The sequence below is a fragment of the Kogia breviceps genome, chromosome 3 (genome assembly GCF_026419965.1).
Source record: "Kogia breviceps isolate mKogBre1 chromosome 3, mKogBre1 haplotype 1, whole genome shotgun sequence".
Classification (NCBI taxonomy): domain Eukaryota; kingdom Metazoa; phylum Chordata; class Mammalia; order Artiodactyla; family Physeteridae; genus Kogia; species Kogia breviceps.
The window spans coordinates 82386554-82636548 of record NC_081312.1 but is presented as its reverse complement, the minus strand read 5'-3'; the positions used below and the strand labels follow the sequence as shown (position 1 = coordinate 82636548).

Below are 249995 nucleotides of genomic sequence, written 5' to 3'. Positions count from 1 at the left end.
AAGTTCTCAACCGATCAGATTCCGGCTTTCTCTTTTTATAACAAAAATCCTTAAATGAAATATTAATTATCTTGAGCTAAAGTTGTACATAATATCATGTACCTAAACAAATAATTTTTAAATGAATATACACAACAAAGCTCCAACTTTAAAGAAGAAATAGAGAAGGAAATTTATAACAAAATATTGTTTCATTATGAAATGTAGAAGATCAATGAAGTGATCAGATGCTTGCATCTATCTATAGAATCCTCTTCAACACACATACAGACTATGTGTTGCACTGCTGACAGAATATAGGCAAGCTGTATAAAAAACAAAAATTCCATGGGCAGAATAGGGTAGCTGATGTGCTTTTCCAAAATTGTGACTGACTCTCCATAAAGCTCCAAACAAAACACAGTAGTCCCTCTGTGTACTATTTATGGAGAATTCAGTGTCTGTCTAAAGAATACAAAAAATATTTTAGGGTTCATATGTAAGAGAGTCAGCATATAGCATAAAATCATTAACAGTTATATCACCCAAATGAATAACCAAATAAACTATTGAAAGTTGTGCAAAACAGTAACTATTGTTCCTTGTAAAGGACTGTCCCATGCCTCACAGAATACATAACATCCCTGGCCCTAATGCACTAAAGACACTAATGCTCTCACCTCCCAAATCACTGTTACAAATAAAAAGCTTACCAATAAATTTGTAAAATCCCCTGAGGGAAGCTTACACATAAATTTGAACAAATATCAATAATGACTCCTCTACCATATACCCAGGCTTAAGTATAAAATTATTTGCAGCTTAATGTATTTGAATTCATCTCTAAACCAAAGACAGAGAATGTATGTTCTAAGTGGTTATTGCCTCTCTCAAAGAGTTGAAGTCATAGAAAGTACTATTCTTAGTAACCTTAGGAGACATCAATAAGGACATTTCATAATGATAAATGTGTCAAGACAACACAATGCTATAACAACCCTAATGTTTACTTGCTTAATAACCAGCCTCAAAATATATAAATAAAAAACTTAACAAATTTGAAGGAGAAATAGGCAAATCCATAATCACAGAGGAAGATTTTAAACACATTAACTGATGTAATAAGCAGTAAAAAAAAAAAAGAAAAAGAAAAAAATCAATAGACATACACAAGACTTGGAAAACATGATTTACAAATGTGATATAAGAATCACTGCTCCCCAAACCTTCAGAATATGAATTTTTTCAAGTTCATATATGTAATTTATAAAACTGACTTTACACTACACCTGAAAGTAAGTTTCATCACTTTCAAAGACTGAAATATAAGAATCACTGCTCCCCAAACCTTCAGAATATGAATTTTTTCAAGTTCATATATGTAATTTATAAAACTGACTTTACACTGCACCTGAAAGTAAGTTTCATCACTTTCAAAGACTGAAATCATAAAAAGTATGTTCTCTGACCACATTAGAATTAAACAAGGAATCAATAAGAAAAAAAGAAAACTAAAAAAGTCCCCAAATATTTGATGTTCAGAATTTAAGCAATGCACTTCTAAATAATCAGATTAAACTAGAATTAAACTAGGGATTAAACTAAACAAATGGATATAAGAAAATATTTTTGAACTGAATGGTGATAAAAATACCACATCAACATGTGAAGGATGCAGGTAGACTTATTCTTAAAAGAAAATATATAGCATTAAAAGCAAATATTAGAAATGATAAAAGATTGAAAATTAATTATCTAAGTATCAATCTCAAGAAGAAAAAAGCAAACCAATTAAATTCAAGAAACAAAAAGATAGAAATAATAAAGAGTAGACATCAATGAAATGAGGGAAAATACAATAAAGAAATTAAGCCAAATTTGAGTCTTTTTGCAAGGACTAATAGTATTGACAAACCTTTAGCCAAACTGATCAAGAAAAAATAAGTACAAAAGAAGAAGCAAATAACCAGTATCAGGAATGAAAAGGGGGACATTGGTACTGGTCATCAGATATTAGACAGTAAGAGGATGTTATGAATAATTTTATGCTAATAAATTTGAAAATTTAGATGAAATTGATAAACTCCTTGAGAAACGCAATTTAACAAAAATGATACAAGGAAAATTTAAGATATGAAAAGTTCTATATCTATTAAAGAAATTGAATGACAAATTAGAAATCACCCACAAAGAACACTCCAAGCCCAAAGTGTTTTCCTGATGAATTTCCCCAAACTCTTAAGAATGAAATAACACCAATCTTATACAAACATTTCCAGAAACTAGAACATTACCTTAAAACGAACATTTATTTACCAATTCCTCTCATGAACAGATAGCTGCACTTACAGTCACTTGAGTATGACAAAGTCACCATTGTAGTTCAGATCTTTTCAATCATGGTGCTGGGTCAATGGGATATCCAAATCGTGCTACCTCATGCTATTATCAACACAAATAATCAATAAACAATCTATACTAAGGAATAGAAGAGAGTTTTATTCAAGCCAAGCTGAGGACTATAGCCAGGGAGCACAGATTCAAGAGGCACTTGAACTGTGTTCTGCCTGACTGCAAAATGGGGGAGGCTTATATAGGCAAAAACCACAAAGTTACAGAAGTTGTTTGTCAAGAAATAGGATTGGAGCTGGCAAGAAGTAAGGATGCTTGTTTAGCAAGGTTAGTTGATGTCCAACATAGTTGCACAGTTACAGAGGGAGACCTTGAGACCATAAGGTTGCAGCTGGCAGCCTCTGGCAAATATTGTTTTGAAAATGAATGGTAGTATCCTTGAGTTTGATAGAGCTCAGAAAATTCAAGTTCTCAGGGATGCAGAAACATGTCTGAAACCATATCCACAATGGCCACCAGGCTCCATTTTGGATGTCTGAACCCCAGTTACTCCATTTTAATTTTTAATTGATCTTAAATATGTCATCATTGAAATCTTTCCTTTAGAAAGCACTGATGATCAATTTTGGTCTCATATCCCTTTCATCACTGGAATGGCTAATAACCTGCTCCAGATCCATTGAGTTCCTCAGAGCTGGAGTAGATTTGCCCCAGGAAATTCACATTGTGAGGAGGAAAAAGAAGAGTATGTTACACGCTTGGGTCACATTTGAGCCCAGATAAGACTTCAGGGGTATGGTCTCAGGCAGGTCACGTTTTGAATACAATCGAGGTTAGTTGATCCCTCAGGGATATGATCGAAACTGCACACCTCAGATTGGGACTCGAAACCATTTGCACTTCAGATGGGACTTGAATCCACAATCTCTGGCTTAGGAGGGGACTCAAACCCCTCCTAACTCCCAGCTGAAATCACATACCTGGTCTCAGGACTTAATGGAGCTCGGGTTCTTTATGTCTCAGCACAGAAAGAATTCTGCAAGAGGCAAAGAAGACAGGCAAGAAGTAGATTAATATAGGATGCTTGTGAAGGGTACAAGTGGACAGGCAAGGGGGCTCTAAGTGGGAAAGCAGGTTTATTTAGAGAGGTACACATTCCACATGTGTCTATCTCAAAAGTGGAAAGCAGCCCTGGGAGATACACACTCCATAGACAGAGTGTGGGCCCTCTCAAAGGTGTGGCGGTGGTTAGTTTTTATAGGGTGGGTAATTTCATAGGCTCATAATTTGGAGGATTATTCCAAATATTTGGGAGAAGGGGCAGGGATTTCCAGGAATTGGGCCACCACCCACTTTTTGGCCTTTTATGGTTGGCCTCAGAACTGTCATGGCACCTCTGGGTGTGTCATTTAGATGCCCATATTTATATTACAATGAGCATAAAATGAGGCTCAAGGTCTACTGGAAGTCGAATCTTCCTCCATGTTGGGCCTAATTGGCTCTAACCAGTTTTTGTCATAACCTCAACAGCTGTGTCATTCTTTTCATGGTTGTGCCCTGCCCCTTCCCACCCTCCAGTCCCCCTTCAGAGATTTTACTCCTATAACTGTATGGGAAGCAGAGGGGCGATAGATGGTCTGTCTCCTGTAGCTGCTTCAGTGTTGAGTAGGGGCATTGACCCTGCCTGTCAGGGAGTAAAAATCTCTGGATGCCTTATTTAGGGGCTCTAGCTGCAGGACAGCTCCTTGTTTTAAGTCAGTGTGTGCTGGAATCCTCGCACAGCCATCCTCTTGATGTGGAACTGTTGTTAACTGCTTCCATAGGCTTCTTATGAATCATCTTGAAGATGAAGCACTTCTGCAACAGCATCAGAGTACAATAATAACTGTCTATAAATAAGACTTAAAATGCATGGTTAAATATCTGGTTACAGAGTAATCAATAAAGAAACTTGGTTACAATAACCAGAATTACACCTGATTATATTTAATTTAATTACTTTTAATTTAACAGAGTTTGGGCTTGGTATAGTAACTTAAAGACATAATAATATTTGTTTATATAGCATTCTTGGCCTGAATTTCCTATCTCTGGTGATAAGGGTGTTCTTCTACTTCCAGGTGCAGGGGGTGCATTTTTCACATGGGAGATATATTTCCTGCTTTCAGGGAGACAGAAAGGAGGGTGAGAGTGTCCCCCTTGCATTGGCTGTTTCTTAAGTAACTTTAATTCAAAATAATCAATATGCCATGAGGCACATTTTGTGGTGGCCTACCTAGGGCCCCAATAGTTTCCTCTTCTGAAAAGTCTCTGAAAGTTTCATGTAGTAAAAGCTGAGCTGGTAACTGTGAAGAGAATGGGTTAGTAGAGTCTTCCATTTCTTTGAACCAGTTTTTATTTCTGAAAACAGCTCAGTTTAGATAAATAGTTATATCTCATTTTAGGAGGTGGTGATACAGGTGTGCTCCCAAAGCTGGGACTATGGGGCAATCAGGTATTTAATAAGAGGACTTTCATAGAAATGAAAGAAAAACAAAGGTTAATAATTAGAGCAACTTATAAACCAGTTTCTGGGCCCAAGAGGCAGTCAATCAAGATTTCTAGATGTCAGGGTCAAAGCATCTTTTGCAGTTTGAAATGTCTCTAATGATGTCATCAGGTGTTCAAGTAAACTTTCTGAGTGGCTCATACAGAAACAAGCATGAGGATTATTTAAATATGAGCTGTTGTGGCAATTTCCCTGAAGTTTGTATCAAGTCATTTAGCTTCAGGAAAAGGGCTTAGTTTGAGAATTCTGGAGAAATCAGATAGGGAGAAAAAGATAAGTGTTTCAATTCTGCTTAAAAATGTTTAATTTACCAAATTGTTTTAAGTCTTTAAAATGTTTTCCTTTTATCTGGAAAACGAATGATTAAAAATCAGTAGTATTTTAGACAAAATGATAAAAAATTATAATCATATTTATCAGTTCATTCAATCCTATGTAATTCTTTTTTCATTTTATTTTTTCATTTTATTTTTTATACAGCAGATTATTAGTTGTGTATTTTATACATATTAGTGTATATACGTCAATCCCAATCTCCCAATTCATCCCACCACCACCACCACCACCACCATGTAATTAATTCTTTTTTAAAGGATTTTGTTTGTTTGTTTTAAAATATTTGTTTGTTTGTTTGGCTGCACCATATCTTAGTTGCAGCATGCAGGATCTTCGTTGCAGCATGTGGGTCTTTAGTTGCGGCTTGCAGCATCTTTAGTTGTGGCATGCGGGATCTAGTTCCCTGACCAGGGAACGAACCCTGGGCCCCCTGCATTGGGAGCATGGAGTCTTAACCACTGGACCACCAGGGAAGTCCCTCATGTAATTAACTCTTCATCTGCTTGAGTCCAGTTTTTCCATTAATTCCATTGACCTTGCCTGATGATTGAAGATGATAGGGACAGTGATAATTTCAAGAGGTTTGCAAGGTTTGTTTTTCTCTTTTGGCCGCACCGCATGGCATGTGGGATCTTAGTTCCGTGACCACAGAACAAACCCACGCTCCCTGCGGTGGAAGCGCAGAGTCCTAACCACTGGACCACCAGGGATGTCTCCACAAGGTTTTTCTTAACACTTTCACGATTTGCCTCATGAAGTGGGTGCCTTCATCACTAGACATTGTGAAAGGTATACCCCAAGTGGAAAATACATTTTTTAAACAGTTTCTTTGCTATCATGAGGGCATCAGCCTCATGGCAAGAGGAGGATTTCACACATCACATGAAAAAGGAGGTTTGCCAGGGAACTGGGAAGAACCAAGAGACCATCTTGGGTTTCCCACTGCACTGTTTTTTTCCTTTATAGCTGTTGTTTACTCATCTTAAATCTTCTGATTCAGGAGCAGACTGTTGCCATGTTACAAGGACATCAGGATGGCAAAAGTCTGGCAATGAGAGATCAAATTTTTGCAGAAGCGGAATGGGCTTTATCCATGTGTCACAATCTTTACAGATTCTTTTATTGTTTCTGCCTTTGTATGAAAGTCAGTTTGGGCATTTCCCTGATACTTAGGTTCAGTCCTCTTAGTGTGAGCTTCAATTTTGATGACAGATAACATTTTACCTCAGGACATACAAGGCTTCTAGAAATTTCACATAATATTCTGGAACATTTATATCTGTACAGACACAACATAAAGAAGGCTTAACATTGCTTCTTATCTGATAATGTTTCTTATGTAACTTAACATATCAAATATACATGATTAGTTAAGTGTCTCTCCTTTTGTAAAGAGAGAGGACATCCAAAGTTGTAAGTCAAAAGACTTTATTAGAATTTGATTTGGAGGAAGTTTGTCAAAAATACCAAAAAGGTCTTAAAACCGTTACTCAAATGGGGTCATAGGTCACTGCGAAACAATACTTATTCTCTAAACCGAGGTAATGAAAACGATTTCAAAGGCAAATACAGAAAGTTGCAACAGATCCCTTAAAAGGTTAAAGAAACTTTATAATCTTTTATCAAAACCATATAATTATTCCAAGAAGACTTTGTCTTCTTAATAGAGAAATCAGATTCTAGTTTTGTACCACCCTTACATTTAATATTAAAACTCATTTACTTAATTAAATTCATTCTAATATTAGCCAGTCCTGATCACATACATAATGCTTTTCTTAGGGTTTCTTTTCCACAAACTTTCTATAACTTTTTTTACCTTCAGATTTTGTCCTATGCTTTCCCTCTCTCTTTTTTTTCAACCTCTCTTAGGACAAAATTATTTTCTTTTCCTTTGACAAGATGCATCTCCATTCCTTATACTTTCTCTTACTGACAACATATATCCTACTTTATACATAGTCATTTTTTAATCTTATTATTTCTAATAATTTTAGTACAATATTTCAATAAAGCACAAAATATATTTATTAATAGTCTCAAACATATTTAGTCTCTCTATAATAAGGGGTCAAAAGTAGAAAAAAATAGACTTCTTAAGCAATTAATGTTTCAGTATTTTATCTCATTTAAAAATTATCTAGACATTCAATGAATTCCCATTATTTAATTTAACTTAGCAAAACTCTAAGGTTTAAGTTACCAAAAGTTTTGAGGAAACTATTTTTAAGTAGACATACCATAAAACATAATTTTTCTTTTGGCTAAAAACTCTTATATCATTTATATCTATTTCATTACTTACAAAAATTTTATCATACCAAGTCACTTTTCTTGTTGACAAAATTTTGTTACAGAAATAAGATGAGGAAAGGTTTCCACACACTGTAAATCCCCTCACTGGCAGGGAGATAGCCAAGACAAAGGGGAAGCTTTGGAGCCTCAGAGGAGAGCACAGCAACTCATTTGCTTTGCGGAGGGCAAAGCACAGAGAGACGTGCACAATTGGTGCCACCACCTGGCACTCCCCAACCTGAAATGCCCCTCCACTGGAATGGGCGGGGGCTGGGGGCTGAGGCTCAGGCTTTGGAGGTCAGACCTGGGGAAAAGACTGGGGTTGGCTGTGTGGAGACAGCCTGAGGGGGCAAGGGTGTGGTGTACCATAACCCAGGGAATACAGGAAGAAGCCTGCGCCTGCCAAAAAGGCAAGGTGCCATTGTTGGGGGGGGTGTGAAAAGAGGAGAGGGACTGCCATAGGAGCTTCTCTGTCTGCTCAAGCTCTCAGGGCTTGAGCAGGGCACTGCCTACATGAACTTCAGGGGCGGGTGTGAGCTGCCACTACCATCTCAGACTCCAGAGGTGGGTGCAGACCACTGCCACCGCTGAGGGTCCCACAAAAGGGTGCCAACCACTGCCCCTAACTTCCTGGGAGTGTGTGTGGGCTGCTCACCTGCACACACCCTATCAAGGGGATAATGGCCAGCACACACTGAGGAAAGAGATGGCAAGCATTCAAACCAAAAACAGCCTTCACACCAAAAACATATTATACCCACACAAGCTACACAGGGCCACTCCCACATATAAATAGCCCTCCAAGGCTACAGTAGATAATTGTTTTTGCTTAGAGAAATATAAGCAAAATGAAGAAGCAGAGGAACCACTCCCAGTTAAAAGACCGACAGAATTCCCCTGAAGGAACAAACAGTGAAACAGACCTCTTCAGTCTAATAGACACCGTGTTCAAAAGGAGGTAATGAAAATACTGAAGGAATTAAGAAAGGCTATCAACAGAAAAGCAGATTACTGTAAAAAGGAATTAGAAATTTTAAGGAGGAGTCTAGAAAAATTAGAAAGTTAATTTTCCAAGACAATAACTGAGCTAAAGGCAATGAATAGTAGAATGAATAATGCAGAAGAAAGAATAAGTGATCTGGAAGAAAGAATAATGGAAATTATCCAATCAAAATGGCAGACAGAAAACCAAATTTTAAAAAATGAAAGCAATATAAAAGACCTATGGGCTGGGCTTCCCTGGTGGCACAGTGGTTGAGAGTCTGCCTGCTGATGCAGGGGAGACGGGTTCGTGCCCCGGTCCAGGAAGATCCCACATGCCACGGAACGGCTGGGCCCGTGAGCCATGGCCGCTGAACCTGCGCGTCTGGAGCCTGTGCTCCACAACGGGAGAGGCCACAACAGTGAGAGGCCTGCATAACGCAAAAAAAAAAAAAAAAAAAAAAAAAAAAAAAATACCTGTGGGCTAATATAAACTGCATCAATCTATGCATAATAGGGATTCCAGAAGGAGAAGAAAGGGAAAAGAGGACTGAAAATGTATTTGAAGAAATTATGGCTGAAAATGTCCCAAACCTAAAGAAGGAAACAGATATCCAGATACAGGAGGCACAAAGGGTCCCAAACAAGATGAACCCAACAGACCTACACCAAGACATATTATAATAAAAATGGCAAAAGTTAAAGAGGATTCTGAAGGCAGCAAGAGAACAGAGTTAATTACAAGGGAACCCCCATAAGGCTATCAGCTGATTTCTCTACAGGCAAGAAGGGAGTGGCAAAATATACCCAAAGTCTTGAAAGGAAAAAACAACTTCAACCTAGAATACTCTACCCAGCAAGATTACCATTTAGAATAGGAGGAGAAATAAAGAATTTCTCAGACAAGCAAAAGTGAAAAGAATACAACAATACTAAACCTACCCTAAATGAAATATTGAAAGTGTTCTCTAAATAGTAAAGAAGCAAGATACAGGAAGGAGGAAATCATAATTGGAAAGTAAATCACTTAAATTAGCTAGTAAACAGATCAGAAAGAAAGAAAAAAACTATTTATGAAAGTGATGATAAACATAAGGAACAGCAAAAGAACAAACATGAAGAAGTGAAATAGGACATCAAAATCATAAAAGGTGGGGAAAGAGAGTAAGAAAATGTAGAATTTTTTTTTTTAGAATGTACCTGAGCCTATATTACTATCAGTCTAAAGCAAGCAGATATAGGAAGGGGTTAACATACTTGAAAAACAGGGCAACCACAAATCAAAAACATACAGTAGATTCACAAAGACCAAAATTAAGAGAACACAAGCATAAAATAGAAGGAAATCATCAAATCACAAAAAGAAAAACAAAAAGAAAAAGGAACAAAGAAGAAACATCAAATCGTCTGGAAAATAAGTTTTAAAATGGCAATAAATACATATGTATCAATAATTACCTTAAATGTCAATGGACTGAATACTCTAATCAAAAGACATAGAGTGGGGACCTCCCTGGTGGGGCAGTGGTTAAGAATCTGCAGGCCAATGCAGGAGACATGGGTTTGAGCCCTGGTCCGGGAAGATCCCACATGCCACAGGGCAACTAAGCCCGTGTGCCACAACTACTGAGCCCACGTGCCACAACAACTGAAGCCCGCACACCTAGAGCCCATGCTCCCAACAAGAGAAGCCACCACAATAGAAGCCTATGCACTGCAACGAAGAGTAGCCCCTGCTCATTGCAACCAGAGAAAAGACCGCATGCAGCAACGAAGAACCAATGCAGCCAAAACTAAAATAAATAAATTTATATATTTTTCAAAAAGACATAGAGTGGCAGACAGGATAAAAAATACAAAAGCCTACAATATGCTGCCTATAAGAGATCCATCTTAGGGCAAAGGACACACATAGATTGAAAGTGAGGGGAGGGAAAAAGATATTTCATGCAAACGGAAATGACAAGAAAGCAAGTGTTGCAATACTCATATCAGACAAAAATAGACTTAAAAACAAAGGCCATAAAGAAAGATAAAGAAGGACACTATGTAATGGTAAAAGGATCAATACAAGAGGATTTTACACCCATCAACATATATGCACCTAATATAGAAGCACCCAAGTACATAAAACAAATGCTAACAGACATAAAGGGAGAAATTGATGGGAATACAATAATAGTAGGGAACTTTAACGCCCCACTCATGTCAATGGATAGATCTTTTAGACAGAAGATCAGTAAGGCAAAAGGTCCTAAATGATACAATGGAACAGTTAGACTTAATTGATATTTTCAGGACATTACATCCAAAAAACCCAGAATACACATTCTTTTCAAGTGCACATGGGACATTCTCTAGGATTGACCACACACTAGGGCACAAGACTAACCTCAACAAATTTAAGAGTATAGAAATTATACTATGATTTTAACAATCTTCAAGCATCTTCTCTGACCACAATGGCATGAAACTAGAAATCAACCACAGGAAAAGAAATGAGAAAAAAATGATGACATGGAGGCTAAACGACATGCTACTAAAAGACCGATGGGTCAACAAGGAAATCAAAAAGAAAATTTAAAAATACCTTGATAAAGGGCTTCCCTGGTGGCGCAGTGGTTGAGAATCTGCCTGCCAATGCAGGGGACACGGGTTCATGCCCCAGTCCAGGAAGATCCCACATGCCGCAGAGCGGCTGGGCCCGTGAGCCATGGCTGCTGAGCCTGTGCATCCGGAGCCTGTGCTCCTCAACGGGAGAGGCCACAACAGTGAGAGGCCTGTGTACCACAAAACAAACAAACAAAAGAAAAAACCTTGATAAAAATGACAATGAAGACACAACCATACAAAAATCTATGGGATACAGCAAAAGCAGGTCTTCAAGGGATGTTCATAGCAATACAGGCCTTCCTCAAAATACAAGAAAAATCTCAAATAAACAACCTAACCTAAAAGAATTACAAAAAGAAGAACAAACAAAACCTAAAGTCAGAAAAAGGAAAAAATAATAATAAAGATCAGGGAGGAAATATATAAAATAGAGATTAGAAAACAATAGAAAGAAAATCAATAAAACAGAGAGCTGGTTCTTTGAAAGGGTAAACGAAATTGACAAACCTCTGGCCAAACTCACCAAGAAGAAGAGAGAAGAGAGGGAACCCAAACAAACAAAATAAGAAATGAAAAAGGAGAAATCTCAACTGATACCACAGCAATACTAAAAAACCATAAGAGAATAATATGAACAACTATATGCCAAAAAATTTGACAACCTAGAAGAAATGGACAACTTTCTAGAAACATACAGCCCACCAAAAGTGAATCAAGAAGAAATAGATAATTTGAACACCTTGATCACTAGAAGGGAAATATAATCTGTAATTTAAAAAAACAAAACTCCCTACAAACAAAAGTCCAGGACCAGATGGCTTCAAAGGCAAATTCTACCAAACATACAAAGAAGAACCTATACTGATCCTTCTCAAACTCTTCCAAAAGACTGAAGAGGAGAGAACATTCCCAAAGACATTCTATGAAGCTACCATCACCCTGATACCAAAACCAGACACAGATACCATCAAAAAAAGAAAATTACAGGCCAATATCTTTGATGAATATAGATGCAAAAATTATCAACAAAATATTAGCAAACCAAATCCAACAACACATTAAAAAGATCATACACAATGACCAAGTTCACAAGGATGGTTCAACATATGCAAATCAATCAATGCAATACACCACATCAACAAAGAAAAGTCAAAAATCACACGATCATCTCAATAGATGCAGAAAAAGCATTTGACAAAATGTGACATCCATTCATGATAAAAACTCTTACCACAGTGGGTACAGAGGGGACATATCTCAACAGAATAAAAGTCATTTATGGCAAACCCATAGCCAATATAATACTCAGCAGTGAAAAGTTAAAAGCGTTCCCACTAAAATCTGGAATAAGACAAGGATGCCCACTCTCGGCACTTCTACTCAACATACCACTGGAAGTCCTAGCTCCATCAATCAGACAAGAAAAAGAAATAAAAGCATCCAAACTGTAAGGGAAGAGGTAAAACTCTATATGCAGATGACATGATACTACTGATATATACAGAAAACCCTAAGGATTCCACACAAAACTACTAGATCTGATAAATGAATTCAAAGTAGCAGGATACAAGATCGACATTCAGAAATCAGTTTCATTTCTTTACACTAACAATGAAATGACAATAAGGAAATGTAAACAAACAATCCCTTTTAAAATCACACCAAAAAAAAAAAAAAAAAACCTAGGAATAAATCTGACCAAGGAAGTGAAGGACTTATACGCTGAGAACTATAAAACATTAATAGAGGAAATTGAAGAGGATCCAAAGAAATGGAAAGATATCCCATGATTTATACTGGAATAAGTCATACTGTTAAAATGGCAATACTACCCAAAGCAATCTACAGATTTAATGCAATCCCTATAAAATTACCCATGACATTTTTCACAGAACTAGAACAAATTATCCAAAAATTTATATGGAACCATAAAAGACCCAGAATTGCCAAAGCAATCCTGACAAAAAAAACAAAGCAGGAGGCATAACTCTCCCAGACTTCAGACAATACTACAAAATCTACAGTAATCAAAACAGCATGGTATTGGTACAAAAACAGACATATGGATCAATGGAACAGAATAGCGAGCCCAGAAGTAAACCCACATAATTATGGTCAATTAATGTTCAATAAAGGAAGCAAAAATATAAAATCAGAAAAAGTCTCTTCTACAAGTGGTACTGGGAAAGTTGGACAGCTGAATGTAAATCAATGAAATTTGAACACACCTCTCACCATGCACAAAAATAAACTCAAAAAGGCTTAGAGACTTAAACATAGGACATGGCACCATAAAACTTCTAGAAGAGAGCATAGGCAAAACATTCTCTGACATAAATCATACCAATGTTTTCTTAGGTCTCCCAAGGCAATAGAAATAAAAACAAAACTAAACAAATGGGACCTAATCAAACTTACAAGCTTCTGCACAGCAAAGGAACCATTAAAGAAAAATTAAAAGACAACCTATGGAATGGGAGAAAATATTTGCAAACAACGCAACCAACAAGGGCTTAATCTCCAAAATATACAAACAGCTCATCCAACTCAACAACAAAAAAACAAACAACCCAATCGAAAAATGGGCAGAAGACCTTGATAGACATTTCTCCAAAGAAGACATACAAATGGCCAATGGGCACATGAAAAGATGCTCAACATCACTAATTATTCAAAAATTGCAAATCAAAACTACCTCACACCAGTCAGAATGGCTATCCTTAAAAAGTCTACAAGTGGGACTTCCCTGGTGGCTCAGTGGTTAAGAATCCACCTGCCAATGCAGGGACATGGGTTCAATCCCTGGTCTGAGAGGATCCCACATGTCGCAGAGCAACTAAGCCTGTGAGCCACAACTACTGAGCCCACATGTCACAACTACTGGAGCCCACGCACCTAGAGCCCATGCTCCACAGCAAGAGAAACCACCGCAATGAGAAGCCTGCACACCACAATGAAGAGTAGCCCCCACTTACCACAACTAGAGAAAGCCCCCATGCAGCAACGAAGACCCAATGCAACCAAGATAAATAAATAAATAAATAAATATAAAATTTTTTTTTAAGTCTACAAGTAACAAATGCTGGAGAGTGTGTGGAGAAAAGGGAACTCTCCTACACTTTTGGTGGGAATGTAAATTGGTACTGCCACTATGGAGAACAGTATGGAGGTCCTCAAAAAAATGAAAAATAGAGTTGCCATAGGATCCAGCAGTTCCACTCCTGGGCATCTATCTGGATAAAACTACAATTCAAAAAGATACATGCACCCCTATGTTCACAGCAGCACTATTCACAATAGCCAAGACATGGAAACCACCTAAATGTCCATCTACAGATGAATGGATAAAGAAGATGTGGTATATATATACAATGGAATACTACTCAGCCATAAAAAAGAATGAAATAATGCTATTTGCAGTGACATGGATAGACCTAGACATTATCATACTAAGTGAAGTAAGTCAGAAAGAGAAAGGCAAATACCGTATCACTTATATGTGGAATCTAATTTATGGCACAAATGAACCTACCTACAAAACAGAAACAGACTCGCAGACGTAGAGAACAGACTTGTGGTGCCAAGGATGGGGGGAGGGAGAGGGATGGAGTAGGAGTTTGGGGTTAGTAGATGCAAACTATTACATTTAGAATGGATAAACAAAAGGTCCCACTGGGAACTATATCCATTCTCCTGGGATAAACCATAATGGAAAAGAATATAAAAAAAGAATGTATATATGTGTATAAATGAGTCACTTTGCAGTACAGCAGAAATTAGGACAACACTGTAAATCAACTATATTTCAATAAAAAGTAAAAATAAAAGTAAAATCAGTATTAATTTAATATTGAATATTTTCCAGATCATGTGAACCTGAAATTCCTTTGGGTAGTTTCCATTATATTTCTGAGAGAATTTATACAAGTGTTTAATTTTCTTTAAGCCTATTAAATATAGCCCTTTTACAAGTTAATTTTGATAATGCCATCTGAAGGTAGAAACATATATTTATAATAGACATACATACATCCAGACAGACACAGACAGAGGTCTCAGTTTTCATTTTAAGACTTAGTCATGAATCAGGTATTACAATATAAGACTCACTAGTCTATATATAACAGATGGAATAGGTTAACTTTACTCATTTGAGTTTAAAAAGGCTTTGTTTCTTTTTTTTTTTTTTTCTTTTAGTTTTAGTTTCCTCTGATTGAGCCAAGGTTGTAGCGTCAGGCAATGTGGGCTGTGTTTACATTTCATACATAAGATTTATAACTTTAAGGGAGAAAGAAAGAAAATGTAAGCTTTCTCTAAAAGGACTTTTGTTCCCTTAGGGTCAGAATTTTGAAAAGATGTTTCATCAAGCTGGCTTTGTCACTGTGTATGCAAAAAACCAATTTTGGAATGTCAAAAGAGCCCCATTTTGGCCATTTAAGATCTAAGTTATTTTTTGTTAAATCTTCCCATTTGTTAAGTACTTGCAATTATTGGCTCCCTACCTGTTGTACATAAAACCAGCCAGAGTTCCAGTGGGTGCCTGCCCATCCTGGAGCTGGTAGGCTTTAAAAGCACAACTTTGCATTTTGTTTTAGTTTCATTTTACTACAAAGTCTGAACAATTTCTAAGGACAGTGTATTGGGTCAGAAGTGTGCTGCTTGTGAGCTTACCTTCTCAAGGTGGCACCTTTGGTTCACCTCTTTTGTGTCTTGGTTTTTCCTGCTGGCAGTCTAAAGCCACCATGAAGGCTTGAAGCACTGGATGACCAATCCTTACGTGTGTGTCCCTTGGTAAGCCATCAGTTACTTAAGGTGTCATGATGGGGTTCCCTATGGGACCACTACACATCACAAGGATCAATCCTCAGACTCTTCTGCTAGGTTCTCAGTCACCTAAGAACACCCTGAGGCTGGAAGGAGCTAGTGTGCCTTCTCTTTTTTTTTTTTTTTTTTTTTTTTTTTTTTTTTTGCGGTATGCGGGCCTCTCACCGTTGTGGCCTCTCCCTTTGCGGAGCACAGGCTCCGGACGCACAGGCTCAGCGGCCATGGCTCACGGGCTTAGTTGCTCCATGGCATGTGGGATCTTCCCGGACCAGGGCACGAACCCGTGTCTCCTGCATCGGCAGGCGGATTCTCAACCACTGCGCCACCAGGGAAGCCCTGTGCCTTCTCTTTGAAGCTGAATGAACTCAGTCTCTCATTTTGCTGTCAAACAGTTTGTTAAGATGATATAGATATAGATGATATAGATATAGATATAGATATAGATATAGATATAGATAAATCTTTCCAATTTTAATCCAAATTAAAAAGAGGTCAGCCAACCCAGTTCATTCCAAAATTCCCCGTAGGCTTTGCTTGCCTAGGAAATTCCCCCTAGGTCCCTTTCACCTAGGAAATGTACCAGTAACCCTGACCCCTTAAGACTCCTAATCTTAAGAGCTTAACAGCTTGAATAAAAGTCAGGGCCAACAATTTAAAATAAGGAGCTCCTGGGCTTCCCTGGTGGCGCAGTGGTTGAGAGTCCGCCTGCCAATGCAGGGGACACGGGTTCGTGCCCTGGTCTGGGAAGATCCCACATCCCGCGGAGCGGCTGGGCCCGTGAGCCATGGCCGCTGAGCCTGCGCGTCCGGAGCCTGTGCTCCGCAGTGGGAGAGGCCACAACAGTGAGAGGCCCGCGTACTGCAAAAAAAAAAAAAAAAAAAAAAAATAAAATAAAATAAAATAAAATAAAATAAAATAAAATAAAATAAGGAGCTCCTGATAGCAGGGGAGGAACTCACCAAATCACATGAAGAGTTCTGTAAAGCCAGGGGGCTCAGGGGCCCAGGCTTGGTACCATATGCCAGTTCAAAGTAGATTCCAGGTAACCTCAGGTGGGTTTCTCTAATATCCTGCAGACTACACCAAGCAATATTGATGCAGACAATTAACAAACAATCTATATCACGGAATAGAAGACAGCTTTATGTGAGCCAGGCTGAGGACTATAGCCTGGGAGACACAGATTCAAGAAGCACTTGAATTGTGTTCTGCTTGACTACAAAACGGGGGAGGCTTATATAGGAAAAACCACAAAGTTATAGAAGTTGTTTGTCAAGAACTAGGGTTGGGGCTGGCAAGAAGTAAGGATGCTTGTTAAGCAAGGTTAGTTGGTGTCCAAAATTTTTGCACATTACCATGGGAGACCTTGAGGCCCTAAGGTTGCAGCTGGCAGCCTCTGGCAGATACTGTTTTGAAAATGAATGGTGGTATCCTTGAGTTTGATACAGTTCAGAAAATTCACATTCTCAGTGATGCAGGAACATGTCTGAAACCACATCCACAATGGCCCCCAGGCTCCATTTTGGATGTCTGAACCCCAGTTACTCCATTTTAATTTTTAATTGATCTTAAATACATCATCACTATACACAAAAATCAATTCCAGAGGGACTGTAGATATAAATTACAAGATTAAACAAAGTTTCTAGAAGATAATATAAAATACATTCATGAAATCGGGATAAGCAGATATTACTTAGTCTATTAGTTAGGGCTTTTCTGTCCTATTTAAGAAAATTTTGCCTATTCCACAGGACATATAGATACTTTATATTATATTGATAACTTGGTCTTTATTAAAATTAAGTTCAGGGCTTCCCTGGTGGCGCAGTGGTTGAGAGTTCGCCTGCCGATGCAGGGGACACGGGTTTGTGCCCCGGTCCGGGAAGATCCCACATGCCGCGGAGCGGCTGGGCCCGTGAGCCATGGCTGCTGAGCCTGCGCGTCCGGAGCCTGTGCTCCGCAACGGGAGAGGCCACAACAGTGAGAGAGGCCCGCGTACCGAAAAAAAAAAAAAAAAAAAAAAATTAAGTTCATATACATATAAAGATCCCATTAAGAAATTGAGAAGGCAAGCTAAACAAGTGAGAGAAAATATCTACAATATTTAGAAAATATTTCTACAATATGTAGAATGTATCTACAATACATATATCTGACAAGGGTTCATATTCAGATTATGTAAAGAAATCCTGCAAATCAATAAGAAAAAGTCAAACAAGTGAAAGGGGGAAAAACTGGACAAAAGACTTAAATAGCCACTTCACAAAATAGAGCATTCAAATGGTAAATAACTGTATTAAATTGTTCAACCTCACTGCCATTAGAGAAACGCAAATTAAAATAATACTGAGGAATTCCCTGGTGGCGCAGTGGTTAAGAATCCGCCTGCCAATGCAGGGGACATGGGTTCGATCCCTGGTCCAGGAAGATCAACATGCTGCGGAGTAACTAAGCCCATGTGCCACAACTACTGAGCCCATGTGCCACAACTATTGAAACCTGTGCATCTAGAGCCCATGCTCCACAACAAGAGAAGCCACCACAGTGAGAAGCCGCACACCACAGCAAAGAGTAGCCCCTGCTCACCACAACTAGAGAAAGCCCACGCACAGCAAGGAAGACCCAACACAGCCAAAAATAAATAATAATACTGAGATACCACTATATATATATATATATATATATATATATATATATAGAGAGAGAGAGAGAGAGAGAGAGAGAGAGAGACTCATAGAGAATGGCTAAAATTACAAAAGAACGCAATATCTAATGTCAGCAAGAATGTAAAACTAGAACTCTTACACATTATCAATGGGAACATAAATTTAGGGGGAAAAATTAAGCAGTGTTAATTAAAGCTGAACCTATACAATCCCTATGGCTCAGCACCAAAAGCCATGTACAAGAATGTTTACAGCAGCATTATTCATATCAGCCAAAGACTGGAAAGAATCCAAGTGTCTGTTTACAGTAGAATGGATAAATAAATTAAGAAGTAATCATGCAATGGAATGTTATATACAATGAAAATGGACAAACCACTGCCACATACAACATTAATGAACCATAGAAACACAACATTAAGCAAAAACATCCAGGCATGAAAGAGTTCTTTCTACTGCAAGAGTTCTTTAAATCTTTTTAAAAGACTTTAAAGCAGACAAATGGTGATAGAAGTCAAAATTGTGACCTTCTTTGGGAAGGGATAATGACTGACAGAGGTACAAGGGAGGGGCTCTCTGGTGTTGGTAATGTTCTGTATCTTGAGCAGATGTGTTCAATTTACAGACATCCATTGAGCTGTATACTTAGGAATTCTGTACTTGTCTGTATATATGTTTTACTTGATTTTTTTAAAGTTTACTTTAGAAATAAATTAATAATGTACACTTAAAAATGGTTAAAATGGCAAATTTTTTATGTTGTATATATATATTGTCACAATAAAAAAATGAATAATGTAAAGTACTCAAAATAGTGTCTGTACACAGTAAGCACATAATAAATTGTATCAATTAGCTTGCATTCAGTAGAAAACAGAGTTTGTGGAAAAGCTTAGGTGTTAAGACATTATTGGTAGGTCCAACCCTAGAGAAGCAAGAAGGATAGAAGAAGCAAGCGAGGCAGGAAAGTGGAGCGAATATATGGTAGTGCATCACCAAGCTGGCCACAGCTTGGTAACAATTGCATTGCTCCGCCTTTTCACTGATGTGCTATGAAGCTACTGAATTTCTCAATCAAAACTCTGGGTAAAAGATGAAGAATTTATCAGCTAGCTCATGTTTCTGTCTGTCAAAGTTTGCTCCAAGAGGAGGATGACTCCCCCACACACCCAGGTTACATGTGCACCTCAGCAGCTATATTGAGTCCTCAGGGCAGAAAAATGCCAGGCACATGACATGGAAGTAACACTACAGTGTGCCCACAAGTGGCCTGAAGATTTCAGAGCAGGCAAGGCAATGAGGCCTTCAGTCTGTAGGAGCAAGGGAGGCCACTTAACAGCACAAGCTATTGCTAGGGCCACTCTGGCCAGAGCACAATGTATATGCATGGCTCTGGGTGATGCCTAAACTAAGTCCAGTCAGTTCAGTCCTTGCTTCACTCACAGCCACTTGCACTCACTTGCAATGTATTAAATATCCTCCCTTCTTCCTTGATAGGAGAGATACAAGACTAATCTGTCAAGGTGGTAGACTCTGTAACCTCCTCAGAATACTTTAAAATGATCAGCAAACCTGAGTATCCAATAGGCCATTTCAGCATTCTATCAGGACAGCTGCTTCTCAGAGGGCACATGGTAGGTAGCACCTCTAAACATTTTTGTGTTTCATCCATTGTCTCACCATCTTTGTCATAAAATGGATAACTTATTTCAAGACAAAATTGTCATCGGTAAAACATTCTGTGAGCCCTCAATTGGTGATGACAGCAGAGAAACTGTAGCCAGAAAAGGCAAAGTCTGATCCAGAAACAAAACCCTCTCTGAGATGGAATATAACCAACCTTCCACCAGGTACCTGGGTGGAATCCCTAAGGAAAAAACCATCTTCAGGCCTTAGCTTCCTGCATGTTAGCATTCAGTAGTGCAATAAGGTACTCTATGTATCTTCTCTCCTTTTCTGCCTTACCTTCCTCTTCAATTATTCTTGCTTCCCTAGGATTGAACTTACTAATAACGTGTTAGTACCTAAGCTTTTGCCTCCAGCTGTGTTTTCTAGGGAACCCACACTAAGACAATTGATAGTATTAAGTGCTTCCTATGTACCTGCCACAGTTTTAAACACTTGACCAATTTACTAATTTTTAAAGTAAACTTTTAAAAGAAATTATAAGCAAAAACACATATACAATCAAGTACTGAGTTCCTCAGCCTTGATGAAGGGAAACCCAAGTTGTTGGGTCAATGCATAACTCATCCTTGCTACCAGGTCTGCTCCATTCATGGGTTCTTTAGGAAAGCACTGGGGTGGCTGAGGATAGGGTCTGGCTGACATCCATGGGATGGAACATCCTGTCCTCCTGATTGTTGAGTGTATCTTTTGTGCTAGACATGTTCCTATCAACTTTAAGATGAGACACAAAGATCCATTTCCATAAGGCCCACTCCCATAGATCTAAATATTATCTCTCCCCAAGACCTCCTTTATACCTAATTTTCCAGTGAAGACATTTGCTTTCCCAGGAGTCAATACCCATACCTCCAACATGCTGGACTGCAAGGAAAAACTGTTCTAAGACAGTCCCTGAGCTAGAGGAAAAGGAGGGTATTTACCAGCTCATCTCCTTCTATATCTTTCCCACTGGCCCCAAATTTCCTGCACTTAAGGTTGCATCATTTTTCCCCTTTGATACTCTATCTAGGTGCCAAATCCCATGTCCTGTGGTCTGGGTTTCCTCCAAGTGCAGAAATACAGAAGGAGCCAGAAACTCCAGATGTTCATGGCTGGTTGGCCAAGAAACATGACAATGGCAAAGGAAGAGAACCTAGAACTCTAAGGGCAAGAAACTAGTTGGCCTCAGACAGAGGCCCAAGAGGAGTCAGGCAGATGCAGTGGTAGCTGAGGTAAAGCAAGCAGCTACTAGTCCAGGAGGAAAGCCAAGAAGGCACATAAAATGTGTGTCTGACATACACATGGCCTAAAAGGCCATGCCTGATCTGGCTCTTGCTTACCTCTCCACGTTGTTTACTTCACTGGCCTCTGATCACTTTCTCTGTTGAGCTGCATCCCTCATTCCCAGAGTGTACTCAGTAACTATTTGTGGAATAGATAGAAGAGAATAGGACAGAATAGAACCGAACCACGGTATCCACAGATACATTGTTTTGGATTCTGTGAATATTGTAAAATTTCTGGCCTTAATATCATCTATTATCAGGAGGTATTAACTTCTGTGGCAATTCCTAGATTTCATTCAGGTTAATTTTACCTTCAAGACATCCGTAATAGTGCAGGAACATCATTCGACAGATTAGTTTGATTAGAGGAATGATGGTCCTTTACCCAGGGCCAACTATATAATGTGCATGTCCCAGTACAAAATGAAAAAGTTAAAAAATTATGAATAATTTCAAGATGGTGGGAATTCCTTGGTGGTCCAGAGGTTAGGACTCCATGCTCTCACTGCCGAAGGGGCCCAGGTTCAATCCCTGGTTGGGGAACAAAGATCCCACAAGCTGCGTAGCATGGCATTAAACCAAGCATGGAGCGTTGCTAAAAGTAGGTTCAGTGCAACTGCACAGGTCACATGCCCATGAAGCTGGCCCTCCTGAACCCACCAAAAGGCAGAGGAGTTTATGAGTTCTAGTATTGAACTACCAGAGGCTGTACAGCAAAACTGTACTCTTCTGCATCAACCCCAAGAACCTGTCTGACTGGTCTCAGTGCATACTGATATATTCATAAAATGGTCTGTGTTCAAACTTATCTTCTTGACTAAGGGAACTACCTTTACCTTACTAGTTGCCAAGAATGGGTGGGCCCTTCCAGACTATATTACATGTGTAGGTAATCCAAGGCGAGTTTCTACTGGGATCATACAAACTGGAAAAAAAACAATCAGTAGCCATACACTCTTTTTTTTAATCAGCTCTTTGGGACCCTGAGCAACATAAATAAGATTCTTGGAAAGTAGAATTGTAAGACTATACCTTTGACCAATATGTAGTTACCAGGCAAATGATTCAGAGTAGGCCCTACACAAAGAGGTGTATAGCAAGGACCCTAAGAATCTCTTGAAGAATGCTTACAAATAATGCAATATGTAAAATTCATTTGAACATATCCTTGGAATTAGGGGTAAGTTCATCTTGAAAATACCTTGGCAATTGAAATAAGATACTTGGATTTGCAGACTAGAACCTACTATTTGAGGTGGATGCCTGACCTGAACCAACCAGATGTATGGAGGCAGGCAGTTGTGCTTGTTCCATGACTCTGCCTGTAATGTGATTATTTCCCAGTAGAACTTGAGCCAGACCTTTGACTTGGCAGCTGGAACTTGGTGCACTCAAATGGCCATGTGAGTAAACATAACAGGTACCTCCTTGCACCTGGGACTAAATATTCTGCTTGAAATGTTGATATCCTCATTTGTAAGGTAAGGTTCCTTATGCAAGCTGGGAAGAGGCATTACTGTGAATCTGAGAGACAAGAGGGTGGTCCCATCAGTTGATACAGTATTATGTATGGTACTCAGGACAAAGTAACCACTATAACAATCCCAAAATCTCAGTAGATTAAGATAATGTAAGTGTATATCTAGTTCATGTCATAGTCCAAGAGGTGTTTGGTGGAAGAGTATGGCATATTGTGTTTCCAAAGATTATCATGACAATATTATCAATATCATATGCTCTTTGGCAAAGTGACTTTGCCACTCTCCCATCAAGAGGTAGAATTTATTTCTCCACTGAATTGAGGCAGGCCCAGTAACTTCCATAAATAGAATATTGTGGAAATGATGCTGTGCCAGTCCTGGTGTAGTCCTTAACTATCTGGCTCCTTCCACGTCCTGCCTCTTAGAATGCACACTTATGGGATGCTTCCTATTGGAACCTAGGCACCAGGCTAAGAGAAATTCAAGCTACATGGAGATGCCACATGGAGGCATGCCAGGTGACAGCCCCAGTTGGGTTTCCAAAAGATAGCCTGCATCAGCTGCCAGTGTGAGTGGACTCTCTTGGTCCGTCAATTGATTCATCAGATGACTGCAGTCCTAGCCAACAATTGCCTGCAATTGCATGAGAGATCTCAAATAAGAACCACTAGCTGAGCCCAGTAAACTCACAGAATCATGAAAGATAATAAGACACTGTTGTTTAAGCCACTAAGTTTTGAGGTTGTTTATTATGCAGCAGTTGGTAACTGGAAAAATATTCTTCCATGTCATAATTCAGGGACCTAGTATTTTTCTCATGACTCTGCTATTTTTGACACATAGCATAAAAAGGAAACTGAGAGAATGGTAGTTTATACAAAGAGTTTTATGGTAAGATCTAGAAGAAAGCTCATCACTTTCTGCCCACATTGGACAGATTAAAATTCCATCACATTAACCCCAACCTATCTTCAGGGAAGCTGGGAAATATAGTCTTCCCAAGTGCATAGAAGAAAAAATAAATGGTTGGTGAAGGCACTGAATTTTTTCTATCACAATATTCTTCTAAAAGACTTATTACTCCAGTTAGGAACATCTGGCAGGGAGTATCTGAATCCCCTTGATCCCACTTGCTGGCTAGACATAACTCTCTCATTATTGTCTCTTGTCTGAAAGTTCTATTTTTTCTAGCATTGGAGACTGTAATACTGGCCTTTGCTTTGCATCACCCTGTAGGTCTCAGAATTCTGTTGTTTAGAAATGTACTAAAAACAAAATAAAATCAGCAACAAAAACTCAACTCAGTTTGGCTTAACTAATAATTAGGTACATAATTCATTGGTTTACATACCTAAAAAGTCCAAAATCCAGGCCAAACACATAGTGTAGTCAGGGCTCCAGATCTACTTATCCATTTTTCTATGAATTCCTGAGCTCTGGCCCCATGATTGGCTTCATCCTCTAGAAGACTCCCCTCATGGTCACAAGATGGGTGCCAGTAGCAATCAAAACTACATACTTCTTCATTTACATTCAAAGGCAAAGAAATGCTTGCTTCCCAACACCACTGGAAATAAAACTAGAACTTCATCTGATTGGTCATCCTCCAATTAATCAGGTATATTAGAGATGGTTGCCTCCCTGACATCCATTCTCCATTCACCCTTCCTAACAAAACTTCAACTCGGTAGACATGCAAAGCATTCCCCATGCAACTATACACTTGAAAGTTAGCTGGTTACAGCCTTGGTCCAGAGACAGGGTTATTTGGTCTAATTTTATCACATTCTCCTTGTGAGAATAAAAATATGACCTAAATTCATCAATAAGACACAGCAGGGGGGATCTATCCACCAAGAGGATGTGACATTTGTAAATATTTATGCACCCAATATAGGAGCACCTAAGTAGATAAGCAAATGTTAACAATCCTAAAGGGAGAAATAGACAGCAATATAATAAAATTAGGGGATTTTAATATCCCACTTTTATCAATGGATAGGTCATCCAAACAGAAAATCAATAAGGAAACATTGGCCTTAAATGACACATTAGACCAGACATGTTAACAGACATGTATAGGACATTCCATCCAAAGGCAACAGAAAACACATTTTGCTCAAGCACACATGGAACATTCTCCAGGATAAATCATATGTTAGTTCATAAAACAAGTCTTAATAAATTTAAAACATTGAAATCATATCAAGCATCTTTTCCAATCACAATGGTATGAAGCTAGAAATCACTTACAAGAACTAAAAAACTCACAGATACGTGGAGATAAAATAACATGGTACTGAACAACAATGGGTCAAAGAAGAACTCAAAAGAGAAATCAAAGAATACCTTGAGACAAAGCAAGATGTAAATGCAACATGCAAAAACTTAAGGGATTCAGCAAAAGCAGTTCTGAGAGAGAAACACATAGTGGTAAATGTCTAAATTAAGAAACAAGGTAGGTCTCAAATAAACAGCCCAACTTTATACCTCAAGAAGCTAAAAAAAGAAGAACAAATGAAGCCCAAAGTTAGTCGAAGGAAGGAAATAATAAAGATCAGAAGAGATTGATGAAACAGAGACTAAAAGACAACAGAAAAGATCAAAGAAACTAAGAGCTTATTTTTTGAAAAGATAAAAAAAATTTAGCTAGACTCACCAAGAAGAGAGGACTCAAATAAAATCATAAATGAAAGAGGAGAAACCACAACTGACACTACAGAAATACAAAGGAACATAAGAGACTACTATGAACAATTTTAATTATATGCCAACAAATTGGACAACCCAGAAGAAATGGATAAACTCCTAGAAATATACAACCTGAACCAATATTGAATTATGAAGAAATAGAAAATTTGAACAGACTGATTACTAGTGATGAAACTGAACCAGTAATCAAAAACCTCCCAACAGGGCTTCCCTGGTGGCGCAGTGGTTGAGGGTCTGTCTGCTGATGCAGGGCACGTGGGTTTGTGTCCCGGTCCGGGAGGATCCCACAAGCCGTGGAGCGGCTGGGCCCGTGAGCCATGGCCGCTGAGCTTGTGCATCTGGAGCCTGTGCTCCGCGACGGGAGAGGCTGCAGCAGTGAGAGGCCCGCGTACAGCAAAAAAAAAAAAAAAACCTCCCAACAAACAAAAGTTCAGGATCAGATGGCTACAGTGGTGAATTCAACCAAATATTTGAAGAGGAATTAATACCAATCCTTCCCAAACTCTTTCAATAAATAGAAGAGGAAGGAACACTTACAAACTCATTTTATGAGACCAGCATTACCCTGATACCAAAACCATACAAGGACACTACCAAAAGGGAAAACAGGCCAATATCCCTGTTGAACAGAAATGCAAAAATCCTCAACAAGATATTAGCAAACCTAAATCAGCAATACTTTAAAAGAATCCTCTACCACAATCAAGTGGGATTTATTGCAGGAATGCAAGCCTTGTTTAACACCTGCAAATCAATCTATGTGATACACCACATTAACAAAATGAAGGATAAAAATCATATAATCATTTCAATAGATGCAGAAAAGCATTTGACATAATATTTCAATATCTATTTATGATAAATAAAAACTCAATTAAGTGGATATAGTTGGAATATACCTCAACAAAATAAAGACCATATAAGACAAGCCCACAGTTGACATCACACTCAACAGTGAAAAGATGAAAACTTTTCCTCTAAGATCAGAAATAAGAAAAGGTTGCCCATTCTCACCCTTTTTTTCAACAAAGTATTGCAAGTCCTAGCCAGAGCACTTAGGCAAAAGAAATAAAAGGTATCCAAATCAGAAACAAAGAAGTAAAACTCTCTCTATTTACAGATGACTTGATAATATACGCAGAAAGCCCCAAAGACTCTACCAAAAAAAAAAAAAAAAAACAGAATAAATGAATTCGGTAAACTTGCAGTATACAAAATCTATATACAAAAGTCTGTTCTGTTTCTGTACACTAATAACAAACTGGCAGTAAGAGAAATTAAGAAAACAATCCCATTTACAACTGCATTAAAAAGAAAAAATACTTGAGAATAAATTTTTTCAAGAAGATGAAAAATTTGTACAGTGAAAATTATAAGACATTGATGAAAGAAATTGAAGAAGATGTCAATAATGGAAAGATATTCTGTGCGCATGGATTGGAAGAATATTGTGAAAATGTCCATATTACCTAAATCAATCTACAGAGTCAATACAATCTCTTCCAAAATTCCAATGACATTTTTCACAAAAATAGAACAAACAATCCTAAGATTTGTATGGAACCACAAAAGATGCCAAATAGTTAAAGCATCTTGAGAAAGAAAAACAAAGCTAAATTCATCACACTTCCTGATCTCAAACTTTATTACAAAGGTATAGTAATCAAAACAGTATGGTACTGGCATAAAAACAAACACATAGATCAATGTAACAAAATAGAGACCCCACATATAAACCCACACAGCTATCATCAATTAATTTAAGACAAAGGAACCAAGAATACATAATGGGGAAAGGGTAGTCTCTTCAATAACTGTTGTTGAAAAAACTGGACAACCACATGCAAAAACATTAAAATGGACTCCTAACTTATGCCATACACAAATATCAACACAAAATGGAACAAGAACTTTAACATAAAACCTGAAACCATAAAAATCCTAGAAGAAAAAATAGAGGGTAAGCTCCTTAATGTCCTTGACATCTTGGCAATACTATAGATAGATACTTTTTATTGTATCTATCTTGACACAAAAAGCAAGAGCAACAAAAGCAAAAACAAACAACAGGACTACATCAAACTAAAAAGCTTCTGCATAGCAAAGCAAACCATCAACAAAATGAAAAGGCAACCTATGGAATGGGAGAAAATATTTGCAAATTTTGTACCTAATAAGGGATTAATATCCTATATATATATATATATATATACACACACACACATATATATATACATACACACACACACACATATATAAAGAGCTCTTACAACTCAGTAGCAAAAAACAATCGAATTTTTAAAATGGGCAGAGGATCTGAATAGACATTTTTCAAAGAAGACATACAGATGGCCAACAGGCACATGAAAAGGTGCTAAACATCACTAATCATCAGAGAAGTGCAAATCAAAACCACAATGAGATATCACCTCACCTACTAGAATGGTTGTCATTAAAAAGACAAGCAATAACAAGTGTTGGTAAGTGTGTGGAGAAAAGGGAACCTTTGTGCACTGCTGGTGGGATTGTAAATTGGTACAGCCACTGTAGAAAACAGTTTGGAGGTTCTTCAAATATTAAAAATAGAACTACCATATGATCCAACAATTCCACTTCTGGGTACTTACAAAGAAAACAAAAATACTAACTTGAAAAAATATCTGTACCCTAACCCCTCATGTTCATAACAGCATTATTTACAATAGCCTAGACATGGAAACAACATAAGTGTCCATCGATGGATGAAAACATGAAGAAGTTGATTAAGCACATTTTTTTTTTTTTTGCGGTACGCGGGCCTCTCGCTGTTGTGGCCTCTCCCATTGCAGAGCACAGGCTCCGGACGCTCAGGCTCAGCGGCCATGGCTCACGGGCCCAGCCGCTCTGCGGCATGTGGGATCTTCCCGGACCGGGGCACGAACCCGTGTCCCCTGCATCGGCAGGCAGACTGTCAACCACTGCGCCACCAGGGAAGCCCGAAAACATGAAGAAGTTGTGAGATATATATCTTGCAACAATATGGTTGGATCTTGAAGTCATCGTGTTAAGTGAAATAAGTCAGAGAGAGAAAGACAAATACTGCATGATCTCACTTATATGTGGAATCTAAAACAACAAAACCCCACCAAACTGAGAGAAAAATAGATCTGATTTGTAGTTACTAGAGGCAGGGGGTGGGGGTGGGGGAACAGGAGAAAGGTGGTCAAAAGATACAGACTTCCAGTTTAAGATAGATAAGCACTGGGTATGCAATGTACAACATGATAACTACAATACTGATGTAAGATATATGGGAAAGTTGTTAGGAGAGTAAATCCTAAGAGTTTTCCTCACAAGGAGAATTTTTTTTCTTTTCTTTTTATTGTATCTATACGAGATAATGGATGTTAACTAAACCTACTGTGGTAATCATTTCACAATGCATGTAAATCAAACCACCATGTTGTCTGCCTTAAACCTATATAGTAATATATGTCAATTATATAAATAAAACTGGAAAATTAAGAAGAACAGAGTTGAAAAATTAACACTACTTTATTTCAAGATTTTCCATAAAGTTACAGTAATTAAGACAGCATTATTTTTTAACATCTTTATTGGAGTATAATTGCTTTACAATGGTGTGCCAGTTTCTGCTGTACGACAAAGTGAATCAGCTACATGTATATGTTTATCACAATATCCCTTCCCTCTTGGGCTTCCCTCTCACCCTCCCTATCCTACCCCTCTAGGTGGTCACAAAGCACTGAGCTGATCTCCCTGTGCTATGTGGCTGCTTCCCACTAGCTATCTATTTTACATTTGGTAGCATATATATGTCAATGTTACTCTCTCACTTCCTCCCAGCTTACACTTCCCCCTCCCCGTGTCCTCAAGTCCATTCTCTACATCTGCATCTTTATTCCTGTCCTGCCCCTAGGTTCTTCAGAACCTTTTTCTTTTTTTTAGATTCCATATATATATATACGGTATTTTTCTCTTTCTCACTTCACTCTGTATGACAGACTCTAGGTCCATCCACCTCACTACAAATAACTCAATTTTGCTTCCTTTTATGAAGACAGCATGGTTTTATTGTAAAGATAGACAGATATATCAGTAGAACAGAGAAGAGTGTACATAAATAAACCTAAACACATATGGACATTTGTCTTTTGACTGAGTTACAAAGCCAATTCAGTGGAGAAAGGATAGATTGATTTTACAAATGGTGCTGGAAAATTTAAATAATCATATGCAAATAAAAATAATAACTGATCTATATCTTTTATCATATACAAAATTTACCTTAAAATGGATCAGAGGTCTAAATATAAATCCTAACAATATAAAGCTTTAGAAGTAAACATAGGAGAAAATTTTCATGACTTTAGTTTAGGCCAAGATTTCTGAGATATGATGCCAAATACATAATCCAAAAAGGGAAAATCTGATAAATTGAACTTCATCAAAATGAAAAATTTTGCTCTTCAAAAAACACCATTAAGAGAAGAAAAGCAAGCCACAGACCCTGAGAAAGTATTTTAAAGTCATACATGTAATAAAGGAATCCAGAATATGTAAAGAATTCAACTTTAAAAAAAAAACAAACCATTTTTTTTTCAGGGAGGGCCACAATGCATGGCTTGCAGAATCATAGTTCCCCGACCACGGATTGAACCCAGGCCCCCAGCAGTAGAAAAGCCAAGTTCTAACCACTGGACCGCCAGGGAAGTCCCCCCATTTTTAAAATAGACAAAAGATTTGAAAAGATACCTCACCAAAGAAGATATATGGATTGCAAATAAGTACATAAAACTATGCTCAATATCATTTGTCATAAATGCAAATTAAAATCACAATGAAATACCACTACATACCTATTAGAATGACTAATATTAAAAAGATTGACCATACCAAATGTGGGGAAGATGTGGAGCAACTAGAAATCTCACATAGCACCATTAGAAATATAAAATTGTTACAATCACTTTGGACTACAGTGTGACAGCTTCTTAAAATGTTAAACGTATACCCGCCATCTGATCCTCCATTCAACAACTAGGCATTTATTCAAGAGAAAAGCAAGCATATGTACTGACAAACATGCTAATATTTGTATGATAATTATTTGTAAGAGTCCCAAACTGGAAATAATCCAAATGTCTGTCAACATTTCAATGGAATGGATAAATGCATTGTGTTATTTCCATAAAATAGAATACTACTCAACAATAAAACAGATGGACCACTAATACACACAACAATATGGATGAATCTCAAAATAATTATGAAGAGTAAAAGAAGCCAGACAAAAAAGAAATACATAGTATATTATTCCATGAAATTCTAGAAAATGGAAAGTAATCTATAGTGACAAAAAGCATATGAGTGGTTGCCTGGAGACTGGTAATGGTATGGGGTGAGATGGAGGATTACAAAGGATCAAAAGGAAGTATTTAAAGGTTATAGATGTTTTTTATCTTGATTGCAATGTTGGTTTCACATAGGTCAACACTGATTTAATTGTACACCTTAAATATGTGCCATTTGTTATATGTAAATTATACACCAATAAAACTGTTTTTTAAAATGAATTTAAGTGACAGAGGTATAGCAGTACAGTCATCACCACCTCCCTTGTGCACCTGCAGACTTTTATAATATGGACAATCACCCACTCTTCTAAACCTAGTCTAGATCTCATCATTCTTCTTAACATTGCTCCTTTTCTGAGCTCTGTCAGACTATCAGAAGAAACAGGGCAGGTAAGAAGGGAGAAAGAAAAGCTACTTATGTAATATTACAAATTCTCTTATGAAGCTTTATATGTAAGTAAGATGATCAATTCAGCTAAATAGTTTGCTCTTCCTTTTACTGAATAGTTTAGCCTATGTCACATTTAGAACTCTGTGCTGCAAGAAACAGAAACCCCAATCCAAACTGGCTTAAGCTAAAATGGAGATGTGTTGGCTTAAGTAAAGTTATAGTTGAAGATTTTGGGAATGGTTTTAACCAGAGGCTTTGTAATGTTAACAAGGCCTTGGCTTGGCTCTATTTCTCTACAATTCTCTCATCTCTACTCTCTCAGATGTAGGCTTTGTCCTCAGCCTGGTTTTTTATATTTGGGTTGTTTTTTGTGTGTGTTTTATTGGTTTTTTTTTTTTTTTGCTTCTTTGAACTGGATTTCTTTCCATGATGCTCTCAGAAAAGGGAAAGTACCTGGGAAAGAGAACCTCTCAGCCACATCTCCTTGCTTCTCATCGGCCCAAACTGGGTTCTGTGCCCATTTGTGTACTAATCCCTGAGGCCAGATGAAGACGGTGTGCTCAGTTAAGTTCATCAGAACCCAGCCCTGAAGCGGACAGTAAGGTGATCATCCTTTGAGCACATGGGCTTTCTGGAGGTAGAAAGGGGTACCCAAACAACAACTGGGGAAGTGTTAGAGGAAGGCGAATAAATGTTGGGCAAACCAAACAGCAAAGATTCACCTTAATGGTGTCATATTTACTGTTTTATGTTAAATTATATTGTAAATATAGGATACACACATTAAAACATGAAGGTCAGCATTACATGAGTAAATATCATGTAAGCAATTGTGGATTTTTCCCCAGCTTCAGTGAGATATAATTGACATATAACATTGTGCAAGGTGTAACATTTAAGGTATACAATTTGTTGATTTAGTACACTTAGATATTGAAAAATAATGACCAACACAGCTTTAATAAATGCCTGCATCACATCTCCTAATTACTATTTTTTCTTTGTGGTGAGAACATTTAAGATCTACTCTCAGAGGTGACATCACCAAGATAGTGACATAGGTCATTCCCAACTTCACTACCCCTCACAGGAAGAACAAGTAAAAACTATTCATGGACTAGACACCACTGAGAAAAATCTTAGAACATGAAAGCACCCCCTGCACCACAGAGACCAAGACAGACCGTATTAGAGGAGTAAAAGGAGCAGCTACACAAGGACCTCATTGCCCCTCCCACAGCACTCCCCAAGAGGTCTCCAATGAGCCTCCCGGGAGAAAAGAGAGCCCAAGGTGGACATCCACCTTCCCCAGCATCGTAAGTCACTTATTGGGAGTCCCACTCCAGTCTCCCTTCATGAGGATTGCAGGGGAATCCGCAGGGCTTGACTATGGGGAATCTGATTGTGATGACGAAAGGGGATGGGGCTGGCAACAACCAGCAAACACTTGGAACTTGGTGGGCCAGCAGTGGTCCCAGTCAGCAGCTTTGCTCATCTGCAAAGCCAAGACAGTGGCACAGTCTGACCAGGGAATTCAGCAGGATGCAGGTCTGCCTGATTTGGGATCTCAAACAGAGAACCTTGCTGGTCCTGGAGCCTGGTCTTCCCCACAACAACCTGCCCAGGCAAGGGAGCTGAGTTACAGACTGGCCTGACCAGCAAGCCTGGTCAGAACGCCTGGAAGCTACACAGCTCAGCAACACTAAAACAGAGCCCTGCAGGCAGAGCTGATCATCTGCAGAGCAAAGGCAATGGCACTGTTCAGCCAGGGAACTTGGAGAATGGGTCAGCTTCCGTCAAGACCACAAACAAAGAGCTTGGCCAAGCTTGGAGCCAGTTCCCCCACTCTCCCCAGGCAGGTGTGCTAATTCATAGCCCTGTCCACTGCTGAGTCCACTCCTGACCTCATTTGACCACAAACCCTGACTAGAAACTCCTGAGAAGCTGCTTGTATCAGTGAATTCTCAACAGAAACTTTTCAGGCCAGAAAAGAAGGGGATGATATATACAAAATATTGAAAAACCTGTGTCTGCCAAGAATTCTATAAGCAAAAAAGCTATCCTTCAGAAATGAAGGAGGCAGAGAGAAGTTCCCAAATAAACAAAAGTTGAGGGAGTTCTTCACTACTAGACCTACCTTACAAAAAAATGCTAAAGGGAGTTATTTGAGTGGAAGTTAAATGACACTAATGAACAGCACAAAAACATAAAAAGGTAGTATAAAATTCACTAGTAATTACATATATGTAATGTAAATGTATATGTGTATATAGATATATAAAATAGTCAAAGTTAGATTTTATAATATGGTAATATAAAATATTTAATCTCTAATTTAAAAGTTAGAAGACAAATATAGTAAAAATAACCATAACTATAATAATCTGTTATTGGATCCATAATATTAAAATATGTAATCTGTAATGTAAATAACCTAAAATGTAAGGGGAAGGAGAAATAAAAGTGTAAAGTTTGGGCATGCTATTGAAGTTATCATCTGTTGAAAATATGGTGTTAAATTTTGAGATACTGTATGTAAGCCTCATGGTAACCAGAAGGGAAAAACTTGTAGCAATTACACAAAAGAACATGATAAAAAAATCAAAGCATACTGATACTAAAAGACATTAAAAAAAAACAACCCTAAACTTCAGAATAATAAGGAACAAAACACCAAGAAAACAATTAACAAAATGATAATAGTAAGTCCATACTTATCAATAATTACTTTAAATGTAAATGGATTAAATTCTCCAATCAAAAAACAGAAGGCTGAATGGATTAAATAAAACAAAACAAAACAAGATCCAATGATATGCTGTCTACGAGAGACTCACTTTAGTCTTAAAGATACAAATAGAATAAGAATGAAGTGGTGAAAGAAAATATTTCAAGCAAATGGTAACAGCAACAAAAAAGCAGGGGTACCTATATTTACATCAGACAAATAACCTTTAAAGTAAAAAAGGTAAAAACAGAAAAAGAAAGGTATTATATAATGATAAAAGGGACAATCCATCAAGATATAAAACTATTATAAATATTTATAAGAAATATCTCAAACAACTTAACTCTATGACTCAAGGGACTAGAAAAAGAAGAACAAATCAAGCTGAAAGTTAGCAGAAGGAAGGAAATAATAAAGATTAGAGCAGAAATAAACAAAATTGATAATAAGAAAATAGAAAAGATTAACAAAACTAAGAGTTAGTTCTTTGAAAAGACAAATCTTTAACTAGATTAACCAAGGAAAAAGACAGAGGACCCAAATTGACAAAATTAAAATGAAAGAGGAGACAAGTCATACTACAGATAAACAAAGAAACATACAAAGTTGTTATGAACAACTATACACCAACAAACTGGGTAACCTAGAAGAAATGAAAAAAAAAATTTAACTTTACTGAAGTATAATTGTTTACAATGGTGTGTTAGTTTCTGCTTTACAACAAAGTGAATCAGCTATACATATATGTATATCCCCATATCTCCTCCCACTTGCGTCTCCCTCCCACCCTCCCTATCCCATGCCTCTAGGTGGTCACAAAGAACTGAGCTGATCTCTCTGTGCTAAGTGGTTGCTTCTGACTAGCTATCTATTTTACATTTGGTAGTATATATAAGTCCATGCCACACTCTCACTTCATCCCAGCTTGCCCGTCCCCCTCTCCATGTCCTCAAGTCCATTCTCTATGTAAGCATCTTTATTCCTGTCCTGCCCCTAGATTCTTCAGTACCATTTTTTTATTCCATATATATGTGTTAGCATATGGTATTTGTTTTTCTCTTTCTGACTTACTTCACTCTGTATGACTGACCCTAGGTCCATCCACCTCACTACAAATAAATCAACCGTTTCTTCTTATGGCCAAGTAATATTCCATTGTATATAAGTGCCACATCTTCTTTATCCATTCATCCAATGATGGACACTTAGGTTGCTTCCAACTCCTGGCTATTGTAAATAGAGCTGCAATGAACAGTGTGGTACATGACTCTTTTTGAAGTATGGTTTCCTCAGGTATATGCCCAGTAGTGAGATTGCTGGGTAGTATGGTAGTTCTATTTTTAGTTTTCTAAGGAACCTCCATACTGTTCTCCATAGTGGCTGTATCAATGTACATTCCCACCAACAGTGCAAGAGGGTTCCCTTTTCTCCACACCCTCTCCAGGATTTATTGTTTGTAGATTTTTTGATGAAGGCCATTCTGACCACTGTGAGGTGATACCTCATTGTAGTTTTGATGTGCGTTTCTCTAATGATTACTGATGTTGAGCATTCCTTCATGTGTTTGTTGGCAATCTGTATATCTTCTTTGGAGAAATGTTTATTTAGGTCTTCTGCCCATTTTTGTATTGAGTTGCTTGTTTTTTTGATATTGAGTTGCATGAGCTGCTTGTAAATTTTGGAGATTAATCCTTTGTCAGTTGCTTCATTTGTAAATATTTTCTCCCATTCTGAGGGTTGTCTTTTTGTCTTCTTTATGGTTTCCTTTGCTGTGCAAAAGTTTTTAAGTTTCATTAGGTCCCATTTGTTTATTTTTGTTTTTATTTCTGTTTCTCTAGGAGGTGGATCAAAAAGGATTTTGCTGTGATTTATGTTCTAGAGTTTTCTGCCTTGTTTTCCTCTAAGTTTTATAGTGTCTGGCCTTACATTTAGGTCTTTAATCCATTTTGAGTTTGTTTTCTGTATGGTGTTAGGGCAGTGGTCTTGATCATTATGTAGTGTTCTTCTTTGTCTCTTGTAATAGTTTTTATTTTAAAGTCTATTTTGTCTGATATGAGAATTGCTACTCCAGCTTTCTTCTGATTTCCATTTGCATGGAATATCTTTTTCCATCCCCTCACTTGCAGTCTGTATGTGTCCCTAGGTCTGAAGTGGGTCTCTTGTAGACAGCATATATATGGGTCCTGTTTTTGTATCCATTCAGCCAGTCTGTGTCTTTTGGTGGGAGCATTTAATCCATTTACATTTAAGGTAATTATTGATATGTGTGTTCCTATTACCGTTTACTTAATTGTTTTGGGTTGTTCTTGTAGGTCTTTTCCTTCTCTTGTGTTTCTTGCTTAGAGAAGTTCCTTTAGCATTTGTTGTAAAGCTGGTTTGGTGGTGCTGAACTCTCTCAGCTTTTGCTTGTCTGTAAAGGTTTTAATTTCTCCATCAAATCTGAATGAGATCCTTGCTGGGTAGAGTAATCTTGGTTGTAGGTTTTTCTCCTTCATCACTTTAAATATGTCCTGCCACTCCCTTCTGGCTTGTAGAGTTTCTGCTGAAAGATCAGATGTTAATCTTATGGGGATTCCCTTGTGTGTTATTTGTTGTTTTTCCCTTGCTGCTTTTAATATGTTTTCTTTGTATTTAATTTTTGACAGTTTGATTATTATGTGTCTTGGCATGTTTATCCTTGGGTTTATCTTGTATGGGACTCTCTGTGCTTCCTGGACTTAATTGACTATTTCCTTTCCTATATTAGGGAAGTTTTCAACTATAGTCTCTTCAAATATTTTCTCAGTTCCTTTCTTTTTCTCTTCTTCTTCTGGGACCCCTATAATTTGAATGTTGGTGGATTTAATGTTGTCCGAGAGGTCTCTGTGTCTGTCCTCAATTCTTTTCATTCTCATTTCTTTATTCTGCTCTGAGGTAGTTATTTCCACTATTTTATCTTCCAGGTCACTTATCCGTTCTTCTCCCTCAGTTATTCTATTGATTCCTTCTAGAGAATTTTAAATTTCATTTATTGTGTTGTTCACCATTGTTTGTTTGCTCTTTAGTTCTTCTAGGTCCTTGTTAAATGTTTCTTGTATTTCCTCCATTCTATTTCCAAGATTTTGGATCATCTTTACTATCATTACTCTGAATTATTTTTCAGGTAGACTGCCTATTTCCTCTTCATTTTTTGGTCTGGTGGGGTTTTACCTTACTCCTTCATCTGCTGTGTGTTTCTCTGTCTTCTCATTGTGCTTAACTTACTGTGTTTGGGGTCTCCTTTTCGCAGGCTGCAGGTTTGTAGTTCCCGTTGTTTTTGGTGTCTGACCCCAGTGGCTAAGGTTGGTTCAGTGGGTTGTATAGGCTTCCTGGTGGAGGGGACTGGTGCCTGTGTCCTGGTAGTTGAGGCTGGATCTTTTGTCTCTGGTGGGCAGGTCCACGTCTCGTGGTGTGTTTTGAAGTGTCTGTGACCTTATTATGATTTTAGGCAGCCTCTCTGCTAACACGTGGGGTTGTGTTCCTGTCTTGCTAGCTGTTTGGCATAGGGTGTCCAGAACTGTAGCTTGCTGGTCATTGAGTGGAGCTGGGTCTCAGCATTGAGATGGAGATCTCTGGGAGAGTTTTTGCCATTTGATATATGTTGAGCCGGGAGGTGTCTGGTGAACCAATGTCCTAAACTCAGCTCTTCCACCTCAGAGGTACAGGCCTGACACCCAGCCGGAAAACCAAGACCCTGTTAGCCACACGGCTTGGGTGAGTTGGACTGATCTTGGGCAGGTCATTCAATGTCTCAAAGTCTTAGTATTCATTCAGAGTTTTTTGCACTGACTGATCTGAAGTGCTGGACAAGCCAGGAAAATGCCCTTGGTATTTGTCAGATTGAGGCCTCAGGTTCAGCTCCAGAAGCCAACTTTGCTGCAATAAGCCTTTGGACTCTCGGATGGCCTCTGGAGCAAGGTACTTGAAAAAATTCTTAAAAATATATAATCCAGCAAGACTGAATCAAGAAAAAATAGAAAATCTAAAAAACCAATCACTGGTAAGAAGATTGAATCAGTAACCAAGATCCCCCAACAAAGAAAGGCTCAGGACCAGATGGTTTCACTGGTGAATTTTACCAAACATTTAAGGAAAAATTAATGGTAATCTTTCTCAAACTCTTACAAAAATTATAAGAGGAGGGAACACTTCCAAACCCACCAAAGTTGGGGGGAAAAAAAAAACACTGCAAGAATAGAAGACCATAGGCCAATATTCCTAATGAATATAGATGCAAAATTTGGTACTAGCAAACCATTCAGCAGCCCATTTAAAGGATCATACACTAAGGTCAAGTGGGATTTATCCCTAGGATGCAAGGATGGTTCAATATGTGAAAATCAATAAATGTGATACATCACATTAATAGAATGAAAGAAAAAAACATATAATCATCTTAATGGATGCAGAAAAACCATTTGACAAATTTCAGCATCTATTCATGATAAAAACCCTTAACAAATTATGTATAGAAGGAATATACCTCAACGTAATATAGGCCATATAAGACAAGTCCACAGCTAACATCATAGTTGATAGTAAAAGGCTGAAACCTTTTCCTCTAATATGAGGAACAAGACAAATGTGCCCACTCTCATCACTCCTATTCAACATAGTCTTGGAAGTCCTAGCCAGGGCATCAGGCAAGAAAAAAGAAATAAAATGCACCAGAACTGGGAAGGAAGAGGTAAAATTCTTGCTATTTGCAAATGACATAACTAACCCTAAAGACTCAACCAAAAGACTGTTAAATCTAAACACTGAATGCAGTAAAGTTGCAGGATGCAAAATTAACATACAAAAATCAGCAGTTTAAGTATAAATGAAGAATAAATAACCTGAAAAAAAATTTTAATGATTTTATTTAAAATAGCATCAAAACAATAAAATACTTAGGAATAAATTTAACCAAGGATGTAAATGATCTCTACACTGAAAACTACAAAACATTCATGAAAAAATTGAAGAAGATATAAATAATTGGAAAGGTATCCCATGTGAATTGGAAGAATTAATACTGTTAAAATAGCCATACTACCCAAAGCGATCTATAAATTCAGTGCAATACCTATCAAGATTCCAATGGCGTTTTCTTACAGAAGTAGAAAAAATACTCCTAAAATTTATATGGAATAGCAAAATATGCTGAATAGCCAAAGTAATCCTGAAAAAGAAGTACCAAGCAGGAGGCATCACACTTCCTGGTTTCAAGCTATATTATAAAGCTATCATAATCAAAACAATACAGTATTGGCATTAAAAACAGACACATAGACCAAAAACCAGAATTGAGAGTCCAGTATTAAACCCATTCATGTGCAGTCAGATAATATTTGACAAGGGAGCCAAGAATACTCAAGACAATCTCTTCAATAAATGGTGCCAGGAAAAATTGGGTATTCACATGTAAAGGAATGGAACTACTTTTATTTTACACCACTCACAAAAATTAATTCAAAATGAATTAAAGACCTAAATGTAAGAACAGAAACCATGAAACTACTAGAAGAAAACACAGGGGAAAAGCTCCTTGACATGAGTCTTGATGATTTTTTGGATATGACACCTAAAGAACAAGAAAGAAAATCAAAACTAAACAAGGGGGGTGGGGGCGAGAAGATGGCGGAAGAGTAAGACTCGGGGATCATCTTCCTCCTCACAGAGACATCAGAAATACATCTACACGTGGAACTTCTCCTATAGAACACCCACCGAACGCTGGCAGAAGACCTCAGACCTCCCAAAAGGCAAGAAACTCCCCACGTACCTGGGTAGGGCAAAAGAAAAAAGAATAAACAGAGACAAAGAATAGAGACGGGACCTGCACCAGTGGGAGGGAGCCGTGAAGGAGGAAAGGTTCCCACCCACTAGAAGCCCCTTCGTGGGCGGAGACTGCGGGTGGCAGAGGGGGAAGCTCCGGAGCCGTGGAGGAGAGCGCAGCCACAGGGTGCGGAGGGCAAAGCAGAGAGATTCCCGCAGAGGATTGGTGCCGACCAGCACTCATCAGCCCGAGAGGCTTGTCTGCTCACCCGCTGGGGCAGGCGGGGCCGGGAGCTCAGCCTCGGGCTTCAGTCGGATCCCAGGGAAAGGTCTGGATTTGGCAGAGTGAAAACAGCCTGAAGGGGTTAGTGCACCACAGCTAGCCTGGAGGGAGTCCAATTGAAGTCTGGAGCTGCCAAAGAGGCAAGAGACCTTTTCTTCCCTCTTTTCCTCCTGGTGCGCAAGGAGAGGGGTTTAAGCACGCCGCTTAAAGGAGCTCCAGAAACGGGCGCGAGCCGCGGCTGTCGGCACAGACAACAGAGACGGGTGTGGGACGCTAGGGTTGCTACTTCCGCCACCAAGAGGCCTGTGTGTGAGCACAGGTCACCCTCCACACCGCCCCTCCTGGGAGCCCATGCAGCCCGCCACTGCCAGGGCCCCGTGACCCAGGGACAGCTTCCCCGGGAAAACGCGTGGTGTGCCTCGGGCCTGTGCAGTGTCACGCCGGCCTCTGACGTAGCAGGCTCGCCCCGCATCCGTGCCCCTCCCTCCCCCCAGCCTGTGCCAGAGCCCCCGAATCAGCTGCTCCTTTAACCCCGTCCTGTCTGAGCGAAGGGCAGACGCCCTCGGACGACCTACACGCAGAGGCGGGGCCAAGTCCAAAGCTGAACCCCAGGAGCTGTGCGAACAAAGAGGAGAGGGGGAGGTCTCTCCCAGCAGCCTCAGAAGCAGCGTATTAAAGCTCCACAATCAACTTGAAGTGCCCTGCATCTGTGGAAAACCTAAATAGACAGCGAAATATCCCAAGTTGAGGAGGTGGACTTTGGGAGCAAGATATACTAATATTTTCCCCTTTTTTCTTTTTGTGAGTGTGTATGTGTGTGCTGCTGTGTGAGATTTTGTCTGTATAGCTTTGCTTTCACCATTTGTCCTAGGGTTAGACCGACCCTTGGTTTTTTTTGGTTTGTTTGTTTTTTCTTTAATAGAAATTTTTCTTCTTAACAATTATTTTTTATTTTAATAACTATATTTTATCTTACTTTATTTTGTCTTCTCCCTTTCTTTCTTCCTTTCTTCCCTCCTTTCTTTCCTACTTCCCTCCTTCCTTCCTTCCTTCCTTCCTCCCTTCCTCCCTCCCTTCCTTTCTTCCTTCCCTCCCTCTCTCCTTCCTTCCTTTCTTTCCTTTCTATTTTTTCCTCTCTTTTATTTAGAGCCGTGTGGATTAAAGGCTCTTGGCACTCCAGCCAGGTGTCAAGGCTGTGTCTCTGAGGTGGGAGAACCAACCTCAGGACACTGGTCCACAAGAGACCTCCCAGCTCCACGTAATATCAAATGGCAAAAATCTCCCAGAGATCTCCATCTCAACACCAAGACCCAGCTTCACTCAAGAACCAGCAACGAAGAGTGCTGGACACCTTACGCCCAACAAAGAGCAAGACAGAGCTACAGCCCCATCCATTAGCGGAGAGGCTGCCTAAAATCATAATAAGGCTACCAACATCCCCAAACACACCACCAGACGTGGACCGGTCCACCAGAAAGACAAGATCCAGCCTCATCCACCAGAACATAGGCACTAGTCCCCCCAACCAGGGAACCAACTCAACCCACTGAACCAACCTTAGCCACTGGGGACAGCCACCAAAAACAAAGGGAACTACGAACCTGCAGCCTGTAAAAAGGAGACCCCAAACACAGTAAGATAAGCAAAATGAGAAGACAGAAAAACACACAGCAGATGAAGGAGCAAGATAAAAACACACCAGACCTAACAAATGGAGAGGTAATAGGCAGTCTACCTGAAAAAGAATTCAGAATAATGATAGTAAAGATGATTCAAAATCCTGGAAATAGAATAGACAAATTGCAAGAAACAGTTAACAAGGACCTAGAAGAAATAAAGAGGAAGCAAGCAATGATGTGCAACACAATAAATGAAATGAAAAATACTCTAGATGGGATTAATAGCAGAATAACTGAGGCAGAAGGACAGATAAGTGACCTGGAAGATAAAATAGTGGAAATAACTACTGCAGAGCAGAAGAAAGAAAAAAAGAATGAAAAGAAGTGAGGACAGTCTCAGAGACCTCTGGGACAACATTAAACGCACCAACATTTGAATTATTGGGGTCCCAGAAGAAGAAGAGAAAAAGAAAGGAACTGAGAAAATATTTGAAGAGATTATAGTTGAAAACTTCCCTAATATAGGAAAGGAAATAGTCAATCAAGTCCAGGAAGCACAGAGAGTCCTATACAGGATAAACCCAAAGATAAACACGCCAAGATACATAATAATCAAACTGTCAAAAATTAAATACAAAGAAAACATATTAAAAGCAGCAAGGGAAAAACAACAAATAACACACAAGGGAATCCCCATAAGGTTAACAGCTGATCTTTTAGCAGAAACTCTACAAGCCAGAAGGGAATGGCAGGACATATCTAAAGTGATGAAGGAGAAAAACCTACAACCAAGATTACTCTACCCAGCAAGGATCTCATTCAGATTTGATGGAGAAATTAAAACCTTTACAGACAAGCAAAAGCTGAGAGAGTTCAGCACCACCAAACCAGCTTTACAACAAATGCTAAAGGAACTTCTCTAAGCAAGAAACACAAGAGAAGGAAAAGACCTATAAGAACAACCCAAAACAATTAAGTAAACGGTAATAGGAACACACATATCAATAATTACCTTAAATGTAAATGGATTAAATGCTCCCACCAAAAGACACAGACTGGCTGAATGGATACAAAAACAGGACCCATATATATGCTGTCTACAAGAGACCCACTTCAGACCTAGGGACACTTACAGACTGCAAGTGAGGGGATGGAAAAAGATATTCCATGCAAATGGAAATCAGAAGAAAGCTGGAGTAGCAATTCTCATATCAGACAAAATAGACTTTAAAATAAAAACTATTACAAGAGATAAAGAAGGACACTACATAATGATCAAGGGATCGATCCATGAAGAAGATATAACCATTGTAAATATTTATGCACCCAACATAGGAGCGCCTCAATACATAAGGCAAATACTAACAGCCATAAAAGGGGAAATCGACAGTAACACAATCATACTAGGGGACTTTAACACCCCACTGTCACCAATGGACAGATCATCCAAAATGAAAATAAATAACGAAACACAAGCTTTAAATGATACATTACACAAGATGGATTTACTTGATATTTATAGGACATTCCATCCAAAAACAACAGAATACACATTTTTCTCAAGTGCTCATGGAACATTCTCCAGGATAGATCATATCTTGGGTCACAAATCTAGCCTTGGCAAATTTAAGAAAATTGAAATTGTATCAAGTATCTTTTCCGACCACAACACTATGAGACTAGATATCAATTACAGGAAAAGATCTGTAAAAAATACAAACACATGGAGGCTAAACAATACATTACTTAATAGCGAAGTGATCACTGAAGAAATCAAAGAGGAAATCAAAAAGTATTTAGAAACAAATGACAATGGAGACACGACGACCCAAAACCTATGGGATACAGCAAAAGCAGTTCTAAGAGGGAAGTTTATAGCAATACAATCATACCTTAAGAAACAGGAAGCATCTCGAATAAACAACCTAACTTTGCACCTAAAGCAACTGGAGAAGGAAGAACAAAAAAACCCCAAATTTAGCAGAAGGAAACAAATCATAAAGATCAGATCAGAAATAAATGAAAAAGAAATGAAGGAAACAATAGCAAAGATCAATAAAATGAAAAGCTGGTTCTTTGAGAAGATAAATAAAATTGATAAACCATTAGCTAGACTCATCAAGAAAAAAAGGGAGAGACGGCTTAAAGATGGCGGAAGAGTAAGACGCGGAGATCACCTTCCTCCTCACAGAGACATCAGAAATACATCTACACGTGGAACTTCTCCTATAGAACACCCACCGAACGCTGGCAGAAGACCTCAGACCTCCAAAAAGGCAAGAAACTCCCCACATATCTGGGTAGGGCAAAAGAAATAAGAATAAACAGGGACAAAAGAATAGGGACGGGACCTACGCCAGTGGGAGGAGCCGTGAAGGAGGAAAGACTCCCACACACTAGAGGCCCCTTCGCGGGCGGAGACTGCGGGCGCCGGAGGGGGAAGCTCCGGAGCCGCGGAGGACAGCTCAGCCACAGGGGTGCGGAGGGCAAAGCGGAGAGATTCCCGCAGAGGATCGGTGCCGACCGGCACTCACCAGCCCGAGAGGCTTGTCTGCTCGCCTGCCGCGGCGGGTGGGGCCGGGAGCTGAGGCTCGGGCTTCAGTCGGATCCCAGGGAAAGGTCTGGAGTTGGCAGAGTGAAGACAGCTTGAAGGGGACTAGTGCGCCACGGCTGGCCGGGAGGGAGTTCGGGAGAAGTCTGGAGCTGCCGAAGAGGCAAGAGACCTTTTCCTCCCTCTTTGCTGCCTGGGCGTGAGGAGAGGGGATTAAGTGCGCCGCTTGAAGGAGCCCCAGGGGCGGGTGCGGAGCTGCCGAAGAGACAAGAGACTTTTTCTTGCCTCTTTGCTTCCTCGGGTGTGAGGTGAGGGGATTAAGAGCACCGTGTAGAGGAACTCCAGAAACGGGCGCGAGCCGCGTCTGTCGGCACGGACAGTAGAGACGGTGTCGGACGCTAGGGTTGCTGCTGCCACCACCAAGAGGCCTGTGTGCGAGCACAGGTCACTCTCCACACCGGCCCTCCCGGGAGCCCGTGCGGCCCGCCACTGCCGGGGTCCCGGGATCCAGGGACAGCTTCCCTGGGAGAACACACGGCGCGCCTTGGGCCTGTGCAGCGTCACGCCGGCCTCTGCCGCCGCGGACTCGCCCCACCCCCGTGCCACTCCCTCCCCCCCGGCCTGAGTGGGCTGGAGCCCCCGAGTCAACTGCTCCTTTAACATCATCCTGTCTGAGCGAAGGGCAGTCTCACTCGGACAACCTACACGCAGAGGCGGGACCAAGTCCAAAGCTGAACCCCAGGAGCTGTGCGAACAGAGAGGAGGGGGGAGGTCTCTCCCAGCAGCCTCAGAAGCGGCGGATTAAAGCTCCACAATCAACTTTAAGTGCCCTGCAGCTGTTGAAAACCTGAATAGACAATGAATCATCCTAAGTTGAGGAGGTGGACTTTGGGAGCAAGATATACTATTATTTTCCCTTTTTTTTTTTCTTTTTGTGAGTGTGTATGTGTGTGCTGCTGTGTGAGATTTTGTCTGTATAGCTTTGCTTTCACCATTTGTCCTAGGGTTAGACCGACCCATTTTTCTGTTTTTTTTTTTTTTTAAAGGAAATTTTTCTTCTTAATAATTATTTTTTATTTTAATAACTATACTTTATACTACTCTGTCTTCTCCCTTTCTTTCTTCCTTTCTTCCTTCCTTTCTTCCCTCCTTCCCTCCTTTCTCCCTTCCTTCCCCCTTCTTTCCTCCTTTCCTCTCTTCCTTCCTCCCTTTCTTCCTCTGCACCTTCCTTCCTTCCTTTCTTGCTTCCTTCCTTCATTTCTTCCTTCCTTCCTTCATTTCTTCCTTCCTTTCTTCCTTCCTTCCCTCCCTCCCTCCTTCCTTCCTTTTCTTTCCTTTCTATTTATTCTACCTTTTATTTTGAGCCGTGTGGATTAAAGGTTCTTGGCGCCCCAGCCAGGCACCAGGGCGGTGTCCCTGAGGTGGGAGAACCAACCTCAAGACACTAGTCCACAAGAGACCTCCCAGCTCCACGTAATATCAGACGGCGAAAATCTCCCAGAGATCTCTATCTCAACACCAAGACCCAGCTTCAATCAAGGACCAGCAAAGAACAGTGCTGGACACCCTATCCCCAACAAAGAGCAAGACAGGTCTACAGCCCCATCCATTAGCAGAGAGGCTGCCTAAAATCATAATAAGGTAACCAACATCCCCAAACACACCACCAGACGAGGACCTGCCCATCAGAAAGACAAGATCCAGCCTCAGCCACCAGAACAGAGGCACTAGTCCCCCCAACCAGGGAATCTACTCAACCCACTGAACCAACCTTAGCCACTGGGGACAGCCACCAAAAACAACAGGAACTACGAACCTGCAGCGTGCAAAAAGGAGACCCCAAACACAGTAAGATAAGCGAAATGAGAAGACAGAAAAACACACAACAGATGAAGGAGCAAGATAAAAACACACCATACCTAACAGATGAAGAGGTAATAGCCAATCTACCTGAAAGAGAATTTAGAATAATGATGGTGAAGATGATGCAAAATCTTGGAAATAGAATAGACAATTTGCAAGAAACAGTTAACAGGGACCTAGAAGAAATAAAGAGGAAGCAAGAAACGATGAGCAACACAATAAATGAAATTAAAAATACTCTAGATGGGATCAATAGCAGAATAACTGAGGCAGAAGGACGGATAAGTGACCTGGAAGATAAAATAGTGGAAATAACTACTGCAGAGCAGAAGAAAGAAAAAAGAATGAAAAGAACTGAGGACAGTCTCAGAGACCTCTGGGACAACATTAAACGCACCAACATTCGAATTATAGGGGTCCCAGAAGAAGAAGAGTAAAAGAAAGGGACTGAGAAAATATTTGAAGAGATTATAGTTGAAAACTTCCCTAATATAGGAAAGGAAATAATCAATCAAGTCCAGGAAGCACAGAGAGTTCCATACAGGATAAACCCAAAGAGAAACACGCCAAGACACATAATAATCAAACTGTCAAAAATTAAATACAAAGAAAACATATTAAAAGCAGCAAGGGAAAAACAACAAATAACACACAAGGGAATCCCCATAAGATTAACATCTGATCTTTCAGCAGAAACTCTACAAGCCAGAAGGGAGTGGCAGGACATATTTAAAGTGATGAAGGAAAAAAACCTACAACCAAGATTACTCTACCCAGCAAGGATCTCATTCAGATTTGATGGAGAAATTAAAACCTTTACAGACAAGCAAAAGCTGAGAGAGTTCAGCACCACCAAACCAGCTCTACAACAAATCCTAAAGGAACTTCTCTAGGCAAGAAACACAAGAGAAGGAAAAGACCTACAAGAACAACCTGAAACAATTAAGTAAATGGTAATAGGAACATACATATCGATAATTACCTTAAATGTAAATGGATTAAATGCTCCCACCAAAAGACACAGACTGGCTGAATGGATACAAAAACAGGACCCATATATATGCTGTCTACAAGAGACCCACTTCAGACCTAGGGACACATACAGACTGAAAGTAAGGGGATGGAAAAAGATATTCCATGCAAATGGAAATCAGAAGAAAGCTGGAGTAGCAATTCTCATATCAGACAAAATAGACTTTAAAATAAAGACTATTACAAGAGACAAAGAAGGACACTACATAATGATCAAGGGATCGATCCATGAAGAAGATATAACAATTGTAAATATTTATGCACCCAACATAGGAGCACCTCAATACATAAGGCAAATACTAACAGCCTTAAAAGGAGAAATCGACAGTAACACAATTATAATGGGGGACTTTAACACCCCACTTTCACCAATGGACAGATCATCCAAAATGAAAATAAATAAGGAAACACAAGCTTTAAATGATACATTGCTCAAGATGGACTTAATTGATATTTATAGGACATTCCATCCAAAAACAACAGAATACACATTTTTCTCAAGTGCTCATGGAACATTCTCCAGGATTGATCATATATTGGGTCACAAATCTAGCCTTGGCAAATTTAAGAAAATTGAAATCGTATCAAGTATCTTTTCCGACCACAACGCTATGAGACTAGATATCAATTATAGGAAAAGATCTGTAAAAAATACAAACACATGGAGGCTAAACAATACACTACTTAATAACGAAGTGATCACTGAAGATATCAAAGAGGAAATCAAAAAATACTTAGAAACAAATGACAATGGAGACACGACGACCCAAAACCTATGGGATACAGCAAAAGCAGTTCTAAGAGGCAAGTTTATAGCAATACAATCATACCTTAAGAAACAGGAAACATCTCGAATAAACAACCTAACTTTGCACTTAAAGCAATTAGAGAAAGAAGAACAAAAAACCCCCAAATTTAGCAGAAGGAAAGAAATCATAAAGATCAGATCAGAAATAAATGAAAAAGAAGTGAAGGAAACAATAGCAAAGATCAATAAAACTAAAAGCTGGTTCTTTGAGAAGATAAATAAAATTGATAAACCATTAGCCAGACTCATCAAGAATAAAAGGGAGAAGACTCAAATCAATAGAATTAGAAATGAAAAAGGAGATGTAACAACTGACACTGCAGAAATACAAAAGATTATTAGAGATTACTACAAGCAACTGTATGCCAATAAAATGGACAACCTGGAAGAAATGGACAAATTCTTAGAAATGCACAACCTGCCAAGAATGAACCAGGAAGACATAGAAAATATGAACAGACCAATCACAAGCACTGAAATTGAAACTGTGATTCAAAATCTTCCAACAAACAAAAGCCCAGGGCCAGATGGCTTCACAGGCGAATTCTATCAAACATTTAGAGAAGAGCTAACACCTATCCTTCTCAAACTCTTCCAACAGATAGCAGAGGGAGGAACACTCCCAAACTCATTCTATGAGGCCAACATCACCCTGATACCAAAACCAGACAAAGACGTCACAAAGAAAGAAAACTACAGGCCAATATCACTGATGAACATAGATGCAAAAATCCTCAACAAAATACTAGCAAACAGAATCCAACAGCACATTAAAAGGATCATACACCATGATCAAGTGGGGTTTATCCCAGGAATGCAAGGATTCTTCAATATATGCAAATCAATCAACGTGATACACCGTATCAACAAACTGAAGGAGAAAAACCATATGATCATCTCAATAGATGCAGAGAAAGCTTTTGACAAAATTCAACACTCATTTATGATAAAAACCTTGCAGAAAGTAGGCATACAGGGAACTTTCCTCAACATAATAAAGGCCATATATGACAAACCCACAGCTAGCATCGTTCTCAATGGTGAAAAACTGAAACCATTTCCACTAAGATCAGGAACAAGACAAGGTTGCCCACTCTCACCACTCTTATTCAACATAGTTTTGGAAGTTCTAGCCACAGCAATCAGAGAAGAAAAAGAAATAAAAGGAATCCAAATAGGAAAAGAAGAAGTAAAACTGTCACTGTTTGCAGATGACATGATACTATACATAGAGAATCCTAAGGATGCTACCAGAAAACTACTAGAGCTAATCAATGAATTTGGTAAAGTTGCAGGATACAAAATTAATGCACAGAAATCTCTGGCATTCTTATACACTAATGATGAAACATCTGAGAGTGAAATTAAGAAAACACTCCCATTTACCATTGCAACAAAAAGAATAAAATATCTAGGAATAAACCTACCTAAGGAGACAAAAGACTTGTATGCAGAAAACTATAAGACACCGTTGAAAGAAATTAAAGATGATACAAATAGGTGGAGAAATATACCATGTTCTTGGATTGGAAGAATCAACATTGTGAAAATGACTATACTACCCAAAGCAATCTACCGATTCAATGCAATCCCCATCAAATTACCACTGGCATTTTTTACAGAACTAGAACAAAAAATTTCACAATTTGTATGGAAAAACAAAAGACCCCGAATAGCCAAAGCAATCTTGAGAACGAGAAATGGAGCTGGAGGAATTAGGCTCCCTGACTTCAGACTCTACTACAAGGCTACAGTAATCAAGACAATATGGTACTGGCACAAAAACAGAAATATAGATCAATGGAACAGGATAGAGAGCCCAGAGATAAACCCACACACATATGGTCACCTTATCTTTGATAAAGGAGGGAAGGATATACAGTGGAGAAAAGACAGCCTCTTCAATAAGTGGTGCTGGGAAAACTGGACAGCTACATGTAAAAGTATGAAATTAGAACACTCCCTAACACCACACACAAAAATAAACTCAAAATGGGTTAAAGACCTAAATGTAAGGCCAGACACTATCAAACTCTTAGAGGAAAACATAGGCAGAACACTATACGACATAAATCACAGCAAGATCCTTTTTGACCCATCTCCTAGAGAAATGGAAATAAAAACACAAATAAACAAATGGAACCTAATGAAACTTAAAAGCTTTTGCACAGCAAAGGATACCATAAACAAGACCAAAAGACAACCCTCAGAATGGGAGAAAATATTTGCAAATGAAGCAACTGACAAAGGATTAATTTCCAAAATTTATAAGCAACTCATGCAGCTCAATAACAAAAAAACAAACAACCCAATCCAAAAATGGGCAGAAGAACTAAATAGACATTTCTCCAAAGAAGATATACAGATTGCTAACAAACACATGAAAGAATGCTCAACCTCATTAATCATTAGAGAAATGCAAATCAAAACTACAATGAGATATCATCTCACACCAGTCAGATTGGCCCTCATCAAAAACTCTAGAAACAATAAATGCTGGAGAGGGTGTGGAGAAAAGGGAATCCTCTTGCACTGCTGGTGGGAATGTAAATTGATACAGCCGCTATGGAGAACAGTATGGAGGTTCCTTTAAAAACTACAAATAGAACTACCATACGACCCAGCAATCCCACTACTGGGTATATACCCTGAGAAAACCATAATTCAGAAAGACTCATGTACCAAAATGTTCATTGCAGCTCTATTTACAATAGCCAGGACATGGAAGCAACCTAAGTGTCCATCAACAGATGAATGGATAAAGAAGATGTGGCACATATATACAATGGAATATTACTCAGCCATAAAAAGAAATGAAACTGAGTTATTTATAATGAGGTGGATGGACCTGGAGTCTGTCATACAGAGTGAAGTAAGTCAGAAGGAGAAAAACAAATACCGTATGCTAACACATATATATGGACTCTAAGGGAAAAAATGTCATGAAGAGATTAGTGGTAGGACGGGAATAAAACACAGACTTACTCGAGCATGGACTTGAGGATATGGGGAGGGGGAAGGGTGGGCTGCGACGAAGTGAGAGAGTGGCAGGGACATATACACACTATCAAATGTAAATTAGATAGCTAGTGGGAAGCTGCTGCATAGCACAGGGAGATCACCTCTGTGCTTTGTGACCACCTAGAGGGGTGGGATAGGGAGGGTGGGAGAGAGGGTGATGCAAGAGGGAAGAGATATGGGAACATATGTATATGTATAACTGATTCAGTTTGTTGTAAAGGAAAAACTAACACACTATTGTAAAACAATTATACTCCAATAAAGATGTTAAAAAAAAAAAAAGGGAGAAGACTCAAATCAATAGAATTAGAAATGAAAAAGGAGATGTAACAAGTGACTCTGCAGAAATACAAAAGATTATTAGAGATTACTACAAGCAACTCTATGCCAATAAAATGGATAACCTGGAAGAAATGGAAAAATTCTTAGAAATGCACAACCTGCCAAGAATGAACCAGGAAGACATAGAAAATATGAACAGACCAATCACAAGCACTGAAATTGAAACTGTGATTCAAAATCTTCCAACAAACAAAAGCCCAGGGCCAGATGGCTTCACAGGCGAATTCTATCAAACATTTAGAGAAGAGCTAACACCTATCCTTCTCAAACTCTTCCAGAAGATAGCAGAGGGAGGAACACTCCCAAACTCATTCTATGAGGCCACCATCACCCTGATACCAAAACCAGACAAAGACGTCACAAAGAAAGAAAACTACAGGCCAATATCACTGATGAACATAGATGCAAAAATCCTCAACAAAATACTAGCAAACAGAATCCAACAGCACATTAAAAGGATCATACACCATGATCAAGTGGGGTTTATTCTAGGAATGCAAGGATTCTTCAATGTATGCAAATCAATCAACGTGATACACCATATCAACAAACTGAAGGAGAAAAACCATATGATCATCTCAATAGATGCAGAGAAAGCTTTTGACAAAATTCAACACCGATTTATGATAAAAACCCTGCAGAAAGTAGGCATACAGGGAACTTTCCTCAACATAATAAAGGCCATATACGACAAACCCACAGCCAGCATTGTTCTCAATGGTGAAAAACAGAAACCATTTCCACTAAGATCGGGAACAAGACAAAGTTGCCCACTCTCACCACTCTTATTCAACCTAGTTTTGGAAGTTCTAGCCACAGCAATCAGAGGAAAAAAAGAAATAAAAGGAATCCAAATCAGAAAAGAAGAAGTAAAGCTGTCATTGTTTGCAGATGTTGTGATACTATACATAGAGAATCCTAAAGACTCTACCAGAAAACTACTAGCTCTAATCAATGAATTTGGTAAAGCAGCAGGATACAAAATCAATGCACAAAAATCTCTGGCAATCTTATATACTAATGATGAAAAATCGGAGAATGAAATTAAGAAAACACTCCCATTTACCATTGCAACAAAAAGAATAAAATATCTAGGAATAAACCTACCTAAGGAGACAAAAGACTTGTATGCAGAAAACTATAAGACACTGATGAAAGAAATTAAAGATGATACAAATAGGTGGAGAAATATACCATGTTCTTGGATTGGAAGAATCAACATTGTGAAAATGACTCTATTACCCAAAGCAATCTACAGACTCAATGCAATCCCTATCAAATTACCACTGGCATTTTTTACAGAACTAGAACAAAAAATTTCACAATTTGTATGGAAACACAAAAGACCCCGAACAGCCAAAGCAATCTTGAGAACGAAAAATGGAGCTGGAGGAATCAGGCTCCCTGACTTCAGACTATACTACAAGGTTACAGTAATCAAGACAGTATGGTACTGGCACAAAAACAGAAATATAGATCAATGGAACAGGATAGAAAGCCCAGAGATAAACCCACACACATATGGTCACCTTATCTTTGATAAAGGAGGGAAGGAAACACAGTGGAGAAAAGACAGCCTCTTCAATAAGTGGTGCTGGGAAAACTGGACAGCTACATGTAAAAGTATGAAATTAGAACACTCCCTAACACCACACACAAAAATAAACTCAAAATGGGTTAAAGACCTAAATGTAAGGCCAGACACTATCAAACTCTTAGAGGAAAACATAGGCAGAACACTCTATGACATAAATCACAGCAAGATCCTTTTTGACCCATCTCCTAGAGAAATGGAAATTAAAAACAAAAATAAACAAATGGGACCTAATGAAACTTAAAAGCTTTTCAAAGCAAAGGATACCATAAACAAGACCAAAAGACAACCCTTAGAATGGGAGAAAATAGTTGCAAATAAAGCAACTGACAAAGGATTAATATCCAAAATTTATAATCAACTCAGGCAGATCAATAACAAAAAAAATGAACAACCCAATCCAAAAATGGGCAGAAGACCTAAATAGACATTTCTCCAAAGAAGATATAGATTGCCAACAAACACATGAAAGAATGCTCAACATCATTAATCATTAGAGAAATGCAAATCAAAACTACAATGAGATATCATCTCATACCAGTCAGATTGGCCATCATCAAAAACTCTAGAAACAATAAATGCTGGAGAGGGTGTGGAGAAAAGGGAACCCTCTTGCACTGCTCTTGGGAATGTAAATTGATATAACCACTATGGAGAACAGTATGGAGGTTCCTTAAAAAACTACAAATAGAGCTACCATACGACCCCGCAATCCCACTACTAGGCATATACCCTGAGAAAACCATAATTCAAAAAGAGTCATGTACCAAAATGTTCATTGCAGCTCTATTTATGATAGCCAGGACATGGAAGCAACCTAAGTGTCCATCGACAGATGAATGGATAAAGAAGATGTGGCACATATATACAATGGAATATTACTCAGCCATAAAAAGAAATGAAACTGAGTTATTTGTAATGAGGTGGATAGACCTGGAGTCTGTCATACAGAGTGAAGTAAGTCAGAAGGAGATAAACAAATACTGTATGCTAACACATATATATGGACTCTAGGAAAAAATAAAATAAACAAGTGTGGCTATATCAAACTAAAAAGCTTCTGTATAGCAAACAAACAAAACCCATGGAATGGGAAAAAATATTTGCAAACCATGCAGCTGATAAGGGGTTATTATTCAAAATATATAAGTTGTACCCATACAACTTAAAAATAGCAAATAATAATAACAATAATTATAATAATCCAAGTAAAAATGGGCAACAGACCTGGAAAGACATTTTTCCAAAGAAGACTTACAAAAGGTCAACAGGTACATGAAAAAGTATTCAACATCACGAACCATCTGGGAAATGAAAATCAAAACCACAATGAGATATCACCTCACACCTGTTAAAATGGCAATCATCAAAAACACAAGAGATAACAAACGCTGGTATGAAGGTGAAGAAAAGGGAACCCTTTTCTGTACTGTTGGTAGGGTTTTAAATTGATACAGTCACTATGGAAAACAGTATGGAGTTTCCTCAAAAAAATTAAAAATAGCAATACTACATGATCCAGCAATTCTACTTCTGGGAATACATCCAAAGGAAACAAAAACACTAACTCGAAAACATATCTGCACTGCCTTGTTCATTGCAGCATTATTTACAACATCCAACACATGGAAAAAACTTAAGTGTCCATCAATGGATAAATGGATAAAGAAGATATAATTTATGTATATACATATTATCTATATATGTACTATTTAGGCATAAAAAAGAAGGAAATCCTGTGGTTGTGACAACATGGATGGACCTAGAAAGCATTATGCTAAGTGAAATAAGTCAGACAGAGAAAGACAAATACTCTATGAGCTCACTTATTTATGGAATCTGAAAACAAACAAACAAAACCACTAAACATATAGAAATCAGATTTGTGGTTACCAGAGGTGGGGGGTGTGGGGCAGGCACTGGATGGTCAAAAGGTACAAACTTCCAGTCAAAGGAGAAATAAGTACTGGGGATGTAATATACAACTTGAATATTATAGTTAACACTGCTGTATGGTATATTTGAAAGTTGCTAACAGACTAAGTTCTACCAGTTCTCAACACAAGTAAGAAAACATTCTTGTTCTTCATTTTTGTATCTACAAGAGATGATGGATGTTAAACTGATTGTGGTAATCATTTCATGATATATGTAGGTCAAGTTATCATGGTGTACACCTTAAACTTATACAATGCTGTATGTCAATTATATCTCAATAAAACTGGGGGGAAAAGATCTTAGCAACTTTCAAATATACAATACAGTATTATTAACTCTAGTCACCATGCTGTACATTTCATCCCCAGGATTTATTTTCTTAAAACTAAAAGCTCATACCTTTTGACTACCTCCACCCATTTTACTAACACCTCACCCCTGTATTTTATATTTTTGGAGGAATATGCACATTACTTTCCACAATGGCTGCATCATTTTACCTCACCACCAACAGTACACAAGGGGTCCCTTTTCTCCATATCCTCTGCAACACTTCTCTTGTATTCTTCTTTTCTAATATATTTAAAAATTGTTATTGGTGTATATCTCTTGCCTTTTAATGACAGCCATTCCAACAGGTGTGATGTGATACCTCATTGTGATTTTGATTTGCATTTCCCTGATGATTAGTGATGTTGAGCATTTTTTCATGGACCTCTTGGCCATTTGTATGTCTTTTTTGGAAAAATATGTATTCAGTTCCTCTACCCATTTTAAAATCAAATTGTTTGGGGTTTTTCTTTGTTTTTTGGGGTTTTTTGCTATTACTTTTTTTTTTCTTGCAGTACGTGGGCCTCTCACTTTTGTGTCCTCTTCCATTGTGGAGCACAGGCTCCGGACACGCAGGCTCAGCAGCCATGGCTCATGGGCTCAGCCGCTCCGTGGCATGTGGGATATTCCCAGACCGGGGCACGAACCCGTGTCTCCTGCATCAGCAGGCAGACTCTCAACCACTGCGCCACCAGGGAAGCCCGCTATTACATTTTATGAGTTCTTTATGTTTCAGATATTGACCACTTATCAGATACATGATTTCAGAATATTTCATCACATTCTGTAGGTTGTCTTTTCATTTTGTTGGTTTCCTTTGCCGTGCAGAACTTTTTAGTTTGATGTAGTTCCACTTGTTTAGTTTTGCTTTTGTTGCCTTTGCTTTCTGTGTCAAATCCAAAAAAATCATTGCCAAAATTGATGTCAAGGAGCTTCCATCTATGTTTTCTTCTAGGAGTTTGATGGTGTCAGGCTGTACATTCAAGTCTTTAATCCATTTTGAGTTGATATTAGTTTATGGTGTAAGACAGGGTCCAGTTTTCCCAACAGCAGTTATTGAGACTATCCTTTCCCTATTGTATATTCTTGGCTCTTTTGTCAAAAATTAATTGACATATATGCATGGGTTTATTTCTGGGGTCTCTATTTTGTTTTATTGACCTACGCATCTGTTTTTATGCCAGTACCATACTGTTTTGATTACTATAGCTTTGTAATAAAGTTTGAAATCAGGAAGCATGATGCCTCCATCTTTGCTTTTCTTTCTCAATATTGCTTTGGCTACTTCAGCTCTTTTGTTCCACACTAATTTTAGGATTATTTGTTCTACTTCTGTAAAAAATGCCATTGGAATTTTGATAGGGATTGTACTTAATCTTCAGATTGCTTTGGGTGGAATGGATATTCTCACAATATAAATTCTTCCAATCTATGAGGACAGAATATCTTTCCATTTATTGGTGACTTCTTCAATTTCTCTCATCAATGTCATAGCTTTCAGTGAAAATGGAGAAAATTGTTAATGACATCTTGAATTTCTTTGAAGTATAAAAAAAAGTATTACAGGGCTTCCCTGGTGGCACAGTGGTTGAGAATCCGCCTGCTGATGCAGGAGACATGGGTTCGTGCCCTGGTCTGGGAGGATCCCACATGCCGCGGAGCGGCTGGGCCCGTGAGCCATGGCTGCTGAGCCTGCGCGTCCGGAGCCTGTGCTCCACAACGGGAGAGGCCACAACAGTGAGAGGCCCGCATACCACAAAATAAATAAATAAATAAATAAAATTTTAAAAAGTATTACAAAAAAATTATCATAAAGTTAGAAGTAGACATTCCCCTGTTTTATTTAACATAGTAGTAAGTTATTAACTGGTAATTTTTATCCAGTTCAAACTACAAACACTCTCTTTTCTTGATACATACATAATGCTAGGAACTTATTTTAAATGGTAGCCTTGGTAACCTACAGCTACAAAATGCCAAATCAGATACCTAATTGATTAAGTTTGACTTACATTTTTCAATTTCAAGCATTTATGATGATGAAGATTATGATCATGATCATGAACTACACACACCTGCAGCATATTTTGTACCCTACTGCACATAAACTTTTTGGGTTCCAAATCTCAATGCTCCATTTTATGGAGGATAGTATTCTATCCTGTGTTGGTTCAACTGTAGAAAACCTTCATAGACAATGTTGTGTGACTGCCATACCACTAGGGGCTTTGGTGAATTGTGATCTCTATTTTATGAGAAACACTTACAAGCAGTTAGAAAGGAAAACAAATTCAGAAATATTATAACAGTGGTTAATAATCCACCTGCCAATGCAGGTAATATGAGGTCGATCGTTGGCCCAGGAAGATCTCACATGCTGGATAGCAACTAAGCCTATGAGCCACAACTACTGAGCCTGAGCTCTAGAGCCCACGAGCCACAAGTACTGAGCCCACATACAACTACTGAAGCCTGTATATGCTAGGGCCTCCATGCCACAACTACTGAGCCTGCATGCTGCAACTACTGAAGCCTGAATGCCTAGAGCCCATGATCCACAAGAGAAGCCACTGCAATGAGAAGCCCGGGCACCACAACAAAGAGTAGCCCCCACTCACCACAACCAGAGAAAGCCCGTGTGCAGCAACAAAGACCCAATGCAGCCAAATATATATATATAAGAAATTTTTAAATGAAATATTATATCTAATAAAAACTGTTTTCCCAGAAGGAAATGATTTGGTTGTCTTTGTGAAAACAAAAGTCTGTCATTTTTCCCTCCTCCAAACTTCTCAGCCTTATGCTAAGGATCCAAAAGCCTTGCTTGCTTTCAAAGGTTTTGGATGAAGACCAATAAAAATTCCTTTGATACTAAAGTGGATTCTCCCTGAAGAAAACTTGCTGGGAGGCTCACTATATGTCCCTTTCTTTACAAGAAAATCTACTGACATTATAAATATACTTAGAATACTAGAATGAATTAATGTGATTTATCAGTGCTACAATCTAGTTACTGTTAGTGTGGGATATTAACACCTCACTTACACCAATAGACAAATCATCCAGACAGAAAATCAATAAGGAAACACAGGCCTTAAATTGGTTAGACCAGATGGACTTAACTGATATTTATAGAACATTCCATCCGAAAGCAGCAGAATACACATTCTTCCCAAGTGCACATGGAACATTCTCCATGATAGATCACATGCTGGCCCACAAAGCAAGCCCCGGTAAATTTAGGAAAATTGAAATCATATCAAACATTTTTTCCAATAAAAATGCTATGAGATTAGAAATCATTCACAAGAAAAAGCTGTAAAAAACACAAACAAGTGGAGGCTAAACAATATGTTACTAAACAACCAATGGATCACTGAAGAAATCAAAGAGGAAATTTTTTAAAACCTAGAGACAAATGACAAGGAAAACATGACAATCCAAAACCTAAGGGACACAGCAAAAGCAGTTCTAAGAGGGAAGTTTATAGCAATACAATCTTACCTCAGGAAACAAGAAAAATCTCAAATAAATAACCTAACCTTATACCTAGAGCAACTAGGAAAGAAAGAACAAACAAAACCCAAAGTTAGTAGAAGGAAAGAAATCATAAAGATCAGAGCAGAAATAAATGAATTAGAGATGAAGAAAACAATAGAAAAGATCAATGAAACTAAAAGCTGGTTCTTTGAAAAGATAAACAAAATTGATAAACCTTTAGCCAGACTCATCAAGAAAAAATAGTCTCAAATCAATAAAATTAGAAATGAAAAAGAAGTTACAACTGACACCACAGAAATAAAAAGGATCATAAGAGACTACTACAAGAAACTATATGCCAATAAAATGGACAATCTAGAAGAAATGGACAAATTCTTAGCGAGGTAAAGCCTTCCAAGACTGAACCAGGAAGAAATAGAAAATATGAACAGACCAATCACAGGTACTGAAATTGAAACTGTGATTTTAAAACTTCCAACAAACAGAAGTCCAGGGCCAGATGGCTTCACAGGCAAATTCTATCAAACATTTAGAGAAGAGTTAACACCTAACCTTCTGAAACTCTTCCTAAAAATTGCAGAGGAAGGAACACTCCCAAAACTCATTCTATGAGGCCACCATCACCCTGATATCAAAACCAGACAAAGATACCACAAAAAAAGAAAATTACAGGCCAATATCACTGATGAACATAGACGTAAAAAATACTCAACAAAATACTAGTAAACCAAATCCAACAATATATTAAAAGGATCATACACCATGGTAAAGCAGGATTTATCCCAGGGATGCAAGTATTCTTCAATATCTGCAAATAAATCAGTGTGATACATCACATTAACAAACTGAAGAATAAAAACCATATGATCATCTCAATAGATGCAGGAAAAGCTTTTGACAAAATTCAACACACAGTTATGATAAAAACTCTCCAGAAAGTGGGCATGGAGGGAACCTACCTCAACATAATAAAGGCCATGTATGACAAATCCACAGCAAACATCATTCTCAATAATGAAAAACTGAAAACATTTCCTCTAAGATCAGGAACAAGACAAGGATGTCCACTCTTGCCACTTTTATTCAACATAGTTTTTCAAGTCCTAGCCACAGCAATCAGAGAAGAAAAAGAAATCCAGATTGGAAAAGAAGTAAAACTGTCACCGTTTGCAGATGACATGATACTATATATAGACAATCCTAAAGATGCTACCAGAAAACTACGAGAGCTCATCAATGAATTGGGTAAAGTTGCAGGATATAAATTTAATACACAGGGACTTCCTGGTGGTGCAGTGGTTAAGAATCCACCTGCCAATGCAGGGGACCTGGGTTTGATCCCTTGTCCAGAAGATCCCACACGCCGTGGAGCAGCTAAGCTCTTGTGCCACAACTACTGAGCCTGCACTCTAGAGCCCACGAGCCACAACTACTGAAGCCCATGCATCTAAGGCCTGTGCTCCACAACAAGATAAGCCACCACAATGAGAAGTCTGTGCACTGCAAAGAGTAGCCCCCACTTGCTGCAACTAGAGAAAGCCCACATAGCAATGAGGACCCAACACAGCCAAAAATAAATAAATAAATATATTTTAAAAAATCCCCTCCCAAAATTAACACACAGAAATCTCTGGCATTTCTATACACTAAAATGAAAGATCAGAAAGGGAAATTAAGGAAGCAATACAATTTACCATCTCATCAAAAAGAATAAAATACCTAGGAATAAACCTACCTAAGGAGGCAAAAGACCTGTACTCTGAAAACTGTAAGATGTTGATGAAAGAAATTGAAGATAACAAACAGATGGAAAGATGTACTATGTTCTTGGCTTGGAAGAATCAATATTGTCAAAATAACTATACTACCTAAGGCAATCTACAGATTCAATGCAATCCCTATCAAATTACCAATGGCATTTTTCACAGAACTAGAACAAAAAATTTTTTAATTTGTATGGAAACACAAAGGACCCTGAATAGCCAAAGCAATTCTGAGAAAGAAAAATGGAGCTTGAGGAATCAGGCTCCCTGACTTCAGACTATACTACAAAGCTACAATAATCAAAACAATATGATCGTGGCACAAATACAGAAATATAGATCAATGGAACAGGATAGAAAACCCAGTAATAAACCCATGCACTTATGGTCAATTATTTTACAACAAAGGAGGCAAGACTGTACAATGGAGGAGAGACAGTCTCTTCAATAAATGGTGCTGAGAAAACTGGACAGCTACAAGTAAAAAAATGAAATTAGAATATTCTTTAACACCATACACAAAAGTAAACTCAAAATGGATTAAAGACCTAAATGTAAGACCGGATACTATAAAACTCTTAGAGGAAAACATAGGTAGAACACTCTTTGACATAAATTGCAGCAATATCTTTTTTGATCCACCTCCTAGAGTAATGAAAATAAAAACAAAAATAAACAAATGGGACCTAATTAACTTAAAAGTTTTTGCACAGCAAAGGAAACCATAAACAAAATTTAAAGGCAATCCACAGAATGGGAGAAAGTATTTGCAAATAAAGTGACTGACAAGGGATTAATCTCCAAAATATACAAACAACTCATGTAGTTCTCTCTATATATATATATTAAAGAAAAAAAACCCAATCAAAAAATGGGCAGAAGATCTAAATATACATTTCTCCAATGCAGACATACAGATGGCCAAAAAGCACATGCAAAGATGCTCAACATCACTAATTATTAGAGAAATGCAAATCAAAACTATAGTGAGGTATCACCTCACATTGGTCAGAATGGCCATCATCAGAAAGCATAAATGATAAATGCTGGAGAGGGTGTGGGGAACAGGGAACCCTCCTGCACTGTTGGTGGGAATGTAAATTGGTACAACTACTATGGAGAACAGTAGGCAAGCCCCTTTAAAAACTAAATATAGAACTACCATATGATCCAGCAATCCCACTCCTGGGCATATATCTGGAGAAAACCATAATTCGAAAAGATACATGCACCCCAATGTTCATTGCAGCTCTATTTACAATAGTCAAGACATGGAAGCAACCTATATCTCCATTGAAAGAAGAGTGGATAAAGAAGATTTGGTACATATATACAATGGAATATTATTCAGCCATAAAACAAGAATGAAATAACGCCATTTGTAGCAACATGGATGGACCTAGAGATTATCATACTAAGTGAAGTAAGTCAGACTAAGGCAAATATCATATGATATCACTCATATGTGGGAGCTAAAAAATGATACAAATGAACTTATTTACAAAACAGAAACAGACTCACAGACTTTGAAAACAAATGTATGGTTACCAAAGGAGAAACATGGGGGGAGGGATAAATTAGGAGTTGGATTAACATATACACACTACTATATGTAACAGATAATCAACAAGGACCTACTGTATAGCACAGGGAACTCTACTCAATATTTTGTAATAACCTATATGGGAAAAGAATCTGAAAAAGAATGGATATATGTATAACTGAGTCACTTAGCTGTACACCTGAAACTAACGCAACATTGTAAATCAGCTATACTCCAATATAAAATAAAAATTTAATTTAAAAAAGGGATCTAGTTACTGTCCTTTTGTTTCTTATGTGATCAGAGCCTGAAACCCCACCTTTGAATAATCTTCTCCCACTGTCCGGAGATTCAAACACACAGTTACTGATAGGTAAGTGCCTTTTCTCATTAATTAGTGCTTTTCTAACAGCAAAGATAGACTTTCCTCTTCTCTCTCACAACAGAAGCCAATGCCATTACTCAAATTGCTCTATAGGATACAACTTTGTTTTTCAATCCCCAGTTAAACTAGTATAAATTAAACTCAACTCTTTGACAGAATATTTTTCTCAGCCTTACCAAGTTTAATTTTATCCAAATGTAAAAACGTCCACAAATATAGTTGTATGCCCAAGAGAGAGAAATGGGTTCCAGAGAAAAATTCCTGGAGAGACACCACTGCATCCTTATAATTTATATAGTGTATTTAACGTGGTAGATATCACTGGGATGCATATAAAGACATGGGGGTAGGGGCAGAAGAGAATTATCTGAATCATTAATTGTGGTGGTTTAAAAACTTGCCCACAAATTCTTTGACACCACTTCCACAGAGAGGTGGAGGCTATACCTTTCTCTGGCATGTGGGAGGGTGTGTGACTGCTAGACCAGTAGTGCAGAGTGGAAGTGATGCTATAATTTAGGCTAGATCAAAGGCCACACAATTCATGACTCTCTTTTATTTGACAGTGGCCTTTGGTTTTCTGGTCTGCCACGTAAAAAGTTGAAGGCCACCATGCTATGAGAAAGCACAGTCTACCTGAAGAGGCCCTTGTGGATGTTCCAGCTCCAAGCCTCAGCAGATATCCCAGCAGACAGCCAGCATCAATTCCCAGCTTCTGAGTCATCTTAGCTGAGGCCCCACATATTATAAGCAGAGATAAACCATCCTGACTATATTCTTTCTGAATTCTTTTTTTTGGCCGTGCTATGGCTTGTGGGATCTTAGTTCCCCAACCAAGGATCGAACCCAGGCCCTCAGCAGTAGAAGCGTGGAGTCCTAACCACTGGACTGCCAGGGAATTCCCTCTTTCTGAATTCTTCACCCATAGGATCCATAAAAATGATGAACTATTTTAAGCTGCTAAGTTAGTTTGATAAACAGGATGGTAAAGGAATATGCTTCTAAAGGTTTCTGGCTGGGGAAGAGAACGGGAACACTGGACGCTGTTGCTGTTGTCTAGACATAAGGTGATAAAGCTGTGAATGAGTCTTGGGGCAGAGAAGGAATGAAGGGCAGGGACAGCTAGTGTACTTCCTGAAAGGGGGGAAGAGATGCTCTTACCACTGATAAAATAAGAGGAAAAGGAAGAAAGAAGAATCACAGATCAAGTCATAACATTTTCTTAAACTAAAGAGCCCTTGGGATGACCTAATTACATCCATTTTACAGGTGAACTGTCAGTCCCAGAGCAGTTGAGTGACTTGCCCAGTCTCAAGTGCGATTCCAGTCACTACCAGAGCTGAGCAGCTGTCATAAAAGCCAAGCCTCGGGCTTCCCTGGTGGCGCAGTGGTTGGGAGCCCGCCTGCCGATGCAGGGGACGCGGGTTCGTGCCCCGGTCCGGGAGGATCCCACGTGCCGTGGAGCGGCTGGGCCCGTGAGCCATGGCCGCTGAGCCTGCGCGTCCGGAGCCTGTGCTCCGCAATGGGAGAGGCCACAACATTGAGACGCCCGCGTACCGCCAAAAAAAAAAAAAAAAAAAAAAAGCCAAGCCTCTCCTCCTTGCTCCCACCTCCTCTGGGTGAAGACATGGTGATCACCATGGTGATCATGGTGTCCTCCGCCATAGGCCAGAGTGATGGAGAAGGCCAAGAAGGCCCCAGAGCACAGCAGTATGGATAATAATCACTGATACACTAAAAGTAGATAAGATAATAGCCCAGGGAGGAGGGGAGGATGCAGCAAGTTCTATCTAACCACTCCACCCCTGTCTCTAAGATAAAACCATCAGGATACTAGGGAGTGGAGCCTCTAATGGGAGGAGTGAAGGGACTATAAATATCCAAGAACTGGTAGGATTGGGTCCTCTGAGACCTCTGCTTGAAGAAAAGACATTCAGAAGCGCCTTTGAAGAGGATGACGCCTGGAGAGGCTTGAACCATCAACCTGCCTTCTAGCTTGTCCAGCTTCATTCACCAGGAAAGATCAGGAGTTAAAAATCCAAGCCGGGGCCTGTTGTCTGGGAACAAAGACAATGTCTAGAGCACCACGGGCTTTATAACCTGAGAAACAATGAAGGAGAAAAGGTAGAGACTGTAGGGGTCCCCTAATAGGCAGCCTCCTGAATCCTGAGCTTCTGACTCCTGAGAATGAGAAGGATGGTGATATTAACAAAAACTGGGAAATTTCCAGTGGGCAAGGCCGAGGGAAAGAAATAAAATGAAAGCCAAATTTGTATAGGCTCCCTTAAGAGCCCTGGGGGTCCCTGCCAGTCCCCTTTAAGCCAAGGGGAGAATGCAGGTAATCTCAGCCACCTCTGCCCCTATACCACCACCAGCTGGAGTAATGCCAGCTTATCTACTTTCTGTTCTCACCGTTTACAGACCAAGCTAATGTTTCTTTGAACAAAGATTTCTAACTGAAACATTTTTTGAGAACTACTACTGCGAGGCATCATTCCAGTTGCATTTTGGTTCCGAGCTTTTCTGTGTTCTACGATTAAAAATATGAAAACATAGGTATTTGACTTTATTCACCTGTGCTGGCCCAGAAGCAGGGAAGCCTGCCACTCAGAACCATGTGGAGAGCTTGCTCCACAAAGACATATCCAGACTCCATCCTCAGAGATTCTGATCCAGCAAAAGAGGTGGGACCTAGAAATATATATATATATATATATATATATTCAAGGTTTTCAGATGATTCTACTGAAGAGTAAGGTTTGGAAACCACTCTTGTACTAAATATTTACATATATTTTGAATTTAAACAATAGCATAAACCAGTTAACTTCCCCTTTTCAGCTGTACTTTTTAAAATGTTAATAAAAATTTTAAATATATTCCAAAGGTGAGAGGGGAGGAGGTGAAGGTAAGGAGATTCAATGAGGTACCTTGCATTATGCGTCGGGTTTTTTCAGTTCTCCTCAAAATGTGAACGTATAAATCCTTCTCTTACCAATTGGTCGTCACGTGCAACTTCTAACATCCACTGTTCCTGTAAGCCACAGTTCACAGGGCAGATGTCTGTCATGTCTCCAGTCCTTTGCCTCTTCTGTTTTCTTCCAGTCTGAGCCACTGTTCCAGGAACCACACCATCATGGAGCCTTATCCTTGCTACCCAAGCCAGTGACTCCGCCCGCGTGAGCCCGGCTTTTATAGGCTACTCAGGTGTTGCAGATGATCAGCCAGATTGGAAACAGCCACCTAAGTGCTATTTTCAATAGCCTACCTCGCTTTTCTAAACAGTGGTGTGTCCCTTCCAGGTGAATGATATTAAAGGAAATAAACCTTATTCCTTTGGAAGACTTTGAAACAAATCTAGACAAAACATCAGTTTTACAATCTGAAATACATTTCTTCACACTGATATCAGTGAAGCCCTGCAAACATCTAAGCCGTGAATGAGTGCATCAGTTAAAATCTATTTCCCCATGCATAAAATAAGTGATAAGACCTTCTTATAGGTAGGTTTGTGAGGAAAGAAGAATTTGAGTTATGAGGTTTCCTACCCTGAGTTAGAAATCATGTGAACTCAATTCAAATTGATTAAAAGCACTTTGTTTAAATTTCACTGGATAGTTCTAATCTGTAACTGTAAAGCCGGCAATGTCTGAGTTCAAAGTATTGCTTAAAAACAAAAACAAAGACAAACAAATGCGATCATGTATCAATTTAAATTCTGCCCAGGGAGCAGTAACTTCTGAAAATACCTCTTGGGAGGAGGAATGTTTCACACTTTATAGAGCAAAGTGAAACTTCTGATTGGAAAGATATCATTAAGGGAATTTTTGTGTTCTTGGAGGCTTAACATATCTAAACAAACATTTCTTATCCAGTTAGTGAGAAGCAGAAGAAAAGATTGACTTTAGCAATAAATATACAATTTGACTCCCTCAACTGAAAGAGCCACTGAATTCAGGAAGAGCAGAAAAGTGCAAGGATTTTTTTTTTAATATTTATTTATTTACGGCTGCATTGGGTCTTCGTTGCTGTGTGCGGGCTTTCTCTAGTCGCAGTGCGCAAGCTTCTCATTGCGGTGGCTTCTCGTTACGGAGCACGGGCTCAGGCACGCGGGCTTAGTAGTTGTGGCTTGCGGGCTTTAGAGCACGGGCTTAGTAGTTGCGGCACACGGGCTTAGTTGCTCCACGGCATGTGGGATCTTCGCGGACCGGGGCTTGAACCCGTGTGCCCTGCATTGGCAGGTGGATTCTTAACCACTGCGCCACCAGGGAAGCCCGCAAGGATTATTATTATTTTTTTTTAAGTTTCAGGCTAGATAAAAAATATTTGGAGCCTGTGCTAGTGATGGGAAAGGTCTGATAGAATTTAGAATAAGTTATAAAGATACATACTAATCAAACTCTAGAACTACACATGAATCAGATTACAATATAACTGATAGTTGGTCATGATTAGCTACAGATTTAAAGCTGCAATCAGCTTTATTAGGAAATAAAGGTGATTTTTCAGTCTTCATTTTAGTAAATCCTATATATACCTCTCACCTGTTCCCAAACTCTGACGAGAAAGAATGAGGTATTATATACGACCCTTAAAACTTCAGCATAGTATTTCAGCTTTTCCTTCAATTCCATGGACTACCCCCAATTCTCTAATAATTTATTTTTAGCTTAAGTTAGTTTCTGCTGCTTGCAACCAACCAAAGCAAATGGAAACATCACTCCATAAATATATATCTGAAATGAAAATCTGTAATAAAATCAACATTAAATTTAGGAGTATATGTTATAGAATAATATTTAGCTTCATTTAAAAGGAAAGAATGCCTCTATCATGAGTCCTTTAGCTCCTACCTATGACTTCCAATACCCTATAGCCCAAGTTTTATGGAAATCACACTGTTGACAGCAGGACTCATTTTTCATCCCATTCTCATAAATCCTATTATTATTAACTTGGGATGCCAGATTTTTCCTAAATTATAGCCAGTTCTATTCACTAGTGTTTTGTGGTTTATTTCAAATTGATTACAAGACAAATCTAATGATCATTAAACTAGAAGGGAACATAATAAAAATTTCTGAAAGTAGGTTAATTTTATCTGAAGTCTGAATGTGATATTTAAAGATGTACTTTTTTCTTTCCCCAAAGACATAGTATCAAATGATTCCTTGCTCTAATAAATTAATATGTAAAGCTATTTTTTAAGAACCAAGTAATTTTCATGTCATTCTAAAGTGCTTGCTAAAAAAATTAGATAACATTTAATACTGTTGGAAATGAAGTAATCTCTCAAAACAGAATTAGTATCTTTATACCTGAAATAAACAAAAGCATAAGTATGTCACAGGTGTCTCCTTAGTCCATTCTTTTTGTACAATTTGTGACAAATTTTCAAGGATTATATTTTCTTGAAATGATGAGCTAGATGTTGGCCCTGTTGCTTGGAACGATGAGGTCATACGATGTTGTTTGCTGCAAAGCAGGAGTCAGAAATAAGATGCAGAAGCATTGAAAGGACATGGGTGTGAGATCACAGAAGAATTTGGAAGAGGTTTTTCAGTCTTGTTATATACAGACTCTGTCAAGCTCAATTTTTCACCAGCAGAGAATGTTAAGTTGCTGATTACCCGTGTAGATTTTGGAAGCACCAGACAGACCGCATTATTCCAGCCCCCCACCCGAAATCATTCTCACCCATTTGCTGATTTCTGGAATCCCACCAGACATCCTGTGTCCATCATTAAAACACAGACACCGCTCAGCTCTGGGATTCATAATGGTTTAGGAACTTGGTGTGGTTTCAATCCTAGCTCAGTCACATGCTAGGCTGCAGAGACTCCGGCTGCAGAAGTACACACCACACTCCTGATTATTTCATAAGGGCTCTTTGAAAGAGGAAGACCTTCCTAGCATTCTGCTCGATGGCGAAAGCTCAGACTCTCACAGGCCTCTTTGAGACCAGCCCTTTCAGATCAAAACTTGGCCGCTCCCCGGAGGGCTGGGACCATCTCAAAGCCCTAGATCATGTCATTCCTAAACCAGTGTCAGACTTGTCCACTAATTCCACCCCCCTGATGCTATAGAGCAACTTTATTTCAAAGGACCTTTAGCCAGGGTCCATCTCAACAGGGCTCCCTAACTTTGACTCTTTCAGGCTATAGAGTTTAAGCTATCAGTTCCTTTCGCCCCAGGAGACCCTGGTCCCCTTATGCCAATTGTTCTACCTTCTTTCCTGGGGCTTTGCTTTCTAGTTCAGTCTGCTTCCCAGTTTTTTTTTTTTTTTGCGGTACGCGGGCCTCTCACTGTTGCGGCCTCTCCCGTTGCGGAGCACAGGCTCCGGACGCGCAGGCTCAGCGGCCATGGCTCACGGGCCCAGCCGCTCCGCGGCACGTGGGATCTTCCCAGACCGGGGCACGAACCCGCGTCCCCTGCATCGGCAGGCGGACTCGCAACCACTGCGCTACCAGGGAAGCCCTGCTTCCCAGTTTTTGAGGTGCAACAACAGGCTACATTATCTGGCCAAATGAGAGAACTGTATTAGAAGACAGACTGAGGGAGGGCTGTGTTACAACCTGGTGACAGAGTTTACTAGATAGTAGTAAATATGCTTTCTATTCTCACCACTCTCCTCCCTCTTTGGCAAGGTAGCAGTCAGAGTGGAACAGAAGATCAGGACAATGCAGGGCAACAGATGGTGGGTGAAGGAGGAGGGGGTCTTGGGGAATCGTGCCAACCTAGGCGTGGGGCATCTTGTCTAGGAAAAGCAGTGCCTGGCAATGATCTGAGAGCCACATGATGAAGAGGAAAGAAACCCAAGGGGTGGTAGGAGGATGCTGGATATGTAGGAGCATGCCTGAGATATTCTAGCTCAAGAAGGGAACCATTTCCTCAGTGAGACTGGGCCAGAGACTACTGCTTAGTTGCAATGATTCATAGTCCTCCATTTAATTTTTTTTTTAAACAAAAGCTAAGATGATTGGCTCATAAGACCAGAATATTTTAAAATTTAGAGGAAGAATCACAGACTCCTATAGCAGAGCTGGCAGGGGCTTTAGAGTTCACCTATTCTCCACTAACTTCCTGTGTTAAACTTTTCTTTATACCATCCCTGGCAGGGGCTCACATGGCCCCTCCTTGGAAGTCACTCCCTCAAATAGCAGCACATTTTGATTGTTAGATCAAATTGTCAGGCCAGTAGGCTCTCTCTATGACTCCAAATGGATGGACTCCATGTCCCCACATCACTACTAATCACAGGTCTGCCCTCTAGATTGAAACAAACAGTGTTATAGCCTAGGAGCAGGCATGGTCTATACCTACAGATTTATCCCCCAAGAAGGGGTGAAAAACAGAAATACTTTGTCGTTAGACACAGTGTTTATCTCTTCAGGGATGATTTTCAAGTATTCAATGATCTGAAGGGACAGTATGCCAGGGGAAATATATTTTCCCTTTGAAACCAGAGTTGAGACAGGGTGTCATATACACACAAGTACCTATTCATTATTTTATTCAATCAACATATATGAAGCACATACAATGTGCAAGACTCTATGCTCAGAGACAAAGGGGTCCAGCACTCGGGGGCTAGTCTACAAGTCGGAAAAATTTCTAGGGCCCCAGGGCCTCTAAGATATGTCCAAATTTCCTCAAGAGGTGAAAAGAAATCCTTAGTCTTCTTGCAGCATAAGGGCCTTGGAGCACAGATCAACAGAGGTGTGCTCAGAAAGAGCTGGGATTCTCAGGAATGGACCACTGGAGTGGACCGTGTGCCCTGAATCCACACCTTCAATGTCTCTGTTCATCCGACCGCACTTGTGTTTTTGGGGGCAGAACATGGGGAAGGATTCATCTAAAGAGACCAGGCAACGAACATAAAAGAAAATGAAGAATGTCAATTACCTACTGTTTCCATGTTTCAGGGACCTTTTTTCATGTAAAGCCATGCAACATGGAACAAAAAGCCCTGAATGCAACTGATTTCAAAGAGATGCAGAACTTGCTGTGATTCTCTAACTCAGACAAATACTCGGGAGCCACCAGCTGGCACTCGGTGCAGCCTAGCTGAACAAGAAGCAAAAATCTCTGCGGAGCCGCTAGGGGGGGACCTCAGCTCCAGGGAGCTGAGAGAGACTCCCGCACACTCGAGGAAGCCACAGCGATGTTGCCTCTTGCCTTAATTTTGTCCTTTAAAATTTTTAAACACGGATTTCTGCCTCTTCTCTTGAACATCCACTAACAGGAGAGCACTCAGTGCTGCGTTTATACATTAGAAACAATCACTGAAAATAAAAGGATATTAAATGAAACGAGCTAATTGAGGCCTCTATGAAGGGAAGGGAAGTTTAGGGTCTCATCTCAATCTGTCCTTTTAACTGTCATAATTTCCCATGAGCACGAAGTAAGAGATAAATGGGGCATAGACTATTCTGCATGTCGTTAGGGGGTGGAGATGCTCAGGCGGGGTGATGGGATCTTGGTGGAGGCAGTCACCGCCCAGCCCTGCTTCCCCGCCCCACCCAGAAGATGCCTTAAATGCAGCAAACTCCTCAGCCTGGCCAAGGGAATGTTTAGAGCTGAGAGCTGTTTCTATTAGCTGCGTCTCCATCAGTCCAAGAATGAGACCTGCCTCTCCTGTGTGGGACAAGTATTTAGCCGAGGACACCCAATACACAATGGACCCAACTTTTAGAAAATTCAAAATAAATGTGAGATCAGACAGAACCTATAAAACAACAAAATACAGACCTCTAGTCACATTGTAAAAGCGCTAACATTACAAAAGCACTATCACCTTTTAAAAGGATGACCTCGTTGTGGGATTTCATTTGAAAGAAATCTTAGTGCATTTAAAATAGGTGAAATTACAAAAATTTTAAAGCATACCTTTCACATACTTTATGGCATACTGAGTTATCCTAGTAACGGGAAAAAAGCATTATCATTATAAGAAATCAGTGCCATTACCATTAATTTTTATTCTAAGTTTAGTTTTATGTGCTATGTAATTATCTCATAATGGTGGTATTCAAATATGAGACGTAAGACAGTTTAACTTTAAGGAGGAAAATGCCAATCAGTTGTTCAAAAAATAAGATGGACACGTTAAGGTCAGATTTAAAAGCAATGGGAACAAAATTTCTACTCAAACTGTTTTCTCCTTTGTTCCTAAATATTTAGCGCTTCAACCATTTAGCTGTTGAAATGCAGAGATTTCGATTGTATTGCTGAAGGGGAAATTGCTGAGATCTTTAAAAATATCATTTATGAAGGGAAAAGAATTTGCATGAGCCCTGCACTAATTAAAGCTATGGATATACACTTTCCAGGGAATGTTTGAGCCCTGGGTTAACAATCTCTGCTTTAGACTGGAGGTGACGTGGACCCTAAGATGAAATATATGGAAGCTGAAGGACCCATCACCCCCCAAACAGCATCTGTTCCTCGTGCCCCCAGGCAGCCAGAGTGCCAAGCAGAGAATACCTTTGGCAGAGAATCTGTAGGGTCCAAGCTTTGCACTGGAATGACCTAGAGGAGCGTCTTCACACAGGCTAAGCATCCAGCAGATGGGACTGCTGGTCTATCGTGGGCAGCGAGGGTCAAGTTGAGCAGCTGGGCCCCAAGTCTCCCGCCTCCTCTCCAACCCAAGCAGCTTCATCTGTTTCCATATTGGGCTTCTGAATATGATTGTATTTGAAGGAAAGTTTTTGCTGCTAAAAAATATGGATAAGAGGATTAAAAAAAAATTTTTTTTGGATCATCAGTGGTTATTTTCCTATTTTTGCTTTCTGCATCTTCCAAATTTTCAACAATGAAAAAGTATTACTTGTGTAATTAAAATACACACAAATTTATATTAAAATAAAAGAATAAGCTTTGCCTACTTCTCCAAAAAAAAAAAAAAGTGCTGAAAACAGGCTTTCCGCCAGGATTGTAGCATTTTGAATGTGAGTTGCAGTTTTCAAACATAAAGCACAGCTGTTTTGTCTCTAACCCTGAAGCTGTGAAAAAGGGGAATGATTTTGAAAGCGGGAACAGGAAAAGACTATTGAGAAAAGTGGCTGCTATTTCTAGGCTGAAGTCTCCCTGGCAACACTGTTCTCAGAAGCTGTGCCTTCCTACGTGGACTTATCGGGATTCATGAGTGATGAATCCAGAGGATTCACAAGACCCTAAGTCAGCAGAGACCAGGAGAGATTTGAGACAAAGCAGAGAGTCATGGCAGGCCAGAGAGATGTGACAGACAGACGGTGTACTGCAGTGGGTGCTGCTCGTGGTTAGTGCAGCCCCATGGTCCACAGAGATCTGCAAGAAGTTGGGAACCGAGAGGTTGCTGAGTTTGCAGCCAGGAAGGTAAGGATGAGGTTCCTGATATGTGAGAGGGCTGAAGACAACAAGAACTGTAGCTGAGTAAAGAGTGTAGCTTCAAGCTACAAAGAGCAGCATGTGAGCTTAGTCAGCAATTGACCAGTACAGGAAAACTGCAGCATTACCAAAAAAAAAAAAAAAAAAAAAAGGGTAAGGAATGATTTAGATGTGAGAAACTCTAAAGCAACCACCATCAAAGAGAAACTAAGCCCAGTGCAATTTTAGAACAAAGTACAAGAGGTAAAAAGAATAACCATAGTTTTCCTGACTAGATCCAGAGATACCCCATTCAGGTGGATACAGCAATTCATGATTGTATTAATGCAATGAAACAGAGATACATTAGAGATTTAAAAAACAAAAACAAGAAACCTGCCTCAGAAAAGGTCTAAAAACATACATAATGGAAACTAGACAGAGCCAGTACAGAGAGATCCTGAGTCAGATTCTCAATCAGCATACATCTAAAGCAATGGTTCTCCAAGTATGGTAACCAGCCCAGCAGCACCAGCAGTACCTGGGAGCTTGTTGCAAATGCAAATTCCCAGACTCCACCTCAGACCTACTGAATCACAAGCTCTAAGAGTGAGGGCCAAGAATCTGTGCCTTAGCAAGCCCACAATGTTTTGATGCACACTACATTTTGAGAACCATCGATACGGAGGCATTGAAATCACCAGGAAAAGCTACCTATCGAACATAGTAAGGCAAAGCAAGGAACATCAAGAGAGGATGATGCCAAATGTAGCCAATCAGAAACTGAGATTCATCCTTAAGCTGCCCCCCCACCCCCACCCCATGGCCAGAATGCTTATCAATCTCCCCACCCTCGTTCAAGTCACCACTGTCTGCTGCCTGGACTACTATAATAGCACCTGTCCAGATTTGGCCAGGGAAGTCCTGGCTTGAACCTGTGGTCCTGCTGTAATGATAAGAAGTCTCTCTTTCACTCTCAAAATCGTCCAGATTTTGAATTATGTGGTTTCCCCCGTAATTGCCTCCTGACCATTTTCCCTGCCTCCACCCTTGCCCATCTCCAGTAGGTTCTCTTCCCAGAAGCTAAAAAATGTAAATCGTTCCTGTTACTCCTCTTTTACAAAACCCTTCAATGACTTTTCGTTGCTCTGAGATAAAATGCGAACACCTCCCAGTGGCCCACAGCACCGATCCTGCCATCTTCGCCTCATTCCATTTCCCCGCTTGCTTTCTTTGTTCCAGGTACAGTAGCCTCCTGTCAGTACCTTCACAAGCCAAGTTCATCGGCCCTCAAGGCCTCTGCTGGTCCTTCTTCCTGGATTGCTCTCAATCTCCATCCCTCTGACAATGTCAGGTACTCTCCTGTTCTTATTTAATAATATCCCAAATGAGTTCTCAAATATTCTTTGAAGGTTTTGTTTTAATGACTATAATTTCCCATAGTATGGATGCAGCATAATTTATTCAACCATTCCCTAAAGTTGTCGATTAAGATTGTTCCCTATTTTTTTTGTTGGTGTTGTTAGTAAAGCTGTTATATGAATTAGTCACTGTTCTTGGTTGCAGCCAACTCAAAACTACCTCAGGCAAAAAGGGAAATGTATTGGAATGATACTGGAGTTTCTCCATAAACAACATAAAGGTTAAACAATGAAACTGTAGAAAAGGCAGGATTAGCGGAATAACTGGGACCAAGGACATAACTGTAATCAGGACACCATTGATAGATATAGAATGTACATGTATATGTCCACACAAACATACACATGTACATATATACACACATATGTATATATACATGTATATTAAAACTTCCATTCATCTCTCCTTCCCTCTGTGTGCAGTATTACCCTTTCTCACTAGGAAAGACTCACTCCCCTTGGTGGGTAACATGGCTGCCAGTGCTCTCAAATCATGACTCTCAGCACCAGAGACAGATGTGGATTCATACTCCCAGTTCCAAATTCAAAATTCTCCAAGGAAGGATTCTAATTGGCTCAACTTGGGTCACGTGCCCTCCCTTGGGTCAATCAGCTATAAGAGCTTTCGTACAAACCCCATGGCTGCCAAGGAGGATGACACCCAGCAAAAGGGAGCTATTTTTCTCAGAACAAGGGCAGAAAGATGCTAAGCAAACACAATTATAGACATCTACTGTAGATAAGCTATTTGCTTGTAAGGATATGGGGGGTGGAATCTTTTTAATCACATGATATTTCTAAATTACTTAATGTGGACATAAAAGGAAATGGTTTTTATTTTTTATTATTTTTTTTTATTTATTTTTTTTTTAACATCTTTATTGGAGTATAATTGTTTTACAATAGTGTGTTAGTTTTCCCTCTACAACAAACTAAATCAGTTATACATACACACATGCTCCCACATCTCCTCCCTCTTGCATCACCCTCTCTCCCACCCTCCCTATCCCACCCCCCCAGGTGGTCACACAGCATAGAGGTGATCTCCCTGTGCTATGCAGCAGCTTCCCACCAGCTATCTAATTTACATTTGATAGTGTATATATGTCCCTGCCACTCCCCCACTTCGTCACAGCCCACCCCTCCCCCTCCCCATATCCTCAAGTCCATGCTCGAGTGAGTCTGTGTTTTATTCCCGTCCTACCACTAACCTCTTCATGACATTTTTTCCCCTTAGAGTCCATATATATGTGTTAGCATACGGTATTTGTTTTTCTCCTTCTGACTTACTTCACTCTGTATGACAGACTCCAGGTCCATCCACCTCATTATAAATAACTCAGTTTCATTTCTTTTTATGGCTGAGTAATATTCCATTGTATATATGTGCCACATCTTCTTTATCCATTCATCTGTTGATGGACACTTAGGTTGCTTCCATGTCCTGGCTATTGTAAATAGAGCTGCAATGAACATTTTGGTACATGAGTCTTTCTGAATTATGGTTTTCTCAGGGTATATTCCCATTAGTGGGATTGCTGGGTCGTATGGTAGTTCTATTTGTAGTTTTTTAAGGAACCTCCATACTGTTCTCCATAGCGGCTGTATCAATTTACATTCCCACCAGCAGTGCAAGAGGGTTCCCTTTTCTCCACACCCTCTCCAGCATTTATTGTTTCTAGAGTTTTTGATGATGGCCAATCTGACCGGTGTGAGATGATATCTCATTGTAGTTTTGATTTGCATTTCTCTAATGATTAATGAGGTTGAGCATTCTTTCATGTGTTTGTTAGCAATCTGTATATCTTCTTTGGAGAAATGTCTATTTAGTTCTTCTGCCCATTTTTGGATTGGGTTGTTTGTTTTTTTGTTATTGAGCTGCATGAGTTGCTTATAAATTTTGGAAAGTAATCCTTTGTCAGTTGCTTCATTTGCAAATATTTTCTCCCATTCTGAGGGTTGTCTTTTGGTCTTGTTTATGGTATCCTTTGCTGTGCAAAAGCTTTTAAGTTTCATTAGGTCCCATTTGTTTATTTGTGTTTTTATTTCCATTTCTCTAGGAGATGGGTCAAAAAGGATCTTGCTGTGATTTATGTCGTATAGTGTTCTGCCTATGTTTTCCTCTAAGAGTTTGATAGTGTCTGGCCTTACATTTAGGTCTTTAACCCATTTTGAGTTTATTTTTGTGTGTGGTGTTAGGGATTGTTCTAATTTCATACTTTTACATGTAGCTGTCCAGTTTTCCCAGCACCACTTATTGAAGAGGCTGTCTTTTCTCCACTGTATATCCTTCCCTCCTTTATCAAAGATAAGGTGACCATATGTGTGTGGGTTTATCTCTGGGCTCTCTATCCTGTTCCATTGATCTATATTTCTGTTTTTGTGCCAGTACCATATTGTCTTGATTACTGTAGCCTTGTAGTAGAGTCTGAAGTCAGGGAGCCTAATTCCTCCAGCTCCATTTCTCGTTCTCAAGATTGCTTTGGCTATTCGGGGTCTTTTGTGTTTCCATACAAATTGTGAAATTTTTTGTTCTAGTTCTGTAAAAAATGCCAGTGGTAATTTGATAGGGATTGCATTGAATCGGTAGATTGCTTTGGGTAGTATAGTCATTTTCACAATGTTGATTCTTCCAATCCAAGAACATGGTATATTTCTCCACCTATTTGTATCATCTTTAATTTCTTTCATCAGTGTCTTATAGTTTTCTGCATACAAGTCTTTTGTCTCCTTAGGTAGGTTTATTCCTAGATATTTTATTCTTTTTGTTGCAATGGTAAATGGGAGCGTTTTCTTAATTTCACTCTCAGATTTTTCATCATTAGTGTATAAGAATGCCAGAGATTTCTGTGCATTAATTTTGTATCCTGCAACTTTACCAAATTCATTGATTAGCTCTAGTAGTTTTCTGGTAGCATCCTTAGGATTCTCTATGTATAGTATCATGTCATCTGCAAACAGTGACAGCTTTACTTCTTCTTTTCCTATTTGGATTCCTTTTATTTCTTTTTCTTCTCTGATTGCTGTGGCTAGAACTTCCAAAACTATGTTGAATAAGAGTGGTGAGAGTGGGCAACCTTGTCTTGTTCCTGATCTTAGTGGAAATGGTTTCAGTTTTTCACCATTGAGAACGATGCTAGCTGTGGGTTTGTCATATATGGCCTTTATTATGTTGAGGAAAGTTCCCTCTATGCCCACTTTCTGCAAGGTTTTTATCATAAATGAGTGTTGAATTTTGTCAAAAGCTTTCTCTGCATCTATTGAGATGATCATATGGTTTTTCTCCTTCAGTTTGTTGATATGGTGTATCACATTGATTGATTTGCGTATATTGAAGAATCCTTGCATTCCTGGGATAAACCCCACTTGATCATGGTGTATGATCCTTTTAATGTGCTGTTGGATTCTGTTTGCTAATATTTTGTTGAGGATTTTTGCATCTATGTTCATCAGTGATATTGGCCTGTAGTTTTCTTTCTTTGTGACGTCTTTGTCTGGTTTTGGTATCAGGGTGATGTTGGCCTCATAGAATGAGTTTGGGAGTGTTCCTCCCTCTGCTATCTGTTGGAAGAGTTTGAGAAGGATAGGTGTTAGCTCTTCTCTAAATGTTTGATAGAATTCGCCTGTGAAGCCATCTGGTCCTGGACTTTTGTTTGCTGGAAGATTTTTAATCACAGTTTCAATTTCAGTGCTTGTGATTGGTCTGTTCATATTTTCTATTTCTTCCTGGTTCAGTCTCGGCAGGTTGTGCATTTCTAAGAATTTGTCCATTTCTTCCAGGTTGTCCATTTTATTGGCATACAGTTGCTTGTAGTAATCTCTAATAATCTTTTGTATTTCTGCAGTGTCAGTTGTTATATCTCCTTTTTCATTTCTAATTCTATTGATTTGAGTCTTCTCCCTTTTATTCTTGATGAGTCTGGCTAATGGTTTATCAATTTTATTTATCTTCTCAAAGAACCAGCTTTTAGTTTTATTGATCTTTGCTATTGTTTCCTTCACTTCTTTTTCATTTATTTCTGATCTGATCTTTATGATTTCTTTCCTTCTGCTAAATTTGGGGGTTTTTTGTTCTTCTTTCTCTAATTGCTTTAAGTGCAAAGTTAGGTTGTTTATTCGAGATGTTTCCTGTTTCTTAAGGTATGATTGTATTGCTATAAACTTGCCTCTTAGAACTGCTTTTGCTGTATCCCATAGGTTTTGGGTCGTTGTGTCTCCATTGTCATTTGTTTCTAAGTATTTTTTGATTTCCTCTTTGATTTCTTCAGTGATCACTTCGTTATTAAGTAGTGTATTGTTTAGCCTCCATGTGTTTGTATTTTTTACAGATCTTTTCCTATAATTGATATTTAGTCTCATAGCGTTGTGGTCGGAAAAGTTACTTGATACGATTTCAATTTTCTTAAATTTGCCAAGGCTAGATTTGTGACCCAATATATGATCAATCCTGGAGAATGTTCCATGGGCACTTGAGAAAAATGTGTATTCTGTTGTTTTTGGATGGAATGTCCTATAAATATCAATTAAGTCCATCTTGTGTAATGTATCATTTAAAGCTTGTGTTTCCTTATTTATTTTCATTTTGGATGATCAGTCCATTGGTGAAAGTGGGGTGTTAAAGTCCCCCATTATAATGGTGTTGCTGTCGATTTCCCCTTTTAAGGCTGTTAGTATTTGCCTTATGTATTGAGGTGCTCCTATGTTGGGTGCATAAATATTTACAATTGTTATATCTTCTTCATGGATCGATCCCTTGATCATTATGTAGTGTCCTTCTTTGTCTCTTGTAATAGTCTTTATTTTAAAGTCTATTTTGTCTGATATGAGAATTGCTACTCCAGCTTTCTTCTGATTTCCATTTGCATGGAATATCTTTTTCCATCCCCTTACTTTCAGTCTGTATGTGTCCCTAGGTCTGAAGTGGGTCTCTTGTAGACAGCATATATATGGGTCTTGTTTTTGTATCCATTCAGCCAGTCTGTGTCTTTTGGTGGGAGCATTTAATCCATTTACATTTAAGGTAATTATCGATATGTATGTTCCTATTACCATTTACTTGTTTCGGGTTGTTCTTGTAGGTCTTTTCCTTCTCTTGTGTTTCTTGCCTAGAGAAGTTCCTTTAGGATTTGTTGTAGAGCTGGTTTGGTGGTGCTGAACTCTCTCAGTTTTTGCTTGTCTGTAAAGGTTTTAATTTCTCCATCAAATCTGAATGAGATCCTTGCTGGGTAGAGTAATCTTGGTTGTAGGTTTTTTTCCTTCATCACTTTAAATATGTCCTGCCACTCCCTTCTGGCTTGTAGAGTTTCTGCTGAAAGATCAGATGTTAATCTTATGGGGATTCCCTTGTGTGTTATTTGTTGTTTTTCCCTTGCTGCTTTTAATATGTTTTCTTTGTATTTAATTTTTGACAGTTTGATTATTATGTGTCTTGGCGTGTTTCTCTTTGGGTTTATCCTGTATGGAACTCTCTGTGCTTCCTGGACTTGATTGACTATTTCCTTTCCTATATTAGGGAAGTTTTCAACTATAATCTCTTCAAATATTTTCTCAGTCCCTTTCTTTTTCTCTTCTTCTTCTGGGACCCCTATAATTCGAATGTTGGTGCGTTTAATGTTGTCCCAGAGGTCTCTGAGACTGTCCTCAGTTCTTTTCATTCTTTTTTCTTTCTTCTGCTCTGCAGTACTTATTTCCACTATTTTATCTTCCAGGTCACTTATCCGTCCTTCTGCCTCAGTTATTCTGCTATTGATCCCATCTAGAGTATTTTTAATTTCATTTATTGTGTTGCTCATCGTTGCTTGCTTCCTCTTTATTTCTTCTAGGTCCCTGTTAACTGTTTCTTGCAAATTGTCTATTCTATTTCCAAGATTTTGCATCATCTTCACCATCATTATTCTAAATTCTCTTTCAGGTAGATTGGCTATTACCTCTTCATCTGTTAGGTCTGGTGTGTTTTTATCTTGCTCCTTCATCTGTTGTGTGTTTTTCTGTCTTCTCATTTCGCTTATCTTACTGTGTTTGAGGTCTCCTTTTTGCACGCTGCAGGTTCGTAGTTCCTGTTGCTTTTGGTGGCTGTCCCCAGTGGCTAAGGTTGGTTCAGTGGGTTGAGTAGATTCCCTGGTTGGGGGGACTAGTGCCTCTGTTCTGGTGGATGAGGCTGGATCTTGTCCTTCTGGTGGGCAGGTCCTCGTCTGGTGGTGTGTTTGGGGATGTTGGTAACCTTATTATGATTTTAGGCAGTCTCTCTGCTAATGGATGGGGCTGTAGACCTGTCTTGCTCTTTGTTGGGGATAGGGTGTCCAGCACTGTTCTTTGCTGGTCCTTGAGTGAAGCTGGGTCTTGGTGTTGAGATGGAGGTCTCTGGGAGATTTTCGCCATCTGATATTACGTGGAGCTCGGAGGTCTCTTGTGGACTAGTGTCTTGAGGTTGGTTCTCCCACCTCAGGGACACCGCCCTGGTGCCTGGCTGGGGCGCCAAGAACCTTTAATCCACACGGCTCAAAATAAAAGGTAGAATAAATAGAGAGGAAAGAAAAGGAAGGAAGGAGGGAGGGAGGGAAGGAAGGAAGAAAGGAAGGAAGAATGAAGGAAGGAAGCAAGAAAGCAAGGACGGAAGGTGCAGAGGAAGAAAGGGAGGAAGGAAGAGAGGAAGGGAGGAAAGAAGGGGGAAGGAAGGAAGAAAGGAGGGAAGGAGGGAAGAAAGGAAGAAAGAAAGGGAGAAGACAGAGTAGTATAAAGTATAGTTATTAAAATAAAAAATAATTATTAAGAAGAAAAATTTCCTTTTAAAAAACAAACAAACAAAAAAAAAAAAACAAACAAACAAAAAACAGAAAAATGGGTCGGTCTAACCCTAGGACAAATGGTGCAAGCAAAGCTATACAGACAAAATCTCACACAGCAGCACACACATACACACCCACAAAAAGAAAAAAAGGGGGAAAATAATAGTATATCTTGCTCCCAAAGTCCACCTCCTCAACTTGGGATGATTCGTTGTCTATTCAGGTTTTCAACAGATGCAGGGCACTTCAAGTTGATTGTGGAGCTTTAATCCGCCGCTTCTGAGGCTGTTGGGAGAGATCTCCCCCTCTCCTCTCTGTTCGCACAGCTCCTGGGGTTCAGCTTTGGACTTGGTCCCGCCTCTGCGTGTAGGTTGTCCGAGGGCGACTGCCCTTCGCTCAGACAGGACGATGTTAAAGGAGCAGTTGATTCGGGGGCTCCAGCTCACTCAGGCTGGGGGGAGGGAGTGGCACGGGGCGGGGCGAGTCCGCGACGTCAGAGGCCGACGTGACGCTGCACAGGCCCAAGGCTCGCCGTGCGTTCTCCCGGGGAAGCTGTCCCTGGATCCCGGGACCCCGGCAGTGGCGGACTGCCTCCCTCCCGGGAGGGCCGGTGTGGAGAGTGACCTGTGCTCACACACAGGCCTCTTGGTGGTGGCAGCAGCAACCTTAGCGTCCGACACCCGTCTCTACTGTCCGTGCCGACAGCCGCGGCTCGCGCCCGTTTCTGGAGCAAGGAAATGATTTTTAAAGCCTATCATTTCAATCTCTTAAAAGACTTTCTTTTTTTGTATTTCTTTCAAATATTTTCCCACATGTATAAATGTAACTGAGCAGGACCCCATGGGGCCTTCCCAGGACAGTCGGTCCCATGTCCTCTGCCTGCTTCTTGTTTGTAGAAAAGCTTTAACCTCCTAGGTCTTCCCCAAGTCCCAAAGAGCAAATTTAATCAATGAAGTGAGAAAATGCCAAAACAAAGGAAAACAGTCAAGCAAGACAAAACAATAATAGTTTAGCCATTAAACAACGTCAAGGACCTTTAGTTCCTCCTCAAGGGCTGTAGATGATATTCTGAGCCATACCTTGAGCTGTTTTGCAGATACTGAAACCTCCACAAGGTGGAAGAAGTTAACACAAGCACCTAGACTCCCAGACCAGCTGGAACCAGAAGGTTGATTATGTTGACTCCTGATTACCTCACCTCTAACCAATCAGAAGAATGTCCACGAACTGAGCATGCACCCTGCAGCCCTCTCCCTTAACCCTGTCATGAAAAACCTTTCCCTGAAAGCCACTGGGGAGTTCTGGTCTTTTGAGCCTGAGCTGCCCTTACTCTTTGCTTGGCCTTGCAATAAATGCTGTACTTTCCTTCACCCACAACCTGGTGTCAGTAGGTTGGCTTTACTGTGTGCAGGTGAGCAGACCTAAATTTGGTTCAGTAACATACATAGTTTTATATAATTGCACTCAAATTAAATGTAAAATCATAATTAAGGCTCTGGCCACTTACAATTTTGTCAAATATTTTTCTCATATTTCTGCATTGTCTTTCCTGTTTTTTCTTATCTCATTATAAAAATAATATTTGCTCACTGTACTACTACTACCACTACCATTAATAATAATGGCTAAAACTTGTATGGGACTTCCTGTGTGCCAGACACTGTCCTACACACATTATATATTTTAATGCATTGAATTTGGGCCCATCTGCCTGAGTCCTGACCTTATGAGGTAGGTGCAGTTATTATCACCATTTCTTTGGAAAAGGAAACTGAGGCACAGAGAGGTTGACATGTGCTAGCAAGTGGCAGAGCTGGGCTTCAATCCCAGGGAGACCAGCTCTAGACCCACAATAGCAACACTTAGAGGAAGCAGGAAAAACACCACTCGTGATCCTGACTCCCTGAGGCCACATCTACTTACATTTTGGTGTATCTTCCTCTCATCTTTTTTTTCATTTGCATTTTTCTTCTGACACAGATGAAATTTTACCATAAAATGTATGGTAAATATTTGGCAGGTATCACACCATTCCCTACCCTGACCCCCATCCCACCCCAAACAACAACATCCCATGTCCACTTTTGTTCACACCATTCTTTCCCACTGAGCTCAGATGTGGCCTCAAAGTTTATCTGGAAAAAACCCACAAAAACAAAAACAAAAACAGCCACTCACAATCAATTCAAGTTGACACACAGCATAAAACTACATACAATTTCTCTACTATTTATCCTTATGACTCCTACATTTCGCCAGGTTGTTAAAAACCTTTTTAAAACATTAGCTTTAAGACAGAGTAACTTTTCCATTTCCTAAAGATAATCATTTAAGTTATTTATAATATTTTACTATTATGAATAGTACAGAGCTATTTTTATATAGTAGATAATGCTATAATAACATAAATTTTATCCTTTTTTTCCTTAATATAGATTCCAATAGAGAGCATACATGTCAGACCATTTATATCACAACTTCCCCAATATGCAGTTTTTTTGTTTTCACTTATTTCTCAGACAGCTGCATTTGTTGTTGGGGGGTATGCAGGAAGGAGAGGTCTGGACTGATGTAATGGGGAGGGCGGATGCCTCTCCCTTACTCCTGATGTCACAGGTGGAACACTCCTGGCTCCTTTCCTGTCCCTTCACTCACTTCCCGCAGGTGAGTGGAGCAGTGACTTATCTGTTCATCAAGTTGAGCCTAAAAACCAGTCATGTTTGGGATTGTCTCATCCTTTCTGAGCCAAGCTTGCCCTCAGGAAGCGTCTGTTCTGCTCAGCCCCTCCATGCTGGATGTTTACAAAACACACACCGATGTCGGGGAGACATCTGTGGGTACAGCTGTCTAGTCCTAGGGTTCAGTTAGGAAAGCCAGTAGTCCATAGAGATAAGGCATATCCTCCAATATGAACTGTAGCAACAACATAAGGGAATATTTTGGCCCATCTCCCCAGGTTCTGATTATTTCTAAATCAGTGCAGAACTTGGGCAGATAAGATGTGTGCTATTTACACCAAACCCTCAATAAGCTGGAATAGCTATAGGAATTTTCATGATATTTTCCAAACTCTAACATATTTTAAACTATTTTTGCACTTTTATATACAGTTGTGCTTTGTATAAGCTTACTCGTTTACAACCATTTAGCTTCAAAATGTTGGCAGTTTTGCTACATTTTCATCGGGTATTTTGTTTTACAAGTGAAAATTCTGTGGCCAGCCTGGGTGCTGTTGCTCTGTAGGTAATTTTTCCCCTGCATAAACATTTTAAAATCATTTAAAAAAATCACTGTTAGTTTTTTAAGAGTTGTTTTTAATGTGGACCAATTTTAAAGTCTTTATTGAGTTTGTTACAATATTGCTTCTGTTTTATGTTTTGGCTTTTTTGGCCGCAAGGCATGTGGGATCTTAGCTCCCTGACAAGAGATCGAACCCGGACCCCCTGCACTGGAAGGCGAAGTCTTAACCACTGGACCGCCAGGGAAGTTCTGCATTATTAGTTTTTTAAAACATTCAGGTAATGCCTAAAGATGATTCTCTTTTCACTGATTTTGCCTGGAATGTGGTAAACTAGTTCCATGTACATATCATATTTATTTGTTTTTAATTTTTAAGCTTAGGAAATTTATCTTTGATCAAGTTTGTACTCCAATTGTCCTTGTTTTTTAATCTTTGTTTTTGTTTTGTGACCAGAAGCCTCTATTACTGCAGGAATAGATCTCTATTCCTGTCCTGTCAATCATCTTCTCTCTCGTTTTCATCTCTTTGTCCTCCCTGCATTTTCAAGAATCTTCTCAAATTTGTTTTCCATGTCTCTGATTCAGTTTTTACCATGTTAACCCGGCTCCATCCTGCTTCTATTTTTGTGCTTTTGGCACATATGTGAACAGTAAATGTTTCCTGAGTAAATAATGAATTATTACTATGGAATTTTTACTTTTTCTGTTTGTTCTCTTTTCTCCTTTCATGTACTTCTTTTTATTTAGTGCCAGTGTTTTTTCATGTCAGCTACATTCTCTCTCTAGTTTTTTGTTCCCATTTCATAGAGGCATGTCTTTCTGCAGTCTAGGGGCACACCAAATGATTTTCTCCTGGTTCTTATGATAAACCATTTTTCAGAGGTTTGTCCTCTCTCTGAATCTTGAGAATGATGCTTTCTTCTTTTATCGATACTTGGCAATACTTTTCTCCATGAGCCCAAATGTTACTCTCTCTTCTTCATCCTAGAGTGAGGTGAGCTCCATTCAGATCTTGTGTTGGCTAATACATACATAGAATGCATGCTTTCCACCTGACCCCACTCCAAGTGGGATGGTTTGAGTCACCTTCTCAGATCTGATATCCGTGTATGAGTTGATGCACACAGTTTTCAGCTAGTTCCCAGTTTCTAGCATTCATTTTAGATTTCATCTAATAGGGATATGCTGGAATGAAACAGGCTCTTGCCCTGCCCCATTGCATGACTCTCAGATGCTCTGAACAGATGGAGTTTATAAAGCACGACAGTCCCCATGCGCCGACAATGCTTCCTGACTGCTCCCACCACAGCACTTTACTTGTGGGAATCAAGCCTCCCAGGATGAAATTCGGTCCTCTCTTACTTCCTGCCCAGTTGTTTCCTGAAAGTGTTTTATTCTGCTGAATACAGAAAAAGAGGTACAGATGGGAAACCGGGACAACACTGGCTGCTTCAAGGGAAAGTGCCAACACAGGAGAGGGAAGACTCCATTTTTTTCTTCATTTGGTTAAAATCTTCTAATTCTGAATGACAGACAAAAAGGTGGGTCCACCCATGTTTGTTCTGGCTGGGACAGCACGGAATAGATCACCAGTCATTTTTTCCAAATCAGCTTCTTGGGCTTTATTAATTGTTGTAAAAATCTTTCAGATTCTGGCCCTGGGTTGACTAGTGGTCAACCAACATTTGGGGATGGTTTTCAAAGTAGGCTTCTAGAGTCAGAAAGGCTTCCATCTGCCCCCGGCTTCTCTACTCACCAGCTCTTTGACCTTTGTTTGGAAAGATGCTTTGTATCTCCAAGCCTGCTATCCTCATCTGTAAAATGGGGATGACATAGTATCCACTCTATCAGTATGTTGTCAGAAATAATTAGGTTAAGCCTCTGTCACAGAGTAAATGCAGATACTCCTAGCACTGTTGTTTTTAGTGCTATTTTAAGTTTTCATTTTTATCTGCATAGGTATTAACAAATAATTTTTATTTTTATTATGTAATTATTGAGTATTCATTTTATAACATTTGGAAAATATTGTCAAGCAAAAAGAAACAAAAAATTAAATCACCTAGACTCCTACCATCCAGAAGAACCACCTGGACATTTTGCATGTTTTTTTTCATTTTCTTACCATGAGTGTGTGGTTGGCGGAGGTATGGGTGTGTGTGAAGAAAAGCAAGCTAATACTATTTTCTAACCTATTCTTTCACTGTTTTCCACAAACATTCTCCATGTTGCAAACTATTCTCTGACACTACTTCTGATGGCTGCATAATATGCCATTGTATGGATATGTCAAAATTTATTTTATTTAACCTATCACTGGACATTTAGAATTCTGAAAATTATTTTACTACTATCAACACAGAGATGGACATTCTAATATATAAACTTTTTCTCTTCATCTATGTTCATTTTCTTAAATAAATTCCTGGAAGTGGAAGTGTTAGGTCAAATGATGTTTCTTACATATTGCCAAATTGCCTGCTACAAAGTTCACAGCGTTTGCCAGTTTGTATCACTTTCAATAGCATAAAAATGATAACTTTTAAAATGTAATTATTACTGAGAAGGAACGTTTTAATAAGTATATTGGTAATTTAAGTTTCTTTTCCTTTTTTCTATGATTTACCTACTTGTGATTTTCAAGTTTTTTAATGAAGCATTTTTTTTCACTGACTTTTAAGGGAACTCTTTATTTAATAAGCATTTTAATCCTTTATCAGTATTTCTTTATCTATGAAGAAATATATTTCTTTATTAAATGATTAGTATAATTCACTGGTGATGTTATATTGACCTGTAGTTTTCTTTGTGGAAATATTTATAATTATGGATTCAATTTCTTCACTAGATATAGATTTTTAGATCTTCTCATTCTTTTTTATCAGTTTTGGTAAATTATGTTTTTCTAGCAATTTGTGCACTTCATCTAAAATTTCAAATTACTTGCCAGAAAAACATTTATAATATCCTCTTTTATCTTTTTAATTTACATGTATTGATGTTCCTTTTTTTTCAGTCCTACCATTAGTAACTTTTGATATCTCTCTTTATCCCTTGATTGCCAGGAGACTATCCATTTTCTTAGTCTCTTTGCTTTTACAAGTGTGTGTTTGTATTGGTAGCGTACTGATTTACAAAAATTTTATTCTGTTATGTAAATCTATCTTTCTTTCTCTGTGATTACCCTTCCCTCTCATAATCAGATAAATATTATATGTATTTTCTTTCAGTTATTTTAAATTTCTTCAGTGGTTGTTATTATGTTAACATTTTAAAATAAAAGTAATATATGCACATATTTAAAGAAAATGTACCAAACAGTTCAGAAAGGTATAATATGAAAAGTTCAGTTCTCTCTCTCTTTACCCCCATTCCCAGTCTCACTTCTCAGAGCTCCTATAATAAGTTCTATGCATACTTCCAGAATATATTTCTGCATGGGCCAGCATGTGTGTGTATGCACTACATATAATTATTTTAACACATTTTGGAACAGACAGTTCTAAACACTATACATGTATTCCAAACATTCTATACATGTATTCACATGTTGTTATTCACATGTTGTTATTGTTAGATATTTGCTTTCAAGAATAATGATTATGTCCTTCTAAATTTGTGATTTTCAAACTTTAACATAGACATTTGCTTTCAAGAATAATGATGATGTCCTTCTAAATTTGTGATTTTCAAACTTTAACATGTATGAGAGTCACATGCCAGGTTTATTAAAACACAGACTGCTGGTGCTACCCCCAGTTTCTGACTCACTAAGTTCTGGGGAGGGGCCCAGTATTTTGCATTTTAACAAGTTTCTTAGTGTTGCTGATCCTGCTGGTCTGAGACCACTCTTTAAGGACCACTGCTCTCATTGATTATTTCAAAGTCCCAGAGTAAAGCCCTCCATTCAAGCGTATTTAATGAAGAAGAATGGAACCCCATGAATGGGAGCAGTCACTGGTATGGCAGGACCTGCTCAGGAATTCTGTCTTCTGGGGCTGCCAGCCAGCCCCTTTTCCACACAGACACCACTTTCAAAATTGACATCCTGTTGATTAATCGAGTGCTAATACGTTTCCAGAGAGACCTGAATTTAAGCCATTATTGTATGTGACCACATGTGTGTGGCTCACAGGACACGTGGCCCATGTGTAGAGGCCGCCTGTGTGCCAGGTGCAGTCCTCAGCCCTGCACCAGCATCATGCGTATTTGAGACACAGATTCCAGCTCCAGCCCTGAGAATCTGGAGCTCCTGGGATCTGCATTTTTAAAAAGCACCCAAGGCAATTTTTATGCACCCTTGCATTTTCTAACTCTGGTCTGGGGAATGGAGCAGATGTCAAGACCATTAGGGAAAAAGTTGTTAAGGAAGCCTCTGGAAGCAGGGCATGGCACAACAAAAAGGAAAAAACAAAACAAAACAAAACAAAAACGGAAACAGGAGCGCCTCCCAGCGCCAAGTGCCGTTTATTAGTCACCTCCTGTGTACCCAGCACTCTTTAACACTTCATCTGCATCCCCTATTTTTTTTTTTTTTTTTTTTTTTTTTTTTTTTTAATGGTACGCGGGCCTCTCACTGTTGTGGCCTCTCCCGTCGGGGAGCGCAGGCTCAGCGGCCATGGCTCACGGGCCCAGCCGCTCCGCGGCATGTGGGATCTTCCCGAACCGGGGCACGAACCCGTGTCCCCTGCATCAGCAGGCGGATTCTCAACCACTGCGCCACCAGGGAAGCCCTGCATCCCCTCTTTTTATGCTCACGATACTACAGTAAGAATGAGGATGCAGAGTTGAAGGAAGAAGAACGAGGAAGTGGTGGCACTGAGATCTGAACCCAATGCCTGTGTTCTTTTTCTATTCCATACCATATCCTTCACCATTTCACCTGAGAAGCAGGAGGTAGGTGAGGGTGCTCCCACACAGGTAGTGTCCTTTGAGTGGGGAGGTGAGGATAGAGGCAGAAACGTTGGTGCTCCTTACATGAATGTGCCCAGTGATAAAGAGGATGGGAATGGCTGAGTCATTGGTGAATCTGGGGATACAGAGAGCCAACGTGAATGATAAGAGCTCAAGTAGAGTTTTCAGTCTGAAATGCTCAATTTGGCCATTGGCAATGCCTCATTTCTCAGACAACTGTTCAGTCAACTATCCTGTGAGTCACCATCACAAAAAAATGAGTGTGATTATGGAAACCCACCAGGCACCAAGAACAGGAAAGCATTGGGAGTCTGGGAAGGCCCCAAACTAACACTGCCAAGATCTCCTTCCTTCTGATTTTTAAATCCATGTGTGCTTCTTGGAAAATTTAATCCACATGTTTTGGGATCATTTACGCTTAACCCATCAAAATGTAGTTTTATTAGAGCCATTTGATGTCTAAAAGCTTGATGTGCTTTCCTCCTTTCTTTTTTGAATATAAACCTCTAAAAGCATTCTTTCCCACCCCTAGCCCCAACTTCTGAAGCTGGAATTTATATTTTGTCAATAAAAACTAGCCTAGAACCTGAAAACAGGCAACCTCAGGCCTAACCTAGCCTATGAAAAGTTACAAATATGTTCTCTCATTTCCCAGAAAAGGCCCCTAGCAGTTGTGGGAAGAAAGCCCACCATCCTGCAGATTCAACCTCCTCCACAGACAGCCTTCTGCCTGGCAGGGGAACACAAGATGTATTCCAGACCCTTTCTTTTAATTCAAAGAGAGCTTTGCCCACTTTTCTCAGGGCAGCATTCTGGAAGCCCAGTTTAGTGATTCATTCCAGTGAAATCCACAGGATACCAAACCATGGTGAATAGACTCTAAACTGTTTCCATCTCACTCCCATGGAAGTATTTCTCTGAAAATAGCATCCCAGTCTCTGCCAAGTGCTAATCACCCAGAGCCTCTTCAGGGACACCTGAAATAGAAAATAGTGAGCATTATACACAGCACAGTTCCAAGCAGGGAAAGAATAATTATATCCAAATCCATTGTTTGTTATTTATTTCATATGCTCTATTCCCCTTTTGCCTTGCTAGGTTGGTTGCAACTGTGATACAGTTTTTCCAACTTGGGGCTACCATTAAATTACTTACTAGCTTCTAGACTTTGTTTTCTGTAGTCCTTCAAAAGCAAACCCCGATCCAGGGTGAATTGCTCCCTGGTATGAGATTTCTTTTTTACTTTTCTTTTCTTTCTTTTTTTTTGGCTATGCCATGCAGCATGCACAATCTTAGTTCCCCCACCAGGGATCAAACTTGTGCCCCCTGCCGTGGAAGCGTGGTGTCTTATCCACTGGACCACGAGGGAAGTCCCGAGATTTCATTTTAAGTTAAGAGGCATAAATTGATATAAAACAGTATGGTTATTCCTCAAGAAATTAAACATAGAATTACCATGTAATCTAGCCATTCTATTTCTGGATATATATCCAAAAAATTACAGAGTCTTGAAAGGATATTTGTACATCAATGTTTATAGCTGCGTTATTCACAGAAGCCAAATGGTGGAAGCAACCCCAAGTATCCATTGACAGATAAATAGATAAACAAAATATGGTATATATACACTACAATGGAATGCTACAACACAGATGAACTTGAGGACATCATGCTAAGTGAAATAAACCATCCACAAAAGGGACAATTACTGTCTAATTTCACTTACATGAGGTACCTAGAGTAGACAAATTCATACACACGGAAAGTAGAATGAGGTTACCAGAGGCTGGAGGCAAAGGTGAATGGGGAGTTATTCTTTAATGGATACAGAGTTTCAGTTTTGCAAGATGAAAAGAGTTCTGGAGATGGATAGTGCTGATTGTTGCACAATAATGTGAATGGACTTAATGCCACTGAATTATACCCTTTAAAATGGTTAGGATGGTAAATTTTATGTCTATTTTACCATGATTTAAAAAAAAGGAATAGGTTGACCCAAAGCATGTGAAGCGTGGTAGACTTGAGGCTATTTTGCAACTCGTCAGCATCCACCCTGGGAAGTTTAATCTTGTTTGGTCCTTAACCTTGGAATAATTTTCGATTGGCTAAAAACACTAATGGATTCCATGGTCTTTTATTGTCTCTTAATTGCTATTATCACTGCTTCTTAGCTTTAATATTAATGCAGAACTGGTAAGGTCTTATTGAGACACTGACTTTGAGAAGTAATCAGTTGAATAGTTCATTTTTTCTCGCAAAGCCTGAGGGATAATAAAGCCTTCTAGAATAGGGTGACAGGGTGAAGCTAAGTATTAAATTTTATCCCTCAAAACCCAAGAAAAATGGTCCAAAAATAAGTAAAATCAAGTGATAAATATAGGGATACAAACTCATGCTATATTCTTTAAAAGTGGTGACCAGAAAAGATATCCCATGCTCTTAGATTGCAAGAATTAATATTGTTAAGAAGGCAATACTACCCAAAGCAATCTACAGATTTAGTGTAATCCCTACCAAATTACCCATGACAGTTTTCACAGAACTAGAACAAATAATCCTAAAATTCAGAATTCCGATGTAGTGATTACAGTTTTAGCAATCAGTTAGGGCCATAGGACCCTTGAGAATGGAAGGCATGCATAGCACAGCAACAGAACAGAAGGACCCCAGGTCTCTGACACTGTGCAGTGCCCAAACTGTCCTGGATTGACAACCTCTACATTTCAACATATATGCAAATCCAACCATCATGCTGTACACCTTAAACTTATACAGTGACCTATGTCAATTATTTCTCAATAAAACTGGAGAAAATGGAAGGTAGCCGTAGACAATATGTAAAGAAACAAACATGCCTCTGTTCCAATAAAATTTTATTTACTTACTACATTATTTATGACTTTATGTATGTATGTATGTATTTACAGGTGGTGGGTGGGCCTGATTTGTTTGGCTTACAAGCTATAGTTTGCCAACCTCTGGTCTAGAAAAACTGAATTCTCTAGACTCTAAATCCTGTCCTCTGTTCTCTGGGCTAAGTTACAAATAAATTTTTAAAATATATGAACTCTGTAAGTCTCCACACTAATTTGCTTGTGCTCAAAAATGGGATTCAAAAGGAAGAAATGCACCATCCATGAACCAGAGCCTCCCTGCCCCATCCATCTCCATCTGGATCTACAAATGATAGGGGTGGTGTCTTCAGATCACTCTGTTCTGTGACATAGATACCATGAACATAGCACATCCTAACTGTAAATACACATGACCTCTAAGTCAAGTTGAAAAGGGGGTAGGGGGAGGAAGGAAAGATGTTTCTCGGAAACTCTTTTCTTTTTTCTTTTTTTAAATTCAAACAGAAAGTCACAAAAATTATAATCATCCTCATCAGTTCACTCAGTCCCATGTAATTATTTTTTTTTTCATCTTGATCTTTTGTTAGCACTTTTATAAATTCATCAGTTTTCCATTAGAGTTCTGAAAATGCTTATTCATTCAGTTCAGCAGTATAGTCATTTACCAGAAACCTGTACTTGTCAGAGTCTCTTCCATGAATTTGGAAACTCTTTCTATCACACATTGTCCTGGACAGAATTGTTTTTAAGTCAGTCTTTTGGTTTTACATACTTCAGAAGAAATTTGATGTTCCAATTAATCTTGGTTAGTACATTAATCGACCAATATAAATAAAAGTTAGTAAAGATAATAAGATCTAACATTTCATGAGCCTTAAGTTCCAGACAGGCATCCTGATACAACATGTAATATCATATTGACTCTTGGCAAAATCTCAGTCTCCCAGAATGTATGGAGCAGCTATTTGAGGACTCTGGAAGGTAAATGGTAGCAGGTGGGTTGAGGAAGAAAACCAGATTAAAATGACCACCATACTGGCGATGTTTACCACTTTTTTCCCTCTCTGGTATCCCCAGGGCCTGAACTCAAGGCAGCCTGGAACTCAGAAGTGGACACTGGTGTGAACAGAGTTCCAGGAAAAGACCTCTAGATCTGGCTCCGGAGCAGAAAGGGAACTCCTAAAGCTCAGAGAGGATGCAGAGGTCCCCCTCCCTCTATTTCCCTTCTATTTTCCTATGTCTGCGGTCCCGGGTCAGCACCGCAGAGGCTGCAATTCAACTGGAGCCAGACTTTGAGAGAAGGGAGCCTTCCTGTCCAGTGGGTGGAGCTGTGATCCCAAGACAGTGAGGCGAACCTGGTCGCCTGTGTTTTTCTCTCTCTCTCCGATCAATCTTCCACCACTTGGCCCTGTGGACAACAGAGGGCAACTAAAGCCACAGCATTCTGGCCAGAGGACAAAAGAGGGGAGCCCAGGGAACCAAAAACTACAGGAAAATTGCAGAGAGGAATAAGCTCAGGAAAGTGAACGCATGACGTTTTTTTGTGAACTAGCAGGCTCACCTTCTTGTGCTTATGTGGGTCTGATCCTAATGGGCATATACCAGAGGCTTGGAAAACGGAACTAACAATAGACCGCTGCCCAGGTTGCAGACTGACTGCTAGGTGGTACACATGCCGGCAAGTGGGCAGGCCTGGCTATAAAGAAATAGCAGGAGGGAGTTTTTCCCATTATGGAACTGTTCTGTATCTTAACTGTGGTAGTAACACAAATCTGTGGCGGTATTAACATTCATAACACTGTACACCAAAAAGAAAGCCGACAACAACAAAAAACAATTTTGCATGAAAATTTAAAAACTAGAATCAACAAGAAAGTAAATCACAGTGAGACAGTGTACCTCTCACATTTCTTAGATGTGTCAGAATTGACGCACGCTAACTTAGGCAGAAAAGGGTTAACTTTAAGACTACTGACTGGCTCACAGAATTGACAGGAAGGACAAAGAACAAGGACTGGAAAAGTGATACTATAGAAGTCTCTGGTAGCACCGGGTGTTCAGTTCTGCCACAGACACTCATGTCTACCTGCTCCTTTGGCTGCCATAGAGATTCCCAGGATGGGCAGGGGGGCTACTGTAAACAGGAGAGGTGGTCAGATGTCAGGTGGCAAAAATAATTAAATTAAATACTATTGTTAGCCCCTCCTGCAGATAACTAGATGAGCAGTTTCTACAACTTCCTTGAGTTCACACAATTTTACCAGGACTCAAAACTTGTGCTCCTAAAAACCATACAACAATGGCTGAGAAACTCTCCAACCGCAGGAGAGCTTTGTGGAAACAATGTTGCCCGTCTTAAAGCAAAGAGGAGAAGTAATTTGAAGCAGAAATTCCAACTTCCTCCTGGCTCTGCAATTCAAGGGAATGCTAACCCAGCTGTTTGCTTTTCTTTTTAACAGTTTGTTTTGTCTTTGAAATATAAACACTGAATTTTTTAGTATGTGCACTGCCTCTGATATATTCCCTAGAGCAGTAGCATTTGAGTTTTTTTGTTCACATACCCATCAGCAAATATTTTTAAGCATTGCCCCTAATAATATATGTAAGTTTATTTATAAGTTATATATACTACAATATTTATATATTGTGTGCATTCTAAATAACATCTTAAAAAACATGAAATAATATTTTTAAATAACATTTATTAAAACAATACAAAATCATTTTGTATTTCATTAAGACATTATTAATGTGAGCAATGGTACTGAATATGCTTCAAATCAGCTTTTATACTTGATTTAACAGAAGCTATATTTAGAAAAAATTTACAAAGATATGTAAATCCAAATAAAAGAAGTACATTATTGGCTATGTTTATTAAACTATGGTTCATATTATTTAAACTTCATCTACCAGTTTACAAAAGGGTTTTTTGGGGGGAGAGGAGGGAAATCTGGTTAGTAAATTTCCATTTCTGATGCTGTTGGGCAAACAATTGGAAAATGTTGCATTTTTGTATTTTTAACAAATGACTTCAAGACTCACTGAAAATTTTCTTTTAGCTAGAAAAATTTTAATAGGTTAGAAAACCATAAGAGTTCTAGTTTTTAATGGCTGTGCAAATGTGAGATTTTAGAAGTGTTGACCTGATATCATTTGCAACAACAAAATCTTGAGATGATGGAATGTTTTTCAAGCATTCCTTTTCAAAATTCTCCATAGCACAAATTTCTTCTGAAAAGTGGTTCTTTGCTTACTGTTAAATATCACCGTTTACCTTGTAGGAATAGATCAAGAATGTTAATTTAAAAAAAAAATACACTAGCGAGCATGCTATCAGTAACTATATGGCATCAGAGAAAACATCAGAAAATTTGGTACACTTCATCTTTCATAAAACAAATCTCATACTTCATATTTCCCTTTCAATGAAATTCTGCTTCCAGTTTTGGTGGACTAGGTTGTTTCAGAACTACTTCCCCATTTATAACAACTAGAAAAATTAAACAAAAAAATTCTAAAATGTGTTTGCTACACTGTTGGTGAGAATGTAAGCTGGTGCAGCCACTATGGAAAACAGTATGGAGGTTCCTCAGAAAACTAAAAATAGAACTACCATATGACCCAGCAATCCCACTTCTGGGCATATATCCAGACAAAACTCTAATCCAAAAAGATAAATGCACCCCCATGTTCATAGCAGCACTATTCACAATAGCCAAGACATGGAAACCACCTAAATGTCCATAGACAGACGAATGGACAAAGAAGATGTGGTACATATATACAATGGAATACTACTCAGCCATAAAAAGTACAAAATAATGCCATTTGCAGCAACTTGGATGCAACTGGAGATTATCATACTAAGTGAAGTAAGTCAGAAAGAGAAAGACAAATACCATATGTTATCACTTATATGTGGAATCTAAAATATGACACAAAGGAACCTATCTACTAAACAGAAACAGACTCATGGACATAGAGAACAGACTTGTGGTTGCCAAGGGGAAAGAGGTTGGTGGAGGGATGGAGTGGGAGGTTAGGGATAGCAGATGTAAGCTCTTATATATAGAAGAGATAAACAACAACAAGGTCCTACTATATAGCATGGAGAACTATATTCACTATCCTATGATAAACCATAATGAAAAAGAATATTACAAAAAAGAATGTATTATATATAACTGAATCACTTTGTTGTACAGCAGAAATTAACACAACATTGTAAATCAACTATACTTCAATTTTTAAAAATGTGTTTGAAAGTACTAGAGAGCTACTAAGGTGGTGGGAAATTGTGGACCAAGATCCAAGAGAGAGGTGAGCCCAGAGAGGTAAGCCCAGCATTTAGCACTGCCTTTCCCCTCTGGGCAATTGCCAGTCTAAAAAATAATGGCTGAAAGCCTAAATAAGCTTTTAACAGATTTACAGGACTAGGGAAACAAAAATCAGAGAAGGAGCCCTGGTATATAGATAGATAGATAACCAGATGCAGAAATATAGATGTAAATGTGTATCTCCGTATGCATATAGATACATATATTCCTGAGGCTGTCCACTGAGAAGTTCTGTGAACAACACCTCAATAACAGTGAAGCACTTACTGCCCAGATCGTGTCTCTAAGTACCATCCTCCACTAATAGGTACTACAGCTTAGTGGAGAAATGGCAGGTTACAGGGAAAGTACAAGATGAGCCTGGAACATCTGTTGTGCCAGAAAGTAAAAAAGTGCTCAAAAATTGACGGGGACATGTCAAAGGCACAGAAGGTAGTGTGAAAGGGCTCACACTGACTAAATCTGGGACAATGGAGTATCAAAAGAAATGATGATAAGGTGTCATAACTCTTTGAAAAACCATGAGTCCACACTTAACATAATGAAATAAATAATAAACAAATGTGGGGGAAGAGAAAGCTTTACCTTATGGTGTAATGTCAACAATGTAGAAAGGGATGTTAAAACCAGTGGGGGAAAGTCTGATGACTTTGATGAATGAATAAATAAATGGTAGTATACCACCACCACCACCAACAGAAGGATAATATTGGGGAGGTCAAACTACTTGAGTTTCTACTGACCAAGAACAGGACAATGGGAACATCAATAAAGATAATGATGTGTAAAGGATTAAAACATGTCAAATATGTTAAATCCAGGAGTCCCTGGATTTAAAAAATACTCAAAAAAATCTCATTTACTGCTTCTGAAGGATTCTAGAAACCACCTCACTATTTTGAAAACTGATAAGTGAAATGAAAGAATCAAGCATTTATCTTGCCTGTCCTGTATGACCTAGCTACCAAATTGTTACTGAGAGAACTTCCCTTTTATGGAGAATCTCACTTCATAAATGAAGAAGGAACAAAGGAGTTAGAAAAGCATCATTTTGCAGCCCCTAATGAATTAATGGTACCAGACAGAACACTGTTGGCTGATAATATCACAAAAAGAAAGAAAAACAACCACACATTATGCATCTCCTAGCAGAAGCATGACACACCACCCATGAAGTCATCTCACCAAAAACAAACAGCAAAACAAAAGCCTGCATCTGACCAAGATTCTTGACTCAATTTCCAATTTACAGAAAATACCAAGAATAATATATACTGGGAGATGTTATCAGTAAAATCCAGACCGTGGAAAACTACAAAACAACCTCATTTCTTCAACAAAAAATTGCAAGGCAGAAAAAAGAAAAGAAATTAAATGAGACTTGAGACATATCAACTAATCACAACATATGGACTTTATCTGGGTCCTGATTCAAACAAGCAAACTTAAAATTATGAGACAAACAAGAAGATATGAACATCAACTTGGATATTTGTTGGTATTAAGGAATTACTATTAACTGTTTTTAACTGTTTGTGATAATAGTATTACTTATATTTTTATAGGAGTCCTTATCTGTTAGCGACACATACTGAAATGTTTACAGATGAAATGATACAGATTCAACCCAATCCTTTCAGAATTTTATTTAGAATACTTGATGTGGGGGAGAAAGTTAAGGTATATATAGGTAAGATGAGCTCTGAGCTGAAAATTGTTGAAGATGAGTATTTTGTATATTGAATGTTTATCTTATTCTTCTTATTCCATCTACTTTGTATAGGTTTGAAATTTTTCATAAGAAAACTTTTTTTTTCAAAATTAGCGTGCTCTCTCAAATACAAGGCCTCCACATATGTTGTTCATGGGGCACCAACCAGGCTAAGAGGACAAATGGGGACAGAAGTCCAGCCCTGGCCTTTCTTGCCAAGCCATTTGCCTTGGAGGGCAGGGGTATCAGCGGGAAGAAGGAACGTGTTTTGTTTGTTTGTTTGTTTTGCGCTACGCGGGCCTCTCACTGTTGTGGCCTCTCCCGTTGCGGAGCACAGGTTCCGGACGCGCAGGCTCAGCAGCCATGGCTCAAGGGCCCAGCCGCTTTGCAGCATGTGGGATCTTCCCGGACCGGGACACGAACCCGCGTCCCCTGCATCGGCAGGCGGACTCTCAACCACTGCGCCACCAGGGAAGCCCGAACGTGTATTTTTTTAATGTTTCACTTAGAAGCCATTTGTATTCATAATGAGAAATCATCTTGGTTTTTTTTTTTTTGGTCGCACTGGACCACATGTGGGATCTTAGTTCCCCAGCCAGGGATCTAACAAGGCGCCCCCTGCATCGGAAGGGCAAAGTCTTATTAACCACTGGACCACCAGGGAAGTCCCGAGAAACCATCCTTTAAAAAATCTGCAAAAAGGCGGCTATCAGAGGGCTTTTGCTGGGGGTTGCATTCAAGAGCTAGGATCACTGAGGATAACCCCTAATTTGGAGAACTGCAATGGAGCTATAAGAGCAGCTCAGATACCACCAGCAGAAGCAGGGAAAACCAGATGAGAGACAACAGCACCAACCCCATTTTTCCAAGGAGTAGCGCTGCATCAGGAGGAAAAGGGGACCTAGTCTGCACAAACTCATGACCACTAGGAGGTGCAGAAGACTCACTGCAGCCTCAGTGACAGGAGGAGATAAAAGGCATTTAGTTCCAGTAAGTGCTTTGGATGAGGCTCAAAACATCCACCTTGCAATTATCTGCAAGCCTGTGTCTCTAAGGTGCGGGTCGCCTCAGGAAACACAGGCCTACAGAACACAAGCGCACACACCGCCCTGCCCGAAAGCCTTCATAAATTCTTACAGCCCCAGGATGCTGGCTAATATCCCACGGGTGACTATTCATTGATTCTGGCCAGCTGTGTGAACCTGTATATCCCGAGGTTATTAGGAAACTAAACATGAGGAGTCCCTTTCAAAATGGTGATTGGCTTTGCTTCAGTCACTATGATTTCAATGGCTAAAAAATGTATTTAAATTGCAGGTGATCAGCTGCTCGGAAGGCAGCCTCATCACGTTGCAGCACACGCAGCACCCTTCTCGCCGCCCCCGCTTCCACTTAAGCACAGCCCTCGGCCTCCCACACATTCCCACGCCGCGCGTGCACAGAGAGAAGAAATGCCGGTTCTCAGACGAGCCGCATGGGCAGCCTGACTCCTGGGTTTCCTCCCTGGTGATTTCCCGACTTGGCTTCTGCAGGAAGCAGAGCTGCTTTTCTCCCAGAGGAGGCCAAATGTCATAAGAGAGGAAAAGGCTGCTGGCAACAAAGGGGCCCCTGAATGAGACAGCAGGGGAAAGGTTGGACCTAAGATCCTGCACAGATCATTTTACCGGAATGGAGAGAGAGAAATGAAGGTTTTTCTAAAGCTGATTCATGTACTCCAGACCCTTCTTGTCCTGATGCCTCTGCATTCCTTCCTGGATTCTGCCCCCCGCCCCCGTATATCCCTTCATTGCTAGTTCTGGAAATCAGTGATAGGTTAGCATGGTGCACATCCCATGTTGTCACCTAGCAACGTGATGTTCATAAATAGCCACAATCAGCTCTTCTCCAAAAACGGCTAAAACTTCTTTTAAAGACATCAGGAAAAATGCTTAGCTCTTTCCGAGCTGGTGTGAAATAGTCCCTTGTCTCAGTCCTCCTATTCCCAGTCTTCCTCTTCCCATTCTGAGTTTGACCTCCCAGCATGTTTACTGTTTATACTGTCTTTTTTTTCAAATGCACATTTCCTTCTACAGGGTCACATAACATCTGTTCATGTAAAAGCCTCCCAGTAGTTCTGTGGACTTTATTTAGCTCAAAAACAACCCAAAAGCCAAAAACATTCCTGCTTAATCCGCATTCCTTGCACTTTAGAATAATTCAAACTAAAAGTTGTAGAATACTAAGGCTGAGAAAGAACTACTTCAGGTAAGTTAAGACCTTACTAATCAGAAAAAAGTTTTACACTTTTATTTAAAAGTTTAAATATACAAGAACAAAAAGTGTCCCTTTAACTAGGCCAACATCTAGCAAACATTAATTAACTCAAAAATCCAACATACATATTTTGGTCATCTCCTATAGTTCAAATACTGTTCCAGGCAATGACACAAAGATGAATAAATAAGATTATATCATTGAAGGGTTCACAAGGTAGTGGGAAATGGTAGGAAATTCTCATTGCAAATGGACTAAACAGCATTCAGGACAAGCCCCAGACTTTGAAGTGTTACCACTACAATTGTAGTTGTTAAAGACGGAGAGTCACGGATGAAAAATCCTTCATATAGAAATCATGAGGACCGAGCAAAATGCCAGCATTTTTTAGTAGAATTGAGTCTCAGGGTCATGGCTGGAGAGAGGGGATGCATGCTGGTGCCATGCACTGTACTGTGATGAGAGAACTGTGAAGTTTAGGAGGGAGAGAAGTCTTATTTGGGCTGTGTTAAGTTTGAGATGTCTAGTAGATGTCTATTTCCATCAGTCAGGCAAAAAGCAGACACACGCTCAAACACTGAGGAGTGTTGACTAAAGGGACTATTATAAGAGCAGGGGCAAGGAGACCAACAAGTGGTGGGGAAGCTCCCTGGACAAGCCACAGCACAGAACAGTGACTGTGACCAGCTCCAGGACTAACAGGACAGGAGGAGGAAGGGCAGGCTTATCAGAAGCCAGAAAAGATAGTGGTAGCTGGTGAGCAGGCAAAGAGGAAGACAAGGCAATGCCTGCCCCACCTCCTCTCCTTCCTATCTATCACTGATGCCTCCCATTGGGAAAGACAGCTTGGTGATGCTGCACATGATGGTCAGCCTTGCAGGGCTCAGTACAGATGGGAGGAGAGTGAAGCTGGAAGGGGAAATGGAAAATATCCAGCACCACATCCAAATGGAGAGGTTAAGAACATTTTTTTTTTTTTAAGGTTATGCAAGTCTGGGAGTTAGGGGAGAGGTTGAAATCAGAGATACAAATTTGGGAGCCCTTCAGTTAACAGATGGTAATTGTTTCCGGCTGAGATCACTCATAGAAGATAAAAGGGCCAAGAGCCAAGCCCAGGGACACAATTTAGTCACTTAACAGAGGAGGAGGAGATAGCAAAGGAGCCTGAAAAAGAGAACCAAGAGTCTACTCTTTTCTGCAATAACCAGAAAGGAGTATTCCTAGAGCTAAAGGAAAAAAGTTTCAAGAAAGAAGGAAGGGTCGGTCTAGTGTCCTGAATGAAGCTGAGAGGTTGAGAAGGAGTCTCTTTCGTATAGAGATAAAAGGACAAGAAATACCAAGCACAAATATAATCATTCTGTTGAATAAGCAGGACTTTAAAGGTACATCAAAAACAAACTTTAATCTCTTTCTCACAGTTGCCTTAATAATTCTTTTGAGTGGGCTGATTTTGTTTCACCAACACAGATGCAACTTAAGCCAGGCTCATGATTTTTCTGGTCACTCTCAGATTAATGACTTATTCATGGCTTCCTGAATTTTCTTTCTGTTGGTTTTCAGACCTGGAAGGGCCCTTAGAGCTCAGGGACCAATGGGTGGATGCCCTCTGTCCATGTAGGACCTCTATACACAAACATGCAGAACCACTCCTGGGCACCAGGACCAACAGGTGTGTCTTATCTCATCTACAGCACTTCTCATTTCCCCTCCCAGTGTTCACTCTGCACTCGAGTTGCCTGCAATGCCAAGTATGAAATGATCTCAGTGCCCGTCTAGGTGGTTATTGTCTACAAGGAAAACAGATCTAATAACTTGGAGTGTTCTGGTCTGGGGGTAGCTGGGCCTCAGGGGAAGACCAGGGGAAGAGGGCAATGCTTAATACTATTCATTTATTTCAAAAATATTTATTGAGCTCTCACTTTGCTAGGTGCTAGAAATTCAAATGATGAACAAAAATAAACACAGCTCCTGATCTCATGGGAATTACAGTTTATGATTTATCAAACAATCGCACAAATAAATGTCAAGTGCGTGCAGGAAGCCACGAGAGAGCGTAACCAGTCAGGGAGTCCAGGGAAAGCTTTCTTGAGGAAATGATGCCAGGGCTTCTTGAAAGATGAATAAGAATTCATCAGGGGAGGAGACCTGTGGGAGCTGTCAGGTTTAGGAATGCCTGAGCAAAGGCCTTGTGGCGAGAGGGAGCTTGGACTGAAAGCAAGCCTGAATGTCTGGAGCCCTAGAGGCCAAGGGGGCTGTAGAGTGCACATGGCAGTATTAAGGGGCTGTGCTTTTGTCCTAGGGCCAATGGGGAGCCATGGAAGGGATCTGAGCAGGGGAGGCCCTCGATCTGATTTGAAGAGTAGGGAAGGGACTGAGGGAGATGGGCCAGGGCACAGATGGCTATGGGTGGAACAGACTAATGGTGACAAGAGGCAATGGCAACTTGGACCAAGGAGGTGGTGCTGAGCAGTGGCCCTGGTAGTGAGAATGCAGTAGAGGGTGGGTCCAGAAGAGCACTGAGTTTCTAGCTTGCAGACTGGTCAGATGGTGATGATGATCACTGATTCATGAAGCAAAGAAAGGGCAGAAGACCATAAACAATGTGAGGATCATTCTGTTCTTTATACCATCTCTCAATAGAACCTGCTTTCAGCCATCTCTCCTTTGTGGATTATCATTAGTATGAAATAATCACCAATTCTGTTAAAGAGATAGCAAGCTACTGAATGCAATGTTTCACTCTTCAATGTGGGCCGCACTTCTCACAAAATGCATAGACATTTCCAAAGCACATTCACATCCAGCATTTTATTTTATCCTCACCAAAATCTCATCAGTTCCCCTACTCATCCTTATTTAAAGATCTGTGCTTTCACAATCTTGATCCAATTGTGGTGTGTATTTCTGGGCACATCATCAAAAACCTGCAGCTGCTAAATCCATTATGAAATCTTAGAATCTCAGAGGTTTAAGGGAACATTAGCTCTCAGTTACTTCTAAACCACTCATTTTGCTGAGGCTCAAAGTGCTAGCTAGAGGCAGAGTCAGGGTTATAGTCAAATAAAACAAACACAAAACAAGTAATACTCCCAATCACTGATAGTTACATTATTACTTTCTTATAGGGTTTTTATATATGGAAAACTCAAGACTCACCTAAATGTGTCCCCATCACGCTCGCGGGACAACCCAGTTCTGCTGACAAGCAGTCCTCATCAATCAGCGAAAGGTGTCGTGCTCCATACTACGTGATAGACTTGCTCAACTGCCTTCTCTCAGAAAGCTGCCCCAGCTCTGGCAGAGGCCCCCAAAGCGGGAGATGGTGAATCAGAAATGCCTGCTCTAGCAGAGGCCCAGGGTAGTTCTTTGAAGGCGCACTAGGGTATCGTCAGTTGGGTGGTTGCCTGGAACTCACTGGTTGGGGGATTTGAGGACAAGAAGACTGCTAAAGGGAGAGGAGATGATGAGTGGTGTGGTGGTACTAAAATAAACAAACCAGCAAACAAACCAAGCTTCACATATATAAAATCAACCCCCAAGGTTTTCTGTGACTCTTTTATGCTTCAAGCTTGCTATTGATGTTTATTTGGATCTGATTTGTTCTGCAGGAAAATGCTGGAGGCAAGAAATGAGAGATTTCCAAACAGAGGGTTTGCCCCAAACTTAAATCCAGTCCCTCACCCTCAGGACTGCCTCTGTCTTGTGTCACTCTTCAACAAACGTCCCTTAAGAACTCTCAGTGCTAGGCATTGTGCGTGGGTCTGGGGACTTGATACAAACATGGAAAAGATACTCTCCCTCTGCTTAAGCAGGGATGGCAGTCTAGCAGGGGACAAAGACTCAGAAATAGATATCACCATACAAAGATAAGTGCTGGAGAAGGTACTAGGAAAGATTGTTGGGGAATGTTGGGGGAACCATCACAACAGAGATGACATGAAGTTTTGAGGAGTACATATAATTTGAAAGGCAGCCAAAGCACATTCCAGGAAGAGAAAATAGAGTGTGCAAAGGGCATAGAAACATGGAAGCACTAGGGAGAAATTGTCAGGTGATGGCAGGAGATAAGGGACCAGAAGCAATCCACTGCAATGTAGTCTATATATGCTCAGGGTCTTGGCACATAGTAGAAGCTCATTTTGCTACAGTCACACTGAGGAACAAGACACTTCAAATTCTCAGTGGTTTGCAACAATGAAGGTGATTTGTCATTCATGTTACATATCAATGAACCAGCTGGGGTTCAGCAGCTCTGTGGCTCTGAGGTTCTACCCCAGGTTGCAGGTGGACTGTGTGCAAACGCCACATCTCCCCATTCTAGGACTCAGGTAGACCAGCAGCCCCTCTAGGAGATGCACTGTTCTCATGGCAGAGGGCATATCTCTAAAAGCTTCTGTTTAGAACCCACACTCACATCTCCATTGGCCCAAGCAAGCCAGGTGGCCAAGCCAAACAAAGCAATGGGGAAGTATACTCAGCCGATAGGAAGGCAATAACAAGGATGATGATGTAAAATTCTCTTCCAGGGGAGGGAACAGATGATTGGAAGTGATACCACAATGATTGAGAGGGAGCAAAGAAGAGGCTACTGTAGTAATAAAAAGTAATGGCAGTGGTTCAGTTACCTACTGCTGCATAACAAATCATCCCCAAATGTAGTGGTTTAGCCACAACAGTCATTTTAGTATTGCTCATGGTTTCTGTGGGTCTAGAATTCAAGAAGGGCTCAGCTGGACGGTTCTGGTTTGGGAGTTTATAATGCACTTGCAATGGGAGTTTGGGGACAGAGGGATGGCTGGGATGGATGGACTGGATCTGCGCTCTCCCATGGACTCTCCATGTCAGTTGGTTTGTGCATTCTCACAACATGGTGACTTCAGGGCACCCAGACTGCTTATATGATAACTGAAGGCTTCAAAGTTGAGTATTCCAGTCAACAGTGCAAAAGCTGCAACATCTTTTTTGATCTAGCTTGGGGGATCACACCAGAGTAGAGATCAACAAACTTTCTCTATAAAGGCTCACCCAGAGAGTAAATGTTTTAGGCTTTGTGAGCCATACGGTCTCTGCCACATCTACTCATAACCACTCAACTTGGCCATTGTAGCATGAAAGCAGCTACAGTCAATTAAATGAGCATGGCTATGTTCCAAGAACACTTAATTTATGGACAATGAAATCTGAATTTTGCATAATCTTCACGTGTTGTGAAATATTATTCTCTTGATTTTTTTTCAACCATTTAAAAATGTAAAGAACACTCTTAGCTTGCAGGCTGTATAAGAATAGGCATCAGACTGGTAAGGTTTTTGTTTTTTGTTTTTTTTTTTTGCGGTACGTGGGCCTCTCACTGTTGTGGCCTCTCCCTTTGTGGAGCACAGGCTCCGGATGCACAGGCTCAGTGGCCATGGCTCACGGGCCCAGCCGCTCCGCGGCATGTGGGATCCTCCCAGACCCGGGCACGAACCCGCGTCCCATGCATTGGCAGGCGGACTCTCAACCACTGCGCCACCAGGGAAGCCCCAGCATAATAGATTTTTATGAACCATAATAATTTACCAAATAGAGAAACAGACCAACAAATTTTACCATATGGGTTAGTATTTGAAAACATTATTGTCTGCATCTTACTGACTGAGAAGGAAAATAAATTTCTCTAAAGGAGGCACTAAATTGAAGCCTTTTGGAAAGAGACCGAAAGTTGCTTAACTACATTTTCTCCACTTCTTTAGTCTTTCAAGAATCTGTTTAGAATTTCTTCAGAGAAGAGACCCTAACCCTGGGTAAATAATTGAAGTAATGAATGTATTTTATTCAATGTTGGGGGGTGGGGAATGATAGATCTCTTGGCACATGAAAGGTCTGTGCAGGACGCGTAATAATATTTGAAGAGCAAGGTATTAGAAGTGAGTTCAGATCATTTTATGAATTGAGGCCAGGTTAAAAGTGACAGAAAAGCAGAAGTAGCCGTGTCATGATGCAGCTCAAAAGAAGCAAGGTAAAAGCAGCCCAATCACATGACAAGCTCTGAGAGGACAGATTTCTAACCATGGTGAGGTGGGAACATGTGGGTTGGTGGGGGGACCCTCAGGGACCTTTCTGTGATTCATTTATACAGTTTCCACATAGACAATAATTCATTTATTTAGCAAATACTGAGCGAACTTCTAAGCAGAGATACAAGTCAAAATGAAAAGTACTCTGTGGGGCTGAAGTATAAACAACATTTAAATAGCATTCAGTCTTTGCCCAGTGGAAATTATACTTTGTTAGTGAAGATTCCACATGTGCTTGAAAGGATGGCTCTGGATTGCAAACATAAAATTTTCTGTTGACCCCCCTTCCTTTGAGATTAGTGAAGCTAGAAGCCCAGCCTAAGGAAACTGTAATTTCAAAGCCCTTTGCTTGTGGTGCTGACAGCCAAGGATCAGGAGGTTGGCACCTTTATTTAAGAAAACAACTTAATGAGTGTTTCTGTTTTGCAAATTAGGTCCTGGGGCCCAGTGTGGAGAACTGTATTCCAGTCTAATAATGTAAGGGTACCTCCTTGAAGGATAGGGGAAATCTTTGCATAATTCTGTTCTGCTATTTCAGAGGTTACCTTAGAATTTGTAGTATAAATATTCATCAGTCTGTCTTCATGTGATAACATTTCACATATAATCTAAGGACTTTGTAATTCCACTTCTCTCCTCCTAGCTTTTGTGCTATTGTCATACATTTTATTTCTACATCTGTTATATACCACACACTACATTGTTTTTATTATTAGTTACACCGTCAATATTCTTGTAAAAAGAATTAAATATGAGTAAAGCATTTATTTGATCATGTAGTTACTACTTCTGGTGCTCTTCATTCCTTTGTTTATACCCAGATTTCCATCTGGTATCATTTTCATTCTGGCTGAAAGACTTTGCATTTATTACAGTGTAGGTCTGCTAGTAATGAGTTCTTTCAGCTTTCATATAACTGAACCGTCTTTATTTCAGCTTTGCTTTTGAAATATGTTTTTGTTGGATATAGAATGCTGATCTTGTTTATTTGTCCTTTGTTTATTTGATCCAATTTTGCCAAAAGTTTATCGACTTTATTAGCTTTTTCAAAACCAACCTTTGGCTCTATTGATCTTCTATATTGCATGTTTTCTAGTTTATTAAATTCCAACCTTATCTTCTGTAAAACTTTTAATAAACAGAAACCTCAGTTAAAGAGAGTCAGGAGACCAGAAGGGGGCACTCTCATGTCCTGTGGTGAGAGCAGAGCCCAACAAGATGAACCCTCTTCTTTCCGGGCAAGGACTCAGCCAATGAAAAGGCATGGACTCTACCTCTCTCAACTTCCTTTTCCTCTCTGTAACATTGTTCTCCTTCCCTTGCCATGCAGGACATGCATGTGGCCAACCATGTTTCCATACCCTGAATTACAATTCTCGGCCATCCCAAATAAACTCATTTTTGCTGGAGAAATATCTGGCAGTCTATTTATCTCAGGTCAACTCTTCTTATTTCTTCTTTTATAAACTTTCTTCATTTTTATTATACTATTTTTCTAACTTTTCATATTGGCTTTTTAGTAGCTCATTAATTTTAAAACTTTCTTCTTTTCTAATATTAGAATTTAAAGCTATAAATTTCTCTCCAAGTATTGCTTTAGCTGCATCTTTCATGCTTTGATATTTGTTATTTTTATTTTTGTTCTGGTCTAAAGAGTCTTAAATTTTTATTTTAAGTAACCACAAGCTATTTAGAAGTGTGATTCTAATGTTCCTTACATATATTTATTCTAATTATCTTTCTGTTTCCTAACTTCATTGAGACCAGAGATCTGTTTTTGACCAAATTTGTTTTCTGGCCCAATATATAGTCAATTTTTATAAATTTTCTAAATGTGTTTGAAAACAAAGTATGTTCTGCAATTTGGGGGTACAACATGTATTCATTAGATGAAGCTTATTTATTATGTAATTAATCCTATGAACCCCATAAAAGGTCAGGGCAAAATAATTTATATACCAATTTTACATCTCTAAGCCTGATTGCTCCTCAAAACTATATTCATGGGCTTCCCTGGTGGTGCAGCGGTTGAGAGTCCGCCTGCTGATGCTGGGGGCACGGGTTCATGTCCCGGTCCGGGAGGATCCCACAAGCCGCGGAGCGGCTGGGCCCGGGAGCCATGGCCGCTGAGCCTGCGCCTCCAGGTCCTGTGCTCCGCAACGGGAGAGGCCACAACAGTGAGAGGCCCACGTACCGCAAACAAAACAAAACAAAACTATATTCATATATTTAAGTCCCTAGTCAACTTCTCCACTGCAAATAGTCACTGCAAATGTGATACAGCCTCCCCACCCCACCCCCCAAGACCTGCTCCTTTCCCAGGCTTGTCTATATCAACATTTTTCCAGATTTAAGCCCCTAAATTATTCTCTTCTACTGAGTCCCTTCTCCCACCCACCCCACTTAATCTATTAGGAAATCCTTTTGATATCTCCTCCAAAACATATTTAAATTTTGTCCACTTCTTTTCATCCTTGCTACCTCCACCCTGATCCAAACAAGAATAACTCACAAAGACTAACAGTCTCCCAATTGGTCTTCCTCCTTTCTGTTTTGCCTCCCTCCTACCCAATCGGTTCTCCATACAGTTCTCAGAGTAATCTTTTAGAATTGTAAATTATAAAATGTCATCCCCCACTTAAAACCCTTCAATTATTTCCTCTCATACTTAAAATAAAATAAAAACTCCTTACCTTGGTTTAAAAAGCCTATGTGATCTGGCTTCTGACATTCTCCCCATGCTCACTCTGTTCCTGTTCTGCTCTTCTAGCTCATCCTGTAACCCATAAAGCTTGTTCCCAGCTCAGGGCCTGCATTAGACAGGATGGGGATAGGTTATGCTACTGTAAGACACAAGTCCCAAATCACACAAAGTAACCCGAGGGGCTAGGTCATTCTCTAAGACAACTGTTGTCCGTTGAGAAGACTCAATAATTCAGGCTGCCTCAGTCTTGAGGTTCTACCATCTCAATATGTGGCCTTACCCATGATTGTTATGGTAGAGGAAGAGGGTACTAGAGGGTCTTCTATCAGCCTGGAAATTATTTATATCACTTCATCTCACAGTCTGTTTTCCAGAACTTGTCCATAAGCCCACCCACATGCAAGATAGTGGGGAAGTGTGTACTCCTGTGTGCCAAGAAGAAACAAGTCAGATATGAATACCAAAGTCTCTACCACAGGACTGTTCCCTCTTCCTGGGATGCACTTTCCTCTAATTTTCACATGGCTGGCTCCCTATTGACACTTGGACTTCATCTCAAAAGTCACTTTCTTAGGCTGTCACTGGCCACCCAGGTATAGAACTTTCAACTCTCTGATTTGTTTGTTTGAATACACTCTCTCCAACCTAGAATATATAGGCTCCATGAAAATATAGGCTCCCTCCATGAAAGCTGGTAACTTGTCTGTCTTGCTCATCCTGGAATTGCCTTAATAAATATTTGTTGAGTAATTTAATAATTACTCAAAAATGTAAATCTGATCATGGCATCCTCCTCCTGTTAATGGATTTTTAAAATCATCAGGATAAAGTTTAAACTTTCTGGTAAGACATATGAGTCTTCATAATATAATGTCTGATTACCTTTCATTCATCCCCAGGGACTGCCACTGGGGATATGGCAGTAAACTTAGAATCTTCAGCTTCATATCTTGGCATGACTCTTTCCTGTACTCAGTGTTAGACAAAGTCACATAAACAACCTAAGACAACTAACAAAGTTCTGCTTCTTCAGATAGATACTCTATTTAAAGTTTAGGATTTATTTAGTGAGGATGGGGACAGATTAATGGTCTACTGATACAAACTGTACATAGAAAGTGATTCACTTTGTAATTGCTTTCACTGGCTAAAGTTGAATCAACACTCTAAAATGATTCAGGAAAATGCTTATCACTTAGCTAAATTATGCTTATCATTTAGTTAAATGCTAAATTATGTTGCTGAAAAAAAATAAAACAAAAACCCCCAAAGCACCATGGACTTAAAGGTTTATTCCTTACTTGGGTAAAGTCCAGAGAAGTTCAAGTGGTCCTACTCCATCATGTTACACTAGCTATACATGACTTCCAAGAAATCCTTAGCAGGGCAAGAGACAAAGGAGGCACACTGGTTCTTAATTGCCTTGCCCCAACACTTCACTACCCCTCAAATCATCTGGGTAAAATTAGTCTTATGGCCTCAACCTATCCCCAGGGGAAGCTTGGAGATGTAGAGAAGCACATGGATATTGGATCAGTGCTAACAATCTCTGCTTTAATCAGGTCATCAGTTATTCCTTTGATCTTTTCTATCCACACTAAGAACACAATCAATCCATTCCCAAGTGAGACAACATAAAGTACCATCCTAGTGTTGTATCCAGCTTAATGTCCTGGATCTCCAAATGACCTATGTACTTCTCTTCGAGACATGTTTCTTCTCCATATATCTAATAGTCAATTGATCTGCCCCTCCCTCCAACACATCCAATATACAATGCTGAAGCAAGAATGGGCTAATTATTATAAAAACTCTCATCTGAAAAGAGAGAGGAATAGTAGATATAAAGCAATAAATAAATCTATTAATCATTAAAAAAAAAATAGGCCACATAGCAGCCAGATCATGAAATGTCTCTGTTCAAAATCTTCCAGTGGATTTTTATCACCCTCAGAATAAAATCTGAACTCCTCCCCCTGCCTTACAAGGCCCTGAGATCTGGTGCCTGGTACTCTGTGACTTTCTCGCCTTTCATGAGCTTCCTCACTCTGCCACCTCTAGTCAAACTAGCCTCCTTGCTGTTCAACAAGCCAAACTCCTTCCTCTTCAGATCCTTTGCATTTGCTCTTCTTTCAACCTGGATAGTTCTTTTCCTACTTAAAATTTACATGGCCTTCCCTTACTACGCTACATGAAATGGCACCTCCCAAACATCCTTTAAATAGCATTGCCTGGAGATGTAACATTCAGAAGGGGAAGAAATCTGTACCACGATGGATGGCTATTTCTGACATTGCTTCAGGGAAAAATGAGTTGTAAAAAGAAAACCTTTTGACTATAGGCTCACCTGATTATGGAGCTATTAATTTACTTATATTATCAGCAATAAGATTCCAAAGGTTTCCAGTAACAGACTTTTCTTTCACCCAAACTCTCAGAAAACAACTATCACAAGAAACAATAGACAACAAGCTTATATTACTGAAAAAAAGGGAATGGGTGTAAGGAAAGGGGAATATAGTTTAAAATTTATCATTTCTCTATGTTTGCACTCGATAGTTCAAGTTGCTCTTAACTCCCTAGCTGGTTCTAGGTGAAGTATTCTTTCAAGTCACCATCATTCGATTCCTCAATCCCACACAAACCACTTATTTTGTCTAAATCTGGGGATATCTCAACCTGAAGATCCCAATTTATCACCATTTTGTTGCAGTCTACTTTCACCTTGCAGTCATATTTACCATCTTTTGTTAAAAATAAAGATGTTCAAGTGATTCAATGCCTAAGCCTCAACATCAGTAGTGTGAGATGACTTAAGGGAAAATGAGAAACTAAGGATAATAACCAGGTTGTTGGCTTAGACTACTGGATGTACAGTGGTATCACCATCTAACAAGGCAGAGAAGAGAAAAAAGGTTTAAGGAATGGGGGAAATACATTTTGGGCTTACTGAATTTGAGATGCATGCAAGAGATGCACTGTAGGAAGTTGGAGGTATGGGTTTAAAGTACAGGCTGTGTTTCTACATAAGTTAATGACCTTACACTAGGACCTGTTTCTACGTTTGTAAAATAAGGGTGTCATACTGATCTCTAAGGGGCCTTCCAGTCCTAAAATGCCAGTGAACTCAATTTTTTCAGTAATCTTAAATAATTTGGTTTGGATCCCTCTTTCTTTCTTAGAACTTTGGGGTTTCATACTATCTGTATATTTTACTTTGATAATTTAACAAGAACTATTAACTAGCTGGGAGCTTATACATTCATACAACCTTGTTTTCTCTTAAATTTTAAGAGAGTGAAACACTGTGGATTCCTCTACTGATGAAAGACACACATTTAGGCTTGCTGGTCATTCTTGGTAAGAATACAAGAATTTAAAAATGAATTATAATACACTATTGAAATGTCTTCTCCATGAATTCTTCCCTTCATAGATTTGGAGAAGTTGGAGACATTATTCCTATAACAGAAGAGAAAAAAATATTGAGAGCACAAAAGGGGTTTATGTTTGACAAGTAATATCCATAAGATCTCCTGTATCACATTTTTAAAAGAAAGTATCTTGCTATTTGACAATGCAAAATTAATAAGTGATGGAAATGAAAGCTAAACAGGTCTCAGTTTTATCATCCAGAAAGAATCTTATTTCAGTATGAGAAATTCTGGAATTCTTCCTCTCCTACTTCTTTCCAAATGGTACACAGACTCTTGGTTATTGTATTATTTCTAAGTTAAAATTAAGTTTGAGGGAAGAAGGGAGAGTAAACTCATCATTCTGACACGTGTATAAGTAGTAGCCCTGATACTAAATGCAACTCTGGTTTAAAGACAGGCTTTGTCTTTAAAGGCTTTGTACTTCACAGAATAATCATATTGTTCAACTTAAATAAAATTTCATTTTAACAGAATATGATTATTCTATGAAGTACATCTGTGACTCTTATAACAAAACACAAAACTGCATTGTGACTAAAAGCATGGGCTTTTGAGTAAGACAATTTGGTTCAATCCGTGTACCTCTAATGTGATCTTGGGGATATTTTTTAACCTCTTGAAACCTAAACCTCTTCTTTAGTAAAATGAGGATAATACTTACATTATATGGTTACTTGAGGACTATAAGTGATCATTTAAAAACATAAAATAAAGACTGCTAGACAAAAGAAAACACCATTTCAACTATGATTTTGTTAGACTTTTATTATACATTTTTTTAGCCATTATTTTAAGGATCCCTCTAAAACTGCAAATCTTAGAGTAGCTGATTTTAAAGTTGACTCCAACTTCCATACTATTAATGATGTTTTTTAAGGACTACTGTGTGCAGGACACTATATTGACAGCCAAGCAGAAACCCTAGTTTCAATTTCTCTCGTGTAAAAACTATTCTACTTACTTGTGGGTATTAACTTGATGTGAAGAACATAAAGTAAATTTCTGAAAACCTGTAAATAAACACATAAGACTAACATTTCATAATTCGTGGTAAAGGTATAAACAGTTAATTCTTGATTTTTCAAATAAATACAACTGTAATATAAGTAATTCAAAAGATATTCTGGTGTTGAAATACATTATGATTTTTGAGTACTGTCCTAATAATTTTTCATTTAGATTAATTTTGCTTACATTACAAGTTAAGTGAAACTCTGAAACTATGATACAAAAAAAAAAGAGTAAGAGTAGTGGGTTAAAAATTTCCCACACATCATTTAAGGCGGTTAATCCAGACTTAGTTGTAACATGTTCCCAAATCAAATAATGTATCACGTAACAAACTATTAAAAAAATCTGGATACAATCAAGGGTGAATAAATAAGTCATTAAAATGAACTATACATGACCTTTTGGTTAAAAATACACCTTAAAAATTATGATCAAAACCTTCCATTTCTACTACTGCTTTCTCTTTTAGTAATTATTATCTCTTATGTGATAGTTTATCTCTAGAAGAGTAAGAAAAAGTCCTTTTATATTTCATGATAGGTTTAATCAGATAATTAAAACAAATTCTTATGATATCATCTGATATGTCCAATTACATGGGTATGATGTAACAAAAACAGTTACAAACTTATATATGCGTATTTACATTATATATCCAAAACTATCAAGCTAGTCAACTATATCTAAGGAGATACATTATGACATGAGTTAAACAATTTTTCATTGCTTATTGGAAAGAATGCAGTCAAGCTTTTAATGGAAATAATATACAAGTGAGGCACTTTTGAGGTCAAAAATAGAAAGCAAATGATACTACATACTGGCAATGTTCACAAAAATCTCTATGTGTATCTTTAATACAAAGGCTTTTCAACTAGATTATTCTTGAAAATTTTCAAAACTAGCAACTTATGCAATTTAAGGAGCTTTCAGGAACAATGGCTAACATCAGTGTTTCAAAGCATATCAAAGTTTTATAACCACCTGGCTGCTAGGCAAACAGTACCTTAATAACTTAAAGTCCCCCCACCTTAATTTTTGGTTTATATAAATTATCTCAGGTTGTGATTTCTTTGTTTTGACTTACTGCAAAACACCTTATGGTGCTATTATTGTGGACTATAGACCAATTTTTTTTTTTTTTTTTAGTGTAACAATGTGCTTCCCCTTATACTTAGAAATGTGATCTTGGAAATTAAGAATAAGAATATTTAGTTAAGAATCTATGTTTTCCAGGTAACTAAAGTTTTCAAAGTTTCATGTAGAAAAATGTTACACTTGTTTAATATATCTTTAGGCTAAAATAACAAACCCAATCTTAAACACATATTCCAAAGTGTATCACAAAACCTAAAGTATATTTCAACAAAACAAACATCCTTAAGAGTCTTTAAATCTGGAGGAAAGTATGTATTTCCTGTATTTCGGAGACATATAGGTATTAAGAAACATCTCTGTAGTGTTCATTTAAGGGGGGGGCTGGGGAGAGAAAAAGAAAAGACAAGACTTACCCAAGATATCAGATGGCACTATACACATGAATTGAAAGTGCATTTGTATTACTTCAAAAGTTCATTTTAGGCACTGCTGAATAACCAATGAAAACAGGTAGTTTTAAGTTGCCCCCTTTAAATGTTAACCCCTGCCCAACATCATCCCAGAGACACACACACTCTCTGAAGTTGTCATGATGAAATACAGTGATGTTTATTTTTTCTAAAAAATTCTCCCTGACTGGTAATGGGAGGAAAAGTAAGAATATCATTTTGGTAAATGGCTTTTGCAAGTTGAAAGAATTGGTTCTATAAATGCTTCGGCACAGTAAGTTTGACTGCCAGTTCCAAATATTGATAAATATTTAAAAACAGGATATGTAAGAAAAAAGTGCTTAAAATCTTTCAACAAGACACATTAGGGAAAAGATTGGTTTTACAGTTTCTTTGAGATATTTCTTATTCCTGCTTTCTCCATTTGGAGGTGGCCACCACTTAAATAGCCCTTTACTGGTAGTAATGATGAATCCTTTCGGATCCCAACTGCCACCTCACTTATGGTCTATAAATCATCCAGTAGGTGGTGCTGAAGTTACATACCTCATATTTCTTCAGAAATCAAATGATTCCCCTGTCAAGTCAGGAGACAAATCATGTAAGGATTATCAATTCTGAACAAGCCATCAGATGAAAGTCTTTCTTGTCATGCCATCTAAATGATTTCATTTTCAATATTTACTATTTCTTAAGCAGTTTTGTTTAGCCATTTGCTTCTACTACCAGATTAAAACCAAAGAGAAAGGTTTTAGAGGACAAGCCAATTGGCAGTGCCAAATCTGTATGTAGAACAAAAAATGTTCCTGAATATACCTATACACGTTTAAGAATGAGAAATTTAACCTAAGAATTCACGTAAGAATTCTAATTTACTCAAGAGAAAATTTCCACATAGGGATTCAGGTAACATATTATCAGTTAGTCTTCTAGACTGATTTGGAACCTGGGTGTGTTAAACTATAAAGATCCAAGGTAAAATAAAAACCATTTCATGACCATAGTTTTTAATGAAGAAACTTGTTTAAAACTGTAAAGGAAAAACTGGGGATGGGACGGAAAAATCTTAGCAGCAAAGTGGTTAAACAAATTGAAAATATTAATGCACAAACATTAAAATATTAAAGCATATATGTTGCATATAAAATACAGTACAGGACCAGGAGTTGCACTATACTGATTAGTGCTCAACAGAAGAAATGATTAAATTTGTTCTTCCCAGAAGTATATACACAGTTCATTTCCACAGCATTTTCCTATATAGCCAGCAAGTTATTTTCTTCAGTTGTTCACACCTGATCAAACCTGAATTATAAACTCAGCACTTACAAATATGAAAATTCATTCACAAGGAAAATCAGTATTTCCATTTTACCAATAAAAAGTAATTTTGAAAGTTAACAGTCTATTCTAGGAAACCAAGTTTAGCTGAAAACTTCAGGGATGAAGATCATCTGGTGTAGCAGCTTCCAAATATATAAACAGTAAAAATAAGACTTAAAACTGCTGCTACGGTGTCATGTTTTGGACTTAGTTCATCCAATTAATTTTTAGTACAAAACTAGAAATAACCTCTTCTTCATAACATCTATAGTTATCAATATATTTTTCTTCTTTTCAATGTGAAATAATACTTTAAGATGATCTATATACACAATGTTGTCAGTTCAAGCTGTCATATAAATATAAATGCTTTCTTAAAAAAAGTATTTTACAGACAGATAGTGTTATATACATTGTTCAGTTTGATCTGGGGCAAAAGAAGAAAGCTAACACAAGCGTAAGTGTGATATGTAAAAAGAATGATTACATAAATGACATTAAAAAACCTGCATAGAAAATGAGCTTCTAACAGTAGTGTGATTTTAATTTTTATCACTTCTGAAACTTCAAGCCATTAAAAAAAGGCACACTTCTCAACTTTTCCCTTTAAGGGAATGTTCTTAAGGAACCCCTTACTTGGTTAGAGTTTTAATGTAACACTTTAAAAAAAAAAAAAGACAATTTGACCCCAAAGTACTTCAAACAATTTGCTAGAACATTTATCCAATTACTTTGTAAATAAAACATCCAGTAAGACAATGCTCTGCAAAGGAAACTAATTTATACGTACAAGATATTTCATTCACAATTCTGGATTAAATACTTCCTTGGGACAGTTTAGCACATCCTTTATATAAAATAAGTTTGCTTTTGGCCAGTTTAAATAAAATAAAATGCAACTGAGAAAAGTTATCATTGTTATGTGATAATAAGCACTGAGAATTAAGCTAAAAAGTTAGTAACACAGCTGAACATATTCTGGTTTAGCAGAATGATAAGTGGAAATCTCAGGAGGAAACTGTTTTACTTACTCTAACTATCCAGTTACACTTTTCACCTTGTAAAACATTTGTAAATGCAATATAACTTTTTGAAGGAGGAAACTCTGAAAGAAAACAACTTGCTGGTTGAATACCACAAAAAAACAAAACAACAACCCAAAACCTTACTTTTTTCTATAATGTTTACTCAGTCTCTTTTCATATAAAAATAAGTGTTATGTTCCCATCATAACATTAGACAATTACATCTGTGCTTTAAAAAAAAGTTGGTCACTCAAGGCTATTAGAATATTTTTTAAGGATTTTAGATTACCAGAATGTACAGATATAACTCAATATAAACTGTAGCCAAAGGGAAATGACAATGAAAATATCAAATCATTCACATGGAACAAAAATGTTATTAACTAGATAAGTAAAATATTCAAAATATAATGGAATGTGACAGTAGATATATGTACATCTACTTCAGAACTAGGAAGGGGAGGAAAAGTTTAATATGTAATAATTCGTACCTTATATTTAGTTAAATATAAACATTTGTTATTTATACATAAAACTGCTTTCAAAAAACAACTAATAAATGATTTAGTTGCACTTGTTTTACTTCTTACAGTTCCCAAGTGTTAACTTTTTTTAGATTGAAATCAACTGTCCCCTAGTGCACTTTAAGTTTATATCTTAATGAATTCAAACCTTTAAAAGTCCCATCACCTAATGCATAAATATACAAAAATGCCAAAAAATTAATCCCTTTTAGTTGGATCATATTTATGCTCACTTTATATAGCCAGTAACCAGAAATGGTTTCCTTTTGCAAATATTCTTTAGAACCTGCAACAAAACATGCCATGCACTCCAGGGAAAAAGTTAGGCATGGCTAGCATTTGTGAAATGCCAAGAACTGATGAGTTCTGCTTCCTCCACGTGTGGCCCCAATGATACCAGGCAAGATTTCATAATGCTTGCCAAAAGCTTCCACAAATCCAAGTTAGCTAACTCCTGGACACAAAGATTTTAAGCTCATTTTGGCACTGGATGCTTTCATCCAGCAGCTTTATGTTTCCCACCACAGCACCCACACGCCTCACCACAACGATGGCACATTCTCAAAGGGACGTAGCAGCACATACATGGTACAATGAAAGACAAAGCTACTAGGGCTAACCATCGTAAGCAGAACTTGTCATCGCTAGTGTCACATGAACAGGGATCAGAAAAATCTCCCTCTGAGTCTGACATACAATGATACAACATGCTCTCTGCACAGAGCATGCAACTAACTTGATATATGCATCTTTTAATAGGGTCTGGAGCATCCTGACATTTTCCCCTGCCATTTTCTTCATGATTAAACCTTTCTTGGCAGTATACGCAGCGAGAACGTTCACCATCTTCTTTTCTTCGTTTTGACTTCTTAAATTTTAATGAGGAAGGCTGTGTCTTAAATACCACAGAGTCTTTGAGTGAACTTAACTTAGTCTCATCCCCACAAGAGTACAGATAGTCTGATTTTTTACTGTCTGGTTTAGAAAACTGAATATTGGAGTCAGAATCATCTCTCTCCAAGTCACTTTTCCACATGTCAGGATGTCTGTAGTCTGCATAGCGGCGTATTAAGATATCGCGAGGGTTTATTCTGACAATCTCATCCTCATCTTGAAAGCTGACATGTCGGATTGATTTCAAAGGGACCTAAAAATGAAAGAGATGAAAATTGCAATAATGACTGTGAAGGTTAACTTTATGTGCCAACTTGGCTGGACCACAGTGCCCAGATATTTGGCAAACATTATTTTACATGTTTAAGTGAAGATGTTTCTTGAACGAGATAAACATTTCAATGGGTAGACCATAAGTGTAGCAGATCATCCTCCATGACGTAGGTGGCCTTCATCCAATCAGTTGAAGGCTTTAATAGTACAAAGACTGACCTTGCTGGAGCAAGAAGGAATTCTACCAGCATTCTGCCTTTGGATACAGACTACAGCTCTTCCCTGAGTCTCAAGCCTGACAGCCTACCCTGCAGATTTTGAATATGTACCTCTACCATCACATGAGCCAATTCCTTAAAATAAATCTCTTTCTCTTTATATATGCATATATATATATATATATCTTGTTGGTTCTGTTTCTCTGGAGAACGCTGACTCATACAGATTTTAGTACCAAGGTGTAGGATGTTGTGCTAACAAACATCTAAAAATGTGGCGGTGCCTTTGGAACTGGGTAATGGGTAGGGGCTGAAAGAGTTTTGAGGTGCATGTTATAAAAAGGCTAGGTAGCTTTGAAGAGACTTGGTAGAAATAAGAACATTAAAGGTGCTTCTGGTGAGGGCTTGGATGGAAATGAGGAACATACTGTTGACACCAGAGGAAAGTTGATCCTTGTTATAAAGTGGCAAAGAATGTGGGTGAATTTTATTCTAGTCTCTTGTGGAAGGTAGAATTTGTGAGTGATGGACTTGGATATTTAGCAGAAATTTACAAGCAAAGTGCTGAGGGTGCAGCCTAGTACCTCCTTGCTGCTTATACTACAATATGAGAAGAAAGTGATTAATTGAAATAGTAATTTTTAAAACAAAAATGAACCAGAATTTGAAGAGAAAGAAGATTCTCAGGAAGATGCTATCACTGATGGCCAAGGGGGTGGGGCCACCTCCTTCATGAGCCTAGAGGAATTCTGCCTCAGGATGAATCAAACTTTGAGTTCACTTACACTTGACTTAGATGGTATTTAGATGAGATTTGGGACCTAGAGGTGATGCTAGAATGGGTTAAGTTTTTTGGAGTGTTGTGATGGGGTGAATGTATTTTGCATGTGAGAAAAGGGACCGGAGGGTGGAACATTATGGGCTGAACGGTGTCCCCCCCAAATCCATATGTTGATGCCCAATCCCCAGTAAATCAGAATGTGACTGCATTTGGAAATAGGGCCTTTTAAAAAGGTGATTAAAATATAAGGCCTTTAGGGTAGGCCTTAATCCAATTTGATTGGTATCCTTATAAGAAGAAATTTGGACAGAAAGAGAGAGAGACCAGAGATGTGGGTGCACAGAGGAAAAAAAACACAGCCAGAAGGTGACCATTGGCAAGCCAAGGAGAAAGGCCACAGAAGAAACCAAATGCATCAACACCTTGAACCGGGACTTCCAGTTTCCAGAACTGTGAGCAAATAAATTTTTGTTGTTCAAGCCACTCTGTCTGTGGTATTTTGTTATGACAGCCCTGGCAAACTAAAACAAAGACATACGTGTTCATAGGTTGGCTATACAAGTCTCTGAAAATGACTTAAAACACATCACACTCTCTCATTCTTCCGAGTAGGCTGTTTCCTTGAGGCCAGGGCGAAAAGTAAATCTTTCAGGCATAAATCAAAATGACACTTCCCTTCATCCATATAAGTGGGCTTCTAGTAGTCACATTTATATCTTCTAGTGCCAGTCCCTGGACACAGTGACTACTCTATAAGTAAGCACATGGATCCACATTGGGGCAGACTTCTGTTCCCCATATATTTGGAATTGTGGCTAAAAAAATTCCACATCTGGACTAAAGGTGGAGTGATGGATGCAGACCATTAAATTACAACATACGATTCCTATTGATGATAAATGTACTGACAATCCCCTCAAACCAGAAATTTGGAGGGAATTTAAGTAATGGGGTTTAGAAGTATATATAAACAAATAGAAAATTTATACACTAAAAAACAATTCTAGTACAACTCAACTATATGGAGAATTAGAAAGACTGGAAAATTTCACTTACATGTTAATTAGTTACATTCCAAATCAGAAGATAAAACTAAGATTACTGACCTTATTTTGGGACTTTAGGCTTCCACATTCCTTCGGTATTTGCCGCTGTACATATTCTATACTTCTGCCCTGAATGTCTAGGCCTGGATGACTGAACATTATCTAAAATACAAACAATTTCTACTTAAGTACTTGACAAAAGAATGCATTCCTTATTTTTAATAAAACTATATATAATGTGTATTCAAAAACTTCATAATCTATTAGCAGTAAGGGTTTTCAAAATGGTTTTAACAAAAAGCATTACTTGAGTCATCCTATTTATTATTTAAACTTAGGTCTTTCCTTATACATTTAAAATTTAATTTAAAAAGTAATACAGACTTCTGGTTTCTGTTTTGGCATATAAGGAGCTTGGAAGCTGCCATTCTGTTGTAACAAGTAAAAAAGCTAAACAACAACAAAAAATATCAACAACTCCTCTAAGATCCATGAAAGAGGAGGACACAGGGCAAACCCCACCCCTAAGACTGCAAAGACAGACAGCAAAAAAAGGGAGTCACTGCTTATGGGAGCAGAGACTCATGAGTGAAAATCACCGTGAAAACCAGTGCCAGGGTGGGGAAAAAAAAAAAAAAAAAAAAAAAAATCTCAACTGTAATTGACAAATTGCTGGAGGCTCAGGATGGACAACTCTGAGAGTTAAAAAAAACTCCTGGTTGGGGGTGGGGACAGTCATTGTAAAGCCCCCAAACTCTTATGAGTTTACCTCTAGGAGATCAACCAGGTTCTAACAATAAGTATCAGAAAAATCCGTACATGCTTCCAAGCAGGGGAGTGGAGAAGGAACCATTACAAAATGTGCCAGAACACTCTGTTCTTAACAAGGCCTGTCCTCAGGAGAAACTAGTTAAGGAGGGTCTGACCTACTGTGGTATTATCAGAGTCTATTTGATCTGGAGGAGGGGATATACCCAACACTAGTCAACTCTAACCATCTGAGGCACCTAAAGGGAGAGAAAACACTGATAAATAATTGTGATATTCACAATCCTGAAGGAAAGGCTCAGACTAAAAGACTGAGACCTAATCACAACCATAGAATACTTCCTCTTCCTATACACTTTACCACTACATCACTAAAGGCTTATTTACAGCAGTTCCTTTTACCCAGCACATCATGTCTAGCAATCAAGAAAAACGATAAAAAACATACCAAAAGACAAAAATAGATTTTGAAATGACAGAACAAGCATCAGAACCAGATATGACAGGGATATTGGAATCAGCAGACTAGGAATTTAAAACAACTATGATTAATATGCAAAGACTACAATGTTTAAAGCAGATAGCATACAAGAACAAATGAGCAATGCAAGCAGAGAAATAGAAATCCTAATAAAGAATACTGCCCCCCCAAAAAATCTAGAGATCAAAAGTACTAAGAATACCTTTGATGAGCTTAGTAGACTGGACATGGCTGAGGATAAAAATCTCTGAGCTTGAGAATTAAGCAACAAAAATCTCCAAAATTGAAAGGAAAGATAACAAAGATTGAAAAAAAAAAGACTATTCAAGAACTGTGGGACAACTACAATAGGTGTAACATACACAAAACAGAAAGAACAGATGAAGAAAGAGCGAAAGGAACAAAAGAAATATATGAAATAATAATGACTGAGAATTTACCCAAATGTCAGATGTCCAATCACATATCCAAGAAGCTCAGAGAACAGCAAGCAGGAAAATGGAGGGAAGGAAAAAGGAAAAAAAAAAAAAAAAAAAAAAAAAAGCACCTAAGCATATCATTTTCAAACTATAAAAAATCAAAGATAAAAATCCTGAAAGATGCCAGAGGAAGAACTATTTTACTAATAAAGAGTAGTTACATCTGACTTCTTTGCAGAAACCATGCAAGCAAAAAGAGGGAAGTGAAATAGTTAAAGTGGTAAGAGAAAAAGTTCACCAACCTAGAATTATGTACCCTGCAAAATTATCTTTCAGAAGTGAAGGAGACTGGTGGAAATGTATTGGTGCAACCACTGTGGAAAAGAGTATGGAGGTTTCTCAGAAAACTAAAAATAGAACTACCATATGACCCAGCAATTCCACTTCTGGGTATGTATCTGAAAGAAACAGGAACACTAATTTGAAAAGATACATGTACCCCAATGTTTATAGCAGCATTATTTACAACTGCCAAGATATAGAAGCAACCTAAGCATCCATCAACAGATGAATGGATAAGACGTGGTGTGTACACACACACACAATGGAATATTACTCATCCATAAAAAAGAATGAAAATTTGACATTTCCAACAACATAGATGGACTCGGAGGGTATTTTCACTAAGTGAAGTAAGTCAGACACAGAAAGAAAAACACTCTATGATACCACTTGCATGTGAAATCTAAAAAATTCAACAAACTATTGAATATAACAAAAAAGAAACAGACTCTCAGATACAGAGAACAAATTAGTGGTTATCAGTGGGTAGAGGGAAGAGGGGAGGGGCAACACGGGGGTAGGGGATTAAGAGAGACAAGCTATCATGTAAAAGAAAAATTAAATTTAAAAATAAACATTGGGCTTCACTGGTGATGCAGTGGTTGAGAGTCCGCTTGCTGATGCAGGGGACATGGATTTGTGCCCCGGTCCGGGAAGATTCTACATGCCGTGGAGCGGCTGGGCCAGTGAGCCATGGCCGCTGAGCCTGCGTGTCCACAGCCTGTGCTCTACAACGGGAGAGGCCACAACAGTGAGAGGCCTGCGTACCACAAAAAACAAAAACAAAAACATTTTAAAAATGTGAAAGAGACATAAAGACTTTCTTAAGCAAAAAAAAAAAAAATGGAGGCAATTTGTTGCTGGTAGACCTGCCTTATAAGAAATGTTAACAGAGGTTCTTTAGAGAGAAGGAAAGTAATACAGATCAGAAACTTGAATCTACATGAGAATGGAAGAGCATTTAAGAAGAAATAAGTGAAAATAAAACTTTTGATTTTCTCATTCTTAACTGAGCTAACAGAAGTTTGTTCAAAAAACAGTAACAGTGGGGGACCTCCCTGGCAGTCCAGTGGTTAAGAATCCATGCTTCCACCGCAAGGGGCATGGGTTCAATCCCTGGTCAGGGAACTAAGGTCCTGCATGCCAAGCAGTGTGGCCAAAAATAAAAACAAATAGCAACAGTGTATTTGTTCATGCATGATTATGCACATATTTACATATATATGCATATATATGTATATAAAATAAGATGACTGACAGCAATGATGCAAGGGGTAGAAGGAGGAATTAGGATTATGGTTATTTTAAAGTACACCCACTCACTGTAAAGTGGTTTAGTGTTGTTAGAGTAAAAGTAAATGGCTGGAGAATAATATACCACGCTAATACTAACCAAAAGAAAGCAGGAGTTCCTATATTAATTTCAGACAGAGCAGACTTCAAAACAAGGAAAGTTATCAGTGATAAAGAAGGCATTATATAATGATAAAGGGGTTAATTCCCCAAGAAGACATAACAATACTCAATGTGTATGTGTTTAACAACACAGCATCAAATTACATGAGGCAAAAACTGACAGAACCTGAAGGAAACGTATACACCCATTATCATAGCTGGAGACTTCAACATCCCTCTCTATCAGAAATGAACAGACTGATGTCTTGAGAACCAAAAGTAATTTTACAATCTCTGCATACCTGGAATCCATCCTTCTTGGCTTCTTTTGGCTCACTACTGGATCTTTAGAATGAAGCAGACCCAATTTTCTGTGGGTCTGAAATTTCAGGGGTTTGCTTTTACCATGTGTCCTAGCGTTCTGCCTGTTCATTTTTTTGGTTGTTGTTTCCCTTTCTTCCTTTTTTGCTGAGTCATGTGGCTGGGAGGGTCTTGGTACTCCGGCTGGGTGTCAGGCCTGAGCCTCCATGGTGGGAGTACTGAGTCCAGGTCACTGGACCACCAGAAACCCCCTGGCCCCACATAATATCTATCAGCGAGAGCTCTCTCAGAGATCTTCATCTCAACACTAAGACCCAGCTCCACCCAATGGCCAGCAAGCTCCAGTGCTGGATGCTCCTTGCCAAACAACTACAAAGACAGGAACACAACCCCACCCATGAGCAGAGAGGCTGCCTAAAGTCATACTAGGTTCATGGACACTCCAAAACACACCACCAGCTGCAGCCCTGCCCACCAGAAGGACAAGAAACAGCTCCACCCACCAGAACACAGGCACCAGTCCCCTCCACCAGGAAGCCTACACAAGCCACTGAACCAACCTCACCCACTGGGGGCAGACACCAAAAATAACAGGAAATATGAACCTGCAGCCTGCGAAAAGGAGACCCCAAACACAACAAGCTAAACAACATGAGAAAACAGAGAAATATGCAGCAGATGCAGGAGCAAGGTAAAAACCCACCAGACCAAACAAATGAAGAGGAAATAGGCAATTTACTTGAAAAAGAATTCAGAGTAATGATAGTAAAGATGATCCAAAATCTTGGAAACAGAATAGAGAAAATACAAGAAATGTTTAACAAGGACCTAGAAGAACTAAAAAGCAAACAAAGAATGATGAACAACACAATAAGTAAAATGTAAAATTCTCTAGAAGGAATCAATACCAGAATAACTGAGGCAGAAGAACAGATAAGTGACCTGGAAGATAAAATAGTGGAAATAACTACCGCAGAGCAGAATAAAGAAAAAAGAATGAAAAGAATTGAGGGCAGTCTCAGAGACCTCTGGGACAAACAGTAAATGAACCAACATTTGATTACAGGGCTCTCAGAAGAAGAAGAGAAAAAGAAAGGGTCTGAGAAAATATTTGAAAACTTCCCCAACATGGGAAAGGAAAGACAATCAAGTACAGGAAGTGCAGAGTCCCATACAGGATAAAGCCAAGGAGAAACATGACAAGCCACATATTAATCAAACTATCAAAAACTAAATTCAAAGAAAAAATATTAAAAGCAGCAAGGGAAAAGCAACAAATAACAAAAGCAACAAAATAACAAATCTTACGGGAATCCCCGTAAGATTAACAGCTGATCTTTCAGCAGAAACTCTCCAAGCCAGAAGGGAGTGGTAGGACATATTAAAGTGATGAAAGGGAAAAACCTACAACCAAGATTACTCTACCCAGCAAGGATCTCAATCAGATTCAACAGAGAAATTAAAACCTTTACAGACAAGCAAAAGTTAAGAGAATTCAGCACCACTAAACCAGCTTTACAACAAATGCTAAAGGAACTTCTCTAGGCAGGAAACACAAGAGAAGAAAAGACCTACAAAACCAAACCCCAAACAATTAAGAAAATGGTAATAGGAACATACATATCAATAATTACCTTAAATGCAAATGGATTAAATGCTCCCACCAAAAGACATAGACTGGCTGAATGGATTAAAAAACAAGACCTGCATATATGCTGTGTCTACAAGAGACCCATTTCAGACCTAGGGACACATACAGACTGAAAGTGAGGGGATGGAAAAAGGTATTACATGCAAATGGAAATCAAAAGAAAGCTGAAGTAGCAATACTCATATCAGACAAAACAGACTTTAAAATAAAGACTATTACAAGAGACAAAGAAGGACACTACATAATATCAAGGGATCAACCCAAGAAGAAGATATAACAATTGTGAATATTTATGTACCCAACATAGGAGTACCTCAATACATAAGGCAAAGGCTAACAGCCATAAAAGGGGGAATCAACAGTAACAATAAAAGTAGGGGACTTTAACACTCACCCCACTTTCACCAAAGGACAGATCATGCAAAATGAAAATAAAAAAGGAAACACAAGCTTTAAAAGACACATTAGACCAGATAGACTTAATTGATATTTATAGGACATTCCATCCAAAAACAACAGAATACACTTTCTACTTAAGTGCTCATGGAACATTCTCCAGGATAGACCATATCTTGGGTCACAAATCAAGCCTCGGTAAATTTAAGAAAATTGAAATAGTAACAAGTATCTTTTCCGACCACAATGCTATGAGATGAGGTATCAATTACAGGAAAAAAACTGTAAAAAAATATAAACACATGGAGGCTAAACAATATTCTACTAAATAACCAAGAGTTCACTGAAGAAATCAGAAGAAATTAAAAAGTATCTAGAAACAAATGACAATGAAAACAACATGGCCCAAAATCTATGGGATGCAGCAAAAGCAGTTCTAAGACAGAAGTTTATAACAATACAATCCTACCTCAAGAAACAATAAAAATCTCAAATAAACAACCTAAACTTACACCTAAAGCAATTAGAGAAAGAACAAAAATCCCCCCCAAAGTTAGCAGAAGGAAAGAAATGATAAAGATCAGATCAGAAATAAATGAAAAAGAAATGAAGGAAACAATAGCAAAGATCAATAAAACTAAAAAAGCTAGTTCTTTGAGAAGATAAACAAAACTGACAAACCATTAGCCAGACTCACCAAGAAAAAAAGGGAGAAAACTCAAATCAACAGAACTAGAAATGCAAAAGGAGAAGTAACAACTGAAACTGCAGAAATACAAAGGATCATGAAAGACTACTACAAGCAACTATATGCCAATAAAATGGACAACCTGGAAGAAATGGACAAATTCTTAGAAAAGTATAACCTTCTGAAACTGAACCAGGAAGAAATAGAAAATATGAAGCAACCAATCACAAGTACTGAAACTGAAACTGTGATTAAGAATCTTCCAACAAACAAAAGCCCAGGACCAGAGGGCTTCACAGCTGAATTCTATTAAACATTTAGAGAAGAGCTAACACTCACCCTTCTCACACTCTTCCAAGATATAGCAGAGGGGGGAACACTCCCAAATTCATCCTAGGGCCACCATCACCCTGATACCAAAACCAGACAAAGATGTCACAAAGAAAGAAAACTACAGACCAATATCACTGATGAACACAGATGCAAAAATCCTCAACAAAATACTAGCAAACAGAATCCAACAGCACGTTAAAAGGACCATACACCATGATCAAGTGGGGTTTATCACAGGAACGCAAAGATTCTTCAATATACGCAAATCGATCAATGTGATACACCATATTAATAAATTGAAGGATAAAAACCGTATGATCATCTCAATAGATGCAGAAAAAGCTTTTGACAAAATTCAACACCCATTTATGATAAAAACTCTCCAGAAAGTGGGCATAGAGAGAACCTACCTCAACATAATAAAGGCTATATATGACAAACCCACAGCCAACATCGTTCTCAATGGTGAAAAACTGAACCCATTTCCTGTAAGATCAGGAACAAGACAAGGTTGCCTACTCTCACCACTATTATTCAACATGGTTTTGGAAGTTTTAGCGACAGCAATCAGAGAAGAAAAAGAAATAAAAGGAATCCAAATTGGAAAAGAAGTAAAACCATCACTGTTTGCAGATGACATGATACTATATACATAAAGAATCCTAAAGATGCTACCAGAAAACTACCAGAGATAATCAATGAATTTGGTAAAGAAGCAGGATACAAAATTAATGCACAGAAATCTCTTGCATTCCTATACACTAGTGATAAAAAATCTGAAAAAGGAATTAAGGAAACAACCCATTTACCATTGCAACAAAGAGAGTAAAATACCTAGGAATAAACCTACCCATGGAGACAAAAGACCTGTATGCAGAAAACTGTAAGACACCGATGAAAGAAATTAAAGACGATACAAACAGATGGAGAGATATACCATGTTCTTGGACTGGAAGAATCAACCTTGTGAAAATGACTATACTACTAACCAAAGCAATCTACAGATTCAATGTAATCCCTAGCAAGCTACCAATCGCATTTTTCACAGAACTAGAACAAAAAATTTTACAATATGTATGGAAACACAAAAGACCCTGAATAGCCAAAGCAATCCTGAGAAAGAAAAATGGAGCTGGAGGAATCAGGCTCCCTGACTTCACACTATACTACAAAGGTACAGTAATCAAGACAGTATGGTTGGTACTGGCTCACAAACAGAAATATAGATCAATGGAACAGGACAGAAAGCCCAGAGAAACCCATGCATACATGGTCACCTTATCTTTGATAAAGGAGGCAAGGATATACAATGGAGAAAAGACAGCCTCTTCAGTAAGTGGTGCTGGGAAAACTGGACAGCTACATGTAAAAGAATGAATTTAGAACACTCCCTAACACCATACACAAAAATAAACTCGGGCTTCCCTGGTGGTGCAGTGGTTGAGAGTCCGCCTGCCGATGCAGGAGACACGGGTTCATGCCCTGGTCTGGGAAGACCCCACATGCTGCAGAGAGGCTGGGCCCGTGAGCCATGGCCTCTGGGCCTGTGCGTCCGGAGCCTGTGCTCCACAATGGGAGAGGCCACAACAGTAAGAGGCCCGCATACCACAAAAACAAACAAACAAACAAACAAAAAAACTCAAAATGGATTAAAGACCTAAATCTAAGGCCAGACACTATAAAACTCTTAGAGGGAAACATAGGCAGAACACTCTATGACATAAATCACAGCTAGATCCTTTTTGACCCATCTCCTAGAGAAAAGGAAATAAAAACAAAAATGATCAAATGGGACCTAATGAAACTTAAAAGCTTTTGCACAGCAAAGGAAACCATAAACAAGATGAAAAGACAACCCTCAGAATGAGAGGAAATAGTTGCAAACGAAGCAACTGACAAAGGATTAATCTCCAAAATATACAAGCAGCTCATGCAGTTCAATATCAAAAAAACAAACAACCCAATCCAAAAATGGGCAGACCTAAATAGATATTTCTCCAAAGAAGATATACAGATTGCCAACAAACACATGAAAGGATGCTCAACATCACTAATCATTAGAGAAATTCAAATCAAAACCACAATGAGGTATCACCTCACACCAGTGAGAATGGCCATCATCCAAAAATCTCCAAACAATAAATGCTGGAGAGGGTGTGGAGAATGGGAACCCTCTTGCACTGTTGGTGGGAATGTAAAATGATATAGCCACTATGGAGAACAGTTTGGAGGTTCCTTAAAAAACTGAAAATAGAATTACCATATGACCCAGAAATCCCACTACTGGGCATATACCTGAGAAAACCACAATTCAAAAAGAGACATGTACCAGAATGTTCACTGCAGCACTATTTACAACAGCCAGGAAATGGAAGCAACCTAAGTGTCCGTCGACAGATGAATGGATAAAGATGTGACACATATATATAATGGAGTATTACTTGGCTATAAAAAGAAATGAAATTGAGTTATTTGCAGTGAGGTGGATGGACCTAGAGTCTGTCATACAGAGTGAAGTAAGTCAGAAAGAGAAAAACAAATACCGTATGCTAACACATATATATGGAACCTATTAAAAAAAAAGTGCCTCTGATGAATATAGGGGCAGGACAGGAATAAAGACACAGACGTAGAGAATGGACTTGAGGACACGGGGAGTGGGTAGGGTAAGCTGGGATGAAGTGAAAGAGTAGCACTGACATATATACACTACCAAATGTAAAACAGAAAGCTAGTGGGAAGCAGCTGCATAGCACAGGGAGATCAGGTCAGTGCTCTGTGACCACCTAGAGGTGTGGGATAGAGAGGGTAGGAGGGAGGCTCAAGAGGGAGGGGATATGGAGATATATGTATACATATAACTGATTCATTTTGTTATACAGCAGAAACTCACACAACATTGTAAAGCAATTATACTCCAATAAAGATGCTAAAAAACAATAAAGAAATGAACAGATTCAGCAGGCAGAGAATCAGTCAGGACACAGGTGAACTAAACAACACCTTCAATCAAGTGGATATAATTGACATCTGAAGAGTACTTCATCCAACAACAGCAGAATACACATTTTTGCAAGCTTACATGGAACCTTAAGGAAGATAGACCACATTCTTGAACATAAAACAAACCTTAACAAATTTAAAAGAGTAGAAAACATACAATGTCCATTCTCAGACTATGAAGGAATTAACGTATAAGTCAGTAACAGAAGGATATCAGGAAAATCATCAAATAACTGGAGGTTAAACAACACACTTCTAAATAACACATGGGTCAAAGAAGAAATCTCAAGAGAAATTAAAAATTATTTTGAACTAAATAGAAATGAAAACACAACTTATCAAATGTTGTGGGATATAGCAATAGTGCATAGAGGGAAATTTATAGCATTAAATATATTAGGACAGAAGATCTAAAATCAATAATATAAGTTTCTACCTTAGAAAACTAGGAAAGATTCAATCCACAGCAAGGAAAAGAAATAATAAGAATTAGAGTAGAAATCAAGGAAACTGAAAGCAGGAAATCAACAGAGAATATGAATTAAACCAAAAGCTGGTTCTTTAAAAAGATCCGCAAAATTGATAAGCCTCTAGTCAGGACAACGAAGAAAAAAAAAGAGGACACAAAGCACTAACTATCAGAAACAAAAGAGGAGGTATCACTACAGAATCCATGAACATTTAAAAGGATAATAAAGGAATGCTATGAACAACTCTACATCCACAAATCTGATAATGTAGATGCAATGGATCTATTCCTTGAAAGGCACAATCTGCCAAAACTCACACAAGAAAAAGAAAACAATATGAATAGGTCTATATCTATTAAAGAAGTTGAACTGATCATTAATAACCTTCCAAAATAGAAAGCACACATATCCAGCTGGGGTTTACTGGTGAATACCACAAAACATTTAAGAAAGAAATTATACCAATTCTCTCCAATCTCTTTCAGAAGATAGAAATCAGAAAATACTTCCTAACTCATTCCAAGAGGTCAGCATTATCTTAATCCTAAAAAAAAAAAAAGACAAAAACATTACCAAAGAGGAAAACAAAAAAAATACAGACATGTCAAATAAACACTGATGCAAAAATCCTCAGCAAAATATTAGCTCATTGAATCCAACAATGTATAGAAAGAATTATACATCATGACCAAGTGGATTCAACCCCACTATGCAAGACTGGTTTAACATTAAAAGATCAATTAATGTAACACATCAAATCACATGATTTTATTGATATACTGAGAAAAAGTATTTGACAAAATGCAACACCCATTCATGATAAAAACTGTAAATTGGGAACAGTGGAGAACTTCTTCAACTTATAAAGAATATCTACAGAAACCCTGAAACTAATATAATTAATGGTGAGAAACTTTAAGTTTTCCCACTAAGATCAGGTACAAGGAGGCAAGGATGTCCCTTCTCTCACCATTCCTTTTCAACATCATACTGGAATTTCTAGCTATTGCAGTAAGACAAGAAAAAGACATAAACAGTATACAGATTGAGAAGAAAGAAATAAAGCTGTCCATGTTCACAGATGACATGATCATCTATATAGAAAATCTGAAAAACTCAACAAAATAACTCTTGCATCTAACAAATGATTTATAGTAAGTTGCAGGATACAAGGCTTATATACAAAAGACAATCACTTTTCTATAAATAAACAATGAACAAGGGACTTCCCTGGTGGTCCAGGGGTTAAGACTGTGCTTCCATTGCAGGGGGCAAAGGTTTGATCCCTGGTTAGGGAACTAAGATTCCACATGCTATGCGGTGCGGCAAAAACAAACCAAAAAAACAGAAGTGGAATTTGAAATTAAAAACCATTTATGTTAGCATCCCCCAAAATGAAATACTTAATGCATAAATCTAACAAAATACATACAAGATCTGTATGAGGAAAACTATCAAACTCTGATGAATGAAATCAAAGAAATAAATATAGATATTCCATGTTTGTAAATTGGAAGATTCAATGCTGTCAACATGTCAGTTTTTCCCCAGCTGGCCTATCGATTCAATGCAATCCCAATTAAAATCCCAGCAAGTTATTTTGTGGATATTAACAAAATGGTTCTACAGTTTACATAGAGAGGCAAAAGACCCAGAATACCCAACACAATACTGAGGGAGAATAAAAGTTAGAGGACTGACATTACCTGACTTCAAGATCTTTTATAAAGCTACACTAAGAAAGACGATGTGGTAACAGAAAAAAAAAAAAAAAAATAGGTCAATGGAACAGAATAGATGACTGGTTATGGCAGTGACTTTTAAGATATATCAAAGATTCATGAAAGAAAGCATTGATAAGCTGGGCCTCATTAAAATTAAAAACATCTACTCTGAAAAATAAAATGTCAAGAGAATGAGAAGACAAGTCACAGAGTAAGAGAAAATATTGTAAAAGATACCTGATAAAGGACTGATACCTATAATGTACAAAACCCTTTTTTCTTTATATGTGTCATATTTTTCATTAATAGGTTCTTCTTTAGATAAAATGTACAAAGAACTATTAAAAAATCAACAATAAGAAAATAAACAACCTGATTAGAAAATGTGCCAAGGACCTCAACAGACACTTCCCCAAGGAAGATATACAGATGGCAAATCAGCATATTAAGAGATGCTCCACGCCATAAGTCACCAGGGAAATGCAAGTTAAAAATACGAGATACCACTACACACCCAGTAGCATGGCCAATATCCAGAACACTGACAACACCAAATGCTGGGGAAGACACGGAGCAACAGGAACCCTCATTCATTACTGATGGAATGCAAAATGGTACAGCCACTTTGGAAGACAATTTGGCAGTTTCTTATAAAACTAAGCATACTCTTCCCATATGATCCAGCAATTGTACTCCTTGGTATTTACCCAAGGGATTCAAAAACATGTCCACACAAAAACCTGCACACAAATGTTTACAGCAGCCTTATTCATAATTGCTAAAACTTGGAAGAAACTAAGTTTGTTTATCTATTCAGTAGGCTCAATGGATACACAAACAGTGGTATATCCAGACAATGGAATATTACTCAGTATTGAAAAAAAAAGACATGAAAAAACCTTACGTGCATATTACTAAGTGAAAGGCTACATACTGTATGATTCCAACTATATGACATTCTGGTAAAGGTAAAACTATGGAGACAGTAAAAAGATCAGTGGTTGCCAGGATCTGTGTTTGGGAGAAGGGAGAGGTAAGGAGGGAAGAACAGGCGAGAACAGAGGATTTTTAGGTCAGTGGAAAAAGTCTATATGATACTATAATGATGGATACATATCATTATATATTTGTCCAAATCCACAGAATGCACAACACCAAGAATGAACCCTACTGTAAACTATGCACTTTGGGTGATTATATGATGTATCAATGTAGGTTCACCAATTATAACAAATGTACCACTAAGGTGGTACTTACCACTTTTTGGCCACATATTTAATTTACACACACATGCAAGTGTGCTTATGTATTTATACATATAGCTTTACCTAATTCTTTTAATAGCAGCTTAATATTCCATTGAGTGGATGACTTAATTTAACCAGTCTGATTTATATATATATAGGCTTTTCTCCACCTTTTGCTGTTACAAACAATATTGCATAAATTAACCTTATACATATTTATCTTTAATATGCATGTCCAAGTGTATCTGTATCAGAAATTGCTAAAAGTAAAAATGCTGGATTAAAAAGTTTGTATGCTTCAATTCAAAAAGCAATTTAAATGGATATATCCAACTTGAACCACCTACTCAGTACTAGTAGTGTCTTAAACAGGAAAGGAAGTTTAATAAAAATAGTTAATGACTGAAGAGGTTATCTCATTCCTGGCCTTGTTTCCTGCAGTTTGAATTTTACTTTCATTAGCACTTTAATCACACGGTAGGAACATAAAGAGAAACAGAAGTATTTCAATTTTAATTATGTTGTAGGACTAAAGGACTGATGTGGGATGAAGTAAGATTTCTGGATTTTTTTTTTTTTAAAGATCTTTATTTTTGGCTGCATTGGGTCTTCATTGCTGCATGCAGGCTTTCTCTAGTTGCAGCGAGCTTGTGCTACTCTTCGTTGCAGTGTGCGGGCTTCTCATTGTGGTGGCTTCTCCTGTTGCGGAGCACAGGCTCTAGGCGCTCAGCTTCAATAGTTGTGGCTCGTGGGCTCTAGGGCACAGGCTGGATTACTTTTGCATGATTATAACCTCTCCAATGTTTTATTTTTTTTTAATTTTTATTGGAGTATAGTTGACTTACAATGTGTGTTAGTTTCACATGTACAGCAAAGTGAATCAGTTATATATATACAAATATCCACTCTTTTTTAAAAAATTTATTTTTGACTCATTTTGGGTCTTTCTTGCTGCGTGAAGGCTCTCTCTAGTTGCGGTGCGCAGGGGCCACTCTTAGTTGCGGTGTGTGAGCTTCTCACTGTGGTGGCCTCTCTTGTTACAGAGCACGGGCTCTGAGCGTGCAGGCTTCAGTAGTTGTGGCCTGTGGGCTCAGTAGTTGTGTCTCGCAAGCTCTAGAGTACAGGCTCAGTAGTTGTGGCGCACAGGCTTAGCTGCTCTGAGGCATGTGGGATCTTCCCGGACCAGGGCTCGAACCTGTGTTCCTTGCATTGGCAGGCGGGTTCTTAACCACTGTGCCACCAGGGAAGCCCCATATATATCCACTCTTTTAAAAGATATATGATATCTTTTCATGAAGAAAACGCAAAGCTTTATTGAGCACTATAGACGAGCTAAATAGAAGGATATATATTCATGGAAAAGAAGGCTAAATTCTTCCCCAGACTAATATACAAATTCAGTGCAATTCAAATACAGACTGCAAATGGATTTTTCAACAAACTTGATAAGCTAATTCTAATTTTTCTTTTTTGGCCGCACCCCACGGCATGTGGGATCCTAGTTCCCCAACCAGGGATTGAACCCACACCCCCTGCATTGGAAGGTGGAGTCTTAATCACTGGGGAAGTCCCAAGCTAATTATAAATTCTGTGGAAGAGTAAACAGCTCCCGCACCCACCAACAAAAAAGAGAAGAAAAAAGTGGTAGATGCACTTGCTCTACAGATATTAAGACTTGCTATAGAGTTAAAACATTCTATAGTAAAGAAGACAATGTGGCACTGGTGCCAGGACAAACAGACCAACAGATAAGAGAGACCAGAAATAGAAACTTGATATATGACAGATATGGCACTGCCTATCAGTAGGGGGAAGGATCCAATAAGTGGTGCTGTTAACAATCAGTAATCCATATGGAAAAAATAAAAGTGGAACAAAAATCAGTTTGTTTTACAGACAAAACTGCAAAACTTTTAGAATAAAATCAAGAGAAAAATCTTTGAGATAAGGATGGGGAGGAGTTTTTAAAAACACCACCACGAAAAGAATGATAAATTCAACCGTATTAAATTTTGGAACATCTGGTCACCAAAACACCATAAAAAGAGTGAAAAACCACCACAAACTAGGAGATACTGGCCACAAATAAAATTCAAAAAGAAGTGTCACTGAAAATTTTATTACTCAATAACAAGTTATATAAGAGTATATGGTTAAAATTAGTTTGTAATGGAATATCCAGCGTTATTTCTCTAACCTCTCAAATGCTCAATATATCTCTTATAGTCACAGAACACATGAATCCTATAGACTAATTTGCCCAAGAGCCTTTTTATAGCACATCAATATCAAAGGCCCATTTCTGTACACCCTAAAGAAACTCTTGCACAAGAATAGCTGAGGGGCAAGAAAGTTTATACTAGCAGTATGCCTAAAAACAAAAATATGGAAACTAAAATATCTACTGGCAAAAGAAGTGGTAGAATTACCAAGAAAAGCATAAGAATGCTAATAAGCAAACACAGTCCAAGGTAAAGATCACCTCTAGGATAAAGGCAAGGGAACAGGATTGGGGGTGTTCTTTTTAAAAAGTTTTTTGCTTTCTCAGGTATTCATTACATGTATTATTTTCTATGTATTAAATACATCATAAACCTTTGATCGTAAGACCATAATACATGTGGTCTTATTCATCTGCAGTGAAATGACCTCCAGGAACTTGAAAGTAAGCGAAATTGAGTAAAAGGACTATAATGGCCTCCAGGCCTATTAGATTTAACTAAAACCTGACTGAGAGCACTAGCAGTTTGAAAGAATGTACCTAATCCATCAAAAGGATTTAAGTAGTCCATGGAAGCATAGAAAATGAGCCAAAGACAAACACGACAATACCTGTTACCTGTTTAAGCACTGCCAGAGGGAAAAACCTAAATTAGTGTTAGGTGACAATTCTCCATGGGTCTCACTTCTGCTGATACAGTGAGTAGAGGTACTATCTGCCTCTGCTTCAGACTATCTTTTCAAAGATGTGTGAATAGGGAAACCCTTGAAAGATAAACTATCTCTCCTTTGAAGTTAGGTTTGTATAGTTAACGAGTATAACCAAGACACTGTGTCCCTCCCGGGCAAAAGGCAGGATTATCGCCCATTATAAAAGACTGGGGTTCCCCAAAACTCAGGGTTCCAATATTGGGATGCAAACCCACTGAGTGTGCAATATGTACCTGAGCAGTTTAGCACCACCCCCATGGGACTTGGGAAGCAAGGGGAACTGACACAAACATGAAGCTCATGCTACTTTATTCTGCCGTGAGTAACAGTCCTTTGTCTCTGACCTAGCAGTCTTATGTCTTTTGGCAGCATTCATATAACTTGCTAGCTAGGGTAAAATCTCACACTCTTCATATTTCTTGACAGCAAGGAAGTAGTCTAGTCCTTTTGGCAAGGCTATTCCTCTGATGTAGGATGCTTCCAAGGTGATAATGTTAGCATTTATTCATCTATTCTTTCATTCAACAAATATTTACTGGGTGCTTACTCTATCTTAGGAACTTCTAGATTCCTGAACATATCAGTGAACAAACAAAAAAAGTATAAATAGGAAACAAATTATAATCAGGAAATAAGTGTTATTAAGAAAAATAAAATAGCATAAGGATACAGTGATGGAAGGGTTGGTATTTCATTTAGAGTGCTCAGGGAAGGCTTCACAGAAGAGGTGACCTGAAGGAGCAAGCTCTGGGAACATCTGGAGGAAGAGTGTTCCAGATAAAAGGAAGAGCAGATGCAAAGCCCTTGAGGCATAGATATTCTTAATATATTTAAAACATAGGAGGTTGAGGTATTAAGAAGCTTGTGAGTGAGAAAGAAGAGAAAATAAATCTGGAGAAGCCACGAACAAAATCATGCACAGCTCTGTAAAACCTCTGTACGTTGTTCTTAATAGGACGTTAGACTTTTATAAAGTTTCGAACACATTTGATTTGTATCTTTTTAGTTTTTGGTTTTTGTTTTCTTTTCTTTTTTTTTTTTTTTTTTGCGGTACACGGGCCTCTCTCTGTTGTGGCCTCTCCCATGTGCTCCGGACGCGCAGGCTCAGCGTACATGGCTTGCGGGCCCAGCTGCTCCGCAGCATGTGGGATCTTCCCGGACTGGGGCATGAACCTGTGTCCCCTGCATCGGCAGGCGGACTCTCAACCACTGCGCCACCAGGAAAGCCCTGATTTGTATCTTTTTAAAGGATCACTTTGGTTACTGTGTGAACAGATTATTAGAGTGGGTGGGAAGGATAAGAGTGGAAGTAGGGAAATTAGAAGACTATAGCAGTAAGAAATGATGATGGTCTGAGAAATATACTTTGAATGTAGTGCTTACAGGATTGCTGATTGACTGCTGATATCTACAGTATGAAATTGAGAGAGGATGTAATGAGTCAGGATGGCTTCAAGTTTCTGCCCTGAGCAAATGTGTAAGTGATATACCATTTACTTATATGGGAAACACTGGCATTAGACTTAGAGTGGAGGAAGGGGGATAATCCTAACTGAAGTTCCAATTTTGGGAGGACCAGAGAGGTTATATGAATACATGCTATAGCTTGGTACTTGCCCAGGTCATTATGATAAGTCCCCACCAACTTACATAGCCTGAGAATATATGTTTCTTGCGACCTTAAGTAACCTAATTAATCAGATCTATTAGCAGGGAACCTTTCACAATCTGTGTCTAACTTGAATATTTCAAACTATATTTATTTGCTGTGGTATGGCTGTATTGAGACTTGCTGGAAGAAAAATTCCCAGATGATGCAGAAGAATTTTTATTTTCTCTTTACCTTCTGCCCCCATATTCAAGTTTTTAAGATAAAAATAACAATTAAATTCTAGGTTTATCCAAGAATGCAAGGGTACACACTGCTGAATTGATCAAGTCTGAATTTCATTAACCTTCCACCTCCTTTTTAACAAATCTGTAGTTCTACCTAAACTTCTCTTCAGTCTAGAAAAATGAAGTAATTCCTCTTTCAGTGTAATTCCTGTGCACTTGATAGTCTCCTTTGGGTCTTTATCAATTATTCTCTCTGTCCCAAATCTTTAACTTCTCACTTTCTTTATCCCTTCAAATTTTAAACATATTTATTTCCTTGGCCCTCCATCTTCTAGCTCTATCTGCTGTCTAAAGGAAGGCCTCTGTAGTCAAACTTCTGAATGGAGCTCAGGCAAAAAAAAAAAAAAAAAATGTTGTTTCTTCTCCTGTCATGAATGCCTCCTAATCCCACTGAAACTATGCTAGGGGTATCAATTACCTTTACATAGATGAATCCAGGATTCATCCAGGTCCGTTATTGGACCATGTAATTGCAATACATTAATTAACTACTCCGTCACTTACCTTTTTAACTCTCCTCAGGCTTCTGAGACATTATTGCCCTTTCCTAGTTCTCCTATCTGTGTGACTGTTCTCCAACACCTTGTCTTTTAACACTTAGTGATCCTCAGTGTTCCAGCTTTGAATACTATTCTTCTTACAAAGTAATTCAAACTTCTCTCATAGTTTTAATTTCCATCATCAGATAATGACTCCCAACTTTAAGTTCAGTCTATATCTCTCCCTGAGCCTCAGATTTAGAAACAATATTTGAAGAGACAATGGTGGAGAAATTTCTAAATCTGTTCAAAGTTATCAGCCAGATTCAAAAAGCTCTATAAACCCAATAAAAAAACCTAGTACCTAGGCATAGCATAATAAAACAGTGAAAAGCCAAAGATAGACAGTATTTCTTAATAGCAGTGATGGAAAAGTGTAGACAGTGGTGTGACATCTTTTAAAGTGGTGAAAGAAAATAAATGATAACTTAGAATGTGACAGTCAGCAAAACATCCTTCAAATACGGAGGAAATAAAAGATGTTTCCAGAAAAACGACAACGAAGACTCACCAACAGCAATAAGCAGCAATAAGCAGCTAATGATCCTACATGGTTGTATGGTAATAAACAAGGGATTAAAGAACAGCTAAAAGCATAAGTAGACATAAACTGAAATCAATGTTGACTGTTTAAAATATTATTTTGGGAGGTTATAAATACATACGCACACAGAATGAATTTCATGACAACAACAACACAAACAGTTAATGAAGAAGAGATAAATGGCATTAAGGTATTGTAGGATCCATGCATTTTCCAGAAGTGGTTTAAAAAAAAATCAATTTAGGGTAGATTCTAAGGAGCTAACGATGAGTATTGTGATCTCTAGGATTACAATAAAAGCACTGAACTGTATTATTAATTATCTAATAAAGAAGAAAAATTAAGTAGTAAAATATACCTGAATAAGCCAAGTGGAGGAAACAATGAACATAGAAAAATGGGGCAAACAGAAAACAAGTAAGATGGTAGATTTATACTGTATCAATAACTGCAGTAAAAGTAAGTAGACAAAATACTCTAAAAGACAAAAACACCCTGAGAAAAAAACAAAATCCAACTGCATATGGTTTAAAAGAGACATCTTATACATGACACATAAGTACAAGGATGGGAAAACACACACTGTGTAAACGTTAGCCAAAAGAAAATTGATGTAACCATACTAATATCAGACATAGACTTTTAGGCAAAAAGTACTACCAGAGATAAGGAAGGATATTTCATAATGACAAGAGAGTCAATTCAACATAAAGGTATGACAATTAGAAAATTACAAGCAATATATAATAGCCTCAAAATATATAAAGTAAATAACTGATGGAATTAAAACAAGATGATTCTACAATCATAGTTGGAGATTTTTAAACATACCTTGCTCAGTTACTGACAAGCAGATTTTTTTAAAAGTTAATAAGGATAACAAACCTGACCTAATATATAGAAAGAACACTGCACACAACATCTAAGAATACGAAGTCTTTTCAACTGCACATGGCACAGGGACCTTATGTTGAGTCATTAAATAAGCCTTAACAAATGTTAACGAATGAAATCATTAAGAGTATATTCTTAGAATACCTGCAATAAAAAGAAAAGTAGAAAACCCCAAATGTTTAAAAATCAATCCATTTCTGAATAATAACAAAACTATGGCATTTCATCATTTTGCCAATGACTAATGTCAGAAGCAGGGTAGTACACAGCAATTGACTGCACTATTCATTCAACTTCTAGTATGTTTGAAATTTTCCATAAAAAAGGAATAAAAACCAAAATCCTGTAAAAAGCCTTTCTAAAAAGAATTAGAAAATCAACATAGTCCTGTATCTGTTAAAGAAATCGATCTGTAGCTCAAAATCATCTGATAAAGAAAATTCTGGGCTCAGATGGCTTCACCAGGAAATTCTACCAAACATTTAAGAAAAACGACACATTTTAAACTTTTCCAAATACTGCAAAAAAGAAACATTGCCCAATTTGTTTCATGGAGTTAGCATACCTTGATTACAACACCTGCCTGGGATTTATGGGAAAAGAAAATTATATGCCAATCTCTTTCATGAACACAGACATAAGAATCCTAGATACAATATTATTAAGCCCAATTTTATGTGTGCATATGTTTATATGTGTATGTATAATGAGTATTATATGGCAACCAAGATGGGTTTATTCCAAGACTGCAAGGTTGCAAACCAATTATTACAATTTACCAATCAACAGAATCAACAAGGAAAAAAATTAGAATCATCTCAATTACTGCAGAAGAAGCCTGTCATAAAAAACTTAGTAATGTGGGAATAATAGATAGATACCTTAATCTGTTAAAAGGATCTATAAAAACATACAGCAAATATCATAGTTAATGATGAATGCAATGAATATAGAAAGCTTTCCCCTGAGATAAGAAACAAAATAAGAAAGTCAATCCCCCCTGCACTACAAGTCCTAGAAAGTGTGAAAGAAACAGACATTTAAAAACTTTACAGATTTTAACTACAGAGTTAATAAATTAATTTAACAATGTCTCTGGATATAAGATCAATTTACAAAATATACTTATAATAATTAAATACCTAAATAAACTTACAAAAATTAAATACCTAAGAATAAATCTAACAAAAGATAAATGAATGAATTTACCATTTCATGGATTAGAAGATTCAGTATTGTCAAGATGTTAACTGCCTCCAAATTAATTTATGAATGCAATACAATGTCAATCAAAATTCTAGTTTTGTGGAAGTTGATAAGCAGACTCTAAAATTTACATAGGTCAAGAACAATAAGATCTTAAAGGACAAAGCTGGGGGACATAACGCCCAGATCCCAGAAATATTATATAACTACTGTTATTTTAAAAGTGTGGTACCAGTATAAAAATAGACAAATAAGCTAAGGGAACAGAACAGAGAATAGAAATAGATCCACACACATACAGTCACATGACAAAGCTGAAAATGCAATGCACTTGTTTCAGAAAGCATAGATTTTTTACTATATGGTGCTGGATCACTGGCTATCCAGATTTGGGGGTTGTGGTGCAGGGAGGGAACCCCTGACCTCCTAATCTTATACCACTTATAAAAATCAAACATGAAAGAAAAAATAATAAAGCTTCTGAAAGACAACATAAAATGTCTTCATGGTTTGGTGAGGATACTCAAAGATTTCTTAAACATGACATAAAAAGCACTAACCACAGAGGGAATGATCACTAAATCACTCTTCTATTAAAATTAAGAACTTTTATTAAGCAAAAGACATTATTAAGAGAGTGAAAAGACAGACCACCAGAGAGAAGATATCTGCAATATATATATCCAACAAAGGACTTATTTCCAAAATAAACAAAAAGAAAATGCCTATAAATCAATAAGAAAAAGACAACTCAATATTAGATATGCAAAATACTTGAATAGGTACTTTACAAAACAGAATTTCTAAATGGTCAATAAGCATATAAAAAAAGGTGCTCAACAGCAGGAGTAGTCAGGAAAGTATAAACTAAAATCACAATAATATACTACTTTACTTCCACTAAGTGACTAAATTGAAAAAAAAGGGGGGAGGGGGAAAGGGGGGCGTGCAATACCGAGTATTCAGGAAAATTCCCATGACTAGTGGGAATGTAAACCTGGTATACCACTTTGGATTTTTTTGTTTTTAAGTAAAAGTGACACTCCATAAAAATGCACTGTGTTTAACCTGTGGTTTCTTGTGTCTTCTGGCACATGAATGTGTACCCAGGTTTGTGAAGCAACAAACAAGATTTAAGTCCAAGGTGGTTTGCAGGACATAAAACCCCAACAGTTTGGCTCTTGTTCTCTTTGCCCCTCTTTTTCACCCTCCATGTTGTTTTCCCCCTAGATCATGCATACCTCTGCTCATACTGTTCCCTGCTATGGATTAAATGTTTGTGTCACCACTGCCATCCCCCAAATTATGAAACCCAAACCCCCAATGTGATGCTATTTAGAGATGGGGCCTTCAGGAGGTAATTAGGTCATGAAGGGTGTGGTCCTGGTATGATAGGATTAGTGCCCTTTATAAGAGACACCAGAGAGCATGTTCACTTGGGCATTCTCTGCCACTGAGACAAAGCGGCTGTCTGTAATCCAAGAAGAGAGCCCTCACTAGGAATCAAGTGTGCTGGCACCCTAACCTTGGGACTTCCAAGCCTTCAGAACTGTGAGGAAAAAAAACTGTTATTTAATCCACCCAGTTTATGGTATTTTGTTATGATAGACTATGCTGACTAAAATTCTCTCTGTTTAAAACATTCATCCCCTCGCTCCTCCTGTGTTCCCACCCCCCCCCCGATTTTCATCACCAGCCCCACCCTCTTCAATTAGTTAACAAATTTCTCATCCGTGAAAAGTTCAGGTGTATCTTAAGAAAAAACACAAGGGCTTCCCTGGTGGCACAGTGGTTGCGAGTCCGCCTGCCAATGCAGGGGACACGGGTTCGTGCCCTGGTCCCGGAGGATCCCACGTGCGCGGAGCACCTGGGCCCGTGAGCCGTGGCCGCTGAACCTGCGCGTCTGGAGCCTGTGCTCCACAGCAGTAGAGGCCACAGCAGTGAAAGGCCCGCGTACCGCAAAAAAAAAAAAAAACACAAACTCTCATCTTCCACAACGACTTCAATACCCCTATCCTGTGATCCCATATCATTATGAGCACATATCTATTATGCCATCATAAACTCTTTTAGAACAGAAACTATGGTTTATGTTCCTTTGTATCCCTCTATGGATAATGAAAATGTATCTAACACCTTTTTCCCCTTTATCATCAAAAAATTTAAAGTCAAATTTATGACTCAATTATTACACCTGTATAGGACATTATGACATATATGTATTGCCTCATTCTGGATTTGATTCATTATAAATCTTATTCTCCTGGGTTTCTGTTGTTCTTCGACTGGTAAAGGGCAGATGGTCCTAATGTTCTCATCTAACATCCAATTTCTATACATATAAATAATATATTGAAAAATATTTATTTTCTCACCTGATTGGCTTGGCTTTGCAGGTAGACTCTTCTGGCATTCAGATCTTCAAAGGGAGAAGGTCTTGAGCTTCTGTAAGGCTCACTGGTTATAACTGTCTCTTGCTGGAAAAGGTGATCTTTCACTAGAGAACTGGAAGTATCCTCTTCAGCTGCCTAATGGGAACAATCCCCAACTCATTAGTTACCAGAACGTAAAAAAACAACAACAAAATAAGATACCTTCACTCTAACAAGAATTTAGCAAATCAGTAAGTATGTACCACCACCATCAGTGTGTACGGCAATTCCCCAAACTCAAATGTACATTAGGAAGCCATGTCAAAATAAAATAATATGAATTTTTTTTAAAAAATCAACTTTATAAGCAAAATGGACTTTCTTAAAAAAAAATAACATAGGAAGAATTAGAAGGCTATCCATGCCAAGTGAGAAAGATATCTAATTACAATAAAGCTGTTAATTATAACTAAAAGTGATATATGTACACAGAAAGTGAAGAAATTATGAGGAAGAAAATACAAATCGATAAAATTGTTACTTTGCAAGTTTTTTTTCTTTTTACACAGTACCAAGGATTGTGCTGTGTGATACGAGGGATTGAAGAAGGAAGACAGTAGTCCACGTAATTTTAAAAGTAATTGAATGAGTGAATGAATTAATTAGCCTGAACTTACTGATTATTTCGAAGGATTCAAATCATATACAAGACTCAGTGAAGGAGATATGCTCAGTCAATGACAGTCACTAACAAAATGCTTTTGGAATTTCATAAACAATATTTCTGTGAAATAGATGTTGAATAAGTGAAACTTAGCACATTACAAAACAGAAAGTCCTGAAAAGGTTTTGTTTCTTTTTTTTTTTTTTTAAGAAATGAGATAACTATTTGCTATTATTTTTCCCATTAGTATATTATTATTTGGGAAGAAAAAATGACAGCCAACTAAAATGACAGAAATACCTTTACTGGCTCATTCTAAAGTAATTTAGAGTAATCATTATAGGGCTAATAATTTTAAAGGTGGAAACCCTTACAAGCTTTTCTATAAAAATAAAAAACATTAAAATTTGGTATTACTTCTAATATTAAGCAATAAAGTTCATAAAAGTTATGGCTAAGATATTATAAATTTATAAATGCATGTCTGGTCCTTGCTCTAAAACAAAGCTTTGTGACATTTAATTTTTCTGGAACTCAGTTTTTCAATTAAATAATTATAATACCTATACTGTTTTATGACATGGATTGTCATAAGCATTTTGTGAGATGATAATATATGTAAAAATGCTCTGAAAACTAAAAGCTGTTATTTTATCAGGAAGCAATTAAACTTTAAAAAATGTATCTGAGAGTCTACTGTCACTTAAAACTACATATGTCAAACCCAGTTAATGGCTATTTTTAGCTAATTTTCCTAATAGCTGTATCAATGTGTTATGACAGTTAATGCTAAGTTATTGAAAAGGAGGTGGCTAAATAATGGTATTCAGTAAACATTCTTTCAAAATGCATGATCAAAATTGGGAAGAATAAAAAGAATTCAGGAAACATATTTATTTGTTCCAGAGAGTTTTCAAAATAAATGACCCAAGTAATTGTCAAAAATCATAAGCAAACTGAATAGAAGAAAACAACAATAACAACAAAAAGGTTTAGAGAAAGGGCCTAGGTTGGAACCTTGTCTTATCTAACTTGGGTATGAAATTTAGGCAATTAATTTCTCTAAATCACAGCTCCTTTTTATTATAAACTGGGTATAGTATTTGTATTAAAAATCTCATGGTTAGTTGAGATACTCAAGAGATTAAAAACTATAAACATACTCAAGAGATTAAAAACTATAAACAAGCATAAACTGTATTAGTAGTGATCATAAAGTAATTATGTTTTTAATGGTGACAACTATTTTGATCAGGTTGTCTTTACTGTATTCCAATCTAACTGAGAAGTCATTTAAGAATTATAAAATATAATAAAGCTTACTTAAGAATCTGTATCTGAACAAATACAAAATGTTTACATGAGCCAGTGTTTTACTGTCCTGACTTAGGTTAATTCTACTTACATTAAACAATAATAAATTTCATTTTGATTAAAAATAAATATATTACTTTTTAAAGGGAAATATCAAAAGTACTTTCATTATTAAACAAATAAAATGTGTACAGTATTTGGGTAATAAATGATTTAGTTCAACTTAAAAATGCTTACCAAAATACCCAGAATTAACCTATTAATTAGAAATACTGGGACTTCCCTGGTGGTGCAGTGGATAAAACTCTGTGCTCCCAATGCAGAGTGCCCAGGTTCAATCTAGATCTTACATGCATGCTGCAACTAAGAGTTCCCATGCCACTAAGAAGGAGTCCATGAGCCGCAACTAAGACCTGGTGCCATCAAATAAATAAATAAATATTTTTAAAAAAAAGAAATATTTCATACTACACAGTGAATTTATAACTATACACCTAAATGTGTCTCAGCCAATAAAATAACTAAAACATCTTTCAGGTGTCTGATATGGTAAAAATAAACAAACCCTCACTGTTTGAAAATATAGAGTCTACAATCTACAATAAGGGATATATTATCCATGAATTGTGAGAAACTAACATTTTTAGAGAATCCTAAACAGGAAAAGAGCATTTTCCTACTACCTAACTATGTCTGTTTCAGCAAGTTTAAATTTAGGTGTATATTAAGTTGACAAAGTATTGGTAATAAGGAAAATGGTCATTCTCATTCACTGCTTATTCTATACACAGGAGGAAAATCTGGACCAACCATTTCTGAAAAGCAATTTTAGTAAAATGTATCAAAAGCTTTTAAAACGTTCACACATTTTGACCACTTATTCAATCTAGTAAAGAAAATAATGTACTAAATGGAAAGAGCTTTAGGCACAAAAATTTTTCTCAGAATTTTTTTAATAGTAAAAATGAAGAAATAACCTTAATGTCCCAAATTAAGGGAATGGTTATGTAAATTATGGTATGTCCACTTAATGGAATGAGTGGTCATTTGAAATTAGGTTTATGAATAATACCTACTTTGTGGAGAATTGTTTAATGTTAAAAAATCAGTATATAAAATTTTATTTATAGTATTATAACCATAAAGAGATGAAAGGTTAAAAGGATATAAAAATGAATGTCAATACTATTCCTTGATGGTATGATTATGAATGATTTTCCAATTTTTCTAGAGCTTATGTACTTTTATAAGGGTGATTTCTTTTAAAATCTAGATATATACTTTCCCCCTTCTTTTGATATAGAGTCATAATATTTAAAAATACAATACAATTATATTCTATCAAAATAGTCAACTAATTCAACTGACTAATGAACCAGTCACTTGCTTTTTGGCATAAGTAGACTCCTCCCTCCACCCCCCGCCACTCTGTATCTGAGATAATAAACCGAGATACTGTTCAACCCTTGCCCTAAACGCTTCTGGATTCATGCAGAATATCTCTTTTGGTCAGTAAAATAAATTAATTTTCGAAACAAGCTAATCTTCTGAGTGTTTCAAATCCATTTTCTCTTCTCCATATCCACTTACCTACTCTCTTAATGCAAGCTCTCATCTTTTTTGCCTCTCTTATTTTAGTAGGTTTCTAAGTGATCTCCTTGTTTCCAGTCTTGTGAAAGGCTAGGCATGCAAATCTGTTGGTTTTTCTACTCAGAACCCTTCTATCAAAGCTCTCTTGGGGAACCCTGTACACACTGGAGAATAGAGGGCCGAGAATCATTATTGTCTGAGGAACGCCTTCAAGATACATAATTTACACAATCCACAGAAATGGGCTCTCTCACCCCAGAAGCACTGAGGTACAAGACAAAGTCCAATTTTATTTCACAGGAAAAAGAAATAGACAATAAATACATGAAAAGAAGATGCTGGACTTCAATTAAACACTTAAAAATGTGATGCCAATTTTTTATACGGACTAGAAAAGATGGATAATATACATAATAATACTCAACACTGGCAAGGGTATGAAGAAATAGGATATTTTGCACTGTTGGTGGGAGTGCATTTCTTCTTTGAGAAAGTGATCGTATATAAAGATACATACACACACAATCATCGTAGCACTCTTTTTAACAAAAAAAGAAAAGGAGAAAACATCCCATGGCTGTATCAGCACAGGACTGGTTAAAAAATTATGGTATACATGTATGATAGAATTCTAAAAGCCATTAAAAAGATCTGTATGCAGTACTCACAAGATATTGCTAAATGAAAAAAAGCTAGGGACAGAACTGTCTGTATGACATGATCCTACCTGTCAAATTGATAGGATGGATGAATAGGTATTTTAAAATTTTATCAGTTTAAGGAAGGATATACAACAAACTACTGATATTTCCCTTAGGAAATATTTTATATAAAGGACTACAGACATAATAATATAAAGGTAATGAAGTGAGTATGTGTATACTTATCACCCAACTTAAGAAAGAGAAATAACCAAGACAACAAATATAATATTATCAAGACAACAAATAATAGCATCCCCCACCTCTACCATTTGGATAGGTAAATATTATCTTGAAGTAGTTGTTTATTTTATAATTTCTTACTGTTCTTTACAGTTTTACCACATAAGTATTATTCCTAAACAATATTTAGTTCTAGATGCTTCTGAATTTTATTTGACTGATATCATGCTATTTGCGACATTTTAGAACTTGCTTTTTTTGCTCATTTTTTTTCATGAAACTTACTCATGTTGATATATGTAGCAATAGCTCACTCATTTTCACTTCTTTGTAGTGATGATAGCTAACACCTATTAAGCATTTTCTATGTAGCAGACATTGTCTCAAGTACTTTACATGGGTTAACTCATTCAATCCTCACAACAACCCTTTGAGCTAGTTAGCATTATTATCTCTCTATTCCACAGGAAGAAACTAAAGCTCAAAAACATTATGTAACTTGCCTAAGATAAAACACTTAATTTTTTGCTATTTCAAACAAGGATGCTAAGAACATTCTTCTACAGGCCTCATGATACATATATATATACAAGAATTTTTCTGGTACATATCCAGGGGTGGAAATGTTAGATTACAAGATACACATATGCTCTGATTTATAAAATAAAAATTATTTTCCAAGGTGGTTTTAACAATTCACATATCCACAAGCAATGTTCTACATTCTCACTAGGACTAGGCATTATCATAACTTTCACTCTTATTTATGGATATGCTATTTAATTTCTATGTTAATGGACTAGTCTTACTAAAATTTACATAGTGTTTTCTTTTCATGAACAAGAAATTTTGAGAATGAACAAAAGAACTAACAAATGAATGCATAGGTTTGTTACTTTACCATGGCTCCTACTCTACTGTTTCATCATCTCTTTTTGCTTCAGATGTACTGTTTCTCTCCAGTACTGTCTAACATTTCACAATTCTGATTCTTTGTACATGTCATTTCCTCTGCCCACAAAGACTATCTTTAATTTTTCCACTAGAAAAACTCCTTTTTAGAGTTTGGGATTAACATATACACACTACTATATATAAAATAGATAATCAACAAGGACCTACTATATAGCACAGGGAACTCTACTCAATATTCTGTAATAACCTATATGGGAAAAGAATCTGAAAAAGAATGAATGTATGTATATGTATAACTGAATCACTTTGCTGTACACCTGAAACTAACACAACATAAATCAACCATACTCCAATGTAAAATAAAAATTAAAAAAAAAAGAACTCCTTAACATCAGCCATAAACTCCTCAAAAAGTCTGTTAATCCACTCCAAAGTTACTCCCTCCTCTGAACTTCCTCAAAAATACTTATATCTATCACCCTATATTCTAAGTATTCCTTTATCTGTATTTCTCCCATGAGCCAGTAATGACAGACTTTCCCTCTGTTTTATTCCTAGACCTTAGAACTATACCTGACACATACTGAGTACCGTATAAATAATCAGTGATATGCAAATAACCACAAGTCAGATCACATTATATTAATACAGACCCTTGGGAGTAAATTCGGCAATAGAAATAAATGTAGAAAAAGAACTCCTTAAACAACAATGAAAAGTCTTCACCCACAAAAGAAATAATTTTAATAACTGTTAAAGTTCAAATTACACAAAAAATTCTTCACACACACACCCCACATGGAATAGCACCTATTATTATTTGACATATATCTTTCTAGACTTCTTAATACATATATATGTTTATAGTCTATGTATAATTTGATTCCATTTATATATTTAGGTCTATCCATGTAGTGCTTTCTTTTACCACAAAGCATACCATGAACCTCTCCCTGTGTCAATATAAAAAGATGTACCCTGTGCTTTAAAATGGTCGCAAAGAAGTTCAATATTTGTATATGTTATATATTCTGTAGGCAAAACTCGAATTAGTGGCATTTTTTAAAAATTATTTTTTATTTTTTAAAGATGTTGGGGGTAGAAGTTTATTAATTAATTTATTTATTTTTGCTGTGTTGCATCTTTGTTTCTGTGCGAGGGCTTTCTCTGGTTGTGGCAAGTGGCGGCCACTCTTCATCGCGGTGCATGGGCCTCTCACTATAGTGGCCTCTCTTGTTGCAGAGCACAGGCTCCAGATGCGCAGGCTCAGTAGTTGTGGCTCATGGGCCTAGGTGCTCCGCGGCATGTGGGATCCTCCCAGACCAGGGCTTGAACCGGTGTTTCCTGCATTAGCAGGCAGATTCTCAACCACTGTGCCACCAGGGAAGCCCAAGGGGCATTTAAATAGCTTCCAATTTGGGGGTCATATACATTGCAACGCACCTCCTTATAAATACATCTTGGTGCACTGGTAGTACTATTTCCTTAGGATTAATTCCCATTAATACTAGAGAGTATAAGCTATCCTCTAGCAAACATATGTGCCCTTTGAAAACCTCTCAAGAAAGACTATTTCCTCCCATCTCTGACCACACTGGGCCTTACCATTTAACTATCTCTGCTAAACTCATTTAAGAAAAAAAATTTAATTGTTATTTTATAAAAAAGATTATTTGTACCATTTCCATTATTAAAATTAATCGTAGCCAAAACATTTTTTTAAACTTGGATCAGACTGAGTAAAAAGTATTCTGGCTTAGTCAAACTTGAATGTTTTTTACTGGATTACAACTCTTTAAAGGTAACAATTACTATGGGAAAAGGGGTGTAATCTCAAGTTAGGTGGTGGAAAATGCCAAAAAATCTTCCACAAGAGCAGAAAATCTAATGTATCATATGCACAAAGGATGTACATACATTTGCATGTGCTCCAGCTTTTAAAAAGTTGTCTATAGCAGTAATATACATCCACATTCAATGCTTTTAGTACTGTGCTGGCATTGGCTCATCTGTATTACCTAAAAAGTAAACCATGACAGTATTTCACGTACAGTGGAAATCTGTTCCACTCTCAGAGGCTGGTATAATAATTATTCTTCTATGGTTGCTCAGAGATTGTTTAGCTTTTTATTTCTCCAAGACTATTACAGTAATTTTTTGTGTAGAGGCAAAAGGATGCAGTATAAAATAATAAAATAATTCTAGCTGTAGTTCTCTTTCAGAAAATAAGTCTAGATGACAGCTGTAGAGAAAATAAATACAGATTTTGCTTTTCTCCTTCCTTTGTCTCTTCTCTCTATATTAATTCTGAGGCAAAGAAAACAGCATTGTTCTGTAAACTTTTTTAAATGTATGATTCCCAATAAACAATATAGTGTGAAAAAAAGTGATATCACAGTCTATCAGTTGCTCCAAACTTTCATTCTTGTAGTTGTATATCACGAATCACAGGTTTGAACATGTGACTGGGTCATAATCAAAAAGAGAAGTTTTAAATAATTATATTATTAGTTTACTTTAGCATGATGAAAAAATTTTAGATGTTCTTTGATAAAGAAATCTTATATTTTAGCACTGCATATGTTAAAAATGCTATCAAAGCTATTCTTCTGGTATTTAAAACTATACAATCAAATTATGCAAACTTAGAAAGCACAGAAAAGGAAAAAAATTACTAACAATTCTACAAGCCCAACAAAATCACTAGTTACACTTTGATGTAGCACCCAGTAGCAATGCATTTTATATCTGACCACCAATGTCTCCTATTCTGTTTGCTACATTTCTTTAGTTACTTTTTATTAGTTTAAGAATAAACTAAACCTTGAATTTTCAATTTTCCAAGTCTATGAGCTTTGTCTAAAAATACTAATAGCATATATAGTATTTTGTTTAGGCAACCTGAACACAGTAATCAGTGATGAAATAATATGGAAGGCATATGAGAAAAGTACCAACATATAATGTCCAGCAAAAAAAACAAGTCTTCCACCTTATTAATCAACAGAAACCACCCTTTAAATGAAAAGTTAGTTTGGCTTAAATGTGGTATTAGGTTTTCAGGGATTGTTTATTGTCTGTAAATCTGTTTTTTAGTTAATAGGCAGGCGAGAGTTGCATAGTTCCTGCTAACTATATAAATCTTTAGACAATCCTTTAATTGGTAAATCTATTTCTAGGATTTTATCCTAAGGTCACATTCAGACGTACCAACAAAAATTAATGTACAAGACTGTGGAAAATAAAGTTAATGTTCAACGAAACATGAATGGTTGAATAAACTGTAGTATAGTTACACAATATAATGGCAAAATTCAAAGACTCTGAAATCAGACTGTGTGGGTTCAAATTTTATGATTTGTTCTACTTAAATTCCAACCACCACTATCACTACCATTACCAATACAAACAAAAATCCTATCAAAAACACAATAAAAATGGAGAAGAGACTGATTCTGATGGTACTTTTAAAAAGAAGTATGTATTTGAATATAACATGCAAGAACAAAGGAAAACTTAAGCAGAAGAACCCAAAATCTTAATCGCAATTACCACTAAGTAGGGATAAATGATTCCTGATTTCTTCTTTATAATTTTCTAACTATCCAAATATTCTATATGAAGATTAGTTTGAGTCAAGAAAAAATTAAATAGTGACAAAATATTATGCAAAAAGATTTATATAGAGTTTTTTTACTCCTTTATTAGATAATTAAACTCAATCTAAAATATATAAAGGTTACAGGAACTTAACTATAAGGTAGGATGGTGAGAGATCACGGTAATATAAAATCCATTTTGCTAGCTAAATAAAGTTCTATTCATTAACTTAGTTTTCACATATAGAGCCTTATTAAAATGTTACTACCTCTGAAAAAGAGTACATGAACAATTCATACCCCCCTTGACTAAAACAAATGACTGAACAATGAATGTAAATCACAATCCTTTTAATCATTTGTCTCAAAAATGACCTTAATTCTAAAAAAGAGTAAGTTAGTCAACTATTTCTCAGTGGCAAAGAGAAAATATGATACCTTTTCACTTCAGATCAATTAGGTGTCACCTTTCTTCTGCCCCAAAGCATGGAATCTGAGATCTTTTCCTCTTATAATCACAAACCAATCGTGAGGTGAGTTTTATGGGTTTTGTTAGCAATCTAGCCTATCTGAACAATAAGAACTGTTACGACTAACAACTCTGGTTGGAAAAACACTGTAAAAATAATCTTAAAGCAAATGTAAGCTGACATTAAAACAAAACAAAAAACCCCACCTAACTGGCTCATTAAAATAGTTAAATAAAGAAACCAAATGAAAAGAACATTCATACCTTACTGCTGCTTGGGTGTTTTTTTTTTTTTTTTAAACTCCTTAATTTTGAAGATTTTTCTTCAAAAAACCTTTCCTACCAACTATGTATATGGTCAAAACTGTACTAAATATCAGGGATAAAAGATGAGCAAGATATGATTTTAAATCCAAATAATGATGTTATGAAACCTTTCAAAGACAGGTATGAAATAGAAAGGAAATATCTTTCTGATGATTTATGAATGATACCGATAAAGATACTGAATTGCTGAAAGCCCTTGGGGTTAAAGTAATTAGAGAATGGGTTATTCTTTTAAAACCATTTTAGTTGTCATTGCAAATAATCACTAATAAAGTAAACCTGACAGAACCACTATCATAAACTACAGTCAACTTGCACTCAAAATAATTTCAAAATGTTTATGTATGTCAAGCCCATAGGTGGATTACAAAACAATAATGTACTTTGTTCCTAAGAAAGTGGTTAACGGAATTAGAATACTTTATAACCTCCAATACATTCCAAAATAAAAATAATGTATGTGAAAACTTTAGCATATCATGAAATAAATGGTACTAAAGTAAACTTAAGAGTCTTCTTTGATAGTTTAATTCTGTAAGTTGATTCTTTTTTTAAAAAATTTCACATTTTGCTAGCATCTCAGTATCCCCCAGCCCCTTTTGGTATAATTAAGGTTAATATATTATACATACATAATAGGGCTCAGAATTTTTTAAACTAATAAGAACTGTGTTTTTTTCTACCTGAACATACTTTTAGTTGTAAAGGGGCTATATAAAACCAAGATATAATACAATCTTCTATTGAAAAATGAAATTTAACCTAAGCTAGATGTATCATCTAAAACAGCTGAGAATGGGAGCAAGATAAAATGAACATGACTATAAATGTTAGCTTTCTTTCTACTCATCTTCCTTTTCTGCTTATGTATTGGTTAGCTGTTGGTGCATAACAAATTACCACAAAACTGCAGCTTCAAAGAACATTTACTATCTCATAGTTTCTTTGAGTAAGAAATTTGGGAGCAACTTAACTGAATGGTGTTCCTTAAGCACAGTTCCTTTCATTGTGAGGACCCATGAACTAAACAAACAAATTATCTGCCCCACACACAACCAAAATACAATGGTAGGACAGGCAGAGGATAACTGTTATAAAACTTCTGGTTCAGAATAAGAGAAAAATGGAGTCACTGATCCAAAGTAATTCTGTAATCAAGGTGGGAACATGTTAGAGGTTCCTTGAATATGGGAATAATTCTCCATAGCTCTTGGCTCTGCCCTTTGAGATTCTGGTTCTATTTCTGAGTTATCTTTCCGTTTTATGAAAGGAAGTCCATGTTTACATGTAAAATGTTTTTCAACCTGCTTCCTGCCAGTAAAATTTTGGGGATCCAAAGGGCGGCTCCTCAGACTGGTAATATTTCTGCCAATTAACTCTTTTGAAAACTTTGTGGGTCTCTTGGGAATCTTACTGGGATTCACTCCGTTAGACAAAAAGCACAGTCACAATTCTGAGACAAATTCTTCTCTACTTTAAATTTCTGCTGAGGACACCCTTAATCTGCTTTAAGCCCTCTTACTTTTTTTGTGTGTGTGTGGTACGCGGGCCTCTCACTGTTGTGGCCTCTCCCATTGCGGAGCGCAGGCTAAGCCCTCTTACTTTGATTGAAAGGTTCTCTGAGGCTCACATTACATCTTTCTGAGGTTTTAACAAAGGATTTTATAGTCACACCAGGGGCTTCATCTTTAGACAAACCTATTCTGAGAGTGCCCTGGATATGATCTTTGCCTGGAAGCCATTTCCTAATTTTAGCATAGTTTGACATATTGAGAGGATGAGAATTTTCAAAACCAGCAAGTCCTGGTTCTTTTTGTTTGTTTAGGAGCCCTTCCTGAGCCTATTTCTCCCATCCACTGCTTTACCATAACCAGAAGTAGTACATTTTCTACTTCACTTATTACTACAGGTGATAGTGTTGCTAAACTTTCTGCTACTATATAACAGTGATTTCCTTTCTTTCAGTTTCCAATAGGGTGTTCTTCATTTTCATTTAAGACCTCATCAGCAGTCTCCTCAAAGGCTTAACTTTAAGCTTCCATCTACTGTCCCCAAGTTCAAATTATATGCTACATTTTGAAGTATTTGTTATGGCAGCACCGCATTATGGGTAGCAAAATCTCTATTAGTAACCAATTACCCCAAACCTAGAGGCTTAAAATGACATTTGTTATTTTACAGTTTCTGTAGGTCATGAATTCAGGAACAGCTTAACGAGGTGGTTCCAGCTCACAGTCCCTAGGGAAGTTACAGTTAAGACATCAACCATGACTGCAGTCATCTGATGGCTCATTTTGGGGTGAATGACCTGCATCCAAGATGGCTCATTAACATGTTTATTGTCACAAAACTTCAGTTCCTCACCACAAGGACATCTCCACAGAGTTGCTTGAGTGTCCCCATGACATGGCAGTTGGCATCCTCCAGTACAGGGGATCTAAGAGAGCCAGAAAGAAGCTGCAATATCTTTTATGGCCTATCTTTGGAAGTCATACTCTTGTCATTTCTACCATATGCTCCTTATTAAGAAACAACCCAGTAAGTATAGCGCCCACTCAAGGGAAGGAGAATAAGATTCCACCAAAAGGAATATAATTTACGAATCTATTTTTAAAACACCAAAGTAAAAACCGAGAACTAAAACTTGATATAAAAATTGCTCTTAGTGAAATTACACTTACATGGAAGCCTATTTTAGAGTCTCTAGTGAAAATGCACATTTTCTATATTATTATGAAAATAAAAACCAAGCAAGTGCTTTAGTGTATAATGAAGCTAAAATATAAGTAACTCTTTTAGGTATGTGTGTGTACGTGTGGGGGAGAGACGGGGGGGGGGGGAGAGAGAGAGAGAGAGAGAGAGAGAGAGAGAGTGTGTATGTGTGTGTGTGTGTGTGTGTGTGTGTGTGTGTGTGTGTGTAACCTGTTGGACTGGGGGCAGTGGAGAGACCTTCCTATGAAGCAGAGATCCCAAGGAGCTAACAACAGATTAACTAATCTTGTTGCTTTGGTTATACAGTAATTCTCTTTACTAGCCATTGATGGCAATATGCACAAAGTCTTGCAAACAATTAAGTCCTGTAAAAGTTTTTCCTCTATACAGTGCTATATATAGAAATGAAGTAAAACCAAAGCAGAATGTTAAAAAATTCTTTTTAAAGTTGAATTTTAACCAAATTTACTCTCTTCACAGGGAGCAATTCAGAAAATGTTTCCCCATTTCCAGCTCCATATTCTCATTGATACCAGAACAGAACTTTAGGAAACACTTAACTATAAAAAGTATACTTATTTTGTATTTTATTACTTATTTCTTATACTTAATTAACTGAAACTCAGTTTTTAAATAATTAACCATCAATAAAATAAACAGATTCATATATTAAAACACAAATAAGAACTCTTAAATGTACAATAAGGATAATGGGTTAGGATATATCTATTGAAAACAAACTAGATAGACACAAAAAAGATTAAAAATTGTAAACTTGAAAAAATATTTAAGGTCACAAAGTATCATTATGTATTTAAGTGAAGAAAAAAAAGCTACAGAATGATACCATAATAACACATGTGTACCCATTTACTTGTCCAGAAAAAAACTCAGAGGTTATATTTAAAAATACGTATGGGACTTCCCTGGTGATCCAGGGGCTAAGACTCTGTGCTCCCAATGCAGGCGGCCCGGGTTCAATCCCACATGCTACAACTAAGAGTTTGCATGCCGCAACTAAATATCCCATGTGCCGCAACTAAAGATCCTGCATGCAGCAACGAAGATCCTACACATGGCAACAAAGATCTTGCGTGCCGCAGCTGAGACCTGGAGCAGCCAAATAAATATTTTTAAAAATATGTATGATGGTTATCATGGATGGTAGCATATCTATGTTTTATATTTTGAACTTTGCTATATTTCTCAAATTTTCAGAAATAAAAACCATTTTTATTTTCTGATTATAAATGTACATAAAACATTCTGCCATGTCCTTTAGGTGATGACTATTTTTACAATAATATGAATAATTGATTATTAATACAAGGTAAACATATAAAATTGGGTTCTTTCACTATTCTCCTAAAAGTATTAATATTTTAGGAAATTAAAAGTACTAAAAAGAAGCCATATAAGCTCAGAATCCCACAATCCAAAAGTAACAAAATTATTTAACATTTTAGCTGAGTAACAATGGATGACAACACCATATAATTATGTTTTTACTACTCAATACACTGCAAGTAAATTAATAATAAAACTTTTAGTGGTCGTATGACAAAGATACCTTAATTAATTCAACCATTTCCATTCCATTTAGATAGCTTATTTTTTATTATCAATATTTCATACACACACACACACACCCAAAAATCTGTGTATACAAATTTTTTGTGTATCTCTATTTCCTTAAATTGATTCACTGGATCAACAGGTATGAATATTTCTTTTTTTTTTTTTAAGATTTTTTTAAAAAATGTGGACCAGTTTTAAAGCCTTTATTGAATTTGTTACAATACTGCTTCTGCTTTATGTTTTGGCTTTTTGGCTACAAGGTATGTGGGATCTTAGCTCCCTGACCAGGGGTCAAACCTGAAACATTGGAAGGGGAACTCTTAACCACTGGACCACCAGGGAAGTCCTGTTTCTATTTTTAAGGCTTTTAAATACATTATTACCAAACTGCTTTCTAAAAAGAACCTACCAATCTATATTTTCTCTAGCAGAGCATCAATCGGTCAACCTCATGGAAAGACACAGTCTGGAATAATATTAATTTTTAAATCTTTGATAATTTCATAACTAATAAATGTTAATTTATACTACCTGTTGATTACTAGTGATATAAAACAGAAGGGTGTCCATATGCTTATTAATAATTTGAAATTACTTTTCTACGAATTTTTAATACAAGTACCTTGCCTATGCGGTGGGGTATCTGTGATGGTTAATTTTATCTGTCAACTTTGCTAGGTGATGGTGGCAAGTGGTTTGGTCAAACACCAGTCTAACTACTGTGAAGGTAATTTTCATATGTGACTAACATCTAAATCAGTAGACTCAGAGTAAAGGAGATTATCCTCCATAAAGTGGGTGGACTCATTCTGGAAAGACATAAAGAAAAGACTGAGGTCCCCCAAGGAGGAAGGAAGTCTGCCTTGAGACTGCCTTCTGACTCAAGAGCAAAACATCAATCCTGCCAGAACTTCTGAGATGCCTGCCTACCTGCCTACTCTGTGAATTTCTGACTGGCCAGTTCCCACAGTCACATAAGCCAATTCCGTAAACAAACAAACCGAACAAAACCAAGTCCTCTTTATACATATTAATAAATACATACATATATATGTGTGTGTGTGTGTGTGTGTGTGTGTGTATATACACACACACACACACACACACACATTCTATTGGTTCTGTTTCCCTGTATTTCCTGACAAATACAGTGTCCAGAAATTTCTGAAGGACTTATATGACTTGTTTATTTATTAAGGCTAGTGATTTCCTCCACATCCTTTATGTCTAGAAATTCCTTTTAATGCAAACTACTTACTTGTAAGTTGTCTTCTGCTCCTTCAGTTTCAGTTTTAAATGCTGGGCATCCTAAAAAAAAAAACGGGTAAAAGTTAATTAAGCATAGAATTTTTGTTTTAGATTTTAGTATTGCTGACTCATTGATAATATCACTATGATACTGTAGAAGACTAATCAGAGACCATTCTGGACTGCCTGGCAACCAGTAAGATGTTGGTCACTCATACTTGCCCCTCTGTTAGACAAACAGAGAATAAAGCGATTGTTTTCCTCTTCTACAGGTAAATTTCCAGTTACTTACTTAAAGAGGTGTTTTCTGTGAAAGTACTCTATCGCTGGCAAGGCCTGCCTCTGATTCCTCTGAAATACTGAAACTGCCAGGAAGAGTATATGCATCAAACTCTTCTGGTGTTTAGGTGATACCCACATAATTTACTCAATTTTTCTAAGTACTCTGACCCAGGAAACAGTATTTAGTACCCCCAACTAGGATTTTAGTAGCTTTAGTAAGGAAAAAAAAAAAGAGCTTTAATCCACTGTTGATAGTCAATAGCCAATTGTTGCTGTTGACTTTTGTGCACCAATGCCTCTATATAAGTTTTCATGGCGTTCAAGAGTGCCTTTAGTTCCAATAAATTAATAAGGAAGGATTTACCTTAGCAAAGTATTCTGAGTTTATGCTACCCTTGAGACATAGCTAGCATGGAGATGAAGAGAAAGCTGCCCTATGGAAAGGGTGCATAGTTTATTCTTACTGTCATGGGAGGCTAAGTAAGAAAATGGGATTGTTGAAAACCTATACAGTGGCTGATAATAATGCTAAGCAGTATGTTTTCAAAAATGTTCAAAAACAATGAGACAGGCTGAGTACTGTAGTCTATTCTACCTGGCTAGGTGTTTATAAGCTTCTCCTTATTAATTTTCTTTTAAAAGGTTAAACCCAATCTATCTGATCCTAGTGAAAGAAGTATGTTCCTATGGGGGTATGAATGTGGGCATAAAAGTATTCAAAACTAAATATTCCAGCAACCATGGATAATGATTTTCTTTTTAAAGCACTGGTTCTTCAACACTAACAAAATATCAGAATTAACTGGGAAACTTTAAAAAAATTATACTGATGCCAGAATACAGTCTCAAACCAATAATGTCAGAATCTGAGGGGTGAGGCATTGGGTATCATATATTTTTTTTTATTTTCAAGTTTCTTGCAGTGGTTTGAGAACCACAACTACTACTGGAGAATCTGAAGATCCATATTCATCTTGCCCCTCCCTAAATTCATGATATATAATCATTTGACAATTCCTCACCACAGGAACTTAAAAAAATGTTCCTGAAATGCACAGGAACTTAAAAAAAGAAAAAGGAATGCCTCAGCACCACTCCCCAGGCAGTCTGATTCAAGTGGGCTGGACTGGGGACCAATTATGCTATTTTCAAAAGGCTCCCAGGTGATTCTAATGTGCAGCGAACAATGAGAACCCTGATATAGGAAGAATTTATGGGTTCTTGTACTAAATGAGTGCTATCATTTCATGGAATTTTTTTCTGAATCAGAAATCAAAGCTTGTTTGTTTACCAAATTCTAGTCTTTTAAAGTAGCTAAATACATTATTTAACTTCAGTTTCACAAACTTAGCAATACATATTTGTACTAAGCATTTCCATGTTCTTGCCTATGGTTTGTCTCATAGCTTATTTCTTCTGATTTTCCTACTAAAATGCCATCTTCAAAATATATGAGCCACAATGTTGTCAACATTTTCATTCAGTTATGCTGTATAAGAGAAGGTTATTTCTACTAATAGAGATAATGTTTCTTCTTAATTAGAAAAATAAATCAAATCTTAGTTATGACTTCTTTGGGGGAAAGAAATGGGTTTTAATGTGATTTCTTTTTGTTTAATTAAGCAGAGGCCAGTCTTACGTGTAAATATTCTTCCTCCCTTTAAAACCTGCAAGCTTTAGAGTTAATGATCTTAACAGATTAGTAAGATATACAAAGGGATAGATTGGGTTGAGGTCTCTGCCAATCCTTATTAATGAAATCAGATAAAGCAGTAAGGAAGGTTTTGTCATAGAATAACTGGAGTTGACATATATTTGATTATTACAATTTTCTCTTTATAATTACCAAAACAAGGATATGAGTAACATACTCATAGAGGATTTTCAAAGTCCTACCTGACTGCTGCCCTCTTCTTTGAGCTCTTATTTTAAAACTTTCAAATTATCTGAAGTGTGCTGTTGATGGGCTCTTCAAGTTAATACATGTAATTGGTATATACTGTGATGTGACAAACATAAAACAGATTAAGGAGCCCATTATTTTATCTTCACCTACAGTCAGCTTTCAAAGCCTGATCTCATATCACAAAAGCTGACTTGCTTGAAGTCACTTCTACTATATATAACTGATAAACAAATTAAGAAAACAGTCAAAATAACCTACCTTGAGAAATATCCTCTATAGCTCTTCGAATGCCTCTATCAAAAGCCCTAGCATCAGCAGGACTTTGAAAGGTAAGGCCAAATTTCTTGTCATCAATCTTCCAGTGGTGAAATGTTGGAGTGACCTTATTGTAAATGAGGTCTTTTTTAAGCATACATTCCAAAACCACCTGCCAAAAGTTAAATGCCAAAATTACTATATATATATCAAATGCATCTAATGTAGCTCTTAAGTACAAAGGTAGGTGAGAAAAGAGCTGTTATATTTTAATAAAAGCACCCCCACCCCATTAATACAGAGGTCTTGCTATCTGCTCACAAAATCACTCAATACAGAAATTAAGATGGGATTAAAGATGATTCTGGGAAGATGGCAGGAGGCACCATCTTCCCACCATTCTGGGAAGATGGCAGGAGGCAAGAAGCACCAGGAATCTGTCTCCCTACCTAGACAAAACTGACTGGCAGAATCTGTCTGCTGTGACTATGTTAGAACTCTATAGAGTGTTGAAAGCTTGTAACTTCCAGGGAAGACATGGACAGTAAATTGCAGTTAATTTTGTCAATTTCAGGTATTAGCACAGTACCAGCACCTCCTTCATCCCAACTCCCAGCCATAGGGCAGGGAGCTGTGCACATCCAAATTACAGAAGCCATGGTAGGTAAAAAGGACCTTATCCTGCTAGTATCAGGGATCGGTGCTGTCATCACTAATTGCTGCTTCTGATCACAGAGGTGCAGACAAAAAGGAGGGTAGACATTTGCCACTGTTGTATCTTCCCTCATTGTTGCAAGTTTCTCTGCAACACAATGAAGTGACTTCCTATGTATTTAAAAAGCCAGCTCCCTTTTTTATCTGTCATTTATCACTTTTTCCCATGATGGGAGCAGACATTGAAGACTAGGACATTCAAAAATAACTACATATACAGGAAGAATTAGAAAGTGACTATGCATATCCAGGGAAAGGCTCAGAAAAGACATGAAAAAACCTTAAATTTACACCTCAAGCTGATCCTTGGCACAGAGACAACCTACAACAATCAAAAAAACAAAAACAAAAACAATAGCAAAAATTAGGAAACTCCAGGGAAGGGAATAATCTGATTTCCGTATTACCATATTGCAAGTTACCATATTATGATTTAAATGTCCAGTGTTCAACAGAAAAATCCCAAAGCATTCAAAGATTCTCCATATCTTATTTAGTTCTCTGAGCATCTTTACAACAGTTTTTTTAATAAGTCTTTGTCTAATGATCTGCTGTTGGGTCTTTTTGGGGACATTTCCTGCAGATTTCTTTTTGTTTCTCTCAGTAGGTCATATAGCAAAGTATGACATAAAACAATGTATGAACAAAATGGAAATAACAATAAAGAGATAGAAAATCTAAAAAGAAACAAAAATTCTGAAGCTGAAAAGTAAATAACTAAAATGAAAACTCCAACTAAAGGGATTCAAAAGCAGATTTGAGTAGGCACAAAAAATAAACAGTGAACTAGAAGATAGGACAACAGAAATTAGAGTCTGGGGAGCAGAAAGGAAAAAGACTGAAGAAACGCAAACAGAGTCTAAGAGACCTACGGGCAGCATCAAGAGGACCAACATAGACATTGTGGGAACTAAAAGAAGAGCAAGAAAGGGGCAGAGAGAATATGTAAAGAAAGAATGGGTGAAAACTCCCCAGATTTTATGAAAGTCATGAACACAAACATCCAAGAATCTCAAAAACCTTTTAATAAGATGAACTCAACAGGCCACACAGAGACACAGAGATTCTTCAAAGCAGCAAGAGAAAAGTGAATTGTCACATACGAGGAATACTCAATAAGAACGTCAGCAGATTTCTCTTCAGAAACTTTGGAGGCTAGAAGATAGTGGGTGGATATATTCAAAGTGCTGAAAGAAAAAACTGTCAACCAAGAATTCTATATTTGGCAAAAGTATCCTTCAAAAGTAACGAAGAAATTAAGTCATTTCCAGATAAACAAAAGCTAAGGGAGTTTGTTTCCACTAGATCTGCCCTGCAAAAAATGCACAAGGGAGACCTACAAGGTGAAATAAAATGACATAAGTAAATTGAAGCCATATAAAGAAATAAAGGTAAATACAAGGGCAATTATAAAAGCAATATTTTTAACATTGGTTTGAAACTCCACTTTATGTTTTCTATAAAATTTAAGAGAGACTATTACATTTAAAGAAAACAATGAATTATTAGTGTAAAAGCTAAGTATTGCTGTAACTGTGGTGTATAACTCCAAATATTGTTTTCTACAAAATTTGAGAGACTAATACATTTAAAAGAAGTATTAATTTATGATTCTGGGCAAACAGTGTATAAAGATGTAATTTATCAACAAATGAAAGGGGTGGGGTCAAAGCTGTAAAGAAACAGTTTTTGTATGTTATTGAAGTTAAGCTAGTTTAAATCCCAATTAGAGTGTTATAACTTTCGGATGTTAAATGCAACCTCCATGGTAACCACAAAGAAAATAGCTATAGAATATAAATAAAAGGAAATGAGAAAGGAATTTAAACATTTTGTTACGATCAACTAAACACAAAAGAAGATAGGAATGCAGGAAATGAGGGAGAAAAGGCTATTAGGGACATACAAAAACAGCAAAATGACAGAAGTCCCTCCTTATCAGCAATTACTTTAAATGTAAATGGATTTAACTGTCCAACCAAATGACAGAGATTGGCAGAATAAATAAAAGCACAACCAAAGACACAAACAGGTTGAAAGTGAAAGGATGGAAAAAGACATTCCATGCAAAGAGCAAACAAAAGGGAACAGGAGTGGCTATACTAATATCAGACAAAATAGACTTTAAATCGAAAAGGACATTATAATAAAATTATATTAATAAACGGTTCAATAGGGCAAAAAGATACCACAATAAACATTCAGGTACCTAGTAACAGACCATCAAAACATATAAAGCAAAAATTGACACAACTGAAGGGAGAAACACAGTTCTACATTAATAGTTGGAGATGTCAATACCTCACTCACATAATCAACAGAAGAACCAGAAAGAATATAAAGAAACAAGAGAATTTAACATAGTAAACCAACTAGACCAAACAGACATGTACAAAACACTCTACTCAGCAACAGAACACACATTTTACTGAAGTGCACATGGGATATTTTTCAGGACAGACTATATGTTAGGCCACAAATTAATCTCAATATAATAAAAAATATGGATATCATACAAAGTATCTTTGGCCACAATAAGATGAAATTAAAAATCAACAACAAAAGGAAAACTGGAAAATTTTTAAAAATGTGGGAATTAACCAACTGATCAAAGAAGAAATCACAAGGGAAATTACAAAATACTTAGAGGGAGAAAACAACACAACATACCAAAACTTATAGCACATAGTGAAAGCAGTACTAAGGGGGAAATGTACAAACACCTGCATTAAAAAAAAGAAAGAAAGAAAAATCTTAAATCAACAACATAACTTTAAAATTTAAGGAAATAGAAAAAAAGAACAAACTAAACCCAAACCTAGCAGAATAAAGGAAATAATAATGATGAGGGCAGAAACAAATTAGAGAACAGAAAAATAATAGAAAAAAATCAATGAATCCAAAAGTTGGTTCTTCAAAAAGATTTTAATAAGTCCTTTAGCTAGAAGGACTAAGAAGAAAAAGAGAGAAGATGCAAATTGACACAAATTATAAAAATGAGAAATGAAAGTGGAGACACTACCATCAATTCTACAGAAATAAAAAGCATTATAAGAGAGTACTATGAACAATTGTACACCAACAAGTCAGATAACCTAGATTTAACAGACAAATTACTAGAAACATAAAACAGACCAAGACTAAATCAGAAATAAACAGAAAATTTGAATAGATATATAGCTAGTAAGTAGATTGGATGAACAATTAAATGTCTCTCAATTAAAAAAAACCCTGGACCTGATGGCTTCACTGGTGAATTATATCAAACATTTGAAGAACTAATACCAATACTTCAAACTTTCACAAAAGACTGAAGGAGTAAACACTTCCTAACTCATTCTATGAGGACAGCATTGTGCTGATACCAAAGCCAAAGACATTACAAGAAAACTATGTATCAATATCCTTTACGAATACTGATGCAAAAAATCCTCAACAAATGAATGCAAGGACGGTTAAACACATGAAAATTGATCAATGTAATATCCTACTTGAACAGAATAAAGTGGAAAAAAAATCCACATGATCATCTCAATTGATGTAGAAAAAGCATTTAACAAAATTCAACATCTTTTCATGATAAAAATACCTAACAAACAAGAACTAGAAGGAAACTACCTCAACATATTTGACAACAGTGCCAAGACCATTCAGTGGAAGAAAGGAAAGTCTTTTCAACAAATGGTACTGGGAAACTGGATGTGCACAGGCAAAAGAATGAAGTTGGACCCTTACCTAACACCACATGCAATAATTAACTCAAACTGTATCAAGGACCCTAAGAAGACCTAAAACGATAAAACTCCTAGAAGAAAACATAGGACAAAAACTTCATGACATTGGATTTGGCAATGTTTTCTTGGATATGACACCAAAGGCATAGGTAACAAAAGAAAAAATATGGTGCACTACTAATCGCTTCTTCCCAACTCCACATGCAGTGACATTATATTGACTGAAAACAGCCATGGTGGGAGTATGTTAAGCTATAAAGCATTTCCTCTCTCCTATCCCCCCGCCCTCCCCCACCAAAAGCTGATTGTTAAATTTTACCAGGCTGTTACTGAATATCTTTGATAGTAAGTCTTGTTATTCTGCAGTAAGTAACAAAGAACATAACAAAATAATGTCCTGCTTGCTTACAGGCAAAGTGTGTTAGCACTTGGCATTTGACAAAGATTTAACTATCTGTTGCAACAACCGTTTTGCAATAATAATAATAAAATTCATAATTAAATTAGGTTTTGGAGTTCAGTAAGTTAAAATTGGCATTATGGATTACTGCACCATATTTACTGTATTCATAAACAGTGGGAAAGAGATACGTATTTTAGAAAACTGCTGAATTGCAATTGTTAAAAAAGAGAAGGACATAAAAAATGGAGTTTGGTCCTACAGTCATTATTACATGAAAACATCACTAAATTAATCTTTAATACATGAAAATACTGCTGAATTAGCTCCTCTCTGAAACTTCCCAAAGTTGTTTTCCAACTATTATCTGTTAGATAAATAAAATTTCAACATGATCTATACTAATCTATACCACTTACTTACAAATGGCCATCTATTTTTTTATAGAGGCTCCAAAAACACATAGAAAAATAAATTTTTTAAATGAGCTTTAAAATACACTGAGAAAATGGTAAGGATAATGAACTAGTTCTTTGACTCATACAAGTACCTATGCAAGAATGTGTTCCACCTAAAAGTCATATAAATACTGAGGTTGCATATCATACACATCATGTTGGTACAAAAACAAAATGCCACCTAATTATGAAGTAGATGTCAATTTATGTCATTAACTTTTACCTACAAAGTAACATTATGAAATAAAATATATCTTACTCTTCATAGTATGTATTTAGCGTACCATAAAAATAACTATCATTGGGGGTTCCCTGGTGGCACAGTGGTTGAGAGTATGCCTGCCGATGCAGGGGACGTGGGCTTGTGCCCCGGTCCGGGAGGATCCCACATGCCACGGAGCAGCTGGGCCCGTGAGCCATGGCCGCTGAGCCTGCACATCCGGGGCCTGTGCTCCGCAACGGGAGAGGCCACAGCAGTGAGAGGCCCACGTACCGCAAAAAAAAAACCAAAACTATCATTTAGGAAAAGGCTACTATGGCAGTAACTATTCTGAATTTAGGAATAGGTAATGAGAAAGAAAAGTGCAGGTAATCTACTGACATAACCACTCACCATCTTTGTAGATAATTTAAAAACTATGCTTCCTAGAACATTCTGCATCACTCAGCATTTACATAATTATCAAAGCCTCCATATCTAAGGCATAACAATTTCTCATCTAAGTCACACAATATATTAAAAAGTTGTTTTGCTTCTGACTTTAAATAGCATTTAAAAAATAAATGCAGTCTCATCACACTAAGGACCATATAAATCACACCTTTATTAAGTAATAGGGATAACAACTGTCCATCTCAAATTTTTAAAAAAGATCAATGAGATTAAAAAGGTGTTAAAAAATAGTAGTTAAAAGAATGTCTCAAAAGGCTTCTACCTACCATGTGATCAATACTAAATCTGCATTCCAGAAAAAACAAAAATAATTTTAAGAGTTAGAAGGATTCTTAAAAGTTAGTGAATTATGCTGCCTCCCACTTCCACTGCCTCTTCTCAACTATATCAGAACAATGTGCTGACTTTAGTTCACTGCAGTTTTTACTGTATTAATCCTGTATCTTAAGATCACAGTAGTATTAACAGTAATAGGCATACAGGAAGCAGATTCAAAGTTTCCCACATTTGTGATTGGAATAGCTAGCAAACAAACTGTAGAAAACGGCAATTACATTTTTGCCAAGAGATTACAATCAACCAATCCAGCACTGCCAGGTGAAATATTTATGCTGTTGGAAAAATAAGGTACCCTGATAAATTACTTCTGGCCAATAGGGAGTTATATCTATTAATTACCAATAAAGTAAAGTAACAGGTGTTCTACAGGCCTGAAGTGGTTACATCTCTCCCAGAATACATGACCTGCACTCACTCTTAGAACTTTTTTACAAGAGAAGATCTAGTACAAAATGAAATGAATAATTTTAAGTTAAGACTATCCTAAAAGCAACTGCCAGAAGCCATTAAAAGTAAAACCGTAAAAATAGTCTGTAAACAGTTGTCAAACTTGAAACACATCTCTAGCTAATTCTAATTACTAATTGACTATACTTCTTTCTGGAGTTAAGGAGTGATGTGAATTTCATCAGACCTCCATAGTAACCATGAAGGACATGTATAAATTAAAGAAAGATAAATTTGAAAGTAGATTAGTGGCCCTGCCCTTATTTCTACCCTAAAGAAGACAGGTTATAGATTAAATTAATAAGCAGAAAATATATTGAGTGTAAATAACAACTGTAAAGTGAATATTAAGTGTAAGAGTGACTCAACAAGAATAACTACAAAAGAATATGCTGCCAAAGTAACTTGACATCAATAACTCCTAGTGGATCCACTAAGCACGTGGCTAGTTAATGAAGAAGAAATTAGACAGTCATGTTTTAGAATCAGTACTCGAATATTTTGAACTTTTGGATCATCTACAAGTATACTGGGATTAGAAAAGAATCACTATTTATTATAAACTATAAAAAAGTATAATGGAAAAAAATTTAACTAGAAAAAGCAACAACAAATTCAAAAGCACTTAAATGTTTTTATACTGACCGCCTCTAAAAGAAAAAATTTCAGACTTTTACATACCAATATACCTGACTAGGTTTGAGTAGAATAGTCACTGCAAACAGACTGACTGGAACCACCTTTAGGAAGGGGACTATACCGAAGGGAGAATATATATTAAGGGGTATTTGGCAGAACAGCTTTGCATTTTAATATTATAGACTCTAAATAGGTCTAAGTTGCTTAAGACATACAAGTCTTTTCTAGCTAGATAAATACTTTTGGAACCATGAATATTTTAATAAGATCTTGAAGTCTTTTGAGATAGTGGTAACAAAAAGAATGAATATTGTCTTTCTTCTATAAAGGTTAAATAGATACTATGAAAGAACAGACAGATGCACAGGTGAACTCTGAATTTAAGGAAAGCAAAACTACTATTAGCATAAATATATTAAAATCTGATATAGATGAAGGGAGTCAGGGAAGGGACATGGTTTCCTTATAGCACCAAGCTAAGACGTAAAAGAGAAAGGAAAAGAAGAAAGATGGTTAATGAGAATGGATATTCTTCACATGAGTAAAAACTTTCCAAAATAAAGTAATTAAGATATGAATAACAGAAGGAACAGGAACAGTACACATACACTTCCCAAGAAGAAAAATGTTATTAAAGTGTAAGAGGAATTTTGGTATGGAAATTAATTAAGCTTGTGGGTTCTACAGCTTAGAATAGCTGGGTCGCATCTACTCTCCACCATTCATTACTCATCTGACTTGAGAATTAAATAAGGCAATACATACAGAGAACTCAAAGAGTGTCTGACAACAGAGTAGATCTTCAATACATATTAGTAGCAGTGGTGATTTTGGTCACAAGGTGATGCCACTAGCCCATAATAGTACAGTTGCTATGAAAGTCTGAGAGGTCAGTATTTACTTTTTTGAGTATGGGAGGGGGAGGAGTTTGAATGATAAATAAAGGTACTCAGGACCTCAAAGAGCTTGTGAATAGATTCCGTGAAGCTTAAGTTAATTGATTCTAAAGACAGTGAAAACATAATCTCCAACGCTTTTCCTTCTTCTGAAAGAAATTCTAGGATATATTACAGAGAAAAAAAGTGGGGGAGGGGACACCACAGTCACTAAATAAATAAAACTTCTGAAGCTATATTCCAAGTTATTTTCGGAAATATAGAGCAAATTACTGGACTGTTTGCCAGAAGAATTTAAAATAGACCAAGCCAAAAATGGGTATAAGTACATTTCTGTTTCACTAATAACAACTAATAATTTGGGAGAGCAAAGTTAAAAATGTACTTTCAAACTACTATGTAACTTTATTATAGATGCTACCTTACAAGTAGATAATTACATGTTTACAAAAAGTATTATCTAAGATGTAGTAATAGTTGGTAACTAGACAAACAAATTATTTTAGTAACTTTCTGAAATACCTTTGAATCAAGGAAAAAACATTTCATTTTTGAAATAAAAACTCTATATTCAAGTTAAATTACTTGATAACCAAAATCAGTAATTGGTATCTCAAATAGTTGCCTTGTATTATGAACTTTAGTTTTCTGGATGACATAAAAACTAGTATCCTTTATAAAGGACACCAGTGCATTCTATGAAATATGAAACTATATTGTTATCAAATAACACATTTTTACTAACTATCTAGTAATAAAAATTTGTGTTCAAAGCTGGATTCTGAGATGAATAAGATTTTAGAAAAAAATTTTAAAAGTAACAGAAGGAACAGTGGTAGTGTTTCTTCTCAAATAATAACAGTTCAACTACCACAAAAGGACGAGAGGGAGCCAATATTTTTAAAAATATGTCTATGTCACTTAAGAAAGACTGAGGAACTGCTCCAGATTAAAGGAGCATAAGGACACATGACAGCTAAATGCTACATGATCTTGTGCTGAGAGAACAAAAATGTTGTAAGAACATTATTAGTGAAACTGGAATATGGACTAAAGACTAAAGTACTACATTTATGTTAAATTTCCTAAATACGATAATTATACTGTGACTACATAATCAAAACTGAAGGCAGAGCAAAGATTTAGAAAGTAATGAAGAGTACAGTGCAGGACTTCCCTGGTGGTCGGTGGGTAAGACTCTGTGCTCCCAATGCAGGGGGCCCGTATTCGATCCCTGGTCGGGGAACTAGATCCCACATGCATGCTGCAACTAAGAGTTCACATTCTGCAACTAAGAAGTCTGCATGCTTCAAGTAAGAGTCCTCATGCCACAATGAAGGTCCCACGTGCCGCAACTAAGACCCGGTGCAGACAAAATAAATAAATAATAAAAATAAATATTAAAAAACGAAGAATACAATACAATGTAAGGTTTTATGACCTCAAATTTGAAAATCTAAGTGAAATAGCAATTTCCTAGAAAAATTATAACTTACCAAAACTGACTGAAAATAGAAAACCATTAGAAAACTGTAACCATTAAAGAAACTGGATCAGTAGAAAATGATAGTGAAAGGCGACAAGATGAGGGAACAGGAGATGAGATACAAAACAGAGGAGGGAACTGTCACATTAGGATACTGCTCTAACTCCTGGTGGCAAATTCTTAGGCACAGGCAATACACCCCTGCTTCTTTACTTGGCTCTTTCACAAGCTCCCACAGGCTGTCAGAACTCTGAATTGCTAGAATAAAACTAAATAAGCTTAAACAATTCTCTTCACCCTCAACTGGGTCTGCATAATGTGGAGAGGGGCCCATACAATTCTGATGGAATCAATCTCAGTGATCTAAGAATTTAACAGCCATGAACCTTTATTAACTGACTTACAGAGCAATACCTATGTAACAAGAAAACCATTTAGAAACACAAGAATATCCAAAAACACAATGATAGTTGTAGATCTTCAGCCTTTAAATTGAAGCAAACACACACACAAAAAGGATACATAAGATTTGAATAATTTAGTAAATAAGGTTAAACTTTATAAATTCAAACCTTTATATTACAGTGAATTGAAGTCTTTCAAAAGGTTATGGATGTTGGGACAAGGAAGGGTCTCAAATCAATAACTGAAGTTCCTACCTCAAGAAACTAGAAAAAGTAGAGCAAAATAAACCCAAAGCAAGATGAAGGAAGAAAATATCAAATAACAGAAATCAATAGAAATAGAAATTGAAAATAGATGGGGGGGGAAACTCAATGAAACAAAAAGCTGGTCTAAAAAAGCAATAAAATTGATAAATCTCTAGTAAGATTGACAAATTAAAAATGAATACACAAATCACCAATTTTAGGAATGAGACGGGATATTGCTAAAGATCCTTGTAGCCTTTAAAACAGTACTTGAGATACTAAAAACAACTTTACACTCAAATTAGACAGCTTAGAAGAAACGGACCAATTCTTTGAAAATCACATTATTATCAAACTCAACCAAGATAAAACAGATAAACCTAAATAGTTCTATAACCATTAAAGATGCTGATTTTGTAATTTTAAAGCTCTCAAAAAGAGATCACTTTTGGGAATTCCCTGGCAGTCCAGCAGTTAAGACTCCACACTTTCACTGCCAAGGGCCCGGGGTTTGATTCCTGCTCAGGGAACTAAGACTCCACAAGCTGCAGGGTGCGGCCAAAACAGAAAAAAAGAGAGAGAGAGAGAGTGTGAGGTCTCTCTATACTGAGATGGTTTCACTGGAGAATTCTACCAAATATTTTCAGAGGAACTAACATCATTTTTACACAAACTCTTTCAGAAAACAGAAGAGGAGGGAATACTACCCAATTCATTTTATGAGGCCACCAATATCTTGATACCAATACCATACAAAGACAGTACCAAAAAAAGAGAAAACTACAGACCAGTATCTCTCATGAACTTAAACACAAAACTTCTCCAAAAATAGTAGCATATCAAACCCAACAATATACAAAAAGATTACACACCATGACCAAGTGGGACTTATTCCAGGAATACAAGGCTGGGTCAACATTAAAAAATCAATCTGGGGCTTCCCTGGTGGCGCAGTGGTTGAGAATCCGCCTGCCGATGCAGGAGACACGGGTTCGTGCCCTGGTCCGGGAAGATCCCACATGCCGCGGAGCAACTAAGCCCATGAGCCATGGCCGCTGAGCCTGCGCGTCCGGAGCCTGTGCTCCGCAACGGGAGAGGCCACAGCAGTGAGAGGCCCGCATACCGCAAAAAAAAAAAAAAAAAAAAAAAAAAAAAAAAAAAAAAAAAAAAAAAATCAATCAGTGTAATCTATGATATCAACAAGCTAAAGATATGATCATACCAACTGACACAGAAAAAACCTTTGACAAATTCCAACAACCATTCATAATAAAAAATTATCAGCAACTCAATAAAAATCATCTATAGGACTTCCCTGGTGGCACAGTGGTTAAGAATCCACCTGCCAATGCAGGGTACATGGGTTCGATCCCTGGTATGAAAAGATCCCACATGCCGCAAAGCAACTAAGCCTGTGTGCTACAACTACTGAGCCTGCGCTCTAGAGCCCACGAGCCACAACCACTGAAGCCCGCCCACCTAGAGCCCATGCTCTGCAACAAGAGAAGCCACTGAAATGAAAAGCCTGCGTACTGCAATGGTAGTCCCCGCTCGCCGCAACTAGAGAAAGCCTGCGCACAACGAAGACCCAACGCAGCCAAAAAACAAAAAAATCATCTATAAAAAAACTCTATAGCTAACATCATACTCAAGGGTGAAAGACTCAATATGTTTCCGTTAAAATCTGAATGAGGCAAGGATGTCCACTATGACCATTCTTATTCAACACAGAACTTAAAGTTCTAGCCACTGCAATAAGGAAAAAAAAAAAAAGAAATAAAAGGTATACAGACTGAAAAGGAAGAAATAAAGCTGTTCGTATCTGTAGATGACATGACTGTCTACATTAAAAAATCCCAGGGAACCTACCACAAAACCTCACAGTTCAGCAAGGTAACAGGATGCAAGATCAACACACGAAAATTAATTGAATTTCTATACACATACAATGAGCATGCACTAACCAACATTATAAACACAATACTATCTATAATTGCTCCAAGAAAAATTAAACACTTAGGTATATGCTTAACAAAACATATCTTTAGGAATCTATACATTGAAAATTATAAAATGCTAATGAAAGAATTCAAAGACCTAAACTGGAGACATACCACATTCATGGACTGGAAGATTCAACACAGTAAATATGTCAATTCTCCCCAAATTGACCAACAGGTTTAATACAATTCTTGTCAAAATCCAGTAAACATTTTTGTAGACATAGACAAGATCATTCTAAAATTTATATGGAAAGGCACAAACCCTAGAAGAGCTGAAATAATACTGAAAAAGAAGAATAAAATGGGAGAAATCACTTTACCCACTATTAGGGCTTACAATACAGCTACAATAAAACAGTATGTGATACCTATGTTGGGATAGACAGAGCAATGGAACAAAATGGAGAACCTACATAAAAATGCTTAACTGATTTTTTAAGAGTACAAAAGTAATTTAATGAAACTACAACTTTTTCAACAAATGGTTCTGGAAAAAATTGGACATTTGTAGGCAAAAGAACTGAACCTTGACCTAAGTATCACACGTTATATAAAAATTATTTTAAATGGACTACAGACTTAAATATAAAATGTAAACCTATAATACTTAAAATAGGATAAATCTTCAGGATGCAGGATTAGGGAAAGTGTTCACGAACTTGACACCTAAAACGTGATCCATGAAAGGAAAAATTGATAAACTGAACTTAATCACTTTAAAACTCTGCTCTGCAAAATATCCTGAGAAGGTTAAAAAGACAATCTGTAGACTGGGAGAAAATATTTAGAAACCATATATCCTGAAAAGGACTAGTATCTAGAATTAAAAAAAAAAAAAAAAAACCTTCAAAACTCAAGTGCAAAAAAACTAACAATCTAATGAGAAAACAGGAAAAGGACACAAACAGGTATTTCACCAAAGAAGATACAAATAAGCACACAAAAAGATATTCAACCATAGCCATTAGGGAAATGGAAATTAAAACTACAGTGTGCTACCACTACACAGCTATCAACACGACTAAAATAAAAAATACTGACTACACAAAATGCAGGAAAGAATGCCTAGAAACTGGATTGCTCATACACTGCTGGTGGAAATTTAATATGGTACAGCCACCCAGGAAGAAAGTCTAGCAGTTTCTTATGAAACTCAGCATAAAACTACCATACAACCCAGCAACTGTACTCTTGGTCATCTATTCCAGAGAAAAGTCAGCACCCAGATCTAGGACAAGTCTCCAGAACTGTCAGAAAATAAATTTCTGCTGTTTAAGTCAGCCAGTCTGTTGTGTTTTGTTATGGCAGCCTGAGTAGACTTGATACACGAAGTCTAAATCATACCATTATAGTGTACAACTTAAAAAAAAAGAAGCCTAGTACACAGAAGGCTCTCAAACAGCTGCTGATTAATTAAAAGAATATCAATCAACCAATCAACTAAAAGCATGCTACATTCAGATTATAATTTAGTAAGGAAATATTTAGAAAACTATTAAGTAAGGTCAATAATTTGAGATCAAAGATTTTGGGCTTTAGCTATTAGGGAGGCTAGCATCCATTATAATATTTAAATGGCAATGGAAATGTAATGGAAAGGTTGTGAACTATATCACAATCAGGTATAAAAGGGAAAGATGAAGCCAAGATAATCATGATGAACCTGATAGACTAGATCAACCAGTATAAATCAATAACTAAAGAATAAAGTGATGTTAGTTCAAAACAACTGAATAATAAGTATTAAGCTGACATTTTCTAAAAAGAGGAAATAATAGCAACCAGCAAGGTAATATGGGTTACATTCTAAATCTTAATTTTCAGGAAACCGCTCACACACACACAAACACAGGAAACCGCTAACATCCCCCACCCCCAACACACACAGAGCTATTTTTTGCTCCAAAAGAAAGAGAATAGAAATGCAGCAGACAGGTTTTTTTTCCCCTTCAAGGAATATTAGTAGTATTAAGAATGAACTATTTTAAAACTGCTGGGAGAAAGTCACAAAATTCATGGCTGTACAGAAAAGTAATTAATAGTATAATTTATTATCTTTTCAATGGATTGACCCTAAAATGAACAGGTTATTCTAAACTAGATGACTGTTATTATTATTAGCATTTTTTTCAATTACAGTCCTTCACAGCAAAACTGGCTTGCCCAAGGTGCTTCCTCTAACTCAATTTTCCTATTTGTCCATCTGTGAGTTATCCGTGACAATAAAAGGGAAATTGTTTCTGCCATTATTATTTCCTCAGGACTAGCAAGCTGTATGTACACATTCTCTATTCCACATACAACTTGTAGTATACTATCTTTATAGTATTTAGTTAATGTAAAAGAGGGGATAGCATTTCCCTAAGTTCCACGCATGCTTTTAGTGAACCATGAGTAACTCAGTAAGGCAACATCATGCAAGTGTTGTCTTTGGGAAACAGGCAGATAGATTCAAGGAAGTAAGGGTCAGATTATACGAGTTTATTGTGGTGAAATTAAGGAGATGAAATTGTATCTAGGAATTTTGGGGGAACTACTAAAGGAATATGAGACCCAAGCTTTAGAAAGTTCAGTATTGTAAGCAATATAAAAGTTAGAGAGAGGTGAAACTGGGCCTTGAAAAAATATTAGAAACCTTATCTGCAATAATACAGACAAGACTGAAGAGGGGTCGAGATGAAAAGGATGAAACAGAATCAAGAATAAAGAAGACCTGATTGAATAAATGGAGGAATCACTAATACCTAGGTTTATGACTATTTTTTTCTATCTATCTATCTATTTATGACTGCGTTGGGTCTTCGTTGCTGTACGCGGGCTTTCTCTAGTTGTGAGCGGGGGCTAGTGTTTGTTTCGGTGCGCAGGCTTCTCATTGTGGTGGCTTCTCTTGTTGTGGAACACGGGCTCTTAAGTGCGTTGGCTTCACTAGCTGTGGCACATGGGCTTCAGTAGTTGTGGCTCACGGGCTCCAGAGCGGAAGTTCAGTAGTTGTGGCACATGGGCTTAGCTGCTCCATGGCATGTGGGATCTTCCCAGACCAGGGCTCAAACCCATGTCCACTGCAGTGGCAGGCAATCAGATTCTTAACCACTGTGCTACCAGGGAAGCCCTATGACTATTACTGATGCATACTTTGATATCATTCACCAAATCCATGAAAAGCCCAAGGTCTTATACAGTGTAGCATAAGAATTTAAGTAAGAATATAGATTTATCCTACTTTAAGAATACTCAAGATTTAAAAATCTGAACATATAAACTAAAATATAAGGCCTTGTTCATAATAGAAATCTTTATTCAAATGTTACCTAGATCTTCTCAGTAAGCCCTTTCTTGGTTATGCTATGTAAAATTTTAACTAACCTCCCCACAAAAAATCCCCTGCACTCCTTTTCCCCCAGCACTTAATACTGTCTAATATTATGTCTAGCATAATATTCATTTACTTATTTATTTACGGTAGTATTTCTCTGGCCCTCACCACAACATATGTTCCCTCAGGAGTGGGGATTTCTGTCTTTGTTCATTTACATATCCTCAGTGCCGAGAACTGCAAGTATCTAGCAAATAGTAGATGCTCAATAAATATTTGTTGCATGAAAGACTCACCTTTAAATACTGAATTTTCCCTTTTAATAACGTGTATTCAACAAAGTTCCTTTAGTGTAAGGTAAGACTAAGGTGAGTCTCCCAGCAACAAGGGCTTCCCTGGTGGCAAAGTGGTTAAGAATCCGCCTGCCAATGCAGGGGACACGAGTTCAATCCCTGGTCCAGGAAGATCCCACATGCCGCGGAGCAACTAAGCCCATGTGCCACAACTACTGAAGCCTGTGCACCTAGAGCCTGTGCTCCGCAGCAAGAGAAGCCACCACAATGAGAAGCCCGTGCACTGCAACAAAGAGTAGCCCCCATTCAACACAACTAGAGAAAGCCCACACGCAGCAACGAAGATCCAATGCAGCCAAAAATAAATATATAAAACAAATAAACTTTTTAAAAAACTCAGCAACATATTTTCCACTGAAATATCAATGAAAGAGTGGTTTAAATGACTGACAAGGAAAATTCAGATTGGAATTAAAAAGAAAATAATAAAAGGTACTGAAGCCAGAAGGAATCTAGTGAAAGAGAGGCACAGATAATAAGAGTAAGCATGAAACTGTAGAGCAAGGGATAGGAAATAAAATAGAAATGACAGGAAATTGTAAAATTCCTCAAATGGAAAAGTTCTGGTAACAACCAGATCCAGGAAAGTAGCCTGCTGAAATGAAGACCAGAAGGTCAGACCATGCAAAGAAAAGTAGCCAAGAATGATGATGAGGCTCAGATGTGGAAAAGTTGGCATTTAGAAGGAACTGCTAACATCAGTAGATGAAAATAAAAGCTAAAGGATGGTGTTCTGAATGGTACAGAGTATCCGTAAAAAAAATGTCTACATGTGGGTTACATAGTAACATTCTGTGAGGGGAATAAGGAACAACAAAAGTGCTGACACTACCTCTACTCCCACTCCCACTTATTTCCCAACTCTGTGATATTATGGTGAATAGGAGAACAAGTATCTTTCAAGAGACAGAGCTGCTGAGTCCTAAGGGGAATGCCAGTTAATAGAATTGGTTTTTTAGTGGAGGAAGAGTACTATAGAAGGACTGATGTTTCACAATGGAATAATTCACAGAGGCACAGTGGGAAAGGCTAACCAGAAAATTGTCGTTCTGTACTTTACAAAATTCAATCCAAGGCAGAAAGATATTTCCCTGGTCTTTTGAGGTTTCCCATGGTGGAAAGGAGGATGAGTCTCATTTTTAATAAAGCTACTGCTATGTTACAATCATTTTATTTTCTTCTTTAAAAATACTCAAATTTTGCTTTAGGCTCTAATAACTGTAAAGAAACTCCATTTTAGAAATGTATCTTTTTAAACAATAGAACTATTATCTCATAGGCATTTTAATTTTTATAAACCACTTTTATCCACAACCTAATTACTTATTAATCCAAAACAACAATTCCTTAACCTCTGTGGCATCTTCCTAAACTTGATATCTCCTGCTTTTTCCTTTCTTCGTTTCAATTATTATACTTATTATAAACTCTAAGTTTATAATGATAGCTATAAGTTTGCTTTGACATTGAACAGTGCCTTTTTCTATTTTCCACAGAACATCTTAAGTACAGAGGTTGTAAGTCTTACTGTATCTTTCTATGTAGCCCACTCTATTTTTATCATCTATTAGCACACAATATGCTTTAAAAAGCACAATAACATTAATTAGTAAATTTACAGTATTTTATTGTCCTATAATAAAAGCTTAAGAATGGCTAATTTAGATCCCCACAGTTATTAAAAACTTTGTTTAGTAGTAAATATTTTAGCAAAAATTTAATATCATTATTGAAAGTTTATTCAGGTACTTATAAAGACTTTAAAAGTGTATTATAGTTCAGTATTTTGGATTTTCCTATCACATACAATTCAACTAAAAATGATCAAATAATTTAACATATACATATAGTAAGCTGATAAAATGTTTGCCTATAAAATAGAAATGTCACACCAATAGAGAAGAGCCACTATAGAAAAATGAATGCAAAAGAGAAGTTTCTATCATGGGGAATCTGAAGCTCTACAGTAAAGATTATCTATACAAATTAACAGTTAAGTTTTAGTTAGCATTTTAAAAACTGTGATCTAAGATAACACTAATTTATATTAAAGAATTAAAGGGAGAAATCAAAGCTATAAAGATTTAGAAGGAAATGGAGGAGATACAACTCATACATATCAAGAAAAGAGGTTCTGAGAAGCTATCCTTGTCAAAGACCATTCCATACATCCCTAAGTATCTGGGAGAAAGTACTTTCATTATCTTGGGCTACAACACCAAAGCCTGGTGTTTTTTGAATTTCTCCTGAATTATCAATAAAGTATGAAAGCCAATTACATAAAGCAGTGCTTTCCAACTTATTCCTCAGGCATACTCAGAAAAATAACAATTATAAGGCAACCAGAAAAGAGAAGGAGCCTAGTGGTTAAGAGGCCAAGAGACTTGGAGGCTCCAGCCACTTTTACCTATTCATGGCACACAGCTTGGGAAGCTCTAATTTATATTAGCAACTTAGGAAGTAAACTCTACCTTTGTAAGTATCACAAAAACATGCAAGTTACAGGTAAGCATCATAGGAAATAATTTCAGGTCACTCTGAATGAATGAATACTGAGCAAATTATACAAAATGCCACCTTCTTGAAAAATCCTCATCAGCCTGCTCTTGATTTGTGCTCCCTTTCTTATCAAAAAAAAAAAAAATAGTGAAATATAACCCTCTGGGAAGTGTAACAAGACATTTTTAGTACAAGTACTTGTAAATCTAAGACAGGAAAAATCTTCTACTAAATGATTCGTCGTTCACTCTTCAGAAAAGCCATCTTTCATCTTCACTACTGTAACTAGTATTTTGACTATTATAAGCCCTTTTTAAAATATTATCTAGTATTTCTTTATTAGCTACACAAGTGGCTATAGGTACCTCATTACTAATTATCTACTCTTTCGTAAAGGACACAAGTTTTTTCCTGAGGTATGAGGGGTAGGTATCTCACTTAATTTCTAGAATTCATCCAAGGTAGGGACTCTTAAGATGTGACCCACAGACAAAATGGGTAGAGAACACAGTTTGTAGCACTATCTTTTACATGATTAACTATTACATAGGAACAATATTAAAATTCAGTTTATACATCGAGAAGGATATTAAAGAAAACATTATTAACTTTGTAAACTTATAGATTCAACAGTCACAGTGTACACCCTTTTTATATTACTAGAACCCAGAAAAATGGATTAAAATAAAACCAATCAATAAAAGTATCTATAGAAATGGACATTAATGACCCCAAAATGCAGTGATAATGTAAAAGAATAATACTTCAATTCTGTAATTGCTTCAAAAGTATCTTAGAAGTGTATTATGCAGCAGAAGGGGCCAATTAATCTGCTTATTTCAATGTCACTGTCCCATTTGTCTTGAGACTTCACAAGACTGCTATTTTCAATTTATGGCCATGCATTATTGCCTCTGCCTTTGATAATACAATTCCCCATAACCTAAAATGCTTTATTATAACTATTCCCTACAAGAATTAAGACAATCCTCCAATTGAAAGTAATGTTTCCTTTACCTCTACACTGAGATATATTTATCATTCCTGTTTCACAAATAACAAGCTTCCTCAAGGAGAAATGGTTAAGTGAAACAAACGTTTTGATTCCTAGGTCAGTGCTTCTATCAAAAGAACCTATTTTCTTGTTAGTCTACTATGATTCTACACCTTAGGATTAAGTTAAGGGCTGTTTTTTATGTCCCACATTAGGAAATAAGTTTGTATTATGTCCAAATCCCAGGCTTACTCTCTCTAAGCTTATGTCAAAGCCACACTTTCAGCAACCACCTAAAACATTAATCTGAGCTTATCTCTGACCAGCCTCACTCCTAGTGATGCAGATTTGGTTCCTTATTTAATTTTCCTCAAGTAAACTGTCCATGCTCATCAATATAGCCAAGAGAGTAGTCCTTTGGTATCCACAGGGGATTGGTTCCAGGACCCGCCCCCCAACCCCACTGATACTAAAATCTGCAGATGCTCAAGTTCTTATATAAAATGACATAGTATTTGCATATAACCCACACATCCTCCCTCCCATATACTTTAAGTCATCTCTAAATTATTTATAATACCTAATACAAAGTAAATGCTATGTAAATAGTTGGCAGCACAAGGAGAATTCAGGTTTTGCTTTTTGGAAATTTCTGTAATTTCTTTTCCAAATATTTTCCATCTGTGGTTGGTTGAATCCAGAGATGTGAAACCCATGGATACGTAGGGTCAGCTGTGTTCTGTGTTATGTTTCACTTTGATATTTTTTTTCCCTCTTTTTCACATCTAGGTCATCTTCTCCTTGTTCTTATGCTTTTCCTAGCAAGCTTTTTTTCCTCCACCTTTGACTTCTTTCTTCTCTTTTTACATCTTTACTATTAAAAAATGCCTTAGATTGCCACTATTTTACTCAGTTTCTAAAATCTACAACTTCTTCTCCAACAACACTCCCCAATTATCAACAGCTCAGACAAAAAGCACTGCACTCCAGGACAGGTCACCATAGGCTCTCTCTTATTAGTCTACAAGCCATATTTTAAATAAGCATTAGTATATGCTAGCCACCGTGCTATCCAAGGACAGAACCACATTTAAATATTTAAACTTTTAGAGATGACATGTTAAATTTATCATATATACTTCTGACTTCAAATGGGGTTTCCTAGTCCTAAAACCACATTCCAGTTAATTGAGATACACAGTAGTAAATCCTAAACTCACAAAAAATTAGAGTTAGAAGGTTTTCAAGACGATTTAGGAAAACTCTCCACTTAACTGAGACAGAAACTGGAGCACAGTTAGGCAACTTTTTAAATTACTGAAATAATTCAATAGTAAAAAATATCCAGAAACCAAGAACCAAAAGTAAAAGTAGGTTTATTCAAAATGTTCATGTATGAAAGAATTATTCAACACTTAAAACACATTTTCAATAGAAATAATATTATTGATGCCGAATGAGCTCACAAACTAATCCACAGATATACAGTTAAAGGGAATAACAGTTATTTTCAAGAGTCTTGGAAATTTGGGGCACTTTATTCTCTTTTTGCTTCTAAGTTGTATGCTCTCTGCTTAATGCAGGAATGACATTAGCATTACTCAGCTTTTTAGATATGATTATTTTTTGGTTCATGAATGAAATAAAAGAGAAAGAGCTTTCTACACTAATTAAGAGAGAGTAGATGTCTAACATTATCAAAGGTTAGATTCAAATTTTTAAATATATGAATGTAAGAAAACACTGGTCTGGGTGGAAGATAGTAGAGTTAAAACCTAGGATGGCCACCAGATAGTCATATGATGAGCCTAGACTGATAGGGGATGAAGAGAAACAATCTGAGAACACAAGAGTCCAGGGCAGGGGCCAACAAAATGTTTCTGTAAGGGGCCAGATATTTACAGTCTCTGTTGCAACTACTCAACTCTGTCACTGCAGTGTGAAAGCAGCCAGAGACAAAATGTAAACAGAGCAGCTTGGCTATGTTTCAATAAAACTTTACTTATGGACATAGAAATTTGAATTTCATATAATTTTCATGTTCATAAAATTATTACTCTTTGATATTTTCCAGTCATTTAAAAATGTAAAAACCATTCTTAACTCATGAGCTGTACAAAAGCACATGACAGGCCTGGATGTGGCCTGTGGACTATAGTGCCAACCTCCAGTCTAGGGAACAGTGGGGAGAAGGGGAAGATGGTGCACCTGGGTTAATAACTAGGGGGACTATTCATGAATGTCCTTGCATTAAACCTAAAAGAAAAGCAGCTCCCCTCTAACACATGCACATTAACGTCAGTCCCAGCTGTAAAGAAACAGGCATATTTTGCTATCTTTAACTTTAAAAGAGCTACAGAAACAAACATTGATCCTGGACAAAAATAATTTTCATAAATAATAGTATACTAATCATAATTTTAAACAGAAAATTCATTCTATAGAATTTTAAAATTATAGAAATAGATGCATTATTCATTACCATTTTGTCCCTGAGTCGCTCTCCACGGATAAAAAAGTCAGCACAGCCATTCTCTTCCTGGTGAGGGACTTTGAAGACAGTGACGCAGCTTAGTCCACTCCCTCCAAGTGGTAACCATCCACCACTTGAGTCATCCCGGGTCATCACCACAGCTCGCACTCGTGCATAACTATTACTAAAATAGATGCAAAGATTAGAAGTTAGCTTTTCCATAAACAAAAAACAGCCAAGGTGTCAGTCTTGCTTGAGAAACCAAAGACCACATCAATTAACGTGTAGTAACTAAAGTGTTTACTACTTCCATGACAGTCCACAGACAGTAACCTAATTTAAAAAGGTCAAAAACCACAGAGTAACTGACTTAAAGGTTAACTTATTTTGAAGACCAGTCTCACAATAAAAGACTACAGATCTCTTATTTCAATTCATCATTTGAGTAGTTCAAGCACATCTGATTGCCATGGAACATGTAACAAAGGATCCCAGAGACAAACATGGTCAAACTACATAGTCTGCCATCACAGTTATCTAATATATGTCCACTTCCTACAATGTAACCAGGACAAATTACTGCTGTATCTTAGCACATTTAATTGTGACATCTGTTATGTTTCTAACATTTTTGAAATGTAAGTAAAATGCTGTAACAAACATGCTTATTAGCTCAGACACATTTTTGATTTTTTCTAACACCTGGGAATCTAAATCACAAATATATATAAACATGTTTTATGTTAGTAAGTTATCAAGTAAATTGGTCTTTCATGCCCTCTTTTTGGCAGACTATTCTTAAGAGGGATCATATTCTAGTTCCATTTAGAATCATTTCCCAGTATTAGCCACAACTATTTTTTACATAAAATCTAACTAATGTTTCATATACTAATGTTCTAGATAACTGACATCTCAGCATCTTAGTTGTAAAACTCTTAATATAATAATAATTAATGAAATCCTTTCTAAAAGTGGTATACCTTGCTGACTTCTTAGAAAATTACACTGAATATAACTTAAACATGTCTTGGTTATTACTACTATCAACTGAGGTTCAATGTAACAATTATGTGCTACTTAGTGTCTCTGCACGTTCTAAGTGTTAGGTTGCCAGTTGTCATTTGAGTGCTTGTGTGAGATCTGTCCCTTGCTTTTTTTCTACTTTACTCTACACATAATAAGGCATATTGATATTAAATATAAAGTTCAACAAATTCTGACAAATTACACATCTGTACGACCAACACGATAATCAAGATATAGAACTCCAGAAAATTCCCTGAAGCCTCCCTCCCATCAAATAGGTAACCTAGGTAACACTGCTATCCCCGGTTTTTAATATATACATTAGTTTTGCCTGTTATAGGCCTTCACATAAATGGAATCAAATAGAATCATGACTTGTACCCTTTGTGTCTCACTCCTTTCACTCATTACGCTGTTGTATTAGTACTTCATTCTTTTTTACCACTAAGTAGAGTCCTCTCTCACTGAATAAATATATCACAATTCATTTATTCTTTCTTATGTTGATGGGCATTTGAAATGTTCCTAGTTGTTGGCTATTATGAATAAAGCTGTTATAAACATTCTTGTATAAGTCTTTTGTAGACATGTTTTCATTTCTCTTTAATAATTACCTAGGAATGGAATTGATGAGTCATAGGGTAGTAGGTTTAACTATATAAGAAACAAACTGTTTTCCAAAGTGATTGGACCATTATACATTCCCATCAAAAATGTATGATAGTTTCAGTTACTCCTCATCTGTGCCAACACTTGTTGTTTTCAGTTTTTTAAACTTTACTCATTGTAGTAAGTATAAGTGGTAACCCATTGTGAGTTTTATATCCACTTTTCAGGACGGATGCATGATGCTGTGCATTTTTTTCATATACTGATTGTTCACATTTGTATGCCTTCTTTTTAAGTCTTTTTTTTCTTTTTTTTCCTCTGCCATACTGTGTGGCACATGGGATCTTAGTTCCCTAACCAGGGATCAAACCCATGCTCCCTGCAGTGGAAGTGCACAGTATTAACCACCGTACCGCCAGGGAAGTCCCAGTCTTTTATTTTTTATTGTGCTGTCTTTTATTATTGATTTTTAGAAGTTCTTCATATAGTCTCGACACAAGTCTTCTACCACAGAGCTGTATACTTTTAAAGCTGCACTGTGTTGCCGGTTGAGTAAGGAGTCTAAAGTCAAACTTAATCGGATCCTAGCTCAGCAACTTACCTACGTGTCCTTGAGAAAGTTACTATACCTACCTTTAATAAATGTAAACAATGCCTGACACATAAACACTACGTAAGTGTTATTATAAGTTGATTATTACTACAACCAAGAATTTAAAATTGAAGTGGTTGCCATACTGGTAATTCAAAGCCAGGGAGGAGCTGGGAAAAAATAAAATTTACAAGGTCAAACAAAATTCTCTATTACTAGGGTCAAAATAATTCTTTGTATAGAAGTTCTGAAAGTCTTTAGATTTACAGACGACTATTCTAAGCTTTTTATTATTCAGTTGTTTAGAGGCTCTGATTTTTGCCTGGGGCCAATTCTTACCAATCTTCAGTTCAGAGAACTGACCAGAAGAGTTATGGGTGCATAAAAACTGGGCTGAGGTAGATATCAAATTGGAATCCTCCTTCCGTGAGGAGCTGGAACAAGTACCTCTACTATAAATAAACATGACATGAATCCCAAGAAGCTGGAGAAGCTTATTACAGTGGAAACCATCTTGGAGGGATAGAAGTAATAGCAAATGAAGGTTATTTGGTTTATTAAGAATTTAAGTCTAAGGATATACCAGAAACATGGCACATAACTTAGACATATTAGGTTCAGATTAAATATGTGTGAATTGGACTCATGCATGTAAGGCTCAGAACATTTGAAGTTCAGTCAAGTTACGAAGTCCTAAGGTAGAACTTCGGTCAAAACCAAAATTCAAGTTCCGCATAATTATTGAAGTGTTTATTTTACTCTAGGATCCTGACTCTTCCTTCTCACCTAACTATGTAGTAAGCTAGAAAATTTAAGAATTTTATACTAGATTCTACAAGACTGGGGAGACTCAAGGAGTAAAATAACCCCATTTAGAAGCTCAGTGTATATTTTATCTTCAGAGTACAGCAGCAGTTATCCTCTTCAAAGCATATGGACTCTTATTTTATCATCTTTGAATATTACTAATTCTCATTTACAATTTGTATAATGCTTCTTAGGCATATTTTGTATTTTAAAACTATAAAACTGTGCTTAAGCAAGAGTATTAGAAAATACACGAAAACCCTAGTAATTTTAAAAGTTATTTTATGATGGTGATATTAGAATATTTTCCCTTCATTTTTCAGTTCCTCCAAAAAATATTTTATAATTAATATTTATAAAGTAAAAGTAATTTAAATAAATTTAAAACTTACATTTTAACTATATCTTGGCTTTACTCAAAATACTGTAGAAATTTTAGAATGTTACTTTTAACAGTGCAGGAATATGTTTTAAACAAAAGTATCCCTAATGTAATTCTCCTCATAACTCCAATTTCTTTTTTTCTGTTTTATGAAAGTACCACCTAGAAGAGATGTGTTGCCCTTTTAGGAAAACTGAATAAAATAAAGATTTCCTTACTGGAAGAATAAGGTTGCCTGATTCATTGTTCACCTTAATACAACAAAAGAGGTTTCAAAGCTGGCCAATAATTTATATAAACTGTTGTTTGAATCTCGTGTTTTCAACCATACCAAATATATAACTGTTTCCCTTAACTATTCAAGTCAATCCTTTAAACTTTAAGGTATTCTAGAAGCTTACGAAAATAAATTTGTATTCCCTACACCACAGCCTTCATTAGTTTAGAATTTAACGACTCAGCTTTCAACTTTAAGCTCTAAGACTAGAATACTTAACACAATAATTTTCAAGTTGTTTAATGTGGGGTTTTTTTTTCTTGAAAGACCTTCCTTCTTGCCAAGGTTAAACTTTACACCTGTGCTTTTAATTTCATAACCTCCTTGCCTTCAAATGTCTTCTTTCCCCAAATAAAAACATAACTCTTGTCTAAAAACATGCAACCACTCCCAAAGACATTAGTGGCAGCTCTTACCAACTTTGTTATACTCTGCTTTGTAGCATTATTAAAATCTGTAATTGTAATCCCCTACTTAGATAAAAATGACTTAAGAGCAAGGAACGAAATCATAGTCTCCTACTTAAAATAACAAATGTTTTTTCCTGATCATGTGGACAATAGATGCCCATTCTAGTAAATGTGGAAAATAAAGAAAAATAGTATTTGCCATCATGGAATTAAAATTTAAGAATTTGTAGGATTTTTTACTCTCTCTGGGTATCATGTTTGCAATCTATTAGTCTCTGAGATGACAGCTATGTATAATGACAATGTACTCTTATTGTCAAAAACTCAGCATTTCATTCTTGATCTTCTTTAAAATAGCTGAAAGGCACTTGTTCCCAGTAATTTATCTAAAAAGTCGAAGAGGATGTGGAGAAAAGGAAACCCTTGTATACTGTTGGTAGGGATGTAAACTGGTGCAGCCACGATGGAAAATAGTATGGAGGTTCCTCAAAAAACTAAACATAGAACTACCATATAATCCAGCAATTCTACTCTTGGGTATATACCTGGAAAAAATGAAAACACTTACTCGAAAAGATACATGCAGCCCAATGTTCATAGCAGCACTATTTACAATAGCCAAGACACAGAAGCAACCCAAATGTGCCTGTCAACATATGACTGGATTAAGAAGATGTAGTAATATATACAGTGTGTGCATATATATATATATATATATATATATATATATATATATATAAAAGAAAGAAGAACAGAGAGAAAAGGGAAGAAAAACAAAGGAAAGAAAGGTATTTTAGATGCTACTGAAACTGTGATTAAAGCACAGACTACCTCCTATGAAGAAAACATATGGCTAAAAACTTACATTTGAATATAATTCTGAGGATTCACACTCCCTTCCAAGAGGTTCACAAACCTGAGATTAAGAACATTTAATCCCTAGGTTTTTAGGTCCTATAATGTACAGATTTATCAAGATGATAATTCCTTACAAATGTGTTATCTGAATGCTGGTTAAGAAGAGTTATATCACATTCTCTTAAGTAGACCACAAAATTATACTTCCAAGTGAATGAAATATGTTAAGTAATATTCAGAAAATGAAAATGAAACCAAAATAAGAGCAATTAAGTAGAAAAGAGAGGCAGAAGAGGAGGTCAGAATCAGAGAGTTGAAAATGCTACCCTACTTGGCTTTGAAGATGGAAGAAGGGGTTGTGAGATAAGAATACGGCTTCTAGAAGCCGGAAAAGGCAGGGAAATGAATTCTTCCCTAGATTTTCCAGAAAGAATGCAGCTCTACGAATAACCTGATTTTAGCCCATTGAGATCCATTTGGACTTCTGACCTTCAGACTACAATATAATAAATTTGTATTATTTTAAGCCACTAACTTTGTAGTGATTTGTTACAGTAGCAACAGAAAACAATACAAAAGATGAGGGAAAAACCTTCTTGAGGATATGAAAGCAATCCATATACAGGAGGCAAAGATAACTATTTTCCATTTCTAACTACAACTGTACCAAAACAAAATAGCCCAAAATACCCTCAAAGAACAACAACAAAAAAGAGAAGATCCTTAGAATTCCTTAAGATTTGTTCAGTACAATGAGAATTTATGATATTTTCTCATAGAGGGATATTTACTGTGACAAAACATTCTATGTTCTCTACAATATATTTTAAGTAAACATTACCATTCAAAATATTAAACATTATTACAGAGCCTGGGTATAAAAAAGGAAGCATTTAATAGAAGTAATTTATGATATAGCACTTCACAGTGTAAGTACTTACTTGCTTTCTAAGCTATAAAGAAGCAGATGATATTTAGAAGATAACCGCATTAGGACTATTCACTTATCCAGTAAGCATTTATTTATATGCTTCACACATAAACAAAATTTTAAAGTTATGGTTCTTTCCTACAGAAGCTCATAAGTTAGTGGGCAAAGATATATTAACACAAATTGGGAGTACAGGAGAGGAAATGACTAATATTCATATTTGATGTGGATTCTGAATAGCACTATATCAGGTAGAAAAAGGCAAAGGACACTCCATGGAGGGAGCATGACACAAGTAAGTCATGTTTAAGGACAAATATTAAGTTCAAAAGAGGATGGCACGCATAAGCAGAAGAAGGGTAAGAAATGAAATAATACTTAACTTACTGGACCTTACTGTATCAAGCCTTGCACACCACGAACAAAGTTAGTACTCTAATTTATCACAATAAAGAGACCACAGGGTGACAAAAGCAAAGGAGTAGAATACTCTGATTTGTGTTTTAACAGAACTTTACTGCCTCAACCCCAATGAGATTGGTTATTTCTTCATTTTACAGATATGGAAATTAAGGAATTAGTTTAATTAGAAAGATGAAGGTCTTGAAATACTCCTGTATTGGCAACTTTTTTTTTTTTTGGCTGAGTTGGGTCTTCACTGCTGCGCGTGGGCTTTCTCTAGTTGTGGCGAGCGGGGACTACTCTTTGTTGCGGTGCGCGGGCTTTTCATTGCGGTGGATTCTCTTGTTGCAGAGCAAGGGCTCTAGGCATGCAGTCTTCAGTAGTTTCAGCACGTGGGCTCAGTAGTTGCAGCACACAGGCTTCAGTAGTTGTGTCACGTGGGCTCAGTAGTTCTGGCTCGCTGGCTGTAGAGTGCAGGTTCAGTAGTTGTGGCGCACGGGCTTGGCTGCTCCACAGCATGTGGGATCTTCCCAGACCAGGGCTCAAACCCATGTCCCCTGCAGGCAGATTCTTAACCACTGTGCCACCAGGGAAGTCCCTGTACTGGCAACTTTTAAAACTATAATACTTATTATTTTCCATGTAGTAATCATCAATCTAAAGCACCACATGGCAGTTAATAACATTGTTTAATAGCAAGTCAGATTTCCTAGATTCCAAAGGCAGTTGAATCATTTAAAAGTTACAATCTTGAGCAAATTAAACTCTCTGTACCCTCATTTTCCTGATTTGTAAAATGGGGATAATAACTGCATCTACTGCAGGGTCTGAGAACTAAATGAGGAAATTATGCAAAGTGCTTAGCACTGTACCTGGCTCACAGTTAGGTACTCAATAAATGTTACCACTATATGGACTTGATATAATAAACTAACTATGATGTTACAATATCTGCATTCTGAAATGGTCTAAATCCACCTCATTCTGTATTTATGATAGTTTTATATAACAAACTGAGGAGATAGTCCCCCATCAGAACTTTTTACTTTTAGTAAAAATTTTTAACCACAGCTAAGTATCAGCATCAGTAATCTAAATATTCCACATCCTGCTTACATGATGGAAACATTTACATCTAACCAAGTCATAGGCATCTGGGAAGTCTCCCACAAGAATGAAAACATAAAACTAAAATCTGAAGAATAAAGAGGTATTCACAAAATATTCCTTTAAAATCAACCATACTAGGTTCTGCTAAACAGTATCATCAACCTGCCAAAGTGGTTTAAAATTCTAACACTTAGTATGTCCCTGCCTTCTGGCATGACTACTGTCCATGTCTTAGTATGTCCCCCAACTCCTTGACTACCAGCACTGATTTTATGAAGTTTTCTAGGTCTATGTCAGAAGAGCTGATATAAATAAAAGTATTCACTGTCAGTAAGAGATCAGAATGTAGAAGACAGGGAACCAACATTAATACTAGAGTTCATAATGAGATAAAAATCGTTAGACTAAAATATGGTAAGTTTTAGAATAATCTTGTAGTAGAAAAGGCTTAAGATCCAGAGGCCATTAAAAAATAAAAAGATAAATTCAACTATACAAAACACATTCCTGCATAGTAAAAAAACACCATAAAGTTTAAAAAAAAGGTAACAAATTGAGAAAAAGTGTACAGCAATATGTATTAGCCTTCTATTGCTGCTATAACAAATTACTGAAAACTTAGTGGCATAAAACAACACAAATTTACACAGTTCTATGAGTTGGAAGTCCAAAGGGCTTCACAAGGCTAAAATCAAGGTGCTGCACTGTTGCATTCCTTTTAGGAGGCTGTAGAAGAGAATGGGTTCCCTTGTCTTTTCCAAATTCTACAAGTCATCCACATTCCCTGGTTTGTGGCCTTCTTCCATCTTCAAAGCCAGGAATATTTTTTTCTCTCTGACCCTTCTGCTATAGTCACATCTCTCTCTGACTGCAGTCTCACAGTCAGGAAAGGTTCTCCAATTTTAAGGATTTGTGTGATTCAATTGGGCCCATCCAGATAATCCAGGATAATCACCCCATATCAAACCTCATAACCTTAATCACCTCTGCAAAGTCCTAACATATTCACAGGTTCTGAGGATGAGGGCAAGGACATCTTTGAGGTATGGGGGTTTGGAGGAGGAGGATCAACACACTGTTCTGTTTTAACAGAAAATAAGCACAGTATTTCCTTAAAAATAACTTCAATAAGATTTTTTTTCTTATTTGAAACAATAAGAAAAAAAAAATCAACAACCCAGAATAAAATAGGCAGTTCATGAACAAAATTCACAGAAGAAAAATATAGGTGCCATGAAATACATAAATCAAAGACCCCTAACTTTATTCAAAATAAGAGGACTGCAAATTAAAGACCATTATTCATTTATCAGATTGGCAAATACCAAGATATTAGTTAACACAGAAGTTGGTGAGGAGTACGGAAATATGTTTGGAAGGTTATTTGGAAATATCTATCAAAACTTAAGATGTACATATATTGTGACTCAGCAAATGTTACTTCTACCCATTTTCTTTTACATGTATGAAATTATACCTTTATATGCAAAGTTTAAAGAAAAATGTTGTTTTTAACAGCAAAAAAGGATGAAAGCAACCTAAAGAAGACTCAATAGGAAATTAGTAAAATTATGGAACACGTATTCAATGCAATATTATGTAGCCATGACAAAAATAAGGAAGCTCTTTACATTGTCAAAATAAGCTGATCTCTAAGTTCTATTAAGTTTTTTTTTAAAGGTACATAAGTATGTTTAGTATGCAACCATTTGTGGCAAAAAACACATTCACACATATTCTTGTATATGAATAGAATCTTTACATAATAAAACTGGTAACTGTTTCTCTAGCAAGGGAAAATGAGACAGAGGTACAAGGGTAATTTTCCTTTCATTAAATAACCTTTTATATTTTTTGAATTTTGTACCATGAGTATGTATTACCCATTCAAAAATACATTTACCAAACTCTTATACATACACACACACTCCCTGAAGCGCTATGATCTCAAAACAGTATTTGTCTAACAGGAGCTAGCACTTGCCATTAACAGTACAATGATGACTATCTTGCAGAATGCAGATTGATTTGAACAGCCTTGTTCCCCTCCCTGATGTCAAAACCTGCTGCACCCTGCACCCCTCCCATCAACCTGAGAGAGGCAATACCTCTGCTCTGTTCCCACCTGTTTACAATTTATAGTTCTCTCCAGTCATACACACACACTTGTTCAAACATAAGGACTGGCATCCCAGCTCTCTCCACATACTTCTAAGAACATCCCACCAATCATATCATATGCATGTATTCCTCTGAAAGATGTTGGGCTCATTTTACTACACTTAAAGTAGTTGCTCTGTATAAGGGCAGAAAGCAAATAACGTCTTACCCGAAGAAAACTGGATATTCTCATATTGGGTATACAAAAAATAGGCATGTCCTAAGAGAGGAGATACAAACTCAGAAGGTGGACAGTCAGGAGAAAGGATTCCAGAGTCCTCTCACACCTTAGAACAAGGTTTCAAGAAGGAAAGGTATGCTTGAGGGGTTCCTGGGTGGTAGGAGAAAAATGATTCCTACGCTTTGAAAGTAGACATGTTTAGCAGAGAGGTATTCCTACAGATGCCAAGGTGAACATGGACAATCTGTAAATTATAACAATTATCTAGTTTTATTTATTACTCTCCAGAAAGTCTTTCCTGATGCCTATCATTGGGCTAGATATCTTTTATAAATGTTTCCATCATGTAAAGTATGAGCAGGAGACTCAAATAATTGATATTTGATGGTTAGTTGTGGTTGATAATTCTTATTTAAAGCAAAAAGGAAACAGTGCTCTCTTTTTCTGATTTAGGTTGGTACATTATATCCTCATGAGTATTGCTATGTAGTTATATGAGAAGTTCCTTTTTACCAAGTAGGAAGAAGGCACAGTAGTTTATTACTCTAGTTTCTCAGGGTCTTCAGTAAATTTATACTGCCTTATTTTATCTGTGCCACCAGAGATATATGAAAAAACTGTAGGTTTATGCCTGAGATGAAGTAATAATCTTTTGACTGTATCAGGGCAATGGCAAGAACATTCAGTGAGAGATCACTGCTCTCTCTGTTCAGGGAACAAACTCAGGGAAATTCAATTGACAGTACTGAAGAGGGAATTCTTTCATTGTCAATATAAAATGGCTTTCGCTAATGAAGCCAAAAGAATCCCTTACATTTAATATCCACAACTTCTGAATATGTTGCCAACTCCTTCTATATGGTCCTGTACATGTTACCTTATTTTTAGTAGAGGTGAAGGGCACTCACTTTTTCAAATGCACCTGCATGCAAGTATTTAGAGTGCAGCTTTGCCCATGCTAAGAATGCATATAACATCTTGGCATTTAATGGCAAGGAATAGAGGAATAACAAGGGTAAGCTGCCAACCCTGCAAATCTAGGATGCCAATTTTTCAGGGGTCAGGCCACAAGCCGAGGATGCTAAAGATATGGAATCAGTGGCAGGGACCCAAATTAATCAGCAAAATAATCTCCTGAGAAAAAGAAAATATCTCCACATTCAGTATTAAAAATCACCAACATCTAAGAGTATGGGTTATGGCTAACACTTGAAGATAAGTCCTATGAGTACCTCCATAAAATAGGCATTTAATAAATATGTACAACTGAATCCAGAAATAAAAAATAAAATCCAATGAAGCAGCATAAAGACTTCTCAGCTCTTCTTATAAATACCTATCAAGAGTGTTCAGTGGTTCTTACAATACCTATCAGAGAGAAGCAAACAGCACGAGGTGGCTTGAACACTTAATCAAATGATAATCGAGTCAAAATTTAGGAGCCTTCAGTGATGGAGGTACATAAATACACAATGTTAATAACACTATCCTATAGAAGGAAATTTATAGAGTTCCTCTGAAAATGCCACATTAGTCTGGGAATAGAAAGTACAATGGTAAATAGTTAATCCTAATTGTGCAATTGTGGGACCTTTGAACACTTTTTTCCTTCCAAATTGAACATAAATGGATTCAATTTTCACTGAAAATTTAATACCTTATAGTAGTGCTGTCCAATCGAAATACAACGCAAGCCAAATACATAATCTTCAACTTTCCAGTAGTTAGAGTAAAAAACTAAAGAGGAGGGTGGCCGTGAAAATGGTAGAAAAAGGAGCTCTAAGAGCCCATCCCACAACACAAATACTAAAAAAAGAAAAGAACAAAAATTGCCAGGCAACTTTGTCAGAACTCTAGAAAACAGTCAAAGGTTTACAGTGATGAAGCAAATGCTAAATCAAAAGGCAACTTTAAAATGGTAGGAAAGCTTTGTGGCACTTTTACTTGCCAGTGGTCTAACCTCACTTTCCACCCCTGCCTCAGCAGTGGTCCTTTTTCTTTTAATAAAGAAATTTATTTATTTATTTATTTATTTTTTGGCTGTGTTGGGTCTTTGTCGCTGCACGTGGGCTTTCTCTAGTTGCGGTGAGCTGGGGCTACCCTTCAGTTCAGTGTGTGGGCTTCTCACTGCAGTGGCTTCTCCTGTTGCAGAGCACGGGGTCTAGGCGCACAGGCTTCAGTAATTGTGGCACGTGGGCTCAGTAGCTGTGGTACACAGGCTTAGCTGCTCTGCAGCATGTGGGATCTTCCTAGACCAAGGCTCAAACCCGTGTCCCCTGCATTGGCAGGCAGATTCTTAACCACTGCACCACCAGGGAAGTTCCATCAGCAATGGTCTTAAAGATGATAGTCTGCATTCTCAGTATGGGATCCTGGTCCCTGGTTCCAGAGAGAGCACAGCAGACCTTAGTCTCAAAGAATCCTGTCTGGAGCTATGTGAAGGACTGACACAAGGCTTTGCATTCTTCAAACACATCATTAAGACAAATGAATGACCAGCTGCTGCTGGAGGCAAAATATCACAATGAGGCCAACAACAGATGTACCAAAAGCCTGGGAGGAAAAGCTGGGGACACAGTTTTTCTAGGGAATTAAGAAGCCATACGCATACCCAGGGCAGAACACATGTTTAGAAAAGATCTGGGAAGATCCAAAGTTTTGATCTAGGCTCAGCACAAGCAGGAAGTAATGGGTAAGGCAGAGTTGTAAACGGCTTGGCTAAGCATTAGAGTGCCATGATACAGAGATAATCTGCAAAGATTGGGAGAGTTTTCCTTCCTCCCTCCCTCCCTCCCTCCCTCTCTCTTTTTTTAAACTCCTGGTGTTTTAAGAAAATCTTTGTGGATATACAAAAGATCACAGGCAACAGGAACAGAGACTTCAGAGACCACACATGGCAAAGAATAAAGACTTTACAAAAATAGTTTAGAAAAACAACCAAACAACCACAGCCCACAGCCAGCAACAAAACAAACCCTGAAAAATGGGAAGAATACAAGTTCCAGAGTTATCACATTGAAGTATTCAAACTGCTCAATTTTCAACAAAAATTTATGAAGTATGAAAAGAAACATGAAAGTATGGCCTATTCACAGATGAAGTTAATGGAAGCTATCCCTGATGAAGCAGAGATACTGGACTTACTACACAAACACTTTAAGTCAACTGTCTTAAATATACTCAAAAGAGGTAAAGGAAACCTGGAAAACAATGTATGAGCAAATAAAAAATATCAATAAAGAAACAGAAATTACAAAAAGGAGCCAATATTACTCAGCCATAAAAAGGAATGAAACTGGGTCATTTGTAGAGATGTGGATGGACCTAGAATACAGAGTGAAGGAAGTCAGAAAGAGAAAAACAAATATTGTATATTAACGCATATATGTGGAATCTAGAAAAATGGTACAGATGAACTGGTTTGCAAGGCAGAAATAGACACAGATGTAGAGAACAAACATATGGACACCAAGGGGGGAGAGTGGGGGGTGGTGGGGGTGTGATTAATTGGGAGGTTGGGATTGACATGTATACACTAATGTGTATAAAATGGATAACTAATAAGAACCTGCTATACAAAAAATAAAATTGAAAAAAAAAAAGTAGCCAAATAGAAATTTGGGAGCTGATAAGTACAGTACCTGAAATGAAAACTTCATTAAAAAGTTTCAACAGCAGATTTGAGCTAGCAGAAGAATCAGTGAGCTTAAAGATATATCAACTGAAATGACCCAATCTGAGGTGCAGAAAGAAAAATGAATGAGAAAAAATGAGCAGAGCCTAAGAAATCTGTGGGATGCTATCAAATGTACCAATTTATGTGTAATGGGGAGGCTCAGGAGAGAAGAGAAAGGGGCAGAAAGAATATCTGAAGTGGCCAGAAAACTTTCCAAATTTGATAAAGATATAATAAATCTACACATCCAAGAAGTCAAACTCCAAAATGGATAAACAAAGAGATAGAAACTCGAGTTGTTGAAAGACAAAGAATCTTGAAAGCAGTGAAAGAAAAGCTACTCGGCATATACAAAGGAATCTCAATAAGATTAACAGCCGATTTATAGCAAACAATGGAGGCCAGAGGCAGTGGGATGACATATTTAAGGTGCTGAACGAAAAAAAAATGTCAACCAATCTATACATAGCAGAAGCACCCTTCAAAAATGAAAGAGAAATTAAGACATTCTCAGATAATTAAAGGGCTGAGGGAGTTTGCCTCTATCCTTTGGGATGAAATGAAAGGACACTAGATAGTAACTCAAAACCATATGAAGAAATAAAGAACTCTGGTAAGGGTTATTACATAGGTAAATATAAAGCTATTATTATTGTATTTTTGGTTTTTAACTTCTCTTTTTGTCTACAGTAATTATAAATCTATATTAATGGGCCCATTAATTTATAAAGATGTAAACTGTGACAATAACAACATAAAAGGGAGTAGCGATGAACAGAATCAGAGCTTTTATAGGCTATTAAAGCTAAGCTAGTATCAATTTAAACTATATCAACTTATATACTGTCTATAAGACACTGACTTTACATCCAAAACTATAAACAGGTTGAAAATGAAAAGATGAGAACAGTATTCCATAAAACAAGAGAGCTGGGGTGAATATATTAATATTATTATAAGAAACAGAGGTCATTATACATTGATAAAAGGGTCAATTCATGAAGAAGATGTAAGACTTATAAACATATATGCACCAAATAGCAGAGTCCCAAACTATACGAAGTAAACACTGACAAAATGGAAGGGAGAAATAGACCTACAGTAATAGTTGGAGACTTTAATACCTACCATACTTTTAATAATGAATACATCATCTAATAAAAAAAGAATAAAGTACTGATATGCTGCAACATGGTACCTCACAAATATGCTAAATGGAAAAAAAAAAGCCATACACAAAAGGTCACAAACTGCATGATTTCATTTATATGAAATACCTACTATAGGCAAATCTATAGACAGAAAATAGATTGGTGGTTGCCAGGGGATTAGGGGAATGGTAAAGGAGAAAAACTGCTTAATGGATATGGGTTTGGTTGTTTTTTTTTTTTTTTTTTTTTTTTTTGGCTACACAGCTTACAGGATCTTAATTCCCTAACCAGGGACTGAACCAGGGCTCTCAGCAGTGAAAGCAGAGTCCTAACCACTGGACAGCCAGGGAATTCCCATGGGTTTGTGGTTTTTTTTAAGGTGATGAAAAGTTTTGGAACTACACAGAGATGGGGGTTGCACAGCAATATGAATGTACTAAATGTCTCTAAACTGTCCACTTTAAATGGTTAAATTTACATTGTATGTGAATTTCATCTCAATTTTTAAAAAGTGAAAGCAGGTGGAATTAATGTTAATAGTATACTTTAATCCATTATATCCAACATATTTAAATAGATAATACAAAATAATCAATGAGGTATTTTATATTTTTTTCATACTAAGTCTTTGAAATTTGGTGCACATTTTACAAATATAGCATATGTCAATTCTGATCAGTGCTCAATAGTCATATGTAGCTAACAGCTACCATACTGGCCAGGGAATGTTATTAAAAGATTACAAAAATAAGTTGTCAGGTGAGTATATATTGAAAGAAGACATTCTTAAAACCTGGAATACTTACTTTCTATCTTACAACACTTGTAGGTAATCTCCAGTACTTTCTCTTTTTTATAAATTGAAGTAGCCACCAAAGAAATAAATACATGCATAATCCTACCTTCAACCATATTTTCTCCCCTGGAATGGTCTTTACAGCTAGGTAAAAGACCATCACTTAACTCTCATCTTGTCCTTTAGAGACTATAAAGGCTTCTCTTTCTGGTGAATTCAATGTATTCATCACATATCTTTCAGGCAGTTATTACCCTTATGGTTCCTCTAACATTATCTTCTCTTATTTAACTTCCAATTCTCCAATTTATCACATCTTAAACTTCCCTGCCCACCTGTATGTAGTGCCTCGTATACAGAAAGAACTTAACATTCAACATTTTCCTGTTCCATCATAACTCTCTCCCTACTACAACTAATAAACAATATTTAATATGCAGGTAATGATGATACCAAAAGGATACCTGCAACATCCTTGTAGCAATTCAGGGGCTATTCTTTAGCTCCTTAATTGATAGTTCAGTTATGAGGGAATGAAACCCCATGCATATGAAATCATGAATGCGTGGAAACACTCCTAGCTTAAAAGCCCCACATTCCATACAAGAGTCAAAATATCTCGTAACAAACAATCCATGGACATAGCTCCTTGAACTCCTGGCAAGGGATATACCCAGGTAAACAAATACACCACGTTCAGGGCAGAGCAAAGCTCTGGCTTTCCACCAGGTATATATATTTAGTTCATTCACAATCCTCCCCATGCAGATGCCGTTTACCAATCAGCAATGTTGCCTACTAACACAACTGACATTCTATTTTCATCAGGATTCCAGACGACCAGAGCTTAACCCAAAGTCATTTTCCATAAAGGAGAATAGATTTGGTTAGGTCTTTATTATATAAAACAGAGCAACTGCTAAGTAGATGGGGGACACATTTACATACATACATAAGGAGGTGCTCGCTCAATGTAATTCAGTTTATTAATATCAACAATCAGAATATGGATATTACCTAATTATATGTAACTTATTAATTGTAATAATATTCTAAGATTAAAGTTTCTTATGTATGTATTTTTAATAATGAGTTGTAAATATGAAAACATTGCTGCTTTCAACAAGTAAAATTTCCTCCAACAATATCTCAACTAAAATGTCACTGACAGAGGCAGAAAAATATTCTAGTCACACCTTATTTAAAAAGTGGACTGTGCTATTTAGAAATAGCATCAGATATGTATCTGGAGTTGTGGGGACAGAGAGCAGGTGAGGAAGTTTATGAGAACTGCCAGCCAATTTGTGCTGGCAGAGTAGATTTTAAAAGTGGGAAGACAGGACATATGCTCCTCTGAATCAAGCCTTCTGAGAAGAAAGTCTGGCAGCTGCCAATTAACCAAAGGAAAAGGGATCCCTTTGCGGATCAAAACAAAGACATTCTCTTGATAACATTTCTCCAGTTAGACTAAAATAACTAAGATTCAATTTCAGAACTAGTTTTTTTTTCTTACAGTGAGATTTCTTTAACTCCTCAATTTTTCCATACCCAATTACATAGATGGTAAATTATAGAGCAAAGACTCAAACAAAGGTCTGAATAGAAAGCCTATGCTTTTTATCACTGTTACAACCAAGCAAATGCATGGTTGATATAACTCACTGATATTTTGGTATTCACGTTTATATGTATTCATTTACTCAAAAATAAAATTTTTAAATCTTTCTCCACAGTTCCAAGAAGCTGTTGGATTCCTGTAGAGTAAGTTAAAAAGTAATCTCTCTTGCACGTATACATGCACACACACACACACAAACACACACACACACCTGCCCGCATGTGGACATGACATACAAATGTCAATGTGGTAAATTTAGCAGGATCCTTGCTATTGAGTTGTTTGAAGTGTACTGACAAGGCTTCAAACTGAAAGGGTTTTCATTTTAAACAAAACTGACTTCATTTTAAAGTTGACTCTGGTTAAGGTTCCTTATTTATATCCCCTAACCCAATTAGTTCTAGGTATGCAAAATCCTTATAGTTGCAGCAGAGAATGCCTCTTCTCATAGTTCAAAAGTCGTGGAATTGAGTCTCATGTCTCTGATTTGTCTGCCCTGAACTAATCACACCCATGGAGGGTCAACCCACTCAAACCAAAAGGCCTAAAAGTGATGGAATGACTTCCCCCAAGAAAAATACCTTTCCTTGGTACTTTTTACTTGGACCTTTTAACAGAAGAATAATCAAGGTATACTTGGCATACTAAAACAATAGATGACCATTACAATATTGAAGAAGGTAACATGGGCTTGAATTCAAGATAAGGTAAAAAATTAATCAAAATGGGCTACACATCATGAAAGAGGACATTACAAGTATGCAATGAAAGTTATTCTTGCTTGAGTTGGAAGATTACTGAAGACAACAAAAATGAATTACACTAAATAGGAATCCTACTGGTGAAGGCCTTGCATATTCAAAAGGGAACTATTCTAAGCTTCTGTGTAGGGAGGATGTAATTAAATTGATATCTAAGAGTAATTATATTGAAAAATAGGATCAGGAAACCTTGGAATATTCAGGAAGCAGAGCGAGAAAGGCAGCTAGGAAGATGTTATTTTGAATCCAAATGTTATTTCAATAATGAAACCTGGGAAAGCAGCCATATCTTTACAGATAGAATTCAAGGTAGAATCCTCAATCTATTCTTTTAAACAAACTCACAAACAGAACAAATATTATGAAAATAAGGAGAGGATACAAAAAATACAGTAGTCAAAGATAACCTCCAATACCGTAAGCTTGTAAAGATTCAGTCCAGTGGTAGTACACAGAGTGTAAATGATGCAGAAAAGAATCTGTCGTTATCTAGAATAAGAGTTGTCATAGACTGGTAAGAACACTCAAAGGAATTAACTAAAAAGCCATGGGGAGCATAAGTAATTCAACAGTCCCTAGCACAGAATAGATATTTGATAAAAAATCAGGTATATGGATGAATGGATAGGATGTCTTTTACAAGCCAAATATCATATTAAACAGAAAGTATCCAAAGATGAATAAGACACCGTCCCTGTTCTCAAAGAAATTACAATACAACTAACTTGAATAAGTAATAAGGGCAATAATTTTTTTAAATTACCATTAATTCTGGTAATGGAAGCTTCAAAAATGAAACAGAAGCCTATAAAAAAAAGAAAAGTAGAATATACTGAGACTGAGCTTTGGGAGAAATACTCCTTTTTTTAAGGAGGAAGAGAGGTGCCAGTGATAGGGGTCAGAGTGCTTAAGATCGGTGGGAAAATTTGAGGAATACAGTGTAATGAAAACCAAGACAATGGTTTGTCTTAAAATGCAAAACAGAAGCCTAGTCTATTAGAAACATGATTTGAAAGCAAAAGTACTAATGGATTGATACAATAAATGCAGAACACTCATTTCTCCAGCAATAGAGAATAAAGTAATAATTCAGATTCTGTTAGTATCTTTTTGTTAAACAAATCATTTTAAGTAAGACTGTCTGTTAGAAAGGAATTAATAGCTATAAATCAATGTTTGAATTTTCTATCTCTTCTCATTTCACAGAAGACTCAGATTCAGCCTATAAAGATACCTCTAATAGTATCTTAGGTCTTAACGCAAAGGCCAAAAACAAACATAAATGAACAATAATGGTAAAGTGCTTATAATACTTGTAGTGGTGGGGACTGTGGCCATCTAAAGGGAATATGTAACACTCCATTCTAGCAGCTGCCTTGCAGGAATGCAAGCTCAGTATTACGAGAATGTTTTGATCTTTTTAGACAACCTGGAAATTCTGCCTATATGAAGTCCCCTGACTTCTTAAATACTGGCTCATTTATATGTGGACTGGTTTCACCAGCAGTTTTCATCTTCTGTTTTTGTTTTTTTTTTTTTTTTTTTTTTTGCGGTACGAGGGCCTCTCACCGTCGCGGCCTCTCCCGCTGCGGACGCGCAGGCTCAGCGGCCACGGCTCACGGGCCCAGCCGCTCCGCGGCACGTGGGATCTTCCCGGACCGGGGCACGAACCCGCATCCCCTGCACCGGCAGGCGGACTCTCAACCACTGCGCCACCAGGGAAGCCCCCATCTTCTGTTTTGAATCAATAATGAACCTTTAGTTCAACCGAAATAAAAATTGTTTTTATCCACTTTAACAACTGCATTCATCTCTCTTTCTAACTAAAACACTATGCAATAAACATAGCATTTGGCATCTCCTACACAATGCAAGAAATAAGAAACAGCAATTAACCGATTGGTACTTTATCCTTAATTCCCTAAACTAAATACATTTTTTCATTTCAAAGTGCTGAATACACTTTGCTTTTAAACACGAAACACAAAACATGTAAAATCCCAACAAATTCATTTAATAATGACCACATGAGTGACCAGGAATCATGGCCAAACTTGCTCCAGATAAAAATTCCACTGGTTCAGAGGTTCCTAAACTCATGTCCAAGGGTTGGCTCATTCTGTGAGTATTATCTGGAGAACTTTAAAAAAACACAAGCTGCCAAGGTCTACTGGTCTACTCCCTTGATTCCTAAAGGATGAGGCTTAGGAAAGCTGTATTTTAAATTTCTTAAAGAGTCCTGATGTGTAGCTGTATTTAGGAATAACTACTTATTCAGAATATTAATAAACTATAAAATTAATCTTAATTTTGAATACATTAGAACTGAAAATCTGTCACTATAAATTCTACTTAGAATAATTTATTTCCTATCACTTCAGGCAATATAGTCAGACAGGTTACTCTAGTATTAGGCCTTAATCTTAAAAATTAAAGTTCCAAAGGAGAGCAATAACTCAAGAATTCAACAGTCAGAACTAAAATACCGAGTTAAAATATCTTGGCAGGGCTTCCCTGGTGGGGCATTGGTTGAGAGTCCGCCTGCCGATGCAGGGGATGCAGGTTCGTGCCCCGGTCCAGGAAGATCCCACATGCCACAGAGCAGCTGGGCCTATGAGCCATGGCCGCTGAGCCTGAGCGTCCAGAGCCTGTACTCCGCAACTGGAGAGGCCACAACAGTGAGAGGCCCGCGTACCACAAAAAAAAAAAAAAAAAAAAAATCTTGGCAATCTAAAGTCCTTTAATAGCTCCTTAGCATGACTTACAAAACAACACCTCTCTGACTACCTCTCTCCAACCATAACAACATTCTTTCCATGCTTTAAACAGTCTCCCTCTACCCCAGGTCCTCTGCACTTGCTTGGAGGCTCCCTTGAGATATTCTATTGGCTTCCTCCTTAAGCACTAGATAACATGAATCCTCCTCAAATTAGATTCACCCAATCTAAACTAGACCCAACATCCAGCTTCCCTCCACCCTTATTTATTACACTTTATTTCTTTTCCTGGTTTTCTTTTCCTCATAATGCTTATGACTATCTGAAATTATCTTATTTACTTCTTTCTTTTTTTAAAAGATTTTTTTTTCACGTGGACCATTTTTAAAGTCTTTATTGAATTTGTTACATATTGCTTCTGTTTTATGTTTTGGTTTTTTGGCTCCGAGAGATGTGTAATCTTAGCTCCCCGATCAGGGATCAAACCCAAACCCCCTGCATTGGAAGACAAAGTTTTAATCACTGGACTGCCAGGGAAGTCCCTTATTTACTTATTTCTTTAGGTATTTATTTTCTGTCTCCTATTAATAGGACTTATGTTCCATGTGAGCAGGGACACTGTTTTCCTTGTTCACTAGAATGTTATCTGAGATATAGTAAGTGCTCAATATTTATGTAATTGTTGAATAAATGAACAGAAAAACATACAAAACCCCCCAATTTTACTTCTAACTTAAATGTGCATATTGATAAACCTCTATGAAGACAATAAAATGTTTTATACAATTTTTAGTACTAAGCAAGATTAAAATAGGAAATTTCCCCTAGCTCCCTCTACCTTCCTCCTCTGAGCTCCCTTCCTCCAGAAAGGTACATTCCCCTGTACCCTTGTGGTCAAGTAATTTTGACTTGGGGCAGGTAAGCCTAAGAGCCTCCGAAATCAACTCTAATGACACTAGAGTTGCAAGCAAGTACATTCTTACAATCCTAGCAAAACCCAAAAGATATAAAATTTGTCTCAACTATGTGTCATTCCGGGAAGACTATCTCAGATCTCAGAGTGATTTGTCTACCCAGGAAATAAGTGCACTCTGGATCCGATGAGAGCTGAAGGATGAACAGAGGTAAATTAGAAAGAAGGGGAACAGTGAAGGAAGGGATAGAGTAGTTCTGATAGAAGACTACTTTATGCAAAGGGCACTTTTTTCTTCAAGGAGTTCACTATTCAACTGCATTATTAAATAGCATGATAGACAATATAAATAGCAACATAATAATGTGCACTATAAATAAAAATACATAGAAACAGAGCAGGAGCAGAGTTTTAAATATAAATTTGATAAATTTAATAAAGTAGGATGATACTATTTTTACATAGTTTGCAGCCCAAGATTCAAATGCTGAAAAGGGAACTAATCTGGATGAAGAAACACTGTTTCAGAAAAACTTTACTATCTTGAATGATGTTTTAAAAAATTTTTTTAATTCAACATTAATTCTTGAAAGTATTCTTGGTAAAGAAATATTAGAAAAATACTTCCCTAACATGGTAAAAGCTATTAAAAACTCAATGATTATTACATACCTCTAAGTGAAACACCTGAGATGCTTCTATTATAGCCAGTTATAGGACATTACTGAGGAAGTTAAAATATTAATATTGCAGTTATATGATTAAAGAGTGAGGAAGGAAAAGAGAAAGGAAATAACAAATATTGATTTAAAAATTATCCTTATTTGTAAATTTGTAGATTATATGATTGCTTATCTAAAAAAACACAAGCAGGGACTTCCCTGGTGGTCCAGTGGTAAAGAATCCACCTTCCAGTGCAGGGGACGTGGGTTCGATCCCTGGTTGGGGAACTAAGAACCCACATGATGCGGGGCAACTAAGCCCACGCACCACAACTAGAGAGCCTGCGTGCCGCAAACTACAGAGCCCACATGCCACAGGTAAAGAGAAGCCTGAGTGCCACAACTACAGAGAAGCCAGCACACCACAACAAAGAGCTCGCATGCCACAATGAAAGATCCCGCATGCCACAATGAAGATCTCACATGTCACAAATAAGACCCAACACAGCCCACCCCCCGCAAAAAAAAAAGCAAATTTATTAGAAAAATAAGGAAGACTTTCTGTTTCCAGACCAGCCCATAAGAAGGTTGGAAGCCACCAATCTATGCTAACAACAAGTAAAAAGCTGAACAAACTTAAAAATCAACAACAGTTCTTAGATCCATAAGAGAAGTGAGGTCACAGGGCAAACCGCTGCCCCCAAACTTGGAAAGCCAGGCAGATGAATACAGAGAATGACAATTTATTGGAAAAGAAACGCAAGAGCAGAGAGCTCTTTGGGAAACAGTGCTGGGGTAGGGGAACCTGAGGTATAATTGATGAATTGCTGGAGGCTCAGTGTGGACAATTCTGAGATTAAAAACTCCAAGGGGACCCAGTCATCGAAATGCCCCCCACTTTTGTGAGTTTTACCTCTTGGCACTCTACTAAGCCCCCACAGTGAATATCAGAGAAAAATCCCCTCATATTTCCAGAAGGGGGAAAAGAAACATTTTGAAATACATGGAGCACGCTGTTCTTAACAAAGTTTGCCCTCGGGCGAAATTATTTAACCAGAGTCTGACCTCCTAAAGTTGTATCAGAACCTAACTCACCTAAGGGAAGGTAAATAAATACCCAGCTACAGCCCACTCTAGCCATCTTGTCCCACCTAAGAGGGGTGAGGGAAAAACAACGAAGTATTTGAGAAGTTCACAGTCCAGAGACATAGGATCACAAAAGACTAAGTTCTGGAGACCGAATGAATGTTCAGCAATGTTATTGTAATTAACAATACTGTATTATATACTTGAAGTTTGCTAACAGGGTACATCTTAACTGTTTTTACCACCAAAAAGAAAAAAGAAAGAAAAATTAAAAAGATAACTATATGCTGTGATAAATATGTTAATTACACTGACTGTGATTATTTCATAATATATATGAATATCAAAACACCAAACTGTACATCAAGTTTTATTTGTCAATTATAACTCATTAAAGCTGGAGGAAAAGAAGACCTAATAATAGAACTATAAAACACTTCCCTACCCCCCCCACATTTTACCACCACATTATTAAAGGCCTATTTACAGCAGTTCCTTTCAGCCAATACATCATGTCTGGCTATCAAGAAAAAATTACAAGGCATACTAAAGGTAACAAACACAACTTAAAGAGACAGAGCATCAGAACCAGACTCAGATATGACAGAGATGTTGGCATCATCAAACCAAGAATTTAAAATAACTATGATTAATACTCTACACCACCAAAAATAATCCCTAATGTAAACTATGGACTCTGAGTAATAATGATGTATCAACATAGATTCATCAATTGTAACAAATGTACCATTGTAATGGGGGATGTTGACAATGGTAGCAGATAGGCATGTGTTTACACAGGCAGTATGTGGGAAATTTGTACCTTCCACTCAATTTTGCTGTGAACCTAAAACTTCTCTAAACAAAAATAAAGTCTGTTAAAAAAAAAAAGTGCAGTGTAGCAGTTGGATATAAGAAATAATTTTAAAATTAACTGGCTTTCTTATTTACCAGTGAATTAAGAAATTACAATAGGGCTTCCCTGGTGGCACAGTGGTTGAGAGTCCGCCTGCCAATGCAGGGGACACGGGTTCGTGCCCCGGTCCGGGAAGATCCCACATGCCGCGGAGCGGCTGGGCCCGTGAGCCAAGGCTGCTGAGCCTGCGCGTCCGGAGCCTGTGCTCCGCAACGGAAGAAGCCACAACAGTGAGAGGCCCGCATACTGCACACACCAAAAAAAAAAAAAAAAAAGAAACAAATTACAATACAAAAAGAGCCAACCTACAATAAAAAAATATATAAAATTACTAAACTAAAATGTATAGGATCAATATAAAGAAATCTATAAAACTTTAATGAAGAGTATAAAGGACCTGAATGAATAAAAGGACTTTTTATTGTATGTTTTCTAAAGATGATAATTCTATCTAAATTCTGTTTATTTGTTGGAAATTCAGTTTAAAATATCAGTGGACTTTTTTGGGGAAAAAGAAGGTAACCAAAAAAAAAGTGTCTAAGTATATTTAGAAGCCAAGAACATTTGAGTGATCTTTTAAAAACATAAGTCAGGTCACATGACTCTTGCTCAAAACCCTGCAAGAGCTACATATTTCATTCATGGTAAGAGGCTAAGCCCTAAGACTCAGTTTTAGAGAAATAAAAAGATAAAATGTGAATAATACACCTTAATAAAAAAACCTGGAAAACTTCACAACATGATGTCATCATGGCTATCCCTTAGCAGCAGAGTCAGAGGTTACCTTTATTCTCTTCTTTTATAATCACAAAAACAATAAAAGTACCAAAATGAAACAAAGCAATCCAAGGTCTAATAATAAACATTTAATAGCAAACATTTACGTAGCTCTTACCATATGCCTAATCTATTTGGGACTTATCTTTAATCCTGATGATAACCCTGCAAACTGTTATTCTATATTACAGATAAGGAAACTAAAGTTTCAAGAGGTTAAATAACTTATGTCACTTGCAAGTGACTGAGCAAGGATTTAAAACCCATGCTGGGGCTTCCCTGTTGGCGCAGTGGTTGAGAGTCCGTCTGCCGATGCAGGGGACACGGGTTCGTGCCCCGGTCCGGGAAAATCCCACATGCTGTGGAGCGGCTGGGCCCGTGAGACATGGCCACTGAGCCTGTGCGTTCGGAGCCTGTGCTACGCAACGGGAGAGGGCACAACAGTGAGAGGCCCGCGTACCAAAAACAAAAACAAAAAAAAACCCATGCTGTTCTAGTTCTGCTCCACAACTTATAGCTGTGACTAGAAAGTAAAAAAAAAAAAAAGTCGCTCTTTATCCCCAGCTTCATTTATGTAAAAGTAAGAATAGTATTTGGAATATTGTTTATCAATTATATTTTCCATTTTTCTACAATTTTATAAGTCTAAATATAAGGTCAGAGCATCTACTTAAAAAAATGATTCCACAATCATGACTCCCCCCACTTCTGCAGAGAAACAAGTCTCAAATCTGTAATCCTAATTTCACAAAGTAAACATGTCCACCCTGACAACATACCCTTTATATAAAGCCCAATACCACTCCATCCCCTGACCCCAAAAATGTTCAGCAACCTAGTATACCTCATGGAAATCCACCAAAACTTAGGAGATGCTTTTCAATCATGAGCAACATTGGATTTAAATCAGCATTGTGGTTCTCATACACAGTAGTTTAAAAAACAAAACAAAAACAGCATGCCAGTAAGGCTCCTACTAACCTACAAGCCACAGTTCTCATGTGAAATTAAAAACAGGGAATGGTAAAATAAAACAACCATTGCCAAACTTTACTCATCAAGTTAAACAACCATCACCAAATTTTAATCATCAAATTATTATCTATAAACTTTCATTTTAAAATCTGTAATGAGTAAAAGATTATAGTTGAGATATAGAGAATATATTTCTCATTAGTATTAGGAAATAGGAATAGATAAGAATTTTCAAGTGTTTCTAATATCCAAAAACTCAAACCAGTCTAATACCACTTATCTATCTAGGTCAGCAGCTTTTATATCAGACACAGCTGGAATGAATCAAACATACCATCCATGGTTTCTTGAGCAGAATAAGGAATGCTTAATGAACATATAGTAAAATCACACCTATTTCCAAAAAGATGTATACATGGGAACATGTATGATTTCAGTAATGGTGGCGAAAGCATCAAGGAGTGAAAGCTTTATCATTCCACAGATAAAATTCATATAGATATTCCACAGACACATTTAAAACAGCCACAAAAACATACTTTCTTTGCTCTATAAGAGCTCATAGCATCTACTAAAGAGGAAGGTATGCTGAAATGGGTAGGAACTTTACATTTAAAATTTTCAGGAACTTCCTATAAGTGAACATGAATTGAATATGTGTGCTTTCCTTTAAACCAAAAGATTAACAGATGATTTTTTCTTCATCCATACATCTCAAACTGTGAGGTACTTCTCCAAAGGTATGCATTTTATTTTTATACAGAAAAATGTGCATTTTTCAGAAGGTGGAAACTTCAAATCAGAGTGGTGTACTAAGTGTATAAAAATTTAAAAGCATAGAACTTAAGCAGTTATAAGGAACCTGAAAGACATAGACTAATACAACACACAACACAGGTTAAAGAAAAGATCCATTTTGAAAAGATCCACACTGATGATCGTAATTCTTTTTAACTCAGTTTGAAAATAACAAGTTGAGAAACTCCCACTTCATGAGACAGTCCATTCCATTATTAGCCAATTCACATCATTAGCAAGTTGTCTTTTTCATAAAACAAAAATTTACATTCCCACCCTTTAACCTCCATCTGGTTTTATTCTCAGGAATAAGAAAATCCAAGTTTACTCCAAATATTTTATGAGGTTTTTAATTATCTGGAGATAACTAACATTTTTTGCTGATCAACTCTTCCCAAGCTCAACATGACAAGTTCCTATGACTTCCTCATCTAACCTAGTTTCGAAATATCTCATCATACTGGTAGATTATGAATTTGTCACAATGGCTATGTGTGTGGGGGAAAAGAATAAATAACTTTTTAGATATGGATGTTAGGTGATGGGCTAAGCTCATTCACCAGGCAAAGCAGTTCACTGCTTTCTCCTTTAATGTGCCATCCATTTTAAAGCCACATTCCTGAATGATGGTCAAGAGTTCACATTCTAAGTAGTCCTTTTAGTTGTAAGAGATGCTAAATAATTTGCACTTACTCCTTCTCCTTTGGTTTTGCAAACAGTTGGTTTTGCTTACAAAAGAAAATGTAGTTTGCTGGTCCACATACAGACTCATTAACTTCCTGAATACAGTGCCCAACCAAATGTCCTAAAAAACTGAGGCTAAAATATCACATTTTTCATCTCATCTGTTTTTAGATAAAATAGATTTAGTAGCCTAACTCAATTATAATTACCATCACAAAAACAATAATGGATTTTTAAAAAAATCTGGGACAGGGCTTCCCTGGTGGCGCAGTGGTTGAGAGTCCGCCTGCAGATGCAGGGGACACGGGTTCATGCCCCGGTCCGGGAAGATCCCACATGCCGCGGAGTGGCTGGGCCCGTGAGCCATGGTCACTGAGCCTGTGCGTCCGGAGCCTGTGCTCCGCAGAGGGAGAGGCCACAACAGTGAGAGGCCCGCGCGTACCGCAAAAAAAAAAAAAAAAAAAAAACCTGGGACAAAGACAGTTGATTAACAGTGATTAACTTTGGATGATAAGAAGCTACATGACCAGTTACCTTCTTTGCATCTTTTACTTATCTAAAAATTAAATAAACAAATCACCCAGAAGCTAAATAAACTATTTCTTGCCAAGATTCGGCTGACAAGCATGAGGATCTGAACTGTGCTTTCAGAGATGCTTTTTCATTTACCTGTTGTTCCTATTAATGAAGGGATTCTGATTAAAATCCCTTTAAAATCCCTTTAAAAAGGCAAATCAGATATTTCTCTTCCAACTTACATTAGCTATATTTTAGGCATTATTGTTTATTAGTGGTATCAATGATTCCTAAAAATAAAGAAGAGGATGACATCCCTAAATAAATTATTTCCCTTAACAGATACTGGGAAAAAAATCTACAGTGGAAAAAACAAAGAATTAACAGTCAAAAATCAAACTTTCCACGGAGACTGATACAATGCAACTGTAACAATTTGGGCAAATTATTTTATCATTCCAGGCCTTAATACCCTCATCCAAAAACCTTAAAGAGACAAGATGCTATTTAATCGAAATCCTTTCTCATTCTAAATCTTTTCATTCCATGAATTATCCAAGACTTGTAAAATGATCCCAGGTAGTGCATCATAAATATTTGTCAATTAATACTCAGTATTTATTCTACAGTATGAACTTTTAAAGTTTCTTGGCAAAGAATTAGTTACTTCTACTACTACTACTCTTAATAGCAGCTAACACTTCAGTACTTGCTACTTGCTATTTACACAGTTCAATGTTTTACATGGATTACATTTAATCCTCACAATAATCTTCCAAAACATATAATTATTATTCTCATTTTACAGACATGATGTACAAAAGTCCAAATCACAAAACCGGTAAGTGACAGACTGGGCTTCCAACCTTGGCAGAATGAACTCAAAATCCCCCATGGAGGTATACAGAATAAACTTGTTCATCAAACCCTCAACATGACAACTAACAGATACTCTGAAAGCGTGAAAACATATATAACAGAAACAGTACTTCACATAGTAGGCAGGATAAAACTTGGATTTAAAACCACTTTGTGATATTTATTAAACTTTATGATCTTAGGCAAATCACTTAAGTCTCTTTGCTCACATGGAATATGGGAAAAATAGTATCGACTCAAGAAGCTACTCTAAGAATTAAAAGCAACAACATAAAGTGCTTACGTAAGTGTGCTTAGCAAACAGATATCATATATGGTTGCATAATATTACTAAATTAAGTGGCAATGTATTAAAAGGAGGCAAATATTATATATTAATCTAAATACTATATATTCATTTAGCATAATTTATATATCATATATAAATCTCTAAGCCATTTGGATTCATGGATAATGAATCAACTCATTTTTCTTCAGCTAAGACAGCAAAAGAGATGATTTATTGTACACGTTACATTCTCAGCCACAACTGAGAACACTAGTCCAGAATATCACAGGTCCAGGGCAAAGGACCAAAGGGGACCATTTTGATACGAGCAAGGTGGGTCTCTCGAAGGTGGTTGAGGCGATCGTAATGGCCATGGATGTTCCAGATTCATTGAGACAACTTCTAGACAGGAGGCAGGCAGTCTAACAATTTGTACCAGTTTGCCTGGCCCCTGGCTGCCCTTTGTTTCTGCTCTCGTGGCCTCCACGGGTACGAGTTTACTTGGACCTCTGCCTCACCTTTCTTCTTGTGCGCTTCAGCCTGCACATGCGTTTCTTCCTCCACTTTGCTCTCATGGGGCAGAGGTTTCTCAGAAGATGGCACTAAGGCCAAGAGCCATGGATAATGAATCAATTTACAACAGCCATACCACCTACCTCAACCCCTTAACTACTGAGGGGGAAAAAAAATGCCACATAGTAAACAAACAAAAAAACATTCTCAGTACAACGTCTTCCCAAAACATATACTCAAATACTACCAATGTCTAGCATACTGCCTTAACCATAGCAAGAATATTTTTGGGACTGTAATGACTATTTCCTGTTTTGAAACAGCTATACCTATTATGTTTAATAATTTTCTTGAATATTATGAACTAAAGTGTGCCCTGTCCGTGCCACGAAAGACAAATAACAGAATTAACAGAAAAGACAAGTGTAAGGAAGGAATTACAGTGATACAGGAGAGTAAGTAGAAAGAACCCGGACTTTGGACAGAGAAGGCCTGAGTTTATGTCCCAACTGTATCACTTTTACCTGGCTGTTATGAACAAGACTTTTAACTTTCAGCTTAGTTTTCTTCATCTGTAAAATGGGGTTAGTACCACCAGCATCACCCTAATGCCAATAAGCACACCTACCAGTCAGATAATAGTTTCTAAATATAATTCTCCAATAAAAGAAACCAGAGTTCCTTGGATAAATAGGATGACTCTACAGCTGTGGCAGGGAAAATACGAAATGAGCCTAGAACATCTTGTGAAGCCAAAAAGGAAGTGCTCATCTGCAGTCAATTAAGCTGACCGCGCCCTTTTCCCCATGGGGGCCCCGTGTGCAATGGCTGCAAACAGCAGCCTCCTCGGTAGTGTGTGCAGCCTGTTGCCTCTATGGGTTGCCCTAAGGGACCTTGGAGACAGCCCTTTCCAGTGGCCATTCATGACTGGCATGCTGTCCCAATCTAGGCTCCAGACAGGTGTTCATGGTGCCTTTGGAAAGCCCCAGGGCACAGTGGCCAGGGTCCACGTTGGCCAAGTCATCGTGTCCATCCGCACCAAGCTGCAGAGAAAGGAGCATGTGATTGAGGTCTTCTGCAGGGCCAAGTTCAAGTTCCTTGGCTGCCAGAAGATCCATATCTCCAAGAAGTGGGGATTTACTAAGTTGAATGCAGATGAATTTGAAAACAGGGTAGCAGAAAAGTGGCTCATCCCGGATGGGTGTGGGGTCAAATACATGCCTAATTGTGGCCCCTGGACAAATGGTGGGGCCTGCATTCATGACAGCCTTAACAGTGTCCCCTCCTTGCTCATGCCCACCAATAAATCCTACTTCCGTCAAAAAACAAAAAAATTTTTTAAACAAACAAAAGAAAACAAAAAGGAAGTGCTCAAAAAATGAAGGAACATGTCAAAAGGCACATAAGGCAACTTGATGGGGCTCCCAATGGCCAAATCGGGACAACAGAGCATCAAAATAATGACAGCAATGGACTATTGTCCATACTAAGAGAAATAAATAATAAATAAATAAATGGTGGTGAGAAGAGAAAGCTTGTCTATAGAATTCAAATTAATAAAGGTGAAAGGAGGGCTTCCCTGGTGGCGCAGTGGTTGAGAGTCTGCCTGCCGATGCAGGGGAAACGGGTTCGCGCCCCGGTCCGGTAAGATCCCACATGCCGCGGAGCAGCTGGGCCCGTGAGCCATGGCCGCTGAGCCTGCGCGTCCGGAGCCTGTGCTCCGCGACGGGAGAGGCCACAACAGTGAGAGGCCCGCGTACCACAAAAAAAAAAAAAAAAAAAGGTGAAAGGAATAATGGAAACAAAATCACCAATTTGGCAAACATCACAATATTTGTTACAGACAAGACTCACAAACAGACATTAAAAATAGTGAGCAAATGTATAATAGGAAACAGGATATTTACATAATCTCAAAGTATCACCCCCCAGAAGATGCTTATCACACAAAGGATCTACCATTTGAGAAACTGGCAGGCATCATCTTAACCAAATGATCAAAGTTCATATAATCAGTATGGGATATATCACCATCACAGACCTCCTAAAGCATGAAGACACCTTCACTCTATAGTATTGTTGCCCAAAATGTTTAACTTCAATTTAATCAAGGCTGAGCATCAAATGCAAACTGAAGAACATTCCACAAAATACCTGGCCAGTACTCTTCAAAAAAGTTTCAAAATTATGAAAGAAACACCGAAGAGCTATTCCAGATTAAAGGAGGCTCAGGAGACATGAATACTTAATATGCAATGTTGGATTGTATCCTGAACTAGAAAAAGGACATTATGGAACTGATGAAACTTGAAATAAGGTCAGTAGATAATATTACATCGATGTTAATTTCCTGTCTTGGCTATGTAAGATACTTAAATTTTGGGAAGCCAGCTGAAGAATATATGGATATTCTTTGTATATTTTTTCCTACTTTTTGTTGGAAAAAATTATTTTGTAGGTCTAAAATTATTTCAAAGTGAGATTATATAAACATATGAATTTCTGAAGAAACATAGCAATATGAGGAAGACTAGCTTATACTTGTTTTACCAATAACTGCCACATATCTTTGAGCAGCTATTTAGTATATAATAGTGAAAAAATTCTCAAGATTATGTAGGCTGCTAAGAGGCAATGACAGACCTACATGTTCATGTAATCCCTTCAGTGCTTCTACCTTGACATCTCTGCCCATAAAATCTCCAATTTTTAATACAAATAATTAAGAGGAAACAGAGAAAAATTACAGTAGGTTCAGTAGGTTCATGACAAGTTATGTGAGGAGTTTGGAACCACAACTGTGTACTTCACCTAAAATGCCCCTTAGTCTTCCTATCAGAAATTTAGGCTGTCTGAACCATTTATGTCTCTGAACGACATATCTCATGCTCTTACACTAAAGCCTGAACCAACTGGGCTGAACAATTACAAGTTACTCATTTCAAAGCTCTTGCTAGACAGACATGGGTTTTTTTTTTTGTTTGTTTGTTTTGTTTTGTTTTTTTTGTTTTTTTTGTTTTTTGTGGTATGCGGGCCTCACTGTTGTGGTCTCTCCCGTTGCGGAGCACAGGCTCCGGACGCGCAGGCTCAGCGGCCATGGCTCACGGGCCCAGCCGCTCCGCGGCATGTGGGATCTTCCCGGACTGGGGCACGAACCCGTGTCCCCTGCATCAGCAGGCGGATTCTCAACCACTGCGCCACCAGGGAAGCCCCAGACATGGTTTTTTAAAAAGAAAAGACTAAAGTCATTCACATCCTATAAATAAAGATTAATATATAGAACTTTATAATACATAAAGTCTAAAGTTATAAAAAGACTAAGTTCACAGTAATCATCTACCCTTAGCTCTAAGTTGTTAAGACAAATCTTTGGCCTTTCTTACACAATCTATCCTACTTCAAAGTGAACTGAAAGACAAGACTATAGCTACTTTGTCAGATCACAAGACTACTGAACTATACACAAAGTTACACATAACATGTAAACACGTCTCTTCAAAATGAAGTAATTTTTACTTTCAATGTTTTTCCTCACTCTTCTGGGACAACTGTATTTTCCCCTAGCAGAGAATCAAGTCCTTCATTACCAAAGAACCAATCATGTATTTCTAAAAGGAGACTGAGAACTCTGTGAAGGCAGAGACCCAGATTTTACTCATCTACATCCCCAAAGCCTATAGGCTTAACACCTGGAATCTCAAAAATGTTAGTTTCCAATCCTTTCTCTGGCATATAAGAAAGGCTCAATAAACGTTTATTGCAGCTGTTTCATTCAGTATCAACACTAATGACTGTGCCAAACCTAAGAGCAATGTAAAATCCAGAAGAAGGACTAAATTTGACTAATAAGAAATGCTGCAACATCCTGATCTCCATCTGTTTGGCTGCTTCTATCAGCCTACCACTCCAACACAAGTGTGATTGATCCTTTAGGGCCCACTGCACCGAAAACATTTAACTACTACTAAATGAGCAGCACACACATAACGGATTTGAATTAACAGACTTTTCTTTACTGGACAGTTCTAAATACTATTTTTACAGAACCTAAACACTTTAACATCTGAGGTTTAGATAATACCCTACTTTGGCAAGATATATGGATAATTAGGTGTATATTATTGGGTCTAGAATTTTGTCATTCAACATTAAGCAAATAAATTCTCATCTATCACTACAATTAGAATTCTAAAATCACACTTCATCTTAACTCAGTACCTAAAAGGTAAAACAAAAAACAAAACATCTACCAAGCATCTAGCAGATTACAAAGATGATTGGCTTAATAAATAAACTACCTCAAGAACAATACCTACAAATGTTAAAGGAAAAAATTTCATTCAGTTCAAGAGATGTACATACAAAAGCCTATGTGGAGATGAGTATACATTCATGGCCACGCCAGAATTTTTTTTAACTACTTAATAGATTAAAAAGATTCTATTAAAAAATAAAGAATTAACTTTAAATAAAATTATATAATGAAATAAAGTACACTAAACTGTTTCACATTTTAATATTTAAAAAGAGAAAATGTGAATAAGATTACCTTGAAATTACGAAATATATAGGAGATTATGTCAAATTACAAAATACTAGAGCCAAAAATGCTAGGTATCATCTGAGCCATCTTACTTGTTCTAGGAAACTCAGGTTTTCTAAGAAATTGCTTTTTAAAGGAAGACTATACAATGGACAATGCTAACACACAATAATATAAGGAAAGAATAACCAACACTCACTATCACAAGCACATAAAGGCCAAGAAATTGATGGGGATAGGGGAAAAGGGAAAGAGAAGGTGAATGCACAGATATGCATTTGGAGAGGCAAAATATCACAACATTTCAGAGGCTGGACTCTGCAGCCCGACCTAACCAAGTTTGAATCCTAACAGTCATTTACTAACTAACCTCATCATGCCTCAACTTCCTCCTCTATAAAATGGATGTAACAGTACCCAATAGAGTGGTTGCGGGATTTTAAGAATTTATTAATTCATATAAGCACTAAGAACAGTGTCTGGCACATAGTAAGCAATCAAAAAATTTTAGCAAATATCATTATCTGCTATAAAAATGCAGTTTTTATACCCATTCTCTTACATTGCCAGTAGGAGTACAAATTGGAACTATGTGGGGACACAGTTTGGCATTACCTTATAAATTTGAAAATTTACAACATAACTTAAATCCAACTATTTTACTCATATATATATATTAAAGAGAACCTTTAGCATATATGCATCAGAAGCATATTACAAAAATGTTCACAGTGGTAATGTTCATGATAGGAAATAACTGAAAATAACTCAAATATCCTTAGACAACAGATTGTCTATATCGTGGTAATGTCACACAATGGAATATTATATACATCAGGGCAAATGAACAAAAAACTATAGCAAAAAGAATGGACACATCTTACTATTACTGAGTGTAAAAAAAAATCAAGTTCAGGAGTTGATATTTACATAAGTATATTCCTTTTATAGAGTTCAAATATATATGATAAAGTTTTTTTTAATAGGAAATAAATGGTAAATACACAATGCAGGATAGAGTAATCTCTAAGAAGAGATAAAAGGAATATAACAGAAGCACATCAGGGAGATTTTAGTAATCATCACTGTCCTGATTCTTGGATTGTACTGTTAGTGGGTATTTGTCAGTTAAATAAAAAAGTAAAAATAGTAGACTACAGAGGTCATATATAGACCAATGATGACAGTATGAACCAAGATAATGATTAGTCTAATTCTGTGCACCAAAGGTTTTTTAAAAAAGAATTGAGAGTTAATTGTAACCTGCTTTGGAATGCAGGGTCAAATGATGTAATTCATGTTTGACACACAGCAAAATGCTTAATACACATTAGCTACTATCTAAAATGGTATGTTTTATTACAGAATAAAACATTTTAAGATTTAAAATCTCTTCTCACTCTAAACCAACCTCTTTCCCACCTCCTAAAGCAGAAACCATCCCTAAAAAAGACAAGAGACCTGCTCAGCAAACTAGTGGCACCGCAGGGCTCCTGATTCCCTACTAACCCAATTCTCCTTCCACTAGATCAGTATGTCACAAACTCAATTTTGTTTTGATAGTCATGACCTTCATTACTTTTTTGCTTTATATGTGTACCATATATATTATCCAAAAAATGTTGTTCCTAAAAGGAAAGGTTTTAATCACAACAGCCAATTAAAAAAAAAAAACTATCACAAGCCATAAATAGATGGTAACCATAAAATTTAATATAGTAAAAGCCAAACAGTATTGGCTTATCTACCAGAGCCTGAGGTTGACATCACTCCTTCCTTATTAAAAAACAACAACAGGGCTTCCCTGGTGGTGCAGTGGTTGAGAAGCCACCTGCCGATGCAGGGGACACGGGTTCGTGCCCCGGTCCAGGAAGATCCCACATGCCACGGAGCGGCTAGGCCCGTGAGCCGTGGCCACTGAGCCTGTGCGTCCGGAGCCTGTGCTCCGCAACAGGAGAGGCCACAACAGTGAGAGGCCCGCGTACCACAAAAAAAAAAAAACCACAAAACAAAAAAAAACAAAAATCAACAAACATACAAAAAATAAATTTTAATTTAATTAAGATGCAAAAAGTATTGAGAAAGGAGTAACTTGTCAATTTAATGCCACATCTGTGAAACAACTGAAATTACCTTACATACCAGGGGCAAGTTCCATACTTTGGAAAATGCTGCACTTCCTCTAGATATCCCCCTATTTAAAAGATTAGAATTTTCTTCAACAAACTGGCTAAGATTGAAAAGAGACCATGTCATTGGTTTCAAAAATTTGCTGGGACTGAAGGGTTAGAAACACTCAGGATCTGCACTATCTGATAAAGGAATCATTAGCATGTGGCAATTTAAATTAAAATTTTAGTTCCTCAGTCCTTCAAGCCACATTTCAAGTACTCCTAAGCCAAACAGCCACACAGGAGCATCATACTGGATAGCACAAACAGAACCTTTCCTTCATCACAGAAACTTCTACTGGAAACACTGTTTTAGATTCTCAAAGAACTCTGATAAGGCCCAAATGGTAGCAAATGGAAATAAAGAAAATTTCAGCAGAGAAAAAAAAAGTATTTCAATAAAGTAATAGAAACATCTGGAAAGAACTGAGAGACAGTGAATTAAAACCTAGTGGTAAAAATATATTTTCTACAATTGCTTTATAATGATTTCAAAGACTGGAGATGTTCAAAAGCAGGCAGGACTCCCTCCCCAACTAAGATGGTAAGGTTATTACTGCAACTGAGGAAAAGACTTAAATACTTAGAAAGAAAATAAGGTAAGAGACTGCAGTCATATCTGAAGGCATACTGGCAAACAGTGCTTATTGTGTACCAAACACTGCTTTAATATATGAGCTTATGAAAACTCTTATAATTACCTTACCTTCATTAATAAAGAAATAAGGAAAGCAAGCTCAAATAATGGACAGAATATCAACAGTAACTATCTTTCAAAAATAGTGGGTCTTGTATAACGAATTCTCATTTACCATCCCCTGATCACTTTAAAGCGTTTAGGATCTCCCCCATCCCACTTCAGGTTCTCAACATTCTTGTGAACTTCTTTTATTGAAAACAATATTTTTAAAGGGCATTTTCCAGTGCATTTAATACACAGTTTGATTTTAACTATGTAGATATTTCGCAAAGCTTCTCGATATATAGGTTACATAACCTATGTAGATATTTTGCATTACTTCTCAATATGTAGGATATATAATCTTTAACTTAGCTATATTCCTTATATGTACAATCCCCTTTAGTTCCCCAAACAGGCCCAGACATTTCAATTCTAAGGTTTAGGTTCATTTTCCTCAGCTTTCTTCCTCTCCTTAAGGTTTTGCTAGAACCTTTTCTTTTTCTGCCTTCTACCTTACTTCTCTTTTTTTTCCCCCCAATCCTCTAGAAAACACTACCTTTCCCTGTGAGTAAATCAAAACTCATACATACATAAATCCATTTTTATACAATTTTCAGGCAAAAGGTAATTTATGAATGAGAAAAGATTACTGTCTTCATTAGCACAGACGCTCAGACACTAAAAGATTTGCTCTAACTCACATAAGTAAATGGCAAAACTGAGACTAGAACCTGAGTTTTTCTTTCTTTTCTACACAGCTTTGCAGATTTCTCAGTGTGCCAATTAGCATAATTCTGTTCTTTCTGACCCAGGTAATTATCTATATAAATCGTATGATCTACGTGAAGTTTTTAGAGAAACAACAAATTTTAAATTTCAAATCCTTCCTATATATTTCTTGCCTTTATAAAACTTTTAATAAGAGTGCAAAAAAGATTTCTTCTATGGGTAATCTCCAGTTGTCTTCCAAGTTTCCTACAATGTGATTATATTGTTTTTGTACTTCAAAAAGTTTCTATTAATGTTTGCTGGATTCATACATTCCTACTTTTTGTTTGAAAATGGCAGCTGCTATAATTACAGTGCACAATCATGACTTACCCTTGAGCAACACCCTAATGTACCCCAAATGCTGCCTCTCAGCAGAGTACACATTCTCCCAGGAATGTGTCATACAAGTTAGAGACATATAATGCCACAGGATATAAATACGTAAAGACTGCATGGTTAAGAGGTTTTTTTCCTAATATAAATGACTAAAATCATTTCATATTGAAAATACAACTCTATTATTGATTAAATTGCAATATTCACATGATATCTTTCTGATAGCTTACTAGATTTCAAAATAATTATACAATTTTACAGGCTGCTTTGGGATACACTCTCTTAACATTCGGGGCACTTCAGTGAAAGAAATCTGAGAAGCAATGACGTAAGGCTTATTATCTATAATCTAGTTATAGCAATTCAAATCTGAATTCCCCTACGATGCCTCACAACTCAACCTTGAAATGCACTCCCCTGAGAATCCTATACCTTTTCATATTATCTCTTTCTTTCATGAAATAAGCTGAACACAAATGTAAATCTTTAGTACCAATAAGGAGATACACCCTTAGAGGACAATATCCCATATAATGCACTGTAGTTCAGAACTGGGTATTTTTAACTACAAGGGTCTTTACCAGCATTAACTTCTTACACAGAATAGATAAAATATTCTGTAATATATAATTCTAGTCTATGGAATACAGAAGTCAGCCTGTGTCATCACAGTAAGTAAGTTGTTTTACAAAAGGTTTTGTGTGTGTGTGTATAAATGCATGTATGTATGTATGTATGTACACTGTGTCAAACAGTATAAAGTATTTGTTACTGTTACAGTCGAGAGTTTAAAAGCTACTGTTGTAGGGCACAGGCTTTGGAGTCTTCACCAGCTATGTAATCTTTGCCAAGCTATTCAACTTTCCTAAGCCCCAGCTTCCTCATCTTTGTAAATGGTGGTAATAATAGCAATAACATTTAAAATAGTTGTTATGGTGGGGTTAGAGAGAGTATGACATCCATTTTCACCACCTGTCCCTGCTTTGAAATTTGGGCAGTAAATACTTGCTTGCTCCCAAAAAAAAAAAAAAAAAAAAAAAAAAAAAAAAAAAAAAAAAAAAAATAAAATAGTTGTTATGAAGACTAAATCTATCAAATGATTTTAAGACAATGCTGGTAATAACTCAAATATTATCTATCATTTAATTACATACTGGGAGCTACGTAAAAAAACCAGCAAGGTACTAAAGAACAAAAATGGAATCTAAGAAATATGATAATGTCATTTATAAATAATCCACAACAGAAAAAATACAAATTTTTGGAAGCAGCATTTCATAACCAGAATTTTTTAAAAACCACTTATAGGGCTTCCCTGGTGGCACAGTGGTTGGGAATCCACCTGCCGATGCAGGGGACACGGGTTCGTGCCCTGGTCCGGGAAGATCCCACATGCCATGGAGCGGCTGGGCCCTTGAGCCATGGCCGCTGAGCCTGTGCGTCCAGAGCCTGTGCTCCGCAACGGGAGAGGCCACAACAGTGAGAGGCCCGCATACCACAAAAAAAAAAAAAAAAAAAAAAAACCACTTATAGTCTTTGACATAATTATTTCACTCCTGTAAATTCTTCCTAAGAAATTAACTGAACAGAAAAAAAACAATTATATGCAGAAAAGATGCCCATTACAATGTTACTTATAAGAGCTGGACACCTGAAGTGTTCACTAAGAAGGAAACAGCTATGTAAACTTATGGTACAACTTGATGAACTATTATAGGCATTAAAATAATGATTACTAAAAAACTATGTATAAGCATAGAAATTCTTTAAGTATATCCAGTGAAAATAAATAATAAATATTCATACGTACACTATTAAAACAAGTAAAATATATTTGTATGGAACTAGAAGCAACTGAAAACTATGTTGGGTTTTTAATTGATTTTGTTCTCTCTTTGACGTAATTATTGCTCCTTGTTCTCCCCAAAACAAAGTCAGCATCCTAGTTCATTCAGATTTCAATAACAAGATATGACAGACTGGGTAGCTAATAAGTAACAGAAATTTATTTTTATTTATTTATTTATTTTTATTATTATTATTTTTTTTGCGGTACACTGGCCTCTCACTGTTGTGGCCTCTCCCGTTGCAGAGCACAGGCTCCGGACGCGCAGGCTCAGCGGCCATGGCTCACGGGCCCAGCCACTCTGCGGCATGTGGGATCTTCCCAGACTGGGGCACGAACCCGTGTCCCCTGCATCGGCAAACGGACTCTCAACAACTGCGCCACCAGGGAAGCCCAGAAATTTATTTTTAACAGTTCTGTAGGCTGACAAGTTCAAGATCGAGGTGCCAGCACGGCTGGGTACGGGGCTTTTCACATGGTGCAAGGGGCTAGGGATCTCTGTGGAACCTCCACCCTCATGATTTAAGCACCTCCTAAAGGCCCCACCTCATTATACCGTTGTCTTTGGAGGTTAGGATTTCAACATATGAGTTTGGTGGGGAAACAAACATTCAGACGGTAAGAGTCAGTTAAAAGGATTCAGCTCAGTTTTCCTCCTCCTGAGTACCTAGCTAAATCTATCTGAAACGGCATAAATGCAAAAATGGGACTAGAAGTTAGCCATAATCAAACGACTTTTATTTGATGTATGCTGGGGCCTAGTACACATTAGTTTCAGACTCAACAATAATAGGGTCTATATAACATCAGATACATTCTTTTCCTTTTGGCTCATTTAGAAGCTAAGTTTGGCTCTCTCCAGAAGTATCAAGATGAAAAATTGCTAAGAAAAACTAAGATGATTAGAGGCTACCTTGTCTTATTCATTCATCTCCTGTCTCTCCCCTTCCTTTTTGAAAAAATCATAATACAGAGTTGAATATCTTAATTTGATATGCTACTTATTCAAGTTATTTGCTATATTTTCTTAACCTTTAATAAGTTAATTAAGTTTGGTTTTTTAGATAAAATAATTCTCAAGAGAAAAAGCATATACGTTTTTCATCATCGTATTTTTAAGTTCCTGATTTACATTCATTCAAGATCTTGATTTGTAGATAACTTAAAATTCATTCGTAAACCAAGTTTCAGTAATTACATATCTAAGGCTGTTATTTTTGAATTAACAAATGATACAGTTTCAGAATAATAATGCTAAACATCAGGCTAAATCAAAATATAAACAAATTTTTCCTTTAGCTGTTGATGACAATAAAATGAACTAAACATAAGCTTACAGACCTTTAGCTGTCCAAATTAAAGTCGGCACTAAACCACAAGCAATGAACTTCTAGCTAGCAGATCTAGCCTATCTCACCTATTAACAGGGATCCTAGTCGATTATAGTTGTGAAAAATTAAATGTCTAAATCTTTAATAATCTGAAAAAAAAATTCCTCTCCCCTTCTCCCATGAAAGTAGATTTTTTTCCCTCCATATAATTTGAAAGCTCCTTCATTTGACTCTGAGAAAGATGGCTTTTCCCTGAAATTGATGGAAAGACACCAAATCTACTCATATATACTTCCAAAATGTGCTCAGGTATTAAAATTGCTTTAAAAATGTTCACAATATAGATTTAAATTATTTTTTTGCTTGTTGGAATGTTTAAATTTTAAGTTTTTTTGAAAAGCAGCATTTTAACATTTAAACTGAAATACAATTTTTCCAGCAGATCAATAATCCTTTTTAAAAAGTAACCCTACCTTCAGGCTAAATGAAAATGAGCACTGATTATTTCATGAACATAGTACCTTTCTTCTCAAGAACTAAAAGTTCTTTTTAATATTCTATTATCTCTAATCAAAAAATGTTATTGGGAGGGGAGGGGAGGTTACATGTTATCTTAACAAGGCTCTGAAGTAGGGCCATGTAGTCCTGGTTTTAAAGATGGAGAATCAAGCACAAAGACAGCTTACATGATTTGCCAAAGTCTTAATGGGACAGTCAGTAGTAACCACAGGATCATGTTAATTATGAACACCATGTTAATTGTAGAAATTTAATTAGTGAATTTTGTTTTGAAAAGGGCTTTCTAACCACATTAGGATTGGAGTACACAAAAAATACAAAACATTCTGTCAAAGACAATATAATTTATTTGGATAAAGCCCTACAAAATCAGTCAACATCTTGATCAGCCTCTCAGAAAACAAAGTTCTTAATAAAATCCAAATCTGGATAATTTATTCATATGTCTGTCTTCCTATTTCCTAATTCCCAACACCCCTCATTCTTGGTAGGACCATTATTACATGAGATCCTATTCATTTCCAATACTCTCAACTCCTCCAGACTAAGCCCTTCCCTTTTCTTATCCTCCTCCCCTTGGCATACTCCTTTTCAATTTCCAATACCAAAACCCATACTCCTGTCTCTTTAAATTGCAGTAGCAGATGTCAATATTCATACTCCCACTCTAAGCAGCTCATCCTACACACTTATAAAATACACTGGCGCTAGCTCAGGATTCCTCTCCACCTCAACTTCTGACACCAACCCAGACACTTGAACAGCCACAGTGGTGACCTTTTAAAATATCCTAACAGATCCTGGTTCCTCTACTTCTAACAAACTGTTTCTACTTTAATCTTCCCTCATATGTTATCACTCTGGAGTCTGTGTTCTTTGATCAAAATCTATCTTTCGAAAAGAAAAAAAAATTTTTTTAAATCTATCTTTCGATTTTCCCCACTTCCACTCTACATGCTCTTTAACTTTACCAAAACTTGTAGTCCCTCAAAACAGCTGTCACTTCTACTTGTCTACCTATCACTTCAAACTTAGTTTTTTTATTCACATTCTAGTCTGGCCATTAAATATATGAGATATAGTCTAGCATAAATACAGTGCAATTTGAATCTCAGTTCTAACACTTACTCCCTTGGGTGGCTGTGGGCAAGTTACTAAACCTCTCTTAAGTCTCAGTTATCTCATCTGTAAACTATGGATAACACTTAGCTCAAATGGTCATTAGAAGGATTAAATCTAGGACAGTATCTGACACAAGCAGTAAAACAGTTTGCAAGACTCCTCTTTCCTGGGCCTTGCTCTCCCAATTACCCACCTTTCCTTAAATCTTTTTTTCCCTTCCTCTCCATTACTGACATCATCTCAACAAATAATCTCAACTATTAACACTTCCCCCTAAATTTATGTAATCTTGCTTTTTGCTGTCTCCACTTCATCACTTCCCATTTTGTCTTCAATACTTTCTCTCCTACCTCTCAAGACTTTTCTTTTGTTGTCTCTTCTCACTCTCCCTTAAAAACACTCCTGATTCTCCCTATTCATTTTCCTATTACTATTTAATACTCTCCTTGGTCAATTTTCCACTTCAACTACAGGCATACTTGGGAGATACTGCAGGTTTGGTTTAGACTACTGAAATAACTTTTATGCTTGTTTGGGTTTTTTTTTCCATCTTCTTGGAATGCCCTTCCTCTTTCCATTGCCCTCTTCTCTGGCTGACTCCTAAATGCCATCTCTTTTCTGAAGGTTTCCTTCACACAACTCCCACTCTACCATCCACCAAAGGTAGAATTACTTTCTTCTTAAGCCTTGAAGAACTTCATAAGCAGAGCACTCACCACATTTCAGAGGGATCTAGTTCCCCCGGTGGATAGTGAAAGCAGTTATCAGGTTTTACTTACCTTTGTATCTCTGGGGCTAAAGAAAAGTCAAGTGCCCTGTAGGCACTCAAATATCACTGAACTGAAATTCTTGAAGAAAATCCAGAAAAACTAAGAAATCCATATATATAATTCAGCAACTAAAATTCTGAAATGTTTTTACATATTACTAAGGGGGCAAGCCCAGAATTGATCCCTAATCCCAATCTCAGAATATCAGTGTAATTCACAACAGAACAGTAAAAATGTTTGGTGATTTTATGCCAAAGTTAATCATTAACATTCTGATATGGTAAAAGTTACAATAACTTTGAAAAAGTGGCATCAAAGTCACATTTCACTAAATTCCATCTAAATTTCAGTAATGCAACTACTGAATACCAACACATTAACAAATACGGTGTATTTGTGAAAGTAATCTCTAACCAAGGGAACAAACAAAATGTGTCTAATCATAAGAAACAGTACCATTATATACTACCAGGAGAACAATTACATTCTGCATTCCAAGTCATAATGGCCTTTATCTAAACTATACTCCCTGTTTTACAGATAACATTTAGAAATAAAATGATAAAACTGATACTAGATTAAAATTTAATTTCCAATTACTCTTAAATTTACCAAAGCTTATTCTTCATACTCTAAATATAGAAAGAAAAGGCCTTCCAAGGTAATTTTAAAATTTCAGATACAAAGTAATTTATGTAGTCAATCCTGTATTTATGAGCTACATGAATGATTAAATGTAGATTTCAGAAGTACAAAGAAAATCACTTAGGATTCTTGAACTAAAAGCAACACTAAAAGTTGATCAAATCCAACACTCTCATTTTAAATCAGAAAAACTAAAAGTCTAAATCTTCTAGGAAGCAGAAAAATAATATAAATCCATATTTATGAACAATTATAAATCTATAAATTATGGACATTCACTTCCATATTATAAGCAGAGACTGAATGACAATCTGGCATTTAAGACTGTATCATTTCTCTTCCTTAATCTTCAAATGTGATAAACTACATTGATTTTCTCACATTGACATTCTTGCAATCTCCCAATAAACTCGGTTTTACTGTGAGGCTTTGTTGGGTTTAGTTCACTGAATTGGGTTTAATTTGCTAGTTTTTGAAAATTCTCAGCCAGTATCTCTCAATATTTCCTCTCCCCCATTACCTCTTCTTTTGCAACCATTAGCTGTAACTTGGACTTGTTCATCTTATCGTTCATGTTTCTTAATCTTTCTATTTTATAATCTCTATCTTTGGGTTCAGTCTTTAGGGCCTCAGTCATAGCAGGAGACTTTAGCTTTTTGTGCTATGGACCTCTTCGGCAGTCTGGTGAAGCCAATGGCTCCCTTTCTCAGAATATTAAAGGCTTAAAACAAAATACATAAAATTACAAAAGGGGCTTCCCTGGTGGTGCAGTGGTTGAGAATCCCCCTGCCGATGCAGGGGACACGGGTTCGTGCGCCGGTCCGGGAAGATCCCACGTGCTGCAGAGCGGCTGGGCCCGTGAGCCATGGCCGCTGAGCCTGTGCGTCCGGAGCCTGTGCTCCGCAACAGGAGAGGCCACAACAGTGAGAGGCCCACGTACAAAAAAAAAAAAAAAATTTATAAAAGAAATCACTTATATGAAATAATTCTCAAAATATTTTTAATTTTGGTGCTTGCTTTGGCAGCACATATACTAAAATATTAATTTTGATATAGTAATGTTTTTGTACTAACATATTAAAATACAAGCTCTAGCAATTGCTTAATAACTATAATAACTTCAAACTAGTGATGACCATAAGTGCTATTTCAAGATATCTGTAACAACTGAACAGCAATTGTACTGTAAGAAAAAAAAAATTTGATTTCTGTTGGTGTTATGGGTTGAACTGAATCTCTCCAGAAAAGATGTTGGGTCCTAATCCCCAGTACCACAGAATGTGACCTTATTTGGAAAGAGGGTCACTGCAGATGTAGTTAGCTAAGAGAAGGTCATACTGGAGTGGAGTGTGCTCCTAATCCAGTAGTGTCCTTATGAGAAGATGGGCATGACACACACATGGTACTCTGGTATGGCAGCCCTAGGAAACTAATACAGTTGCTGTCACAAGTACCTCTGATGCTGCTATGCTTTGCTGGTATTTTCTTCAATTATGAAAGTAAACAAGTTTCAGTTAGAGATTAGTAAAAATACTCTGAATTCTAAGACTCAATGTCTAAATCAATTTAACACCTCAGTCTGAGATCCATTACTAATGAACTATGTGTTTTAGCAAAAATAATGAACTATGTTTAAACAAAACTATACCAATAGGTTTGTTTGGTTTCCATTTCAAACCATTCTGAGTGCCACAAAAACAACATCTTGGGGATTTGTAATAACTTTGGTACTGGACTCTAAAATGAGATGCAGCTATGACATATAACTTAAGATAAACAGCAAATTAAACTTAAATGTTAAAGAATGAAAAAATTCATTGTCTGAGTTAATTTGTTACACTGAATAAATGTGAAATTATCCTTTAGTATTAGATTAACATGATTTGTATGAATACCAAATGAGAAGATTTACTTTTGACACTTCTAGGCCAGTAAGTAAAGTATGAGGGCTGGTATCTTGTTAATATATTCCTCTCAGAACTACTCAAGTTGATGTTTAAGCCCAATCGCCTTTTGTCTACTAATTCATCCAGAGACCATATTTATTTAAAAGAAAAAAAAAAAGAGCACTACAAAGTTCTCCATCTGTGATGTATATATATTATAAAAGACACATGGCTATTAAATTAAGCTCAAAATGAGAAAGTCTTAAAAGATTATGAATGCACCGTTTCCAAATTTATCTTGTTTCTTCAAAATTCATGCTTCTACTTCATAATACTTCAAGATCTCTACTGGAAGTCTTTCATTTGCTTAAATATGTCAAAAATCAACAATCTAATAAAATTGACCAATTAACAAATATGTATGTTACAAGTCTAGTGACTTGCAATGTGTTCATCACTGTATTACTTTAGGATAATTTAGCACAAGAAGGGCCCATAATGATGCTTAGTTCAAATTCCTTGATTTACAAGTGAGCAAACTGAGGGCCACAAAGGCTGTCACTTGCCCGGAATCATAGAATAAATTAGTGACAGTGAGGACAGAAATGCATCTCCCAATTCCGAGTCCAATGTTCTTTATATTATACCATACTGCATAAAAGTTGGTAAGAGTTAAATAAATTATCTGCAGATGCCTTTTGTATGATCATTTTAATTCTGCTTATATTTAAAAACAGTCCAATTGCCCCAAAACAACCTAACAAGATTTTGAAAAATCAATTTTATTTTATTATCCATCACATTTTAAAAGTAGGAACATGATCTCACTTCCACCTTCAAAATTGGCAAAATTTTTTTCAAAGAGAACTGGACAGACATTTCAAGGAATAAGCACTCTCACACACTGTTTCTTTTCTAGAGGGCAATTTAGCAGAAAAAAATACAACTTAAAATTTGCATCTTTTACTCCACTACTAGACTATTTCAAGGAAAAACTAATAAATTTGGATGAAGACAGAACTCAGGATCAAATGCAGCATTGTTCAGAAATAAGAGATATAGTAGACTGATTAAAACTAATATATGTTATACAGTGAATATAATGTAGGCATTAAAAATTATGTTTTAGGAAATATTTAATGACACAGGAAAATGTTCACAATATATTAAGGTATGATAGTACCTACTATGCAATTCTACTCTGCTGAAGCTACATGTATATACATAAATTACATAATACATGTGTAAAGCATTTACCACATATTTTTATTCTTGGCACACAGTAAAAATCCAATAAATGAGTATGATTCATCATCAACATCACAGAAAAGGTAAAGTTTGATTATATATCAAATGTTAAGACTTATTAAATAAATAAATATTTGTTTAATAAATAATTACTTACTTTAAAGACCATTTTGTACATTATTTGAAATGAACTACTACTCTTGCATGGAGGGATTTTTTTTTTTAATGGCACTTTTAATGCAGTTCAGTTCCTACTGAAGGTTAGAGAAGAAAAGCAGACTTTCACCAACCCTTCCCCAAGTTTGGCACTGCATAAGACAAAGTGTTATAGACTTATAATATGATCCTTCAGTAATTCTTGATTAATTATATACCCACAGTCAACCTCTGAGAACTATTTCTCTCTCTACACAGAACTCTAATTTCAAATAAGCATGTACTACAGGATTTCAAAATGAGGCCTCTAAAGGCCTTACTGGATTTTACCACAATGGCTATCTAGAAAAGGTTAACAGTTTGCCAAGATATTGGTGATTTTCACTCTTTTTAAAGGTTGAAATCAGGTGGAAAAACATTCGAGTGCTAAGAACAGTCTCTAAGTAAATACCTATTGATTGTGGATTTAAAAAAAGAGAGAAAAGCAAAAGGAAAAAATAAACATAAGGCCCAAATAAAATCCATATTACAGGGCAGTTTTAAACTATGCTAAGGCTTTAAGGGCATCTACAATAATATATCTCTTGTTTCTTCATAATATGTATGACTGAATATAATAAATTGCCATTTCAAAACATTACTATATATATGAAAGATGAAATATGTAAGTTATCGGGATAAAGTCTACATTCTGAAGAAGTTCACTCTTTTTGGTTTAGCTCTTACACAAACAATGCAGGCCATAATAAAACTGATTATCAAATGAACACATCACTTTCTAAAATAAAAAAAATTTTTAAATAACACCTCCAAGAGTTTGTCCCCATGAAGAGTTAACATCTCATGGCAAAAAATTATACGCTAAAACGTATTATTCTTGACCTACCAAAATTAACATAACGAAGCCCCTAGTAGGGAAAAATTTACTAATAAACCAGGATAAATTTGTGAAAACAAAATTCTAAAAGTCTGGGTGAGTGAGCGAATTTCCAAATTGTTCCATACTAAATACATTAAAAAAAAATTTTTTTTAAGGCAATCCTCCCAGTAAATACTACCCTTAGGTGTTTCAAATATCAAAATCTTTGGACTTAAACCACCAGGAATATTTATTCATTTTTAGTGTAAAAGTGGTATCATCCACTGATAATTACTACACCAAAAAACCTGTACTCTCAATTTGTCCATGACAAGTATTTGGAAAAGAGCTCACTTAAAAACTGTATTTCACAGGTGTATCAATTCACATTCCCATATTAGCGTTTCTAATTAGCTGCACCCAAAAAGGAGGTATTCAATATTTTACTTTAAATATAGTAATTTGTCTTCTCCCATCTCCAAAACAGAACTTGACATTTTAATCCAGGCTACTTTCTTAAAAGAAGACGGCAGCAAAAATTATCGTCATTCTGTTCGGATTTTTAGCAGTTTTTCTCCTAACTAAGCGCTGAGATAGTTCTTGATCTCTCTCAAAGTAGGTCTAATCTGCGGAAGGCAGTGAGACAGTGTACTGCACTGTGAATGGACAGCCAGGTATTTTATGAATGGAGGCGATCACGTGATCCCAGCACCTCCCCGAACTGATATTTCCCACATAACTGTGTCAACATTCTGAGAACAGGGGTAGTTGTTTGTGTGGGCGTCTATTTTTGAATTTAACCTATAACTTCGAATTCTCCTTACTTTCTGAACTCAAAAATCTACATGAAGACAGACAGTTGAGCTTCGAATTTTTTTCTTGGGAAATCCTTTCAAGATGTCCAAGGTGATGGATGTTTAATTATTTTTTTATGAATGAAGAGTGTGCTATGCAAATGAGGGCGATTCACAAAAAGAGAGAGAACATGGCGGCCACTTCTGCTTCTAGACTGCACTGACACTGCAGCAATCCACCTTCTCCCACCCCCGCTCAACAGAAGAGTGTGTTGAGGGGTGGGGGGACGCTGCTTGGCATTTCTCAAGCTATTTTATGTTAAACAAGCCTAGGCCTTGGACTTTAAAGTTTTCTCAGAAAGGTCTGATTCGAGGAATGCACTTTACTTAAAGGAATGCGTCCTAGGACTAGTCCTAACTCACTTAACTATTTCCAACCCTCCGAAGATAAAACTTGAATTTAATTACAAGAAAACGGACACAAATATTCGCATGGAATTAAACCTCGTCTCAATAGGAAACTGTTGCCGCATCATTATTCCTCCAGTCAGCTGTTATGTTAAAGCAAAATATTTAAAAGGCAAAGTATTTCGTTTGGAAAACAGAAGGGCAGCCCAAATAAACAAAAACTTAAGCCGGGACGCTCTACAAGTTAATGAATGAAGTCATCAACATGTTCAGCAATGTAAACAGTGTTAAATCAACGTAAACGGTGTGTTTCAATATAGCTTATAGATAAAAATAGCCTGCAAAATTCTTTTATGCTCCTGATAAAGACAAATCCAGTATTCGCAAAGGCAAAATAGAATAGTTCAATACCTCCCACACTCCAGGTGTCCTTAATGCTATTAAATTATAAAAATGTTTCCCTCGCCCCATTTTTCACAAGAATCTTACAGGTCATAAGTTTAAAAAGGGCGGGGGGGGAGGAGGGAGGCTTAATCGGTATTTAAGAGTCACTGACTCATCGAATTAAGATTCAAGAGCAGTTTGCTGCAGGAGGTGCTCCCACACATTAGTTTCCAAGTGAAACAGCTATAAAGGAGTCTGGACGGATATTCAAGGTATGTTGACTGGTGTGCTAAAGTGAAAAAGGACAGGTCAGAGGTCTTCCAGGCACTAGGGTAATTTCTACCCCGACTCCTTCCAACTACATTATTCCATCTCATAGACATACAATTGCCATTCCAGCCCAACTCCAGCCCAACATTCAATACCTTCTCCCAGAAGAAAGCAACTAAATACTGGGGGTGGGGGTGGGGGTCGAGGGTTGCTGCCATTAAATAAAATGGCTAAGGAATCAAATGTTTTCTCCAGAACAAAATACACTCAAATCTCCGGGACTGCAAGCACCCAAGTCTCCGAGGGGGTCTGGGGAGGTGCAGAGGAAGAATGGGGGGTGGGGGGGAAGTAATCTAGATTTGTGAGGTGCTTACTCGTTGTCAGAAGTCGCCGTCTCCTCGCTCATCTTTCCCTCACCGTGATCCGATCTGGAGATGGAGGAGCAACAGCAGGCGGGGGGGCAGCAGCAGCACCGAGGGGCAGGAGGCAGCAGCGGCCGGGGGGGCGCGGGGGCAGCGGCTCAGGGGCCTCACCATGGTGGATGCCTCACCCGGAACGGTGCCCCCCCAGCCGGGAACCCCGGCCACCCCCGCAGGGGGGTGGCGGCGACAACCTCCGCCGTGGCGACCCCAGCGTCTTCCCCCGCCTCAGCGCCCAACCAAGAGATCCGATGAGGCCGGGGAGGATTGGGAGCAAAGGAAAAAAGGAAGGGGGCTGTGAAGGCAGCCTGGAGAGCTGCTCCTCCGGCCACTGGGGTGGAGCGCGGCGGGGTCCGGCCAGGAAGGAGCGAGCGGGCGGGCGGAGAACCCGGGAGCAGAGGCGGCGCTTCCCTCAGGGATGCGGCGAGGAGGAAGCAGGGCTCCGCTCGGTGGGGGCCGGCGGGGGGGTGCCGAGCCCAGGCTCCGGGCGGCGGCGGCGCGGTCCTGCCGGAGCCCACCCCACCATCTCCCGCCTCGCCGCCGGCTGCCCGCTCGGCCCCCGGCGGCGACCGGGCCGGTCCTTGGGGACTAGCAGAAGCGGGCGAGGGGCCTCACGGCGGCGGATTCCTCCAGACACGCTCCGGCCCGAAAGACTCCAGAGGGGGGAGGAGGGGGCGGCGGGGCGCGTGTGAGGCAGGGGCGAGCGAATCAATCGTCCGCAACCGGGCCGGAGAACAGCGGCGCGCCCGAGGGGCAGGGTCCCGAGAAGAGGCGGGAGAGCGAGGAGAGCGACCGCGAGGCCCCCACCAGCCAGTGCCCACCAGCAGCTCGGCGGGCCAGCTCCTCACGCTCGCCAGAGGGGAGCCGCTAGGGGGGCGGCGGAAGCGCTCACGCCGCCCGCTCCTTCCGCCGCCGCCGCCGCTGCCCGAACCGGGGGGCGCCCGCGGGAGAAGGAGGCGAAGTAGTCCCTGGTGATTTCTCCGGGACGCCGGCTTCCCGGAGGGCCAGAGCGGGTACGGGCTGGGCTTGCCGAGCGGGGTGCCCGGACTAAGAGGGCGTGTGGGTAGGAGGACTAAAAGCTTCGGCCTGCGGGCGAATCACTGCAACTCGAAGTCGTGTGCAGCATAGCAAGTTTCAGGAAAGTAGTTCCCTCCTCCCTTCATTTCCCAAATCGTTGTCGAGCCTCCGAGCGGGGAGGGGAGGAGGGAGGCGGAGGGATACGCAGGCACCGCGCTCATGTGCGTGCGCGCGCTCCAAACTCTTGGCACGCCGCGAAAGGGGGCGGGGGTGGGAGCTGCACGGGGAGCAGCTCAGAAGGTTGCATTGTTGCGGCGCGATGCTCCTCGTTACTAGCTTTGGAATATCCGGGTTGTTTGAACGGAGAGGCTAGAATGACAGTGTGCTCCAGAAAGAAACTGGAGGCTGCTCTGTTCTGGGTGTGTGTGTGTGTGTGTGTGTGTGTGTGTGTGTGTGTGTTTTCCTTGCAAAGAATGGAACTGGCATGAGTTCATCTTTAGTTGGTGGGGGTTGGAGAGAGGGACTGTACAAAGAGAGCTCCGCCTGCTGTCCCTCTGATTGCACTGCTGCAGTCTCCTAGCTGCGTGCACACAGAGACAGAGGGAGAGTGCGTGTGCGTGTGTGTGTGTGTGTGTGTGTGTGTGTGTGTGTTGGAGAGCGAGAAAGAGTTTTAATACCTTGGATTCTTACCGCGCAAGGGGTATGCTGTGCGGGGCATTCATCTCTGAAAGCTAGACTCGTTGTTAATGGAGAACGACTTCCATTGAGCCCTGGGTAGGCGCGTTACATGAATCTGGCGCAGCCAGAAGCACAGGAAATAACTCCCGCTGCGAGTGAGGTTGCATAACTATAGCGCAGAAGATGCCTCTGTGGCACGCACGAACTGCTCTAAACGGAGGCGGGACGATTATTCAATAGGCAGCTGCTGCGTTTGCATTGTTAGAGGACAATGTATGCATTCAGTTCAAAAGGTTTTTGTACAGAAACCTGCTGGGGTTGCGGGCCGGAGTCTAGGGTCTACGGGACCAGAAGACTCAGAGCTCCTGTCTCTGCAAATTCTATTATCTCTTCTTTACCTAGAAAGCCAGCCTATACATCATCAGGCCTGGCGGACTGAGTCCCAGGTTTCTGACGCATCTCCCGAGATATCAGTCTAGCTCTGTGTGCAGTGCTTGCTCTTCATTCTCAGGTTTGTGAGACCTGAGAATGAGGGTTCCTGCTTCTGCCACCTTGAGGGTTAGAACAATTCCTGAGGAAGAAGAAAGTGGGAGAACTCCCGAACGAGCCAGCACTCCTCTTTTGCCATCTCCAGAAAGTTTCAGGATTGCTGTTCTTGGGAGCTCTACACTAGCTTGTTAACAGTGTTTTGGACATAGTAGGTGTTTAATAAATGTTTGAGAAATAAATGAAGGAGTTTAGTCAGTCTGCCCCAAAAACCGTCCCGTTGATTTGCAAGGTTTCTTTATGTAACTCTTGCTTCCTGCCTCGCAGCAGAATTATCCTTTTTGAAAGCAAGGAAGGGGCAGTGTTGGTGAAAGGAAGAGGTAAGGGGATCCTCCATAGCCAGAGGTTACCTCTGTTACCTCTGAACCTGCGTTTTTGGTCTTGTTCCTGCAAAGAACTTGTAACTGGGAGTGTTGGTACTACCCTGCTCTCCTTCCAGTACTCACCACTTTGCCTGCTCAGATTTGAATCAAGTTCCATCAGTTGTAATTTGTGTTCTAGACAATTTGTGTTCCAGGCAAGTTACTTAAACTCTGTGCCTGTGTAAATGGGGATAATAGTACCTAACTCCTAGGACTGCTGTACTGATTAATGAGGTGATAATATACAGAAAGCACTTAGAACAGACTAGGAGCTCAATGTCTTGCTCTTACCATGATTTGGTAAAACGGAGGTAATAATAAACTCCATGACAAGGTGGTGGCAGTTGCTCTGAAGGTTCAATGTAAAGCATTCAGTAGCCTTGTTCATCCATTCAACAAATAACCATCAGTTTTCTTCCATATACCACTTTTGGTAGACACATGGTCCCTAGTAAGCCATCAATAAATCATAGCTCTCAGAGTTATTATGGGTAAGTAAGTACAAGGAAAGTTGGGTCACTTGCAAAGGGCTTTTCTTTTGAAGAAAATTCATATCTGTTTGAGGTTCAAGTGCATCAGGAAAAGTATCAATTACAAACTTTGAGAGAAGATAGGAAAACCATCTTGGCTGTCATGTGCAAGGCACTGTGCTGGCTACTTGTACACACACTGCTTACCTAAAGGGACAAGGTATGATCAACAGCTCGAATTGATGCTTTCCAAATTGCTCCCAGTCCCATGACCAAGACACAGTCACCATCCATTCACTGCCTTTGGTGTTCCCCAGGCCATTCTCAGGACAATTTTGTGCCCTTCTTTAAAGGGTGAATTTGTAGTGCTCTCCTCTCACCCAGTTGTTGAAGATCTTACCAACTTTAAAAGAAAAATTGTCTTTGAATGGCCAGAGCTCTTAGTCTTCTACCCTGAAACCATCAGAAATGGTCCTACAATGAAGCTCAGAGCCCAGGGGTCTTCTAGTCTGACTTTCTGTCAGCAGCTGCCTTGGTCTATCCCAGTGTCTGGACCTTAAGAGGTACAAGAGACATAACAACAATGCAATGTGTGTTATGTCTTATTTGGATCCTGATTTAAACAAGTATTTTTATTTATTTATTTATTTATTTATTTATTTTTTGCGGTACACGGGCCTCTCACTGTTGTGGCCTCTCCTGTTGCAGGGCACAGGCTCCGGACGCGCAGGCTCAGCGGCCATGGCTCACGGGCCCAGCCGCTCCATGGCATGTGGGATCTTCCCAGACCCGGGCACGAACCCACCCCCCCTGCATTGGCAGGCAGACTCTCAACCACTGTGCCACCAGGGAAGCCCTATTTTAAAATTTGAGGAGGAATCGGACTCCCTGACTTCAGACTATACTACAAAGCTATAGTAATCAAGACAATATGGTACTGGCACAAAAACAGAAATATAGATCAATGGAACAGGATAGAAAGCCCAGAGATAAACCCACGCACCTAAGGTCAACTAATCTGTGACAAAGGAGGCAAGGATATACAATGGAGAAACACTTTCTTCAATAAGTGATGCTGGGAAAACTGGACAGCTACATGTAAAAGAATGAAATTAGAATACTCCCTAACACCATACACAAAAATAAACTCAAAATGGATTAAAGACCTAAATGTAAGACTGAACACTATAAAACTCTTAGAGGAAAACATAGGAAGGACACTCTTTGACATAAATCACTGCAAGATCTTTTTTGACCCATCTCCTAGGGTAATGGAAATAAAAACAAAAATAAATAAATGGGGCCTAATGAAACTTAAAAGCTTTTGCACAGCAAAGGAAACTATAAACAAGAAGAAAAGGCAATCCTCAGAATGGGAGAAAATATTTGCACACAAATCAATGGACAAAGGATTAATCTCCAAAATATATAAACAGTTCATGCAGCTCAATATCAAAAAAAGAAACAACCCCATCAAAAAACAGGCAGAAGACCTAAATAGACATTTCTCCAAAGAAGACATACAGATGGCCAAGAGGCACATGAAAAGGTGCTCAACATCACTAGTTATTAGAGAAATGCAAAGCAAAACTACAATGAGGTATCACGTCACACCGGTTAGAATGGGCATCATCAGAAAATCTACAAATAAATGCTGGAGAGGGTGTGGAGAAAAGGGAACCCTCTTGCATTGTTGGTGGGAATGTAAATTGGTACAGCCACTATGAAGAACAGTATGGAGGTTCCTTAAAAAACTAAAAATAGAATTACCATATGACCCAGCAATCCCACTACTGGGCATATACCCAGAGAAAAACATAATTCAAAAAGACACATGCACCCCAATGTTCATTGCAGCACTATTTACAATAGCCAGGTCATGGAAGCAACCTAAGTGCCCATTGACAGACAAATGAATAAAGAAGATGTGGTACATCATATATACAATGGAATATTTCTCAGCCATAAAAAGGAACAAAATCGGGTCATTTGTAGAGACATGGATGGACCTAGAGACTTATATAGAGTGAAGTAAAAAGAAAAGAGGAAAAATAAGTAAAAAGAAAGAAAAACAAATATCATATATTAACACATATATGTGGAATTTAGAAAATTGGTACAGATGAACCAGTTTGCAAGGCAGAAATAAAGACACAGATGTAGAGAAAAAAACATATGGACACCAAGGGGGCAAAGCAGGGTGGGAGGAGGTGGGATGAATTGGGAGATTGGGATCGACATATATACACTAATATGTATAAAATAGATAACTAATAAGAACCTTCTGTATAGTACAGGAAACTCTACTTCACTTTGCTGTACAGTAGAAACTAACACAACATTGTAAAACAACTATACCCCAATTTTTAAAAAAAGAAAATAAAAAAAGGAAAAAAATCTATCTTACTCCTTAAAAAAAAATAAAATTTGAGATAATTGGAGAAACAAACACTAAGTGGAAATTGATGATTATAAAGAATTGGTGTTGTGAAAGTCCTTATCCTTCAGAAATACATACTGAAATATTTACAAATGAATGACATAATATCTAAGATTTGCTTCAAAATAATCCAGTGGGGTCAGGAGTGGAGAGAAGTAGGTAGGGATTTAGATGAAACAAGATTGGTTATTATGTACTATTTTATATATTTAAAAGTTTCCATAATAAAAAGGTTTTTTAAGTACACTGCAAGTACTGCTTTAATGCAGATTCCTAGGCGCCACTCCAGAGATTGTGATCAGCAGATCAGCAATGGGACCAAGAAATCTGCTTTTTCAGAGGCATGCTAGGTACTAGATCCTTCTTAGCCCTTCACAGGCTTCTCCCTCTTTCCTTGCAACTATTTGTGTCATTCCATCTCTGAACACATCCCTGAGAGCTCATTCCAGCAGAACACAAAAAAGTGCGGTCCAAAGTATATCACTAAGACTAAGGTAGGTACTGGTCAAGGCCAAAGGGCTGGTTTAGCTAGGGAAGGTAGATCCAATAAGACTTGATAAGCCACGTGAGAAGACATAGATCACAATTTCACCCAAGTTCCAACTTCATTCAGCTGGTATAGCTACCAGGGAGCACTCGTCAAGAAGGATTCTATGGCCATGTCAGGGGTCAGCAGGGCACGGGCCACTTGTATTTGCTCAGTTGTGTTTTCTCAGGTGGGTCTTAGGAAAGAGGCTGGTCACAATTGCTGGTGCTCACAGGTGGCTCTCAGTACTATTGTCCTCAGCTTTAGGAATTAGCCACAGCCACTTAAACTGTTATAGATGATTAATTATCAAAAGCATTCATGAACCAACAGCACAATTGCCAACTAGTTGCCAGTATAGGATGCCATGAAAATTAAGGTACAAGTGTGTTCTGGGTTCCATGTGTGTGTCAGACCAGGGTTCATAAGCATAGCAAAGGTAGCCTGTTTCCATGGAGGCACTGACAGACAGCATGTAGCACTCTAGGGCTTTCTCCCTCTTTCCAGACCACTTGGTCCATACTGATTATCTTTCTTATGTACTCAGAATTTGTCTTCACAAATTCTTTCTTTTTTTGCCTTCACTGTTTTATACTTGTATTGATAATCCTCTCTCTCTCTCTCTCTCTCTCTCTCTTCCTAATCAACTTTTTTGAGTTCATGTTTCTTTTAAGTGGCTTGAAGGCAGAGGCTGCATTTCATATTTTTTGCTGTTCTCTTTAGCAGTGGTTTCAAGTAATGGAGGCTTTTCAAGTATTATGCAAAGGCCTTATGTATGTATGAAAATGATGCTGTGTTGACTGACACTGTGATGGAAATCAGGAGTCCCTTCTGGCTTCCTATTGTGACTTCAACACTGCTGCAGTTCAGCATTTCACACACTCTGTCCCTTGCACTAATAAGCTCTCAGCAGATATTTGTATTCTTGGAAAGCCAAAAGGAGAGAGCCATGCCAACATTTGAGGTTCTAGAAGTACATAAAATATATGTACACATTTCCATTTCTAAACTTACTCAACATTACCCCTATCAGATGTTATTAAAATTTTATATTTTAAAACTCTAGTAATGTGTACCTAGATCAAAGGGGACTCTTTTTTCATGCTGAACTTTGTTTAATGAATGTTTTGGGTTTTTTGTTTGTTTGTTTTTTTGTGTGTTTTTTTTTTTAGTGTAACCAGTCTCTTGGCTAATGAGCTCTGCCTCTCAGTGGAATTACTAAATGGTAACCATGTTTCTAAATAGTTTCCTTGCCTCTGGCATGAGTCTGTTTCTCCATCACTAGGGTTTCTATGTCCTTCCAAACTAATACAAAGTATAAAGGATAAGTATGCTATTTTATTTTTCTCCCGAAGGACTGCAATTGTTGCCCTGGTAGTATCCGGCGAGTTTACGTTTAATGCTATAACTGCCTTTTACAGGAAGTTTCCACAAGATTACAACCAGTACAAGGGAAATGAGCCGTCTGCGATTTCCTTTCTTTTCAGTATAATCTTAGCAGGGAGGATGCTTACCAGGCCCCACACTACTAAATAAAGCACTCCTCCCTTACCATCATTCTCCCAAATGGCTTTGGAATGCCCGTTCCTTGTAGGAACGGGCATGAAGGATTGAATATATGTTACATAATATTTCCAAGGTCATGTGCATGCAACACAAGTTCAGTACAACAAAAGAGTCTGACCAGTTCCTTGGATTCTGTTTTAAATATGGCATTTCACTTCCCTTTTAGTGAGTAATAAATAATTAGCCATTGCATAGGACTTTAAAACTTACAGTGTCCTTCAGGAACTTACCTTCCTAACACCCTTGCCCACTAGGCATTATCAACTCCAATTTACAGAGAGAATTAGAACTGAAGATCAGAGAGGTTAGGTGACTTGCCAGAGGTCACACATTAGTGAGGATGTAGCTAGAGGTGAAACTCAAATTTTCTCCTTCATGGGACTTCTCTGGATGTTCAGTGGTTAAGACTCTGTGCTTCCAATGCAGGGGATGGAGGTTCCATCCATGGTCGGGGAACTGAGATCCCACATGCCATCTGGCATGGCCAAAAACTTAAAAAATATATGTATATATTTCTCCTTCAAAAGCCCACGTAAGTGTGCGTTTGTGTGTATTATATGGATCTTTTCAAAGGCAGAATCCTTCGTGGGATATTCTTTCTATTTCAAGTCAGTATTACTGTAGATGATGACTTGGCAGGAGTACTCTCCTTTAGATAAAGGGAGTATTGAATTCCCTGACTGTTTTATCAACTGCCTTCTGTGGGCGTCAGGTAGTAAATTCTCATATACTATCAGTTCTCAGAATGTGATCTGAACACTTCTGGGGTCTCCTTTGCAGATTGGTAGCTAATTCTAGAGCCTTGATAGGAAAACTACTTCCACCAGAAGGCAAAAACATCTGATTGTCTTTTGGTGATCCCAGAAGCTTTGCTGATCATGGAAGCTACTAGCCATACATGGCTGTTTCCATTTAAATTAATTAAATCCAATAAGATTAAAAATTTACTCCTCAGTTATACTAGCTACATTTCAAGTACTCAATAGCCACAGATGGTTAGTGGCTACTATATTGGACAGTTCAGATAGAGAACATTTCTGTCATCACAGAAAGTTCTTTGGGGGCCCTTTAACATGCAGATGTACTACCTGTAACCAACACAGGTAGTTATCTTGTTATTAATATAGACATCCAGCAATAATTATGTTCTCAAATATGTTATTATTGGTTTGAACTGAGGCACTGTATTCCCTCTTTTCATCTTAATATGTCTTCATTTACAGCAGAAACGAACACATTGTAAAGCAATTGTACTCCAAATTAAAAAAAAAATGTCTTCATTGCCCTCAACTAAAGGTAAAAGGGAGGATAATTTCATAATTAAAGTCTTTGAGAAACCCACAGAAGATCTCTATATTGGGATCTCTCTATATTGGGAAGATCTCTATACTGATTCTTTGATCTGTTTCTTTTATAAAAATGCTTTAAATGCTCATGTTTAGTACCATAAATCCTTGCTACTCAAAGCAGCATAGCTCCACCTGGGAACTTGTTAGAAATGCAGACTCTTGGGCTCCACCCCAGCCCTACTGAATTCTACTTTGCATTTTAACAAGATCCCCAGGTAATTCATCTGCACACTAAAGCTTAAGAAGTCCTGCTGAAGATTTCTTTCTAATTATGGGACCTTCCTAACCTTGACTAGGTCTGTTGTTCTTCAGAATTTTGTATAAAAGTAAAATATTACTTCTATAAAAGTAAAATATTTCCAGCCCTTTTACCTGGCCCCCCAAAGAGGATTTTTGTTCCTGTATTCTTTTAGCCTCTTCTTTCTGGTCTAGGGTTTAGACCGCCCAGCACCTTATCTCTGCTTCTATCTGGATTAAGCCTACTATGCGCTTTGAGCCCCTTGCGGCCCTGGGACTCTGTCAGAGGACTGACTGTGCCCTTGAGGTCTGCCTCTTTCCTCCCCCCGTCCCTGTTTCCCTCTTTTCTCTCAAATCTTCCTACTTTCCTAAAAAACATTCTTTTTTTAGGCAAGTTGGGGTACTCTCTGTTTCTAAGGTGAAGGTTCCCTCCATTCCCCACTCTGCAACATCACACTTTAATTGCAATTTATTACACTTTTTTAGGCATGTGTGAACCCTGCTGGTTCTACACAACCACTCAGGGAGTCTTAAAACTTTGCATTGTCCTAACTTCTACTTGCTCTACTATAATCTAAAAACAAACTTAAGACCCTGTGTTTATATATAACATTGGTCCTTCCAGCCCTCCACCTATGTTGGCAATGTGTGTGTGTATGTGTGTGTATGTGTACACACATATATAATATATAGTTTAATAGTTATAATTCAAAGAATATAGAAGTTTAGGCGATAGTGATAGAAGGAAGGAGAGCTATAGAGGAAATGCCAGTCTTAGAGGGAAAAGATAGCAGTTATTTTTGTTATCTGCTTTGTATAACATCTTGTGTTATCTAACTGTTTCCTTTTGGTTTTCCATGTCTTCCAAGATATATTGTGAGATTTTGGAGAGCAGTTCAAAGGCTGTTGCAATGGTCTACATAAGAAAAAAATTAGGGCACTGGTCAGGGGCTAGAGAGAAGAGAATGGATACAAATAGCAATACATGTTGGTTACAGAATATTCAGGACTACTTCAGGTCCTGGGAGCGAACCTGCTTTTCAGAAACTTATAGTCTAGCTAGGAAGACATGGAAAACCAAAAGGAAACATTTAGAAAATACAAGATGTCATATGAACAAATGTCGTGGCAAGTAGTAAAAAATAACTACTGTTGTTTCCCTCTAATGACAATAATCTTATTAGCATCCCCAAATATATCCCTTTTGGAATCCTATGATAATATCTTTAGTATCTTTGTATGATAAAATCTAAAGTATACACCATGTGCTGTGTTTAAAAATTATTAGATACTGAAAACATCAGTTCCAGTGACATCTGGCCAGTCCTTACATCACCAGAAAGAGATGCTTTCATTCTCCATAAGATTTAAAATCCTAAGACACAGACTTTCCTTCATACTAGAGAATGCCACCCTCAGCTCTAAAGCTCTTTATCAGGAAGCACTAAAATACTTCACACCCTTATTATCTTCTGGGCCTTAGCCAATCTTTGTTTATTTCAAGTTGGCTTCCTTGGTTGGACCATCCCAGTCTTCCTTCTGGGTCCCCTGCCAAGCTGTGCCAAGTACTTTGAACAGTTTCTCTTTACTAACTTATTGTCCTGGCTTATTGGAAGTACATCCCCTGCTAGTTTCCATAGAGCTTTTAGAATTGATTTGGTAAAATGAAATTGTTTTCTACAGTTCTACACTATTTGGTCTAGTCTACATCTTAGAAATTAGTTACTCTTGACAGTCCCATGACATTATTGTTAATTACGTATTTGTTTAATGTCTATATTTAGTTATTCATCATTTCCAAGTTTTTATAAAACCTCAGTATTGGGGCTTCCCTGGTGGCGCAGTGGTTGAGAATCCGCCTGCCGATGCAGGGGACACGGGTTCGTGCCCCGGTCTGGGAAGATCCCACATGCCGTGGAGCGGCTGGGCCCGTGAGCCATGGCCACTGAGCCTGCGCGTCTGGAGCCTGTGCTCCGCAATGGGAGAGGCCACAACAGTGAGAGGCCCGCATACCAAAAAAAAAAAAAAAAAAAAAAAAAAAAAAAAAAAAAAAAAACCTCAGTATTCATGTGTATCAAATTACTTTTATATAATAACTTATAAAGTGAGCTCTCTGATAGGTCAGACAGCTGTCTCTGGAGCTCCTATCCATTCAAATGTATAAATGATATTAGAGATTATGCCAAGCTTTCACTCAAATTCAAAATTCTATTTATGTATGATTCCTGTTTATTTTATACTTTTCGTATATCTACAATGTCAAATTTCCTTGGAAATCACTTGAAATGTAACTCATTTAATTCTAACAATAATTATTTCTTGTTTTTTTATTCTTTTTCATCACCTTCACTTCTGATATTGATCTTCTTTTATAAAACCAAAAGTACTCAGTAAAGGATAGAGAGAAGCTTCAGAAAAACTATCATCAGAATTCATTGGAGAGTGGTGTTACGTCCACCTCTCAAAAGATCCATCTTTAATAAACACACAAAAGCTATCTATACCAGAAGTATTAATTAATTGATTGATTATTTTATATGCCAGGCAAAGAACTAGAGATGAAATTAAAGCAGTACTTGATTTCAAAGAACTCACGTCTGGTGAAGATGTAAGTTGGTAAATCACCATGGTAAGTGCTATAAGAGTTACAAATAAAGTGCTCCAGGAACAACTGGTTTTGCTTCACTTAAAATAAGAGGATTGACAGTAGGTGAGTATTTAGGGGGGAAAAAATCAGTGTTCTTCCTTTCGTGTAGGGAAAAATCAGTTCTTCCCTACTATGTGTCTCTGTTACTTTTACACAGAACACTTCACTTTTGATTACCAAACATGTAGAGGTTTTTCCCCCCACACCAAGTGACACCAGGTGCATGTCCTACAATTTAACTCAATTCTGCCACCATCTACCTGGAGGTAGCATCAAATTTCATAGGTTAAGGCCTCAGTCCCATAAGACTGCCCCCCAACTTCATATGCCAGTTACAAGCCCAGGTTATCACCTAGGCTTCTGACCAATAAATAGGCTATAGATGGGAGGTTCCAAAGGCCCCTCCTCAGGTTTAATTTGCTAGAGCGGCTCACCAAATTAGGGAAGTATTTACTCATGTTTACCAGTTTATTATAAAAGGATATGATAAAGGATAAAGATGAACCTCAAGATAGAAGCAATGTATAGGGCAAGGTATGGGGAAAGGGTAGAGATTCCATGTGTTCACCAACCCAGAAGCTCTCTGAACCCCCTGCTACTGGCATTTTATGGAGGCTTCCTCACATAGGCATGATCAATTATTAACTCAGTTTCTACTTCTCTCTCCCTTCTCTGGAAGATAAGGGATGGGGCCGAAAATTCCAAGCTTCTGATCATGGCTTGTCCCCCATCCAGAAGCCCACCCAGAGTCACCTTAGTAGAACAAAAGATGCTCCCAGCTCTCTTATCACTTAGGAATTTACAAGAGTTTTAGGAGCTCTGTGTCAGGGATGGGGGTCAAAGACAAATACTAGAACAAGAGATGGTCCTAGTGTTCTTCTTTCTTTCTTTTTTTAAAAAAAAATCTTTATTGGAGTAATATTGCTTTACAATATTGTGTTAGTTTCTACTATATAAAAAAGTGAATCGGCTATATGTATACGTATATCCCCATATCGCTTCTATCTTGTGTCTCCCTCCCACCCTCCTTTTTAATTTAATTTTTTGGGGGCTGTGTTGGGTCTTCATTGCTGCACACAGGCTTTCTCTAGTTGTGGCGAGCAGGGGCTACTCTTCTCATTGCAGTAGCTTCTCTTGTTGCAGAGCATGGGCTCCAGGTGCGTGGACTTCTGTAGTTGTGCCACGCAGGCTCTAGAGCTCAGGAGAAGTAGTTGTGGCACGTGGGCTTAGTTGCTCTGTGGCATGTGGGATCTTCCTGGACCAGGGATTGAACCCATGTCCCCTGCATTGGCAGGCAGATTCTTATCCACTGCGCCACCAGGGAAGCCCCCTCCTACCCTCCTTATACCACCCCTCTAGGTGGTCGCAAAGCACCCAGCTGATCTCCCTGTGCCATGCTGCTGCGTCCCACTAGCTATCTATATTACATTTGGTAGTGTATACATGTCAATGTTACTCTCTCACTTTGTCCCAGCTTACCCTTCCCACTCCCCATGTCCTCAAGTCCATTCTCTATGTCTGCGTCTTTATTCCTGTCCTGCCCCTAGGTTCTTCAGAACCATTTTTTTTAGATTCCATATATATGTGTTAGCATACAGTATTTGTTTTTCTCTTTCTGACTTAACTTCGCTCTGTATGACAGACTCTAGGTCCATCCACCTCACTACAAATAACTCAATTTTGTTTCTTTTATGGCTGAGTAATATTCCATTGTATATATGTGCCACATCTTCTTTATCCATTCATCTGTCCATGGACATTTAGGTTGGTTCCATGTTCTGGCTATTGTAAATAGTGCTACAATGAACATTGTGGTACATGACTCTTTGAATTATGATCTTCTCAGGGTATATGCCCAGTAGTGGGATTTCTGGGTCATATGGTAATTCTATTTTTAGTTTTTTAAGGAACCTCCATACTGTTCTCCATAGTGGCTGTATCAATTTACATTCCCACCAGCAGTGCAAGAGGGTTCCCTTTTCTCCACACTCTCTCTAGCATTATTGTTTGTAGACTTTTTGATGATGGCCATTCTGACCCGTGTGAGGTGATACCTCATTGTAGTTTTGATTTGCATTTCTCTAATGATTAGTGATGTTGAGCATCTTTTCATGTGTTTGTTGGAAATCTGCATATCTTCTGTGGAGAAATGTCTATTTAGGTCTTCTGCCCATTTTTGGATTGGGCTGTTTTTTAATATTGAGCTGCATAAGCTGCTTGTATATATTGAAGATTAATCATTTGTCAGTTGCTTTGTTTGAAAATATTTTCTCCCATTCTGAGGGTTGTCTTTTCGTCTTGTTTATGGTTTCCTTTGCTGTGCAAAAGCTTTTAAGTTTCATTAGGTCCCATCTGTTTATTTTTGTTTTTATTTCCATTTCTCTAGGAGGTGGGTCAAAAAAGATCTTGCTGTGATTTGTGTCAAAGAGTTGTCTGCCTATGTTTTCCTCTAAGAGTTTGATAGTGTCTGGCCTTACATTTAGGTCTTTAATCCATTTGGAGTTTATTTTCGTGTATGGTGTTAGGAAGTGTTCTAATTTCATTCTTTTACATGTAACTGTCCAGTTTTCCCAGCACCACTTACTGAAGAGGCTGTCTTTTCTCCATTGTGTACTCTTGCCTCCTTTATCAAAGATAAGGTGACCATATGTGCATGGGTTTATCTCTGGGCTTTCTATCTTGTTCCATTGATCAATATTTCTGTTTTTGTGCCAGTACCATATTGTCTTGATTACTGTAGCTTTGTAGTATAGTCTGAAGTCAGGGAGTCTGATTCCTCCAGCTCTGCTTTTTTTCCCTCAAGACTGCTTTGGCTATTCGGGGTCTTTTGTGT

The 249995-nt window shown here is 37.6% G+C and overlaps 1 protein-coding gene and 1 non-coding gene across 3 annotated transcripts; one reads left to right on the top strand and one right to left on the bottom strand.

Annotated features, from left to right (window-relative positions):
• Positions 1 to 114177: 114177 nt before the first annotated feature.
• Positions 114178 to 236468, bottom strand: SPRED1 (sprouty related EVH1 domain containing 1). Of its 2 annotated transcripts, XM_059056961.2 has the most exons (7): positions 235280 to 236468; positions 184720 to 184894; positions 162643 to 162811; positions 160207 to 160256; positions 144900 to 145052; positions 121337 to 121438; positions 114178 to 119211 (listed from the first exon to the last, which is right to left on the bottom strand). In XM_059056961.2, exons 1-7 carry the CDS (start codon positions 235309 to 235311, stop codon positions 118561 to 118563), a joined length of 1332 nt encoding a protein of 443 aa, XP_058912944.1. In that variant the 5' UTR covers positions 235312 to 236468; the 3' UTR covers positions 114178 to 118560. The 2 variants fall into 2 exon arrangements, with proteins under 2 accessions (XP_058912944.1, XP_058912943.1); XM_059056960.2 differs by lacking the exon at positions 235280 to 236468 and having other exon boundaries at positions 115338 to 119211; positions 184720 to 184932.
• LOC131754088 (small nucleolar RNA SNORA70) lies at positions 214936 to 215070 on the top strand. The gene has a single exon (XR_009335134.1). It is a non-coding gene; the product is annotated as a small nucleolar RNA SNORA70 (small nucleolar RNA).
• Positions 236469 to 249995: the final 13527 nt, after the last annotated feature.

Bases quoted from the DNA above. Each gene is read 5' to 3' on its own strand.
- SPRED1 (XM_059056960.2), bottom strand. From the start codon at position 184,932: ATGGAAAAGCTAACTTCTAATCTTTGCATCTATTTTAGTAATAGTTAT. The intron at 162,812-184,719 runs GTAATGAATAAT...AACTTTTGGCAG, and splicing joins AGCGACTCAGGGACAAAATG to GTGGTTTTGGAATGTATGCT. The intron at 160,257-162,642 runs GTAGGTTATTTT...TTTTTTTTTTAG, and splicing joins TATAGAGGATATTTCTCAAG to GATGCCCAGCATTTAAAACT.